The sequence below is a fragment of the Xiphias gladius genome, chromosome 23, assembly GCF_016859285.1.
Source record: "Xiphias gladius isolate SHS-SW01 ecotype Sanya breed wild chromosome 23, ASM1685928v1, whole genome shotgun sequence".
Lineage (NCBI taxonomy): Eukaryota > Metazoa > Chordata > Actinopteri > Istiophoriformes > Xiphiidae > Xiphias > Xiphias gladius.
This window is the reverse complement of record NC_053422.1, coordinates 7,086,489-7,307,476: the sequence shown is the minus strand read 5'-3', so window position 1 is coordinate 7,307,476 and position 220,988 is coordinate 7,086,489. Positions and strand designations below refer to the sequence as shown.

Genomic DNA, 220,988 nt, shown 5'->3' with positions numbered 1-220,988 from the left:
CTGAACCTTTCCTTAAATAAGGGAGGGGGGACTTCTGATTTCAAAGTGGGATTCTCCTAATCTTGTTAGTCATACAGATTCAATTATACGATCACCAAGGAGGCTTCATTGGATTCTTATCATGTAAATGCACAATGTATGTGTAGACAGACACTGCATAAGCAAGTTATTGCCGACTTTTGTTGAATTTAAGATTTCAAATCAGGATTACGTGGTCTGCTTATGGGCTGAGGTTTTACAGCTCATGATCTCATGAAAGTCCTCGGGCAGCCAATGGGTTGCTGCTTTTGTTGATTTCCCAGAAAGTTGACATTTTGGTAGATGTGCATTGGGTCGTTGATAGACTGTTAAAAAGTCGAATATGTCTACAGTGTACAAGAAGACTTCCGTGTTAAATTCCATATTGAATATCATTTCACGTATCATGTCGGAAGGTTGCGCAGAAGTGAAGAAGAGTAGCAAGCAATGTGACAGTGAATTTGTCAACGTTTTACTGTCTGAAATGCGTGTCTTAACTAAAATACAGTACACACAGAACTGTGTGGCTAAAACCTTACACTGATAAAGACCAAAGCCAAAGGAAAACCAGCAGAATAATGAAAGTAGATGGGAGGCATAGAGCAATAATTGGAAAATCACTGAAGCACATTCAACTGCTGTGGGATGAAATGCACTGTTTAAATAAAATCTGACTTGAATTGAAGTACAGACAGATGGCTGAATGGATGGATGATCAGACAGGTGGATTAGATAAAACTTTAATGATCCCTGTGGGGAAATTAAGCTTCTGCTGCGGCAGAGAACTGGAAAACAGTCAAGAAAGAGGCAAGAATGAGTTCTGAGAACAATAGTAGGTAAACACCTGAGCTAAAATAGATGTGCACAATACAGGGATGGACGGTGCATTGAAAGTTTATGATTGAACAGATCAGAACGAAGTGTCAAAGTAATGGATGGTGACGACCTGGAGCTTTACTGACACCTAAACATACTGAAAGTTGTCTTTTCCTCAGCCTTTAACTTGCTGTTTGTCCTAGAGTATATATCTGCCCCAATTAAAGGAAGTCTGACAGCTGCGTTCGTAGGCTTTCTTGAAGAACAGCACAATCTCATCTTTTATGGTTTATGGTAATGATAATGTTCCAAAATTAATGTATTAAATTATTCATGTTAAAATGTAATGCTTGATTAATGTTTCATTGCCTAATGTAATATCTTTAATTAATAATTTAATTAGGCTTCTTGTCGCATATTGCCCAACCAAATGGTCTAACCTCCTGTGTCCACTGAGTATCTCTTTACTTTAATTTAGCAGCTTAGCTTTTTATTAGCCATGCCGTTGGCATGGACTGAAGGATGGCGCTGCCGGTTTGTTGCTGGGTTGGATAGTTCATCACTTTGAACCGGATCAAGCTAGCCTGGACTCGACTTCCAGCTCATTAGGGGACTATCCGCTGCTTTTCCCGCCTTATCCCGCGCCGCAACAGGATGGAGCTCCTACTTCTGGTCAACAAAATTCCGAAAAATAGTTGGCTACATCCATATAGCTTTCATCTTTTAAGATTGTGTCCTGAAATATTCTTGGTCCACCCATAATGGGGGAAAAGAAACAAATGTTTTTCTATGTTGTGTTATTTGCAAACTGATAGCAACGTAGGCCCCAGGCACGAGAACTAGGTAGACTCATGAATAGAGTCCACAAAACCGTACTATCACAATAGCACTGTGGGGGAATAAAAACAAATGTTTCCAATTTTTGTAAAATGATCCAAGGTTTATTGACTTTTCTGCCTCATTCTGTCGATGCCTTTAGTGGTTAAACTAGTAAGCATAAAAAATACTAGTAAAAAAACACCCTTAATTTTATTTTTATTTTATTGAGAAAAGTTGTTGCTAGCATAACTTAAGCTATTGGGTTGCTTTGGATATCAGTCCACATCAGTCTCTGTGTACACATTTCACCTTTTATCACGTGTGGTCATTTACTGTAGTTTTTAATTATATTTTGTGATATAATTTGGTCTCATTCACATTCAAATTTCATTAATTCTCCTGCTCAAACAAACTAAACCACAAGTGAACACAGCAGAGTTTGAGGCGAACTCCGACTGTATTTGGTCTAAATGCACACTTTGAACATTCTGTGTTTCAGTGAGTCATTTTACTAAATAGTGTTGTTGAGATATAATCAACTTGATCACTTGACAAGATACAATCTACTGTGGGTTGTTGTGTGAGTGCTTTAAGTAAACAAAAGACTAAATACCTTTCTTGCTTTTGACTCAAAAGACAGTTCTCCACTATTCCCCTGCGTAGTAACCTGATGAATTTGGGTTGCTGAAATGTGTTTGGCTTACAGGAGCAGTTGTTTATTTATCCCTTGTCACTTTAATTTATTACCAAAAAGCAACTGAAATACAAGCCCATTGTGTTTTCTCTGTACTGTTCTTCAATTTGGATCGAATATTTCTGATCTAAACTCTTATTTGACAAAAAACATTAAATTCTTTCATTACGAGTTTTGCTCTTGAAGATTTTAAAAACTGTAAATAGAAGTAATGAATTGAAGTCTTTTGGTGAAGGCTGAATTGTGTTCCAATCTAATGGATGTTTTAATATTTAAGTGGTATTGTTTGAATGTGGCACAAAAAAAAAATACTCATTTGCACTTAATTATCTTTGATCTCCTAGGATTTAAAAATTTAAAAAATAAGGGACAGCAGATTGTTAGTGACTAATGTATTATAACTAGATTGAAAATATGTAAATAAATAAAAGCAGCTCACCAGTGGATACTGATTAAATGTATATAAATATCACAATCTGACATGCACATGACTTTTCGCACGTTTGTGTGCATGCCAACGTACAACGTGCCCCACCCTTGGCCTGGATAACATGGCCACACACTAGCTTGCTGTGGCTTTGTTAATAAGGGTGGGAGATTTGCTATGGGGGATTGGGGGGAGGGCTTTTTTCACGGGGAATCCATAGCTTACAAAGCCTCACAATAACCCCACTGGCTAGTCGAGTTCCTGTCTGTGCTTCTAGCAAGGCGCTGACCCCTCCTCCTCCTCCCGCTGCACCCCCTTGCCTTCGCCCCCTAGAGCTTCCCTCACACTGTGGGTACCGTCACGCCGATAGGAAAAATCGGCAGATGGTGAAACACTTTCTTAGAGCATTTTAGGCTTCCTTGGTTTCTAACGTCGGTTCGCTGGCATCTCCGGTTTTCATCGCAACTGTTATCTGTGTTGTGAACAGGAAATGTAGGTGTGTGTTTATCATCTCAAATGAATGCGCTGGTGCGCAGACACACACACACACACACACACACACACATTTTTTTGTGTGCGCATGCATATGCAGTTAGAAATCCTACTGCCTGTGCTCATGACCAACAGAAGGAGCCAAAGAAGCTTAATAATGTCTCCTGGTTGCTCTCCAGTATGGGCTTGCTAGTTGCCATAGCAACCGGGCCCTAGATATTGTTCAGCGGGAGAGTCGTGCAGATGTAGAATAAATATAAACATCACCCTGTAACCCTGGCCAGTGCTCTTTACGTAAAGCAGCTAATTTCACTGATTATGATTAGTGTTTTCAGTATAATTTATTTTGCATTATAAAAAAGGAACATATCAGTACTCTGGCTATTCCTTTATTATACAGTACAGTTAGATCATATCACTTGCCTCTGACTCTAGTTGTACCTCGCGGTCTGGATTTTCAGTATAGACCAATATAGCCAAATGTGAGGATCGAATCCCAAATTCCGATGCTCATCGCCCAGCGCCTGCAGAAATCAACAGGCAACCACGCTCTCCATCTTAAGTGCTGCTGTGTGTTCACGCCCAGTCAAGCTGAGGGAAATCAAAAGACACTGAAAGATTAAGGAGGTCAGGTTTTACAGCTCCACCGAGGGAGGCAGGGAAAGAGGCTTTACCAGCCAGTGACTACCATGGAAACAGGATTTCACAGAGACCATTGGATATATCATAAGCTGTTGGATTTGTTCAAATCTGAGATATCCACACGTACTCTGTCATTGATAGACTGATTTTGAAACAAAGTGTTACGTTACAAAATTTTGTTCAGCGTGGAATATTAGCCGTTGTATTTGATTTTTGCAGTTGACCCAAATGCTGCTCTCTTCCACAACAGTTGGAGAGGCAAACTCGAATCTGTCGCTACGGCAGCGTTAAATCTCAGGGTCATGTGTCGCTAATATTCTGTTGAGGCTGTGAAGATCATATCGTTACAGCATTGTCTTATCGCTCTATTGAAAGCCCAGCCCCTCAGACCACATGAGAAGCCAGGCAGTCAGCCAGAAGCACTTATCGTCCTGTCATCTGTTTTTCACTAGCTTCGCAGCTCAATTGCACTGTACACTGAGCAACCATGAAGGCTTGGAGATTTGGGGCCAACAGAGTGATGTCGTTCTGAGTGAATCCGAGTGGCTTTGGCGCTAGAAAAAACCTAAATAACGTTCCTTACTAAGAATACAAAAATAAACACAAAAAAGAGGACTGTTTATTTTGCAAAGGTTCATAGATCTTTGTTGACCAACCATCAGCCACAGATTTCACAGGTGTATATTACTTGGGATTAATTCAGAAATTAAGCAAGGTTAAAGTGCTCTACGCTCTTAAGAGTACCAGTCTATTAAGTCTGTATTTCTTTTATATAGAGCAAACTATATCCCTTGCCAATGGGGTGAAAACTATATATTGCACTTTTGGTATGTCACAGTTATGTACATAGCTGCAAATGATAATATAAAACCAGCAGTCACCATAAAGCAAATGAGTGCCGGTATTTCATTTATACCTTCGCACAGGTTTATAAATTTTAAATGAGGAAAGGTCCAACAGAGTAAGCACTAAAATTCAAGAATACATTTGCTTAAAAACATCCATACTTGTTAAATAAATCGAATACAGCTGATATGTGTGTGTTTGCGCATTTATGCCCATTTGTATTTTTATTTGTCTTTTAGGAGATTAGGGAGTCAAGACGCTTTAGAACTAAATAATTTCAGCTTCAACTTTTATATTTAACTTTTTAACTATTATAGTTATTTTTACCCATGAAGGAAAATTAATTTTGCAAAAATTAAGGTAGAAGAAGTTGAGGTTGCACGCCTGAACAAAATCATCAACCACCAACCTATGAGCAGATTTAGTCTCTTGTAACTGGCCCACAATTACTAAATAATTAAAAACATAAAAATCTGTCAGGGTAGAAACTTCTGCAGCCGTCGGTGTACAGTATGTGCAGATAAGATAACAGAACACAGCCCTGAGGTGATTCAGCGAAAGGGCACAACATGCGGTGCCCTTAACGCTGACAAACAGGGATCTAAGTAATCCAATATCCATCCAACAAAACCGGTATCCATTTTAAAATTAAACTGTAGTTTTCTAGCTAAAATATCAGGCTGTGTTATGTTAAAATCAGTGGAGAAGCATTAAGTATTTGGTCCCTCGGGATGCACAGAAATTAAGTAGGATTAAAAACAGAATGAAAATCTCCCCTCTTCTTCCAGTATGCACACTGCCAGTGATGTAATCCAAGTTTTTTTTCCTTCACATCCCTTCAAAAACAGTGACAGCACAGACACAGTTATGCAATCATCATCAGGGGTATGGGATTTATGGTGGCACATGAAGATGTGTCAGCACATTTAAGTCATGGTACCATGTATTAAATTGTTATAAGTTTTCCTGACATCCTCAGAGAGAGACAACACCATTTGCTTTTGGTCATCAACGCCCCTGAAAGTCAAAGCCAGTGATTCATCATTCCGATCCATATACTGTAGGTGCTGAAATGAAATGTATTCAACCGAGAGCTGGACAATTTGAAACATCAGTCATTGAGAAACAAGACGTGAAAAAGCTTTCTTTTCTACATGTCACAGTGACTGGTTATTTCCTACATTTAGCAAGCCAATTTAGAAATCACTTCTCAGGATTTCTTACCTAGGGTGGCACCTACCGCAGAGAATGTAATGAGCTACAGAATAAATTTACCAGCATTTGGCAGGTGGCTGATTTTTTTTTTTTTTTTTTTAAGAATGCAGATTGAGAATGAGGTCTGTAAGGAAGAGGCAGATTCAGTACTTAGTGAAGTAACTGTAAGGCAGGTCAATATTTGTTGCATACACTGGTTTATTTCCTCTTTTTTTTTTTTTTTTTCTTCAATGGTACTCCACTGGTACAGCACTGGATTTTAGTCTCAAAAACCATTAAGGAGAACTCTGCTAAAGACCCCAAGCTGCCACCTACTGGTGCAAACGGGCATAGTCCAAACATGATGGTACCACTGTAACATTACATAAAACCCGGACAAACAGTGACGTAATCTGATTTTCAAAACAAATTATATCTAGTAAATACTTGTGTGGCGTAAAAGTTCAAAATAGGCTTTGATTTGAATTAATGTGGAAACCATAAAAATACAAGTGACACACACACACACACACACAGACACATACATTACAATATTAAAGCACAGATCTCCATTCAGTTTTCTTTAATAGTTAACCAGGGAGCGTCTCACAGGCTGACGCACCTTTACCTCCTTAAAGGAAACAGCAGCTCCACTGCATGATGACAAGGAGCAAGACTCTAGAACATAAGACATTGGAAAATAGAGTCGTTAAGTGCATCTGCAATTACATTTACTTCAATAAATCAAAATTGTTCTGTGCGCCCGGTATGAATTCACTTTGCCATCGCACCCTTAATACAGCCTTCGAATGGCATACTACCTCAGAGGAGTAAAATATTACTGTATATTACTATATTATGTCTTCCCCTCTCAGAGAAAATGTAAAAATGAGCCCAGAGCCACAACACAGTTATTCTTTGTTAAAGGGAGTTTTTCTGGAAGCAACTGTTGTTGAGCACATCTTATCAGAATCAATAATCTCTGCTGATGACTGTGGAGAGAGAATATAGGACTTGACACTTACTTGATGCGGTGCCTGCAGATGAAGGGCTTTCAAAGCACTCATCACCCCGGCTGGATGGTAAAAGATTTTTGGCTGCCACTCGAGCCAGATTAGGCTTCACTTTAAAACATCCTGCTGTCACCCAACAAAAGAAAAATGGTCAGAATTGGCCGACTCCTGTCACATTCAGAGAAATTTCGCTTCTGAACTATCAAATGTCCTTTTCTATGCCGTAGATCACGCAGTTCTTATATCTAACCCCATATTCTCAATTCAGTACGCCAGCGATATGTCAGACCGTGTCAGCCCATGCGGCTTGTGTTTACAACTGTTGCGTCATTGTCATAGCGAAGCGCAGGGCGGCGGTGTTCCTTAATCCGACATACAGTAATTCAGATCAAGAGAGGAAAGATAAAAAAGCTGTGATAGCACCCTATATTTGCGCCCCCCGGCCCCAAAAGTGTCTCTCTAATCCCCCCGGTTGACCCACCGGGGTTGAGAGTCCTCTCCGCAGCTTTGCGCTCCAGGTGCTTGTGGAGGATGACCTCCGCCTTCCTCCGGTTTGTGCTGATGTCGGGCTTAGCCATGACCTCTGTTATCCTCAGGTTGTTCTTGATGGCTCTGGAGGCCGTGGAGCGGGCCAGTGTGGGCAGCAGCTCCTGGTACCCTTGGTCGGTGAAGTCTGACTCTGGGCCCTCAACATCCCTGATACTGAGAGGGGAGACTCATAAAGAATAATATCATGTACAGGAATCTATTGTTTATATTTGTATCTGTTTCGAATTTGTGTCTGTATCATTTTTACATTTGTGCAAGTTTGCTGTCTACCGCTCTGTACCAACTGACTTGCATCCTTTTCCGTTATGTTTTCACTGTTTAGTTGGGTTCAAGTGCACTAAAAAAAAAACAGTTAGTGGGGTGTTTTTAAAATATCTTCTTGACCCACCTACAGTCATTTTCCAGTATCAACATCCTTTCATTTTCAGTTAGAATATTAGGCAGGGATGTGTGTAAGCTGCAATAGCAGTGTCCCTGATCTTTCAAGAAACATCGGTAGTAACAGAAATCTGAGCATGTAACAGTGAACCCTGTGACAGTGTCACAGGAAGGTTACACTTATATAGTTTTGTGTACGTAATACATTCCCGGGAGGTGCGTCAGCACTTTTCAAATCAGAGTAATGTCACAAAACAAAAACAAAACGGGAAACTTGTTAGCTTATTTTAACCTCCAGGGATATGTAATATGTTATATATAAACCTGTCTGGTTAAATTAAGTAATTACCTCGTGGATTTTGGACTCTGCCTGGAACCATTTAAATTGCCTGCCCTGCTCCCGATCGGCCCTTACCTCCTGTTAGTTAAAAGAGTGTAAACCTCCTGCACCAACAGCTCGGCTGCTCCTGGCTTACAGTGGACGGTTGCATCGACAGCCTCCTTCGTCAAGTGCAGATTCCGCTTCTGTAGAGACTGGGACAACGAACAGTTTCGGTAATTATCTGGCTCAAAGCAAGAACTTCAAGAGGATCCCTCACGTACACGCTGCACACGGAAAATTAATTGAAACCACATGCCAACTGAACTGAATAAACAAGGAGACCCCCCCCCCCATCCCAGAAAAACCCAATTTTATTTTTTGATGTTTTCCTCCTCTTACCCGCTCTATCCGGCTCCAGTTCCTCTGCCTGGCAGAAAGTGATGTTCCTTTGTCATATGAATGCACCAGAAAATCTTGGGGGTAATAACGAGAAAATATCTCTGCCACGAGGTAACCACTAGAAAAATCTCTGGAGATAAAAAGTCAGGAGAACAGACTTTTGAGTATATTTCCTTTTGGCACTTTGAACAATTTGCTGTCTTGGCAGCACTGGAAAGCAGCTGTTTTTCTGTATTCCTTGTTATGGTGTATTTATTGCTGTTATTATTATTTTTATTTTTTTAAAGGATCACACGCGGTCCTTTTTTGGGATCACGACTGTTCTCTTCGCACTATATTTATTTCATCTTAAGTCTGCTACAGGACAGGACACTCCTGTAACTGAGACTTTTCCCAGTGTTAAATGTGGCAGGGTCACCTACTCAAGACGAGTATTGGATGTTTTTAAATTAAAATACCCTGACTACCAAGATATGATAAACCCACTAGAGGTGTGTCCAGATCAACAGTCCTATAGCTCGCTATTAGATGTGTACCGAGGCTAAAAATGGGTTAAATTTGGTTGAAAATGTAATCCCCCCCCCCCCGACATTTTGTAAGCTCACCTATGTTTTAACCGCAATGAGATTTCAACCGCTGCCTCACATTAGCATACAGATATCAAGGTTGGTCCATTAGCCGTGCCAGCTAACGAAACGTTCAGGGTTCGGCTACGTTTATCCCGGTTTTTAATGACCCAGAGGTGCGAACCGTGCCCCCGTTGGGCTCCCGGGGGGGGGCGCGCATACGTTTGCCGTGAGTTAGTCGACGGAAGCCGGAGCGCGACCCACGAGGGGCGCGTCTTCACCTGCACACGTTCCTCGGGTGAAGTGACAGCTCGAGGCCCTGCAGCCACCTCGCGACTTCCCTTGGCAGTCCTGGCGTTTTGGGACCCTGCGCGTACGACATCCCGCTCTGAGCAACCCGCAACCCGCAGACCCAATTTCGTTTTTCCCGCTGTGTAGCGAGGGAAGCTGCTGCTGGTCATTCAAAAGCCTTAACCGACTCCTCAGGCCCCCCCCTCCCACGGCAACCGACGAGCCACCGCGGCCTGCAATGTTGTTTGTTTGTGTTTCCAGGGCGACGACACGCTTCTTTTCCCTGCTCCCGCGGCAACACACACACACACACACACAATGCGGAGACGGTTTGCCGCCCTCTAGAGGCTGTAGCGTTAATACAGAATTTCAGAATCTCAATCATCTCCAGTGTCTTCAGTTTAACAGTACATGGCAGCACTTTATTTTAGGACACCTCCTATATAAGCAGTGTGTAAAACATTTAATGAGCGGTTCACAGCTCACTGTAATGTAGCTTTAAGCAGCCATAGAACTCCTCCTGTGGACAGCCCGTAAGCGGAGGCCGGTCCATAAACAGATATTGAAAGAAAAAATAGTAAAACAGTTGGAGAAGTTATAATGGCTGACAAATACTGTGCATTAATTAACACTTCAGATGTTCTTATAGCTTCTTACAACTATATTGTAGTATGTTATAAACCATTTATTGAATTTTTGTATACTAACTAGTACTATACTAAATAGGTGGACTTAAAGTAAATAAACAATATGAAATACTTTTATCAATACAGACATGTAATATTATGAAACTCTGAAATAATTCAATAGAAGTATTAAAACTCGGCTCGATATTATGAAATGTTTTTTCACACTGCACTTTATTCATGTGATTATTTGGTTCATATTGCCTTAGGAACATTACTACAGTAATAGCTATTGTCTCAGCAATAGCTCCGCCCTCTCATATTTTCCATCTGAGACTTTCCAATAAGGTCAGCGTCCTCCAGTTGTCGGTAGTCAATAATCCAAGCTTAAACTTGTCAACTATTTTTGTTTTCAGATTTTTGAATAAGTAAATATCCTACTGCACCTGTGCGTCAAACAGTAGTAACACGGCCCACATATGTATTTTGCAAAAACAACAGATTTTGGAATGCACCAGGTTTCGAAACAAATTTTAATTATTTAGTAGTGTGCAATGCATTAGGTGTCAAATGCAAAACTACAAGTACTCACATATAAACTTTATATTGTGTATTCATGTGATATTATAATCTCATGTAAAGTTTTCAAAGTGCATCACTCTCTTGTAGCTCTTGCAACTGTTAAGGCATCTTCTAAACACTGCAAATCTGAATAGCAAATAAAATGGTATTATTGTATATCTTGTCATAATTTATCCAGGGAAGGCTAAGCCTACAGGCTTGTTTTAGCAGTAGTCCTGCTTCACATTCATCCAGGTCCACACATCCACACACGGGAAGCAGGCCAGCTCAACACAGCTTGGTACCGCCAGCTACACAGTGGCTGCTCTGTGACTAATTTCAATTAATTGCTCTCACTGCTTTGACTGGCAGCTAAAATGAAAGGTGGAAAGAGTCCGTGGAGTCGATGTGCTGTTTGTGTCAAAGGCGTCTTTCTATAAGTCCCATTTAGGCAGACAGTGTGGTCGTTCTGCCTGTCACTGGTACTGCAGGTAGCTCCTCATTCTGTTGGGCAGGGGAAGGTGGGAAAGAAGGTGGAGTCTGTCCCGGCCGACGCAGTTCCTGATGCACTGACGACACAGCTGGCTCAGCAGTCGAGGTGTAGCTGTGGAAATGAGACCATGAAAAATCCTTTATTTAAAAATCACTTATTAATGCTTAGACTACTTCCAAAAACCCATTAGCCCCGATAAGGAGAAACATATATAACCCTGGACCTTCTAACTGATGCGAAGTTTCACAACGGGAGTACCAACAAAGGTCCAAGTGTGCATACAAAACCAAGCCACGAGTCAATAGTACCTTCATAGACCAGTAGGAACCTCTCTGTTAGACTGCTGGGTGGAGCCACGTCCACCGGCCTCTGGAACTCTGTGTTCCTGGCATTAATGTCTGCACCAAAGTCCAGCAGCAGCTTCACTACTGCTGTGCAGTCTTTCTCTGCAGCTGCATGTAGGGGCGAGTCCAGGGATTTGCCTTTCTGCACATTGGCACCTGTGTGGAGGACAATTCGATTATCCATACTGGACACAGTCCAATCAGAAAACTTCAAAGTCAGATACTTCTGCTGTTAAGTACCATTAATATGTGCTGATCATTGTAATCAGGGAGCTAGTTTGTGACTGCATTTTCTTATTTATATTTTTTATGCGCCTGCCTTTCCCTCAGCTGCCCCTTGTGTACCTAACAGTTTCCTACATTTCCCAGAAATAACTTTCAACGGCCCTGAGAGAGTTGGTGTGAATTTGTTACTTTCAATCAAAGGTAACAAGCAGTACGAGCATACAAATGGCTTGATCAATGAGCTTTCCCCTAGTTTTAATGTCGAGTCAAGGTCTAAATGCCTTTTTTTTTAGCAGCTTTTAAAATCTAATGTGCGTGCATATGTGTTTGTGTATGTATTTCCTCGTCGGCGTACTATAAATGTTCTTGCGTATGTGTTGTGGATGTGTGTCTATGTTCATTCGGGATGTGTTCCCGTCTGTATGGAGATGTAAAGATCCACACTGTGCTGCGAGCCGACCTTCCCTCAGGAGCTTCCTGGCACACTCCAGCTCTTGGCAGACGCAGGCTGTATAGAGCGCTGTGCCCAGGTGAGGAATGTCCATGTCCACATCTGCCCCCCAAGTCACCAGGGCCTCCACACAACCGTAATGACCTGGAAGTAATGGAGCGTGAAGGGAATAATCAGTGAGTGACAATGTGAGATTATTCTCCAAGCTTTCTGCTCAGGTCATGTCGGGATTTGCTTTTAACGCTGTTTGTCACGGTGTTTCTTTGTAAGGGCTGCACAGCACAGCGAAGGACACCGATGCAGGACCAAGAAAGACAGGATCGTGTGCGAGTTGTTATCAGCAGTTAGAATGATATTTCGGTTTATGTCATGCTAAATACCAGATATTGAGGGGTAACGTAATGTCAGGATATTGAATATCAGCGGCAAACACAGATAAAAATTGGTATTAGTTGACCGAGCTAAGTTTGATTAATTGCTTTGAACCTGAACTTACTTGTGACAACTAACTGCCAGTAACTTTAGATGTACAATATATTTAAAAAGTCAATAGAAAACTCCCTAATATAGTGGCAGAACATTTAGTCGCAGTATACCTTTGCTGGTAGCCTCATGGATGGGTGAGGGATGGCACACAAGACTCTGGGGTTTTGCTCCATTTTCCAAAAGAATTTCGGTGCATGCCACACTGCCCACTGTACAGGCGTTGAACAGAGGGCTGACTCCATCAATTGTGGAAGCATTGACCTGTAAACACATTTTCTTTTTATTGTTATTTTTAGACCCTGTTTAACCATGCAAGTTGACTAATAGCAGCAGCCTGGGGGGGCAACAGTTTAAGGGGGCCAAAAACTTAATAGCTCTAAAGCGACTGTATATGGAGGGCAGTGCATTGCTCGTTTTTTAATCCTGCCAGGATTTTCCCAGCCATGGAAATTACATTTGACCTGTGCAGTATAGCAACATTGAAGGGTCATAAGGCCAATGAGTGACTTACATTTGCTCCTGCATCAATGAGAGCTCTGGCGCAAGCGACGTGGTCTCCAAGACAGGCCTCATGAAGGGGTGTCACATGGTCTATAGTCAGAACATTCACACTGTGACCCTGGAAACCGAATCAAGCAGCCAGAGACGTTTAGCGTTTTAAGTGGCATAAAGTAGTACATGACCTTTGTCAACCTCTGTTGGGGAATCCTAGGAATTGCAAAAAGATCAATAAGGCTTATCTCCTTTTATAAAACAGACCCATCCTCCTCAGTAATGGTTGTCAGTAACTGAAAAACTACAGTCAAATTTCAATAATAGAGATTAACGAGCTTGCTAATTAAAGTGCAGATCCAATAAAAGTCTGGTAAAGAGCTAATGAATCACCATGTAAAATACTGTAATGATATCGCTGCTTTGTCATGAGCTTGTCTGGGTTAAGAACAAGGCATGGCTTTGTAGCCGAAATGGCTTGCTCTCTTGTAGCACGGTCCTCCATCGGAGAGAAACTGAAAATGCAAGTAAAAGAGGAGACTGGAATTTTAATGCATCCCCAGTCAGTTTCTCTCCGGGGGAATGTTATTTCTTAGTTGGTGCTATCGATCAGCTAGTCTGGGAACCTCCCTCAGATACTCTATATAACGGTCGTTTTTTTTTTACTATGCGACATCAAAAATATCTACTGCTTTCATACACTATTGTTTAAAAGAAGGGAGGTATAGGTATATCCAAATTTATTTAAATGTGCACATAACCGCAAATAACTCTACTGGAAACCTTTCATCCAAACCTCTATCTATATCTGACTGATAATCGACAAAGCTACTGAACCAATTTTAATAGCACACGGGACAGTTACGACAGACCCCATGTGTACAGATGAAGGGATGCACATGACTCTCCTAGGACTGTGTTCGCTTCACCTGTAAAATCAGGGTCCTCAGGGCCAGGAGGCGGCCCTGACTTGCAGCCTCATGGAGGGGTGAGCGGTCCGCCCAGGATCCTGCGACAGGAATAAGAATTCAGGGTTGGCTTCTACTTATATTTATTATCATTCACCTGATTCATCTGACCCAGAGCCATTTTTAACTCCCCCACAGTACAAGAAGATAATAGTAGGAACCTCTACAGTGCATTGCACACACAAATATCCCATCTGCCCTGAATAAATAATGACAGCTCAACACTGGTACACAGATATTCGCAGAAAAATTTGAATGAATTTATTACCTGCAGATTTGAATGTGAGATGCTATTTGATTTTAACTGAATATAAAATAAGATTAAAAAAATTAAGCATTATCCACAAGTGAAGACAACTGTGATTTTATGTCTTTATGAGATTATTTTGCTTACCCTGATAATTTTGTCCCCCAACATCTCAATGTATTTATCATATCTCATAATATCACATTTCCTTTCTTGCTTAACCATTACGGCTGCTTAATGAAATCCCAACCACACATGTGAACTTACCAACTCTCCATCCTCAAATTCATATTTTACCCTTTCTGGTCTTGTATGACCCTGGGCAGCGTATTATGTATTATCATGTGACTAAATGTGCTTGAAAAGTCCCGATGCATTAAACTCAATACATTCACACTCCACTCACATGACAAACTAATCTAAACATGACAAAATTGGCCACGGCCATTTTGATGTAAATTTAGACGAAAAAAGAAAAAGATTCATTCAGCACACCTGAGTCAATGTCCAGAATAACAGCTGCTGCATTCCACACATTATTATCATTATTATCCCCTTCCTCTATTTTAATCATAATTTATAGATGATAATCTAATGTCTTCTGGTAAATGAATGCTATTTTATTCATGCGGCCTATTTTCCTTGACTGACACTGATTTGAAATATGGGTGTAAAGGACCAGCTAGAGCTAGAGAACAGATTTCTTAGAACAAGGAAGACCATGTCTACAGGACCGTGACTAATAACCTAAGCTTGGCTAATTAGTATCCCTTGGAGTGGGTCCACTTTAAATTACACATTCTCTTGAATGATATCTACAGATGATGTCGTTGTCGTCGTCGTCGTCTCTCTTTCCCCAGAAAGTGCCTTCAAACCACCTCTCCCTGGGAATGTAGAGTGTTGTTTTGGTTGCTGTCTCAGTGTGAAAGGGTGCACTGCATAGCTGGGAATGGAAACTAGGGCAGGATGGGGTTGGTGGTGGCGCTGGGTGGGGGGTATCATGACAGTGTTCTATTAATACATTAGAGCAAAAGCTGCCAGCAGTGTCTTCGTTTACTATTGAATATACAGTTCAGGGTTTATAAGTAGCTATTTGATGAATAAAAGGAAAGCAGGCTATCATTCATATCTGCAGTATATATTAATGTGAACATAGTCAATGGCTGTTATAGTCACTGGATTAGCAATGCTGTATTTATAGCTCATTTGTAAAGATGGAAATTGTGAGTGCGTGTGAGCATGTGTGAGCGGGGAGCACTTCAACTTGATTCTACAGCAAGCAATATTAATATTTTCTACCTATGACCTCAGATGTGGTTTTTTTTGTTTGTTTTATAACGTAAACACAGTTGCATTATAGTTAGTTTCCACCAAATTTTCCTCAAACGCACAAGTGTGTACACCTCAAACGGTGCAGTTAGTTGGGGAAAAAAGAAACCACCTTAAGAAAAAAACAAACTCTCTAAGGCGTTTATGCTTTTCTCATAGTACTCACTGTGTTGTTGACCGTAATCATAGAACTCTGCTGATATCCTTGCAGCCTCTTTACGGTTCCCACGGACAATGTAGAAGTATGTCAGCAAGTTAAGAGAAATCTTAACAAAGAGCTTAAAGCAGAACAGTGCCAAGATGCTGAGGTAAACATTGGACAACTGGGCCGCGAAGGGCTTGTTGGTGAGTTCCTCTGTTGGGTCTGACATTTCCTCTGGCACGTTAGGGACGAGCTTTGGTTTTGATGAAGGCAGGTTCAGATGCCACTCCAAAAAGCACAAGAGTAGCCTACTTTTTCTCCCAGTGTACTGGCTCTTTGGCTGGTCCTGACAAAGTACGGGCTGGAAAAAAAAATTGCTTTGCAGCTGCTACTGTGCCTGAGAGCAACTACTGCAATGTTATTGTACAATGTGATTGGGTGTGGGTGTGTGTGGTCACAAGTTCAGAAATTCCAGTCTTACACAAGCAACACAATGTAACATAAAATGCATTTCATGTCACATTTTAACCTATGATAGCATTTAGCTGTAGATGAATGAGATTAAAATATATTTAAAAAAAAATAATTTCTGCATACATTTTACTCATGAGTGTATTTAAATCTGGATGAACAAGATAAAAAAAAAAAATTAATTTTTGCATAGATTTTAACTCACATTTTAGTTCTGAATAACTGAAATTAAAAAATATTTCTAAAATGCATTTTGCAAGAGTTCGAACTCATAACAATATTTAATTCTAGATGAATAAAATAAATATTTTTTAAAATGTATTTTTGTATAGATTTGATCTCATGATAGGTTATTTCTGAATAACTGATGAATATTTTTAAAATACATTTTTTTCTCACAATGGTAATGAATTATGGATAAATTGATTTACATTTTTTTTAAATTAATCCTTGCATTAATAAACTCATAATAGTATTTAATTGTAGATGGATTTTGAAAATCTAAACCAACAACAACAACAAAAAAAAAAAAACATCATTATTTTGGGTACTAAGGTACAAAAGTCATTATACATGTGAAGCCTACTGTCTACATAGCGTTGTGAGCCAGTATTTAAAATTTTGTATAAATAAGGTACAACAGTCAATTACCCATCCGCCTTCAGATCATAAGTTTTGTTGCCTTTTGAAATAACTTTCAATGTTTGTTTTTGTCTGCCCGTCAGCACCCAGTCCCAGCAAAGCGCTGGCATCCTGCCCACCGTTTAAGCGAACCTGCACACACAAATCGATTTTACAATCCTTCTGTCAATCAATGTATCAATAGCCCGGGTCCTTATGAACAAAATTGGCCATTATGTGACCCCCCCCCCCGCCTTGTGTGTTGTTGTGGCAATCCAGGCAACATGTGAGCATCTAACTTTGGGTCGTGTCTCGCTCTACTTGAAAGGATGAAGAGGCTGTGGGGAGCTCACTGAACAGTCGCCACCGTTGTACATATTGGTTTTGAGGCTTCTGGAACCAATTCCCATTCGAGGGTTGACCATTGACACTTCTGAAGCCCGGAAGGCTGGTGAACATGCTTTGATCTGAGTTAAAACCTCCGGAAAATGTTACTTTGTTTTTACTCGACCAAAAGCTCGCCGATGTGGGGCGTCAGCCATGGGGCTATTCTGAGCCCGCACTTCCGGTCCGTTTGGCCAAGACCCTCGAGGATTTCACCGATTGGTCGCTGTTGTGCGACGGGCTCATACTCGGCAACTTTACGTTTCTAGTAAAATGCGACGTTGTGTGTAACAATTTAACAGTCGCGCCAAACATCCACGTTTAAAGTCAATGTGAAACTTTTAGGGGTCTCTTAAATGCCCTCTTTTGCCGTGAATAGCGCGCAATTTTTTTTACTTTCTGTTTTCGAGGAAGCGCCTCTCTGATCACTGCGCATGTGCCAAACGTCGTCCCGCACTTTTGTTTGTTTGTTAGTTTGTTTATGTTTTTTGTTTAGTTTTTTTTCCTCGAACATCCAAACATTTTCGAAACCTCCCACATTTGAATCTGAAGCCCGCTTCCGACCGGCACTTCGTCGTCGAATGAGGGGCCGCCCGGTGCTCGCCGCCGCCGTCGCCGCCCTCGGCGCACTCGCCTCGGCCCTGCGTTGCCGGAGCGTCGGCCCGGACGAGGCTCGGAACGAGTTGAGCGGCCCGGCGGCGGCGGGTTTCCACTCGTTCAGGGAGCGGTTTCGGCGCGAGCACGAGGTCAGCAGCGGGGAACTTGAGCGTCGTCATCTCTATTTTCAGGTGAGGGAGACAGAGAGACGTGTAAGGAAACAAACAAAAAAAACAAAACTCTGTCGACGCTCCTCAACGCGCCCTGAAAACGAACGTCCCGGCGGACCACGCCCACCCATGCGGATGAAGGACATGTGTCATGTTTGGTAGAAAACGCGAAATGTTTACGAACCCTGTATTAATTATATACGGAATTCGTATTAGTAGATGACGGTGGAAAACGTACTGAGACTGAGTAAGAAATAGTAATACCACAATGTAACAATGGTCCATTACAAGCAAGAGTCCTCAGTGGTGGAAAAATAACTAAGTACAGTTACCCAAGTAGGGGTACTTGTACTTTAAATGAGTGTTTCCACTTTATGCGGCTTTATACTTATTCTCCGCTACATATCAGATGGAAGTATTGTACTTTATATTGCACTACATTAATCTGACAGTTTCAGTTACTAGTTACTTTCCAGATTAAGACTAAAAAAACAATAAAAAAAATAAATAAAAAAAGTGATAAACTACAAGGCTTTTTCTAATATTTAACCAGAGGTGACCAAACGTTTTGTTTTGTGACCATGAGTCGTTAGCAGCTCCACTGAAGAGACACTTCCCCTAAACTCCAAAGGCTTCCTTAAAATGTTTCATTTCAAAAAGCGTTGGAAGCTCGAAAAGGGTCAAACTCTCAAATATTTCACAAAAGAGGCAGAGAATGGAGAGAGGTCTAAAAAGACGACTACACGCGTGTGCATCTTCGTTTCGTTCTCCGTTTCTGCCCCATAAACAATCTTAAGAGCCCCCAGATTTATCTCGTGGCTCTTCGGAGGGGCCTGACCACTAGGTTAGGAACCACTGGGTGAAACAACCTAACTGTATGTCAAGTATTTAAAGATATCTCCACCTCAAGCAGCTATAACACTAAAAAGCTGTTTAAACATTAATGTACTGCTATTATCACTCTAGCGATAAAATATATAATAATATATAAGTCACACGGGACATTCTTCTCAGAACGAGTGCTGTCACTGTTACATAATATATATGATATCTCTGAGTATATTTTGCTGATATTACTAATGTACTTGAGCAGGATTTTGAATGCAGGACTTTCACCTGTAGTTGAGTGTTTTTACATTGCCGTATTGGTATTTTTAGTTAAGTTAATAGATCTGAATACTTCTTGAACCACATTAACCCCCTAATTGTCACTTGTGGCCACTGCTCAGAAAGTTACCCCTTTCGGAGTGCTTTATTAGTATACACTCAGTTACCAATTTATCAGGCACAGCCTGGTAAATTTAGAGCAATCTAATGCAAAAGTAATGAAACAAAAATTACGGTCCTGAAACCTTCTTAATAATCACTTTTTGTGAATGTTTTATACAGATGTTGATTCAACTTCATGGTCATTTTAGTGGCTGCTAGTCTGTGGTGCTGTTGAATTGTATTGTGTTAGGTTGAGAGGTGTTTCCATTATGTTCTTTACCCTCACGGACATAAATGGTTTGGATATAATAGGTCCAGACAAACACTAAACGTTAAATGTTCCAAACTTCATGAAGATTTATCTCAGGGTTGCTGTATTAGACTGCAATAGTTTTAGCTAGAAGTACCTAATAAACTGGCAACTGAGTGTATATATTTTATTACTATGTTATTATCATTTGAGTATCAATATATAAACAGGACGTTAATGTTGTAGCCTGTTGAGGGGGAGCTAATTTTAAGTGGATTACACTACTGTTTGGGAGTTTAATCTTAAAATCTGATCATATTCCTTGTTTGTGAAATTTGAATCTGCAAAGTTACAGTAACTCTAGATGTGCTGCTGCTGCTGCTGCTGCTGCTGATGATGATTAAAGTGGTGGAGTGAAATGTACAATATTTCTCCCTGAAATGTGGCTGAGTGGAAGTGTAAATTAGCATAAAATTGAAATACTCAGCTACCCAATGCAGTACTGGAGCAAACATACTCTTTCCTCCACAGGTTAGCGATCAAATACTACAATGCAGATAACTCATGGGTTGTGAATGAGACTCACACATGTTGTGTTATGTAAAAAAAAAAAAAGTAAAGTAAATCAGCTTTAGACTTCTGCTTTTTTCCCCTGGTTTTTGTTCTTTACTGTCTCCTTCTCATTATAATTATGTTGTTATTTTTTGTAAGACTTTTTACAGGAACCCATTTTGATGACCAGAGTTGCCCACATTTTGCCGCCTCTCCTCTTAACTTGACCACGGCTAATGTGTGTTGTTGACAGGATGCTGCGAAGCGACACGCGCTCCTGAACTCGTTTTCCGCAGCACCAGAGTCGGCCAAGTATGGCATCAACCAGTTCTCAGACCTTTCACAGGAGGAATTCAGAGGTAGACTGGAGTTTTGTCACGTATTTTAAGTATGCAGGATTGGATTAGGTGAATGCACTGTATCTTTGTTTGTTGAATTTACTGGACACTTATAACACAGCTGAAAATGCTTCACCGTGTGTTCAAATAACTTCTCGACAACCGAAGGTACCTCATCAGGTGGAATAGATTCACTCGCTCATATCTGTCCAGTGGATTGTTTTAAACGTAATTGAGCACCCTGCCTCCTGGATGACTGTGCAGATTCAGCACAGCCATCCAGGAGGCAGGGCGCTTGTTCACATGCCTCTCTGTGTCCAGGAATGACTTTGAAGTGCATCTGTTGTCCACAGATCTCTACCTGCGAGCGAGCAGTGACAGAGCTGCACCCTTCACTGGGCTGAAGACAGAGGGGCTCCCAGCCAAATTTGACTGGAGGGACAAAGCGGTGGTGGCACCGGTCCAGAACCAACAAGCGGTGAGGTTTACACAGAGGGATGATAGATACACTGTATAGGTAGGAATGTACTGTAGGTACAGAGACACAGTTGGGTTACGGTCAAACAAATTAATGTCTCTTCTTTTTCTTTTTGCATCAAAACATTTCATCATAAAGGAAAAAGAAAAAAGCAATCGGATGATGTCATGACAAACACAGGTGGGCAGTAGACAACCCAAATATGTATGAGGGTGCCCATAATAGCCACGAGTCCTCAGAAATTACACTATCAAAATGGTGATGTTCTTTCCAGGAGTATTCCTTGCCTTTCAGTTAATACTAGGTATGAAGTTTATGCTGTCCCTGATATGGTTTTCCCACAAAAACAGTTTGATTACCTAGTTAAAAAACTGACTAAAATCACATCTATCCCTTCTCCCTCTTTGAATTGTTCATTTCAAAAGTTCCACAAGTGGACATGTGGTGTGTCTCCTACTTCACTGAAAAGTCCAGGTGCATTGGAGGCTTCAGGTTTCCCCATCACACAAGCACGATTGGCTTCCAAACCTGCCGTGGAATCGTACAATCATGATCGGAGGTGCACGTCTCAAACGGATTTAAAGTTAGCACAGGGAACAACCCCCCCCCCACATCAGAAGACGAAGGTCAAGCATGAAGTAGCAGAAAGCAAATGGCATTTTTTAATGGAGGGGGGGGCTTCAGTAACAGTCACGGAAATGCAGGTTACAGTGACAAACTTGAGTCATTAAGTGAATTTTGCTCGGGGAGCAGAGTGTCCTCACAGGTTCACTCTGTGCTCTTTTTGTCCTTTTATCTCTGTAGCCAAGTAATTTGCCGTCAGGGATGATATTTTCACTGTAAAACTGTTGTCCTAAGGGAGAGACATGGCCCATAAAGGAAAAAGCCAAGGCGATAACATATATTTTACTCTCTCGACTTCAGGTAGGGCTAACCACTCCAGGGAGTTGTGTCTGTACATGACCAAGCTCACGTACCCCTTTGCTCTGCTGCAGTTTTCCTTCCCAGGTTTGCCCTTTTTTCTCTGGCCCAGCCTGCGAAACCTGCCCGAGCTAAGTTTTCACAACAGACAGAGATATGGACGGACAGAGAATGACATCCGGTACCTTGCACAAAGACACAAGACATCAAGCCTCTCGTATCTCATAAATTCGTCTCGATCCGGTTTTTCCTTCTCTTGATTCCACTTTTATGACTCGAGGAGAGAGCGTATGGTCCTAATATTTTGTATACTAAGCACGTACTTATCTCCAGTCCAAGCAATAATGACTGATTTCGGTTTCAGTATTGATTTTAACCCATGGAACCATATTGAGAAATAAAATATTGGATTTTTACGTGGAGGGCTCAGGTTTTCATCACATTGCTGGGAATTTACACTGAGCGAGTGAACTGAGCATAGTCTAATGTTGTTTTGACAGTGCCTGTGTAGATGTTACGCAGGAAAAAAATGCACTGTGTTTTCTCTCTCTCTCAAAAAAAAAGACTGTTTCAGAAAAGTAATATAATCTATATTGGATATGAAGCATAAAATATCTCAAATGATCTTCAGCCTTAAAGCTGAAGTACATTAACCGAAGCAGAAATTAAGACGTGTTTCTGTCAGTAGATGGCAGCAGAAAACAGTTAGTCACAGTCCACTCACAGTGGCCAGATCATCTCACCTCATCATACTTATGCACAACATCCACACTCACTGTAGACCCCGGATCAAAATGCCATCGCACCCAAACCTATTGTGATTTGGAACCAGTCCCCCAAGTTTAGTTGGTACTGTACCCACTATCCAGACCCCATTTGAAATCGTATCTAAATTTTGTGTCGTTCTAGGAAAACTGGGAGAGACATTTTTAAATATGAATTCCATGGCTGGCAATGATATGGATAGCAGGCTCACAGGGGAACAGGGACCAGTATTCAATGGAAAATAAGTATTTACCTTGCTGACGTTTGATGCACTTGTAGATGAAGTAGATGTGGATAAGCAAAACAATGACTCTCCAGACCTAAATAATTTTTCAGTTTTTGTTGTTAGTTTTTTTTTTGTTGTTGTTGTTGTTGTTGGTTCTATCATTTTACCTTTGCAGTGTGGGAGTTGTTGGGCGTTTAGTGTGGTTGGTGCCATGCAGTCCGTCCACGCTATAGGAGGCTCGCGGCTGGAGCAGCTCAGCGTGCAGCAGATTCTGGACTGCTCCTTTGAAAATCAAGGCTGCAATGGGGGCTCCCCGTTCCGGGCTCTGAATTGGTTAAAACAGGTATGGTGATATTTTTACATAAAATAAGGCCTTTAACATATATTTTTTTAATTTGAACAGATGCAGTACAAAGGTACAATAAACCTTAACTTCCAGTACTTCTCATGCACAACAGATGCACTGAGTATTTCTGTCCTTTTAAGTGACTGTTTATGGAAGAGGAGACCTGTGTTGAAGATACGCTGATGTTTTAAATTTTCTATTTTTAAAAATAAGGTAATATCATCATGTGTTTTAATGAGAGAGATCAGCAGGCAAAATAAGATTGGTGTTCTTAAGAGTCAAACATAAATTAGGAAACTGCTGTAAAAAAGATGGCTGGATGTTTTGTATTCAGATAACACACTCACTGAGATGAACTACTTTCTTTTTATACCAGAGTGAAATTAGTGCCTCAGTCAGAGTATCCCTACAAGGCCAGGACAGGAATCTGCCATTTTTTCTCCCAGTCGCACGATGGTGTTGCTGTGAAGAACTTTACTGCGCATGACTTCGGGTAAAAGACACATCTTTGCAAGCTATCCATAAGCAATAAAGGCTAAAAATTAACAGTGCTATATTTGGGTAAAACCACACGGAATTTTAATGTGGTTTTCATAAAGTACCGAGGACAGGGGAGAGGGGAAGGGGATCGGTCCTGTGCAATGATAGACTACAGTATTTACTGTGTCAACACAGACATGGGTTGCTCAGTAGCACAGAGGTTCTTGACTCTAATATTGAACAGGATTGTGCCTCAGTTTTAAGCACATGTAGTGCCTAATATTATTATTATTATTATTTTTTTATTAGCACTGTATTGTTTTATTGCTATCATAGCTCACATCAGGGTCCTCTGTTAGAGTTGATGGAGTTTTGATTTGATAGAGTTTACGAGTTAAGTTTGTTATATTTGTCAATCTAATATAAAATTTTGTTGTTTTTTTTGTGTAGATTTTTTCCTTACGTACAACTTGTGGCAGATGTAGCTTTTAATGCATACAATTTGTTAATATAATCATGTTTTTAAAGGATTTTTAAACAGGAATTAATAGTAAAGCAAAGTAGAGATGCAACAACGATCAAACTTAGTAAATGTCAGTGTCGTGCTGCTACTAAAAGACCTCTTTATCTCAACAATCCACTGGACTGGTATGAAAATTTACCCTTTGACCTGCCCCTGCAGGATGGAGGCTCAGGGGTCACGGTAAAGTCTTGACCTTCTGGTAGAGGGGCTCACAAGCCAGACCTTTACAGCTGCTTAGGAAAAGAATAATGTGATCATAAAGTTTCAATATGACGTGACCCCACCTCAAGATGAATGTGAGGCAAGATTGATTATTCAGTATAGTTTTGGCACCGAGTTAGACTCCAGAACCCCCCCCATCTCCCATATGTCGTGGGACATGAGGGCATCACAGCTCTGCCCAGTGGGAGATGGGATGGCACAGGATGTGCCTGCATATGTGCAACAGAGAGAACGAGGAAAAGGGCAATTTTATGAATGAGAAAATGTGCAATAGTTGTTCAGGAACTGATACGCCGATTGGATGAAGGAGACGAAGAGGAAGGCGGCGAGAGACGGAGAGACGGTAAAATAGCGCAGCCCTGTGAAATGTTGACCTTAAGTAATAACCTCGATATCTTGCTTAAAGAGTGTAGCCTAATACATTCTCCAGTCCCCTTACTTTACAGTATAGTTTACACGATGATGTGTCAAAAAGCTGTGTAATCACCAGGCCAAACACGCTACCCCGAGAGCACAGTTTTGTTATTCTGTTATTCAGTGGACAAGAAGAAGCAATGATGGGTCAGCTGGTGGAGCGTGGCCCTCTGGCTGCTGTCGTGGACGCTGTCAGCTGGCAGGATTACATGGGAGGGATCATCCAGCACCACTGCTCAAGCCAGTGCTCTAACCATGCTGTTCTGGTTATTGGATACGACACTACTGGTACACACTGCCGCCACACTGACATGAGACGGAATCGTAATTCGAGAATAAAAGGGATTTTATGTTTTGCTTGAACTAATACTCACCTTTTTAGGTCAGGAAAGTTTTGCAACCCCTGGGGTCTTTGAAAAGTAATTTAAACGAAATGCAAGATTTTTAGGTAAAAATTATGCCAGTCTTATTCAGCTTTAATCACCAGTTGCCGCCACAGAGCAGAGTGTCTCATCACCCCTAATTAAGTGCTAAAACAAAGGGGGAGAACGAGATATTTTAACAAGCCCTATAGCTAATGTTGCTGAGTCTTAAAGTTCTCATTTTCCTATATCAAATGAAAAGTCTGCTACCGGGGTGTAAGTTAGATTCAGGTTTCCAGTGAAAATTAACGCGTCTTCCTTTGGTTAATTTACTCAATATCGTAGTAATGTTCTTATTCAGTGGTGCCAGAAGATATCAGCCCACATTTCTAGAAAATCGTTGAAAGAGCTAGGAGTTAATATCTCATCCCACTGGCGAAATACTTCTGCAGTTTTTAATCTGGATTATGATGAAAATGTTGATGTTTTGTCGGATTTAGAGTGTGTAGATTTAACATTTATTTTCTTTGTCCTGTTGATCCTCTTTGGTGCAGAGTGATTGGAAAGTGGCTGGGTTGGTAAACACGGGACTTATGTATGCACTAGTCGATGTGATGTTACAAGATTTCTAAGAATAGCGGTTCTGATTATTTAGACGGTTACCTCTTAAAGCTCAGTGTCCCAGGTTTAACACACAAAATCAGTGTGAAAGGTTGAAAGGTTTGGAAGATAACAGGTTAAACAGTTTTATTATCAGTATGTGTTCTCAGCTGTCTCACTGTTTGTTTCTTGACATAGTTGACACACAGCGGCGTTTTATATTTTTTCATCATTAATTATTTCACACACACTTGTGTTTTGTGGGTATTACACAAGGATTTGAGTGATTATGTAACGGTTTAAAGTGGTTGCAACTGCAGCACACCCACACACACAAAACATACACACACACACACACACACCTAGTGCTCCTTTATCTTGTAAATAATTAAATCTTGAAATGCATGTTGTCTCTCTTAGGGGATATTCCATACTGGATTGTGCAGAACTCGTGGGGAACCACGTGGGGGAATGAGGGCTATGTTTACATAAAAACTGGCGGCAACATTTGTGGTAAGTATGATCTTTGCCTCTTTTTCATTTTCTGTTTATATCTCCTTTTAGTTTGGTGTCTGTGTGACGGTGCCCACTATCCCCTCCAGGCTTGATACATCTCTCTTTTTTTATCTTCCCAGGTATTGCTGATTTTGTGGCAGCAGTTTCTCTTTAACAGCAAGGTGTATATTTTTGTCTATATCATTGTATGTTTTTGTGTGAGCAACTTTGTGTGTGCTCACTGCTGCCAAAATTGAAATCAGTCGCTTTAAATCATGGTTTGTTTTTTTTAGTTTTTTTTTTTTATTGAAATGTCACCATCTTGCATCACCAAAACAAAATAAATCACTTCATATGTTGATAGATGTTGGATCATAACTGAGCGATTAACACACATACACCACTGCATAACTAATAATAAGAATACATGCACTGTACAAAATACGTATCTTATTAAATACATAAGGTAGATACATGTCATGGGTAATATAACTCAAATTTATCTACACAGAGATCACATTAATCACTGCATAAATACATAACAAAATTAATTTAGCAACATACAGAATACTATACAAAACACATCTAAAACAAGTACATTATTCACATTATGTACAACTTTTATGGTTCATATTTTATAGTTTTACATTTGTAGTTGCATTTTATGCAAATTGTTTTATTTTAGATGTTGACATTGATTGTTTATACAGAGGTTTGCACTGAAGCCACGTCTCAGTAGTCTGAAATAGCTCCCTCTCTGACACGTTCCCCATGCTGGCATGAAAGATGATACTTTTGTTAAAAAAAAAAAAACTGTGTAAAAACTCTTCAGCGCCGCCAGTTTGATCACTGCTCTCACCCATCCATTTGCTTTCAGGTCAGTCATGGTGAATTTGCATAATTTAAAACATCTAAAGCAAATCTTATCAAGGAGCCATCTGCTGTACTGCGTGTCCAGTCAGGATTAGAGATTAGAGCAAAACAGTCTAATATCGCCGTTTGATTTATTCAGGGTCAGTTGCTGTGTTGCAAGTTCTGTAGCCTGATGTAACTAATGAACAAGTCATTTGCTGTTCTGTTCTTTTTCCAACATAATTGTAGGATATTTGGTATGCTTTTAGTCTTACAATGGGAAAACAAGGGTTTTTACCTTGCTTGCTAAACATTGAAATGTAAGATTTTTGTAATTTTGAACAACCAGCAGGGGTACAATGTTTCTACCTGATGGATATTTTGGTGGTCGCACTCCAACATCCTTTATCAACTGGAAAAAACGACAAATTAAGATTCAAGGTGCTCAGAAAACACAATGTAAGAGTGTCTTTCATAATCTAATTTAGTTTTAAGGTACTTTGTGCTAAAACGGGATGCATTTAAGGCTGCGCTCTCACAATTCTCAAGAAAAAATATAATTTTTCGATGTATGGGCTTTTTTCGGGTAGACCAACCTGATGCCATGCGTATCTTAGCTCTCTGGACTGAACAAAATGTGTGTTTCTTGGCATGTTTTGATGGCCACCTATTCGCCTACGAACCTGCCACTCAAACTTTTCAGCTGCGCAAACGACCCGCAGTCGCGAGATCTGTTACAGTGAAAGAAAGGAAACCGGGGCAGACGGGCGAGATGCCCCCTAGTCCGAGTCTTCGCTGCTGCAGTAGGAGCTGTCGCAGAACTCGGCCATGTAGAGGAAGGTATGAACATTGGGATTCAGCTTGGGCACCCAGTGGCGAGGCACCAGGAATGTTGCCAGGTTGAACAGATCCACAAACACTTTATAGCGGTCGCTAAAGGGAGAGAAAATCATTCAATCACTACTCACCTCATGTACTCTGTCAGTATAATTGAGCATCTGTAACAAATTGTTACTTTCTGAAGGACAAAAGCTCATGTGAAAAGCTGTTAAACTAATGAATGCTGCATAAATGTGTGTCGTAGCTCCTTCGAAATGAACTTTAAATACTGTGTGTGCAAGTCCGGATGAAGTGACCGTATGACAGGTAATTTAGATAAGCACAGAGTAACAGTAATACTGCCCTTATCTAAATTAACTCTGAAGTGTTTAAGATACTTGGAGTGTAAAGTGTTTAATCGGCAGGTCGAACTTTACAACACGCAATACCTGACTGTAGATCTCAGGTAGTGGTAGCCAGATGATCCCCCTGTGCCGGCTTTGCTGCCAATCATACGATGCACCATGCATACATGATTGTCTAAAACAAAAGACAAAAATATCCATTGTGATCTGAGCGATGCTCTGGCTCTGCATATTTCATTTGAGCTGTGAATTATTTGGCCATCGATGAGACATAAATCCGTTAAAAAAAAAAAAAAAATTCACGGGAATAAGTTTGTTGGATTGATCAGCAGACGTGGAGGAGGTTGTAAGAGTCTTCTGCCTCTGAGGTCGTGACCTAGCCTCAGTTCTGTAAGCTCCCCCCGTTAGTCAACTCTGCCCTTGTGCGAAATATTAAAGCCCTGGTTTCCTGGTAGACGCTCGCTTTTTCGCCGCCGCATTTTTCCCCTCTGGTTCACTGGCTGAGCTTATTGCAGCAGCTGACAGTCGCGGCGGTACTTACATCTCCATTTTGTCATGAGAGTGTCAATATCCATGAGGGATGTGAGCAGCTGGAAAGGAACCTGGAACCTCGGCTCCTCCCTAAAAGGTAAGAGAAGATTTTGGGAACTGAGGATACATTTTACAGATTTTAGTACGCCTGCCTCAAGAGCTGGCACCGAGGTGCTCCTAAGCAAGGTGTTAAAACCCCAACCGACCCAGCGGGGCTGCGGTCAGCAGTAGAAGCTTAAGACCCTATCAGTCTGAAGCAAGCATAACACAGATACACTGTGTCAGCAAAGTGTCACTAGACAATTAGAGGTAAGAAAACAAACCAACAGAAACCCACGTACCTGTAGAAGTAGATCATCAGGGCACCTTGTAGAGCCTTGTAAGAGAGCCGCCTCTCACCTGGTTAGAAACATTGAAAATATATTACATGAGTCACGTAGTTTTGGGAGCTAGAGCCTAAATGTTGAAAGTTCACGTAGTAATACATAGCACAGGAACACTGTTGAGTCAAATCTAGCCCACAAACGCAAATATGTTAACCCCTGACACCAACACGATGACGGCGTTCGATTAATTGGACAGATTTTCAATTTGTAGAGCGCACTCACCTTTGCTGAGGAGATGGTCATGGCGCTTTTCATCAAACAGAGAAGTGAAGAGCTCCTTCTGTTTGACCAGCTCAGCCATCAGTTCCTCCTTCTCCTCGGAATCTGGCATTTTCTTCCAAAACAAACAACAACACATTGATAAAAATGTGTCTCTATGTCAATCATCTGTGCACTCCAGGGAAAGCTAAGTTTTTTTTTAATTTTTTTTTTTCTTTTTTCTGAAAGTCAGAGTAATCTCTTACCTCAAATTTCTCCTTCTCTTGATTCAGCCCATCAAATATATTGATTTCCAGCCTTTCCCAGAAATTGAATCCATCCACCTCCAAGCCAGGGGTTCTCTCCAGCCACTCCTGTGAAAGACCCGACCCAATGTTTTATCACATTTCTACCCTGTTCGGTAGCAGATCAGCTTATCCAGAATGTTGAAAAAACACAAATATATAGTACAATAAAGCGATCCCTACTTTAATGAACTAAATCTGAAAAAAACTGATGACCATAAAGCGGGTGGTCCTAAGACGTACCTCGACTAGCTTTAAGAGCGTGGGCTCCTGTTCAGTGGCGAGCAGCATCTCACTCTCGTGACCCTTGAAATTGTCTCTGTAATGGCGTCTGTTGTAAGGAACCCTCAGGTTGTCTGGGACCCCGATTTTGTTCTCCAGGAGCCGAAACTGAAGGCTTTGGAAGCCTGAGGCCGGAGACAGGTATTCCCTACACGCAAAAACACATAGAAGTGAGCGTCCGTGCGCACAGCACAGACGGAGTGCGTCGCATGAGATTTTTAGAGCTGAAGTGGAGAGGCCCACGAGGGATTTATAAGCTCACCTGAAGTCAAAAAAATCCAAGGCCGTCATTGTTTCTAAAACTGCAAATTGGTCGACCAGCAGTCTGAATATCATTACAATCCTGTGGATGCGAGTGTTGACTTTGAGCATATTGCGTTCGTCTCGGACCTGGGGGAAAAGTAAAATGAGTAAGTTCATATCCCGAAAGGAGGAAAGAAAAAAAAATCTAATTGCTGAAATAATTACAGTTTCTGACTTTTGGCGTTGCTCTAATTTCAATTTAGAACACCAGCCTGGGCGATTCACAAAATTTCTTATTTTTCCCTGACTGAACTCCAAAGCCAGAACGACTGAATAATTCCTACTGAATATAACTTCATCTTCAACAGAGGAACTGAGGGAGCTGACTATCATTGTCTTCTCCTCCTCATCCTCCTCTGATGATGTACTCTTCCATTTATTCAACTTAGTCTCCTTCTTGATTTCAGTGTTCAACGCTGACAGTTCACATCTGAAAGATTTGAATCTAGTGGTAGAAAATGTTTTCTATGGTCCAGAATCATATCTAAGAGAGGGGTGCTTACAAACTAGAAAATATATTTGTCTGTATTTTATACATAGTAATTCAGCCTTTTTGTTTTTTTGTGAATGAGGAAGAAATAAAATCGCATGCACTTTATTAGATTCTTTCGCGTCAGAAATGTGACTTACGTGTCCACTGATGAAGATCTCACGCACTGAATCGAGTTCAAACAGAATCTGTTTGAACCACAGTTCATAGGCTGGAATGAAACACAAAAAACATTGATGCATCATAAACATTTTAGTGTAATATTACAAGATGAACAAGTCAGTGAACAGTCAGGGTTCACAAGAGCCATGTAACACTGAATTGCATTGCAAAAATGACAATTTAAACAAGTGGTTGTCCAGTTCTCAGCTTCTCAGCAAGTGATAAATCTGCTTCTTGGTTGTTATTTCTTTACTGAATTGTTTTTTGTTTTTGTTTTTTTTAAATTCCAGGGGAGCAATTTTTCACTCTTTCAAATGAATTTTCAAAATTTTAAAGATTTAAAGATTTATAAAATGTTGACGCAAGTGAAACTGTGTTGCAAACATGTTGAATTACACTCAACAAAAAATGTAAAGACTAAATACAAGATTAAATAAACAATTTTATTTCTGTGAGACCAGTAGAAGAAAAAAAAAAACTCTGCAAAGCTAGTTTTACCTTGATGGGTGACAATGAAGAGGTGCTCATCATGGATCTTATTACCCTTTAGTTCACTCTGCAACACCTGGGCTGAGACTATTTTGTCGAGCTGAGGGTTGAAGAGAAAGAGACCATTTGACTGAAAAACTTGGATTCAAAAACAAATGCAAATTCCAGCACTTGTCTTTCATTTAGAAAGCCAGGTGCAAAGACTGGTGCGTAGGATGGGTAGTGTTTTCTACCTGCAGGTAGTCTCCATAGATGATTCCTCCTTTGCTGGCCTTGTTAACACCTGCCTGAGAGCCATCCTCATCATCTTCTGTATTTGGAGGCTTGTTTTTGAATAACCTGCAGTGCAAAGAGAGAAGGCCTTTTGTTACTCGGTGTTTTCCCCTGGATTAAAGTAATGAAAGTTGTTAGAGTGTTGCAGCCAATGGAATTAGAAAAGCTGAAATGAACATGGAGAATAAAGCAGCCGAGTTCCTCGAGAGCCCTAGTTTTGGTGCAGTAACAAATTGAACGTACAAATGCCTCTTCTCAAAGTACGGGCATCCACTCATGACTTGTCCAAATCAGTTGCAGTAAAGATGTATTCTTCCTCCTCGACTAATATTTACTAAAAATGTCTACAACGCACTCCAGATTTTAAAAGACTCACTTCATCCAATCGCTCATGAGGATATAGTCACCATCCGGCCCGCCTCTATTTGCCCCACGTTTACCTTGAATCAGGATCACCTTCTGGACTTTGTTTGACCTGCTAAAAGAACAGTCACAGGACCATTTTCAAATAACAAAATGCAAAACAACAAATACCAAAAAGATATTGCTTTTCCTCAAATAATCCAATTAACAGGAAAATCAAATATAATCAGGATAATAATTCCACTGTTGACCTTTTTATACAAAAGGAACAAATAGTGTATTGAGGAAACCTCTCTTTGGATGTTGTTGTCTTTGTCACAGGGTATCCTGAGTTCACAGATTTGATGTCCTGGCTCACAACCTGATACGTATTTTTTTTTTTTTTAATTTATTTTGCTTTGAAAGCTTCTAAACAATAAACTTGATTTTCAGAAGATGAAGAATGATGTGAAAAACCCAATGCCGCTAAGGTTAAAAAAAAAAAACAACTTGTCCTTAACCTCAACCCCTTACCAGAGTAAGAGGTTTGATTTCTGTTAAATTCTAAAAGCAGGCTCAGTAATAATACCATAAAGCGCTCAGAGAAAAAAAAAAAGTCAGTTAAATGTTAAGTATGATGACATTTTAGTAATTTTTAACCAAAATTCCTTATTTTTACAATCTTTCGCACCGCTAAAGCATAAACACAGAGCCATAAATGTACGTCGGAGTCTTTCTGTAATAACCTCTTCCAAAGTGCATCTTAGCGGTCTCTGGGAATCATTGATGTCACCCTGAAGGTCATTGACATCATCTGTAAATATTTGCAGTTCGGTTAATATTTTATTGACCTCAGTGAACATTGCTGGAGATGCGTGCTCCCGAGTTATTGTGAGAGCGTGTGGACTGTACATCGTGTGTTCTTAAAGAAAGTACACGATGCTCATGCTTCTGCTGTGTCCCGTGAATTGGACACAGGAGATATAGATACCGCTCGAGCCGGAGCGCGTGACCTCCCGAAGCTCGCTGGAGGCTGAAAATGTCATTCGTGGTAAGACCCATATTACCGGCCGCCACACGCAGGTCACGGTGAAATATTTGTTTGTTTTCATTCACAACCGGGCAGGTGGGTTGAAAATAATGGTAGCCTTGTCCCCCGCCGACACCTGAACCGCACCACAACACGCGGTCAATCACAACAGGCGAACTCTTTTTGAACAACAGTTAACCCGCTTTCATCAGCGTAAGACTCAGAATCCACAATCCTCTCTCTGTAAGTCTCTCCAAGATCATTAGCTCCCTTGTTTTTCACCCACACGCTTTATAAACTTCTCAAGTAGAGTCCCAACAGCCTGCGCAACTGTCCTCAGAAGATCAGAGGGATGATAACAAGCAGCTATTTCTGAATTGGGACATGGTGCAAGCCTAGCAATATAAGGCGGTAGACTGAACAAGAACCACCCCAAAATGCTTTGTTCTTGTTCCCATTCAGCCAAGATGAATGGGATGCCGGTGGAGAGAGAGCGGGGGTGGGGGTACGTTGGCTGAGATGCTGGAGACGAGGTGAGACCGGCGGTGTAAATCTACGAAGCTTTAACAGTCCTGTCCATCCCACTGATGGGACGCACGTGTCAGTACACAGTATCTCCAAGGTCTGAGTGAGACACTCATTAAAAGAAAGCAGGGATGCGGCCTGTTTTTACCTCCCTGCCATGTTTTTCTCTGCCCAGGCCCCTAGTCCTTGAACCCTGCAGTTATAGTTTCCAGTTGTAGGTGTGTTTGCCAAGTGTCAACCCTGCCATTGGCCACCTCTCTTCTCATCTCTACATCAGCTTTATGGCATTTTAGACTTCTTCCGACTCTCGAACCAACCAGAGCTTTGACAATAATTGACTCCCAAAATCAATGTATTTGTTTCTTTCGTGTCAAAAAAAAAAAAAACAAAAACAGAGAAATCGACTAAATGTATTTGTATTAATAGAACGTTCAGCCTTTTGCTCTTTCTACTTGTGCTCCGGCTACCCTACTAGAAATAATTATGATAAAGGAAAGTATTACATACTGTGATAATTCACAGTTTAAAATATGTGAAGACCAAAATAATGATTCCAAAATAACCCATTCTGCTTGGGATCATTAGACCACTAGATGTTGATGTAATAATCAGATATAATCAAAGTAAATTATTTTTGTACCACTACTATATCTGCTTGTACACTGCATTTACAGGGTATACAGTACTTTACTTTATACTGCACTTTTTTTAGTATTTCTAGTAGATTGCACTGCCTTGGAATGACAATGTGTTGCTGTAGAAAAGGATAATAACAATTAAGTTGAGTGCAACTGAATCACACAGACAAAATTGAACTGGCCAGAGATTTTTTTTTTAATGTTTAATCTATAGTCACTACATTGCAGGTTAACCATTAATCTATATTATGGGAATATTATGTAAACATCACAGTGAGTTATGCAATTTGGTCACCAAAGGTTACAGTAAACTAACTACGACACTCTCATGTAAGAATAGTACAATATTGCAGGGACCTTTGTTTGGTTGCAGCTACATGGAGATATAATTGTTTCAAGTCAAAGCGAGTGGCAGCACGAGTGGCAGAAGCTGCAGCATGTCTGCCGCATCCAGATGATTCCCGTGTCAGAATTCATTTTTTTTTTTTTTAAATCTCATGATCATCTAATGACGCTTTGGGTTATGTCCACATCACAAGATTCCTACTTTGTGTGTCCACGAGAAAACAGAGCTTTTATCAAAGCTCAGGATAAAAGGTTTTCGTTCTCAGGAGAAAAAAAAAATAAAAAAAAAATGATTTTGTGATTGTAGGGAAAAAAAGAATCCTGTTAGCTCTTCCAGACGCCCGTAGAACACACACTGCCCTTGGCGGAAATTTCAACAGTTTGATTATGAATTTTATCACCTCTGTGTACAGCATCTGCAGGTAGAAATAATGTTTTGTTTTTTTTTTCTTTTACAGTCAAGCCACGGTAATTAGGTATTGTATGGTAGGCACTTAGGTCATGGGTGCAGCTGCTTGATTCATTGTAGTGCAGTGAAACTTGGCCTTTCTGTTCTTTTTCTTCTTTATTCATTAAATGCAAACCCATTCAGTTCAGAAATGTAATGCAATAAAGGGCAGAATCCTTTGTGGTTTTGGAGATTGACTGCATTGCTGGGGGTTTTAAATAAATTCCATTGATGTTACCATCTGCTACACTTTCAGGTGTGCTATCCTCTGATAAAAGCGGATGTTGAACTCTCCCATAATTGAATTCATACTGTATTTATTTTGGAAATCTTTCAAGGCAACAGTTAAAATGAACTGAGCTAATTTTTTTTTTTTTTTTTTTTTTTCTGCTACATTTCTCAGGTTTAATTTGATTTATCTACGGGTCCTGTCGGTTTTTGTGAGGAGGAAGTCCGCAGGTTGTCGGCAGAAAGGTGCCAAAAAGCAATAATGACCGCCGTCACCTTGTGTGCTTGTCAAAAATCTAATAACAGGGGCAGGCAGAAAAACTAGGTCTGGTAATAGTCATGGAGGGACACCGACAAAGCGATGAGCTTAACACAACAAGATACAATATACTTGCTGATATGTATACCACCATATTTGAAATGTGTGATGCCCTTGGATGAGCAATCAGCTACACACTGGTGTTTTATTTACTAGAGGCTCATTAGAGAGCTCAGCCTGTTGACTATTTTATGTGATCATAGTTATCTAATCTGTCTGGTTGATGCACTTGATCATACATTTCTAATATCACATTAATAATGGCTGTTTTACTACTATAAATTTAACTTCATTTTAAATTACTGCGGATTTCCTTACTCTTAGCTTTACGTCATGTGATTTTAATTGATTCTGACTGGGGAGCTTTTAAAAGATTGAAACTCGAGTCCACGCATGTTTCCCACATCCCTGCATCCGCCAGACTCCCAACTCGCGCGGATGCAAGATTCATAGTTGTAGGCTTCACTTGCGTAACACACAGCTTGACACAAGGACACTGGGCCGCACCGAGGTCAACACCGACCACCCAAAGGGATCCAAGCTGTAAGGCGTCACAATCCAGCGTCATGCACCGTGCATAGCTTGCGCTCCAGTGCCGTAATGCTTGACTGGGCTTCCGGGACGGGACACACAGATTGTTAAAAATCACGTTTGGCGGCGTGACTCGGCACGGTGACCTCTGTGCTACGTCCATAAAGCCAGACCTGACTGAAATACGAAGCATGCGTCGTTTCTCCATCGCTCTGATGTGGTTATTGCATGATGCTTTTAAGTCTTTGATGTTCCTGCAAAGTCGTGCCATCTCTTTTATATAAGCCTTTGAAGTAGGTCTAGTTGCGCCGCGCAGCGATGCGGCCACACTGTTGCTTTGGCAGTGCCTTCCGTGGCCACAGCGAGACACTGCAGCAGTACTGCGGATCATTTTCATATTATTGCTTTATCTACTCCTTTTGATGTCGCTCTAAATTGACCTGGAGTATCAAAAGTTCCTTTTTTGGGGGGTTCTTTTTTTTTTTACCCCCCTGAACATCTGGCTCACTAAGCACTTGGATCTTGACTGAATTATTTGAGCGCCGGAGCCCAAAGCGACATCATTCCTCTGGCCTCTATGAAAGGACAGCGATGGCTGCTGTTATAATAAGTGTACTGCTACATGATAACAGCATGTAGATAAACAGTCGGCTGGATGACTTTCTGAACCGTGCACTTTGTACCACTAGGGAGCATCAAAGGACTTTTAAGAGAATGAGAGAATTAGAACGCTTCATATTTGGCAGAGTTGCGTTTGTATTTGAAGATTTTTCAGCAGGGGGTTTGAAACTCTGTGTAGGGCTGTATCAAAACAAATGGGGGGATTGTGTAAGTTCATTGTAATTTCATTGTGAAGGAACAACAGACAGTGGCTCACAGGGGAACTTTAATAAGACCTTTCATTATAGGTTGGTTGGGGTGGGGGGGGGTTGCTTGGGGAGGTGTACCCTAAGGGAGTCTGATGAGAACTTTGAAGGCATGTATTTCAGATTTTGAGCTGAGCAACATTCAAAGAGATGTAGCTCTGTTGATCTGTCTGTCTGTCATGAGACATCTTTTAAAATTTCTGCAACAATATAAAGAATCTGTAGGATGCTGCAGCGGCAGAGGAGAGGCCGAAAACGACGGCATAAAACAACCTTTGAGCAAAGAATATTCTACTCCCATTTGTTCTGAAATGCCGTTTGAAGTTTACCATGAAAAAGAAACCACTTTCATACGGAGGGGTTGTTTTCAGAATTATGCATTCCATCACCAGAACTCTTCGCTGCTTTGATGAATAACACTTAGCATGAGTGTAATAGCATTTCAAAAACTGAGCTATCGAATGTTCTCAGGAACTCATACCTAAAATCCTTTTTGATTGCGATACCGTCTAGATCTTTTTTTTTTTTTTTTTTTCTTTTTTTTCGGCAACAGACTACATTTCAGGTTTAGTTGCCCTAAAAATTTTCTTCGGCTATAATTCACACATTTCAGTTCAGAACCGCTTCAAGAAGCTGACTTCAAAGTAATGCTGCATTTGTCGTCTTTGGCTTTGTAGCTCAGAAGATTTTTAATCATTGATTTGTGATTTTAAATTTTTTTTTTTTTTTTGGAATACTGAGGTCATGAATACATAAATATTCGGCAAGACTTTTAAGTATGCATTATATCAAAATTAGCGTCTGAGTAACCGGCCAACTGAATACCACATTTTGACCCTTCTTATATTCATAATGCAACACTGAGCAGATGAAGGCAAAAAGAGACGCTGTCCAGTTCTTAAAAAGAAAACCACACACCGAAAAGAACCCCGATATCATTTTAATCCATGAGTGCATTTAACATTCAAAAAAATTATACCTACCGAGAACATGGATGTGATCTATATTTGGATCCACTGTAATCTTGTTTATGTGAGACGGGTTCATGAAATATTTGTGTTGATGAAATATTAATTGGACAGGAAAGCCAGGTCAAAAGGCATTATGCCCAATAAACATTAAATTTAGTGGAAATAATAGTTGACTGCATGTTATAGATACATCACCACTGGTAAATACTTGTCACTACATGCACAGTTTTCTGTTAATTACTTAAACAGAGCATTGTGAAGAAGCCCCACATTAGCTATATTAGCAGGAACGTAACTTAAAAAAGAAAAAGAAATCTATGTTTGAAAAATCAAAGGGAAAAAAAAAATCAAAATCTGCTGGACTTTATGTATAAACACAACATAAATTACTGTTAATATGACTAGTACAGACATTTATTCAGTTTCTTAAAAAAACGCCATAAAACTCTTGCATAATTTACAAAACATGGTGTCCCTGTGCTATCCAAGACACAGCTGTGCCTTTTTCTCCCCCGACAGAGTTCCCAATTACTTTACTGTCCTTTTTTTTTTTTTCACAATGAATATTGGGTATTTAAACATGGAGACGGTTTCTTTTTTTTTCTGCTTAGAAGTTTCTCGAGGAACATAAGACATTTTGATGTTTACAGTGCTAAATCTGGTATACATAGTGGCTGTTTGGTGAGGATCTCTCTATTGTCAGAAGTCTCTGGGTTAAAAAAACAAACAAACATTTGCTCAAGGACACTGCTTGCTCTAGGCATGTGAACTCATGAGCCTCGTACTTCTAGAGAAGTGCAGATATGCATAATGTAAACATTTCCTTTGCTCTTAGAATACTTTATGTTTAGCCAGACTTTTCATGATAAAAACAAAAACAAACATAAGACACCTACACTAGCTCACTGTTTTCCCCCAAAGACACCACCATTCCTCTGCTTGAGAGTCCGGAGTCCAGAAGGCTTGTCCTACAGAGGAACTGACCTGTAATCGCCATGTTAAGGCTTGGTGTAGTTATACATTTACTCTGTAGTCCCTAGGTCACAATGCACAGCATTGCTTTTGACCGCTTGTATTTTTTTCTTTTTTTTGAATTTTTTTTGAATTTTTTTTTTTTTTCATTATAAAAACACATGGACACTCAGGGTACATATAGGCAACCTTTGATAACAGTTGCTTTTCATTTTGTCCGCTAGTAGATCTCTACCAAAACTAAGTCTCTTTGGCAGAAAATGAACCTCGTATTGTTACCTTTTCCCAATTTCACTTTGCCGAAGAAAGTGGATGTTATTAGCGCTGTCTGCTAATTCTGGGTACTGCTCGATAGAGAGCACATAGTACCCATCATACCCCAAAACTTTTCCACTACTCAGAAGTTGCCTCTTCTCCCCCTCTGTCCAGGGGCGGACCCCCTCCTCGCCATCACGAACTCGTTGCTGTTCCCGTGCCCACGCATCCGCAAGGGCGCGCTGACGAGCGAGCTCAACAACCCGTGTTTTCTCCTCATCCACGGTGGATCCATAGCGGATATGAAGAGCTAGAGCACCAGCACGAATCTCCACATCTGCAAAACGGCGAGTCCGACTATCCATGACTGTGGTGGACTGGGAAACAGTCACATTGACACCGTTCTCCAGAGTCTTGTGTCCACTAGTGAGGTGCAACGCAGCAAGGTCGGCATCTGGAAGGCCTGGCTTGACAAAGTAGTGCGTGTCCCGTCCTTCTATAGTGAAGTGGAGGTCTTCCAGATAGAATGCGTTGTTAAGGATCGTTGCAACCTTGATACAGTCCTCGCTGGCCACGTTGAGTGTGTGAGTGTGGATGCTGCCCTTGTAGATGGCAAACATGACAGCTCTTCCAATGGGAGACCTGGCTGCTGAGAACCACAGCCAAGACTTTTCACCTCTGCGACCTCGACTGAGATGGACCTCTGGCAGCCGCTCGAATGACAAGAGTGAGTGCGCTTGTCTGGTTACTTCCTGCTGGACTCCAGAGATAGACTGTCGGAAAAGTGCAGTGAAACGTTAACGCCTGAACATGGCAGAACCTGACTTTCCGGGCCATTTAGAACCAGCTACTGCTTCAGAGTGTTTTACATCCCCGTCTAAGATAATGGTCTTTTCAAGCTGTGTTCTCAAGCCAGAAGTAGATAAATCCCCCATGGCAATTTCACAGCAATACTTCGTATTATGTATATTGTTAGGGCCTTAGACCAGAGACACCTAGCATAAATAGCTTCAAATGAATCTTTTACCAATAGCAACACCACAATATTATATGTAAAGTTAGAAAGTGGTAAAGTGGGTTCAGCTGGTAACTAAAGAAACTAGACAGAGGAAAGAACACTTTGCTTATTATGCGTATTATCATGCAAATATGGCCTAATTAAAACTGACATTCTATGAAATACATAGCTATCCAATTAAGAGATGGCAGCATCAAAATACTGATGTAAAAGGAAAAAAAAAAAGTAATTTTTTGTTGTCTGTACCCTAACACTTATCAAAAGCATATTGTTTGTGGGCTAGAGGTGTATAATAGTTATAGTATAGTAGTTAGTAGTTGCTATTCTGTTTATTTTGTGTTCAGCATGCATAAGAGATATTAATTTTACCCACCGGCAGATCATCCCAGAGCTGACTCTTCCTCAGTTCATAGGATGGCCTGCTTAAATCAAATTTCGGAACCGGAAACCCAGGAATGGTGTTGTGAAGATGAAAGCCAAAGGTTACAAGCCAGCTGTTCACATCTGTGCAATAAAAATAAATTAAAGGCAGAAAGTTCCAAGTTACAGCATGGATACTTTACCTTACACTTTCATTAACCATTTTTTTTTTGAGAATTTTCAAAAAATGTTAATGCCGTATACTGAGTCAGAAAAGAAATGAAGATTTTAACAGTTTTAAAACGTGTCAGTTGAGCATTAAAAATAACAAAATTTAAAACATTAATATACAGCTACTTAGTACAGCTACAATTAACCCTAAATTCAAAAGGATCAATTATGATCATTGAAGCTGAAACAATTACTTGATTTGTCGATTAGTCAATTGACAGAAAAATGAAATGGCAACTATTTTGATAACTGGTTTATAAGTTTTCCAACAAAAATGCCAAACATTCACTGGTTCCAGCATTTCAGCTGTGAGGAGCTGCTGCTGTTCTTTGCCATATAGTATAGTGAACTGAATGTGTGTACGACGTTCAGATAAAACGACTGAATTTGCAAATTATAATGGCCATTTTTCACTATTTTCTGACAGATAGAGACAAAACAATTAATGGAGAAATTTATAAGCAGAAAAATTGACAATGAAAATTATCAATAGTATCAGCAGGTTCAACTGCAACATCTCTTACCTGCAACATATTCTCTCACTTCATGGACTTTGCTGATAGGATTGTTATTTCTGAACATGTATAAATTAAAAGGAGCGGGCTCTTTGCCAACTTTTTTCCAAGTAGAAACATCTGGAACCGTCCACCTCCCAGACATTATATCATAATCTTGCTCCCCAAAGTGCAGCAGTTTGGTCAGAGGGTCATACAGTCCTCCATGAAACCCGAGCACAAGCTGGAAGTCTGGGTTGGAGTCGAGGTAGACCTCACCGTACGCTGTATACTGGAGCTGTTTGACCAGGAGTCCATTGCTGGTGAAGACAGCCAGAGGTGTGCCAGTGTTATCACAGGCAATGTAGAACTCCTCCCCGCTGCTTATCTCCATAGCAAACAGGTGGCCTTGGAGGTCATAGTAGAGCGAGGTGATCTCTGAACTGGAGTGGTTGTACACATGTGTAATCCTTGCTGGGTAGCTCAGGTCTGCGTAGAAATACTGCAGGTGTTGGCCCAAGCTGGTCTTGGTGGATACCCTGCGCCCGAGTCCATCATAGCGATACTGAATCGTCCAGCCGCCGCTCTTGCTGTAAACCCGCACCAAGAGTCCTTTGGAGTTGTACTCAAAGATTTCTGCTCCCCTCTGACGGAGGAAACCGTCTTCATCCATTCTGTATTGGATATCTCCAAGGCGGGTTATGCGGTCTCTCAAGTCATAGCGCAGAGGAAGAAGTCTGGCACTGTTTCCTGCGTTCAGCAGGTGCATATTTCCATTGAGGTCGTACGTATATCGCCACATCCCTTTTTCATTCAAGTATACAGTCTGGAGCTGGCCATCCACATCATACTCATAGCTGTACTTGGTGGTGTTGGCAAAGGGACCAATCTTGATCTCTCGCTTGGTTACTCGGCCCACATCATCATACTGGAAAGTGATCCAGTACATGAGTGAGCGAAAGATCTCATACTGGATCTCCTTGATGCGTCCATGTGCATCAAAGTGCTTGGTGTAGGTCATGACTGCGGTGGAGATGATCTGATTTATATCATAGTAGATCACCCCAAACTTTCCAAACTGCTCAACTTTTCCTGAGATGTCATCAAACTGGTATAGATCGATGGGTAGTGGTGTTTCGTTGATGACGCCCTGCACGCTGGTGACACGCAGACTACTGTCATAGGTGTAATCAAAGCGTGCGTTGACCATGCCATCCTCACTGAAGCGGAAAATCTGCTTGTCCACCAGAGGACCCACTTGACGATAACGAATGGAGCAGATGAAACCTTCGTTCTGCAGGTTGACGGTCTTCAGCACACCTGCCGTCTCGTCATAGGTGAAGCTAACCCTCGTGCTGTCGTACAGGATCTCTGACAGTTTATTCTGCCTGCGGTACCTGTACAGGACCCTACGTCCTGTGCCGAGGTGAGCTACTCTCAGTAGGAGGCCATCTTCGCTGTAGTCCACAGCCACTGAGGCATTGCTTTCTGGGGGGTGATACAGGTTCCTGTAGTAACCCACCGAACGGATGGTCTGCATGGTATAGCGGGCCACACTTGGCATAGTGACAGCAGAAAGCCGGTCCAGAGAGTCGAAATCAAATATGTACTGGCGCTGACTGTGGAGCAGGAGAACCATGGACTAGAGGGAAAAAAGAAAAATAGCAAGTGTTTTCTTGAGTTGCATAATATTTATACATAAATATAGTGTCTGTTTAATGCCAGGCAGATTGAGTAGAAATTTCCTGTTTGAGAAAAGGAGAAACAGGGTATATAAAAAGTGCAAGAGATAGCGTTAACTATCACTATTATGAGACAGCAGCTACCGATGGCGCTGCCCATTGTCCAATCTGTTAGAATACACCGCTTTAGTTTTGAAGGTTATAACAAATACATTGAAAATTATATATCGATCTTCAGCTGTTCAGCTGTAAATGATTGTCTAGTAGAGTCAACATACACTTTTTGACATAAGCGATGTTTAGTTTTAACTCCTGTTACTCACAGGGACTAATTCAATTCATTTACGGTGAATGCAGTTTGGTGTGTGGTCTGTCTTCTGAAGATTCACCACCTTTTCTGTTAAAATGTCATGCCCAGTCTTCAGTTACCACATTGAGGTTCCCTGGGCTCCCTGAGCTCCTTGTGTTCCTTATGTCAAGAGAGCTGACATGGCCTCTCTAGGTCACGCAATGAAAGGATGCTGCCAAGAGTGGCTGAGAACAAAAGGCACACAACTGTTTCCACCATCAACGACAGTTTTTATCAGTCAGAAAGGAGGTCATACAGTATTTAACAACTGGCTAAGTAAAGAAACAACACGATGGGCAACAGATAGCCTATTATTACAGTCATTAGGCAACAGCGAAACTCCTTCAAGGATACCAATTCTGATGTGTTCCTGTACCAAAACAGAAACTGACATCTCTAGTTTGTACAGCAATCCATGTGAAAAGGGGAGAGAAAAACAATGAAAATTTCTAAAATCGGATGAGATGCAGGCAGTAAGAACTGTAAACTGTGCAGAGAGTTAAAGGTGAGTGAACTTCATCAGGAATAAATGCTGCACTAAACTCTGATGAAGGGGATTATAAAATAATAGCTACAGTTGTGAATATTTAAAATATTGCAGGCAACTGGATCCATTCCTTACTGTTCGGCTAAAGGAATATGATGAATGGGGTTCGGTGGTCGCGTAACAGCAGAAATGTAATCATAGCCTACAGTACCTATTGCCCAGGGTGTTATTTCTATATTTACTCAGTTGTTCAATATGTGGTTCTCTCTAACTGGTGCTACTAAAAATATGTTGGTGGTGGGTATGTGTGGGGTGTCCAGACTTTGTTAGCTCCAGCTCGTTTTCAGGTCTGTCCCCTGCTTCACAAAGTGATTGAAAAGAGTACATATTGGACATCTATACTATGCACTGCTACCAGTGCATTTAGAATCGATGCTGGAAACAGAGCCTGAGATGCTGCCATCAAGTGCTGCCTACAAAAAGCCAAGGACGAGAAATTCGACACAAAGGTTGAGATGCCCCACTGTTTAAACCAGTTTGCTGACCCAGGTTACAGTTTTATAATACTTCATCTCCTCAGTTTGCCTTGGAACGGGCCTTTTTCACGGCAGACATTTCTAACTTGCCATATCAGGAGAAGCGCAGGCGTAATTAATAACATCAACAATGACTCGGTTGTGTTAAACGTCTCAGCTGGTCCAGTGAGCCAGCCTGCACAATATCAGGACTTCCTACGGGCAGTGCAGACATCATCACGTTGTCAAATACACCAGCGCTTTTTCATGCTGTGACGAAGGCCTATTCTTGTTTACTGAATAGAGGGTGATGTGTAGCTCACGGACACTGGCTACACATTTCTGTGGATGAATCTAAAGCTTGTGAATGATGCTCATAAATTCACAGCTAATATAAAATTATCACTATGTTTGCTGAGTACTTTGTAATAAGAATAATTGTGTGCATGGAGCTGGTGATTATTGTTAAAAAAAAAAAAAAAAAAAAGTGTCTTCAGGGTGACCTCTGCTACACGCCAGGGTCTTGATTCACCCTGTAGTGATAATGACTAGCCTGCAGTACAATATATCCAATATATTGCTTCCGCCGGTCGTTTTATTTTCTCACCTGCTCTAGGTAGGTGTAACTCCATATCTTCCCATCAGCAAACACCCTGGAAACCAGGCGGCCCTGGCTATCATACTCGAGTCGCTCAGTGGTGGGACCTCTCTGCAGGGCACTGATTTGCCCGGTGCTTGTGCGGCTCACATTAACCGGCAGTAGCTTACTGCTGGGCACCCAGAGCACCGGGTGGCCTGCTGTGTCGTATATAATCTTTAAGAGGAACTTCCTGTGGTCGTCATATATCTTCTCTGTCCTCAGCGTGCGATCATAATCGACTGAAAGAATGTTCCGTCCATTCACCTGCGGGAAGGATTTGATTTAGGAAGGTGTGAGACAAAAATGAAAACTGCTACTTATAATAATATTTTGCTGTTTGATAACTCTTAAAAATAGCCGACACAACCTATGCACAACCAATGCAAGATATTCTCGGTTTTGATTCCACTGTTCTTTTTCTGACAGGCTTTTGAAACTGTATTCACAGAGATTTTCACTACAGTTGTCACAGAGATTAACACCCCCTCGACGAGGCTCATTAAACCGAGAGACACCCGGGCGACTGTACAGGTACGCTTAAATCACAACCTCCTAAATTTAGTGGAGTTGAAAATTACTGTGAGGCAAAGTAGCGGCCCAGGTTAAGTTCATGAAGTCCTGTAAAACACAAATCTGAGAGTCAGATTCTAAGAAGGAGAAATAAGAAGAGTTAGACTTATGTACAGTAATAGAATATTGATAATCCTCTCCATACAGAACTCAATGTTGATTTGACTTGTAAATTTCAATGGAAAAAAAAGAACTACAGAAGAATTTTTTTGCAAGGTTATAACAAAGACAGTGACAAAGCCACAGAAATAAAATATCATCTGTCATTTGCTGGTCACTTTGACTGATTCTCAGCATGGGTAACCTTGGTCGGTTATTTGGTTATCAACTCCGCTAGCCCCAATATTGTCAGTGTCTACCACTTAGTCAAGCAAGCACGCAGGAATAACCACTTTTGTATGCATGCGCCGATGATCATTTGCACATGCATCGGGGAAAAAGAAGGAAAAAAAGTCAAACCTACCCTAAGCTTGCGTCCAAACACGATAACTTTCCCTCTCGCTTGCTCTTTGCGGAAGCGCCACTCCACCAAGTTTTGCCCACTCTCCCCCGGCAGGCTCATGTTGCGTCTGGCTACAGTTGGGTTGGCAGCACCTGCCAGGATGTGGGGCTCCGTCTGGTAGTCGGTGTCCATGCCGTTGGCATAGGTAATCCTCAGCGAGTTGTCAAAGCCAACCTGATAACTACTTCTACATTGGTCTGTTGAAAGCAAACGAAAAGGCGAACAGAAAGTGCATCTTAGAACAGAAGAATGAGTAATTACACACCAAAATTAATGTTACTGATGGATTCCTGGGGTGGTAATTGGTTTTTACGTACTTATGCGTACTTATTAAGTATTATTTTCAACAATGTGCTGAAATAACTGGACCATCTGGCTCTGGCAGAGAGTAGAAACCATTTAGACACATGGTTGATGTATCTCTCTGACACCCAAACCCACACACTGAGAGAGTAATCATTTACGCTGTTGTCTGTCAGACACTCTGAGCTGTAATGATACATGACTTAAGCTTACTCAACACTGCCCAGGTGACCCTTGAAAGAATGACAAATAGCCACTCACAAAATAGCTGCCTGAACCGGGGAGGTGAGTGCCGTGGCCTTACCCTGAGCCAGAGTGTAGAAGGCACGGATGGTTGAGGTATTCGTGGTGATGCTGATTTCCTCCTCGGTCATGGAACTTTCGATGTCCACCGTCAAAGCGCTGTATATGTCTGTGTACAAGTTATTCACCATGCCGGTGGGAAACGTCACGTTCATTAGCCGTCCTTCACTGTCATAGCTGGTTGACAAAAAGAACATCAAGTGACAGAGCATTGGTATTTATGAGGGCTCTCAGTGCCACAGTGCATTCAGTTATCATCTCTTTTATACTTGTTGTGTACGGCCATCAACTTTATTGTAATTAAAACGTCACATTCCCTGTCTTCAGAGCATAAGTGAATGAGTGTCGGTATCAACCCAAGGCACAGTCCAAATGTTTGATACGGGAGAATGACACATCTCCTCAGTTTAAAAAAAAAACAAAAAAACAAAACAAAAACCACAGACTTGTAATGAATTCAATTATTTGGATGATTGATGTGTCATTATAATCTCAAATGAATGTTTTGCTTTTTTTGGTCATGGTGAGAATATCATTCATGGTGTAATGTGACACGGCAGTCAATTACACAAGGAAGGAAAATTCAATCATTTAGAGGCCATGCTACCAAAATAAAGTTTCATTAGGATACAGAGTCCAGGTGGCTTATTATAATGAAATCAATGAGTTGCTCATTTTGTTCAACTTAACTTTTTTTTTTTTTTTTTTTTTAAATCTGTGCATGTCAGCACAACACACTTCTGTTGCTCCACTGCCTTCTGCAACATTATTCAACACAATACACACGGTTCAGTCAAGTAAAAAACGGTGAGAAAAAAGTAGCATACTTAAAGGAATATTGAGTTATTAAAGGCTAACTACTCTATTTGTACAGATCTGAGACCAATTTTATAATTAGATTTCAGTTAAATGTGAACCCTACAGCAGTTTGCAGGTAAGCAACCAATTATAGGTGACCAGTTATAGAGTAAACTTGTGCTGAGCTGGGAGACTAGACAGAACACACGCGCACGGTTACGCACATGTAAGTACACACAGAGCAAACATTGTCATACCTCATGGCTTGAGGTTTTAGTTTGGAACTAAAATGGAATATAAATATTAGTGTCAAACTTAGTTCTGTAGCTCAAACAAAAGTTTGTTTAATGAATTCTTAAACTGCAAGGCTGTTGATATTGCCTCCTCATCCATGAAAGGCAGGCAATCCTTTTTTAAATTTCTAAACATAACTGCTAGAATGCGAAGTGAATTTGTCTGCATAATTTGTATTAGTATGCAGAAAGTAGAAGGTGTTTAATTTGTATCATGCGCAGGTTCCGGATGCAAAAGGCCTAAACGGATTGCAATGTAAATCAGACAGACTTCGGCAAGTGATAAAGTTTGATCACAGGAGGATCTTGCCAGTCTCCATTATACTCACTCATAGAAAGTTGTCCAGCCAATCTCTGATGTCTTGGTGGCCAGCAGGCCGTTGTTACCATGGTAGGTCAGAAGCACCAGCTCCTGGCCCTGCGTTGTAAGAGTTTTCAGTCTGCCATTGGTGCCCATGGTCAGCCAAATCACCTGGTTGTCAGGGGCGACGATCCGCACCGGCATGCGGTTAGGGTCCCTGCGGATCCTCAGGGTGTTGCCGCTGCTGTCGGTAACAGCTGTGATGTCGTTCTCCGTGCTGTAGCTGAAAGTATATTTTAGGTCGCCAGTGAGCAGGCTGGCGGTGTGTTGGTGGGTGCCATTGCTGTCGAACACATACAGCTCCTGGGCATCAGGGGAAGCCACCTCATATGCACTGGCACTGGAAGTCAAAGTTGGCCCGTTTCTATAGATGGCCCGGATGCGGATGTTGCCTAGGTCTGCCACGTAGAGCGTTCCATCTGGAGCTGCCACTAAAGACGACGGAGCATTGAGCCTTGCGTCTTTGGCATAGCCGTCCCCTGTCTGGTAACAGTCACAGTTGGCATCATTCTTGCAATCACAGTCAGAGGGAGCTCCGGCCAAATGCGTTATCTCACCATCCACAGAAACCTTCCGGATCCTGCTCATCTTTCTTTCATCTGTCTCCGCTATGTAGATGGCACCATGGAAAGACACCGCAATGGAAACAGCAGATTCTAGAGGGGTCAACTGCGCCCTCTGACCGCCGGCCCCTCCGCGCTCCAGTCCCGCCAGTGGGCAGTGGAGAGGGCGGCCAGCTGCGATGCTCACTTGACCGTTCTCTGTGATGCGAAGCACTATGTTGTTGTCCAGGACATACAGGGAGTTGTCCATGGGGCTAATTGCTAGGTCTGTGGGCCACTCCAAAATCACCTGAAATACAGGACATTATTAGATTATGGTCTATTGTTTTGTTTTTTTCCCCCCACAAGACATTATTGCAGCACTACACAAATTAAATAAAATGTAATTGCTGCTTTCTCAAAGTAATCCTGACCCATAATTGATTTAAATATATGCACATATAAGATATATTGTTCATTGTTTATATATTGCCCAGTTCATTGGCCCATAAACAATAAAACACATCTCAAATTTGCATTGTGGGATTGTCTAAGATCAGCAGACATAGAAAAAACATGTATTGAGGCTGTAACAGAATATCTTAGATAGAAAACGCATGAATATATCTTCATTATAGTTGTGTGCAGGCAGCGTCCTGCTCTTTGAAACTGTCCCCTGTTCCTCTAGCCGCGGACAGACGCTACTCGCTCATAAAAAAATACTTTTATCCATGATTCTCAGTGGGTGAAACACATTCTAACTTGTTGATGATTGAGACATTGGCTAGTGTGGGTATCAAACGTTAGCAGTGCAGTCTGTGCTAGATCATCAAACTCAGAGTGTATAATTTCAAAGGGCCAGAAGGAAAAATACATAATATGCGATGATAAAACCTTTGGGTCATAAGATTATCTCTTATCTTCATGTTGTTTTGATCCCTGCGATCAATACATTACTTTACAGCCGGTGCTGATAAATGAATTTAAAGGATAATTCTGGCCACAGTGACTGTTGAGATCACTTTAAACGATGCCCTCTCTCCCTTCCAAAGACTGAACTTTTAACGTGCAGCTTCTGAGATTTCAAACTAAACGGAGCACCGGGGCTTTATCCCCTGTATGGCTGTAGTATACTGTAGCTACAAAATAACCTTGAGCCTGCACTTCACGCCTTCCTGCTCCATTTGTGCTGCAACCTGAGAGAGATGCTCTCTATGGGGGGGAGGGGGGGATCAATTAAGTAAATCAAATTAAATCAAAATGAAGTAAGAAAATATTTTAAAAATTGATAGCAATATTACCGCGTCTTGGAAAAACAAATGTGTCAGTGCGTAAAAAGCTTATTTGTAACAGCACAAATAACTGGCATGGCCTTCAAATATGTAACTATGTGATTATGTGATTAAAACTACAATTGCTCCTGAATTGTGCTTTTCGACAGGGTGGTTAATAATAAAACACACTGGCTTTAAGTCTGCCACTAGTGAAACTGCACGGGGCCAGATCTCTAGCTTGGACGCCTAAGGATCAAACGGTCTCGCCGAAACCATGTCTTTATTGGTTGAAATCAAATGATTTGGTTAATTAGCAAAAAGTGACAAGCTTAATCCTTTATGTTCTCCCCCCTTCATGTTGACCACCCACATACACATAACTAACTCAAACACAGATGGCTTTCTCTTCCGTGTACATTTAAAATGTTCTCATGTTACCAAAAACACCCTTTAATTTTTCCCCAGCCCTTTTTTTTCTTGTAATGCATTTCTACTGTTATCTAACCTCTGGTAAGTACAGGTCGGGGTCATCGGTTTTGATTGTTTTGTTTGTACTCTTTCTTTTTGTAAGCCGATCTGCATTAGAACATTAGGAATCTAATTAAAATGTAAATTGGTTAGTTAAAAACCAAACCAAAACAAAACGCTATTATGTCTGGTGCACACATGTAAGAGGTTGGAGAACCTGATCCTGAGGCAAATTCATTCTCAACACTCAATACACTCAAGAATTTACCTTTTCACTTTCACTCTGCAGAAAGAGTATTTGTGAGCTGCTATGAAAGCATCCATTTTCATATGACAGAAACCTTTTTTGGCTTTTAGTTTTTCTCCTCAAGTCAGCTCTCAAAACTCTAAAGGGGTGAAACGAGGAGGGGTATTAATGGACAGGGAGCTGCACTCCCACCGCGGAAGAAATGTCCTAATGCTTCGACCTGGTGTGTAAGGACAGGGCGCTGCTTTTATGTCACCTCATTCGCAGGTGGATGGTACATTTTGTTGGACAAAACCAGCCGACCGTCAGATGCTGCAGAAGAAGTTTCATCTCTGGCAACGCCGCAGCCGTGTGCTGCTTCATTATCATGTGTGGTCTAAGTGTCCTCAATCCTGAGGGTTTCAAGTGGAACACTAAACACTAATTCAGCCCTGGCCACATCAAAACAAGCCCCCCAAACTGAGTAATTATTCTTCCCTCCATATCATCCGCCGTGACCTGAAACCTCATCTCTTCAATAAACACTTCATGTCTCCACTTCTTGCCTAAATCACATCCTCCTCCTAGCACATATTTTCCTCATGTACTTTCAGAGAAAGTGTACTGCTCTTTTGGAGAGTTGAGTAAAGAACAAAAAAAAAAAAAACAAGAAAGCCTTTTCTTTGTCTCTGTTTTTTCTTCACCAAGCACCTTTAAAACACATTACTGATGTTCTAGGAATTGGAGCTTATTCCACTAATGTCATTGTAGGTTTCTCTGGATAAGATCTGTCAGTTACACGCCATTTTTTATTTAACACTTATTTAACCGGGAACTCCTCGTTGAGATAACAAATATCCTTGTCCCGGCCAAGGCAGGCAGAAGTAACAATGTCACAGACAAAAAAATTAAGGCAGATAACACAAAATATCTCGCAAGATCAGAATGAAACAAAAATGGGATTAAGAATCAGTTAAAAGAACACATGGTTGAAGCAAAATAAAGAGGCACTTAAAAAACAAGTCAATATACATGAGAATAATTTAATGCTATCAAACAATAAATGAATTACACTAAAACATCCCTATTCTAATATGTTCCCATAGCAGCCATAAGAGAGAGCATGCACCTTCTGCTGCAATGATTTAGATTCCCAGAGAGACCCGTTTTTGCAATTTTAAATTTAATTGCGGAGGGTTTGAGGCAGAGAGAGCAGCATGCAAAAAAGCTCTTTTACCTAGTCGATAGAAGTAAGATAAATTCTAAAAAAACACCCCCGCATGTCTTGCTCTCACTCAAAAACAAGCTGCCTCTAAAAGATTATCATTCATGAAAATATGAGTCATACTGCATATGTTATGTATATGCAGTTATGTAAAATTGTATATCAATGATGAGTCATGGATGAGCAAACCGAAAGAGGGTCAGAGGGGTGGGGGCGCAGGGTGGCGCTGTGACATCCTCCGTGTGAGTACGCAGGCGGGGTTAAGAGCTGTCTGGTACATGTCTGTAAAAAGCCACCTGATTGATGTCCATGCTGTTGTCACAGGTCAGGGGACGAGCCGATGTCAGGTCATTGGAACCGAGGAAAGTGGAGATGATGCCGTTCTGGTCCACCTTTCGGATCGTGGTGCCATCAACAAAATAAATCAGGCCATTCTTGTCTATGGCGATGCCTGTTGACATCACGTAAGGGGAGGGGGGGGGGGGACAGAAAAAAAAACCAAAACTGTGATACCAGGACAACGTGGTAGAATATGCGGCATCTCTGCCTGCATGACTCAGTGGACAGAACATGATGGATACATGTGTCAAGCTTGCCTTCCCATTATTCAGGTCACTGCAAAAAGCACAGCCATCAATAATTCACATGCTGCTTTTCTGGTATTAAATAATTTCTCAGGCAGAAGTGGGAAAGGGTGTATTCATGGGGTTTATATGCACTTGCCACGTCTTGTAACCCTCCTCAATCTCAAAAAAAAAAAAGAAAAAAGAAGGACCTTGTGAGATGGGGGTGTCAATGAGTGGTGCGTTGGGAAGATTTTTCGATAGCGGCAATCATCAACAATCTGCACGCCATTTGAGAAATGAATGAGTTAGGGAGCGGAAATGAAAGCTACAGCCAATTTTAGATGAAAGGGGTGAATGACAGACAGTTGCCATGGTGACATCTGTGGACTAAATTGTCTCAATGATTGAGTGTCAGCTCAGAGTTGAAAGTTGCAGCCGAGCTAGTGTGGAGCTACATGCAGTGAGACTATTTTTCATTTCTGCACATTAGTTTTACCATGCTGTGACTTTGGGCTTAGTTCTAAAGACCGAGAGACGGTTCCCTCGGGAACATGTGCAGAATGTATAGCAGAAGATTGTACTGTAGTTTTGGGGAGGGTTTAAATGGTGTTCTGAAACGGCATTAACTTCAATTTTACTTCCAGATCATGACTTCTCTTTCAATTAGGGCTTTAAAAGCTTCTGTGGAAGGTGAGTGGTTTGGTTTGACCTGTGGCGAGGTCTGCAGAAGATTGCTTTCTGCTAAAACATTGACGAGCTGAGGGAGCCCACGGTGAGGCCGTGGGAGCTGGATATTTGACAGTCTGAGATTCTCAGACAGATGAAAAGTGTCACATTTGAGCAGAGTTCACCAAATGTCTGAGAGGAGAAAAAAAAAAAAACGGAGCCATCTGCTGTTTCTTCCCTGGTCTCGGCTTCCGCCCACTCCATCATTAGAGTCGCCTCCTCAGATTGCCTTCACTCAAGCCTTCATCACCCAGCTGAAGCTGAGCTATTGCAGTTGGCATTCAGAGTGGGCAACAACTAGCGCAAAACAATTCATCTTAGCCTTTTCATCCAGACGACTTTGTGGAAAAGTGAGAATTATCCAAGAACAAATGGCCATGTACTATTTGAATGCGGACAACAGGCTGTTACTTTGGACTTTACTTCCACAGCAGCTGTTTGAGAAAAAATCTTGAAGAATCAAGTGTAAATTTTAAAGGATATTTACAGGAATTTCCAATTATGCAAAACCCACCATTATATTTTTATTAAATTACATCATATTTCTGAAGGTTAAAAAAAAAACAAAAAACTTCTTGATAGGCGGCAGCAGTACACGGTCTTAATTTAGAAAAGCATCTGTTTTTTTCTTAGCAGACAGTCCTGCTCAATTTTAGGTAAAAACATGAACCACAGCCAAGATTTGTTCATTAAAATCATTCATCAATCATTACATTAAGATCAATCAAATCACTAAAGTAAGCTCGGAGTTGGCGAAGAGCCAAATTCACACATAAATCTAAATCTACCAGTTGCTACTCCCGACTGAGAAACCCCTCCATTTGGATGCAACATCCTCGTAAAATTTAAACAATACCTTTGGGTCCGGTGAGAGAGGCCTCCGGAGCTTTGCCTCCGTCGCCACAGTGGTTCTCATCAAAGGGCAGACAGTGTTCACCGGTTCCTGCCAACACCTCTGCGTTCGACTGCAGATCCTTGGTCCCGGTTAAGGCTTTTGGTCGGTAGATCCTCCGGGAGTTTGTGTCTGACACGTACAGCTGGCCAGTTACTGGGTGAGTTGTCAGGTAATACCGGTGTGCTGGGTTGTTACTGCATTCGAGACATTAACTCCGTTATATATTGTCCTTACAGACACTGAGGGCTTTTCTTTAAATGCCATTACAGGACAGCCAAACAGTCCTTTAATGGTGCTAATTTACCCCTAAAATGTGACCCTAATGCAATAATCTCTAGAAAATACCTGAAAGAAACTGTAAACCCCAACTGACCCCTGACGAAATTTAGCCTGATTTTCCCTATTATCAAGAGTAGATTCAATTATATCTCTCCAGAGAGCTAACATTGTTTTCGGTATGCTGTGAAGTTCTTTAGATAGAGAAAAAGGGTTTTTAGAAAATACCCTAAGAACATTAAAGGGGATATAGCAGGTTGTATTTGTCAACTTGAAGACTAATTGCCAGTCCTGCACACATTATTTTAAAGTGTAATGGAATTAGAGAACCTTCTTCAGACTCACAAAGTTGTCTTAATTGCATTTCAAAAGTTAACAGTAAGCTAACGCCAATGTTCAATCAGGCTGTTTTCCTAGTATTTAAGCTGTCATTAAGAATGTAATTTTCTAAAACACAAACCGTAAATCACTGCTTAAGTGTAACTTGTTTTCTTTTCAGTCCAATTGCAGCTTAATTTAACCTTATTATCAATTCAATCATTGTCATGTTTGTGGATAATGAACTGAAGAAGGAAATAATGTCTATTTTTAATGCTGTTAAAAAACTGCAGCAGAAAAAGGGGCAGAGCCTTTGAGAATGAACAAGCAGAAGACAGGGAAGGTTGAAAAGACGGAAGTCAGACGTAACTTAACAGAACACCACTGCAGTTGGGTTCCAGTTTACAAAGCAGAAATGACAACTTGTGTGCCAGATCATTTCATTTGTCATTACTCCCCTACGGGGAGAAGCCTTTGGAAATTAGAGAAATGACTGACTCATGTTAACAAAGTGCAACAGCTAATGACATTGCATCTGGTTCTGCTTATTTGCATTCTTTTTAACTGTCTCACACTGAATCTAACCCCTTTCGAATCGGAGCAAATGGGTCTAAGATTAAAAAATCCAAAGTTTTCACACTACATGATTGACTGATGCGTAGATTTGAAGAAAGCCAGTTAAATGATCATTTTCTGTGCCAGTCCCTTTTAAACAAGTTCAAAACACTGACAAACTATTGAATTAACCTTGTGTATTAGGGCATAGTCGATACATAACAGGTGCTTGAGTGTCATTTAAGAGCTCAAAACAGAGGCAGTTAACATGAAAAATAGCTTGCTTTACAGTGCAGTCGTAAACATAGCTTCTCTGGTTGTACTTCAGCTTAATGGTACCTCAGTCAATACTGGTCGGCTTTGGAAGTGGGATAATGTGTTGGCAAAAAAAAAAAAAAATGTGGCAATGAAACATCTTTGTAAAATGATGAAGATGGAGCAATAAAACTTGACAGCTTTTATGAGTCAAAGTAAATGCCCAAAATAGGTGACTGCCATCAAGTTCCTCGAAAGAATTCAGCGAGACGTACTTTAGTAACCCTTTCTTTTACAGTCAACCTGCTGGGGGTGGACACAATAAATGAAACACCTGTATGACATTATGCAGTCTTATAAAACAGTCCTGCAATGAATAATACCTTTGTGAAGCTTCTGATGTTAATGAGGGGCATAGTAAGTTTTATTGGTAAGTTTTAAGGCTTTACTATGTGGTTTTGTATCTAATATTTTGTTTACCTCTTAGGTACAAAAGAACACGTCGGCCTGTGGCCAAAAAACAAAAAAGAAAAAAAAACAAAAACGTGTTTGGCAGCTTCTTGGCAGTCTCAACAAAAACCAAACAACTGCCATCTGACCAACAGATCAAGTGGCCTCCCGTAGTCGCTCATAGTCATTTTGCGACATGGTTGCCTGCCAAGAGAGGAATATCAGCTGACTACTGCGGCAAGATCCCTCCGGTTTGAATCGTGCCTCTGCAGAGATACGGTTGAACACCTCTGTCAACCTTGGCGTCAGAGGAAGGCAGACTCAGGCAAAATGATGTACGTCATACAAGTTGTCTTACATTGAGTATGAAGGAATGAGTATGTCTGCCTTCACAAAGTTTTTTTCAAACTTGCATCGAGACTATGTTATTTTTAGCCCCCCGTTTTCTAAGTTAGTGCGGTAACGTTCACGCCTGTAGTTTTCTCTCCTTTGGTCTGGACCAAAGAGCAAACAAACAAAAGAAGATTTGTTTTGGCCTTTCAGTTCTGGTCCATTTAGGATTCACACAAACAAACCAAAAGTAAACATAAGTCTCATGGACTGACAGTGATCTGGACTGTTGTGTTCATCTATTTATTCTGGAAGCTGATGACATATCATGTTGCACTTAACTGCACTGGTAGGCCTTTTTTTTTTTTTTTTCCCCCTTTTCTCTGGTGGTCAATAGAGCTTACAAAACTCACAAGAAAATCCTCTGATACGGGCACTGATCAAAACCATACTGCACCTGCAGCTAGAATTAGATGAAGGGGGAGACAATGGATTCTGTAGTAAAGGGGGAAGTGGGGCACTGCAGTGGCTTTCAGCAGGCAAATCAGGCAAATTGGTGTTGAGTTTAAATTCATATTACGGGAACATTTCCATATCTTGTTGTCACACCAGAGACATTACCTTGATAGCCAGCTTAATAAAGTTATTCCAGTTTGCTCTCTGTTGCACCTCTGGCACTTATGGTCAAAGTAATCACTGGGACAACCTAATTGCCACCAATCTGCATCATCACTTGATCTGATGCCGTTGTCTTAATCATGAATACAAAGCAGTTGTGTAAGCCCCTGCGGATAAGAGCATCTGCCAAACACCATCACTGGAAATGTAATTATAAACTTCACAATGGTACTGTTAATTGCGGCACTGTTGTACTGGACTGCATTATAATTTTTACATAGATGCTGACTGTATATATTTACGTTGTCATCCTTTTTTTAAATATTTATAATTAATTTAAATCTCTTTCAGGGTTCCAGCGTTTGTTGTAGCCATTCCGTCAATAATCAAATTGCAATGTTGCAATTCTGAAAGACCGAGCACTCTTCTTCTTGTTTAGACGTAATCAAGCTATAATTGGTTTGTTATAATTACAGACGGTAATCACTGGCGCTAAAGGTGAATGTAAAAGGGAGAGTTACTCATACATTGATAAAGAGGATGATAAAGATGATGATGTATGGAGAGCAACAAGAAAACATGCACTAAGTTAATGCACCTACCTGTGTCTAAAGTCTTTATTTCTACGACAGGGTGCAGTGAGCAGGAAAAGAGGAAGAAGAATCAAGGAGATGAAATTGGTAAATGAAGGGTTATTTTACTTATTCTTTTTTCAAGGCTGGTAATTTCCCATCAGGCAGCTTTCTTGTCGTAATAATGACTTAAACGTTTGACTTGATTTTGTTGTTTTTTTTAAAGTCTTGTTATTCCTTATTGAAAACACGAGGAATAAGCAATCTACTGCTAACAACTCAAAGTCAAAATATCCCCATGAAGAATGAACACCGCCACTGGGGAAAGTTGCAGGCAACGTCAATTTTCGTTTGGCAGAAAGTGGAGATGCGGGACTGTGGCCGAGAGTTACAAACCATAGAGAGGCACATATGTACTCTATCTCCATAAAGCCCCATCCTGCATTACCCCTGCTTTTCTCAATTTGACCACTCGTATCAATGATTAATTGATTCTGCCACTTGTTACATTGGCCACTAAATGCATTCCATACGCTCACAGCAGTTGAAAGAGGTTCGGGGAATCCCATAGGGAGTATTTGGGCTCTTACACAGCAAGCATGAATAATACGTACAAAAAAAAACTAACTGCTTTGGCCTTTAAATGTTTGAAAGAGACCAAACTTCAAATGCAAAACAAGCAAATATTCTGAAACCAATGAATATATAGTATATTATGAAAAGAAACTTGCACTTTTTCTACTGTATTGGTTTATATCTGCGTGCCACCACCATCTAATATGAATGTAAATATAAATGTAAATTTTCTGTAGTGTGTATTTTATGTCAGACTAAATTTATTTTGGCAAACACAACAAGTCTTCATATTAGCTGCTTGTGTCTCTCTCCTTGTAAACAGAGTAAAATAGTTGCTCGGAGACACAGACCATTTCTTAACCCATTATTTATCCTGGAAAGTGTTGCTGAGCATGCATTGGCCTTTGCAGCAGCACCCTGCTTACCATTCACACTGCTGTACACTTTCCCACGCGACAACCGCCCTGTAGGGGCTGATCACTGCGTGGCTACGTTAGCAAGTTGGAACGTTTTTTCCGGTCGCCGTGAAACGGTGACGGTTCATCCTCGCAATCTTAACAACTAAACTTACACACCGCTCAAAGTACAGCTGCCCGCCAACAGCGCCATGACCTCCAGTATATCCTCTCAAGGCAGTCTTCATATGTTTGTCATCTACGTGTCTCATGTAGGATGATAGCCCAATGTACGTTTAATCAACACCTGTTACTTTGAAATAAGCCAACTGGCTGAATCAGAGTCATTGCTGAGAGTAGCCAACTTGGCACGAGGGCCTAAATCATCCCAATTACACGCTGAAGACAGGATGTCTTTCCTAATTATGGAGATGGATGGGGAAAAGATTTCAAATTTCTGTGGGCAGGGGAAAGATTTGTGTGACTGAAACTCTGTCCACTACGCCATTTTAGTTTCCCTCTCCACACTGAGGACTAAATGTAGAAATGACAAGTGAGTTCAATTTCCTTTAAATGAGGTCTATTTTTGTCATGTTTAATATTTCAAGTACAAGAAATATATATATATATATAAAACACTGGAATACACATAAAGTCCCTATAATGCTAACTTTCTTGCATAACATTTTGTCCTTTCATCTTAATGCTATAGAAATTATACATAACTTCATACAGATTTCTTGGCTAATACTTAAGCATTTGTATCAGTTGATTGTGGGACACAAGTAAAATCAAACAAAGTAAAACATGCACCAAAAAACCCCCAAAAAAACCCAAATCCCAACAACAAGGCCTTGGTCTTACCTGAGCTCCATGATACTTGTGACATTGCCAGATGGGTAGATGCGGCGGATGTAGTTGAAATCCCCAACATACAGACTTCCGTCGATGCCCCATGCCAGAGCCACCGGCGCCAACAGCTTGTTGCCTTGGGCCTGCCCGTTACAGCTGGGGCAGGAGATGCTCCTGCGCCGGCCGTTCCCCATGACGGTGGAGATCACGGGGGGCTGGAGGGAGATGAACTGGTTCTCCCCGCTGCCTTTGTACAGAATGCCTGGGAGACAAAACGGCGGTCACTTGGAGGTGTGAAAGCATGATATGTTTCTGTCACTGGTAACAGATAGTGGGCTCTTTATTACTTATCCAATAATCAACCAGAGTCTCTTGAGACAAACCTCTTTTACCCAGCTAAAAACATAAAATAGTCTACAGTCAATTTACAATATACCTATACTGTATAATACGTTAAAGACATTCTGGGTAATACGCTAATTTGCTTTCTTGTGTGGAGTCAGTTGATAGAATCAGAACCGCTGTCTCGTCAGTGTGTTAAGATTGGAGCTAGGCGAGGACAGAGAGCTGCGTTAACATCGCTGAGGCTTGGAGGGTGGAGAGACCTTCCGAAGGTGGAGGGGCATGAGGACGGATGCAGAGGGTTTCTGCCTGACAGGTGTGTAGAACATTAGTTTTGCCTATGTTTCACAGCGCCAGTAGGTCAGTAGGGTTGTGTCCCATTTGCTAATGTTTGTGAAGGCCTTATCCCAAGCGGTTAGTTAGCGAGCAGGTACCTGTGTCACATTTGCGTGTCCGGTAACCTTTTAAGTGACCTGCCGGCGGACATTCGGCTTAGTTGCTAGTTTGGCCAAGCTATGGTGCCGGCGTCACGTTGGCCACAGTAGCAGGAGAGCTACGAGCGTCGCCGTCTGCAGCTGGTGTGCTGGCTCTGGGAAACCGCCTCGTCCTCTCTGCATGTTACCGTCACAGCAGCCGACATACACCCCTATTAATACATACAGTCCTATACTCCTCCGTACACACACAGTCATCAGAACGGTATCCCCCCCTCTGATCTAACTCACACAAGACTTGGTGGAAACCTAGTATACGGCTGGACTGTGTGTATGGCCAGTGTGCAAAATTGTGGGCAATTTGTTACAGGGATAGTCAGTGGTAGTGTCTATAATGTGAATTCCTGGATTAATAAATGTTCGTTGAATTTTCTATGGTGGTCTTAGTAATATTTGTTGTTAAAGTTCACTGAAGTGGCATATCACAAGCGTGGTTAAGCTACAATTGATTTAAAAATGAAGTTTTAAACGCACTTACAAGAACAACACACACTCATATCTGGAGATGTTCGATTTGAAAGAGAACTTATTTTAATTGTAATTATAACTATTGTAATTATCTGTTAACTTCCCCTGCTCTTTCATCTGATTCTATCTGCAGATGTCTCTTGTTTTTCCAAGACTCCCTCTGTATTAAGTGTTCGGTCGGAGTGATTTTTATTTGGCATTAACTGTGTGCTCTCTCCCTCGTGCTCCTCAGCGCATGGAGAGGTGCAGTCACAAGAGGAAGCCATATAAAGGCCCCCTGCGGACACGGCTGAAAGCAGCGGCCGGTCAAGCCAACAATCGGCGGCCATGGACTGCTCTAAGCAGCTGCTTAGCACGCTGAAAATTAAAATAATGGATGCCCACAAAGCAGGAGAACGCTATAAGAAGATAGCAAAGCGTTTTCAGGTGGCTGTTTCCTCGGTTCAAAATTTAATTAAGAAATGGCAGCGAACAGGAACGGTGGAGGTCAAGTTGAGGTCCGGAAGACCAAGAACACTTTCCAAAGGAAATGCTCGTAGGATTGCTAGAAGGGCAAATCAAAACCCCCATTTGACTGCGAAAGGCTTTCAGGAAGATTTAGCAGACGCTGGAGGTGGTGGTGCACTGGTCTACTCTGCCGCAACACCTGCACAAATATGCACTTCATGGTAGAGTCTTTTTGGCCGCGATGAGCAAAGGTTTGGAGAAAAAAGGGTGCAGAATTTCATGAAAGGAACACCTCTCCAACTGTTAAGCTGGGGGGTGAATCGATCATGCTTTGGGCTTGTGTTGCAGCCAGTGGCACAGGCAGCATTTCACCGGTAGAGGGGAAAAATGGATTCAATTAAATACCAGCAAATTCTGGGTGCAAACATCACACGATCTGTAAAAAGGCTGAAGATGAAAAGAGGATGGCTTCTACAACAGGATTACGATCCTAAACATACCTCAAGATCCACAATGGACTACCTCAAGAGACACAAGCTTAAGATTTTGCCGCGACCATCGCAGTCCCCCGACCTAAACACAATCAAAAATCTGTGGATCCACATAAAAGGAACAGTGCCTGCAAGACGGCCCAAGAATCTCACAGAGCTAGAAGCCCTTTGCAAGGAAGAATGTGCGAAAAGCGCTCAAACAAGTACTGGAAGACTCTCGGCTGGCTGCGAGCCAAGTGCTACAAGCGTTACTAAATACTGACCATGCAGGCTGCCCAAACTTTATTTCAGGCCCTTTCATTTTTATGTTATTTTGGAGCTGTTAATGACGGAAATAAAAATTTTGCTTAAAATTTAAATGAATGTGTCATCTTTAACTGAATGTGTTTGGATAACAGTTCGTATTTTACTCACTTAACTATTCACAGTAACGAATTTTGACCAGGGGTGCCCGAACCATTTCATGCCACTGTAAACTACAGTGAAGTAATTACAGGTAAATAATGATAATATTAAAAATAATCATAAGCACATCAGCGATGAAGGTCATGTGGTTTTCCTGCAGAGCATCCCTGTCTATGACAGGAGCAACTACTTTAATTTACTACAGGCTGAAATGGAATGACAGCTTTTATTATGTAACATTCATCCTGTCAAAATATGGCTTTAGTTTTGTTTAAATCATAACTTAATAAAGCGATATTTGATAACAGATAAACAGACCGTGTCACATAGTTGTAGTTAAACCGTATATCTTTCTTCTGAGAGGCTTATACGTGCAGAAATTTGATTGAATTTAGGGGGGTGTTAGGGATAGGTGGGTAGGGGGGCAGGGGGTGAGGCTGAAGAAGATACAGGAAAAGAAGAGGGGGAATGGATGGAGGGTAGAGAGAAGGTGAGGGGGACTAGGGATACGAGGGTAGAGGGTAAGGGAAAGGGGGGGGTGAGGGAGATAAAGGAAAGGTAGAGGGCAAAGTGAGGGAGACAGAGAGGGGGGAAGGGGGGAGGATGAGGGGGCTACTGTTGTCCGGCCTGAGCCGACCAACCCGCACCCTCCTCCACCTTGCTGTCGCTGTCACACTTGTTTTTTCTTCTGCATCCAGCTCCAAATACCTTCCTTTTTTCTTTTTGTCTAAATGGACACAAACTTCATTGTTCGCAGAGATTTATTTTTAGTTAACGATCACATTGATATAAATTATGAATTCATAATAAATATTGTTCCCTACTTTTCCAGACTTAATTCATAAAATATACATGGACAGATCAGCGTGATTAATCCTAATTATTTGTTCGATGTGGAAATTAAATGAGTCTAACAAAGCAGCTTACCAGTTGTGTCCCAGAGAGCGCTGATAAACCTTACAAATAGCACAAAGTAAGCAACGGGTATTGGGACAGAACCAGACTGGAATATCTCAACAATGATCAGATGCATTGCCATGAAATTTGGTTCAGACATTCATGTTCCTCTCAGGATGAATTGAAAAAACTCAACATCAAACTGCACCTTGACTGGACCTTGACCGGCTCGGCAGAGGCATGCAGCCGTGAGGCGGCAATTCTAGTGCCTCATGATGATTGTTCGCTGAATGTTTTCAGCGATGTCAACTTGCCACGATAAGCATCGCCATTACGGTTAACAGCTTTCTGTGCATTTACCATTGTGTTTCATTGCCATGCCCAGACAAACCATCCCTCAGAAACAGAGCTGCCGTCTTTCAGTCACTTTAGAAGAGCAGCTGAAAGAAAACTTTGAAAACTGCCTTGCTGACTGTCTCCCCATGTCCTAAACGTTGATTTCCTGCTGTTTTACAACAGGAAAAAAGACAATGGTCATTTTTGGCAACCCCGAACCTGAGGTGAGGCTCATAGTTCACTGGTGCTCTGCTGGATTTGCGGCATATGTTCATTTTAGATTTACAAGCAGATATCCTGCCATGAATGACATCTCAAAGCAAGCTTTTGGCTGAGATTAATTTTTTCCAAATTGTGTTGAAACAATCATTACTTGATTGACAGAATTTTGTCGACAGGAAATTGTTGTCATTAATTATTATAATGTCTGAACACTGTAAGTACCAAACACCTTGTATTTCTAACATCTCAAATGTTAGGATTTTTTATTTTTTCTGTTTTATATCTTTGTAAACTGATTATTTTTGGGTTTAGGGTTAGGGTCAGAAAAAAGACATTTGTAAATGTCACCTTGGAGCCTGGAAACTTGTGAGTCGTCTTCATTTTCTGGGTTTTTATGGGGGAAAAAAAGATTAATCATAAAAAATTAATAGTGAAAATGTCATTGTCCAGTGGTTTTAAATTATTATCTAACCTTCTTAGAGTCAATATGTAACATCCTGCACACTTTTATGGGACTTAAAAATAGCCAAGTTCATTAAATCCTTTGCGTTTAGGGCTGCAGCTTATGATTATTTTAAGTATTTGTCAAACTGCTGAATATTGTCTTAATTAACCAATTCATCCGTTGATCTAAAAAGACTAAAACACATCCCAGTTTTCCAACATCTAAGTTGATTTTGTCAAATTTCTTATCTTGTCCGACCGCCAGTCCAAATACCAAAGATATTCAGTTAACTGACATACAACAGAGAAAAATGGGAAGCGGCAGATTTCTGGTATTTTTGCTGGAAAAATGCCCAAAACAATTAAGAGCTGAACAAATGAGCTCCTGATTCCTTTACTTTCAATTGACTAATCGTTTAACCATTACAACTCTAATTGCTGTCTGGAGGTCTGATGAATCCACTTGCTGAACTGCCTTTATGGTTTTCGTTGACAGATTTTGCCCAGCGCCTCATTCATTCATACTCCAAAAAATATTACGGCACACAGCTGGATTCTAAGACACTTTTTTAGTTGGAAGAGGCCGGTTAGTTAAAAAGGTGATTCAGTGGTGTCACTGTAAAAACTGCATATTAAGCTCAGATGTAGCTATTCTGATACATAGTCTTCAAACTATGCAGACACGCCAATTAAAACCTAGACTTAAACTATTTTTTTCCCCCAAGAAAAAAGTAGTGCATTTGGCCAGAATACCCCGGAAAATCGCTGGATTTTAACTCGCAGTACTCAATATAGCAAAAAAATTATTTTCAAGTGTTTTCAGGAAACAATAAATACAAAACAACTGGACCTTTTTCAGTAGTTGCAGTTTGTTAAATAGTGCCAGTGCAAATATTTCACTGATATCACTGTATCTCTGACTGCACTGAGACTCGGACCATTGCAGCCGATAAAAACGTAATCTAAATGAACAAACAACCCTGTTTTTCAGGCACAGCTAGGCTGACAACGAAGAGCGTTGGCAGGGAGCGGGAGATGGAGATCGCCTGATTCTGACTTCTACCTCCTGAGGATCAGCGACACAAAGGCCTCACACACAAACACGCGAAAACACACCTTCACTTCAAGAAATGAGAGGAGACACACCCACGACTGTCTGTTTAAAACTGACATTTCAAAAAGCTTCAGGGGCCAAATCCGCTTTCACACAGCTGACTGCACTCTGTTTGTACCCCTTCTGAGTGCAGTGTGCATGTTGTGTGAACACGCTTTGTTTTTAAACAGTGTGAAGTGAACCAGCAACACTCCTCAGAATGCCGGATCGCTGTCTGTCTGTAAAACAGGAGGGCGTTCACAAAGCAGCGTCACACCAAATCCAACCGTGAAACCAACCAAAGAGGGATACAGTTTTGTTTGGATCGCGGTGATAACACTTGATGTTATCTGACATACTGAATTCAAGCAAAGCTGAAATGATTAGTCAATCTACACAAAAATTGGCCTGCAACAATTTTTAACAATCTGTAAGTAACTGTAAGTCGCTGGATTTTCTGCTTTTTTTTTTTGTCTTGGTTGGATGTACAAAACAAGACATTTGAAGACGTCACATTGGGCTGTAATTGATATTTTTATGTGCTCAATATGTCAAATGACAAAGTAAAAACAGTGGGAGAATGTGATAGGTGTTGTTTGTAGTGATGAACCTACAGAGAATCATCACTTGAATCTGCAGCCCCTCTCGGCTCTATGGAGCTTTATAGTGAGTTCTTAGCTCATTGTTTGTCCGTCCGGACCACAACATAACTGTTCAACGGGCAGCTGTTTCAGAGGAAAAAGCTCTAAAAAGCCACTGTGCACTACCTGCTCAGCAGCAAACAGCAGACAGACACCGTTCGAGACCAGCTGATGAACACAGTGGAGCATTTAGCAGCTAAAGAGCTAGATATTTCCCTTAGGAAATGGTAGAGACAAAAACCAGAGCTAAAACAAAGTGGATATTGGACGTAGATTCATCAGGTGGACACGAACACAAATGAACGATCATGTTACTCCGTAACTGCTGGATGAGTAAATAAACAACTGTTTGCTGATGATGATATGTCAATGTTTGCATTCACAGCTCATTTCCGCAGCCCCCAAGTGGCCAAAAAGATCAGTCATTGCTGGTTTAAGTAAGTCGTAATGAGTATACTCACTGTTTTCTGACATTTTACAGAGTAATACATTAATGGATTTATGGCGAATACTGAAATCTGCAGGTGAATCAGTAATGTAAATAATTACTAGTTGTGGATGTGCTAATAAAATATATTTTGGCAAGTTTATATATTCAACACAATCTTTGAAAACCAAACTATGGCTTTAGATCATATGTTCCCAGAGTCCCGTTTGGTCCAGCTAACAGTTCAAAACCCAAAGATATTCATTTTACAGTGCTATGAAATAGAGAAAAGCAGAAAAACTTCACATTGGAAAAACTGCAACCAAACAATAGTTTGGCATTATTGCTCAATAATTGATTAATTGTTAATGAAAACAGTTGTCTATTCATTTTCTATCCGTCGATTAATCGCCTGATTGTTGCAGCACTAGACTTGGATGTGCACATGTTAAGAAGTTCCCAAAATATCCTGGTATCAAGATCAGCTCCACTTCCTGCTTTGGCTCGTGTGTTTGTCTCTGCTGTAACCAGATACTGAACATTCTTTGAAACTCTTGAAGTTTGCTCTTCAAGTTGTTGTCACCACTTCTTAGGCTCTCCAAAACCAATTTAAAATGTTTTTTTTGTTTTGTTTTGTTTTTTTTCCTAGACAGGATGGGAGCTGCTTTTGCTGATTTATTTCAAAATATGCAGAGGGAAGAACAATTAAAAATAAAGTCATAAAAAGCTGAAAAATGATCACAATGAACAGTGAGGGGGAAAAAAAGCTAATGAGAAGCAAGTGACTTTTATTTTGAGCTCCTCACGGTGCCGTCAAAGCACACTGAAAATCCCGTAAATCCCACCATTGAAAACACCAGCAAATGTGTCATCAGCACTTGCAGCTTGCTGTATATTTATGGATATTTATACTTATAAACACTGAAATTATTTTCTGGAGCTGGATTTGACTCTGCTTTGTGACACCGCGTCTGCTTCAGATGCTAATGTGAAAGGATCTAAAGAGAGAAAACCAGCACACCCTCAGCACAACAGGAAACTCAACAGCAGCCAACAGACAAACATTTGAACCTTTTGTCTGGGTTCAGTTTAAGTTTCCTGCCCCGAATATATGAGTTGATGTCTTCGTTGAGCAATTCTGCATTTTTTTTATTTTTTTATTTATTTCTTTTACGAAACTCAACCAAAACCAGCCTGACACTGATGAAGGTTTTCATTCATGTCCTTCTCTGATGCTCTGCTGTCTCTCCTGCTGCCTGAATGTCGGTTAAAGTTTTCCTCAGCAGCACTGCACTCTACTCTTACTCCAGTCCAGTTTTTTTTCCTGCACCTCTGCTGCCAGTTTGCTTCAGTTCAGGTTGTTTTTTCAGTCATTCACCCTTGTACCTTGTGTTGGATGAAACTGGAAGTTGTAGATCCTAGTTAAGCGTGTTGTTTCATATTTCAGCTCAGGCTGTCTGTAGTGAGGAAGGCTAGACTAGGGTTTAAATAGCAAATTACACTTTTGATTTGGTTGGTTTGCAAAAAACTGTGTTTACAAATGCCTTGCCTATTTTATTTATAATTAGCAATAAAAAAAACATACTAAATATTCAGGTAGTTACTCATCTTAGGAGCAAATACTTCATTATTGACTGGCTGCAACAAACAATTTTCATTATCAATTAATCTCTAAAGTTATTTTTTGGATTAGATGATTCATCGTTTGATTTACTAAGTGTCCAAGAAAAAAAAAAAAAGACAGTGGAAAATGCCCATTACAAGGCTTCAGAATCTAAGGTGACATCTTCTAATGTCTTTTGTCAAACCAACGGTCCAAGACCTAAAGAGATTCAGTGTAAACTTTCTATAAAAACAGAGAAACGCAGGAAATCTTGAAGTTTGAGAAGCTGGAGCCGGAGACTATTCTCCATTTTGCTTTTTGGAACACAGCCTTAGCCAAATAATCAATAATTAAAAGTGTTGCCGGTTAATTTTCTGTCAATCAACTGATCTACGAATGGACTAATTGTTTCAGCACTGAATTATCTCAGAATTGTGGAAAGTTAAAAGTAAATTGATTAGAGATTCTAAAGGATTCAGATTTAATACGCACATTCAATACTTGAAGCTAGAGCCTAAATTAACATCACAATGTTACATAACGAAACTAGGTCAGAGCCCTAGCATATAGCTGGACCGTGTATGGTCAATATGCCAAATTGAGGACGTAGTTGAAAACTGTTGTGGAACAATTACTGTCAATGGGAAGTAGCTGACGCCTGCTCGAAAAAGTCGTGAAATGTTGCTAGACGATGTAGTACGCCGAATAGCATACTTGTGACATCATCGCTTCGTACTTGCATTCTGTCTAGTGTCAGTCGATCTCAGATCTCCGATCTCTTCGTCTGTTTGATTCTCTCCTACTCTCTGCGCTCACACACACACACACACACACACACACACACACACACACAATCATTTAGTACAGCTGAATTCCCAATAAAGCTGTTCTCATTTACATGTTTTTAATGTTTGTGTTGTCAGACAGTGGAACAAGTATGAAACAGCGACTGAATCGTGGCCCATTAAGACCACATGTTAACCAGCAGTCACTTCCAAGCCATTTCCAAGCTGCTGTGCTCTGCTCCGCTAAAATCCTGATTTTTATAGCCGCGACGTCTTCTGATAAAATCACTAAACGCATCAGTTAAAGACAATGGCTGTGCTGCGGCTATATTTACTTGTAAACCGATCACTCGGAGAGAAAGTTAGTAGCTCGTCCACGTCTGTGTCAGCTGCCGTGCGGTCAATTGAGTGAGACGCATAGAGAGGTGTGCCTGCCGAGGAAAAGCCGGACCTCAAACTTGGGGGCGATGCTGGAGACTCTCTTCTAAGGAAAGTAGCTAAGGTTTGTCCAAAAAGTCACTAGATTTGTTGGGAGTTGCTTTTGTGAAAGGAAACTCGCTAAAGGGGTCTGAAAAGTCGGTAAATCAAAGGCGCTAAGTTGGCAACACTGCCTGTAAATGGCCCCCTGATACCGTTACCGAAACGCTTCACGCCAATTCGTTTTAAAAGATCAACGGCAAATGGGGAATCTCCAACATTTGACCGGCCGACCAGTAGTGCAACGTCATCACAAAGTCAACTTTATCACTCACTCACTCACTAATCGAGTCATGGACATTTAGAGATGTAGCGCTGGACCATGGTCGGTCTAGCCAAAAAGCAATTAAACATATTATCCAAAATGCCAAACTATTCCTTTACAAGAAAGGACAAAAAAGACATGGAAGGAAACACTACCCTATTTGCCAATCTCAATTAATTACACCTATGTAACTTTGAATTTATGGGGGGGAAATTACAAAAAGGACCTTAATTTAGCTTTTGAATTCTCACATATACTGAGTAATTAATTGGTATAAAATGTCCAAAGTAGCACAATATGTAGAGATATATTAAGACATTTATTTCAAATAGTCCTTAATAACCACAATGTAAAGTAGCTGACTCAAGTTATTGCAATTTCACAACCTCGAAACAAGTAAAACTAAGGTTACTACATTCCTTTGGCCACAGCTAGTAAGTATTTATCATAATTGTGTGGTTTGTTTATTACACAATTTAGGGGTGTTTAATTGTGCTCCCACATAGCTTTCTCTGATATAGAATGAGTCTCTTCAAAGGGGTAAAAAAAAAAACATCAAAGGGAAGAAATGCATACTAGAAGCACTTGATTATTCACATCCACCAACTTGTTTGAGTTCACGCTGCCTCGGCCCTAATTAGTGGATCTATGAGACCAATGAATGGCCACATAATGTTGTTCTCCCACAGGGTTATCCTGTAAACCCTCATAAACCTCAATGTATGTGAAATCAAGCATGCGGCTGCTTGTCCCTTCTCTGATTAGTTCCTCTCATTGATGTAATTGATTGAAGGGCAAATTCAAATGACGGCGCGGTCTGGCGAGACTCTTGACAGGACGATCTGACCAATCTGTCTTTTGAATCCAGGAACATTACACATGAGCCTCTAACAAAGACAAATAGATCTGGGGGACTGCTTTGTGTGTGACGCCATCCAATGGGCGACCTTGGGACTTTAATTGAACTGTGATCCATGTGTCTGCTCAATGAATGAAACACACAGTGTAATGAAAACCCTCAGTTGAGCCGAAACATGTTTGCTGCACCCAGAAACATAGCTAGTAAAAACAAATAAGCTATGTAATCTGACTAGAATTTTAATGTCTGTTTGTGTAAAAGCTACTTAACATTCTCGAGAAAGACACAAACGTTTCTAATATCCAGGAGCCTAATGCAGTGTGTAGGAAATGGATCAACTGCAGCAGTGCAGCCGTCTAGCAGTTTGGCTGGCGTTCAGCTTTACAAAAAAAAAAAAAAAAAAACACTTAATGCTGAGGTCATTTTGGCAAGCTGCTGTGCTCCTCTCTGTTTACACTTCCATCACAGTTTACTGTACACACAAATCTTACCGTAGGCTATTAGACAGTGTAATGGAATGGCTTAAATACACCAATCAATCATTAACTACCCCCCACCATCAGGCCAGGGCTTAGAATGGACACTGTGCTCTTTCACTTTGATTTTTCTCACACATACACTCCTCTTCTGTGGAGCAACTGTAGAGTGAGTGAGTGGATTAAGGTTCAGCTTTCTTCCCTCAAGGACACTTGGTCCTGACACATTACTGCTGACGATTGTTGCGAGGATCAAGCTTGTGACGTCTCAGCTGGAGAGCTGCACTGATGGGAATTCGGTTTCTGACTATCCAGCGCCCCAGGCTGAAGAGCGGGACTGCAAACAGTGTCCAGACAAAAATGGCTTCAGAGTCTTTGAAGATATTTATACATATTTTATAAATTTACTTCTGTCTATTCTGAGTTTGCGTGAAATCCATAAAACTGTAAACAAAACTTTCTCTAAAACAAGATAAAGCTACTGTATAACAGAAATAAAATTTAATATGACAGAAATACATTTTTTTCAATCTGGCACAGTTCTGTTTTTCCGCACAGACTTAAACAAACGAATGCTCCCTCAACAGATTTTGCAGAGGAGACTTCAGGTCAAAGTGTAAGCATGGCAGCTGAATGGATCAAGCAATAGGGACGTGTCTGCTCATTGATTAGTAAATGAATGTGTGGAGGTGTGTGAGATTCTTGGATAGAAGTTGGTGAAAGAGGAAAAAAGTAAATCACTGTTTCGCTTGACATGGCGAGAAGAGGCTTTTTACAGAGTCTGAGAATCTGCTGTCCCTCCTACTCCAAGATCACTCCAGTACGGCTCCATCCAACAGTCACACGGCCTATAATGTAACGTAACTGCATGTCACGCAGCATTTACCACATTATTAAACACTCAGGCACAGCTCGACTCTTACAGTACTGGGGAATTTGCCAAGTAGTAATGGAAAGACATTGAAAACAATTCCAAATATAAACGTGTATTAAAATGAAATGATAGTGAATTTAACAGTGGAGACGCAGAGAAACCACGATGGTGATTTTCTATCATAGAAAATAAAGCTGAATATAGAAAAAGCAGAAGAGGAATCGTTATAGACACATTTGAGCAAAAAGTGAAAATCGCTCTTGCTCTGCCGTCTTCACATACCCACCTCTTGTATATAGAACTGATAATTCGTCATTACACTTTCCGAAACTACAAAGCCACCTTTCTTCTTTCTCTGAAAATGCGAACTCACTCCATTCTGACTGTTTGTTCAATTGATTCCTTTCTTAGAATCATGACAGAAGGTAATCATTTCTTTGACAAAAGGCTAATTTCCGTCATGTAGTGAAAAAAAAGGGCTTCAATGCCGACATCACGGCTTCCTGGATGATTAATGGTACAAATGCAAGGCCGAGCCTCCGTACCTGATAAAAAAAAAACTGAAGCGCCCTGAGCAATGTCACCTTGGTGACACGTAGAGAGTAGAGAGATTGGTAGGGGAGGAGCGGGAGTGTCTTAATTGCACCCCGTCCTTCTTTGTTCTCTGTTGCACTGTGTCATTCTCTGAGATACCACCCGGACTCCCGCTAATGCATGATGATAAAGGCTAAAAGTGGGCAGGAATCATCTCAGTGCTTCAAAAGCAGCATGTGTGTGAGCTGTACGGTAAGTACACCCCGAGATACTGAGTTGCTGAACTGAATTGGCTGCGTCCAATAAGAATCTGTTATGTTACCCTAGATGGAGACAAGCTGCCGATTGAAGGGAAGGCATACCCACTTGTGACAACGCAAAAGGGGGCGGACATGACTAAAGCACGTACCCCAGCAACTTGCCTTATCTACTTTGACAGGCTCTTGATTGGAGCCAGAGAGAGGGAGACGGCCTCTGCTCGGGACTTCTGCTCGAACGACGCAGAGAAAAAAATTCCTCAGATGTTCGAAGTGGTGCAAAAATGAGCAAATCTGGAGCAAAACCTGCAGAGCACCGCCACTTGCTAGCGTTTTGGGTGAGGACATTAGTCAAGGTTTACAGCATTAAAAATCAATACCGGAGCAGCAATGAAGGCAAACAGTGATATTTACATTCATCTTCATGCCTAGCGAGGATATTGAACTGCATTCCTTGCCCAAAAACCCACGTGGGCCATAAATCTCAAATGTCAAAAAGTGGCTGAATGCGAGACTGAATTATTCAGTTTGGACTGAGAAAATGCAAGTGGACAAAACTAGGTGGCTACCCACGACCTCTGTAATAAAAATGAATATGTGTGAGGGCAAAGACAGATACGAGCACAGATAAGGTTATGATAGTTTGATGTGAAAACTGTATAAACTAACATACCAAAGCCGCTAACAAAACCATTTCACAGTCTTACAGAGCTCTCTGTCTTTGGGTTGAGCTAATAGGATTGTAGCACGAACCCCTTTTGGCAAATTGATTAAGCTCCTGTCAGACAGGGGTAAATGAGACAGAACAACACAAGTTTGCTAAACTATTTTTGAATCTTTTAAATTTAGTCAGACTTTGCAATTTATTTTTGGGGCGGTGCTGTAACAGGACAAGTGAAAAAGTGTGAAAAAGCCTTGGGGATGCTGCAGCATTTACTAAACTCGACACCATCTGGTTGTTGTTTTATTTCTGTCATCACCGCTTCCATGTACACGCACAACTCTGCACATGATGATTTTTCATGCACAGTAACATCCAATTTTCTGATAAATCCAGACACACAGCACAGCTCAATCTAATAAAGGATGCAGCAGACATTAGCATATCACACATGCTGCACCTATCTGTTGATCACAAACGCATCTCACAACAACTACAACTCCAACTGTGATGCTGCCACAGTGAATGCTTTGGAGACGGGTGTGCTATACTTTGAGACAGGAGGGATGAAACGCGACGCACCAACAGCAGTCAAGCTTGGAGGCATCTTTCGGTGTTCTTTTGCACACTTCATAAACCTCACGTTCCGGATGGCTTGACAGACCGGGTTCGGCAAAAGGCCCCTATGTCTTTTATCGTTCAACGAAGAAGCAGGACAAAGTAGCACCCAGGTTTGAACAAAGTGAAGGAAGACTCCGTTTCAGAAACTGGTTGCCTGACATGTTTTTCACAACCATATCTGACAAAAGACAGTTTGTGCAATCTCTTAGATGTGAGAGGACAATTATACATACAGAATACATGGCCGATATTACTGTGCAAACCCACTGGGGATTGTGGGATGAATAGTATTGCCCCAGCCGATTGTGGGTGTGTAGCCACACAAACACCTAAAACAGTGTGCTGTTAAACCAGTGACCCTCATTAACCTCTTCAACCTCACTGGACGGACCGGTGGTGCCTTATAAAGTCCTATTTGATCTCACACTGAGGTGATGAATTCATGACCATTTCACAATGATAGGTTGTGCCATTTAGGAACCAAGCCCGTGCAGAACTATGAACCGGCATTTTCCTCGAAAGAAAATAAACCGACGTTCATTTTAAAGGGATTCATCCACGTGTTGCACTGAATTTAAATGCGTCAGTGACAGAGTAATTGTTTGCAGAAGCATTTTACTGTGAAGCAACTTCATGGTGATGTACACTTAGGTGTTGATGGCTGCTGAGGGCCAACATGTTGCTGGATAAAAGCTCAACTTCAGCTAAATGTGTTCTTTTTTTCTACTGACTACATTTCGTGTCCCACAAAGCACCGCAAAGCGGAGTGAATCAGAAATTACTGATTCACTCAGTATCACCGAATGATACTCCTACCCGTTAGGTGAATAGTGTGACCCCTGAGTGAGTGAGCGTACAGTAGGCGTACAAGAGGCGTGGAGAGTGGAAGCTGGCACAAAGGCAAACTAGATGATGTTTTGTATGGATGTTAATACTGATATCATTGCATATGAGGTCAGACTGCCTCCTCCTGATTATCACATAAAGGAATATTTCATCTCAAAATGAGAGGGGGGGAGAGAGGGGAATTTGATCATTTCGCACTTTTCTTGCTGTATCTCCACATTTAAATGAAAAGTGTTATCTTCCTCAGAGTGATGGAATTTGGTTAATCTTTTCTCAACACAGTGGCCTCGGAATACGAATTTTTGACTTGATAGTGGCTTAAAATAGGGAAGGAGCTACCAAGACATCAGTTAAGGACCGTTAAATCCACATGTTAAACAAGCAACATTATACCTCCAATGCCAAATTAGCCCACACACTAGGAACATACTTGACTGAACCTGATAGATAGATAGAAAACATCTGGTCCACATCTACAAATTTTATCAGCTGTAACATTTGAGCTGCTTCACATCTTATCTTCCTGAGTAATGAAAATAAAGTTGAATCAGAAGAAAAAAAAAAATCGATCATAACCAAGCCCAGCTCCTCAGCAGTCATGCTATCACTAAAAGAACATCAAAGAAAATCCCCAGGCTCTATGGCTCGAAGACACAAGAATCTGGCTAGAACCAAAGTATTAATCCAAACGCATTTGTTTTTCATGCCAGCTCTAGTCTAACTATCTATCTATCTATGTGCAGATGCTCCCGATTAAGTGAGTTCTACAAATGGCTGGGTAAATTAGATTATAAAAGCCTGCATTAAAATTAGCACAGACAAACAATAAATGTCCACCAAAACAAAATAAACACGCAACAAAACGCAAAAATACTAAACTTCCAGTCACAAGCTCCAGCCTGACAGTGTGAGACTAAGGGCTCTGCCGAAGGCCACGACTGTAACCTCGGCTATCCTCAAGATGAAAGGGACACAAATTGTGTCGGACAACTGGAACAACAATTGTGAGCTGCAGCGGCTTTAATGTCAAAACACCAGCCTGGCAAACTGACAATTCACACCACCCCGAGGCCTACTTTTTATAATTGCAGTCATATTGCTGCCTGCACAGCTGTAACATAGCACTGAATTCTCCAGGTTATAGAGTGTGACCTCCTGGTGCTGTAACCCAGCATTGACTCAGTGCTGTATGTATATGTGACAGTTCCATTATGCATGTTTCAGTTTCTCATGTCCCCGCACCAGCACGACACAGACAAACTCTTGTCCATTTATTGTACTTGGCAATTAAAGCTATTCTGATTGATTACAGAGCAAAAAAAATCAATTTAGTTTATTGAATTAATGCAGGAATTAAACATGACGCCTGTTCATCAAAGGATGAGCCTTCACGAGCAGCCAAAATGTCGTCCTCTTCCTAAAATAGCTGAGTGGTGTGGAATCGTGGCAAGGCCTGCACCCTGGTGACTTACTCGCTGATTTATTCTATCATTACTGTGAATGATCAGCCCTTCAAAACTCTCCTCTATTATCTCCAGATGGGATGACGAACCATATTTCATTTTAATTCAGATATTTATTGTGGTGATTCCCGCAGAGATCGCGTGCCTGCAACCCTAAGAGGCCACTTATCTCCGCCCCACATGCACACACATATACTGTATAGATGGACATTTCTTACCATTCTGAATGTCCAATATGTGGTGTTTGTCTAGCATCCACCCCCCCATGTTGGACGCATCCAGTTCATAGCCTTGTAACACCGCCGTCCTCTTCTCCCAGAGCACCACATCAAGGCAGGTCTCATATTCATATCCCACTGACACTGAAAGTAATGACAGCAGATGCCCATGGTGAGCAAGGTTGCAACCTCCTTACCTGACACTTACAGCAGCAATGAGGCTTGTACTCTATAAGACATTCAGCACACGTTGCGACTGTTTTCTGTATTTGCTGGTTCTGCTTTCTCATTGACTATGTAATTTTCTCCAGCTGGGATGATTTTAGAAGACCCATGGGGTTTCTGAGTCTCAACTGCACATTTTGATTTTTATGTGCTCTCCTCTCATTTGTCTGTTTTATCTTGTGTAAATTCAAATAAACCCCAATGTGAAATAGTGTGTAAAGTGGCATGAATTATTTAAACAATAAAAACTCAGATGGAGCACATTATAGTAAATATAGACACTGTTATATGATCAGTAGGCAATGAGTGAATCCTGTTGCTCGTCAGGGTTGGCAGGTTTCTTTTCTGTAATATGTAAGCTGGGGTGCTCTACATTCATCCTTCTTAACAAAATCCATCAGCTTTTTTCAGACTTTGATTTTTTTTTTTTTTTTTTTTTGCCAGTTATTAAAATGCAAGTGCATGTAGTTCTGTATAAACAAGACAATTAATACAGGTAAACCCTACTGGAGTACAATCCTTAAAATGACACTTTAATTATTACTGTAAAAAAATCTAAGAGAAAAGATCTAAGAAATAAAAGATGTAAAAGAAAAAAGAAAAAGAAAAGATATTCTGTTACATAAGATCTTGTCAAAGGATTCTGTTATTATTTGTCATTCGTTTTCATTGTGACTATTGACTCCTTGCTGGATTCTTTCAGACCACCGCCTCTTAGACAATATTTTAGTCAGTGCACTGTTACTGAAATATCATACGTTCAAAACAAAGAAGTCAGCAAAGGGGCAGTGGCCGTCAAAGGTGCAGCACTGGGGTTTATTCGGGATTTCACACCAACTGCTAAATCTTTATTGCACATGGCAATAAAAACAGTCCCTGACTAAATAATCCTTAGTTAAAAAAAAAAACAAAAAAATCTATCTTCAAAAGTTCAACCAAGGTTCATTGCCTGAAGGTAGCGCAAGTATCTGACAACGAGCCTATGCTTACACAACATCTTTAGTTGGCACTTCACAGCGGGAACTCACCCACAGCCTCCGCCAGGCCAAAGACCTTCTGATTGTAGGCGTCTGTTTTATCCCAGATGAAGGTGTAGGAGAGGTCGGGGAAAGCAGGGAAAGACTTCTGGAACTGACGGCCCATGACAGCCACCATCAGGTGGACCTTCATCAGGCCAAAGGGGAGACGGTCCTGGGTCAGGAGCACCTTGAGGATGGGCTTGTAGCCAGCCGCCCTGGAGCTCAGGTAGACCAGATTGAGGTCACTGCCTGGTATGGCCACTTGCTCATGAAGGACCTACGATTTTAATTAGCAGTCAGACTGGTGCCAAAGACACAGTGTGAAGTATAGACTTAAGTAACAGGAGCAACAAGAGTTTGCCGGTATTTAATGTAGAGGATGACCAATTACAGCGTATAATATAAAACATTTATGTGATGTAATATATAACATTAAATATTGCAGTTCCGACTTTGGCGTTCAGGTCAGAAGAAACCATTATTGTCATGTGAGAGAAACTTTGTTACCAGGGTTATACAGGCATAGAGACTTTTATATTCTACACAGTGCAGTCAAACATCATGAATTTGTGTTGAGTAGCGAAAATATTAAAAATAAGTTCTTACTCATGCCAAACCACAGACTACATTAGTCTATATGCAAATTGAGCTAATACCACAGGCAATAAATTAATTCTTCATTATTTGAGTCTGTGAGAGAAAAATACTTTGACTTGAACACCGCGACTCTAATAATTGACAAGTTTTACTCTCTTTTTTATTGTACAGTCCAAATTCTTGACCAGGTTGTATCTCAGACTGCCACTACACTCATTCTGAGGCATGTCCAGGCATTTTAGATTTTTTTCCCTCAAAAGTAACGCTGATATGTATATTTTTTTTCTAATCAGTTTAAGCAGCAAAAGCTGCAGAGTCACATTTTGCATTCAGGGATTTTCAACTCTGATTTGAGCCAAATGGATACAAAGCAAATCCTGAGGCATGTAACCTCCATACGATGTGCCCTCAGAATTTATCATTGTTGCTGTGAGACAATTTATGGCTTAGTATTTGGGGAGACGCCTGAATTCAATCAAAGCTCAAAGGCAAACTGAAAGGCAGATCCGACTCTATTTAAATAAGCGGGAGAAGCCATGGTAAAAGGAAGATAACGGCATTATCGTTACTTTGTATTTGTGTATTTTCAACACTGCAGCTTGTAATGTTGGGATCAAACACAGGTTAAATTATTAAAGTCATCCAAAACAATCAGATATGAGCAGAAATTTTGAATGGACCATAAAAACTATGTAATGCGATGCCCCTATGTCACCTCTGGGGCAGCAGTCTCACCTGGGTCTCGGGGATGATGGGACTGTCCTCTGGGGAGGTCTTGTACAGAGTGGAGAGGGGCGTGGCCAGGATGAGGGGGTTGGGTCTGGACAAGCCCGTCAGGTAGCAGCTGGGGATGTCGTTTTCTTCCCGCTTCATCACCACCGTGTCCATCACATGGAAAACGTTCCAGGGCAGCCAAACTGTGCGGCGCAGCGTGGGGAACGGGGCACGCTCGTAACTCAGCGTCAAAGAAGCACCGCCATTGGCCAAGAGGTCAAACCTGGACAAATTATCATTAAAAGGAAACATGGCAATACGATGTAAAAACACAACCACTAACTAATTGGATAAACAGTATATTTAATAGCTATACATATACTAGATTCAGAAGTATCTACAGAAGCTTCCGTGCTATGACAACCCAGGTCTTATTTTCATAGTTTAGGCATGACGACATTAAATACTCACTAAAGTACCTGCTGAGGTCTGAGCATGGCTACATCGTAACATCAAAATCCGACAGGGCAAGACATACGAGCAGCCAGATTATCCGGCAACTTGTAGACGAGTCGGTTGTTTAAACGGATCGCCTTAAAACACTTCATATGAAAATAACCGTGCCCATCTTTGCGTGCACAGAACTATGACAAGACCAGCAGGTTACAGGTAAGTCGCGAGGATGCTTTGTGGACTCTGGTGAGGTTTTGTTTGAGACCCGTATGACTATATGAGCGCTTTCGCTTATTGCCCCACAGGATCTCTCCTTGGCCAGGCTGTCACGTTTCCACACCGCAGCGATGAAGTTGGTGTGTAAGATGTTGGAATTTCTGATAACAATGACGGCCAAAACCTAGAACGTTATAATTTTCTTATTTAGTAGCAAAGTAAATATTTATTTCAAGACTAAGCCTGATTATGCCTTTTCAATGGAAGAAAGAACTTCTCCCTTTCAAGTGTATTCCCTCTGTACAGTCTCCATATATTATTATCATTCACTGAATCTAATTTATGACTTTAGTTTAACCAGGCATGGGGTAAGATGACACTTTGTGGTTGAATTTGGTTTGGAAGTCTTGAGTCTTAGGAGTTTTCTCTGGTGAAGTGGTTTTAATTAGTACAACATTACTCAGGGAAAAGTTACTGGTTTGGAAATGAAGGGCGAGTCTTTGAAGTGCTGCTCTATATATTCGGCAAGCTCCGCTACCCAGGGGGTAAAGCATCTGTGTGGTGACATTGCGTGCGTTCGCACGCACAAAGACACACACCCCCACAGATTTGAATGCTTATGCACATCTCCCATGCACGCACCCACACCCAGAGTGACACACACACACACACACACACACGGACACATGTGCCAACAGCCAAGCTGTGCAGCTGACCTACAACAGCTTCCTTCTCAAGCTCTCTCCACTTTGGGCAGTGGGGAGCTCACAGCTGCAAGAGGCCAGGCTTTGATGCTGCTACTGCCCCCCCACCCCACCCCCACCCCCACCCTTCTTAACACACTGAGCAGATCCGTTGGCTAACCAAGTGTGATTATCCTCGACCATTTATCACGCTTCTTGTCAGAAGAGTTACAGGGCGGAATATCTGAAGAAATCAGCTAATCCTAAACTATCTGGGGACCCAAGGATTGTGCTTCATAACAACAGCTGTACAATTCTCTGCCACTCATAAGCCTTTTATTCCACACTGTCAACACACAAACATGGCCTCTATCTGCTGAATTTGAATGACGACCTGGTTCACTATCTCTAGCGAGCATCTACCAAATAAAGCTCCTACCTGAAGTGAACCCTCCCTGTAAAATATGTGACATACATTTGTCCTGTATGTATTTGCGCTCCCATTATTAAGGACCTGTCTGTGGTAATAGCTGGAGAAGGTCAGACAGTAATCCTATGTTTTACTGCACCGCGGGCAGATTGATTCTACCCTTGCTGATTCAATGCATTTTAAACAGCCTGTTTCAAAATGGCTTCTACCATTTTGACATTTGCATGAGGAATTGTTCTAGGGCGCAATGTGCTGCTGTTTCGATTTGTTTTGAATGTTTTCTGGATATCTGCCAGAACGACTCTCCCATTATGGACAGCTTTTTCTGAATTTTTCCATACTAGTCTGCGGACAGCAGTGCATATCCCAAATAAATCTTTGCAAGGGCAAAGGCTGAATCTAAAGGCTGAGCTGCCTGCAAGAGACAGCTCATGTTAATTTGGACATGTAAATCAGTGTGGATGAATGCAGATGGATCGCTGTGCCCCTGCATGCCGCCCCTACCGATGCCCGTGTGCATAGAGGTTCCCTTACATGCCATCCTGCCGCGTGATGGTGTAGCCGTAGTCTGGGTAGTGCAGAAAAGACACGTTGACTCCGATCAGCGGCGTCCCGTCTCCTGTGAGGACCTGACCCCGGATGACTGATGCCAGGCTGTGTTGGCAAACAAACACAGAAAGGGCTGAGTAAACAAACATCAACAAGCGGCCACAGCATCACCGCTGCTTACAACTGTCATTCCTTTGCCAGCAGCATGAGCAGGGAGGTATGATTTACTGACCGTTAGAAACACACACGTCAGTGGTTGTTATTCATGGAAATGCCAGCTCACAGAGCACCTCTCTGTGTCTGTTTACAGCTTTTAAAAGCCCATAATTCAGTAGGATGAGGTTTTCAAGACACCGAGGACTGTAAAAATTTTTGCAGGATCCTGCATATGTATTACAGCATTTATATTCCACTAGGAAACAGAAACAGATGCAGTTCTTTCTCATGCCTAAGCCCCATTTCTGTTAAAAGTATTGTTATTTAGAGACAAGACGCACCACACAAAGCCCGTATAGCCCTTCAATTTGTGAGGCCAGCACAAAATATGGCGGGCATCAAAGCTAAGAATGTAAAACACACAGGATATTATTTAGCCAACGTGAAATACACACACAGTTAAATAATCAATGCTGAATAAAGTCAACTTGGTAAATGAGGTGTACAGGATACTCAGCATTGAGCAAATCAGATGAGCTTCATGAGTGAAATATTCACGGTATCGTTATCACTCTGACCTCGCTGAATTAAGAATTTCCACTAAATTGTATTTTTGAGAGGATGTGATCCAAGTGTGATTTTTCTTTCCAAGTACTTTTATTTGCCAAAAAGAGCCGTTGGTCAATGTCATACCCAAGTCTTGTGCTCGCTAGCATGACAAATGTCTGAGGTAATACTTGTGATGAAAGAAAATCTATCAACAAGAAGCTCTTCAGCTCTGTTACAGATATCCTCCTAATGTGAGAAGTTGCAAAACTCGGCAGCTGACGTGTCAAGAGGCACTTTATAGGAATTCAGAGCAACAAAATGCAATGCTAGACGCAAACTGTCACAAAGAAAAAAAAATTTAAAGGGATGTGAAGAAAGAAGTGTAATGCTGCCATACAAAAGAATCGCCACGGCAGTTTAGAAAGGTGAAGTCATAAATGGTGTAGATGTGAAAGGAAAAGGCTATTTGAATTAAAAAAAAGAAATACAAAGAGGCTCCGCGGTGAAAATTTCAAATGTGAAGGTTGTTGTTGGTCTGAAGTCTATGGGGGCAAAAAAAAAGTCCTCTTCTCAGAAAAGCGAACGTAGGAGAGGTTTTCTGAACAAAGTTCTTCTTTTCCACCGCTATTTTTTTCTCATACATTCACACCTGGTGGCTGCCTCATATAACCCACCTCGTACTACTGGCCAAAGAGCAGTGCCAGCAGAGCAGATGGGCTGGATTAAATACTTCACTTAAGGGCACCTCTATGGTAGTTAGTCTAGCATGGGAGAGCATTACTCATTCACTCTCCCCACCCAGATTTTCCCTGCTAGCAAATGGATTTGCTTCTGGTCAAAAGGCTCTCCCCCCTCCAGCAGCCCCTCCCTCGCTTGCACCTAAAAAACAGCATTTTCTTTGACATTTTTGCTTCATAAATCACAGACACGGAAGGTTCATACATGATTAAAGCCTCAGATATCCTCTGCAATTATTCAACATGACTGCTGGCCCTTCAGGTAAAACTTGCCTAACACCGCTTCTCCTTCCTAGTGTGAGGTAATTTGTTAAGTCTGTCCTTTGTTCTAAAGTAAGTAGGGGAGACAGTGTGGTATTTCTCCATCAACATTTAATCTTTTCCCACTTCTCAATTCATGGAACAGAATTTTAAAAGTGTCACGGGTTGGCAAAAGATGTCTCATTTTGCTAAGTTATCTCCGGGTCATTACAGATATGAGACGGGGGACGATCAACAGCTTTAGCTTTAGCTTTAGCTTTAGCGTCTCTTTCCCTCCCGCTCCACGCCCGGCACAACCGTCTCCCATCCTTTATTTACCGGCTCAGAGAACAAGGCCACTTAACAGCCCCGTTGAAGGTTCACTCTTTCTTCCCGGGGTTTCTATCAATCTTTCGAGGGGCAGACGGAGGCTGCGAGAGCTGAACACCCAAACAAACGCCAAGTCACACCACCTGCTGTGACCCCAGAAATAAATCACATAATTCATGCATTCTTATCTGTCATTGTCTCATGCCGACTGTAGAGAAAGACCATCTGAAAACCCAATGGGAGACTTGCGTGGGGACATGTGATACTGCTGGGGGGGGACTAAACCGCAACACATGTTTTATTCTCTGTGCTATGCGAGGGACAAGTTTACCGCCGAGTTCTAAAACCTGATCGCACACTGAAATCTGCTCCCTCTCTCTTGGCTTACACAATGGTTTCTTAAAAATAGAAGGGGATGAATGACCTCTAACTGTTTCCCACCCCTGTACCGTTAGACATCAGATACTCTGCGACTTGGCATAACAGTCATCACCACTGTTGGAAGTCCTGATGCTCTGCTGGCTTTGTTCCAGTGCTTCAGAGACTTTTTTTTTCTTTATAATGTATACTCTGCAAAGGCTGTCAATAAATTATTCACCTTGTAACCTCAAATGAATGTTTGAAAAATATGCGTCTCGCAAGAAACTCTGCCACTTCTAAATTCTACTTCATTATGTGACTCTTTCAAAAAATGTATTCAATGTGTGTAATGTTTGTACTAATAAGATACAATAAAAAAGGGTGATTAATTATGTCATATTTAGTGGCATGCATGTTTACTGAGCTTCTACAACGCACCATGATGTTTTGCCTATCAAACTAACTTCTACAAGGAGATAAAAAGGCAAATGAATGTTTTGAGCAAGAGAGCTAATGCCATTGCCAGACATGAAATCAACAGTAAGCTGAAGACAATGAGGATGAGGATTACTGAGGAACCCGGCTGGGGGAGAATTGCCTCATTCTATATTTCTAGTAAAGCATGCTATTTACATAAGGATTACTTTAAACTATTGGAGGAAATATTCCCAAAGCCTTCTGCACACAGTTGGCAATCATTTTCCTCTACATCAGTCACAGAACAAACTCTGCTCGTGAATTCCGAACAGATGTGGAGTGCACTCGGTGAAATCATAACTATGTCTCCTCGGTTTGCACGGTGAGGTAGCCTGGTAGTCTGTTACTAGGTATGGTCTCCATTTCCTTCACATCAATCTTTTCAATCAATGCCTTTTCCTTGGACAACCGCCTTAAAGGTTATATTCTTGGAACAGACCGTAGAAAAATGTGTGGTCACGCTGCAAGGTGTCATGAATAAAAAGCCAGACCCAGCACTAGAAAGTTACAGGTTACATGCAATGGATTCACATTCACTTCACTGTAAGCAGCGACTGTGGTCAGTATATTCAGAGTGATATGCAAAGGGAAATGAAATCCTACAACTAAACTTAATATAAGGGAAATGATAAAAACAGGACTTAAGAGTCTACAGCCATGCTAGCTGCTCTGTGAAGCTGTATTTAGGCCCAGCGATGATCTGAGTTAACATTAGACCGTTGATGTTTACCAGGTATGATGTTTGCCACGTTCACCATCTTGTTCCTCACATGTTAGCATGCTAAGATTTGCTAATTAGCACTGAACACAGAGCACAGGTATGGCTGATGGGAATGTCATTCATTTTTAAGGATAACTGGCCATTAACCAACTGCACAAATTAAAATTTTGTCCTGACGATGACGCTTGATTAAATCTTAAGAGATCACCCAAGGGGCCAGGGTTCATTGTGAGGGGAACACAAATGTCTGTACAAAATGTTAAGGCCATCCATTATTGAGACGCTTCAGTCTGGACCAATGATGTGGGCCGACCAGCAGGTCAACACTGTCACCCACAGAGCCATGCGACTAGCGTGGCTAAAAAGTAACAGTACGTTAAACACTTCCCAGTCCTCTACCTCCAGCTGCACCTTTATGAGCTTGAAAAGTGGGAAATGTATCAAACGATGTATGAAATGATAGCAATAGGTGGAGTTTCTATAGATTTTTCCAACCAGTAATAATGTACAAAACAAAAAAATCATTTATCCTTGTTTGATGTTACAGTGCAAAACAGTATTAACTTCTTGGCTCTTTGTAGACTCTCTGTTGATGGGACTGATTTAGCGTGGTTTTCTGTTCGAAAGACAGTTTGTAGAAAGAAACCCCTTTTTAGCTACTATCAAAGAGGAAGTCTATTTAACTGTGCCAGCCTCAGATATTCAAATAAAGTGTGTGATGGGCAGCTTACTGATGAGAAAAAAAAAATGATGATAAAAGATGTACATTCATGTGCAGTGAAAACAGTCTCTTCGGTGAAATGTTTGTTGTGCTTTTCTTTCCAATTTGGAAAACTGCATGGCCTTGTTTTCTTGGTGTAAGAAACCTTATCCTCATGTTTTACAGCCATAAAGGCTGTTTTTTATGGCAAGGAACAAGTTCACTCTTGAGCTACTAAATCTTCACTTGTATAAAAAAAGAAAAAAGAAAAAAAAAAAGATAAAAGAAAAAAGAAAAAAAAAAAACGCTTGTGGCAGCGAGAACACCATAAACACACTTGTCAGTGTGACTGCAAAGACAAAGAGATGTGAGATTCTTTGACGTTTCAGAGGAGCTGCACAAACACAGGTGTCTCTTCCAAAACTGGTAATGAGACAGCAACAGCTAACGTGCTTTAAATAATTAAAGAGATGTCAGTAATTCATTAAGCCACTTACCTGCTGTTGAATGGGTTAGCCCAGGGTATCACATGACTGCCGCCGGGACCAATCAAAAAACTGACGCGGTCATAAAAGCTCTTGGACACGGGCTGGCCGGCTGAGCCCTGGCCCTGGCCCGCGATTGCAACGGGATCAGGTGAGCCGCGACAGTAGGTCTGACCCTGGCAGGAGACTTGAGCGCAGCAGTCTGGGTCCATGCAGTCGATGAGCCCATCTGGAAAAACAGGACGGACGGCTTTATTGACCTGGATGCGCTCGGGTTTGACAAAGGAAACGTGTGAGCATCTCCATTACCCTGATGAGCTCTGGTGCACACAAATGACTTCTAGCACGGACTTAAGTTCATTAAAGTGACAGCAGGGATCCTGAGCTGACATGAGAGTGTGAACTATCGAAAAGTATGTCACCTGACATGAACCCCAAGAGTTCTGGGCTTTTTTTGATAAGGGCTGAGGAGGAGCGGGGTGTTGATACAATAGTTTTCTCAACTAGTCTATATAATCGATCTACTGTATATTAAAGCACGTTGTTTAACAATCTTCTCTGCTACACCATTTGCATATTCTTCCCGGCGATGTTTTATGTATGATTGATTTGATTTGTTTGTCTGCACTGTCACCGAGGAGCCACATCAAAGCCAATTTGCTGTCTGGCACAATAAGCGATACACACACAAGTTTTTTTTCTGAAGCAAAAAGACTATTTGTACGAGGCTTTTACTTCTTCCTACCTCCTTCATTATCTTTGCCATCTGAGCAGAGCGTTTCGGTCGCTACGTCGCATCCCAGCCCTCTCCATCCTGACTGGCAGATGCAGTGCCAGACGTTCTGATCCAGGACGCACCTTCCGTTGTTATTACACAGCCCGGGGCAGCCGTCTGTCAACACATCATGTACGTGTCACACAGCCGAGCAAGTCAGAAGAAGAAAATCAGGAGTAGAAAGTGAGGGTTGGGGAGAAGACAAGAGCGAAGGGAGGGAATTTAGAGTTGACAGGGGCAGAGGAGGGACAAAAATGATAAAAGACAGTACTGAGCGAACACACAGTACGATACACCTCTGACAGGACTGGGAATGTGGGGGAGGGTGAGAGGAGTCGTTTCACATGAGTTTCAGGAGCATGTTCAGCTGCACTGAAAAGTGAAATGCATGGGATAAAAAAAGGGGGGAAACCTGCTGAGCTGTTTACTTAAAGTTAATAGGCCAATGGGAGACACCAAAAATACATGCTGAGTCAAATCCTCAAGGTAACCGGGGCTTTTTGTGTTTAAGTCAGTTGGAATGATTCTTTCTGAGCTGTACGTGACTTGTATTTGGGTCCCGTGAATTGTCTTACTGTGATTTTCAAATCAAGGGCTGCCTCGAGGTCAAATTCACAGCAATTTTGTGTTGTTTTTTTTTGTGTTTTTTTTTTTGTATTTGAATCACTATTTAAAGGATTCTCCGTGAGTTAGTTGCCCAAATCCCATTTAAGAGGCTGAAAATCAGTGTCTGTTTTACAAGTTCATGTCTTAGCCTGAAAATAATGAAAGTAGGAATAGCCCACTGCAGATGTTAAAAACACTCATGTGAAGTAACAGCAACATCAAAGGGAAGGGGAAGTATATATGTAAATAGGAGAAGAAGTGTGGGACGAAGAGGGAGGATCAAGAGTCTTCACATTTACAGAAAACAGAGCACTTGCTGCCAGATCGCATTCCTTCAAGTGGATGGTGAAGACAGGTAGCTGAAAAATGACTAAACCACACCAGTGTGGGGCGTTTAATCTGGCAGACACAGGGAAATTAAGACAGAGGGGGGGAGAAGGGACCGTGGAGTCTGGTGTGAGACTGTTTAAGACGAACAGGAGATGAGGGGACATATCGGGGGAGCAGGATCACAGCAGAAACATTATGATCGACTCGGACATAGAACAGGTGTATATACGCCGTGCTAGGAAAGACAGAGAAAGGGGAGGGATTGTTTGTGACAATCTCCCTGGGGGGGTAGTGGTTCAATTTACCTTTATATCCTATCTTGACTGCTCCTATTACACGACCGAGGAAAGGGAAACATTTGGAAAAGAAAATTACTTATCTCTGTGGTGGCAGAGAGCTAAGACTGACAAACACATTTACTTATTGTAACTTACAGGGAGCACAAAAAGTGTGAATGCTTGCTGGCATAAAGCTGATATACCTGCCAACTTGGTTTAAATATTTGGAAAAGAAGATTTGCAGGTAGTTTTCCCGAAGAGTATCGTCGCCTTTGCCACGTTCTAGCTTCTGCTCTAATTTATATCTCTCAACTGTGTATTTAAATAACAGTCATTATGGTGATTGAGCTGAATAGCTAATACTAAGCATGAGTGACAGGATATGACTGAGCTGCGAGCTCACCCGTAACAGAGTTCACTTTTCTTTTTTTTCTGTTTTTAAACAAAATAAAGGTGTTCAGATGAATCAGAAAAACACATCTTGCATAAAGACTATAATTCTCAAGCAAAGTGAAAAGTGTTTTTTTTTTACCTGATACTCTGGAATCCAAGGCTATACATGTTAGCCAGGAGGGAGTTGGAGAGAGACAGATAGGAAGGCAGACAGGCATACAGACATAAAATGGAAAAGAGAACAGATGTAAGTAGGGGTTAGGCAAAGAAATGCAAACAGAAAAAACAAGAAGAAAACTGATTTGAGAGAGAGAGAGAGAGAGAGAGCGATAAAAGAGACAGGAGCTGCAGATTTAAGAGATTAGATTCATAAGTTTAGCTGCAGTAAGGGGGGGAAAAAAAACAGTATTTGATAAACTGAGACTGTAGATGTTAATAAAAGCAGCGAGCGATTAACCAGAATAATAGATGCTTCCATGGTCAAAATCATCACTTTTTTTCGATAAAAGCACCTCGGATGCTGATTATATTTCTCTCCATAGGAAGCAACATAACCGAACTCAGCATCTTAAGCTTAGTAATATATTCATTGTTAACACTCTCCATCTGCTATGCTTTGCCAAAGACAGGCTAACACAAAGAGAACACTCTGTTTCTCCTGATATCTGAGTGTTATAATGCGCTTTGTTTTCAGACTATATGAGCACAGTTTCATCTGGGCCTGCTTCAAAAAATTTAGCTGTCTGCTTGTCAGGTGGTATGTGGTCTCTCCCTCGATACAATATGAATACATCACGAAGTAGAATACTAAACTTTTTTCTTTTTCCTTTTTTTTCTTTTTCCGTCGTCTCCACTTCAGTGATTTCAACAACCGCACAGCCATGAACCAGCAGTTCACTAAAACAAATCAAAAAACACCTTAGTGGTAAACTGCAGTGCTGAGAGAGCGGTGACAATGGGCTAAGCCTTGCATATAAAACAGGATCTAGATGTGTGTGACAAAAGAATGGCCAAGGAAGTCCTCTATTCAAGCTCTGGCCATGTAATGTGATTAAAAGGTGCTTTGTGCAAATGGCAGTTATTCAGGGTTTGAAAGACAAAATAAGCTCCCGGTTCTCCAAGAAAAGGTAATGCGTTGCCTATTCACGCCCGCTGCATCCAAAGGAAGGAGTTACTTTCCTGACAGGGCCCTTAACAGGAAGAAAGAAAGAGAAAATGGATGGTGCAGAGTCGGCCCTGAGGAGGGAAAGATTAATACGATCAGGAATATGACCCCTCCAACAACTCCCTCACTGAAATCTCCTCTCCGCTCAGAGATGGATCCGCGTAGTGGACGGGGGCATTGCTGATGAGAGAGCTTGTAAATACATAATTAGGGTTCAATAGTTTGGAGTGCCGGATCTTTGTATCTCATGGAATGTGTCATCATTGAGAGGCTGGAGATGACACTCGGGGGAATGCTGTTTGACGCGGCGTGTCAGGGTTTAACTACAGGACCTTTGACAGGAGGCAAGGTGTCAAGGAAGTTTGAGTTAAAGGTCAATAGAAAATGACATCTCAGAACTCATTATCTTCATTAATGCCAGGTGAAGCACTGCCATTTCAGAAAAATGATATTCCAAAGAGGCCTACCCGCGGCTTTTTGGCTCCCTAAATACCTGCCCTTGACTTGCTAATACAAGAGCATAACTTCAGCAGTCTAAAAGGTGGAATATCTTAATGGATGAGAGAAAGTTGATGTGAGGGGTTGCAAAAGAAAGAGGTTTTGAAAAGAGAGCGGAAAAACGAAGGATATACCACATTTCTCATTTCTTTTTCGGTGGCAAAGTTTCATTTGCGTTATAATTCGTAACATTTTGATATCAAAGAAATTTTAAATTTAGATTCCCTCTATTGACAGAATTGATTTGATTGGTTTTAACCCATGCCTATTTAATTCAAACATCTACATATGCAACATTTTTTGGATGTTGGGGGAGCTCTTGCTGAGAAAAGTCGCCGCTGAAGAGGAGGTGTTCCTCAAGGAGCAGGAACAGTCCTTTGCGAGCAAAAAAATGGAAAAACCGGACTGTTAGTTTGTTAAGTAATAGTCACCATGGTGATAGAGATGGAAGAAGTATCCAACGCTTTTCCCTGAGTAAAAGTAGCAATACCACAACGTTAGCATACTCCATTACGAGTAAAAGTCCTGGAAAAGAACATTTTACTGATGAAATAACATGTTAACAGTGTTTTATTGTTGCATCTGCTTGAGGTGGAGTTCATTATAAAAACATTACATCTTGTTTATATAGCTTCCAATACAGTAGCTTAATCTATTAAATGCACCGTACTGTATGTATACAGTAACTGTAGTGGAGTAAAAAGTACAACACCCCTCTCTGAAATCAAGTGGGGTGGGAGTGTAAAGTACCATAAAATGGAAATACTCAAAATGAATACCTCACACTTTTACTTAAGTACAGTACTTGAGTAAATGTTCTCAGTTACTTTTCCGTCACTGACTGCGGCTGATTCAACATGCAGAAAAACAAAAAAAATCCAGGGATGAAGATCCGGGCTACAATGTTTGATACCATGATTTCTGATCACAAGAAACACAAAGGTTTACCTCTACGCAGTGAATACGTCACCAGAAGCTACCCGTCACTAGTGTGTCATGCAAAGGTACTTGTTTGGAGTAGGTGGGCCGCAACAGAGTTGTGTCATGATCTTTGTCTTTCCAACAGATGCCTGAAACTGCACGGAAAAATACCGACATTCCTAATCCAGAGTTGCCCTTTTAAGCCCGTCCGCAAATGAATTCCCTGTAGTTCGTGCCCTTCTGTCAGGTATGTGTAGGCGTGTAGTGCTGTATGTGTCATCGTGGCTCACCGATGGTGCAGTGTTCACCCGTCCAGCCCTGATGGCAGTCACACTTGCCCTCGCGGCAGACTCCGTGGTCGATGCAGCGTGGGTGACAGTCCCTCTGCTCACATTCCGGTCCCGTCCAGCCTTCCTCGCAGTGGCACACACCACCGATGCACGAGCCGTGGGGACCACAGTCCACCACGCACAACTCTGTCGCAGAAGAAAAAAGCGATGGAGACATGTACCTTCTGTTCTGTGAAAAGCCCACTTTTTTCCCTTCTGCGCTGGTAAATGTTTGCATTCTGCATAGATGCATCTGCTATTAAAGAAAAAGGCTCTGATGATTGCTGGAAGTGTTGGTTTTCCCCTCAGTTGAAGTGGGCCAATAATTTTAACTGTGAACTAGAGGTTTTAAAAGCTATTCTTAAAATCTTTGCAAGGCAACAACTGCAATGTATGATAGTATTTCATCAAAAGAGGCTTAAAATTACAGCTATCTATATAAGTTTAAGAGGCATCATTTTACATCGAAAATGTCGGGGCTTTGCTGCTTTCTCTTGCTTTATGGATTTCAATGGACTAGTCATGTACACAATTCTTTTTTTTTAAATTAGTGTAGAGCGGGACACATAGCTGACGTACAAAGTGTCAGAGCACTGAAATATGAAACAGAATTTCCAATCGATTTTTATTCAAGCTGCCACTTTGTCAAAACACACTATGAATAGTTAAGAAAAAAAAAAAGACGACGACTCTACCTCTAAAAAGTATCATATTAATCTTGATATATAGTATTATTACTTTTATGGGTTGAGGCGATAATAAAGAGCCTTAAATTTACAGCGCTTGACACCTAATCTGTAAATTCTGTTCTCTATAATGCAGACAGCAACAACGCAGTGTCCCCGGAGTGTATTAAAACCCGTTTAAAGGAGTATGTGTTAGAATGCACATTGAGGACATGAAACTTTAAACCGAGCATCACAAAGAGACAAACTGTGCACTAGAATGTGTTATGAGGGCAGATGGATGATGTCTGATTCAGTTTACCTCCATTCTATGTAAAATTTCCTCAGCAACAAATTCTGAGGGACTTTAATTTGCCTGTCAACAAACAGATCCAATCAGTGTAACAACCACTTTTTACCATCCGAAATTACATCAAAGCCTGTCCCATAAAGAGGGATCTAAAACTTCTAAAACAACACATTTTCCGGTTCTACATATGCTGAAAGCTCATTTGCATTGCGTCTTGGCAGACTGAGGCGAGGGTTATGGATTTGAGCAGGTTCTTATGTCTGGACTCTGAGAGATGTTAGATCAGCATGTTTTCTTCAAATACGGAGCGTCGGAAACAGCAGAGCAGCTGTGAATCTGTGTCATCTTCAGAAAAGTAAAATTCAAATGATTGAATCCATGGGTGGTAAGTAAATCAATCTGTACCAGGCTAAGAGTGAAGCTCAACAAGCTGTGGCTGCTCTTGTGTGAGCATAAGAAATACTCTTATTCACTTGGTTTACTGGAACCAAGAGCGTTTATCAAAGCTTATGAGACAGAAGGACCATAAGGCTTTCCGCTGCGACAATAGCCGTCAGTGTGCTAGAGGAAGGTAGCTCAAGTATGCCCTCAAGTTTTAAGATACTAGATGCTCCAGGAAATTTATATAGCCCCGTGACCGCAAAGTTTATGACTTGTTTATAACAAACTTGGTATAGCCTGCAGGAAAAGCAAATTAGCCGTGAGCCATATCATTCTGCCACCTAAAATGCTATTAGTCATGAATGAAATATCTACTAATTTTCTTCAAGTACGTTTTAGTGTTTTTTTATGCCATTCCACTACTACTGCTTTACGCACACTCATCCCCTTTAGCGAGGCTCTTTGAACTGTCTGTTTCCAGCTCTTTGAATAGAGTTTTTCTTCGATTGAGAGACCGCGGATGGTTCTGATTAAGTTGAGCCGACATTGTAATATATTAAGCACGCCTCTGGGGGGGAGGGGGTCATTTGATTCCAAAGGGATACCCCCTTCCCATAGAATCTATGCAATCAATTTTTCATTAGTGCGAAAGTGTTTATCTGCCTTTAACATGCCCCTGACTCGAGCTGGATAGGGGTTTAGGGCGGTCGATCCATGCGATGCGCTTGTTAATTAAAGTTTATTTAATTGAAGAAGAACCACGGCATTAATTAAGAAGGAATCCTCCGCCCACCCAGATGGGTAAACTCACTAACTTTTGGACTGCATCAAGGCCAGCCTCATAAGGTCTGTTATTTACAGGCCTGATACATCTTGCTGATTAAGAGGATTGTGTCTGGAATTTTGAGACCTTTAGCTGAATAGCAAGTTACCTCTCTTTAAAAAAGAAAATAATGTGAGACACAAAAGGAACAAAAAAAAAAAAAAAACATGTTCACCAAAACAATCATTATTTCTTCTTGGGCACGAACCAAACAGGCTGAACACTACTTGAAAAGGTCTGCACACGCATCTATCATCTCAAAAGTACCATCCAGCCTCCTTATGCTTTCATTTTCAACTGAATTTCATCCATGAGAAATTACCAAAGGGTGACAAATTTTTTTGTTTTAGTAAGGTGTCGGGCCACCACGTGCTGCTGGAACAGCTTCAGCGCGCCTCGGCATTGATCCTACAAGTCTCTGGAACTCTACTGGTGGGATGAACACCAGATGAACCCTCATTTGGTGTTTCAGGATGGTGGTGGAAATATGATTCAGCATATGATTCACAGCATTTTCGTACTCATCACACCATTCAGTGGCCACATGGCCATCCTGGAAGAGACCAGTCCCATCAGGATAGAAATGTTTCATCGTAGGATAAAGGTGAACAACTTTGTATTGATTTGCAGTGACCCCTTCCCTCTAAGGGGACAAGTGGACCCAAGCCATGTCAGCAAAATGCTCCCGAAAGCACAAAAGAGACACTGGATCCCCTTTACTGTAGGGGTCAAGCATTCAGGCCTGTGTCGTTATCCTGGTGTATGCCACGCATGCACTCGCCCACTTGTCAAGAACATGGTGAAGGATGACTCATCTGACCATATCACTTTTTTTCCACATCTCTAGACCAGTGCCTGTGGTTTTTTTGCACCACTGAACTCGAAAAGTGCCTTCATCTTTGTAATGACGGCTTTATGCACAGCACCCCGACAAAAAAACCCTCTCTATGTAATTTTCGACGGACTGTTCTTGCTGGTACAGTCTGATCAAATCCTGCACTGACATTCTCAGTCACCTGAGGAAGAGTTCCTCTTCTGCTCTTCCTTACATATTGCGCTAATGCACGAGCATCACGGTCATCAAATGTGCGCTGTCGGCCACAATTTCTGACCCTGTTTCCTGACATCTTTCCCATAGATCTAAATACAGATGGCGCTTCAGTCACTGTTCCTATTGAAACACCAGCCAGTTGAGCAGTCTTTGTGACTCCTGCCATCTGCGCCCAAACAATCAACCCTCTTTCAAAGTCCCTTCGATCTTTTTCCTCTTGCTGTCTTGATGAGAAATTTGTTATGTTACTCCACTCATTTATACAGGTTGTGCCTTCAATCTGTCACCTGTCTGTTTATTCGACAGCTTTTTAACTGACAGAAAAAAAAAAAAACTGCAACTTCTGCTTTTAATTGTTCTGGCCATTGTGTCTCTCTCTGGGTTTAACACAGAGAACGAGCCTATTCAGCCGCAGGAAACGGCACATAAATCACCAGAATCTTAGGCACAGATAACAGATGGGAGGGGCCGGCCCCTTGAACTAACATGTCATCTACCTGTGTTGAAAGGCAAACCCTCTGAATACAAAACCGGTTACAAATGAAGAGGCTCTGCTGCGAGCAGATGGCATTACACGATTGTCTCCAAACGTCTCTAACCAAAGCCTGAAGCTGCTGTAAAATAAAGGGGCATTTCTGCAAAGGGCTCTGAACATATCTCTGTTTTAAAAGAACACACACTTGTGTTGAAGTCTCAAAAAGGCAATATGCTGGGTCAGACAGGAAAAACATGTGGAGTCAAAGCTTTGTTGTTAATATCCTCTATTTCAAACGGACACATGCCACAGGTGTTGATTACAGAACTTTCAGGGGGCGATCACACCCACACTTTGATTTTATTTAGTCCAAAATGTAACGAAGCAGCTGCATTTTTGTTCATTTAGGTTCAAACTGAAAAACTGTAAGCAAATGAATAACTCCTGGCTGTCAGATGTCAACATCTGTCTCCTCATGCGTGTGAAAGCTTTTTATTTTTTAGTTTTTTGAGTTTGTTTCAGATTACTTCCTTTCTCCCTTTGAGGCATCTTGGTGTTGTTTTGTTGTGCCCACAGACATTTAATGTTGCCAACGTTAAAATTGGATTAAAGTAAAGTTCCAAACCCGCTTCCCGTGAACACATCTTCATCATCATAAATATAGTTTCTTGTCATTGCAGCTTTGTTGTATTAGTGAAAAAATATAACTCTCTCCCATAATTGCACCCCATCACACCAAAGTAAAACTTAGAGCTCATAAAACAAAGCGCCGACAGTACTGTGACATACAGTACATAGCTCATAAGATGGCGGGGCACACCCAGACTATGAAGGACATCATAATTAAAGTATTTGTGTGTGGCTGGATCATGTCACTACTCTAATGTTCATTAAATGATGTTTAAAAAACAGAGATGATGAATTATCTGGCATTAACGTGCCTCTCGGGTGATCTGATCCCGAGCGGACGACTCTAAGTACGTCGGTTCGCACCTGGCATTAGAATGCGTCTCCACATGCGTCTCGGGCGACCACTTGTGATCAGATCTCACCTCCCCGCTCTATGTGTAAATAAACACGTACATAAATTCCATTTGCAAAGGCCGAAGGCATTGTTGTTTTTAACCGGCGAGAGGAAGCATCGCACTTCCTGTGCCTGGTCTGCCGGAGATTAAAAGAAGAAGTAGAATAAATAAAAGCCATACAGACTGGGTCTATTCCTCGGCGTGTTCCTGGAACTCGTAACATATCTCTAAGAGCTTTTCACTTCGTGGACAAAGCCAGCTTACGCGATTTGCGCGACTTGTATTCGTTTGCGAATGAGTGCGTGCACCTGCTTACGCGGAGGACATCAGTTGAGTGGGTGGTCCTTCGGTGTGGCCCGGGGCACATTTGCGTACACACCGCTAAAAGAATGTGGCCAACTGCTGCCCAGACGACCTCCGAACGTGGTCTGAGCAATCGGGTCTCAGTGCACCCTCAATGCATCTCGGTTGCATTCACACCTATACTTAGAGCTCTCCTCCTGTGATCCGATCACCCAACACACATGCTAATGCCAGGTCTGAACAGGGCCTACGAGACAGATATTGTATTTCAGCCTACAGAGTCTCATAAGTCTGCTGATGTGGAACGTATAATGTGTAAATTCCGAACTTCACATTTTCTATAAACCAGAACTTACCCCATAGGAATACTTATAGTCATATTAAAGCTGAAACAGTTTGTTGATTAATCGATTAGTCAGTTGAAAGAAAAATCAGGTAATCTTTTGAGTTAACCAGCCAAACGTTACCTATTTCCAGCTTCTCAAACGTGACGAACTGTCATATGCGACTGTTAATTTAATACAGTATATTTGGGTTCGGGACAAAACAAGCAATTTGAAGATCTTCCCCAGGCCTTAGGAGAGTGTGATGGCCATTTTTTTTACTATTTTCGAACATTTTATAGACCAAACAATTAATCGATAATTATGTGATAATCAATAGTTAGTTGCAGCCGTAAAATCACAGAAGAAGTTTACACGTAGTAGCTTTAAGTGGTGACATGAAAGTGAAACGTGCTCTGACCTATGGAGCAGTCGGCCCCTGTCCAGTTGGCCTCGCAGATGCAGGTTCCCGAGTCGGTGTTGAAGGTGCCGTGACTGGAGCACTGCTCTGGACAAGTGCTCTTCAGGATTTCGCAGCTGATCCCACCCCAGCCCGGGTTACAGTGGCACTCACCGTGATGACAGGCTCCGTGACCGGAGCATGTCGGGTTCGCACAGTCCACTGAGGATACACAGCAAGGATGACAGCGACGTCAGTTTACCACTTCCAGACAGGATGCCAAACCTACTTATTTACCTCGGCCACTTTAAATCTGTCGGCAGCCAAAAATCATTTTTAGAGGGGAAGTGCTTCAGTCCCACAGGATGGCTGGTGAGCCACGGCTGAAATTTTTGCAGTGTTTGGTGGTGGCTGGTATATTTTTCTACCCTATGTTCAACTGTCTCCTCTACAGTACATTATGGGGTACTTCCAAAATACTGAAAGCATAATTATGCTCCATTATAGGCACTAGGAAAAGGAGTGCAATTTGTGTTTAGACAGATATAATCAATTACTATTAACTAATAGCAGATCAGCTTGCTGATTTAGGTAAATAATTGGCAATTATGACAAACATAATCAACCCATTACTAACAAGGGATAATGTGCAACGTTATTGTGCTTCCTGTGGAGCCGACTGCTGTGTGCATTTCCATATCTGCTCGGACACTGATATTGATTATTTACCTGAACCAATTCATCAGATTGGAGCCCTTGTGAGTTTGGAACTACAAATTCAACCTCCTCTTGTCCATGTCTCCTTCCCAAAAGGCTTCACTTCAAAGAAAACCGTAATATACTCATTGAGGGAACTCAATATCTTTTTACATGTGCAGGTCAACGACCTGCACATGTAAATCTCAGCCGATAATTGCCTTTTGTCTGTACGGGGATCAATAAAGTTAAATGCACTGAAGTGAAGGGGGACGTGGAAGAGGCTGACAAGAAAGGAGAAGCAGCAGCTCCCTCTCAATAAAGTGAGGAACAGATGCCATTGACAGATCAAGTTTAACAGGTGTCTTCAACTGTGGATTGTGCATTCAAATAGGTGACTGGGCACCGTACAATCCTTTCCGGTCGGTACTCTCATGTGGTCTAAACACTTAGAGGGAGGTTAATTGATACACATGGTATCAATTACAACAGCCAAAGCATTATCTGCTCGGTGGAGTTGAAAACGCCGATTGTTCCACCAATGGAGTGTGTCGATTCTCTGTGGGCTTCGCACAGAAATATCTCGCATGTAGCTGGTTCAAATAAAATGGGAAGAGGCTTTTGTTTTCCTCTTTACCTTGTTCACAGCTGGTCCCTTTGTGGCCGGTATTGCACACACAGTTGCCCGCCACGCAGAGTCCGTGTCCCCCGCACTGTGGATCGATACACTGAGAGGCAGGAACGTCACACTCGGTACCCTTCCAGCCACTGTAGCACTGACAGCGCCCCCTGGTGTACTGGCCGTTACCGCTACACAGGACTGGACAGGCGGCTGAGGAGAGACAACAAGTTTAAGGAGGTTATCTCCAAAATGTAAAAACTTTTTGTTAAAACAGACGTCAAATGATCTACAGCGTATACCTATTTTTTAATTTACAAAAACAAACAAACTTCGTATTAGAAATACTGCAGCAATGCATTTTTAATTCAACACTTTGGGAAATAAGCTTATTTGCTTTCTTGCCGAGAATTAGATATGCAGGGTGATACCACTCTCGCAAACGCATAGAATTGATTCTATTTTAAACAACTGTTCACCCTAATTATCTCTTCTGGTATCTAACCATGCTGATAGCTTTGGTTCTCTTTGTCCAGATTTTTACATAAGCCCCACTCCACTATAATGGAGATGAGGCATTTCTGAAAGGATTTGCTTTTTTGTTCCTCGGTGCTTTTTAGAGCAATGACCCCGTTACCTTTAACAAAGTTTCAACAGTTTTCAGAGGGATATACATATTGTTTTAGGTTTAAAGTAGTTTTAACAAAAACAGTTAGGTAAAGTTCCTAATCGAGAAAAATAGTGCATGACTGATACTGTATTTTTAAAGGCCAATACAGATATGGACAGAGGGTTACAAACATCTGATAACAATATATCGGCCTGTATTCTTCTTCTTTTTTTTTTTTGATGAATACATACACAAATAATTTGTACTGCGCTGGACACTACTGCTAAATAATAAACTTGTCAGTGCTCTCTGGTAGACAAAGTATGTAACAGTGACAGTGTTTCTAAATTATCTCAAACATTAACTGTGACATTTCAGTCCTGACTGCCTTGAGAGCTATCTATCAGTCCCTGTTCATCTGCAGTAAGACAATATTGGCTGATATACTATATACAGTCCCGAGGATTTATTGGTCTAACTCTACCAGACACTGTTTGGGGGGAGATTCTGAGCTTTAGTTTTTTTTTTTTTTCCCTGCATTGCTTCGAGGGCCATAAACAAAATCCAATTCAGTATCAAATCTCAAAACCTGGGCACATTAAAACCAACATGATTGGCACACCACTAGAGAGATTAAGGGAGAAGACTTTGGGTCAACTGTCCCTTTAAATAATAGGCTGAATGGCCAGAATAAGAGTAATATATGTGCTTAATAATTACCTCTGGAACAGTACGGCCCTATGAATCCTGGGAAGCAGTGACATGATCCCGTCACACACTCTCCGTTCCCGTAACAGTTGTGTGTGCACTCCATGACAGATTCTGTGGGTACAAAAGTGTGCAAGTCCAACTATTAATAACCCACCAGATTTTCATAATAAAGCACATCTGAAATCCCTCCTTAATAGAACATTTGACGACTGCACAGTTTAAGAAATACTACAAGACAACCAAGAGACCAACTTTTTTTCCTCTGCATGAATCTAGGCTTTCTAAGCATCTTTTATCTGCAGTGCTCGTATCAGGCATGGCATACATTTACAGCTATTTGTCCATGTCCCACTAAGGTCTAAGCCTCCATAACATGTATGCTGCTGCCCGCCTGTTCCCATCTAAGCCATGTTAAGTAAAAGCCACACAAGCTTTTAAATTAGGCCAAATAATTTTTTTTTGCTTGACACATTTTCCTCTCCTCCTGTCTCATCTCCTGCCCCCCTTGAATGACTGATCATGCCCACACAAGCCATGCAATCTCCTGAGTGTTTACAGCTCAAATCCTCTCTGAGTTGAAGTTAATCTGACATATCCTACAGACAGATCTTGTGTTCATTCAACAGACCATTGCTCATAAAGGGCACCCCCAAAAGACCGGGGCCCTCATTTTGATCGGCGTTAAGAGGGCAAACTTTTTTGTTATTACTCAGGCTTCAATTGGATGTTCATTGAACCAGTGTTGGACCCAGGCAATATTGACCTCACACATCGATACCTTCATATTTGTAGGGCCGGATCAATGGAACTCCCAGGAGGAAGTAGAAAAACAAAAACGTTAACTCAACTTTAGTGTTTCTACTACCTCAAAACCCACTAAGAAATTTCACAGACTTCAGAACACTGAAAAGGTTGTTAGGACAGAAGGATCAATGCCATGTAGGGTCTCAGTTTATAGTGTTGAGCACAATAATCCACTATCCTCCAGTGAAAACCTAGATCTGCCCCATAGGAGGCTCAAAGTTTGAAAAAGCTCAGCTTGTTTGTATGGCAGCCCGATTTTCCAACAATAATATTGTTTGCTCATTGAGGCGCAGCTGTTTAAGGAAATGAAAGTCTCCCAAACATGTCATTAGACATCACTCCAATCACACTCATCAGCCACTGCAGCAGATGTGTGGCCTCGTACCCTGTATGATGGTGTTATAGGACACTGCCTCCACGCTCCGTCCATCATTATAAAATGCCAGGTGCCACACCCCCGAGTCCAGGTACTGGATGAATCCGGCTTGGTGGACAGTGACCGGATGATCCAGCCGGGCCCTTGTCTCCGGTTCACTCGGAGTCCGATGCTCTTTGGCGATAAGCCGGCTGCCATCCAAGAGCTCCACGAAGTCATACTGCAAAACAACACCCAGAACACATTCAAGCCGATGCAGATGATTGTTATTTTAATGTCAGTGTAATTAAATCAGGCAGTAAAGAGACCAAAGAGTTACAAAAGTTGATATTTTCCTCAACTAGATGCTTTATATGCAGCTCCTCTAGTGATTTTCCTAACAGTCTGAAAGGAACTCTTCAAAGTCGTGATGCAAGACGCAACCAGAGCAGGTTTGTGTGTGTGTGTTCAGAGCAAATATTCAAGTGCAATACATGTTGATTTTTCTGTTACAGTTATTTGGAGTTGATAGATGTTGTTTGGAGAGTTGCTTGTACACTACAGAACTGATATGGCTCGGGGGTAAATGCTCAAAAGTTTTCAAAAAATATATTGTTAACTGATGGGAGTGCACTTAAGGGGAGTCTGGCAATGTGTTTATTATGAAATGTTATATTAAAACTGATAATGTTCTGTGTAGATGCAAATACTTAAAATTCTGTCTTATTCAGAGCTGTTGTACCTGCACAAAATACAAATAAAATGATAAACTATGTGAAAAAAAAATTCTTCAATATTCTACACATTTTTTTTATTTGCTTCTATTTAAAGTTAATAAATCACTTGTACACTTGGTTGACAGGCTGTGAAAACTGTTACTTATATTTGAAGTGTTTTAACTGTTTGTTTAACTGTCTGTTGCTTGTTTTTAATATATGTGGTCTCCCTGAAAGACACATACTGAGTGGATCCTGGTAAAATAAAGTAAACTCAATTTAATATACCAGATCTACAATTAATTCAAAGCAAATATCCTCTTGTTGGTAAGGTCACAATTTTTCACCAGAAACTACCAGGTGTACAGTATAAAGTGCCATATACAAAGTGTATATACGAATAAATATAACATAGAGAGCTCAGGCTTGTATTTTTCTTTTATGTCTGCTGGGAATGCAGCATAACAGTCTCTCTATATTTTTTTCAAGCAAACATTGATTTACAGGGTAAACAAGGAGTAACCAGTAATTCCTGCCAAGTGAAACACATAGAGCAGCGCATCTGCTCTCAGTGCAACTGCTCAACACCTGAACCTCGCTTTGACTGATGCTGTAGGGTACAGAGCTCTACAGCAGAAAACAGTGTAACAACAATTCCCCAACAGGTTATAGGCTGCAGAGGAGCACAGCATATAGAGACAGACTCCCTGGCTAAAAGCAGTTGTTAGATACACTTTTGTACTGAGCCTATAGTGAAGACTCTGGCTGGAAAAGAATTTGTGGGCTGCTTAGAAGTGTGACGCATACAGATTGGCTCTGTAGCTGTTTTTTAGAGGAGCTTGGATTTAAATCTAATGACAAGGCAATTTGCAGAGAGCTTTGATGAACTGTTTAGCCATTGATTTGTGACTGAAATACAGTTGAGATATGTTGTGATTTAAATTTCTGACTACTGAGTTTGAAAATTAGTAGCATGCGATGTCAATCTAGAATACATTTTCTAAAAAAAACAGAATTTTAGAGAGAAGGGGAAGTTCAAACTGATTGTTATCTAACTTTAATGTCGCCCTACAACAGAAAGTTCTGTGTCGTAACTCAGGAGGACTCTCCTTGCTCTCATGGCAAGAATAGCTCTAAACATGTTTCCGGTAACAAAAAGTGCAGAGAGAGAAATCGGGGAGAAGTGTAAAAGGTGTAATTTTTTTTCTCCCTTAAAACAAAATATGGGGGAAATTACAGAAATTTAACTATTTTAATATTTTCTCCCCATAAAATATGAACTATGAGCCCTGCAAAAGCATCATAAAACTACGAGTAACAATTTAACATTGTTTTTTAAAGCTGTCTCAATCAAGACGTTTTATATTGACATTGAATCAAACAAGTGTGTGTAATATAAGTCCTAAGTCCCAATTTTATCCCAAATATGCAGCTCTGCTTACCTTTTTTGTCTCTTTTAGCTCATTGTTTTGGTTTTATGGCCTGTACATTAAGTATCAAAGCTCTCATCAACCCAATTTCCTGCAGTAGGATCTGTTTTCAGCAAAAAAGATAAACCCACTGCATGCTACCTGCCCAGCACCAAACGGCAGACACACAAAATGAGTACCTAGCCGGTAACTTCTGACTGCTAAAGTGCCAGATATTTTTTCTGAAGAGTTGCAGGAGACCAAACCAGTACTAAAAGAATATTGGACTTGCATTCATCAGCTCCAAATGAATGCTGGTGTTGCTCTGTTACTGTTCTAAGTTTAAGTTAGCAACTATTTGCTAGCACAAATTTATAAGCTGGTCGTATGTCAGTGCTTTGTATCTGTCATCTTGTTTTTGAGGTCTTCTGCCCTCGAGTGGCCATATATCAATTAATGGCGCTCTAAATCAGTATGTGCACAACATCCAGTCTGACAGAAACAAAATGGACTTCAGAACTGATGAAAGAATGAGACAAAAAAAATTAATTAAAACAGGATTTAATCCTCTGGAATGTGACAAACGGGACCCAAGGCATCTTTCAGCTGACTTGCAAGCAACAGTAAAGGGAGCATTAAGCGAGGGGAAGTTGAAGTCAACACTGTGATTTAAACCCCTTTGAGTCTAGCAGGGGGCAGGGGAGGGATATTAACCTGGCGGAAGTTGACTTCTTTGTGTTGCTGGCTTGAGGGGGAAGTAATAAAACAGTTCATCCAACAAGCCCCAGACCTACTGGCCAAGTGCATACATCTCGATTAGCTGGTGTGAAAGCCCCCCCAATCTCATCTCAATTCAACAATGCCAATGAACAACAGGCAAGAGACCAAGCGTAGAAAGACCACAGGATGCCTCGTGGACAGAGGAGGAACACTGTAAATTATTCAGCCTTTAGATTGAATGAACTTAGTCTGATACTTGATCACAACTGAGTACAAATTCTGGAGAATAACAAAAAAAAACTAAAAAAGTTCGCTTCTTCTTCCTTGTTTGGTTTGTATCAGGACAGACAGACACTCAATAGCAGATGGAGGAGGTCTATATTTGAGAAAGGAGGAAATGCTGTTGCACTTAAATGTTGTCTTCCAAGCTGAATAAGAGGAAGAGTCAATATCTCTCATTGGGGTCTTTCATGCTCAGTTAAGTAAACGCATTGATTTGTGCCCCCAGTACCTGAACAGAATGTAATTGAGATGTTGCCACAATGGACACAGTGTCCAGCATTGACAAGCTTGAGTGTCTGTGCAACAATTGCCCGAGACATAAGAGTAGTGTCTTGTTAATTAGTACCCGTTGGTCTTTGATTTTGTTGGGCTTCCTTTTTTCAACTTAAAAGTGCAATCCAGCTCACCTGTTGTCACTTGCATCAGACTTCCACCAAAGAGTGGCCCTGACTGTCTACACTTGAGTGAAGCCCATCTTTACTATGAGAGAATGTCAAGAAGGTGAAGCTAGGGCTTTTTTCTAGTCAAGTGTGGTGGAAAATAGCCATTGTCTGAGTGTTTTCATCTCCATCACCTGACATCGAACTTTCGGATCCCCAGAAATGTCATTGAAGTGACACAGCAGACATTTTGGAAACACTTCAATTTGCAAATGGCAGACATTTAGTGGAAGGAAAAGACCTACGTGCCCAGACACAAGCATATCGTAGCTGTGGGAGAAAACTGAAACTAAACTTGTGCCCAGGACTAATGCACACATGGCCAGAATTTAAAAAAGAGATCTCATAAGCGCAGATAAAGAACCCTATTAAATAATATCTATTTTTATTATTTGATGCAGTAATTTTTTAACTTCATTGCACATCTTTGATTCTGCTTAAAAACAAGGTTCTGTAAGACTGCTATGAAGCTGCTATAATCAATTTCTTATATTGACAGTTGATCACATGGCTGCGTTTAATGAGAAAGTTGTGATGAAAGTAGTGATGTAGTGATGAACATAGAGAATTATCATTATCATTAACTGTTCAGTCCCCCTCAGTTCTATGGAGCATTACACCTTCTTTTAGGTTCCCGTTTTGGTTTCACAACCCGCAGCTTTCCTGTTTAGGTTCAGTCTCATTGCTTTCACCAGGGTAATTTCCAGACACAGTGGGCACTTGTTTGCGGAGAAAAATCTCTAAAAAACCAGGTGCAATATCTGTGCCCTTTTTTGGGTTTTGTTTTGTATTATTAATAACATAACAGCCAGAAATTTCCCTCAAGAGTTGGTGGAGACCAAAATAGAGCTAAAAAGAAAGTCAGTATTGGACTTACAAATAACAACATCGTCAACACATCTTTATAAGGTAATAAATATAGCAATGTTGTGTTTAAGGCTTTTGTTGCCCCCAGGTAACCAAAGAAATAACTAAATAATGCAGGCTTGATGACACCATTTTTGCATCCTTAATATGATGCAATTTATGTTATAAGAGTTTGTTTGGCAAATCATAATGCAGGTCGAAATCATTGCAAACCAATGTGGAATATTGGTTAAAGAAAAAATAACTTTAATTTGATAGGAAGGGGTAGGTGGAATTAAAATAAAATTAATGGATGCTTTTATAGGTTAGATTTTATGTTAGATTTTACTCTCTCTAGTGCTGGATGAGGTCACCATAAAAGCAAGACTATGTAACTTTTTTATACAACTGGGACCATGGCAATAAGTGAAATTTACAGGATAATTGGCACACTGAATTATCCATTATCTCTTAAAATTTTTGTTTTTACTTTGGTGATAAAACCATTGAAATGTACAATATGCGACATGCTGAAATATAGAAAGTAACAGTAGCAGTGAACAGACTATCTCAGTTTTGCTACTTTTAGCTAACATTATCCACCATCATGAGCTACTGGCCATACCAGACCAGGTACGGTTGTAGCTGAAAAAAACCCCTGAGTGTATTGAATTGAAAAACAAAGTTGTGTTTTATTGCTTATAAATCCTACTTTTCATTTATAAGAGAGAGAGTCACAAAGTGTCCATTTCATACTGTCATTAATCACAAAAAGATTAACCTGATTTAAAAAGATTTCTAAAAAAAGACTTTACCTGAGTGTGAGATGGCGCAAGACCCTTTCTTCCATAAACTCCAATCAGTGCGTTCTTCTGTACCGAGATGTTGAACTTGAGGAAGTGTGGTTGCTCCATGCTTAGTTGAGAACGCCAGAACACCCCTGGCGGAACACTCTGACCCACCCTCTTCCCTAAGTCGACTTGTCCGGTATCAATGGAGTTGTTCTCCTGATGGAGCACGCTAGTCCTTCCTAGAAGACACAAACACAACCCCACCCAGATTAGAGTGTTCGAGAATCAAAACTACACACTAAGGGTGATATAAATGCTATCAGTTGTCACAGAGCCTTTTATGCCATCAGCTAAAACGTTCATAGTCACATCTAAAATACGGTTTTGGTTTATGTGCAACTCTTTGATCTCAGTATATCAGTAAATGCTACATTCTATCTTTTGGTCTCCAGTGTATTCTTACTCCTTTATTCAAGCAGGGACCTAACAATAAGATAGTCATATCTTTTCCAAATGAGCAGTGACCAGCAAGACAGACTTAAAAGTAATGGTTCCCTATGGTCCATGATGCACTGCTCACTGAAAAAAAATGACCAGATATAATTGGCTTTTTATAAGACTCAAACAGGCCGCATCTCCCATCTTTTCTCTGGTCCTGGTGAGTCATAGAGTAAGGTTTCATATCAGATAAGGTCTAAATGGAATCTGCCAGACATAATGAGTGCTACCTTGCCAGAGCAATAACAGCAAATCAAAACAATTTGGCGAATGATGTCCTTAAACTGTGTCCTTACAGATGGAGGGATGGCCAATTTTAATATGACTCATGCTCACATGAAAAACCGTAGTCTGCAAGGTGTTATTACAAGAACAGATTTCATTGTTAATAAGAAAAATCTGTAAAGCATTTTAAAGTCATCGCTGTCTAAAACTGTATCGTAGAAATGGCGCAGCTGTGCTCCAAATCTAATTCACTATGGCATTGACTTTTTAGCTGGACCGCAACAGCGGGGACAGCCCTATAAATGCAAATATCTGTTGCTGACTGACTGACTGACTAACTGATGAAACTACACCATTGGGCGACGTGCCCAGTGTTGTACTTTCCCCGTTGGCCGCTGCTCTTTTAAAATGAACTGGACTTAGTGCCTTTGTTGCTAGATTTACTGACTTTTCATACCCCTTTAGTGGCTTTTTTTCAAAAAAGCACTTGGCAACAAATCTAGCGACTTTTTGGACAAATCCTTGGACAGTTACTTAGAAGATAGTCACCCGTGTATTGCCCCATGAGTGCGAGGTCGGGCTTTCCCTTCGCAGCCACACCTCTCTATGCGTCTTATTCAATTAACCGCGTGGCAGCTGACAAAGACGTACATTAGCTTCTCACGCTCTCTGTGAGGGATCATTTTGCAAGCAAACATAGCAGAAATCACAGCACAGCTGTTGTCTTTAACTTATGTGTATGGTGATTTTGTCGGACAACGACAATCAGGAAAATGAGGATTTTAGCAGTGCAGAGCAGCAGCTTGGAAATGGCTTGAAAGTCACTGCTGGTTAACATGTAGTCTTAATGGGAAGCATTTCAGTCACTATTTTATACTTGATATGTTGTCTGATAAAAGAAACGGGAAAATATCTAAATGTGAACAGCTTTATGGGAATTCAGCTGTATTAAAGTACTGTATATGTTAGCACAGAAACTAGAAGAGAAGCAAACAGATAAAGGGCTGAAACTGGCTGACATGAAGCAGAATGCAGGTACGACACGATGATGCGATGCGATGATACATCTTGAAAGAAGTATTGCAGTGTGTGGACCTGCATATACTGTAGCTGTGAGTGTACAGTATCTGTTTGTGCCAGACCTCCATTATTTGCATGCCTCAGTGTTGTGTGTGTAATGAGGCCATTGCCTGTCACTTTAGCTTCAGTCAGAGTGAAGACTTGAAGCCAGGTTTACCTCTGGGGAGAATAATAGCCGGCTATTGATTGCCTTTAAACAGTCCAAAACCTGCCTCGTGCTATCTTAATTAGCAGTACTTATGAGGATTTAAATCTAGCCGAGTTTAAACAATTGAGCTTTTGCCTGGCCTACTCAACTCAATTAATGCTTTCATGGTTCTGCATTCTAAATACTGCAGTGTGCCTAAAGATGAATTTGGTGACTTTTGCTGTAGAGGTGAGCTGAGATTGCCTTGTTGTTGAATACACAGTGGTCCAAAATTATGATTAGGCAGTACAAAGCTGTCTGGAATCAGTCAATTAATATTCATAAGGTGAAAGATCTCAATAAAATCTAAAGGCTGGCTGAGCATCAAGCGCTGAACATTTCACTCATTCAGGAGGCCAAATGGTTTGGTGTTGCAATTTGTTTTTTGTAATGGTCATTTGAAACTTTACTTAATATAATTAATTTGTATTTTGGTGCTTTAAAGATTCTTTGGCTTTTTATTATTATTATTGTTATTATTATAATCGTTTATTTGAATGAAAACTAGTGATTTATTCAGATGTGAGTCTTTTATTTCCTCACCGTCAGTACCCAGAGCTGTCACTATGCTCGACTGAGTGGGCCCTGTCTTCCCAACTCCTCCGTTTTCAAAAGCCGGCTGGTTGTCCAACTCTTGGAGCTGCCAATTGAGGCCGAAAAGGTGCATTGCTGTGAAATACACAAAAAAGCTGTGTGGGCTTGTAGAAATGGATATACAAATAAGCAAATAGTCACACAAAAACAGTCAAGCCACTTAAGCTCCAAAGACCTGTGGGAGAGCACAATGCATGGATCCAATGCAGGCAGAAAAAACAGTAACTCCCAACATTTCACTTCACTTTTTATTTTTTGCACTTATTCTACCGTGGGTGTCTTTTGTGTAACCGCAGCACTGATATAGTCCAAAGTCACTTCAATCAATACTTAGGAACCCTATTTCACTAGCATGTTTCCTTGGGGAGTGCTGTTCATTAACGTACCACACAAACAACTACTGTATCAAAGAGAGCATCTGGCGGAGTTTCTACTTTGACACAAAGCTTTCACTTCAGACAAGTAGACGAGATACACTGAAAAAGCCTTAAACCCTCCGAGTCTAATATAACGCAGGAAGGACAGAGAGATACAGCTACATGAGTGTGAAAAAGTAAGAGAGAAAGAGAGAGGAGTGAAATGAGGGAGTGGGACTTTTAAGAAAGTGTAAGACAGTGTATGCAGACAGACAGTCACAGCAGGAGGGGGAAGTGAGAGGGTAAAATGCTGCAACACTCCTCTAGTTCTCTTACATAACTAAACTGTGTCTACCTTTCATTCAGCCAACCTGCTGTATTGTCACAGTATTGGATCCAATCAAACTGTGTTGTTTTGGGAAACTGAGTTGCTTCTGTGAGCGCAGCGAGAGGGCCAGTCTCCTTCAAAGTCAACAGCCGGGGAACATGCTGAGGAAGCATCTTGATTTCCGACCATTTGATCAGCGGGAGGAACTTTTCTCTAACACCCGTCGCCTGGTGGGAAGATAGATATCGACTGCAGCAAATAACTTCAGAGGTAGATGCGGGGCCAGAGAGAATATCAAATTTGAAGGAGACCAAAAGAAAGATGAGAACTAGTATGGAAAATGTATCAATAGGTACTTTTTGAAGAAATAAGGCGTGTGTTTTATTTAAAGATACTTGCCATCAGTTTAGTGAGAATACACACAGCAATGTCCTTGGTAGATTAAATAAACAGGTGCTCCATAGCGTTGAATTCCAATTAAATAATGCAGATTTAACATCCGACATCGAGTGACAATTTTTGGCTACGCAGTACATTCAGCCAGCATCACCCTCAGTGTCAGAATCAATTTTCATTGCTGGTGGAGCAAACCAGCAAAATCATCAGCAACAGAAATGAATGCGGACTGGTCCATCAATATTTTTGACATGTCTGACTTTTCTAAATACTCTGAAATGACTGCATTAATGTGTTTTCCTGACACTACTGATAACATAGTCAGAAAATGTTCTGAATCTTTGTCCATCTTCACCAAATATAGATAATTCTCAATACAGATGAACTAATGTACTGGCAATATTAACAGATGCAGACAAAATATCGCAACTTAATATAATTTGCAAAGAATCAGACCCATCTCTAAAAATATTGTCATTTGTCCCTTACACTGGTAAAACATACAGTACATTCTCCTTGGCCTTGTTAAACTGTAAAACTCCTACTTTTTTAAATACCAACATTTTCAAACAGCATACTGTGCAAATATTTCCAGTTCTGAGACTAACATGTTGGTGGCTTCTAACTGAGCAAAGGCTCCAGAACCTTTAGAAAACACTGTGTGCTGAGCTGGGTCCCAAATTGCAAAGATCAACTGAGGACATCAAGCATTAACCCAAACTGAAACACCCTCTCCAAGAGAGAAAGTAACACGTACTCTTGCAAAATGACTGTCAGCATGGAATTAAAGCAGGTTAAAGTATTTCTTAAAGAATAAAAGGTAGCATAATCTTTTACCCGTCGTTTCTTTATAACATAGGATTCAATAAGACACAATATTTTTTTTAATTTACCATATTAGTTTAGCCTGTAAGCATGCTAACATTTGCTAATTAGTGTTAACACATTTAGTCATAAACCAAAGTGTTAAACAAACTGTCACCCCAATGATGGTGCTAGGTGAAAAGTCAGGGATCAAAGTTATTTGAATTTATCCTCTAAGGACTGAATATTTGTTGCATATTTCAACCAATAGTTGTGTCAAGATATTTCACTCTGAACCACAAATGTCAACCTCATTATGGCCATGGGATCACCAAAGTTGTTCGGATGAATCCTCTGGGGACACTGAACGCCTGTACCGAATGCCATGGCAGTTTATCCAATGTTGGTTGAGATGTTTCAGTCTGGATCAAAGTGGTTGACTGAATGACCAACCAACAAACTGACAGATCAACATTTTCATCCCTTGGGCTGTGCTGTTACCGTGGATAAAAAATGGAAACTTCATGGCACATTTAAGCTAAAAAAAAAAAAAAAAAGGAAAAGATGAATGAGACTTGATGCAAGTCTCATTGTCTAAAAAACTCCTTGACTGGCTTGAATTCTTATTGAAGTCTCTAGCTCATTTAACATGATAAATGCAGAGACTTTCCACGGCTTAATATTGTGCACTCCCATCTCCCAGTAATATCAACTTTCTAGGTATAGAGTACAAAGCAAATTGTGTGTAGCACTGGGCTCTTGCGTATCCGACACACCACACAACTACTGGGAGCCTTCCCATCTTCACTGCTCTTAGTACTCCGTTGCCTGAATCCCCACTTACCTCATCAACAAATTGCTTTGAGGTGAATAGCCCTCAATTTATGAATTTGCATAAATTATTTTTTTGCAGCCTAGCCTAGTTCAATTAATATTAATGGGCCATGAGCAATTCTCTTCTTGGGCAAGATGCTGAAAAACCTGGCCTGTGCAACACCTCCACTGATGATGGATGGTGGTGGTGGTTGGGGGGTTGAATTGTGAGTTCACAACATGTTTGTATGACCTCTGACATCCACATGGTATTTAGTGTACAGAAACACACACACATCTGCCCCAGAAAATGCCTCGACAATCCTCCTGGCTTATCACAGCAAATTCTCCGGTCTTGTTCACATCCTTCTTGCTGGTGTTGTTGCCTGGAAAACATAGTGCTATAAGGTACAAATGAAAGTTGCATCTCTTCTTTATAGGAAAAATAGCTCAGAAAATGTTTGAGCAAAGAAACCTAGTCTATAAGAAACATAAATGGGTATAAAACTAAAACATATTTCCTGTTAAAATATGCAGATGACATTATTCTGATGGCCATTGTCACTAAGAATAATTAGTGCATTTACCAGGGAGAGAGGTGGCCCATCTGGTGTCACGGTGTGCCAACAACAACTTGGAGCTCTAAAGCCTCAAAATTATTAAAATAAACATTGTTTTATGCTGGAATCTGCCTGCACACTCTCCAGAAACTTCCCCGGGGGACTCAGAGAAATAAGCCGCACAGCTAAGAGCATGGCTAGATAGATATTCTTGTTTTCAGTGTCTCCAACAGCCTCAAATGGAATAACAACATCTCTACCACAAGTCTGACCAAGACAGGGTTTGCTCTGGATTGGAGCCACCTCTATCATCCACTCCTCTCTGGTAACTGCTGGGGCTGTGTTTAAACCACCATGCCTACCATGTCAACAATTTCATGAAAATCACTTTAATCAACCATCCTTCTCTGAAAAACACATGAATAACCCAAAACTGATTTTTTTCTATGTCTAATAAATTATTATTTTTTATTTTATTTTTTGGTACAAGTTTTCAGGGGTTTTATTTCATCCTAAATTAGATGATGAAATTAGATTATCCTAAATCTGTGAGATGCACTTTTACAAAACAGCAGATAACAAAAGATAATTCATGCTTCATTTAAAAACATGTTAATTAATATATTCTGTATAATCGCCTAACATTTAAAGGAAAATGTCAGACATAGGAAGTCTATCGTTTTCTACTTGTAAACATTGCGATCAAACATGTTCATTAAGGACATTGTTAACACTTAGTTTTGTTTATGTGGTTCATTTTAAAATGCATTCCCAAAAATCCACATGCTGTTTCTGCATCTAATCAGAGCATCAAAGCTGGACTCGGTCCTGACTGGCTCCCCTATATCTGAGCAATCACTTAAATCCTTCCAATAAGGCAGCTTGGAGAAGTGGAACTGGAAAGCCTCACCTCAGCAGGTTTGCCTCATTTGAATTACAGGAGCTGCTTTTGTTGGTCAGCCAGGGTCCAATTCTGTGTAATGCATGCTATTTAAATTCATTTAAAATAAAAAAAAATATATATAAATAAATACAATATCTCTCTATCTATATCTATATATCTATATCTATATATATATATATATATATATATATATATATATATATATAATCTAAATATAAATATGTGCACTATTTGTTTATAAAATATCATGAGGTATATATCAGTCTAAACCTGAGAACAAAACATAAGAACAAAAGTAAGTAAGAGTAATATGTTACAGTCAACTTCAAGCACAGTGCCATTTTGGTACTGGTCTTTTTGCTAATGGGACTGTGCAACCTCACAGTAGAAAAGTAATAAGAAAGGAAAGGACACTGTAGCTACTTGAGTCACTGCACCTGGCAGGTGAATATGTGGCGGATGAAAGAGAGAGAGGAAGTGGTGGAAACACTCAGACACCTGGGGCAAGTGGCAGAGAGCTGCATCTGTTTAATACTCTCACACACACACACACACACACACACACACACACACACACACACACACACACACACACACACACACATTACACCCAGAAAGCTGAAGCACCGGGCTCACACTCTGGAAACAGGCCAAGAATACAATTCCCAAACATCCGACAGGTCTACAATTAAACAAGTTGTTGATTGTTGGGATGAAAATGTCGTGAATCAATCCAATCTGCTAAGTGACAACAGCTGAACAAATGACTGTTTCCTCATGTTTTCCCTGTGTAAACTAAGCATGTCTGTCATGAGCAGAAGCACAAATAAAAATAGTAACTAATTCCCACACACAGAGGAGCAGTTAAATATATAAAACGTATGTACATATCCAAACTAATTTTATGGAGTGAGATCATGAATGACAACAAGTAACAAAACAGTTAAGTCAATAAAGGGAATGTGAATATTGATATTGATTTAGAGCATTTATGACCTGTCCTCCAAGAGAGCACTCCCCTCTCTATTCACCAATAAAACACTGGTTATAGGATCTTTCCAACAATGTCATATTTCTCCTTATACAACTGTGTCACATTTCCCCTGCCTCCAAGCTGGATGAATACTTATATATCCGCTCTGGGAGAGAGGCACAGTGTAAAGATTAAGGGCTTGGATGACAAGGGAGGGCATAAGGAGAGATTAATCTGTAACAGGTTTATTGCTGTGGTCAAGATTTTAAAGGTTACCAAGAAGTCAGCTTTGACACATGCTGTAAAAAAAAAAATGTTCAAACGCTCTCTCATAGGGAATAATGGCCAAATGAAGGGGGGGGGGCATTAGTTTATCTTCCTGACCGAGATAAAAGCATTTCCTATTTGACAGAATGAGCAAGTTTTGGTTCTAGTACAACAAAGGGTTTGAGGACCAAGGTCTTCTTTAAAGTTCAAGTGTTTGGGACTGTTTCCTTTGTTGTAAGAGTTCAGCTCCTCAACTTGGGTTTCATTTTGATGTTGCCATCTGTGCTTGCCATTTGATCCTCCCTGCCTGTGTTTTAACAGGAACCACCGAGGACATGAATTGGCTGTCGTTCTGTGGATCAGAGGCCTGGGGATGATATGCAGCCCCTGTCAAAGGGAAACGTACAGGAATGTCTTGTTGGAAAATGTACTGGGGCCATTTCTGCATATCTGACTGAGAGCTTAGTGAGACAGACAATACTGAATCCTATCAGGACATCTGTAATTTCTGCAAAAACGAAAAGGCAGTGAAATAGAAATACTCCTAGCGGAGATCAAACTTCATAGAGATTAAGAGGTATGCTGGCTCCATTCACTGTAGGCAGCTCGTCTATCAATTGTTCCGTTTGACTGAATGACATGTCTAAAGATTCTTTAATGCTACCGCAGCTAATGGAGTCATGCTTTCGCTCCCCAAAACTGAGAGAAATACATCGGTTCTGGCAGAAAAGCTACTGGTTTCCGTGTACTCGGCTGACAGTTTGTGCTGCACCTCCATGTCAGGCAACAAACACAAGTATTCGGTGGCAATATTTATGCCAAAGCCTCGGTGTATGGTATAAATATTGTATAAGGTTGATTTGTTTCAAATTTACAGTAATAAAATGTCATGTGTCATTCCTCAGACAAAAAAGTCTCATTGTGGCAGGCTGGGATTGGAAGAAATTTAGGCTCAAGGCGAAAGATCGAGTCTAAAACCACAGTCAGTACAGATGTTCAGCCTAGCATATCTGGTAATGTGAGCGATTTACAGATTTTTAAAGATTTTCACCACCGGAACTTCTTTCAGACACAATCAGGGACTGAAACTTCTAATTGGACCAACGTGAGAAGGAAAAGTAAATTGCTATTATGGAGTTAGTGTAGCCTGCAAGTCTGAAAGACAGTTGTGGGTAGACGACTAGCAGGACTGTAGCTTTGAACTGATGAGTTTAACGTATTTTCAAATGTACAGATGAAGAGTTGGCGAGAAAGTGAGGGTAAAAGCTATAAAGCAAGTGATAAAAGGAAAACCCTGGTGTCTGTCTATGACTGGTAGGGGAAAAATACATGAACAGAGCTGTTAAAGTCTTTTTGGGTAGGTCCAAATCAAGCCTCAGCTCCCTGACAGCAATTCCAAGTCAACTTATACGTCTTCATAGGCCAAGTGCAACTCAAGATGAATGACTTTTCAGGTCTAAATGTAAATCTGAAATTACATGGTTTATTTTGACATTTTCATTTCAAAGTTGTTTCAATTGTGTTTTTTTCCACAGCTGGAATTAGAACATTACAACATAACCCAGTCAAAACTTCTGAATGCTTCAGAGTCTCAAGTCAAGAGTTCAAGGAGTTAAGTCTCAAGAAGTCAAGTCTCACATCCCAATATTTTGACACTTACTATAAGTCTAACCCTGGAGATGTGTGTTTAAGAGACAAAACTAGCTTGTGTGTAACTCTCATTAACATGATAATCTTAATAACGTCCTATAATCTCTCATGCACCGTTTCCTCTAATCTTGCAATTTGTCTGTTTATGTTTTGAGAGCAGATAATCATTGAAAACCTTCCTCGTGTATGAGCTGAAACCAGATTCCAAAATCTGTCAAGCTTCAAAGCCTTACCTATGCAGTAGCAGAGAATGATAGACAGCACCACAGCTATGCCGACAGCGATCAGGGCGGTGCACTTCCAGGAGCAATGTTTAGGTGACTTCTTGAACTTGAAGGCCCCTCTGGACAGGCTGTTTCTGGGCAAGGGGCGCGCCGGCGTGGAGTAAACCGTCCCCGTCGCCATGGTGTAACCGGGGGCAGCTGCGCCAAAGAAAGGTGTCGTTCCTGTGCCCGTTTTAAAAAGAAAGTGCCTGCAGAGGGGGAAAAAAGAATTAGGAGAACATAGTATTGAACAAATGGCAATAAAACGAGCGATGGTTCAAAACAGCATCCTAAAAGTCAGAATTGTGAAACTGCCAATGCAACCATGTCTCCTAGAAATTACGTCTCTATAAAACTAAACTGCAACAGCAAATGCATGTTTGTAGTAAACAAAGTTAGGATTCCATTTTCTGTTAATGTAATGAAGAAATTTTGTTAATTAAAATATTTTTCCACAAATACGTTCCTACTGAACGTATCAGTAAAATGTTCACAGACAATGTATTTGATTTCAGCCAAAGTATCTGATCTTGCAGTACGGTATCCACTTGTAGCGACTACAGCATGATTTGACTCTATTTGTGGTAATTTTTAGACACTCACAACACTTTGTCAAGATAAGGAAAGATGGTGGTCTGGTTTAATACGGTAAAAGTTCACGGTGACGACTCATAAAAAAGTACCAAAAACGATAGCGTAACGATAGTGTAACTCTCATGTGTATCAGACTGCAAGAGGCACTGGGTTATATTGTAATATCCAGTATAATCCTGACATTGGAAGAGGTTAACAAAAAGTACCTCATAAAAACAATCATCTCCCACTTGCCCTTTTACAACTGGGCCTTTGCTAATAGCCCATTATACCTGGGGTAATTAAGAGGGTTTAATCAAATGCACTACGGAGTGATCGTCCTATTAACTTTTAAACCCCACGTGAAAAGCTCTTAAGTAAATGAATTAAGCCTTGTTGCCACTCTTGCCACTACTTAGAGATTAATACCCAAATGCCTCCAGGCTTATTGGGGCAGCCAGGGAAATTGGACAGATTGACCATGCATTGCAAATGCTCTTCCAGTCTAGAACTGTAGATTTCATAGCTAACACTTTGTCCATTTTTGATGAAAAAAAATATGTATATAAAATCTTTTTTTTTTAAATATTCCAACAAACTGTCAAGCAATATTTACTATTTTATACTATATTTTACACTATACTATTTTGTAGATTACTGGTAAGAACTCTTTAATGGCGTGTGTCTTTTTTCTAATTTATTTCTTTTTAATTTCTTTTAGATAATGGATAACTCTAATTAAAGTCTTATATTCTTCACCCAGGATTGCTCTAGGAGCTGAACAAAAGCTTGACTATAAAACACTGTGTAAGCTAATTAGTAATACTAGCAGAAAATCAGAGTAAATAATTTGTATAACCAAACCTGTATTATTCAGTTGATGGTTGTTGTGCGTGAATACTCTGCTTCACACTCACTGTCACAGACAGAATTATACCTGAGAGTACCTGCCCGGTGCTACCATAGTCATAACTTTTCAACCGGAGCAGCTGGGGGTTAAGTGCCTTGCTCAAGAGCACTTCAACAGAGGGTAAATAAAGTGGGGAAAGAGCTGCAAATTCACTTCCTTTTTCAGGCATATGCCCGCATGATCCGCATTTACCAAAATAAAAGTTATAAGAGCTTTACAAACTGTATAAAAGGTGAGGTCAAGGGGTTTAAAACTACCACTAAATACAATTAAACACATTTACAAAGTAATCTAGCAATAAAGGCAGAATCCCAAAGCAGCAAACACCTGAATAAGAGTGATAATATGGTTAAATGTCACTTCAAACAAACAAATGAGTACGAGAGTTCATTTTTTTCTTTTTTTAGAGGAAGGGCCAGAGAAAGCGTGGCCCCTCTTTCTTGCTCTTGCATCCTCAACTGTCTACAGAAAGTCTTACACAAGTCGTGTTTTTTGTGTTCTATATATACCAGGAAGAGGGGGTTGCCATGGGAACCGCTAATTTAAATACACCACTAAAGTGATGAAGAAGTGTTTGCTCATCAATTATTTCTGCGGCATCTCTGAAGTCTCGTAAAAGTTTCTTAAAGACTTTTTTTTTAAATCCTCACTGCGAATCTGTACTAAATGAATTTGAGAACGGCTAAATGTGCAAAACCTGAAGCCGAGTATTTAAGGACTAAAAATCCATGTAGTTCTCTGGTTATGTGATTGGAACGACGGGTCAACAAGCTTTAGGGAAGCTGTAAGTGCGCATAAAACAGTTACATCAACAATGATATTCTTTTATTCAGACTAAACGTTGTTTGCTGAGTGAAGTTCATCATATATTAGTTGAATACAGTTTGAACAGATGTGAGAGAGGAACAAATCATAAACCTACATCATATTGCATTGTTAAGATTTCAACCCCGCCGCTGATATTTCCAGCTACTTCCCATCTCCTGTGAGGACGTCTCTGAGGTAAAACCTCCCCTGATCAATTCTCGACTAATAGAACAAATGTCAGATTTGGATCGTCTGGCTCCTCAATGCCGCCGACTGACACATCCTGTCATGGACAGACAGGGATTCCATTTAAAGGTTACGGTGTGTCACTGCTGGAATGACAATGCTCCGGGCGCCCGCAACCTGAAGAAGTTTGGATTTCCTCAGTCGGGAACAGTCTGTACTGCAGCCGCGGCAGACTCTGCAGCATGCAGTTGGATATGAATTGAGGTCAGAACTTGCAGAATTACGGAGGTGGCAGACATGTAGTCAGAAACACAGGCAAATACACACTGCTATCTCGGGAGTTCAGTGTAAGTGGATGCACTGTGATGAGGTAGACAGGAAGGCAGACTGGGAGGTGTGTGTTTGTGTATGTGTGTGTTGGGAGGGGAACACACTCTATTTGAGGAAGGTTTATAGCTATAGCAAGTTTGCGGAGATGATCTGGAGGCAGTTTTGCTTGTAAATAAGTGTCTCAGATATACTTATACTCTTATTTATGCAAAGAAAAGAGTACATAATGATCTCTTGGCCTCCAAGTCAAAGACACCTGAACTAAAAACACAAAACAAAGGCACATTTGTAGAACTGTAATGATGAAAATTATTCATGAAAAGAATGGAATAACAGTATTAATAAATATTAAACATTAAAACACATGGAAACAGATAATAAAATAGTGTTTCTTTGCATGTATGTAGTGGACTGAACAATCTGAATGCACATATGAGACGCCTTGGGTGGTTTAAAACTAGAAAGTAGATCATATTTCAGTTATTTACATCACTTTTGCCTTGTACAAACGTAGAGTGAAACTAAAAATCGGAATCTGTGTGCACCAGCATCACCGAGACAAATTCCTACACTGGACATTTATTGCACTCGGCATTTCAGGTGCTGATGTTTTTCGTGTCTGCCCCCCTCCTTTTTTTTTTTTTTTCTCTCTAAAGCGCAGACTGAAGGGGTCAAAAGATGAAATGCTGTCGGACATGATTAACAAACAGTGGACCAGTGTTAATGTCTGCAGCTATACACATTGGATGACCGGCTGTAATTGATTACAGCCAGTGTGATGCAACAAGGCACATTACTATGCTAATCCAGTCAGCCCTAGTGATAGCAATGTGGTATGCTGTGAGTGAGAGAGAGGGAGAAGGAAAAGAGACAATCAGGAGAGTGTGAGACTGAGAGGGAAAGCGGGCAAATGAATGGCTGCGTGTCAGTGTGATCGCAGTGTGTTTGTGTGCACGCCTGTCTGTCCCATTGAGAAGCCTGTAACAAAAAAGCCGCAGCCAGCCTGGTCTCCTCTGCTCTCACAATATTGCTTGTCATCAGGATGACATTTGAAAAAATCCTCATAGAGGACAAAAGACTAAACAGTGAGTGGGTGGATTTGTGTACGGCTAAGCACCAGCTGGAGGGGTTAGAGAGCACACTAGAAACAATGCAAATCGAAGCCCTCAGAATACGTAATCTGCCCATTAGCTGCTGTTCTGTTTTAGCATTAGCATTTCAAGGTGAGAGCCGGAATAATCAGGACGCTTTAATCCATGCTTGAAAAAAAAAAAAAAGACTACAGATGTGGTGTGGCATCGCAGAGACTCATTTTCACACTAGCTGCCATCGCCGTCGCTCTCCCCCAGATCACCAACTGCCCTCTCACCAGGGGGGCCTGCTAGCAGGTGCTATTCTGGTACCACTAGATCCGCACCCATGTGACGGCATTTCAGTGCTGCCGTGCTCTTCTGTGTCTGTCCTCCCCACGGAGATCAGCATGGTGCCATCTTGAGTCACTCCCCCCGAGTGCTCAGGTTGTTTGCACATGGAATTCATTATATTTAACGATCTCGACCAGGTACGGCATGAGAAGGGCTCGGCTCATCTGTGCATACGTTCAAGATGGTCTTTAGAGTCTAACTCTGGGCCGGAGACAGTTACTCTGTAGCTTAACCTTGAGGGACAGTTGTGGTGAGGACATGTTCCGCTACAGTTGAAATGCTGGTTTATTGTAGCTGCTGCGGGTTAAATTTGTAATGTGTAACTTATTTTTGTACTTGAATAACTATTTCGATTGCTCTTCACCATCGATCCTTTGTTGATGAAAGCGTCTAGATTGGCTGGCAAAAATCATCTGGAACAGATGCACTTAATTTTGGAAGCAGCAGCAACAGTTTATAGAAATAAGAGGAAAATATTGCAATACTCTGGAATCATCACAGAACTGTGTGCTTGGCACTAAACATGTTGGCAAAATAGACAAAAAAGGACAACACACGAGAAAAAGAAATAAATAAGTCTCGAGGATTACCACTTTGTCTACACCACCTTCCACTTTGGCAAGTAACCAGCCATCACTGCGAGCTCCTCTCTATTCCAACGGGCTAGTTGGCTGGTATCTTACACAACTAATCAGTCCTGGTGCAATCCCGACACTGTGTCTGATGTACAAAAAAAAAAAAGTTCAGCTTTCCTCCTCTGATGTGAAGCATGACTGTCTGACTCATGATTTACATGTGCATCCCACGCAAACAACGCCACACGCACACACGCACGCACACACACACACACACACACACACACACGGGCGAGCACAAAAACCAAATCCTACTTGAATTTCCTCTGCTATTCTTTTTCGCCCCCGAGTTCCATTCTAACACATTTTCCTTCAGGAAAATGTACTGTCTGTGGGAAAGTGTACAACATGATGATTTTAAAGCTGAGACATAATTTCATTTCACCGAAGGACTCCCTTGACACATGAATCCAATGGGGATTGACAGTACATTTATAACGGCGACGTGTGGCCGGGCAGGCCTTCAAAAGACTCATTCTGAAATGTCTAGCTGAACATCACTGAATCCAAGTGACAAAATATGCTAAAATGGGCTTCAAAGGACATACATATATATGAGCAGACGCCTACTGTATCTTACCCTATGGACCACTTATAGAGGTTATATTACCCGGACCATAAAGACGTCAAAAATACATATTTCACGCATGCTGATATAGTCTATTTTAAACAAAGGAGTAAGTATTGTTCAAGAATAATTACCATTTATGTGCAATGGTCTCTTAAGGGACATGACAATTCATTCTGTGATGAAATTGAATAGAATATTTTTAATTGAAAATATCACAAAATACTGTTCAAGTGGAGCCAAGTGGTTAGTAAGGGAACCCTGAGGGGTTTATTAAAAGTTCTCCACACACTTTAAAGGTTCTAAATGTCTCCTCTCTACTTTCCGAATAGCAATGAACAGCAAGCTGTAATACTGCTCTGTTGCCGACTAATTGAGCCCTTTAAAAGGAGTGGTCTTGGTTAGCAAAAAAGCCGAACAAAAGCTGGAGTGGAATAATTTCGTAGATGTACCTCAGGTGTAAAACCTGCATTGAACTGTCCAGTCAATCCATAGTCTGACATGGGATTGGGGCATCATTTTATTAAAATTTTTGTTTGTGTTTAGCAGAGATCTGGTATAAATGTTCTGCAGGAAAGTGGCACTTTGTGTACATTTTCAATTTTACCAACAGGTTATGGGCGACTTCTTATACTGTTACTGTGCTCACCCCGTGAGTCCAAGTTGCGCTACTGACTGATGTTTGTGTCATGCTTACCGCTCTGAGCTGTTAGGGAAGGCTCCGTTCATCCGACGCATGTGTTTGATCCTTACTAAACTGCGGGAGTAAAGTAACACACCTCTCACAGCGGGATCAGTGACTTTATTCACTCACCGTATGATAATGAGCAGTAGTTACAATAGTAGCTACGGCGTGTAGCGCTTCTCCCATTTAGAAGAACACGGAAAACTATTTGCTGAGAAATCTAGTTGGTATCGAGTCAAATTAGCACACTAGTGCTCTGAAGACCAACAATTTTATGGGAGGTTACACACACATAATTCATTACTGCTAATTGCTGTAAGAGTAGCTAATGCTGTCAGATGACTGCTTTATTTTTCAAGGGGGTCAAGTCACAGGTAATATATTAAACAAGATCATGGCATTTTTGATTTATACTTGACACTTTCTTAATCAACCGCCTTGTAGAGAATAATTTACTGTCCGCATATGTGACCACATGTGCTGTGCTGCATAAGAAATAAAATCCATGTTCATGTCGAGGATTCAAAAGAGATCGACACCCCTTGCGGTACCTGAGGCCACTGACGCGCGTGCTGTGCCAGGACAAAAACCCCCGAAGGGAGCATAATAAATACTTTTCTGCAGCTTCTGTTTTCATTTCCCAACCTGGTGGTTTTACTTGACATGTGCAATTATGTGGTGAACCGGGTCTTCCCTTTTGGCCCTGTTGGTTCGCAGCAGCCCTCTGTTCCCACCCACTGACAAGCACTTGATTTAGAGTCCACTGTGTTGATTTATGCCTCAGTTGATGATAGGTGTGCACATATTGTTTTGTCAATACGGCTGAGACAGCTCAAGGTCATTGCGCGGTCTCAATCACTGCATCTTCCCGAGAAAGGGAAACTGTCACCACATATCCCGATTGATCCAGTCAGATCCTAAGACGTTGTTACTCCGTGCCGCCACACACTAAATTCAAAGTTTACATTCATCTAAGGCTCAGAAAGGGTACGCTGTGCCAGGGAAATATCAGGCTAGAATGCAATCATATACTCAAGGCCATTTCTGAGTCAGAGCGCAATGTACCACACTTCATTAGCCGGGATATTTTGAGCTCACTGATTAAGAAAGATGTAACTGATGTTTCAGGAGGAAAACTTGGCAGTGGCTCCTATGACAAAGTAGTATCTCCTACACAGCAAAATTTGATATAAGACACAATCCGCTTCCCAAGTTTCTTGTTAAGTTATAGCCTCTCTGATTTGAGCTGGCAAGCTCTCTGATATTCATGTAGTTCCCTGTAATCATGCACTCTCCCTCTGAGTGTAGGTCTGTCTAATTTAGTAATCAGCTCTTAATTGTTGGTGAACACAAACGCAAAAAAAAAAAAAAAAACCTATAAGCACTTGACAGAATTATTTACAAGAGAGGAAAAACTATGACCGTATTTATCAAACTCAGCGGTAACCGTATTATGCCATGCCCAAATTATGATAATTTAACCTGATGAGGTGTAGTCATTAAAAACAGGCCAAAAATGAGACACACTTAAATATTCTAAACACAGGACTGAATTTTCCTTTTATTATCCACCCATGTTTGGTTGACTAGTACTAAAAGCATTAATAAAATCATCAGGTGTTGAGAATTACTGTTTATTTTTTTAATTCCCAGTGTGTTCCACGGCCTCGGTTGTTGGCAGCCCCGCTTTTATCTTGGGGAAGGTGGAGGCTTCCATGATTCTACCGTCTACCAAGACGACCGTCTACCAGCACTTTATTCCCATTCTACTGAACCTTAACCTGTCTACATGGGTGATACCAATTCTGTGCTTTCCTGAAAACGTTGCAGGTCATACAAATGATTTCGAAGGTGTGGTGGAGCCACAAAAGAACAAATATTAATAAAATGCTGATGATTCATCTTTGTCAACAGAAAAACAACAACAACAAACAAACACACACACTGCTGGTTCAGTCATGACTGAGTGAGTCCCTGTTAACACTGACTGAGTACATTCTATGAATATGGGCCGATATCTGAAGTCTCAAAAACACATCAAACAAGCCAGTGGATTTATCAGACAAGCCAATAGATTTGAGGAATTCAAGACAGGAGGCAATTAAGCTATCAAATGAAATATTGTTTATATATACAGTATATATATATATATATATATATATATATATATATATATATATAGTAGTATAGTTTATAGTACTATTTGTGTTGTGTTACAATGTAATATGTATAAAACTCCTGGAATCCTTTTACATTGAAATTTTGAACAGCAAGTTGGCGTTTTAACTTTTAAAAGCCCCCCCCCATGATGCACATCGTTTTGCTTTCTGAGTCAGTGAAGATGGCCTCACAACACCTGGACCTGATTGTCCCACCTCTGTTGTAGTTCACAGCGGGTCACTCACCTGCTCTCCAGGGCCACATTGCTGCCCAGGACCCAGCTGTCCTGCAGCTGGACGCATTCTGCTGTACTCTGCAAGTCGGCCGCCAGGCCGGCTGTGGGCGGCGGGCTTGGGCTCCTCTGATTGGCCAGTGAGCTGCGGCTCAGGGACGTGATGGACGGATGCTGCTTGTGTGGGGGTGGGGCTGGTGGGAGAGGTGGTGGGCCTTGCTGACTAGATAGATGATCACCTGAAGAGAAGCAAAGGAAAGGAGATTTCAGAATATTAGAGTATTCTTAGGAGGGGCAACATCAAATCGCAGCAAAGTATTCTGCTGGTTAAAATTACACCTGGAGTTAACCAACTGGATTGCTAGGAGAGATGGGTAAGATCTGCCTTGTATGCAAGATATAACAGTATACAGGCACCTAACAGACCCAGAAAAGTAAATACAACCAAGAGCAAGACATTAAAATGGGATGCAACTTCTGCAGAAAAAAGGGGGAATAAGATCTTCTTTTATGGCAACACACATAATAATTGTCGCAAAATGCCACATGGCTGACAGTTGGGTTCTCTTAAACAGAAGGTCACTCAGAGAGGCAGCTGTTCTTTTATGGGTGCGTACCGCAATGTTTCACGTTTGATTACAGCCAGAGAAGACTCTCAAATAACTAATGACCAGAACATCCATTAGAGCTCTGAGAGAACAGGTTTTCCAATTTCACACAAAGCTGTGTAATTGGCCCCCAGAATGGCATGTGGTGATTATCTATCCATCTTCCCTGTTTAAAAAGGTAAAAACCCACAGTGCTGACAATTCTGATTTGCTCCAATGAGCCCCAAATGGGTATCGTCTTTCTTTCCTTACAGAGGCTTAGAGACGACTGAGAAAACTGGGAGATGTGTCTTTTAGGAGCTGTTGTGGGTTTTGCCTTGACAGCATGAATTTTTATAAAGCCTAAAGCAGATAAATTTAGAAGCATATGAACACTGAAGGTTGGTTCAGGTGCACGATTTAACCTCTGTCTACCATGCATAAAGCCCGTGTGCTCTTAAAGCCACGGATCAACATCTGCCCCATGCTATTGGCTAAACAGAGCAACTTTGTTGAAAGGACGTTAGTCACTGCTTTGGAAGGAGCCTTTAATGACCATGCAATTTTTGTCCTTGTTTACGTGCTTCCACTTTTCACTGTGCCCTTCTATGCATAAAATAAGCTATTCAATGCAGGCAAATGAGCCTTGAATTTTGTTCCACGGTGCCAGGAGGAAACATACTGTATATGCCATTCAGAGCTAGGACATCATTTCCACCACTTCGAGGTAAAAGCCTGTAGGCTACTGTACAGGCAGGCTGTTGGTACGACGGAATATTATCTCTCCCGTATGCAAACGAAAATTACAGTCGAAATATATACTGTACGGAATACTGTGATAAGAGTTATTACAGAGAGTAAAACTGCTCTCCACAAGTTAATTGCAGGGACAGCCGCAGTTGTAATAAAGACTTAGCGGGGGCAGGTTGTACCAATCATTTCTGTGACTGATTGCTTGCATTTTTTTTTTTTTTTTTTAATACCAATAGTTATTTTAGAACATCTGTTTCATCTGTACAGAGACAGACAGATAAACAAATAGACAAATAGACACAGACACTGTTTTGACATAGTTCTCTTGACATATAAGAATGAATGGTGCGGAGCAGAATCAGGAGTGACAAGAGCAGAAGACCACTCTCAGATGAACTGATTCCTGACTGCAATTAAATAGCAACAGCGTGTAACTATAAATACCATAAAGGTAAAGTCATCACAAGCAGATGAAGGTTTGTTTTTGTTTTTTTCCCCTTTTTGGCAGACTTTGATCAGACTTTGATCAAACCCAATCAAATATGATCCCCTCAAAACCCCAACCCACCTTGTTCGAAGTAAATTGCGAGTCCTAACACACGAATGACCTGCGATCAGCTGTGGTACTGGCATTTGAAAAATACAATGCTGCCATGAGTTAGTGATTGATAATGGATACAAGACGTCCCACTCCTCTCCAGGGCTAGACTGTGAGCGCTATTAGAAAAGTGTTAGGTAGGCTAATAGAAATGTGGATTATCTACCAACACTGGCTGGTTTTACTTCACCTCTGGGCCTTATTCCATTGTATGACTGTATGAGCCTGCAGCAGCCATGAACTCTACTTCACTTTCAATCAGACGTATTTTTCCTATAAACAGCACACACTCCCGTAACATTACAATGTCAATGAGGGGTGGGGTGTGTGTGTGTGTGTGTGTGTGTGTGTGTGTGTGTGTGTGTGTGTGTGTGTGTGTGTGTTGAGGGTGAGGCAGGGATAAAGCAGAGGGGACAATCAGGTCCAATGACCTAATATGGAGGTAAATTGGAAGGTTGATTGCTAAAAAGCATTATTTGTAGAAATAAAAGTTTTACGGAAATATATTTTTTTTAATAATCACCACTGAAGAAAAGATCAAAAACAAGTTGAATGTCCATTTCAAGGTATCAAATGATTTCATCTCAAAGAAGTGCAACATCCCTCCTAAAAACACAATAAACGCCCCTCTTTTGTGAAGCGCATAAAAACCACTGTATTCGTTCTCCTGTTCAAACATCATCTTATCACGCCCACAAATGACACAGTCAATCCCTGTAACCAATATGCCCCCACATTACACATTACAAATAAAGATACATGACAGACACTGCACAAATGTGTATCCATTTATCTTCATGTCTGCATATTGATCTATAGGCATATGGAGCAAGTCAACATCTTGATTGCACTTGTTTAGTTTTTGCTGCTGCTGTACCACTTGTACTGAGAGTTTGGAAAATGCAGCATGGACTAAACTCAGACCCATAAAAATATATCAAGTGCAGGTGCAATACGGTTGACAGGAACAGTGCGGAAGGCACAGAGATGAGTCACAAGTCTAAACACTCTCTCTTCGTGGTCAATATTGAATTAGTTTCACATGAATAAATGTGTTAAAAGGCACGACTGAACTGTGACATGAAACGAACCAGGTTTTTCGGTGAAAGCTTATGCTGAGCATAACGTTCTCAAAACACAAAATCCCAAAACCTTCAAAGGAGTGGGATTTGACATGCAGCAAATCTGACTGCATAATCCCACAATGGACCAAGGCAAAATGAAACCCCATGAACTGATTTAAACCCACTGTATGCATACTTTGCAAAAAGCACACAAAGCCTAGGGTATAAATAGGGCCTTACACTTGAAATGCTGTGTTTCAGTTAGCGGTAAAAGGAGGAAACGAAGCAGTGAATCAGTTTTGCATTTGAGAGTTAAAGAAACAAAACAAGTCTAAACTACTAAAAGACAAGTCTTCTAGTTGCCAGAATACAATGTTTCAACACAGAGAATGTACATTTGCTCCTAACAAAGGCGGGCAAAACATGAATCCAAACAAATGTTTCTGTCTTCATCCTCGGAAAGCTTTTACATGCAGTGCTTAGCAGACTGCAGCAAGGTTGCTATGCGACTATTCACTGGTTTCAGCTGGAATGAAATGACAAAAAACAATTATTGTTTGTTTCACTCGAATACGATTGCCATACAATGATACCTAAATTCAGCTATAGGACATAATTCACCATATCGTTCTGAGGAAGGAGTAACAGCTGTGAGAACTAAACTAAAATGGCTTCTCCCTCACTTGAATCCAGCTTTTCCGTTTACCAAATACGCCCCTACACCTGTTAAGATATCAGTACATATATAAATCTGAGGAATAACTTCCCTGGTCCTCTAAGCCTTTGAGATATTACTGAGCACCAAGTTAAGCCCTTTTAGGTATTTAGATCTGAAATCTGACTCCTTCCGGATTCTGATTGATAAGTTATGCAAACATCTTTCTCGGTGAAAGGGTTTTCTCATCCCCTTAATCTTTATCCACGTGAGGTCACGATCAAGTGGTGCAGTGGTTGATTTTTTTTCAAATGAGGCTTGTTTACAATTTTTTTTCCATGCAACACTAAGCAAGAAAGTCTTGACTTCAAATGTCCGTATTTTAATCTCAGAATCAACACTTCAATTGCACGCATTGCAATGTTTTAATTCAAATCATTTTGAAATGCTGGTCATTTTCGAAAAAATATGGACCCTGAAAAATATATGACACCATATGTGTTTTCAAGCACTCAATCTCCCTGCACTTGGTGGGTGTCAGTATTACCGAGTCGTGTAAGGCACAGAGGGTTCTGGCTCTGAGGCGTAGGTTTGAACCCAATTTCTGACACACAGTTTTACACTCAGGACAGTGTACCTCTGTGGTGATAACCTAGAAGTGATAACCTCAATGTGCAGTGCAGCAGTACAGTGTGCATTCTCTGTGTACGTGAGTTGAGGTTTGAAAGCCCCTTGGGTAAACCAAGCTAAACTATGGACTTCTGGTGCTGTAGCAGTTTGAATGAGATTATCTATGGCATCGCACGTGTTGGATTGTGTGTGTGTTTTTTTTTTTCTTTTTTAAATAAGCATACGAAGCAACAAGCCTTTAAGAAAAGCGGGTATTGTCTTCCATCGTCTTCTGTCAAGACACACAGAGAATTAAGCTGGCTTTCAAGGTGCAGGCTCAGTGACTGGGAAGGCAGATGAAACAGCTGTGTGGTTTATGGGGCTTTGCTCTGAAATCAGATCAAGACGGATGCCTCCTTTGCATAATTCCTCAACGTCAGCTTGTCATCATCTCCATCAGCAACATGCTTTAAAAGGACCTTTGTGATGAATACTGCATGCCAACGTTAAAATGACAGACTCATTCCCTTCTTAATGATGCTTGCAATATCTATCAAATGGTGCATTATGAAGCCTCTGTATTTTTACTGAAACACTTCCTGGAGTGGATCTTTGTTTTAGTTGCTCTTAATACCTCAAAGGTTTCTCTTTACGAGAGACGAGTGCATTGGGTTGTATTAGTGAACCAAAAAAGTCCATGAGCAGGAAAATACCCCACAACATGCAATTCCCTTAGAAAACAGTGTTTCTGATGTGGCAAATGATATTTAAAATGTTTTGGGTCTGTATATTCATAGAATTCATTCCATCCTGAAATAACTGTGTCAAAGGCTATCTCTGTGAGTTCAGACTTTCTGATGCCACTTCTTGATACTTGGATGTTTAGGCCTATTAGGTTTTTATGATGCTCATTCCTTTGAAATATCTTTTTTTGATTAAAGCACTGACAAGGCTTGAATACCGCGCATAATGTTATAACACTGAGCCGGGACACAATTAAAAGCCATTTTGAGCTCACTAAGCTTGGCAAGCTTGTTGAAAGCCTTTTCATATTCATTGTGTAAGTACTTATGCAAAAGGTCTTTTGCTATTTTACTCTCCATTAAGAGACTGATGCAACTGCTAAGGGAATCGAAAGGGCATTTGCTTTGACTGGCTTTCCCTTCATCAATAGGAAAATTGCGGTATGTGTACATCACAAGAATTCCATCTAAACAGATCACAGAACTTATAGAGGCCACAGGTTTCCTATTATTGCTTCCAGTGTTTGAGTTTTACCTAAGAATATTCATAAATTCACATTACATTAAAAATGCCGCATCTCTGATCTGCAAAGTTCGTATTTCAGAAAACACATTAAAATAAAAAGACAGACCTCTAACAAAATCCCCATTTGATTTTATATGAAATGAATAATGGATGAATTCAATGATAAAACATGCCATTTGGACCAGGTAGGATGTTTATATATGTCAAATCAATAACTTCATTCTCATCAGCGGTTGGTTTTCTATTAATCTCGGCACAGCTCTGGCTCCTGGTCAAAGGCAGTGGCAGTATTGTTTACTAGAAAAAGAAACCGCAGCTTCACACTGTGCAGCCCTGAAGGTGTGGCGGGGGGTTGTGTTTAAGGGTGTGTGTGTGTGTGTGTGTGTGTGTGTGTGGGGGGGGGGGGGCGAACCATAGAACAACCTTGCCCTGGGTGAGTTTTTGGGATTTACTCTGCAAAGAGAGTTGGCAAATTTCAGGGAATTGGGGTTTTAAGAAAAAAATAAAAAAAAAAAGAAGCTGTGTGAATTCTTTCATAGTTCCTGCCAGAGTACCTTCACTGCTCCAGACTTTCTATCTGATCAAAGACTGAAATTTCTTTTAAGCCATTTCTCTGCAGGGTAACCAGGATGTAACCAATATTTCAAGGATTACATAATCATTGCATTATAGAAAAATACATCATTCCGTTTACCCTCACATAATGTGCTCCTCCACAGTCATACAGCAGGCATTCATCACACTCACAGCTGTAAATCCTACACTGCCAGTCGTTTAAAACGTATGATTTGTAAATACAATTGCAAATTTGAACCTGCTGCAGGTTGCACTCCGAATATCAGCAGCTCCGCATCACCGTTTGTCCATCTCCCTCTCTCTTTCTCGCTCTCACCCAGACATTGCTACAGATGGCAGATCATCATACAGATGATGACTGCTTAGCAGTTCTTTCTGACAGCTCTCCGATTACATAGCAATTACACTCCTTCTCAAAAGCTGCTTTGACAATTAGCCTGCTGACAAAACACTTAGTTGTATTTACTCATGTGTGGACAGCTTTGGCGTCCTTGTTTGTCCAGAGGGATTGTGTTCACACCCAGGTAAAATGCTACAGTTTCTGACTTTGGTGCAGACCACGCGGTTTCTACAGTTCAGTACTGACAATACATGTATCACTGTATTTTCTTAAACCTGCAGAGCTAGAATCTGGGACAGTCACAATATGCCAGTTCTCACTTTTCTGAAACACATTTCTAATTGATTCAAATTGTGTCCACACAGCAATTAGCTTCATCAACCAGTCGCCACCAATTTTCAACAAAGCTCAGCAAGCAATTGATATTAAAAAAACTAATCAGTATATGGATTTTCATTGTCAAGAAAAGTTGATTTTAACCATCGTCAAAAGCTAAAGAATGCCGCAAGGCCTTATATTTAAAGCTGCCTGTAACAATATTTCCACTTGAGGCAAATCCTTGAGGCCACTTTATATCATAACAAAGATGCATATTAAAACGTCAAGCACCATTTAATGTAATTGACTGAAACAGTGAGTTATCAACCGAGATGATGGAAATTATCTAAAAGGCCTGTTACATATAAACAATGGCACAAAACTATTTTTAGAATGCTGCAGAAGAACATTTTAAGATTTCACATTTGAAGTTGGAGGAGGATACTTTAAACCTGAACTACTTGATTTTTTTGAGCACTTTGAGGCTGAGCGACCATCTATAAACACAACGCTGACATTGTATGACCTTATAAAGTTGCTGTGGCAATCGTGTTGGGAAACACTGACCTATTCACACATCCAACAGACACACAGCAACGTAAGCAAAATATATGACAGTATTTGATGTGATACGACTGAACTCAATCAGTAAAGAGACAGACTACGAAACCAAAACATGGAACGGAAAGATGCTGAAAAGCTTAGTAGTGCAGAGGCGAACTGCACAGTCATGATAATTCTCCATTGGTTCATTACTACAAGCAACCACTATCATATTGCACACAGTCATCTGACCTATCGCTGATTAAAAAAAAGACTGATTAGAGAAGCTTTAAGAATATACTACGTTAGTACCATGGCTACTGTCAACCTGTTACATTTCTCAGTATAATGAAAAGGAATGGAATAAATATGCAATCACAACCTGCAGTCCCCGTTTTTGGCTACAAATTCTTGGCCTCCCTTGATGTGCTGTTATAATCAGAATAACAGCAGCAACCTGCCTCTTTCTGTCACTGCGTCATCCTTTTTGATTGTGAAACAACACAGTAAGCTACAATATCTCAAACTGTGTAATATAAACAAATCACCAACGAGAAATTGGGAAATGGAGATGCCGGAGAGACATGCTCTCATCCAAATGTGTTTCCACTCACCACTTTGTTGTGAGTCTGCTTTGAAAGGTTGTTATGCCATTCTTTTGAAAAGAAGTCACCAGTTTGTGTCTTTCTCCTGTGCACATTTGAACTGAGCTGGCCTTAAGAAGAGTCATTCACTCTATCTACATTTCTGTGGTTGCTTGAATGGCTTGTGCCCTCAGTAACAGCCGGTAGCTTAGATGGTGCCTGGATAATGGAGCCAACATGAAACCTTGGTCAGGGTGGCCCTGACCACCTCAGGAAAGCTCCTTAACATTCAAAAGCTTGCTGAAGGATTTTAAGCCATTTATTTCCAATTGCACTAAACCACTGAGTGTCAGGAATAACAACAAAACAGTTCTACTGAAGTGTAAGTCACTTCTCTGTTTCAAGCAATACAGATTTGAATTTGTAATGGCACCAAAAAAAGGTCGCCTACATCATCTTAGGGGTCATCGAAATGTGACGTGTTTTCGGGAGAACTATTCATGTGCCTCCCCATTCATTTACAGCTCGCTTCCCCAATCACTTGACAAAATGGTCGCAGGAAAAAAAACAAACCACTCATGGTTGTAGTGGCACAGTCTTTTCCACTGGCTGCTATAATTGCATTTCCTGTTCAAATCACTCAGTTTGTGGGGAGACCGGACAAAGGAAGCAGAATCCATCTAAAGAAGGGGAGGCCTATCTTTTCCTGATTAATTGTTGGCATATTGTTCTCAACTGGATGCACTCCACTTGCACAGATGACTAATTTTCACCTCCATTGTCAGAAATTTGTGAAGGGGAGATTTATACAGTGCATATCTTTCACCCCACATTGAAATGGCACCATGAAACCTATATAATATTCCATAGAGGTTGATGTTTTTATACTCTGCTTCGCCACAATGAAATAAAATTGTAGCTGAGTTCTCTCATTTTTAAGCATATACCCACATGCTCCCATTAAGATTAAAGCTCTACGTACACACAATGCAGCAATGCCTTAAGAAAGACACAAAATCCAATGAAATTTAAAAGATGCTGAGTTGAAACAAAACTTTAATGTGGATTTGTTGGTTTGGAATAATGAAAACTGACTTATTATTAAACTGACTGGTATGAATTCACCAACTAGGTGATCAATGGTCAGCAGTCTAGCAGCAAAACTACTATACTAATATTGGCTATATAATATACAGTAGTTTTCTTATATTACTGGACATAATAATTGTTTCGATAATCGGTTAAACTTCTGATTATTTTCTCAATTGACGTATTAATCGCTTTGCCTATTAAATGTGAGAAAAACGGTAAAACAAAATATCCGTCTGGTTTGCCCAGAGGTGAAAGTGAAATACTCAAAAAAACAGCAAATCCTCACATTTAAGATGCTGGGGACTGGGGAATGTTAAAAAAATGTCTCAAACAATTAACTGGTGATCAAAATAGTTAAAGATTAATGTTCTGTCAATCGACTAATCTATTAATTAACTTAGTATTTCAGGTCTGAGAGTAACCTTATTTACAAATAAAAAGTGTAGCATTCTTCTTCAAAACTATTAGATAAAAGGACAAAAAAAAAAGAAAAGAGCTGTATAATTAACAGTTTCAGCATTTCTCACGTAACACACTAAGAACACATTAACAACACATTATGATCATTATAATTCAATAGTTCAGTGTAGAGAACATTATATTGCATGCCATAGTACAAAAAAGTAGAGCATCTTACAGCTGATAAATACATGGTGCTACCTTATACCATACACATTAGTTCTGGATTCATCATTTATTTATGAACTGCTATCCATGTCTCTTTTATCTGATGAACTCCAGGGAACAAACAATACATGTTGGGGTCTTTATATTTCCTCCTAATCGACTCCTCCAAACATCCCCACATATAGTTCCCTGAGCCAAAATTTCTCAGAGTGTCTGGCTCCAGAGCTGCAGCTCCAGCACAGGGGATGAAAATCCCTCTGCTTTCCAAAGAGCTTTCCTAAGGCCAAAGGCTATGAATTGATACCCCACTGTTGCATTACTCTTGGCCACAGAGCAGAGCACAGGATGTGAATAATGATAGGACGAATCATTGGCTTATTGTTATACTGTCAATATCCTCAGTGGGCATAAGTGGTAAACTTTATGTCTGCAAGCACGTGTTCGGAAACGCAGTCTATACACGTGCACACACACTTTAAAAGCTCAGCCTTCCAGCGCTACAAATGTTTTGGAATTTTCCATCAGAACACCCTCTGCTTCTTTCACCAAGAAGAAGTGAGATGCAACCTGCGTACCCTCTGAGGCCTGGCGCATGCTCAATCAGCGACGCGATATTGCCCATGGCTCTGTGCTGAGGTCAGTGCTAGAGTCTTGTCGACTGATCATGCATGAAGTAGCAACACAGTATTTCCCCACTAATGTGCCAAGCTAGCCATGCTGCTTCTACAGCTACTATTCAGCTGCATAGACTGAGCTCCACCCGGAGGACTCTACCTCGAACTCTGCATTCTGGGCACTGAAACGGAAAGTGTAGAAAATTTTCAGGCATGGCCGCTGAAATTAGAAGCAGTTCAGCTGTCAAATATTGTGACTTATCAGAGAGTTTTGGCCACGCTATGAAATACAGACACTGTTCTGATCTGAGGACCCATCCACTCTAATCAAGATGACTTCACTTTTGTGCAACCCCGTTTGGAGGCGAGGTCTCTCGAGTGGCCCGGCATCACAATTCATTAGCGAAACTGGCCTTTAAAGTTTAATCTACCGTACAGTCGTTCTTAATTTTGAACCGCATCCCCCCCTTCCATTTCAGAGTGGCTCTCACACATGTCTACAGCATGTTAATCAATAATAAAAGAAGTCAGGGAAGTCAGACATACTGTCCTTCAACATCTCTCTAATGCTGCTTTGTTTGACAATAGCAGACAGGGCTGCCTGCGTTCCAGTCTTCATTCACCTTACAAAATACCAACCTAAGCCTCATCTGTCATGTATCGGCTGCAGCCTAACATTTCACTTTGTTTGGCAGACATTGATTTTTACCGCCAAGGTGTTGTCAAGGAGGCATCCAGCTCACACATAGCTCTTCTGCTGTCTCTGCGGAGGCTGCTTTAGAAGGAATTGCAGGAACACACACACACACACACACACACACACACACACACACACACACACACACACACACACACACACACACACACACAAAGGAAAGCTCAGAGAAATGACTGCATTTGATTGTAGCCAAATCTGTTGAATGAGGACACTGGTGGGAATGAAATGTGTGAATGATAAGCCGGAGGTTATCAAAGCAGCATTTCTCAGTGTCTACTCTATTCCTGTGGCATATTTAAATGTGTCTCTTTCACTTACTGTAATAAGCTCGGATGCATGTAATCCAGATCCAAAGATATAGTAAATACACACAGAGATGCAAGCTGATATAATGAGGATCACTGTATCAAGGCATATCAGATATACAAGTGGGGACCTATTGTGGTTTTACTGGTGCTGCCAGTGCTTGTACTTTCAGCCAAAACACTCTCAGGACAACAGACGTGGAAACATGTGGTCACTAAAATGCCTTGAATCTAATTCAACGGATTTAACCAATCCTCCATCCATATGTTAGGGGTGTTTTCCAGCACAGCAAGTCAGACAACAACAATTTATCAACTACCTTCTTATCACAACCTTCACCACACCCTGTACACACACACACACGCACACACAGACACATTCACAGCCTAGTTGAGCAACACTTTATATTCATTAAGTGTCAGAATGTTACAACAAATAGCTGGCTTAAAAGAGCAACAGTGCGTACAGTATATCTTGTTTAAGAATTATTTGGCACCAAAGAGAAGTGATCTATGAGGTAGCCTTCAAAGTAACATCCTTCCACAGTTTGATAATAATATAACCAGTAACAGTAATTATAACATAGCAGACTTGCTAAGCACTTTTACAACAAAGTGCAGCATTAAGGCTAACTTCATGATGTAGAAACAATATACGAATCCTAACAAACTAATCAGAAGTGCTACTGCAGTATATTGACATGGGAGAAGTAGAACTAGTTTTAAATCATTTTTAAACAAGAGTAGAAGTCTACAGCCACGCTAGCGGTTCTGTGAGGCCGTAATTTACAGTGTTTGCCGTGTTCACTGTTTTAGTTTAGCATTTTAGTATGCTAACAAAGTACAGCTGAGGCACACGGCAACGTCAGTAAACTGCATGTTTGGTCATAAGTAAGTATTGGACAAATTGAATTCTTGACCTGATGATAACAAGAAGTGTTCAGAAGTATCTTGATCATCACAGATAAAGAACATACAAACAAACTTTATAGCCTACAGTAATGATAACAATTTCCTGTAAAAAGACTGCAGAAACAGAACTCCTGCAAATTGCAGATCCTGCCTTCGCTTAGTGTTACAGTGATTTGCTGCTCTGAACAAGCCTTCCCTCTTTTCTCTCTGGGTTCAATCTCAGCTCCATTTTGATATTTTGTTTAAAAAAAAAGAGCCCTAATGATGGCACAGTGTCCGCATCGCTTTTTTTCCAAAATGGGCTTCATAGAAGGAGACGGAGAAAGAAAGAGACAGGCAAGGTTTGTCTGTGCATCTCTCAGCCTGTTTACTTCTTGCTAAGAGCAAGCATCATAAACCTGCTGTGTTTTTAAAAGCGTGTGATAAATATCCTGATTATTTTTGAAAATGAAAGAGACTGGGGAGAACAACTTCATCGTGCAGATGCACACAAGGGTGATAACTGTTTCCAGCAGTTGACTGGCTACAATTAGAATTCCTCTCCAAGAAGGTCAAAAGTTCAGTTCCTGCAATAGCTAAATCTGTTCACTGTGCAAGATGCCGAATTGTTAGATGCCTACTTATTGTGACTTCAGTGACATCAGCCAAATGTTTGATGTGCAAAATGTATTCTTACTGAAGCTCACAGCACAAGTAGCAAAAACTATCATTTGGGTTAATGGTTGCAAATGCAGTAACTGCTATTTAATGACTCTGATGAGTATATGTATAGAGTACTAACAAATCTGATAGGTAAACTTTTGTCTCCATAATGGATCTGACTCTACATCTACCTCTCCTGCAGCCTTAGAATATGCAGCCTAAACAGCAACTGTACAGATATATTAAGATAAATTTACAGATATAATTAGCTTTGGTAAGTATTTTTTGCATGCTCATGATAATATGTGAGTGGTCAAATGAGTGTTAAGCAGCCGTTTGTTGACAGCATCCATTATGCTTCTCCGTGCACCTTCCCCATTCGGCCTCTTCATATGACTCCACGGGGCTGTGCATATCTGCAGATTTGTTGCTTTACTTGTAAAGTATGAAATTTGTGTTTCGTGCCACAGCAGGCATCAATTAGCACCTCCCTCACGCCTTTGCATCTGAGATGGAACGCATTTGGTCCTGTGCTGCTCGGAACATGCTGTGTATTTGTCATGACTCGACTGGCAGGGAGGAAATGTTCATCACTGGGGGGCTTGCTTACCGCTCACCTTGGGCTTTTAAATCAATAATAAATATCAGATATACTGTGTATATAGTGTGTAAAGCTAAGCATTATTTGCACAGTTTTCGTAATATTGAAATGAATTAATTACACCTGAATCAATGCATTTTGGTAAACAGAGAAAATGAACTTTGTTCAAATCACATATGCCCCAGATACAACTGCCCAAAGGTTGAGATTTAAGAGTTTCAAACTTTTGACTGAGCAGGGCAAATCGTGCTGAACATTTTTAAGAATTCTCATCAAATTTCACTCCTGAGGCTAAGAGTTTACCCCATGAGGAAAATCTCTCTCTGCCAGACAATGATACTATATTTTTTGCTTAAAAATTACACAAAGAGCAGCTTCATACACTACAAATCAAAATACTTTCAGCCTCAGAAGAAAATAAGAAAATTGAAAATAAACAGTTTAAAAGGAAATTTTTCTCTTTTAATGTGTATATTGTGCCGAAGCAGGAGATAGTGTGGTGATTGGAATGTACAAGGTGATTGACCCTGACAATGGAGACCAGGATTTATGTCCAATCAATGTCTGTTTCCATTAGCAATGACGGAGATCCTTCCTAAATTTAAACCATGGCTATGATCTTTCCAAAACTTACCTAATCTTACTTACTTTGCTTCTAAGTAGTTTCAGTTGTTTTAAACTTAGCCATACCTTCATCATAGAGGTTGAAGATCAGAAAACACTCAAATGTTGTTTTTGAATGCACCGACAAACAACATACTGACAAACAGCAGCTTGATATTGTCGTCAACCGGTGCTGATTTGACAGCGATGCACGTAGCAGAACGTGCATGACTGTGAAACGCCTCTGCTGTGGAAGACAATGATCGTCCTTCAGATTGGGTCTAATCATGTTTGCTTTGCCCCAATTAGATAAGGGAGGGGTGTCGTCAACACACAAGCTTTTTTATGTCTCCTCTGATGGTCCCTGTGCTTTTCCTCCCGCTCACCAAATGGCAGCAGTAGGAGGCAAAGGATGGTCCACATTCACACCCGGCTGAGTAATTTCACACTGGAATACAACCATCAGAATTATGACCATAGAAAGCCAAAGCAAGACTGACAATGGAAGCTGAGAAGTGAAATCCGAGAGAAAAGCCGGCAGCAGACAGCATATGGCTTAGCAAAACCATAAGTTGTCAGTTTATAAAAGGCAGCAGCTGGTAAAGTTTCCTGGCCAGGATTAATATTGTATGACTACACTGTATATTCTTTACCCTTGACCAGATTAAAATGACGCAAAGGCATATTGATACAGCGGCAAACCCACAGTTGGTACCACAGTCTGCAGTCACACTTGTTCCCAGTATCACGTTTCAGCCATAATGCACACTGGACTTTCACTGTTTGCAAAGGCTTTCCATGTGTGACTTGATTTCATCTTTTCTCTTTGCCTGTGGAATCTCCGGCCCAGTGTATGAAGCTGGATCATGGCAGGGCACTCCATTTATCACAACCTGTGCTTGAATAATTTGAAGAAACTGAACCAATGTTGCAGTTTAGACGGGCCCAAAACTCTGGACTAAGATGCAGTACACCCAGCCAGAAGATATGCTTCACAGACAATCTGTAATGCCGGACACAATCTGATACCACAGCTGATCACACAACAAAATCCTCTCTCCCTGTCAGCACTAAAATTATATCTGATCTGATGTTTAAAAGTGAATTATGATAATTCATCATAAAATACACAACACAAGTGAGATATGGTCTGCTTGCTTTAAAACCTCAACATGTTCTGGACACTGTGCAAATAAAGAAAGACAATGTATTTTGACCTCATCCTGATGTTTGTTCAAGGCACTGTCAATAATGTAATCCCTATGATTTAGTTCTGCCACATTGAGATGAAGGCCACTTTGTCTTCTACATATTCATAGGCAACAATATTGACTAAATGTCTTGTCTGGCTAACTATAAAATGGGAAGTGTGAAACTAGAGGATCAGTTAGTGTGGATATAAGCAGAAGAGAAATGCATACAGGAGATCCTGGGATTAGCTCTGAAAGCTAGTATGCTAACGCAGTCTCTTCAGTCAACTCTGGACACTGACTGACACCGAGGCCTTACTGTAGCAGATATCTGGCAGACAAGCTAACAGCAGTGCGCGGCGTCCTGAGGAGTAAAGAGTTCGGGAGACTTTGAAGTATCCCATGTCATCAGTAGCTAGCGGTCAAGACCGGTCTCCACTCTCAGAACGTCACACTGTAAATCATACCTGTAGCCAGCTAACCTGTGGCTACAGTAGCCCTCTGCAATGGAGGTCAATAACTATGGCAAGACACGTTTACTGAGAGTCTTTGTGTTCCCGGAGTGACAATAGAATCTCATTGTCAGGTATTTAGTCAGATAAGGTCGCACACCCGCAGGGATTACCGTCTGCTTTTCATCAATGTAATGCTTTAAAAACAGGTTTAGCAAATGTGCGGTGGATCAACCAATTTAAATGCTAAACCTCTTTCTCCCTCAGAAGATTGGGGCCAGGGGCTAAACACATACAGATAAACAAATCAACCTAGCTGTAAGGACTTGGAGCAAGGGAAAACAAATGAATGACCCTCACACCTTTATTTGTACAGGAAGTACTGGGGAAATGGTGATATAGCTTGAAAAATGTTAAGGTGAGGGGCTGATTCTCCTGGTTTGCCATGTTAATACTTCCAGTGTAAAGTTACCTGGTTAAAAAGAGCCACACTGAGGCACGGTATTCAACACTAAATATGCAAGCAGGGCTTCGGGAGTTTGTGAAAACAGCAGGAGGAGGTGATTAAGAAATGTCACAGGTTCTGATTTAACGTAGCCACTTGTATGTACAGTAAGCACCACCACTTCTCATATGCTACCCACACGAGTAGTTGAATTAGGAGTTGGCTGGATCATGCTGGGAAGTGACATTACTCTTTGAGAGCAGCATAATGATCACTATCAATCTCTTCATTGTCGAGTCACATTAGTGAAATATCAGGGAGGAGTACTGGAAGGGGGAAGGAGACCGCCGAGAGACATACTCCACCATGGCGGCATGGCAGTGCATTAATCACAGTGGCGGGACCCTCTCTGCGTCCAGGCTGAAAACTGTCATTGTAAACACTTCAGCCAACAGAAATGCTACTGTTGCGTTGGGAGAAAATTCTTTGCTTGTGTCCCACCATATCGGCAAAGATTGCCAGCTTTCTCTTTGCAACAAATAACTGTCACAGCTTTCTCATTTCAGATTCATATTATTCTCTTAGGCCATTTAAAAATGTCACCGCTGATATCTTCAGTCATCTTTCTGAACAAATACGGAGCCAGACAACAAGACAAAACTGTCATTATTTCATGATCAGCCAGGCTCAACAAAGATTTCCTCCCGCGGATATTCAACTCAGCCATTCTGAATGTAATAACAAGCGGCAAAGATGCTGTATTTAAAAATATAATATCTGACATGCCCCATGAAACAGCTGGTTGAACGCTTTGTGACTTTTAAAGCATATATCAGGAGCAATCTGTGAGAACGCACGGCGATTTCGTTCAATAATTCCATCAATCTGAGTTTGCTGCATCAGTTTCAGTTAGTGTGACTGTCTCAGCAGTCTCTGGCAGAGAGCTGCTACAAGTGCCCTCGCAGGGAGAAAAAATTTTGGAAGTGAAACTTTTTTTTTAAGTCTCTCCGTCTAGTATAGCAGCACACATGTCATAGTCAAGTGGTTTATGAAACCACCCCTTCCCTACTCGGCTACTGCCATCTAAATAATGAATACTCTGCCACTTGCAGTAATCCTCCAGCAGCCATCCCCAGAAATAGAACAAAGTCAGACAGAGCACTTGTTCTCTCCCCTTCCCTTTTCAAAACAAATAATGCTGATTCCTAAAAAACCCATTCAAATTGCTGCCACTTCAATTATGCTGCACATTAATGATGTGCCGCACTCCTATTTGCAAACGAAAAATTTCGTGAACTGTTGAGTTACTGTGGTGATTCAAACTCTTGGCCGCATCTAGGTTGTGACTTCAAAGTTTTGCTTAGTATCCATTTGAAGGCAACATCAAAGTGTGGGTGAGCCAACGGTTTCAAAAGGTATCAAGAGCTAACCAGAATGGTACAGTAACTGTGAAGGGCACCTTTGGGCTTCCTATGATGGATGATAAGAAGGAGAAAAGACAGAAGGAGAGAGACAGATGCGGGGGAGAGAGAGAGGCGGGAGAGATGGGCACAAAGTGAAATTATGGGGGAGAGAGGTGAGCTTATATTAAAGGTATCCTTAATTAGATGGAATGTTTGCCCTCTTCCACAAACTCCTTTATGCGGTGCCAGGAAAAAAGACGAAAGCTGATGAGTCTGGAGAGAACTATCTGCCTAAGTGGCCTTTTATTGAGGGATAAAAAGCTCCTCTTTGCCTCTGTTCCCATCCCCTGCCCCTGATTATGAAAGGAGTGAAGGCAAATGAAAGGAGGGGCCAAGGATTTCTGACGTGTCCTGTTGTATGCAGATGTGATGACAGGCCTGGCATTTGGTAGATGAAACCTATGAACTGCCTTTTGATACCTGAGCCAATTAAAACTGGGAAAAAAAAAAAAAAAAAATTCAGGAATTCAGGGAATGCACACATTTTAAAAAAACATTTTGATGTATTAGAAGAAATATTAATAGCTTGTCTGTATAGTATCATAGACATTTTTTCTAGCCTGAAAATTCTCTACAAAATGATACTAAACACGGGGCTTTGTTGTAATCAAAGTTTTGGAAGACTTACTTTCATAGGAAAAAAATATGTCAGACAGCATAAAAAGTTATTACTTTCGTGTGTTGAATTTTGTGTCTGCAGCCAAACTATGATTATAATAAATGCCAACTGTGCAGCATGCCTATCTGAATTCATATTAAATGTCAATTAAATTTAACACGAAGGGAACCTGCAAACAACAATGATCATTTAAACAGGTATTATGGTTATGTACTTTCATCTAAAAATGCATCAAACTTTGGCGCTCGCAGCAGTGTTGATTGATCAAGTGCCACACTAATGAATGCTCTGAGACTGAGGAAGATTAGATGGCTGCTAAGCTTTGACCCTAGACGTGAAAACAGCAAGCGCTGGGGATTGCTATAATAAAGCAGCTAAATGGCTTATTTCACCTCTAGCTCTGGTAGCCACCCACTGGCATCACTGTTTGGATAATGATACCCGTAAATGTCCGCAGTAAACTGCTGAGGAACAGGGGCTCCGGCCCTTCCCCATCACCATTACAGGAGGCTAGGATGATCATTACCTTGTGAATTCTGGTCACTATAGCAAGACAACCACGCACACTGAGTCAAAAATGAAACATAAACGCCGAAATAGATGGTCTAAAATTCAATACAACTTATCACATCTTAAGAAAGTTTTATTATCTTGAGTTTTGAGGAAACTTTTTTTGTCTAATGGTTGTTGTTATTATGTCACCACCCTGCCAATGATACAAGACTGGAATAAACACTGAATTTAAAGGTCAAATACAAAGATATGGTATATCAAAACCAAAAATAACTGTTATAAGCATTCGGAACCCGGCACGTCTTACCCTACTGTTCCTTCAAATGATAGCACACCATTTATTGGGACTAATCTCAACTTTGGCCAGTATGAAATATTCTGAAGAGGAGTTTGTACTGGTCTGCAGGTGACCAGTGACGGTCAACACAGATAAATGATAGTACAGCATGTGAGGGTTAAAGATACAAAGGCCTGTCTATCTATCTACTTCATTACTTGAATATTTCCAGTTTATGCTACTTTACATTGTACTTTTTGCTCCACTACATCAATCTGACAGCTGTAGTTACTGGTTACTTTAAAAATTAAGATATTTACATAGAAAGCATTTATTTTAGTGTTTTATTTTGTTGTTTATTTAACCGGGACAGTGCACAACACATTTATTACACCAAATATAGCTAAACAGCTATGATCATTTTATAAATATATAAAACTAACTTCACCTCAACCAACTACAAGCGTAAAATACTACTTACCTATTAATGAATTAATAATCACTAATACACTTTGATACTCAGTAATTATAATGTAATGTAATAATAACACTCACAGGGGTAATTTTCTGCATTGTGTGCTTTTGCTTTTGATACTTAAAGGTGCTACATCTAAGTATTTTAGTTTAAAACATTCAAGAAATAAGTAAAATTATCAACAGAATGTGAAAAAATAACAGTTTTGACGCTACGTCAAAGACGTCTATGTATTGTGTTGCACAGATATCTACTGAAGTTAGCATGCTAACCAGCTAGCCCTGTCCCGTCCCGTCTCGTAATACCACTTTGTACCTCAAGAGGAGATAGGGTGTCAATGTAGTGTCCAGTCTGCCCTCAGTCCAACATGAAAGGATAAAGAAGAAGTGATGGAAATAGAGGCAAAACAAACGTTAACAGTGGCATTGCCTTCCACCGCTGGAGACAGCTCTTGGCAACTGAAGGAAAGAAGTTTGGTGCTGAACTCGAAACGTTTCTTCTAGACTGGTAAGTAAACAGCTGTTACTGCTAACGTTGTAGCGATAGCAAAAACTTACAAATAGCACCTTTAATATACATTTTGCAAATCAAACCTACATACTCTTACATTTTTAATGCAGGACCTTTACTTGTAATGAAGTACTTTTTACAGTAAGGTACTGCTACTTTGTTGTAAGTAAAGAATTTGAATATTTCCTCCATCAGTGACAATGAAAATAAATGTGATGCTATTCATTTAATAGTCATTATTTGAAAGTCTGTCCTGACTGTGGCAAATAAACAGCTACTGGAACACTCTTACTTTTTAAAATCAATATGGACATCTGTGTACTGTAAGTAAATCCAACTTCTAGCACATCTGTTTTTTTAGTTTATTTTTTCAGTTTCCAAATTAGTTTTGAGCTGTGAGCCTCAAGCAGCCAACCTTCAAGTTGGCACATAAAGGGAAACCAGCCTTCAGCCTGAATTTAGTTGAGTGTTTGATAAGGTGAAGAAAAAAGCCATCGAACAGCAATGTCTAGTATTTGTTTAAAGGACAATGGAGCACCAGTCCATGTCAATACTGTTTGTGTTACTATAATAGTAAAGTCACCAGAAAAAGTAAACTTCATTCAATCACAATCACTGCTCTTATTATACAAATGAAGTGTACAACTTTGAATCTGTATTTATATCTGTATTTTGTATAATTCTCAATATTCTATTAATTTTCACATTTGAGGTTTTCATTGTAATTATGTTTCATATTTTAATTAACTTTTCCCAACAGACACTGGTTGAAGCTTTCAGGTGTGCTGATTTCTCATCCGCAATTTTTTTCCTGAGCTATAATTAAAAACAAGTGTTCACTCTCTCCCAGATGACATCACTCTGTGGACAATTTCACACTCACATGCTTTCCAAAAATGTTATTAAGATTGTTTCAGATGTGGATATGAAGATAATGTATAACAAATATTGTCACCTTTGCTGAGGAAGCGGTAGAGGCACTTTTTCTGCCTTTCATTATTAATGCAATCATCTACCTATTAATCTATTGAGTGTATTTGTACAAACAATGTACAGTTTTTTACTGCATTTACACGAAATATGTATATATTCATGTAGCTTACAGTACGCGCATATTCATGCATGAATGTATGTATCCATTTATCTCTATGCATTAGGGACAGGAATTTAAATGCAAAAAAACCTCCTTACGACAAATGCTATAAAATAATCCTTAAACTTTTTTGCCTCTCGGTTTTTTCATTGAAATAAATATGTAAAAATCGAGATTTCTTGACTCTCGTTTCATTGTGCTTGCCTCGTGGGCACTTAGTCTCAGTCCTTATGTAGAAAATAAAATGATTAGTAAACTAACGGGCGTTCAGGGATTGAAAACAGATTATTAGTATAAAATATAAGTATTTTGAGTGACTTTTCCTGATATTTATTATTGAGAGGTAAAGTCGCTGATGTGGTTCACCACTGGATAGGAGTTGAACAGGACATAAAGAGGTCAGAGGTCCACAAGGAGAGATTGAGCTCTGCCCAGTGAACAGACACAAACGGCCCTCATTCTGACATTACATAAATAAAACAAAAGTTCAACCTTTCATTGCATAAATTATGGAAGATTTGATCCACAAACCACATCATCATGCACAAAAGCCTTTTCACTCACTAAGTCTCTCGCTGGCCCTGAAGTCCTGACATGTGTTTGCCCGTAAGACTAAGATGAGAATAAGACTGGCAGAGCTGCCTGGTGAAACACGAGATAAGAAAATTAAAACAAAAATTGCTCAGACCTCACTCCTAATGCGAATGCCGAGCAGCTTCAGTCCATCGAGAAAACCATGAATCAAAAGCAATCCTGTGCAAAGTATTGATGGTCCATCAACCCATTATGATTTATGATACTGAAGTCATTACTGCTATTCTGACTGCACATATACTGAACACCACCATTAAAACTTTAGCTCTCCCCCAGCATATACCACTCAGCATGTACAGAGGTACATTTGCCTCTATCTCCAGGGACACAAAGCCACTTTTTTCAATTTAATTACCACTGACACATATAAAGATGGCTGAAACACAATATACCCACCTCCTCAGCAGCGTGCCCACCCCCTCAATTACCCCTGCACATGGCTGCACGGGCAAACACAACCAAAACTCAGCTAAGGATAAACCAATAACACCATGGGGACTGCAGCTTTAAAATCACACAGCTAAAGGATGTTAAAATGAACAAATAAATGCACAATGCAATAAATCATTTCCCACTCATTCAGACAGCTAAAAACATACCTGCCCTGCTCCACGACTCACCTTATGGCCCGGAGAATAACTCATTGCGATGCCTCATAAGATGCGATGCCCACGGAGGAAAGGCTCATTGCATTTACCTGCTCGTATTAACCTGTCACCTGTAAAGGTATGTGGGAATGCCCCTGCGTGACCCTTTGCCGCACTCAGGATTCCTCTGCCCATGCATCTGCTCTGCTTCCATTGGCCACCACTCCTTCCACACCAATTACTCTTTGTCTTTGTAGCTATTGGTCTGCTAAGCACTTCAATCTATCTCTGTCCACGAGGGCCATGACGTCAAGCCGAAATGATTAATCAAAGGCAAGTCAACACCCCGAAGCGACACCTAGGGTACCTTGTTTGCATACATTACCCATAATACTTCATGGATGTCATGTTAAATACTGAATGTGTGAGGAATTCTAAAAACAGCAGCAGTTTCTTTTGGAGCATGAGCCAAGAAATACAAGTATAATGTCCTATCGCTCTGTGGCAGTTTAGAGAGCTTAAGGCAATATACTCTAATATTGTATTTCATACAATATTAAAATCCCTTTCCTTCATTTGTTCCACATAATCAAGCAGTGCTTCTGATGATGTGAGAGAAACTATAATCATTATACCTTGTGTGTTCATGTAAAACAGGAATGAATTTGAACAAACACCTCATTAAAAATGTTTCTAGGTGACTTTGAAGCAACGTGACACTGATAAAATCCAAAATGTGCCTTCAGTTATTCCTTAATGTAAATATTTCCAAGCCTGTGGACATGGATTTAGGCCAAGTGCAAGATACTGTATTATCAATTTACGCGTGTTAGGCTGCAGTACCATTTTAAACACAACACACACCTCCCCCTCATAAGAAGAACAAAATTAAATTCACTAGGGTATTGAAAGGAATAGAACAGACTGTAGATTTCTGCAGTAACAATAAGGCCCAGTCTGACAGAAGAGCTGCTGGTATACAGCCCTTGTAATGCATTATACATTATTTCTCAACATACAAGTTGTTGACGGATGCAATACATCTTCAACTCCAGATTTGCCGGCACGGATGTCCATCATAACAACGACACAGATAAAATACAGTAAAATTAGAATCCAATTAGAATTTGGGTCAATTTTTTTCACGCTCATTATAAAAGGATTACAAAGAAGTTGGTGTGTTACCTTAAATAATGATTGTACCAATTCCCCACTGAGGCTTCTACTGTATCAATCCACTTCTCAGGCTGCGATGCTGCTTTGTATTGGATTTACAAACGCTTCGGAGTCTCCTCCTCTTTCCACTGCTGCTAGACGAGCCACACACTGTCAGGGAACACTATTGCACTGACACATGGATGGCACTCAGGCGATGTCAGAAGGGTTAAAACCTAGTGGACCGGAAAGTCACACCAGCATCGTTCTAGTTGCCAGCTACCGCTGCCGCACTCTCCACCAGCTCTTCACCTCCTCCTCCTCCTCCTCCTCTTTTTTTTTTTTTTAAACTCAACCTATCTCACAGGCTTCTCCCCCTCCTTGTGTGAGATGGTAGACGAAAAGCGCTGGGCGATTTGCACCACTCTATCATGGATCGTGTTACACTGTCTGGCTGTAGCGCCGGTCACAGATGATAGGCTGAGGAGCTTTGTGTGTGTGTTTACCCCTCAAAAGAAGTAGCGGGAGAAGGGAAGAGAAGAGGGGAGGGAGGGAGGGAGGGAGGGAGAGGTTGGCTGCCTCCCTTAAAAGACAAAAATCTAGAATGGTATCTAACAGAGATTATCGAGCTACGTGACAGGCTTTAACATAAAACCTTGATGTGAATTCATGAGACTGTCACTGAGTTACTGTAAGCAGACCTTAACGTGCCACTTTTAAACGTCTCTCCTTCAGTCTGACACTATTTGATTTATCTCATTTGGTGGTTTATCTTTGTTTGGCTGACAAACACTACATACATAATATCTTTTGTGTGTCTTATTCATTTCATATTTCATGATATCTTAAGCTCAATAAAACATACAGTAGTGTATGTATAGTGTAACGGTATGAGATGCATACTGCTGCAGGCAGAAGAAATACTGAAGCAATAGCAACATCTACCATCAAAAACGTTCCTATCACATGCTCTGATGTTTTGATCACAGATGAATTTGAACATCAGAACAATGAGAACACCAAAGATTAGTCAGTTATGCTGCACTTTTACACTGTCTCTGTCAATGTGAGGATGAGAACTAAAGCTATCCGATCCTTGTTTTGATCTAATCTTGTTGGCTAGCCTGTCGGTGAGGTTTCTTTACTTTTGACAGCATTTTAAAAAGAAGGCAAAATATTTGACTTCTTATAGAGGCACACTTTCACGAACGTTGGGGTCTAATCAAAAGGAAGTAGTTTATATCACAAAGTCCTCCGTGCACTAGAAAAGGCAGAGTCCTTGATAGCTTTTTTTTTCAATGTAGCCTAAATAAGGGGGAATATAAATACTTGTTAATCATCATTATCCTCTGCTGCTTCCATGCTAAGCATTTTTATAAAATACAATATTCAAACAGCTATCAGAGAAGTGTTTGGGTTGCATAGTGTCCCTGATTTTGATTGCATTATATTGTCCCTGCCGAATATCATAAATGTATACACTGACTGTCTTTGAAAGACTCTGTCTAGAAGAGAATAAAAATATCAGACCAACTTTACTTGACTGAGCTTCCTCACACCATTACCTAGCTTAAACTGGTACTCCGGTGATTTAATATTGCATATCCATAAAGTCGTGGTACTCACAAGAGGAAGATTCATAAAATAATTATCAAAACTTGAAGCAGCAGAGGACGATACGTCTTGACTCTTAGTCTCTTCTATGGGTCAAGCTTCAAAAACAAGGTATCCTACAGTCCTTCGTTAGACCCTCCCTGTCCTCTGAACCACTAACCTCCAGTTTGTAACGCAGGTTTTCCGTTACAAATGGTAGGTCTGAGGCCCAAAACAAGTTAACCCCAACAATGTCGCCAGGGTCATTTTTTTCAAGCCTCAGAAAGTTCCCTCACAGTCACAGACACAGCTGTTTTCACAGAGTGTGCGGGAATCCTCGTGACTAGAATTTCATGTATACAATCTGGGGGGGCACTTTAACTACAGTGAATTTGGATCAATAAGTTGTTGAATATTTAGGCTGATTGTGTCAGTGGAAGATGCAGCTCTCTCTGTTGAAATGCCGAATAATAGTGCCCTCTAGCACAAGCGGTAATTTGTGAGTCTAAAAAGTTCTCTAATGACAATATATTGCCAACTGAATTGATATCTGTTTCACTTTCTGTATAAAAGTGCAGATAAAATGATTTGATCATTCATGTGACTGTACATTCAAAGATACTGTAGGCGTTGCAAGATATTATACTATAATTAAAATTCATTATGTGTTTTTTTTGTCTATATAAACAACCTTAGTTGCTCATAAATAGTGAATTTGTATAATTCTCCTACTGCAAAAAAATGTGCACTTTGAGCTACCTCTGCCTGTGTACTCCTAAGAACTTTGGGTTGCCTCAGGGTATGAAATGTGCTAAATAAATTTTCCTTGCCTTGAGAAAATTCGAGTTGCACATTTTCTCTTATACACCTATCATACGTAGTGTTTCTATCTACCTACAGATATCTACCTGTCTGTTTATTTGTAATATCAAAATCAGTGCTGGTTTCCCAGTTCCTAAAAAAAACAACAACAAAAAAAACATACCTGTCCAACTAAATAATAAATAATAACTAAATGTTGACTTAAAATGTATCCATTCAGTAAACTACCTCTTGTCTCATAGAAGAAGTCTAATAAGTCACACAGTGCATCATATCTCATTTTGCTGAATCAATTGGGCATTTAATTTTTATAATTTATCATGTATCAGTCTGTAATACTCTGCTTTCATTAATGAGCAACAGCTAAAACAGCAAAGGACTGATAAGACTCCTTTGAAGGTGGACATCAAAAGTGATGCCTCTGGGGCTGAGTACAAGGGAGTGCTTCTTTGACATTTTCCCCGCGCAACCACACGTTGACTCAAAGAGCTTGGTCACGCCTGTAGGCTCGAGTGGGGAAATGTGGTACAAGTTTGGACTGCGGTCCTTGTAATCCAGGAGTGCCCCAGTTCCGTCCACCTTGAGTGAAATTCATATTGAGCGGCCCAAATTATTACATTCATCATCCATCCTGAAGAGACAGTATTCGAGACCTGGTGTAGGACAGGCTATTTTTAAGATGGAAGGATTTCTACATTAGTCACTTCAGAACACCTTGGAGATGATGTCGATTTCTGTTCTTTTGGGAATAACGAACGGCCTCATTATTAATTCCCACAGGGTCTTCCTTGGTGAGGTGCTAGAATTAAAACTAGACACAGTCACGTGGGCAAGTTATTGCCTTATCCACAATATCCCATTACGAGACAAATGTGCATTTATCAGATTTCAGCACTGTATATTTGACGATAACCTACAACAGAGTCGAGATATAATACAATACAGTATTTGTACAGCAGGGCACAATGGGAATATTGTGTACAATGTGAATGTGTACAGAGGGCTTGTTAGGAGCACAGTAATTGGGGCTAGAACTGTACGCGGCAGCAGCTGAAGAGGTAGTGGGCTTTCTCTTTGGTCTGTTCAGGGAATAAATCTGCTCATCTGCTGAAATATCTGCCTTTAGACAGTCACCCGTCGAAGTTTATCCATCCACTGTCAAAGCAGTATTACTCCTATAGCTGCCCCGGATACTGAACCACCTACAGCCAACTAGCTCATTTCACTACAATACCATGTACGAACAAAGAGGGCGGGAGAAGGAGGGAAAAAATGGTATTCGCAATGGCAGAGATGCTGCAGTAAATTTCACCCGAGTAAACAATATGGGAGACGGGCCGGGATCCTCTTCACATAATTTGCTTAATTCTCCAGCTTAAGGGGGAAAATGGACTCTTATTTCCACTAAAGAGCTGTTGCTAAATGATGGCTATTCAGCCCAGTTTCATTTTTGACATGCCAAAGCTGTCTGAGGTACTCAGTTACCGGGGAGTGGGATGTGGGCGGGGGTTGTAGGTCTTTTTGCTCTCCTTGTGCTCCATGGTCTCAGTCCAGCTGGCCTTTAGAATATGGATTATGTGGTGCTGCAGCCAGGCTCTCACTCCATGGGGGGCTGGACTGGGTGCCCAACTTCAGTGGACTCCCCACCGAGACCCCTGCGTGAGAGGACGCCGAGAGCCCCCTTGGTTCTCAAGGCTGGATCACTGAGAATACGGTCGATGCTTCCCACACCAGCACCATACGTCAGTGAGTGAAAGAAAACTAGCAAAACAAAAAAAAAAAAAAAAGACAGTGAAAAGGGCGATGGTGGGTGGTTCGGCGGGGGGGATCAGGGTGTGTAGCATCGAAGGAAAAGCAGAAGCTACAACCATTATTGTGGAAGAGCTGCATCGCTGCCAATCACAATGCCTGCTCTGTTGGGGAAAAAGAAAGGGGTAAAAAATAGAAAAAGAACCTTGGGAGTGCAGCTGTGCAGCAGATTTACTTTTCAAAAAAGTCTGGAGTGATAATAAGTATCCAAATGACAGCTCTGTGCCGCTGCATCCCTGACTAAAGTTAACCAGAGGTCCTAATGTCGAGTGCCAGCAGCAGACACAAAGGTCTGAACAGTGGGGAACCGAGGCAGCTAGCACAGCACGGCTAAATGGGGCAGGTGATTTCCCATCTCCTCCACTGCCCTAAAGGCACAGCCAATCACTGCTGGGGAAAAGTGGCGCCCCAGCCTGCAAGCCAGGCAGCCAGTGAGTGGAAGGGCTAGAGAGGGAGCTGGAGTCTATCTGGGACTATGCATTATTCACATGCACCGCTACGGCACTAAGACCTCCACAAAGGAAAGGCCTCAGGTTCCATCAGTGCCGACTTGTTTCCAATCTATTATTGATGGCAACACTACACACCCTATACTTTTCCCTGATTTACTGGATTCTATCATTGTTTCTATAATAAAGGCTATTTCCAGTAAAGTCAGAGCAAATGAGTGGAATATTTCCAAGCACGGTGCCAGTGGGTGCTTCTTTCATTGGACTTTTTTAGCATTGGCTTTAATTACACAAATCACGGTGTCCACAGTATTATTCTGCTACTAAAATAAAAGACTGTGCTGAGTAATAGCTTACAGTGAGTGTGTCATCAACCTAATATACAGTACACAGCAAAACCTGAAACCTTTGTGCAAATCATCAGTCATGTCAAAGGTATGTTTCCATGCAAAATTAATTTTAGCATGGAGACCTCCAGTTAGACCTAAGTGAAATAAATGAGCTATCCAATTACCACATTATGATCACATGTAGCCGCTGTAAAAAAATGCACTGACAAAATTTCCCCATCAGCAGCAGCTCCCCAGTATCTAATGGTGACTGTATGCTAATGTTTAAAAGCATGAAATTCTCAAAAAATGTTTATTATTTTAAGTCACTGACTGATTCTGTGCCCACTTATAGTATGTTGTCAGCCATTTTTGTTTTATGTTAGAGGGCAAGGCAGGGGTTGAACCCTCACAACGCAGACGAAGGGCTATAATTATTATAATTGTTTTTGGTGACATTAGAGCCCTCATGAAAATGTGTACGGGTCGTGTAGTGTGTAATGGGCCAAGAACTTTTAAAGGGAGTATTGTGATGTAGAGGTAGAGTAAGGCTGGTCATCAGATATGAGATAATATACTATGAATATGTACATTAATAGTCTTGCATTGTGTCACATAGTTAAATTATCTTTTATATGAAGATTTTTATCAAAAAAAAAAAAAAAAAAAAAAGCTCCAGCTCTTGAACTCAGAGGTAGTTGCTTTGCATTTCACGGCAATGTCCACATTATTACCATGCACACATCAAAGATTTCCCTTAAATCTCTGCAGGAAACACAATCAATCTGCTCAGTATGCGTGGCTGGGACAGTGGGCCATCTCTCCCTTTGAGGATGTCGACTCATTTGACCGATGTGCAGTCGATCCCCTAGATTGTGGCTAATCATCACTACCAGCTGCTTAAACAATGACTTTCCTTCAGCCTGCCCGGCTTGAAGAAGGACACAAGGGATCTGCCAGTTTTTCTTTTGGTGGCTTAACGCTTGAGTCTGGATTTAAGGAATTAAGGCAGACTTGGACACAACAAAATGTGCACTCTGATCATCTATTCAAGTCATCAACTTTGGCCTGGCTCGCACTGTAAAATCTGTCTCATGTATTACACTAAATTGAGCAATAGGTATAGTATTTTCGGGAAAGTGTGACAGAGCCGCAATTTCGGTTTAATTTTATACATTTGTAGCCCGAAAAACAAATGATGAAGGCCGCACATCCCTAAATGGAAATCAAAAATATAAAACAATAGGACGGTAATGAGGACAGATGCATAGAAGGCAGTAGTTGGGGAATTCTCCAAAATGGACAGCAGATTATGAAAAATGACTCCTTCCTTACAGTGCTTAAAGGTTAGGTCTCTATTACACAGAGAGCAAAATGTCAGCAGTATCCCCTGAAAGAGTGGACTGTGATATTAATGGAGAGTCCAGGGAATGGGCTTCCCCTGACTGAGTTTCCCCTCTACCAGACACATTATTCATTTAGTTGTCAGCCAGCACCTGGTGCATGTAACACTAACATCTACAAACTAAATGATGGAGAGAATATGGCCACCCTGGTAGGCAGCCAGTGGTGAAATGAATGTTGTTCATGGAGTATAATAGAGAGTAAAAGTACTGCTCCAAGATAATCTAAGAGCTCTTCGTTCAACTGAAGTTGTCGCCAAGGACGTAATAGCATATTGTTCAATTTTCTAGCTAATATTGTACTTTCATTCGGCTTTCGTAAGGATGTGGGAAACTATGCATATGGGTCATAGCAATACTGCCACCAAGAACTGTAGAAACATCTGATACACCATCTCAATTTACAAGGGTGTAGACAAAATCCTTTTTATCTTACAGTGTAAAGAGCCGAGGAACTGACTCCCTACCCGTATAAAAAAATAAAGAAGGAAGCAAGTAATCCCTTGTCGGAATTGGTGTACATACCATTTTCATAGTCAGTCCTGACCGCAAACACCCTTATCGAATTCCTCAAAGCAATCATCAAAGCATTTTTCCATGTAATCTAACCACGCAACATATCTTCAAACATAAATGACGAAGAATGTTGTGTTCTATGGAAATATGATAGGCACAGACAGGATGACAAGATGATTTAATATGTTACAGAGCGAGTCATCAGTCACATAGCCATCGCGTTATCTAAGATGCAAAATGGCTTCTGCACGAGGCAGACTGCGGCTGTGGATTATTTGTGAGTAATATTCTCTTGCCGTGGTAAATATACTGTGTCACGCAGCAGAGGGTGGAAGAAAAATTCTCTCTCAAACTGTTTTAATGAAGTCCCAAATGTCATCCTCATACTTCTTTCAAGAGCAAACTCCAAGAGAAACTCCTCTAGAAGCCCGACTGTCCCATAGTGCCTCTTCAAGTGATATGAAAACAACCAGCTTCAGTGAAATGCTGCCTAAGAAGGAAAACAACGACAAGAAAAACAAAAAGAAGATTACTCTATGGAACGGGGTCAAAGGTGGGCAGTAAAGAGGTGGTTTGGACCATTAAAGTCTATGTTTATGATTGGAAGATGTTTGATGATTTGTTGAGGCAGTGGTGAGCTTTGATTAGGGTCAGCTTTCATCCTGAAAAACTATTTAAGTAACCGAATAGTTTTGCCAACCCTTTGCCAAAAATTACTTTAATCATCACCATCTTATAATTCATGTTAAATTACCCCTTACTGCTACATCTTTACAAAAAGGCTAATAGAGAAAGAGATTTCACAGTACCACCATTATAGTGAAAAATGTCAATGTAATTCAGTGTTTTTGGTAAGTGTAGCGAGGAGCGTCAGAGGCTGATTTTAAATTAGAGCCAACACATTTTTCTCTCAACAATAGTGAGGAGCGGGGGGGTGGGTGGGTGGGGGGCCGACAGAGGGAGGATGGGCATCCAATTACTGGAGTACTGTGTTGTGTGTGTCATCTTGACACCACGTTTGGGTTTCTTCAACAATGTATTAAATATACCAGATGTAAAGGGTATGCTGCAGTAATGATTGAAGGGCTCAGACTTGCCGTTGTAGCTATTATTGGGGGGACTCAGTGAGCAGTCTTCATAAACAGCTCAATACAGCTTCAATATGTCTATTTTGACAACTTGTGTCATCATGTATTTAGTCACTGTTTACACTGTATTTTCAAACAAGCAGAAACAATACACTGATGCGGAGTGATGGCTCCTCTTTGTTCCAATGGGATTCCACTGGATTAAGCATTTCCTTGAGTGACATGACGTAGTGAGTGACGTGACGTATGCCGCAAACCAATGGGAGTAATCACCATTATTTCAACGTTCTTACATGGCCATTTAAATTGTCTTGAATCTGGAGAAGGCAACTTTGCACGGTGGCAGCTCCAAATGGCAGCTAATATGAGATTCAACACGCAGAAATCATGTAACATGACATAAGCAAACAGTAGACAGCAAGCTCGTGTTTGCCCAGCTGGCCTGTCTGATCACTTTATAGCATATGATATCAAAGAGATGAGTGAGGCATCAGATCAAACTTTGGAGATTCCAGCTCTTTCTGGATGAAGATTAAGTGAGTTTGTCAGTAAGATAATAAATGGGTACAGAAAATGTAAAAAAACAAACAAACAAAAAAAAAAACCTAAAAAACAACATGGACAAATAGGTTGAATTTACTTTAAAATGGTTATTGTTGTTTCAGGTGAAAAATATCTTCCAAGACTGAAAACATAATGACATACAGGATAACCTTTGACAAAAGTCAGATTGGACATTTGTATGTTACAATACCGGTTTGCTGTATTTGCTTTGTAAAGACATTCTTCAGACAATCACTCAGCCTGTTCCCGCCTATTGTGAATCCCTCTTTTCAACCCCACCAACCTTTAGAGCTGCCATGCAAAACTCTGCAGACGGCTCCTTCGGGTAACGTGGAAAAAGACAATAGGTGGAAACTGCTCTAACCTATTTGCCAAATGGTCTGTCATCTAATGCCCTGGTGCTGCTCTATTGTCTAATCCTACTGCTGAGGCCTCTAAAAGGATACATCGGTCTAATAAGATGAATGGGCTATGACCCTGGAGCTGATAAAAGCCAACCTGGCCAATTTATCTGAGTGACCTCTACTCCTGGCAGTGACAGCCCTCACCTCTCTTGGAAGCCCTTAGGCAGGATCAATACCACGGAGGCGAAACAATCCAAAACAAGGCGTGTCTGGAAGTTAGGAATGAACAGCTCATTGCCTTTTTATAACCTGGATTATGTACTTAGTAGCAAAGATCAGTTATTTCTTTTTTTTTTTTTAGTATACTTTCTTTGTACAGTATTTATTTTGATCTGGAGATGACAAAAACCCAAGACCCGAAAGTAATATCTAAAAGGAGATCTATGGTTGAAACAACATGCATAATGCGATTTGTGATTAAAGTGAGCTTTATTTCAAAAATGTTTACATTACAGTTAACCTTTTAAATCAGCCCTAATCCAATCGTGTATTCTCAAATCACAAATGGCTAATGTAAAGCAAGATGAGCGGATGATGTTAACTCCATACTGATTCATCAGTAATTTTATTATGCAAACCACAATTGTGGCTATTCCAGGGCCAGGAGTGTAATATTGAGAAGTGCTTTTTGAGGTAAAATAAGATTTGTCAACTGAATTAAGGATTCTGTTTCATGTTCTGTTTGTTGGTGTTGGGTTGTGTTCAAGCGAGATAAAAGGCCCAGCTCGTTTAAGTCAAGGCAGGATATGAAGAAGAGACCCTTTTACAAGAGAGTATGTTTTGTTTCTTTGAGCATGAATCAGTTTACATGGTATACAATATCAATCGTTGGCCTCAAATCTATATCTGCAAAGTGCTTAGGTTTGCATCGGTGAATAGATGAATTGAACTGAGAACAGTCTGTTACTTGAGCATCCCTTCATAGCCCGGATACCTAATGCCTTTCCTCTGCCTCTGAAGTGACCACAGTTTCAGGATGCTTCGCTCTGGGCACCTGGCCAGAAAGCTTTATGAATTCTAATACCATTCATTTTTAATCAGGACTAGAATATCCTTCCAAACCTCTTGCATGCTGCCTTTGGCTACAAGACTTCACTTTTGTTATATTTTAATTGATTTGGCCGTTCTCCTCGTTGTCGACTGTAAGTAGATTGTTAATACTGCTAATAGTCCAAGTGAGAACTGCTGCACCTCTAACTGAAAGGCTTTCTCTTTTTCTGTATATTCAACTGCTCCTCTCTTGTTGCAGAATTATTCAATTTCCCAATGTAGCTAGTGAAAATATTGCGTGTGTTCAGCATATTTCACTTGGCTTGCCAGTTTGATGTGCCTGCATGCAGGTTTCTTCCCATGAGTGCTGGGGAGAAAGGACATGGGGGGGGGGGGTCTTCTTCTGTGGTATAATGAGTTTGACAATGAAAGTGACACTGCGTCCTCCCTGGACCTTGCCATGTGATCAATCATAACAATGGCTCACCATTTCCTCCTCTGGAAACTGACCTTTCTCCCTTAAGGAAAGGAAGTGCGTGTAGGTGTTGGAGTGTGTGTGTGTGTGTGTTCCCCTAGATTTCATTGTGCCATCACCTTCTTTCCAATCAGCGCTCTAAGTCCTTCTTTAATGCCTAAGAGTGTCCTTTAGAGCTTGGGCCTTTTTTCCCTTGAAAAGCAAAATGGCCTGAACCCCCCCCCCTCCTACTGAGGGAATACTTATCTGTTTTATCCTGTTGTATAAACAATTTTAAGTTTGAATAACCTACTTAAAATTTTTGAGGGCAGAGACATTAGGCTAATATATTTAAAATCCCATCACCTAAACAGGTTACAAGGTGATTTGATGCTGTTGCTCCAGTGAGAAGAACTGCCAAGATTTCAAGCAAATATCAATGAGTGAGTAATTTTAGGGCGTTTCTCTCATAGGTCAGTGGCCATAAATAAAGGGTGACGGAAAGGGGAATGACGTGTGGAGAAAGCCGTGAGCATGAAGTAATCCTATGGGGTGTTAGATTACCCCGCCCCCTACCCTTGTCTCCTGGATGAACCATCGGGGTGTCTCATCAGCAGCCTACTTACCGTATTTTCTGCGGTGCGTGAGTGGTGTCTGCTAGACTGCTTAAACAAAACATTAAAAAGTAAATCTCAAAATATTGGTACTATCAAAATCTTAATTTGCTTCAGCCACAAATGTCCCATGCCGGCAGTAAGGCGTCTAGACCAGATTTTATAGCCATTTTTTATGCCACTCTTAATTGTTGTTTTATCTGTGTGGCAGAGGCACACACTTTCTATAATGTCTTTAAAACAACATAACATGACATAAAAATCTGATCAATACATTGCTTCACTTGGGAAAATGTGTACAGTAACTCAAGTGAACAAATCTTCAGGAAAAGGCTGTGAATTTTAGATTGTAAAATGGGAATTTTATGTTTTTTTATTATGCTACTTTAATGGATATTTTTAGCAAGTGTTCTTGGCATTAATCTACAAGGTTAAATACGAAAAGGAATAAAATTAATGCTTAAGTAACTCAATCATAATGAAAATAGTAAACAGATGAAAAACCAAAAAAAAATAAAATAAATAAACTACATATATAAATATACATACTTGTGAGTGTGTGTGTGCCACTGCCAGACTGTTGTCAAGCTTCTTTACACTTATTAGGAAATGACCCAATGGCAGCACCAAAAAGTCACCAAAAACAATATTGACTGTTTAATATAAAATAAAATAAAAATAAAAAAAATTGAATTAAATTTAAAAAAAAAAACACGCTTAGGAGGCAAATTAGGAATTTTATTGCCCTGGGAAGTGTCTGCAGGTCTTCCTCTCACGCTGCATATGCTGTGTCTATAGCCTAAGAAGCAAAACACAGTGTAAAAAAAGCCCGTCACCCTCCCTGCTACTTTAAGTGTACTATGACCCTTTAAAACAACTTAACATTTTTATCAACTCTTATCATCTTCAATCTGGCCTGTGGTGACGGCAAGAGGACACTGTTCAGGAGAATAAACCTGAAGCTATAAAGTGAGAGGGGCACACAGTAGCTATATAGGATTTTAAAATATGAGGGGGGCATCCAGACTCCATCCTGTGTACAAACCTCCATCAACATCCTTCACCTTTCCAACTAAAGGAAATATTCAAGACTCCCCGATAAACTAAAAATAAATTGAGACTGAACCCCTTTGATTTGTGGTATTATTCTAGCTAGATGAAACGCCCACATGATGAAAACTCCCTGAAATCCTGACTGAAGCCAAGTCCTTTTAATGAAACATTTATTCATGTGTATAAAAGACATTTCCACTGCCAATGAAAAGATCCAGTGGTATAATATGCTGTTAAAATGTGCTCTTAATTGCCTATGCCAAAAAGAAAATTAGAGCAGCCTAACACAATTAAGACAATATATTTTTGCACATATTTTCCTCATTATACTTTGTCACTTGCTTGAGTTTAGATGAGTGTGGTTTCATTTTGGTTTTACAATTAATGCACTCCTGAGATTGCTTATCAGCACCATTGCAGCCTACAGCTTTAAATACCTGCTCCATAATCCAGTGTTTTAAGTGGTTTTATTGTTTGGCCGTATGTTAAACTCAATTCATAGCCACTGCCTGCAGTACGGTCAGTGTCTTGCTCAAGGACATGTTGAAAACAATGTATGAAAGACCTTTTTTCTAAACCCACAGTTTAGAATGAGACAAGCAAGCGTGACATGAAATGATCCTACGAGTACGACAAGCACAGCAGCGACGCTTCTACATTCAGACGAGACAACAACAGAAGCATAACCTTGACTTCCACCGTTTTGATTCCCAACATCCAACACTGAGGAGCACAACGGTCAAAGCCACAGCACAATGATAATAGATATAACAAACACCGTATTCCTGCGTCCCAAGATAGGGGAGAGAAAGGAGATCGTAAAACAAAGAAGACATTAAACCAAATAGATTGTTGGGTTGGTGCTGGTCTGGGGACGGCAGTCGAGAATCCAGCAGTGCTCAAGGAAAAGAAAGAAAATCCATTTCAGCCAATATGAAATGAAAAAAGACTTCTATACTACATCTCGACTGTCCTAAACTTCGGTCTGTCAATTACAGATTGTTTTTTTTACTTTACGGTCAGACCTGTGATGTGGTTTTGACTTGGGCTGCAGTGAGTGGAAAAAAAAGATATAATTTATTGATTATTCATTTGACAAGCAATATATGCAGTATAATGTACGCCTTTCCCTATATGTCTAGTCCAGAAATCCCCCTTTACTCAGGGGAAGTAAAGGTGGATGCTTGGGTTCAGAAAAACACTGATGGTCCCTGATTGCCGAGGAGATACCAGACACACATGTAATTATGAACAACACAACTGGACCTAGAAGCTAATCCGTGTTTTCTTGCATTGATATTCATAGAGTATAAAATGACTTCCTGGCTATTTCTGTATTGCGCGGCATCACAATCACTCAATTAAGCTGTACGATGAAATGAAATGAGCCATTTTCTCTTGAGGATGGTAAATAGTGGCCCTCATAAACGACAACTGCAGAGTGATTTCTAATCATAATAACATGCCCTGCAGCCTGGCACCCACAAGTGATTAGACCGAGCCAAGTGGGGGCTAAGACAGAGTTGTCGGCGCTGCTTGGGAAAACTGGGTGAAACTTAAGCCGGAGAGGCAAATGTTGATACTTAACCATTAGGCGACTGAAAATAGATGGTGGATAGAGTTTAGAAGTTTTTACGATGCAGCTGCATTTCTGCAGACTATGTAATACTAACCCTGAGAGATTAACCCAAATACCGAATGCCTTCTGTCTACTGTACACACAAGTGCTCCACGTGACACTCTCCGAAAATGTGTTGATTAATTGTTACTGGAAGTAAAGGAAATTGATCATTTTGATGACAGAGAAACCGTCAAAGTCATTTATGTTGCAAAAAAAGGGCTGAAGGCTTCTTAAAAGTAAGGATTTGCTGCTTTTCTGATTTATATCGTCCTCAATCAAGTATCTTTGGGTTTTGGACTGTTAGTCAGACAGAGCGAGACCACCGTGGGGTCCGATAAGTTATAATGGGCATTTTTCACAACTGTCTCACATTTAATAGACTAAATGATTCATTGATCAATCGAAAATAAAATTGAGTGATAATCGGTTCTGAAAAGACCAGCCCTATTTGAACTCTAACCCTAATCCTCCAAATAGAATAAAGATCCATTGCACCATGTCCAGATTCTGTATTTAAGAAAATACCTTACATCAAACCATAATCATCATCACACACTAAGGACAAGTTATGAAAATTAAGACTTTAATGGCAAATATTTCTAAAAAAAAATGTCTTCACATAGACGATGTTAGTACAAACTCTATCTTTGTATTAAAGGGATAGAGTAGCATCAAGAAAATCTGTTTTGCCTTATTAGTATGCAAATTTATACAGCAAGACACTCCAAAGTCTAATCAGATCATCCACTCTGTAGGGGGTAGCTGTGGTGTGAGTGGAAAAGTTTTTCAGCATGTGTTGCTGTCGTGCTAATGTGTTCACAAGACTGTGGGTACACCAAAAAGACAAATGGACGAATCGAAATTCCCATGCGAGTGGTCAGTTTGTCATCTGCCTGGATGAAGCCCCAAATGTCACCGACCTTTGCTCTCCACGGACACAGGGCGGTGACGTCCTCCGGGCCTTCCGAGCCACTCCAAAATAGAAATATTTTCACGGGGCTGATGAGCACAGCAACCGCTGACACCCCGGCATGTCACCGCCTTATTGCACATCCCCCTGTCGCCCGAGTGCTAACAATGCGAGCGCTTAACTGGCGACAGCGTCAGCCGGCAGGGAAGTGATGACAATAAATGACAGCAGTCAGAGCGTGCCTCCTCTTTTTTGACGAGGCACGAGATAAAGCTCAGACACCTTCCCAGCTCCTATTAACAAATAATGGAAATGTTTTTTTTCTGCCAGGTACGGAGTGTCCCTCAAAAAACATCGCAGATGGGCAGCCCTTTTGACCAAAAAAAAAAAAAAAAAAAACCCTCTCTGATGTTATTTATTCTTTGTTGCGGTCTGCTTGTGCCATATTGAATTATGAAAGTGGTGAGGGAGGATTTCTGCCTGCAACGATCAATACGCTGATTCCACTGTCACAAATCAAGGCGCAGATCTAAGACGGGAGTTTGACAGATGGCGTATCAGCGTCGTCGGCGTGACGTCCGGCCTGCGTGCCTGTTTTTTGCGCACGTGTGTATTTTGTCTGTACTTTGGCTCGGTTTTTCCAATCTTGGAGCGGTAAAGTGCGAGAAACAAAGGGAGATTCGCGACCGTGCCTGCGCCCGCGTGAGACAGAAGAGAGGGAGACGCGCAGAGTGAGAGAACATGAATACATGCACACAGAGACGCATGTTAGAGGGTGTCTGATATGCTTTCATACTCCCACCCAAAAAGCCTTTGGTGCTTGCTGTGCTACAGCACGCTTTGCTGTGACTCCTCTACTGATTTAATTAACCTTTTCTGGCAGTGCTCAGACAATGAATCCGTGAGCCATACTCCACTGTAAGATGTGTACAACTGCAGTGTAGACTTCTGACTTCGACGAGCTGAAATTATTTTTGACACATCCCCCTTGTCCACGGGCCCGGACATGAACACGGCAGCGAAGACACGCAAGGGACCGGTGCGCACACGCCGGCCGTTCTCAATAAAAACATCAAAAGGGACACACTGTTTTCCTCAAAAAAATGGACAGAAGGCGCAGGCCAGAGCAAGTGATGATTCTTTACAAAGGATGACAGGCATTGCAGTGGAAGTCCCTCTCTCCTAACCAGGGGTCAGCAGGCGTCATGCCTCTCCCACCAACAATAAACCCCACGTGTGATGCTTTATACAGCCGAGGAGAGCTGTCAGAAGGTACTGCAGTGCTGGAGCTGCAGTACCTAACAAGTCAGTGCAAGCTTTTTCACACCCTATTAGGAATACAACTCAACTGGGCCGTGCTGTGTTTCTGTTTCGTGCAGTCATTCATGTTTTATGAGGAGTACAATATTGATTCTGAAGTCGGCGCAGTCAACATTAGGGAGAAAAAAAAAACAAAACTCCATGGCTGTGTTCGTTTTTACACGGCAGCTATTCGTTGACCTAACGTCCTAAAATATGAATATTTATACATTTACACAGCAACACTTGAACCTAAACCATAAAAATTTAATATTAAAACATTAAAATACATTGCAGTAAAGAACTAGCAGTGGGCAGGTAGCTTTCCAGTTGAAAAGTTCTACCCCTCAGTTTACAAGGGGATTTGTTCGATTTTTGAAATGAGAACATTTTCTGCCCTCATTTAAAATTAATTGTTTTCATTGTTTGTCACTAGAGCTGGCAGAGTACAGCACAGATGAAGATGAGTTCATGTGCTGTTTGAGGGTTTAAATCCTAAATTTAAGGCATTTTAAATTATAATGGGTTGATATAAGTGCATTCCATCCATGTAAAATTCGAATTTGAGGGCATGGTTTATCCTACTATCTATTTTCAATTTTCCAAAATATTTTAAAAAATTCCACACAGTTCACCGACAACGTCCTGCTTACGTGAGACTCAAGTACCCCGGGACATCAAGTGACCCACATTCTAACCCATGCAAATCCAGTGTGTGTATAATTTTTACATTTATAATTTCCAGCACAAATAATGATTTAATAAAGACTGAGGCCAGAAATTTTGAAAACAATTTCGTCTCGTAGTTCTTTCCGTAATAAGTGTTTAAAAAATCTGTTCCTTCTGTATTCTTTGCTTCTCTATGTGCATTTCTATTATCCCTAATAAAAAAACATGTAAAATATAGAAATATTTTACATATATCTATATATCGTTATATCTATATCTATATTTATCTATATATCGATATATCTATAAATATCTACATCGTTATATATATATAAATAAGGTTATAAATTATATTAAATGATTTTGGAAAACTTTAAATGGGGCACCAATGATTTCAAGGAATTTTATCACTCCATCTAGATGCATTTCACCTAATGCAGATGTATTAATTAATGAATCACATGAAGTGTCTATATAACACTGTTGCCATGTGAACGGGGCTTAATCAGATAACCTTTTTCTATGCTAATCTCCAGCAGTTAACTAGCTTTAAAAAATTCAAAATGATTAAACAAACTATTAAAATAAACTGTTTAAAGCTCAGTTTTGTCTCACTCAGTCTGCTGAGTGCAAACATTTCTTTCTTTCTTTTTTTTTTTTTTTAAATCAGGGTGCCACTTATAGTACTTGTGTCACAGCACGACTCTAACATGAGACAGAAAGTGTGCGTATATGTGTGCATGTATACATGGGTGTGTGTTTTGTGTATGGCAAGCTATCACTGTCAGGTAAAGGCGGTGATATTAAATCATTTCTGCATGAGGAGAAAGAGCATGGGTAGTTTTGTTTTTTCCTTTAAATGTATATACAAATACATCAATGTAGGCACGCAGATATTTAAAAAGGAAAATGATTTAGCATATTATTTTCAGAAAATAACAAAAAATGCATGTGACTTTTCCACATGTGAAATCAGGAATTTCCTGTGCTTTTTAATACGAGAAATTAACGATAAATTAATGTCTTTAGCAGGTGTAGTTTTGGTTCTTTGGGCAAAGCAAGATACGATGTACACCGGTCATGTAATAGATATTATGTAGGAACAGGACGCTGTCTTCTATTGAGATATGCAAGGACCGCTTAGGATCACATGGCCATTCTTACAACTAGTAACCCAATGAGACGGACACTTTAATCAATCAAATTCGTTTTAAAGGTATTCTATCACTGGCAGGGGATTATCTTAAGTGCAAAATCAATGAAGGCTGCTTAGCAGATATCTTCTTTCCCCTTTTTCATTGAAATTCATTGAAATCCAAAAACTTCTTGTTGTGTCATAAATAATCTGTTATGATTGATATAATTGGTTATGTTATGAGCCACCTGCATTTAGAGGCTTGGTTTTAAAAAATATATAATTATTATAATGCAAGAGTAGTAAAAATACACATATTGAACATTTTTAAAAAGTTGTACTAAAAAATATCATCGGCACAGAACTCAACTGAAAGCTCTTTCACTGGTTGAGTCCTCTCTTTTGAAAAATATACTTCAGTTAGTGTTAGTGGTATTTACAAAAATTCAAATGCATCACTTCGGAAAACAACCTCTCTTATTCAGTCTGTGATCTGTGGCCCCAAGTGGATCATTTAGAGCTGCAAACCTACCAGATGACCACTCCGGGTTCCATCGTTAAAAGGTGGGCCTCTTTCGCCTGGACCGCGGACGTTAGCATTTGCAGATGCCACACTCTGCAAATGTGCTGGGGCTTTGGTACTTGTCTGTGTCAAACACTCAGTAGAACAGAGCGAATTAGAATGAAATATGGAGTTCATTTATGAATAAGTGGGGCTGAACGGCCCCTTGTCGGAGCTTCTGCATGCATATTCAGTTGATGGAAACCTTTGGATGGGTCATTTCTCTTAGCTGCTTCATTAAATAGTGAAAGTCAAAAGTGCAATGCCTCCTGACAACATAAAAGACCAAGATATATATAGGTGGAGCAGTGGCAAGGTTAAAATCCAAATGATAAGAAGGGACTTTAGCTCCAAAAATAGTTTTAACAAAAAAAGGGGTTAGAATTTTAAACCACGCAACAACTCACACTGTTCTCTCTACAGAGCAGTTTCAGCATATTGAAATAACATCAGGAACATACCAACATACATTTAAATAAATGAGGTGATTTTGCTTTTTGTAGCTTTAAGATGTGTGGCCAGTAGGATAATCTAGCAGGTATTTTTTATTTTTTCTATAATGCAACTAATTTACACAATGATGGGATCGTTTAACTAACTAATTATAGCCAATCGACAGCAGCTCCTTGAAATTTTCTCAAAGAAACTCCAGAGAAGGTATGCCAAAGAGGCATTGGCTGATGTGTGTGTGTGTGTGTGCGTGTGTGTGTGTGTGTGTGTGTGTGTGTGTGTGTGTGTGTGTGTGTGCGCTCATGCAGTTCTAGAGGTGGAAGGCAGGTAGTGGAGCTCAACAGAGAACCCATTTAAAAGCACACTCTGCTTTGTCTTGTTGTTGGAGCAATGACTGATGCGACGCGGTTTCATGCTCAGCGTGTACAGCAACAGATAACGACTGGAGATGAGCGCTAAGGAGGTGAGGACGGTAAACGCTGGGCCCAACCCCGTGGCGGTTAGGCTCAGCTTTTAGTGACTCCTGAATGTATACAGCGTGTGGGACTAAAGCAGACGCCAGACACTGGAACAGATACGTGGGGTTTGAACTCTGATGGCCTTTTGAAAAGTTAAAAGACTTACTCAGCCCCCCCCCCCCAACCCAAGAGACAAGCTCACTGTGATGAATACTGCCATTAAGAAAATGACTTGTCTCAAATGTCAGGATGTAGGCAGAGTTTTAAGAATAAAAATTGATAGCACATGAACGCAAGACATTTTATATTTTACCATCTCTTTAAATGTTCTTGCCAGGAAAGTGTAATCAACCCTGATTATTTATAACTGTGTGCCACTCTTTGAGATCATCGGTGTCTTAAAAATAATTGGAGGTTTACATTGGATGTTTTATAACAGCGACGGCTCACACTATGATGATGATGAATGATGGATGAATGAATGAATGTCAGCAGCACTCAACATCAGAAAAGTGAATTTTAAAGCTTTACACTAAAACATGTGAAACTGAGAGGGTAAAGTCAATGGGGTGTGAAAAACATATTACTGACTTAAAGCATAGGCTGAAGAAATGCAATGCATTTATATTTAAAAAAACGTGCTGATAGAAGAAATACTGTTGAAAAGCAGCAATGAATGCTATTTTAAAGTAAAGCAGAGGAGATATAAATAATTTTCCAAAATGCAAACTAACCTTTCCGGAAGTTATGGTAAAATAAACAAGAAAGCATTAAATGTTAAAACAGTGTGAAATTAATAACAATGTAGATATGCAGCTGTCTTATATACATTGCCACCATTTGACGCAACAATGATTTGCCCTTTACAAATAGAGAACCTTAATCCTCCATCTCAGGTTTCCAGCATGATCAAATTTGCACTTCAAACCATTGTACCCATTTAATCAGCCATTGTGCACACCCAGTCAACCACTGCAGAATTTCTAAGCAAAATCTCCCACAAAGCTATCTTTGATTATACGCTAGCCCATGGGGAAACTTTATCAAACTCCTCGGCTTCCTGTGGAGACGGACCAGGTGACTAGCAACTACTCAATTGGAAGGCCGAATTCTTTTCCGCATACGACAAGGAACCGTGCCTTTGATTCAAAGAAAGGCCGCTGCGAATGCCTCTCCAGATACCAGCCCCACCAATCGCGCATCCACTTTCTTCCACCAATCAGGGCCTTGTCTCCAGCACCAACAAGAATCCAACCTACTGCTGCTTTTTCTACATAGTGATTCCTTCCCTTTGAAAAAACAATGAAAGCAGGAGCCGCAAACAAATGCGCTTTTTTAAAGATAAAAGAATGAGGTGTGTGCCCCACTCACCCATTTCATTGTCCGATTTATTGTCCATTTCCGTGTCAGTGAGTGTGAGCGCTGAGTTGGAGCGACTGGAGAGGCATGAATTCTGCCCAGACTTTGCCCCCGTTCCCCAAAGAGTCATGGTACGTTCCGGTGATACAGGTTCATGGTTTTCCGTGGCGACCGGTCCTCTGGAGTAGCTACTGAGTGGGTGGGAGCGGCCTGTCTCGGGGCAAAGCGCCAAGCCTCTGCGAGCCGATGGCTCACAGAACCCGAGCTGCCTCAGAGAAAATGTCTGCCCTGTGAATGACAGAAGTTTTAAAGTTAACAAACCGAGCAACAACGTGGTTAATGGCCAAGAGCAGGGCTACTTTAAAAAAAACCTTCCAAAAAAAAACATTTTACCCGTGAGCCTGGGGGAGGGGCAGGGGGCTGTTTGATTAATGCCTGTACAAGCTACTAAACACCCATCAACTTACCACGATGCCCAAAAGCATTTTCTTTAACTCAAATCACAGTCCATCTCTTAAGTCATAAAATAAGATTTTTAACATTAAATGGGTTTAATAGACTTTTAAACCCGAAGAAGATCAACTAAAATCATGGTTCTTGGGTTAATCTACAAATATGAAAAATGAGAGGGAAATGATACCCCCCATTTATTATTTATAGTTTTCAGAAACTGTTTCAGACAAAGCCCGTTTCACAGGAAATCATTACCATAATTTTGTTTTCTCTTCATTTGTAATTACTGGAGGCTCTGGTGTTGACTGGAAATAAAACAATAGCCGGCTATGTGTTCAGACACACTGTAGCTTTTTTTTTTAATGTTTTTTTTTTTTTTTTTTTTTAAACACAAAAGACAGGTATATTGCCAATAAACAAAAATACCACATGCTATCCTCATTAAGAAGTCCCTGAACTAATAAGGATATATTCTCTCTTATCTCTCTCATCTCTTCCACTCACTTAATATGGTCCATTTAAAACCTATATTAAATAGTACAGATATGATGTTTTTTAGCTATATGGTGAGTACCAAACATAGTCCATGTCAAACACGTTTATTTCCGTAATTATCCTAAAACTAAAATTATTTTAGCTAAAACGATTCCATCCCTCCCTTTTTACTTGTTTTATTTGAATGTTTTTTAGATATAAATGCCATTCAGGTAAACTGATCAGAAAACATAAATATTTACCATTTATTCATTCAGTTATAGGAAACCATTGGTTTTGCAAGGTTATTGATCAATAATAATTTCTAAAATTTCAAGGTTAATCACGTCAACATTGTTAAAACACACAAGAACTAAAGATGTCCATGATAACCTGTAGATATCAAAGCTTAATTTAATTTAAAATTCAAGGTCACAATGTGAATGGATTTTATACTTTCCTTGTCCTTTTGTAATATATTTTGTGTTGTTGGAAACTGCAAAAAAAAACAAAACAAAACAAAAAAACCTTTCAAAGCCAGTGTAACACGCCTGAAAATAAAAATGTCTAATAATGTTCAAATGCTCCAGAAAATAGACTTCTTAACATTAAAATCCATACCATTTAAAATGACCCTTAAATGTAGATATTTCCTTACATTATATACACACACACACGCACACACACACAGCTCAATAAGCAGATATAGTATCTACACTCATCTAGGACAAAATAGGCTCTTGTTCCACTTCCGCATGAATCACATCAAATCAAATTTACTGTGACAATGTAAGAAACAGTCGTTAACACTGAATGCCCAGAACTGAAAAAGAAATAGAGAAAACTAGCATTCTTCCCACAACTTCATCATAATCCCATTAATTCTAAAATGGGCACCAATTAGCACCAAGAAAATGTGAGGGAGTAATGGATAGATTTTCTAATTGCAATCTCATGAGCCAAAGGAGTGCCATAAAATAGAATAAACTGCTCAAACTTTTTAATTACAGGAATTATGGCACTTTTCAATAGCCAATTAAAGGAGAGGGTTATTTACCGAGCGTTCTCCCTTCCAACCGAGTCCAGCAGGGTAAGACTATTAAGGTCAGAGTAGCCCAGTGGATCACACCCCATGTGAGTTTCAGGGCTGCCCCCTAATAGTCGTCAAAACGTTAATCGGTGAGAGGAGTCTAAGTCGACCAAGCTTTGATTGGTCGGCTGGTCACAGGAAAAAAAATAAATAAATAATCAAACTCCGCAGAAGGGGGCGACACTCAGTGTGTCGCGGACAGACATCGTTCACACAGCTGGTCCCTGTGGTTACCATTTCGAGAGGGTAAAAGGACGACCCCTGGAAGGTGGCACGCAAACTCTGTAGCCAAACATTCACCTATCATTCGCCGTCCCCAAACACGGCTCATCGTTTCAATCATGTAAGTAGCCTAACGTTAGCCACTTAGCATGGCCACTCGCTCTAACAGTTTTTCTTTTTTTCATTTTAAAGGCTCATTATAAGTTACTGTGTTGGTGTTACAAGCTCATAAGTTATATGATGTTTTTGAAATCTTCATATTCTTTTTCAACCCTGGAGCTCAAACCGTTTTCTGATTTGCTCCCCTCCCCCCATACAAAAAAAATATAAAAATAAAACCCAGAATAAAACAAAACTGTGCTTTTGCCTGACAATATTTAATTGTGTTTACCACTGTCTAATAAACTGGCATCATACTGTTAATTGTTGTCAGACTTAAGTAGAAGATAAAACTGTAAAATGGCAGAATTTAGTAAACACAACAAAAATATCCTGGATTCCATGTTAATTTACTGTTGACGTTTCACTCTGCTAAACATCAGCAAATGAAAATGGATATAAGGATTTCATTGGTTGTTGTACTAACGCACGTCTAACAAACTGGAATCTCAGATGCGTCGACAAAGTTTTCTTCTTCTGATTTTGGAAAATAAGACTATACGATTCAGTTTTGAAGTTAATACAGAGATTTTTTTTTTTTTAAACTAAAAATCCTACTTTTTTATAGCCAGGTCACCAAACTGATACACTCTGATAATGTGAGCGTTAAAGTTAAACGTAACTGTATTGTACTTCTGTGGCAGCCCCCATAACTGCCAAACTTTGCTCATACTATAGAGAGTCATCTGAACAATCCTACTGTGGAACGAGTCGAGTAAACATTGGCTCTTGCTAACCTGGCCTGCTGTACTCTGCGCTTTCCTTGTGGACCATCTCTTTGACTCTGCCTCCGAACAGCATTCGTGAAGGGTCATGGTCAAAGGCCTGGAGCGTCTCGCTGGAGCTGTAGGATTTCTGAGTGGGTACGCGGCAGGCTCCCTCCTCGCGGTCAGCCGAGGAGGCGGTGTAACGACGCTCCAGATCCTTATCTCTCTCGCAGGCCCTCTCTCTGTCTCTCTGGCTCTTGGACAGCGAGCAGAAAGGCCGCTGCTCCCTCACCCGTTCCATGCTGCCTGCATACTCCCTCCCCTTCACCAACAACGCTCTCCTCCCGGGGACGCTTGCCGCTGGATTATTTCTCTCTTTTCACCCCCTCCTTTTCTTCCTCTGGTTATGATTCTCGTCCTGTGCGGATTTCTCCCCAAACTCCCCTCCTCGCTTCTGAACCTTTGACCGTCACTTCTTCAGTCCAGTCAGTCCTCCACCCACTCTACCTAGAGAAAAAGAGAAGAGGAAAGGAAGCAAGGAGCTCAGATAACACTAATCCATCTGCTTCATCTTCAAAAGCACACACTTATCCCCTTCTCGCTGCCCCACCCCCACCGCTACCTCCCCATCCCTGAAACCTCACCCGTGAACTCTTGCCATACACGACTTCCCCCCTTTAAAAGACTGCCTTTTTTTTATTCTGTTTGAGCTTTCATAAATCAAGTCCAAGTTCTGGCTTATGTTGATTTTAAAAGTTGTCCTTCAGACACACATTTTTCACATCAAGCAAAAGCAGTTTTACAATTACTAGTGGTAGTTTCACACACTACTACTCTTTTTAGTTAAACATTTTCAGTTTTTTAGAGGAAGTTGTTTAATTCACCAATGAAGACGATCTAAAATTAACATCCAGTAAGTGTCAATGCTGGTTAAATTACTTATAATTTTGACCCATGATATGCATGTTGACCCAGCGTCCTATTATTTGCACAGAGCAACAATGAAGACGGGAAGAGGACATATTTCAATGAAAAATGCATACCTACTATATATATTTTTTGTGATAGTGAAAAAAGGTAAGGATTAGTAAATAGTATTAAGGCGGTTTTTAAAAGATTTATTAAAAAACACTATTTGTCTCTTACCTCAAGTGGTATCTAGCTATTTGTCCAGGTTTTGAGATAAATGTCTATGAGATTCATGCCTCCGTTCAAACACAAGTGGAGGTGAATGGAACTTCGTTCAAGGTGCTCAGAGCGGTGAAAAGCATAATTTGTCTCTCCAGAAACAGAGGCCCGGTTCTCAAGACAATCCACAGTACATGCGGTCAACAGCTTTCATAGGGATCTGTGGATTAGCCGGAGCAAATGAGAAGAAAACTACCTGCATGACTGGACACCGCCAGAGGTAAGTGAAAAAAATACACTTTTTGGTTTTTGGGGGGTTTTTTTTGGGTGAACTGACACTTTAAAATACTGCATAGCTCAAGTAAACTCTACATTTGCTTGCTAATACCGTATGCAGGTAGACGATCCACACAATTTTTAGTGATATGACATATTTCTATCAAAAGGCAAACCTGTACGTTGCTTTTTGATTTATCACTCGATGACACTGCCCCTGACCCAGTTGTACTACCCGACCTCTCTGACCGCAGCACAGAGCGAATATGTGCCTCGCATTAAAAACACGACTTGGCTCTGCACTCACAAAAATTGGATGTGCCGGTGTTAAAGTCCTTAACTTGTTGAAAATTCAAAGAACACTCTCCCACAGGTGGGGATGGTGCTCTGAAATGTGGACAAGGGGAATGTGAATATGTGACTAATCTGCGAAAAAAAAAAAAAAAAAAAACCTTCAGTGGAATGTGGATGGGAGCTCCAGTGTGTCAGAAGTGTTCATTACTAGCCATTTTCCACTGCCTGCTGACACACACACACACACACACACACACACACACACACACACACACACACCCACACATTCACAAATGTCACACACATCGCACTTTCATTTCTCTCTTGGCTGAGCTGTAAGGCTAGAGTATCAGACTCCTTCTTTCCCCAAATGAGATCCACTTCGTTTCACATCAACCATCAAAAACTTCCAGTGAAGACAGGATAGTGTACTGTCGCGCCGCAAGATAGCACCAGCCCCGGAGAGGCTTCCCCAAAAACTGAAGCAGTCGCAGACGGAGTACAGGAGGCAGGGATAATGAAAATTGTGAGCTCTTCTAGGCGTCTTTGACTTTTTTTTTTTTTCCCCCCCTTTCTCTTAGAGTTGCCGGATAACATTCTGTTCCCCGATGGGCTGAGATGCAATCAGTGACACACTCTCTTGTAACCCTGACACTCAACTCTGAACACTACCCCCCCCACACACACACACACTTGTTTTACGACGCCACGGGACATCTCACTCACATCTCATCACTTTCAGGAAATAGTACACACCCGTCCAGATTGGCAGATTAATGTAAAGGATGAGTGCAAGCAGGCCGCCCAGAAGCCTCCCTGATTACGATCCCCCTCTTCTTTATGGACTTGTAAAGAGGTTTGCTGTCTGAAAAACAGCTAATGCTACAAGTCCTACCCACTGAGCCACAAGCCTCCACTATAGGAAGAATTAGATTTGTGTCCTAATCGGTAGAAAAACCCCTGAGTGACCGGGCATGTCGCCATGTAAACGTCCCTATTTTACTCTGAGGACCTGAAGATGTCATCTTTTTGACAGTTCGTCAAATTATAAAATCTTTTGCTAAATCCATGTTCCTGTTTTCATAACTTGTCCGGTATCGCTCACTTCTGCGTTCCCTTTTAGACTCGATCATGCAGTGGAATCAGGACAGGCAGTCACCCATGACCGCTCGGTGGAATAGTCGACACTGCAAAATTAGTGTCACGCAGAGGTCCTCTGGCGAGCCAGTGAGGCAAGGAAAAAGACAGTTCATGATCTACGCAGCGCAGCTCCACACACGTCCCAACGACTCCCATGCCAGTTGAGTACGGGCCCCCCGACGCCCGATACTGTCCTACACCTCTGCACTTCTTCGAAGCATAAACCATAAACCATCTGTATAATATGGTGTGAAGAAACGTGTCCAAGTCAATTGGCTCTTCAGTGCAGTTGGAGAAGTTTCAAGGATCTAAGTGGGATTTACTTGTTTCATGTCTGATGTTCAGTATGCTATTCATCAGAGATGAGAGAGGGTATGTTTTATGCTTCCAACTTGAGGATCTGGAAGGGATGACCAAAGGCGATACCAACCGTTTTAAGATGTCTTGGAACCAGTAGTTTGTTTTTATACAAAAAATAATTAGACATTTTTCAAATGACATCCAGTACATTATTCATCAAAATCACAAAAGGAAAATACATTTTTTTAAGGCTTCAAGCAAGGTGCTGATCTGATAAGTCAGGTGATTAGTGCTGAAACAAATAATCAATTAATTGATTTGTCAGTTGTCAGAGAATTAATAAACGACTTGCTAAATATTAAAGTCATTTATCAAGGAAATATTCCAATAATTCCCTGGTTCCAGCTACTCCGGTGTGAGAATTTGCAGGATTAATCAGGTGTATATCATCATCAATGGAGGATCTTTAGGCTTTGAACCATTGGTCGGACAAAAACAAGCAATCTGACATCACCACCTTGGGCTCTGGGAACTTCTGGTGGGTGTTTTCTTTTTTAAAATCATGAAAAGAATGAAAATAGTCGTTAGTTGCAGTCCTACAATTACACAGTCTTGCATCAGAAAACTAACTGAACGCAGTTTTGATAATCATTTAAAGCCCCTGAAAACTTGGCTTCGAATCTTAACTATTTCTCTATAACATTGCATACTTGTGACTAAATAAAAAAGAAAAATATCTTTATGTATTATTATCATTTAAAAACCCAGTTAATCTGATTCATCAAGACTGTGTGGGTTTTGATCAGCTAAATCCTGATTGGTGCATGGAAGCACATGATGTCACATCTTTCCACCTGAGTCCCACCCGCTTCAAACCAGTTAGGAGAGCACAATGAAATCTCTGCTGAAACAAACCAAGCCATTTTAACTTTAGCAGAAAACGTTGTGTTCCCGTAGCGAACCATTATTCATAGTAGGCTGTAACTGACTGAGAAAATACCTTTTTAATACCTTTAAAGATTTATCATTTCCATCATCTTTTGGACTATTTGTTGGACAAAACAAGCAATTTGAAGGCAGCACCTTGAGCTACAAGAAATTCTAATCAGCAACTATTTTCTGACCATTCAACCAAATGATTAATTTAAAAAGCTAGAACACCTCCGCCAAGGCCAATGTCAAACAACATACACCAACAAACAACAAATGATCTGGATCTGCCCCAAAATGTAATGGGCTCCTCCCTGGCCTATGCCCCATCCCTCCACCAAGTTTGGCGCGAATTAGTTCAGCAATTGCTGCGCAATCCTGCTGAAAAATAAACAAACCGACAAACAAACCAATAAACAGACACAGGTGAAAACACGACCTCCTTGGCGGAGTTAAAAAGTCATCGACTATGAAAAATTATCTCTTGGAAGTGATAAAGAGTTCTGGGAAAAACTAATTTAATAAACAAATACACTGTCTTAGCTGAGTTGGCACTTCAGCGCACAAAGCATTTTGCAAAACAGGAGTAGCCGCTGCTGACCAGAATGCTGAAATGGCAACTCTCGACTGAGCCTTTGTTCGGTAATTATATTTCCGCGGGGCTGCTGTACATATCAGCTCAGATCTCCCTGTCGGTGACCTCTGTAAATAACGGTAATAAAGAGCGTACTTGTCGTCGCTGGTGTGTTCCTCCAAGACAATCCGCCTGTCACCAAGTGGCCCAGACCGTCCCACTACCTCCCCCCTTCTCATCTTGCTGTTGGCCATTTGCCGGAGCACAGATCAGACGGCTCTCAGCCATGGGGAGTGGTGAGAGTGGCTGATGGAGCTGGTGGAGATCAGGGCTCGCTCCCTTTAACACAGCCGGCACCTCCAACAATAGCCGCCTCTGACAGCTTTGCATAATTCATCTTGTCGAGTCTCTCTCCTTTTCCTCCTTGACGCTCCTCTCTCCCTCTCCTCTTTCAGTTTCTCTTCAGTTCTTCTTTTTGTTTTGTTTTTTTCGTGCCTCCCGGCACTAGGAGAAGGGGAGAGGAAAGAACCAGGGCAGTGTTCCATCAGATGCTGCCTGTTTCCCCCTGACACCAGTGATTTTGGAGACACAGAAGTGTTTGTCTGCAGCACGTTGCCCAGACTCTGTGAATTCTGGAAGCCATCTGAACCAGATTGTGTTCGTTCTTTATCGAGGCTCGATGCCTAAATCCCTTGCTGCAACATGAAGTGGGGAACTATTGCCTAAAAATACACGACAATCAGAGTCAAGATGATCTATTTTTGATTGGCTGATCTTTCTATATGGGAGTTTCTAGGGGTTCTGATCAACTACTGCTAAGTTTCCTCGTTGTTAAATTGAGTCGTGTGGTCCTACATAGAAATTACTGTCATTTTCTTAATCTTTTAAAATGTATACACAATCATCCACCGTTTGAGAGAATGTCAGATAAAGAGACGGAGAGAGAAAGTGACCAAGAGGGAAAAAAAGAGCAAACAATATCATGACAGCATTTACCGGCAATTAAATTTCTGTGGCAGCTATATCCTTAGCGTTCCTGGTGACGGATGAGCTTGCTGCACAGAGTGGGACTCTCCGGAAAGATGACGAAATCCCGCTCCATGCTGAGTCTCTATTCTCAGTGTATGATGCAGAGTACTCACAAGTGGAATACAGTGATGCAAATCTCTGATGCAGCCACTTCAGATTATTCCAAACACACACTGAGCTTGAAGCCTTATCCCTCATAGTTTCAGCACATTTAGAAGACAAACAAACTACTGTGATTATGAACAACAAAGCACCAAAAAGCTTTGGTGAACTCAATGTTTTGTTTTGGTTTTTTTTCACGGTAATTGTCTGTCCCTGGTAAATCATTGCGGTCAACGCCTAATCCTAACCATTTCATTGTTCGCTTTTTTTTTGTCCGTGTGAATTAAATAATAAAAAAAGGCATCTGCTAGTGCCAGGATACAACATAATAAGCTGAGCAGGGATGTTTACAAATCCCCCAAATAACCCTTCACCAGTGACAGTGTGAGTTATATATTCATTGAATCTTTAGTGGGAAAAGCGCAAGCACAGCCAAATTCATTTTTTAAAATGTAATTGTTAGGTGTGGACAGCTGGAATATAAAATAAGCAGGATTTTATAATGTTTCCTCCGCAGTATCTCCCTCTGTCTCGAATGCTAATAGCAGATTATTCAGTCCATTCACACATACAGTCTCGAGCATTTAGCTGTATCCAAGGCTACTAGTATTGAACCCAGCTCTTATCAAAATAGGTGCTCCCTTCCATATCACACACCCAATTACACCAGACGGCCTTAATTCAATGGGCCACAGTTTGCTATTCTCTCAAATTGGTATCGCTGCAGTGTTATTTCACATGGGTGATCTAAGGAAGAAATGACGTTCATGTACATTCACTTAATTGGGAATCTCGCAAGAAGGTGTCAACAATTGTCATCTAATGCTTACTCATAATGAATTGACTGCATGGTGTACAAAAATAAAATCAACACCACAGAGGTGGCAATTTACAGAGAAATCCGTGATCAACCCATTGTTACGGAAATAAATTAAATTGCAGTGATACTGTAACTGCATTGTAATGAAGCTACAGAGCAGACACAGCGCCCCGGAGGGTGATTGAAAGAACGAAATTCATGTCGTAATCTGTCCACAACATATCTGGTAAACGAAAGAAATAACTTGACCTTAAAGGATCCTGAGGAAAAAAAAAAAAAAGGAGGAATTATTGCAGGTATCTCGTTTATTTACATCACCAGCAGTGCTCTTTTAATTACAAATTCTCCATCAAGTATCAGTCTTGCTTGACGGCCTAATCTAGACATCTGGAGATGTTATTGTAGCACTGCTATAAACCATCACCAGAGCACTCAGAGAGTGGTTGACAGTCATTACTCCAACTACATTTGAAATGCTCGGAGCATACAAACCTGGCTACCGGATAAAAATTCTAATGCAGAGGGGATATCTAAAGTGCTGACATCGGGTGGCATTAAAATGCATCTCACATGATTGTACGACAAAATAACCCGCCCTGTTTTTGCATGTGGAGGGGGAGATGGAGAACACAGCAATCACAGAGTAGCTGCGGAAAACCTAAGAGCGCGAGGAGCAGCTTCAATGCTGTGTAATGGGAATGCAATACTCCAGTGCTGCCACGGCTGCTCGAAAATATGAAATCTGACCACACACAAACTTTGACCTGCTCTTGTAGTTGTGCGTCCACATCATTTTTACAAAGAGGAATCCAAATACACACATTTATAATATGAAGTCAGAAGAAATACAAATTGCGTGCCCACAGTGAATACTATTTTTGCACTTTACAGAGAATAATCTATTGACTGTGTTTTATCTTTAGGCACATGGTGCCACATAAACCACACAATACATAAAGAAACTGGGGGGTTTTATTCTCTAGTTGTCAGCGTTTTAAGGAGTATGTAGGTCATGATGGCACACTATCAGAATACTAAGAGACTGCAGGCCTTATTAAAGAAACATCAATCTGAAAATTCACCAACATCGCACTGGTTTCTCTTCTTCCAGGGGTGAAACTTGGAGAGCCTGAAGCCTGTAGCGATTGGCTGAGACCAACTTTAGAATGCGCACTGCTCTCCAGTGGAAGTCAAAGATTGCTGACCTGTATACTATTACTCTGACTCTGAGGCGCCAGTTTTACACTCCTTGATGGTCTGATATTCAATATTTTCTTCTTTCTCACCCTGCTGACAATAAACCGAGAGAGGAAGTGTTGCTGTCTGGCTTTCCACATGAGCCAGCGCCTCCGCCTTGTCCTCATCATCGCTCTCCATCACCCCCCAGACCTGCGGCTTTCAGCATCGCAGAGGTCGCATCAACTGAATTATTGAGGCCGTCAAGCAGCCCCATCGAAAAGCGTAGCTGACGCCCAACTTCCCACTGGGCTGTCCAGGGGCCACAAAAGACCCGAGGCCCTTGGCGGGCTGACGCTGTTCTGGAGAACCACCTACGGGGCTACTACTGCCTAGTGCAATTATAGCAAAACCGCAAAAGAAATCTGTCTTTAGGATTTTGGCGAGTGAAGGCACCGTAACGGGCAAAACAAAAAAGTTTTAACCTGTAAATAATAAAAGTACTTGTCTCATCAATATTTTAATGTGAACCGGACAATGTTTAATGATAACTTATAAGGAAAATCTCCCCATGTGTAGTAGCAACCGACAGAAAGCGTGTGCCGTGTAATGTCCCTTAAACATGTAACATTTCCGTGACTTTGAATGTAATGTCTGTATTTCACGAAGGCTAAACCTAGACATGGCGCAGGTATTCACTCGGGCCAATTTTCACAAGCTGAGAGCACAATGCATTTCTATTTTGTTCTCCCTATGACAGAACTGAGCACGTTTCTGTTTGGCTCTCCCCGCCAGCCTCGGCCCGGAGCACAGGGGAGAGTTGTACTCTGACAGAGTCAGGCCCACTCCTCAATCTTGCCAATTGGTCTTGACCCAGAAAGTCCAGCAGAGCATGCTGAGCCATAAATGTTAATCTGTAGGTTACAACAGTGTGAAGCGGTGCTGCTCCCAGAGCTGGACCAGCAGGACAGCATCCTGTGGCTAATCGCGGGTGTCTTTCATCTCAGCCTACTTTGGCCATAGAGCGGCAGTAAATGTTTGAAACAAAACCAAGAGCCGTCATGCTTGAATATTTGTTTTCCTTGATTTCAAGTAACCCTAAAGAATGGCTCCCACTTCGCCATAAACAATTACCAGATCAGCTGTTGTATCCACGAACACCTACGCACGTACATTACTGCTGGCGTATCTCCATGTTTGCTCGCAACGAGATGCGAGAGTCGGTTTATGTTATGCACGACACGTTAGGTCGTGCCGTGAGTCTACAACAGCCATGGAGCGGGTACAGTAGCTGCTCCCTTGGGAACACTCCTTTCCAATTAAAATGCAATGTCAGGTATCGCATTATGCTGAAGAGATATCCGAGATAGGAAATACTATGTAAGTGCATCTTTAGGCTAATGGAAAACTCCATTTATACTCTTAGCTGTGGCTCGAACTCTTTGAGGCAGCCATATTTTAATATTAAAAAATGTTTATAAACTGGGGGAAGAATATAAAGTAGTATATCTGTAATATATAACGCAATCTCACAGCACATCATCGTGGCTTCAGAGACAGCATAAAGCATATGTAGTCCTAAAAGTGCTCACATCCACACTATGTTTGTTTTTTTTGTAAGTGGTGTCTTTTTTTCCCCCCCCATCTCTCTCGTGCAACACACAATCTAGTTAAGGACCACAGTGGTAATGCATCAAGTCCTGTCACTAAATATCCCTACTCTAAGCACATTTCAAAAACATGCAATCCCCCCCCCCCACCAAAATCACATTGCTGCACCGAACCCAAAAAAAAAAAAAAAATCCTCTGACCTAAGGTCATTAAAAGCAAATATGTGTGTCTGTCTGCTGGTGGCGGCTTCGCCATCCCGGAGCCTGGCTTCTTCACATTTCTGAAGATCCTAAATACACCACGACGTGCTTTACTTTCACGCCAACTATTAATCATGATGTCTAGTTATTCTCACGGGAGGAAGGAGAAAACGCAGTGAGAGAGAAAACAGGTCAAAGAGAGTGCGGCAGACAATAGTCAGCCAGGCTGTGTGTTAATAGTAACAGATTAGAGGGCAGCAATTATATAATGTAAATATGACATGGAACCGATCCATCGAGCTCAGGGAACTGTGGGTGGTTTGTCAGGCTGCATTAACCTTCACATGTTTGCTCTGATGTGTTGAAACAGGCGACGCGGCCATCCTGTTTGCCATATCAAATGTTGTAATTCATAAGGTCATCTTCTGAGCCACCGTCCGCATCCACAAGCAACAAGACGCCGGTCTGCGCATCGCCTCCCCTTCCATACCTCAGACCTTAGAGGAGTCATTTTTACGGAGGAAGAGGAGTCACCTTGATTGCCCCATAACAATCTATAAAACTGTTTAGGGCCAGTATTCAAGCCGGCATTATCCCTAAAGGAGGCAGTTCTCATCACACAGAATATTAAATTCTTCACAGGAATAATGAAAGGGGAAATTACTTAAGGATGGGGACACGGAGTGGCAGTGTGTTGTGCACGGAGTTCTCCTAATATTTCCGCATTGATTAGATTATTTTCAGCTACAAGCGTAGTAAAAAAAAAAAATCACCTTGAGAACATCCCGCTCTCGGCTGCATCAGAAATTGCAGTCACCTGCTTTGATTAGTGGGATTAAAGGGCAATGAAGTTGGAAGCTGAGGCATTAGGCTAAAGCCTTAATAAGGAATCACAGCAGAAAGCCCAAGTGCCTCAGTGCTTCATTGTGGCACGGTGTATAACAGACAACTACACTGGTGTATTTATTTTTCTCCGCAGAGCTGTGGAAAAGGTGTCGACAGCCTGGGTATTCAACGGGGCGCCGTCGCACTCCAGGTGTGCTCTGTTGTGTGTAACACAACGCACTTGTTCCATCGGGACCCCGGGGCAGTCGACAGAGCACCGGTGCCACACATTTGTGATATCTGATTCAAGAAAGTCCATTTGAATATTTATCGGTGCCTTGGAAAAAGATAATGGAAACTGTACTCGTGTTCTCGTGCCCTACTAGAAGAAGCACATGTTCAATATCACCCAATAAGTGTCAGTGTAATGCTTTTACAGGCTGGCACAAGGAAGACAGACTGTTTCTCTGGTACTGTGGAGTCGGGGGTTTTTTTTTATTTTTTTTTTATTGTTCTACTGTGGCCCACGACACAGCTAAAGGCTGACTGAGATGAGAATATCGATCACCTGAAAACAAATTTTTTCACAATAGCCCTGCCACTTTACACCTCACAAAACTCAAACGCTACGATAATAGAAGTACATGTTATGATTTCGAGGGTGGGAGTAAGGGGGGGGGGGGGCGCTTACTTTTTTGCTTACTTTACTATTTCAGTCCTTCTGAAAAGGAAGAGTGGGAAATAGAAAATGGCCTCAACCGCTGCCGTTCTTCAACAGCACTCAAGACAACAGCCATAAATCAGTTTAGATGGACTGATATACGCGTCCTTCTGGGGTGGAGTGGACTCAGCTGAGCGTGTTTGCAGATTGCGTGGAGCCTCGTCCGTGCCAGAGCCCAACCAGATCGTTTCTCCCCGGCTCACGCCAGGCACTGGGACGAGTCCCCATGTTGTATACCTGAGACACAACGACGGGGGGGCACTAGCTGTCGTTTCAACCGCTCCGTTTCATTAACAGCACTTCCTAAGGCTCCTCAAATTATCCCTTGACAAAAAAACAAAAAATCACAAATTACACATCAGGAAACCGCCCCTCTCCTAATGCCGAAAACAGAACCCTAGAAGTTGCGGCTTCTGCAGGCACACGTCTGACCCAGGAGGTTTTGAATCCCTGTACCGAGCACAACCCTCCTACAGGCCCCCCTTTCAAATTCATTCAGAGGGCTCTGGTGAAGTTTCTCCACCTCCTGCACCTGAGGCTGAAACCACAGATTTGGTACAGTTTAGCAAGTGTGTGCGTGTGTGAGAGAGAGAGAGCGAGAGAGAGAGAGAGAGAAAGATCATCGGCACTCGAATTATTAGTGGATTGAGCGGGCTATCTCTGCTGGTGATTTACGGCCCCGTGTAAGGCTTTCCGGCTTTTATATAGCATTTTACGTGTAGATAAAAATCGCCTTTTGGAGCAAAGCCATCCCACCGTGTCAGCTCTCGGTCAGGGGTCTTAAGGAGGACACTGGTGTGAGGGCTGATGGAGACTGAGAGGAAGATCATGTTCTCACTGTCATCACTAATTAAAAAAAAACCGGGTTTAATAACCCACACAAAGCTGCAACACCATCTTCTCATTCTATTTCCTGTACCACTTTTTTTTCCCCCCAACATGACATTTAAAACGACCCGAGACCTGCGAAAGCCTCTGAAAGCAGAAAACGATAACAAATGACACTTTTCCAAAGCACGGCAGGTGACTTTTACAAACTGCATCTCTCTGGATGCTGAACTTGAGGCTATGATGAATTTCCCCCAACTGGAGCTGTTCAGAAACGCATACGTCTTGCTCGACACTTGTGCTCATTACCAAAAAAAAAAAATCCGCAGGGTTTGGGTCAAAGCATGATCCAATTCATCGTATCAAGAGACGGACAGGGGGAAACGGGCTCGGGAGCCCGGCTCCAAATCTTGTCCGGGGACCCTGGATATTGCAGCACAGCGTGCGGACCAAATTGGACCCCGCTACCGAACAAGCGCCAAAGATTCTGCCATTTATCTAAATTAGGCGCGGTTGACAGTCACCCAGAGCCAAGGCGAATTATGAAATACTAACAGCGCACTGACCTGCGTGAAGCCTCGTGCCAGCCCGTCGGAGGCGGCGGCGCATAAAGTTCCAGCGGTGCGCGTTAGTCCAAACTTGCGGGCGGCGGCGGGCGGAGTGCCTCGCGGTGTCCGCCTCGCGAAAGCCGCGTGCGCGAGTCGACACCGTCGTAATTGTTCGTCGCAGACGCCGCTTCCAGGTCTCCACAGGAAAAAAAAAAAAGAAAAACCCCTTCGGCTTGGCTGCACGTCGAAGCCGCCCGCGCACGGTTCGGAACGGTCGTGCGAGAGGCGGCCACGCTGCGCTGCGTAGGGGCGTCGGGGGGCAAGGGGAGCTTCCGCTGCCAGCGCCGTGCGAAACGCCGTCTCCGCTCAGAGATCCTCCGAGTCCTCTCAGTGGCCCCGCGCGGCCGGCGCTTCCAACGTTACAGCTGTCCCCTACCGGGAAGTAACGCAGTCACGCGGCAGCGGCGCAGGATGGGCTGTTTTTTTTTCTTTAAAAAAAAAACAGCAACAACTGAAAAGTGGCCCGGTGAGGATGCGGAGGCTCGCCAGCCGCTCGGCCGCTCTTTGTCCAACGTGCACTTGTCAGCTGATGGACTGCGCATCCCGTCGCTTCCCCTCGGCGTCGCCTCCGGTCTGCCTATCAGCACCGCGGTAGTGATGTAGCTCGTAAACAAAAAGGAGGGTCGACTAGGACCTCCGGCCGAGGAGCAGCATGCAGACAGCTCTACGTGGGAACAACACTAGTTCCACCATTAGAAGAAAATACATATCTAGATATATGTGTATATACTCCGTTTACCTCGGAGTCGGGACCCTATAGAACTTAGACCGCATCAGCGGGACCCCCCCCCCATAAGACAAGGTCAAGTTTTTGGTCAGTTTCGAGCTGGACACATGTCTCCATAAATTCAATGTGAAGCAGAGCCGAAGTGGATTTTCCGACGAGCCCCGAGGAGCATCCTCTCGGCCCACCTGTCCCTCGGCTCGCGCTCTCCTCCTCTCTTTTCTACCAAGACGCCGCTCATTCGAGCTCACCTATGGCCGCGCGCGCCGCCACGCAATTGGCCCGCTCTCAAGTCCCAAGTCAATTTTTTTTTTTTCCCCCTCACCTGCGGTGTGACAGGGGGGGCGAGCGGGAAACGATGTAAACAAATGTGTCGCTTCTCACAGAACAATGGCAGCCAAGGGTTTGGTTCAAGCTGTTAATTCAAAGTGTTTGATAAACACCGAGGCCCAAGCGCGTTCAAATGAGAACGCTGCCTCCGGACTGGCAGCTGAGTAAAGCTCCGCTCGTACGGTTTCGCTCCGTCCACCATCCGCGGTGCAGTGGACGGACCGCAGCGGGGGGCGTGCGACAAACAAGGACCCCGAAGAAATCGTCGCTCTGATGCACGTCGTCTTCAGATTTTTGTCCCCGTGTCTTTCGCATTAACATACAACAGAGTAGGGGGGCAGGCTTTGAGGGGGCTTGGTGCGCCTTTAGATGATAGCACTGGAGTTCCACGGAATTTTTCCTTTCTTTTTTTTTTTTTTTTAAGTGTGAAAACTTCATCTTGATGTGCTCCAGCTACAGAGATAAGTGCACTTGCCTCCCGGCCATTCTCCGTCCTGGTCTTTAACCAAAACCACGTTTACTTTGAATCAGCTTTGTGATTGAAGACAAACATACGAGACCCTATCTGATGTGCCTCAAATGATAGCATTTAGAAGACAGACCGGGGAAAGCAGAGTTTCATTAATTACAAAAGCAACGGCCCACTAATCCCACTAGAAAGGCATTTTGAGGCCAAGTCATTTTGGTTCTGAGGGAGAGAGAAGAGAGAAAGACTAACAATACCAATGGTAGATCACAGACCTTCGAGCTACGGACTGCGGGCCCCATGGCTCAATAGGGGGCCAACTACTGCAGCTCTGACTGGGCAGTTTCTTTTTTTAATCCCCTTCCCGAATTTACCCCACGTCCGACCACATGCAGTGATGAAGTTATCACTGAGGACAGCTTTTCTCCCGGCAAAATCAGCCCCGGCCTCCGATGCTTGATTCTTTTATTGTACCCGGGGCACATCAAAAACTTGCCTCCATCAAATGGCATTATCTGCATGAAAGGCAACTGCCCAACAATCTATCTTCAACTCTGCCATTCAGCGCTCAGTCAAGGGCATGCAAAAAGAAAGAAAGGACATTAAAAAGGAGAGGAATTCTCTTAAGGGCTGCTGAAGCCAGTCCTCCTCCTGCTTCCACCCCTCCTTCCTCCCTCTACTTTGAGCCAAACTACTTTTTTCCCTCGTCTGTAATGTTCTTGGGGGCTGTTCAGAGACTGTACGTGGAAGTTAGTTACTAAGCAACAAATTCCAACACGAAGGTTCTTTTAAGTTTGGTACATAGGAGGTTAATGATACATTAGCGGTCCTTCACTTTCTTGAACCGAAGAAAATAGCTCTTTCTTTTTCACACAAATGTTACTACAGCTCGTCTTTAGTTTGCATCCTTGATGCGGATTTTCCTTTTGTGCGAGAGCCCTCGTCAAGGCTTTAGTTTCTCCCGAACGCGCACTGTTCTCGTCCGCGCAGTCAACTGTGCCCTCTATTGGAGGCCAGTCACTTTAAACATGGAGTGACTGAATTCAAAGACCGAGGCAAACTGTGATGAGGGTAAATACAGTAACCAGCCGTGTTTGGCATGATGAAAAGAGAATTGAAGGAATTTGAGACCGTAACTTGAATGAGATGCAGATGTGAGGCTTCATATCAAACAAATGGCCCCTCAGACAAATTACAGATTGATGAACGAGTTTCACAGGATACAGTTTTATCAGTATGAACACGCAGCGCTAGATTCACGCATCCTGTAGCGCCTGCCGCGCTTTGTTTAGACTCAGATTAAAGTCAGGAATAGTCACTAAAATTGAATGCGGGAACACACTACCCTATTATTTGCTGCATTTGCTTCCCAGGCTACCTACAGCTTGCAAGGGAGCACGCCTGAATACACAAAAACATGAACCAGAAACTTCACCGTTGAAGCCCAGGAGCGTAGCATACATTAAAGAATAAAGGCTCATATCTGTCCCCGGTTCCTTATGTTTTTTCACACGTGTACAGTATCAGAAGAGAAAAGCAGATGGGCCACACCGCGGGGACAGAGAGACCTGTGGACATTATGAAAAAGCCCACGACAAATTATGCATACAATCCCTTACTCTTCCTCTGTATGCAGGAATTTGTCCCCAAGCGGTCAGACAACGAGTCTGATGTGTTCAAAGCTGTGTCTTGTCTTGTCCCATGTCTGTTAAAAAGCAAAAGTAACAATAGATGTGCACTTTGTATATGTGCAGTGCATTATATTCACACTGTCTGGGCTAGTGCCTTTTCTTAGTCTGGTATTGTGCTCCACAAACTAAATGGACATGTATAAAGGGATTGGACAGAACTTCTCTTTTCATGTGGAAATGAATCCCTTCCAAGGGGACAAAACAGCTTTCACCCTTGGTTATACAGCGAGGATTTTAGGGGAGCACCTTCTTTCCCCTTTACATCTGAAGAAAAAGATTCAAAGGGAAAAAGTAAACATTTAATTCACAAAAATTTAGGTTGGTGTCAGGCAATATCAGCAATTTAAAAAGATGATTATATTTCAATACAAAAAAGTGTTAGCTTTTGGCAAATGTGCCTCAGATTCACCGAGATTCACGGTCGCCTACAGTAAAGGAGAGATGGATGCCTCTCTGCCGAGCCTTCAAATCTCAGAGGACACTTTGAAACAAGATGTGAGGGCCTTGGTTTCCTTCTGAGGTCATTATTTGCAGAACATTTCTATCGATTGTGCTGGGTCGCTATAGCACCACCAAGTCGAAAGAGGGGAGTGGAAAACCTGAGAAACCAGACACCTAGAAAAACAATTTTCAGGCCGGTGAAAGGTAATTAAAGAACTCCGACTAGGTAGATCCAAATTTTAGCCTTGCACCATCTTAATAATGTGGAATTACCCCGAACATACTGTGTGTACGTATCGTGTACACGTGGTCTCAAGTACCAAGCTCTTTTTACACTTGATCACAATCTTGGACTCTTGGGTGACAAAAATGCATTTCTGCTTTTCAATTTTTCCTGGAAAAAAAAAAAAACTGTTCACAATTTATTTTTCGAATGTGTTGTTATTAAAATAAAACCCACAGCTCTGAGCTTCGAGCCGACAGAAATGGAGTTGAAGTTTTTCAATATGCGGTTAAAACGGGACAGTAAAATGAAATACCTTTTTTTTTGAAATATCAAACAGGCTCAGTGTCATTCTAAATTTTTCAGATGAATGGGCAACCTCAAAGGGAAGAGACCTGCGGCGAATCAAAGCCGGTGGCGGGAGACCCTGTGAACTACATTCCGTTAACCTGAGGAGCTTAAGCGTTGAGTAAAGAGGGCGGCGTCCAGAGATAAACACACTCAATCTCTGGGCACGAGGAGCATGACAGACGGTAGCAGAGCAGAGAGGGGCTGTTTTTGTTTACTTTTTCACTACCTAACTCAACTCTTAATACGGTGATGTCCGTGGAATTAGGGTGGAGAGGACATGGCGATAACACACAGATTCCCCCTCGACAAGCGGCATTCGCTGTCGGAAATGTCACATTCCTGTCATTTCTATGTTTTTATTTGGCGGATGGCCGTCAGGGTAACATTGGGAGTTATACATGAACAAAACCAGATCTAATTTTGGAATACATTTTCCAAAATATTCTATCATTAATACAGAAATAATCCTTTTGTTCCTACTGTATAACTTCGCTAAAGGTTAGCTTGGGTAAATACAGTGCAGCTCTTTCTGCAGCAATAAATTACCGATGGAAAAAAGGCACAGACTTGATTTGTTTTTCTGCTTAACTGTGCCTACTGTACATTACATGACTTAGAAATTGACACTGAAACAGTCCGCACATCAGTATCTGCAGATTTACCTCTTACAAAACACAAGTTAACTTGAGTTTAAAGGGTTTGAAGGGGCTGTTATGGAATATAGAAAGGCCAAAATGTAATTTCTCATTCAGTGTGACTCCATGCAATCAAACAGACGTGTGCACAACTTATTGCCTATTTCAGCATTGAATAGGACTTAGAGGTATTGGTCTTTAGTCCTGAAATTGACTTGAACTCAGCTAAGATGGGCTTGCAGCCTCAGGTACAATTCAACAGTGGGAGAGTGGAAGTACAAGGAGCACAAAGTGCACACAAGGACATGAAGGATCTCACCTGCAGCGTAGGAGCAGGCAGCACACGATGTCCTCTCAGACAGAAGACTGCCCTGACAATTTCTTTTTAGTTTGAGCGTCACTCCAGCTGTGTAGGAAGTGAAGAATCACACGCAGTGGCGTTAAGTTTGGCGTACGATTTTTGCGACAGCCTCGTATACAGTAAAGTGTTTACTTAAGGACAATTCCGTCTCTTCTCTAAGGTCTACAGGTCGCGGGAAAAGTGCAGTTTGATGGGACGCGGTGAGGGTTTAGTCCACTGTCCTGCGCTTGCATTAAACTGGTCTCTTGTGCAACATCTAATGCCATGTGCGTGCCTCAATGGCCAGTGTTCCTCATGCAACCAAGCACATGCTAGATGTCAAGGTACCTAAGAAACCTCTAAGAAAAGTGTAAGCAATAAAAAATCCTGTTTTTTCTACTTTAGCCCAACCTGTTCTGGATTTTGAGGCTGATACTGATATTTGGGATTTTTAAAAATTCTAACAATGACATATCGGTCAACAGCTATTGGGGTTTTTTTTGTTTTGTTTTTTTAACAAACATAACATAAACTAACGATCCTGATACGGATCCCTTAGACCTTTTTCTGTTGTAACCATTCTACAAGCTACCAAGCCTGAGTGAGAACCCGAGTCCTGCCTGAGCAGACAGAGACAAGAGGGCTAGCTACAGGAAGTCATACTTCATCAACACAGTGGTGGGGATGATGCGTGGAATAGCGACAACCTCCTCGACAGACAAAAGCAGAGGTTCAGCGACTTCCACGCCGCTTACCATTGTCTGTTGCTTACAAAACTGACAGGTGAGGATGTGTGTTAGTGGCAGCTGAGCTGAACTGCGCTACAGTCTTCAAACGGAGTCCCCACAGTTACTGGACAGTTTTTGTTGAAAAACTGACAAGTATATTTTCATGTATTTTATCAACAAAACCGATATCATATCATATAATACTGATATCCAAGAAGACTATGGGCCCCCCAAAACACAGGGGGCTGCCCGTTTTCTTCCATTTTCATCTAATAAACCTCTTTCTAACTAGTATGAAATTAGTACGTAGCTTGGACTGAAAGATTCTGAATATAACTGTCTGGTTTACTGTAACCGAAGGAAGAAACCAAATTAAGTGAAGGCAAACTTGCTTTTCTGTATAAACTTTCCCGGCAACAACAGTTTTGAAGTTTACTACTGTAATACTCCTGTTTGATTCATTTAAGTGTTTATTTTCCTCTCCCCTGAGTCTGTGCCCCATATAACCAATTTAAAGAGTTGTGGACACACCCTCGGCTTCCACAAGAGATATCTCACAATAAGGAAGCAAGATGCTCTCAAAATAATTGCACATAGTGGAAACCACCAAACTGGTGGCTATGTGAAAACTTTTTAAAACTTCACCTGTTTACCAAATATTGCCTGCCATTCTTTGAACCAAGAGCTGTCACTGGAATGAAATGCATTCGTTCGTTTTTTTTGACACCTTACTTTTTTAAGACGCAGAATAAAGGTCCGTGGCAAAATGACAGGCTCGCTGGAGAGCCACAGTCGATGACTAAAGACCCTCCCCCAGTCTCCCGGAAATTTTAGACTACCGTCCCTTCAGCAAGAAGGAAAAATACATAATCCTCTCCTTTTTCTGAACCTCCCTCCGCCCTAATAATTCCCTAACAGTTCCCAAATGACTTTAAGATAGAGCTGGGCCTACGGGAGATCCGCCTGTAACCGTCACACTGTAGCACAAATGTGTTGCTAGTAAGAAAAACACAGAGGTGAACAGCGGTACCACACCAAGACCCTGTGATGACTAAACCACATCTTCTCTGCTGGAATTTTACCAGCCTCCGTGAACCCGAGATGTGGTCGCGGTGACTTTATATGTCTGTCTGCGCTGTGCTGTGCATTCTAACATCCAACAAATCCCTTAGGGTGGCTGGATTGAGCCATTCGGTGCCCAGAATCGCGCTCAGTAGAAGATCCCTGAAATAGTTTATGCTGTGGGGGAGGAACGGAGGTGGGATTTGGGCGATAAAAATTAAAGTTTAAACAGACGCAAGACCACCTTGTAATAAAATCCTGCTTTACCCCAACAGCTGCTGCACTGCCAAATTCCTCGAGCTGTTCAAGTAAAAGTGATTCTAATCTAATGTCGGCTAAGTACACCATTATGCACGCCCTAGCTGGTTATTGCACTTAGAGCAATAAGCAATAACATCCACTCCGAGAGGACTCGGTTAAATGTAGGCAACTTTTGTGTGCTAAAAGTGTCCGGGCAAGAAAACAGCACCAGGTTTATCAAAGCCTGAGTGAACGCTACTGTACTCCAACACAGGGCTAATGAAGAGATATGTCCTCCATTACGGGGGCCATATTCCTGCTGCAGAGATTAGAAAACTCTCCAGAGGGGCTCTATCACAGGCTTTCATTGAGTCTGGACCTTTGCAAATCTTCATATCCTGCACAATTTTCATAAATTGAGGTCTAATGAGCACAGTTGACATAACTATGATTTATTGTCTCGGAGGCTTACCAATTTCACCACCGCACTGCAAATTATGAATGTCAAGGGTTTAATCGTATTCATATATATCCTCAACAGGGGGAATATGATGTGTCACGTGAGTAAAAGGGCCTAAATGTCTCTCTCTTTTTATTGTAGGTGCATTATGATAATACTTGCAAACATGCAGAGCATTAACAAGCTCCCTGAGGTAGCCCGAGATTGTTGACAGGGAGCACAGAGCAATATCTTTCCAGGGATCTCTTTGGGACACACTTCAGTGTGCTGCTGCACGCAGCTATATCACCACTGCCCTGTCTTCAAAGACACAATTACCATAACAGCATTGTTAACATTATGTGCGTAATATGTAATTTAGTATTGACGTTGTAATTTGATGATTGATTTGAAATTATCTCCATAAGGTGTGGGTCGAACGGTTTATGTTATTAACGGCTTAACGGGGAGAGGTAATCAGAAATGCCTTTTTTGTTGTAAAAAAAAAAAAGCACTGAGCTGTTTTTATGCCATGAGTTTTACAACTTCGGAAACTATTTTTAGACAAGATTACACTTCCCCTGTGCGGAGTCATTAGAGCTGTTTTAATTCAGGATTGACAGCGGTGAGATTGAGAGCGAGGTTTTAAGATTGAGCTTCTCCTTAAACAAGTCGAAAATCAACACGAAGCCCGGCATTGATAGCTTTACAGTTTCCTCCCAGTCCATGACCACCCTACCACTGTGACCGGTCAATCTTTCAATTAGTTTCCCCTCTCACCTGACCAACTACCAAGGGGGTCCGCTGGTGAGCTCTGAATAGCGATGGATGGTGTACAACAGACCTACAGTGCTTGACCATTGTGAGAGCTAAGCAAACATTGATAACAGCCCGGAGAACTATTGACATGATAACATTTCAGTCTGCTGGGCCATAGTGGCACTGAGCTACAATAAATTGAGACGAATGATCAGTCGATGACAATTTCCATAATCGTTATACCTTCCGTAATTCATCAAGGTAATGATACCCGCGTCCCTAATGTCACATTTATTCCATTTTGTGCACAGCGGCAGGCGCAGAACGGGCCCCCCCCTCCCTCCCCTTCCAAAAGGATTGATTACACACCAACTGCTTTTTGCTCGTGCTTGTGAGTGGAAGAGCAATGTATTATTTGACCAAAAATAACAATGGCGGGGATGGGAAATGCAATCTAATTCCATTCATTCAACTTCCTCTCTCCCCTCCAGTGACAGGCAAACGGGAGGCCATTTCAGTTCAGCTCTGGCACCGTTTCTGAACCAGAGGGAGAAGAGAGATCTCAGCTTGCTGGCTCTCTGGAACACATTGAGATTCATCATTACCGCCCCCCGCCCCACCCCCACGCCCACCCCCACCCCCAACCCACCCTCATTAATGCCAAAGTTTCTCTTTGACAATTATTCGTCACTATTGGCAAAAGATTGCAGTGTGAACGAGCGCTGTGATTCAATTACAGAAGCAGTCATTCAAGATTAATTTCCTGGCCCCGGTGTGTTTCATATCACTGCAGGCATGCGTAAGCACACCTTGACAAAAACAACAACTCAATTCACAGGGGCAGTATCCAAGGTCTGAGAATTTTCACATTTTCAACTCCACTCCGATTCACTCACCTACTCTTCTACTCCTTTCCGCCCTGAGGCTCTCATTTAAGAAAATACCCCTGCATTGTAATATTATAACATCGCTGTTCGACACCCTCTTTAAACTGACAACGTGGTGCAGCAGAGCTACAGTTTGTCAGTCTGCCAGTAACACCGCAAACTCAACACCACGGATGTTAGTTTGTATCAAACCCGTATAGACTGCTACCACGTCTAAACCATCGAGGTTGACACAGTAAAACAATTTCATTTCAGTGTAGCATAACAATCTGATTACATTAATACTCACATTATGAGAAACCTAATTGAAATCCCCGACTTAATCTGAGATTAATTGAGCTACTGTGAGATCCAAACATCTTACTCATTTTACCTTGATTTCTTCATGGCTAATACGGAATTTTATGGGTACATTTTAATGAGAGGAACCAACGGGGCAGTCAAAGAGGGCACTTTGTACAGTGGCTGCTTTTTATTTCATTTAGTCTTATTTGCCTTTACGTTTCTATGCAGGTTACAGCAGGTGGAGAAAAAAATTCTGTTTTCATAGCAACAGGTCAATTTAACAGAGACAGGGGTTGTGCAATAATTCAGTATTATAATTTAGATTCATATTATATCACGTCCTTCTACAAAATTACATCGTAAACATCATTTAGTCATCTTATCATTCAACTAATACTGGATTTTTGAGGCTGATATGGATAATGTTATGGTGTTAAAAACAGTAAATATATATCAGACGAAATCGTTTTTGCATGAACAAATATAGTATCAAACATTTTAAATAGGAATTCTACGGAGGCCCAGAAGTCCTGAAAGATTTTTTATCTTATGCACACAAGATCAAAGAATATTATCTTTTGGGACTTTTGGGGCTGCATAAAACTGCTTAAATGTAGTTATTATAAGATAAGATATGTGTTGATTGGGACATACAGTTGGAAAATAAACTCAAACAGTTCTCCGTGGTGTAAAAATGATGTCATGGAAACTGTTTCCAAATAACTTCAAACATACTCTATCTTTGGGATTTCTGTGCTGCCACATGTTGTTACTCGTCGGCCAACGTATATGCCGTTGCTGACATATCTGACAATATTTTTTAACAATATTTGTTGTTTCAGAGCTGATTTATCAGTTGGGTTCTAAAATTCATATCCGATAGACTTTATTACTATTATTGTTTAATTCATTTTTGTCATATCATACAGCCTTACCTAGTTATTTTCATTATAGATTAATCTTCCATTTGTCCAATAAGATATCAAACAATTGTGAAAAATAATTTCCTAAAGATATTCCTAAAAAGTTATAATTTCCTAAAGCCAAAGTTGCCAAATGTCAAATGTCTTGTTTTAGCCAACTAAGAGTCCAAAACCCAGAGATACTCAATTCACTATTATACAAGACAAAGAAATGCAACAAATCCTTTACAAGTGAAAAGCTGAAACCAGGAAATGTTTGGCATATTTGCCAGGAAAAAAGTGACTTAAACCACGGATCGAAAACAAGTTACTGATTTGTGGTGCAGTGTTATGTGCATAACTCACAGTCCATGTGCGCACACATGCCATGCACCTCCTTCAAAATGCAACTCCACCTCAGAGCCTGCATGCAGCATATGAAAGTAACAGGCGGATTGACTGTTCAGTAAGAGCGATTCCTTTTTTTGCTTTTTCAGCTCCAGCAGACTGTTACCTGACCCGTCGCTTGTGCTCGCCTACATCCTGTCTCTATAACGCTTACACAAAAATCACCTGTCTTGTATTCTTTAATTTTTCTCCCAGTTCAAGTTCAAGTGGAGATTGTGTCTAAGCAGCAGATTCAGACTAGGACCATTTGCGAAGAGAGTAGCATCAGAGCTCCATTAGTCCCTCATTACTGCTTCAGCTTAATCTATTCCAAACTGTACAGCCACTTTTTCTTGTGGTTTTCCTTCTCGGATTAAATATGATTCACAGAGCTTCATTATCACCGTCTGTATCACATGAATTTATGCTGCAGGGGTGTACAGTAAATTCCCTACACACCTGAAAGATTCCAACCGTAACGTTTTGCAGATGTCCCAACCCCTATAGGAGCCCTATTACTTTCTATATCTATGTCTGTTCTATATGCTATTTGCAGTGATTTAGTATGCACTGTGAGTGGGTGCATGTATGTATGTATTGTCTTCCCCTAAGGCTCAGGCACTCACACCAACACTTGACTGACATGGTATTGACTTATCTCTCCATATCCCAAGACCAACTGTCAATACAAATGTCTCAGGGGTGGCGAGCCAAGATCAGATTTGGTAGTGATGGACAAGTTTTGGAAAATGGCTGACACTGCGGGGGCCATTTTAGAGGAGCCGATGAATCGATGTCCACATTAAAAAATAGCAGTGCAACAGGAATTTAAGTTTACGATTAAGAAAAATAATTATCTCAACATCTTTCAAAGATGAGAAGAACTTTCACAGCGGCTTGGCTGAGCACTACAGAGGGCGTGAGCAGCGGGGAGTGGATATAATTGAGCTGAAATTGGTCTCCCATGGCAATGATACTTTGTTCAATCTAATGCTCTGCAGTGATTGGACAGTCGGCTTTCTCATTCCTTCTCTTGAAAAGAGGTTGAAAAGAGGCCCATCTATTAGGTTGCCTACCATCAAATCTTTGATAGAAGAAATAATTCTTGCCTAAAGGGATAACAACATGTTTTTTATCGGCTCGACACAGACCCTAATGCTTTGAATATTATCTGATAGAGCCATGTCTACGACAATTCTTTACAAAATTTACAAACTGAAATCTTCGAATTTTGGCCTAACATGTAGTTCATATGCATTTAGTAAAGAGCATGTACGAATGGGTGTAATTTTAGACACATATATGCAGGAAAGCGTACTATATAAACTAAAATTGTAATTTGTGTTCTGTAAATTGTACTGTGTGTTACCCTTAAGCAAGGCTAATGCTCTTAGCTGAAGCAGAAAATCAAACTTGTTTATATTTTCTGACCTGAACCAGTGTTTGAATAGCATAATCAATTTCTCATGCATCTCTTTTGGATCAATATTTACATGTGGGAGAGCAGAAAGTGAAGCTTGCAGGGGTTCCACTGGTGTCTCCAAAGATACGGAGGCATTTAAAACAGAGAGGAGATGAGGCATCTAAATAAAGGTCTTGATCCCCCTTCTGTTTTTTGTATTAAAGTAATGGCTTAGGTTTGGCCAACAAATGTGACTGTTAAGCTGGGAGATAAGCTCCCCAACAGCCTTTCAATATCAAATGTCCTGGCATATAGTTTGACTCTGTATTCATCATCACTAAAAGGACTGATGTGAAGTGTATCCAATACAATTAAAACAGGACCAAATCCCAAGGCCACAAGCTATTTTCAGCCACTGTGGTAATGTTAAAGGTGACATGTGCAGTATTGTCCAATTAAAACAGAGCCACTGTAATAAATGTTATAATCTGGATTTAACCAATTAATAATCCACCAATGAAACATGTCACGTCATTGTCATTAGTCTTATGACTAATGAAATCGGAGAATTACTGTGTGATGGCATGTTTATGTTAGCAGTAATACACGATAACGTATCCTGATACAGAAAATAATGTTGTTGTTTTTTCTATCAAGACACCTCGATGTGCTACTGTGCTTTAAATCGTACAAAAGGAAAAACAAGGTAGCTGTGTTTAAATCACCACTCGTTTTTAGTAATAAAATGGCAAATTCGTAGCCAGTGTAACTAATACCTGCGTCAGTTTCAGTGAGAGTCATTGCGTGATGATGCAGCATCGAGCTGATGCATTGTTGCTATAGTTACCTGCAGTTTTGATACACGTTGCAAAACCAAGTAGTGGTTTGACTGTTGATTTTTGATGACAGACGGCAGCGTGTGCATACCAATTCAGGTAGTTCGTCAACTAGCTGTTAAACATCGGGGCATTTAACTGCAGCTGCAGACCCTCTATGTCTGCAATAATTAAAATTAAATCTATTGTCTTCTTTAAAGCTGCTCTAGTCAATATTTTTACACTAACAATGAATCAAATGACTACGTGTAATGCGAAAAGGGCCTCTCGTAGCGATGAGCCCACAAATAGTTATCACCCGACTCTGCAGTCCTCCTCGGTTTTGCAGAGCATTCGACTTCGCTGTTTGGATTCCCTCTCACCGCTCCCGTTAACGCCGTTTTCAGCAGCGGCGGTTTTTCTGAGCAAAGCTTCAAAAAGCCACCGTACACCACCTCCCCTGCGAAGGTACACTGTGTTCACCTACTGACTGGTGAACACAGTGGAGAATCCAGAAGCTAGAGAGCCAGATATTTTCCTCAGAAGTCAGCGGTGAGCAACTTTATAAGAAAATATGTCAGCTGTGTTTCCAGCTTACTGTGCTGCCCCCTAGTGGCCAAAAAACCCCCAAAACTCAATTATGAGTTTTATGAGAATGAGAATTATGAGAATGAAAGTGATGCTTTTTCCTATTGTGAGTACAATACGCTCCATCATAGACGTGTGATTAAGTAGCAAAGGCTTGATTTGCTTCACTTGTTTTTATGGCTGTGCTCCGTTTGATGTCTGACACAAAAGATTTTCTGTGCTTCAAAGAGAAGATAAAGCAGTCTATAAAAAAAAGTGCCGACTATGCTGCTGAGTCTGTTGCTCGACTGACTGACATCTCTCATGATAAATTCATGCAAGTGACAAGGCTGAGTGACTCTCGGGGCGTGGGTTAATTTGTCAGGAGGCCTACTGAGCTATGAGCAGTGGCACAATGACAAAGCAGAATGTCACCATTTCGCTCTGCAAGAGGGAGAAATAGGCCGTGAAATGGTTGACTCTTTTGCACCGGTATACATGGTACCAGAGATATGCCATTCTCTTCTAGACAAGTCGTAAGCAGTGGCAGTTCGAGTTTGGGTTCATCTAAATCTACTTGTAGCAAAAGCGGTTGTAGAATACCTCTGATCGATGACTGGTCATTTCGGTTTTGTGTGTGCTTGTACGTCTCTCAGCAGGGAAGGAAATGTTCTCGCTCAGAAGCCACCGTTTGGTAAAAGCTAAAAATTTTAAAGCCACGGTGACAATGGAGGAAGGTACCTTGGTATGTTTACTCAAGTATCGTAATTAGGTACAACTTTAGGGTACCTGCCACTTTAGTTGAGTATGTCTGTTTTGTGCAACTTTATACTTTTACTCCACCACATTTCAGAAGCAAATATTGTAGGTTTGACATACTCTATTATATCATTATTAGTTCAATTAGCCTTAAACTGTGAAAGGGGCCATTCTGCCGATTGAGTATGCTGACTTTTTATACTGAAGTACACTTTCCTACTAATGATTCTGTACTTTTACGTGAGTGAAATGTTGAATGCAGGATTTTTTTTCTTGCACCATACCTTGTACATAGTGTTATTGATATTTCCTCTTCAGTCAATAAACCTAATACTTCTTACACCGCCACTTGAGCATATTTCTACTAGAATCTCTGAACAATGGTGGGTAAGGCAGGTATTTTAGATGGGTGGTTAGTAAATTCAGCAAACTTAATAGCTGCAGCCAAATATTTGGGAATATTGATGCCTGACTGGGGTTGGCTAGCTGGTACATCTTATGCGTTACTAATCATATCATAATGAAGGGCTCTTAACCTTTTAAAACGTGATTTTTCTATCTACAGAATTTCTTAGACGAACACATGTAGCATTGTTTTTCGCAGCACTCGTCATTGAACTACCTGTCAGACATTGCGCGGGAAGCAAAAGGCGCCTGAGCTTCATTAAGTCCTGCAGTAATCGCCATGATACATTGACCACGAGCAGTTATGCTAATGGAGTTGAGCATGACCTGTTACATCAATGATGTCATTAATTAAGCTTATTCATTCAAGTTTTAATTAGCAGGTATTTCTGTCAGTGTATTTGTCTCTGTCTATGCGGCAATACAGTCAGCTGGAGGGACAGAGCTCTGGGAGAGTTACATTACCTGGTGAGTAATATATACAGTGTGTGCGTAATCAGCTCTTCGCTCTCTTCTTCAAGTAAAGTACAAGCAAATAACTATACTCTTTGGTGCCTATTTTTACATTCAACAACATTTCCCCCCCCCATTTAGTTGCTTGGCAACCAGAAGTGCATAGCGCATACTACATAATGTTCCTTGAACCCGATGAGCTGTTTGTTACCAGCAACCCTCCTACAGGAACCTTGCATTTGAGCGAGAGGAAAATTGTTTTTTGTACGATAATGGCGTTAACCCAAACTTAGTATGGAGTGTTATAACTGGCTTTGTGCAGCTCCATCCGATCACACCATGAAGCAGAGGCTTTGAAGAGAACGGCCACTAAGTTGAACATCAAGAGATGAGTCACGAGCCATAAAGCACAGGTTGGCAGTGTCACAAAGTGTGCTCCACTGACATGGATGAGCGCTCAACCTACTCATCTTGGCCAAAAAAAAAAAGGCTTTGAAATTATTAGGGTGGACCAGGTCTCCCGCTTGTTCTCAACTCACCATCCCCAGCCGTAGCCACAGACGTCAGGTCGCTGCTGTCTCGTCCAAGCCGGCACCTCCAACTGCCCCGTGCTACCGCCACCATATGTTGGGTGTCGTGCCCCTCGCCCCACCAGACCGCCGTACGTCCACTCCCACTCAAGAGCACACCCCTCAGACAAAGGCATAATCCAAACTGCTGCCTGAGTACCGCGGAGCCTCCCAGAGGAATGTGTTGGAAAGATAACAGACACCTTTGAGGGCAGACGAACAGAAAAAAAACAAACCCTGACCACAGCGTTAACAGAATTTGACTTTTGAATTGCAGCGAACCATGTGATTGGTCAGCCAGTGTACTGTGTTTGTGAATTTCCCTTGGCTATTGATCACAATCGCAATCAATTAAAAAAATAAAAAATAAATCAATCATACGGTATGAGCTTATCATTTACTATGTTGTGCACGCTCTGCAACTTTTTGCAACTGAAAAATGTATTAGAGGAGAAAGTACAATATTTTCCTCCGAAGTCCCAGTACCTCAAAATTTTACTCAAGTACCAGACCTTTGGTTGAATAGGAGGGACCTTTCAGTGTAAGTATGAAGTCTCTGTTAAGAGCTGTTCTCGAGTTATTTTTTCAATTTCGAGTATTTTCAACAGAGACAGGTGACATTGTAACATAATGTCAGGCACGCCACGTAGCATACCACAGTGAATGGACATACGGTAATAAAAAGAATACAATAGAATACAGGGTTCAGGAGGCCTGTTCGGCGCGTGAAAGTTCAAAAGCTGAAAACCACCGTCAAAGTGCACTTCAGCATGTTGGCGCTGCCTGCTTACCTCACATTCACACTAAGCAGCGGAGAGTTCAAATGCCTCGTTCAGGGACACGCCAATGCTCACAAAATCTGAATTAATAAAGGCCCAAACAGGCAAACATTACAGTTTGTTAGTGATGGAATGCATTGCGTCGTACTGGTAATGACTACAGGCAGCATAGTATAGGCATTTTCTTTTATAGTCAGTGTAACATAAGGATGAGACCGTCTTGTTACTCCTCATCAGAAGAAGATTTGTGACAGACTGAATCCTATTAATCCATCTTCAAGAGTTCAAAGGAGTTGCACAGCCGTATGCAGGTCACTGTGTCCTCACCGGGGAATTAGTCAGCAGAGTGAATGTGTTATGATTAGGAAGTAAAGGAAACCATTGAAGTAACAACCTCCCCGTCTGCTTCTATAGCAAGCCTGAAACCCATGGTGGTTTACGTTTAGATTCCTACACGTTATTCCCTGAGATCCTCGTACTGAAACATGAGATTGTCTTTTTGTATCATTTTCAGGCTGTTACATCTAATTACTTATCAAAGGAAGCCTAGAGGCTGAAAAATGTTCATTAGTTCACAATAAAAAATAAAAAAAAGGAATCCACTGAACAATTAGACATGATGAAACATCTACAGATTAGATTACATGAGATTTCATGTTCTATTAATCATCCTCAGATCCCAGGGACCCAGTCACCCTCCAATCCCCTGGAGAATCCCAAGCCAGTACTTCACAGCTACTACCTCAAATGCTGCCCAGTCTGCTCACAGTGGGGTACTGCAACAGATGAGCCACCTGTACATTTTGTTGCATAGAAACAAACAGTCAAGAGGAAACACTTGACTCCCACACACAGATTCTCATCCAAAACAGCATATTTTTAGGGGGTAGTTGGTCCAAATCCTGACATCTGTTTAGAGATCTTTTTTCATTATGGCTGCTCCGTTGCTGACTGCATATTTGCTTTTCTACGTGCGACAGCGATGTAAAAGGTGAAAAGTAACGCTGAAACAACCACGTGCATCAATCCGAAGACTAGACTCGCTTGGCAGCTGTGTCCCTGCGGCATCGGGATGATTCATCTATTCGATCACTTTTGTCAGTTATCAGTCAAGCATGATGATTCTCCACTACCTAACAGGTGAGAGGTTGTGTCGAGGTTATTTAACAGTTAAAATGGGTGAGATGGGGGGGGGGACCAACAGAGGTGGACTCGGTACGCTTCTGGTTTTGACAGCGAACCTGCAACCAAACACCATGTTTATTTTTGAATAAATGAATATCACCTTTTTTTTTCTGAGCTGCTCATAATACATAAAAGGGAGGCTGTGTTTCAAAATCATTTAAATTCTGAGGCACACCTACTATACCCACAGCTCACATCCATCTCTTGCAAGCCTATAAGCGAGTTAGCACAGGCATAATCACGTTATCGTGTGTTCTGTATATACTGGTAAATCTACATGCGAGGCTGTTGTTGCATAGGTTCCTCATCCATACAGTATGCCGCTGATTTTTCTTATTGAACTGTGTTCAAGAAAAAAAAAAAAAAGAAAACTGTTTCAATCCAGCAACTATTATACTCCCTCTACACACGCACAGACACTGATTATGATTATATGTCGTGAATATGCATTCTGCATGCCAGCCACACAGCAGAAGAGTGGAGGGGCCATCAAGGGGCTTGGCGACTGTGGGACCCCCTGCTGAGATGAGAGGGGAGGTAAGAGCCAAGGAGAGGGGAGTGCGGAGAAGGCTAACCAATCGGCTGTGCGCTGGGAATGGGACCAATCATGGCTACTGCTTGGGGCTCTGTTGCTCCCTCTTTCTCTGTAATTCTCCCTTTTTTGTTACATCTCCGTCTTCTCTATTTCTCTGTTCTTAATCTCTCTCTCTCTCCAACTCTGTGCCCTTCTTCTTCACTGCTGTCTGCCTCATGAATCTCGTGATCGGGCGTCACACACCCCTTTTAGTCGTAGCCTCACCTATATACTCCCGAGCACACCCCCTCCAACTCCCACCTCGAACCCCAACTTGGGTTTTCCCCTCCTCCATCAAACCCTTTCCTCCCCCTGGTTCCTCATTCACTGGCCACCCTGCTTTACACAGTCCTCTCCTCTTCTTCAGATTATTATTCTGTCTGCAGTCACTAAGGAGATGCACACACCATCCATCACTATGTACAAATTCTCAGTGCGCGGATTCGGTCGGGTCCTAATTAAAAAGGCTTTCCACTCGTTTTCTCGAGAGATAATTAGACTTTCATCTCACCAGGATGCCACATCCATAGATCCATTCTCTTCTTCTACGAAGCTTATAGAAGAAAAAAAGAAATAAATTCAATGGTCTTTAACCGCTGTCCTTCAGGGCACCAGTCAATAATTAAAGATATCTTTCGTTACAAAAAAAAGCCAGCCTTGTGAAAAAAAAAAAAAGACCAATATCTTCAATTCTTAAAGAAAATTGGTTAAACTGAATAGGAAATAAGGGAAACTTCCTTTTCAAATGAAAGGTTGAGGTTTCGCTGTGCATAAGGCTTCATATAGCAGTGCTATGAGTTTAAGAGATTGTTTTTTAAGTAAAAACACTGGTGCAGTGGTCCATTTATAGCGGGTCCACTGCGGTGCCTGGGTATAACTCGAATGTGAGCTTGGAGGCCGTGGAGCTTTGGGCCTGATATAAGACAGCTGGAATGGTTGAATTATTGAAGAGCACGAACCAGCTCTGAAACACGGGCCATGTCCTCCCAGCTGCTCCGTGAGCTGAAGCCGACACTTCAGCAGGCGTCAGACGTGTGCAGTTAACAGGGTCCATCTGTTATTGAGGCATAATGAACACAGTCAGAGCCACGGAGAAATGAATCACTGCCACTTTATTAGCGCACGACAATAGCAATGATTGTGCCATCCATACAGTCACAACGGTAATAATTATGACATTTCTGATTATAATGATGATTAGGAGGAAAATGATGGCAGTGGAGATGATGATGATAATGAAGATGATTGTGTCTGCTATGATGATGACGGTGCACAAACACACGGGTTGGAAAAATCAACATGGTGACAAGATTCACATTTATGTTCATTATGCATGCATGAAACAAAAAATGATTTGCATATCTACACTGGACTGGAGGACCTGGAGGACCGGAGAAAAATAGCAAAACATTAAAATCAGTGTAGCTAAAATTGTTGACAGCTTCATGCAAACACCTGCCAAATTGAAAACTCATCATTCTAATGTAGAACAGGCCAGCGACGAAAGGCATGCAGAGTGTAACCTCCAAAATCAATAACCAGCCTGCCTTTCATTACATAAGTGAAATTTGTATTCATCTCAGAGATATATATTTATCCCACTTATACCCTTGGCTCAGGAGCAAATTCATTTAGTAATGATTACCTGACTCTGGTAAAACCAATTTCCATTCACTTGTTACCCCAAGTTGGTGACAAGGGCACAGCCAGGGTCACTTTTCAGCTGTTTTTTTGGTTGCAGGTGCACCATCAGCACTTGATGTCATGGACTGTGTGTGTGTGTGTGTGTGTGTGTGTGTGTGTGTGTGTGTGTGTGCGTGCGCGTGTGCGTGTGTTTGTATCTGTGTGAGAGGGCATCCATTTGCTAAAAGACCATCAAAGAGGGAACGTAACAATGACACAAACCGAGATAGTGCATCTGCGCTTCAGCGCCGTTGCTTAGTTTGAAGCCTGTCAGCGAGGCTGTGTGGGTGTTCAGCAGGCTCACTCCCCCCGAGAACTGCATTCAGATAAAAATACTCAAACGGCTCATAGATTCCGAAAGGGCTGCGGCGTTTCGATGTGAAACTTTGATGACTGTAGAAAAGTACGTTTTTCTTAAAGAGGGGATGGGGCTTGATTTAAGAACACACTTACTTCCACAGCCAAGAAGAGCTGAAGTTATTTTTGTCAACACCAAGTGCGTTAGCCCAGGTAGACACGGTACCTTTGTGTCATTGAAGGCAACTTCTTTCCTCCAGGAGGAGCCTTATGTGACTGTGGGTAGAAGAGAAATAAACAATTTGAGATACAGTATACTGACTTGCTCGGTAAAATCACGTGATTGTAATACACTCTGCCAAAAGCCAAAATGATCAAACCAGTTAAAAAAAAAAAAAGAAGATTTGAACGGGTGATAAATATGTTGGGTAAATTAAATACATACACCTTCATTTAAGTTAAAAGCATGGATAAACACAATGTACTTACTAAGCTACCAACACACAAACAACTATAAGCTTTTGTGTTCATTGAACACACTCTTTCAACATTAACAGTGCTGGTGGAAAAAGCAAATGGACCTTTGGATTCAACAACCTCCTTCGGCAGGAGTAACGTGAAACAGGAGCTTCTGGTAGCTGCGGACCAGACCTGCCCAACACTCAGGGGGGATTTTTAACCAGCCCTCCTTACAGGTCACTCCACGGCATCTGTATTGGGTTAAGGTCTGGGCTCTGACCGGGCCGCTCCAAAAGGCGGATTTTGTTTGTTTGAAGCCATTCTGAAGTACACTTACTTCCTAGTTTATGCTAATTGTCCTGATGAATCACCCAACTTCTACTGAGCTTCAGCTGGCGGACAGCCACCCTGACATTATCCTGTAAAATACCTTGATAAACTTGGAAAATTCATTTCATTTTTTTTTCTCTCGTGAACAGAGATAATAACCAGCTCCAATAATTCATTTAAGCCTTTAGCTGTAACTCATGGGTTGTTTTTTACCCCACTGAGCTTAGCTGCATATCCACAATTCTGATCATAAGTCTGAGATTTCATTTTTGCGAGGCTTGGTTCACATAAACGGGTGCTCTTGTGAATAGCCAATTCAAAATGTTTAGTAACTCTATCCCACGCCTCCAATCTTGTTCCATTGATTGAACTCCAGGTTTGATAACTCCTGACTCCAATTAGGTTTTGTTGATGTCATTAGCCGAGGGGTTCACATACTTTTTCCAGCCTACACTCTGAATGTTTGAATGCTTTGTTAATTATGGACAAGAACAATACATTGATTTGTGTGTTCTTTGTTAAAATAGATTTTTTTTGTTCACAAATATAACTTAGATGAAGATCTGAACATATTTTAAAACAAATTTATTCATAAATGCAGATAATTCCAAAGGGTTCATTTAGTTTTTCTTGCTAGGAGGGCAAATAATTCAGCGTTGGTTTTTATTTTGTTTTTTTTTTAAACAATCATTAACATCATAACAAACTAACATTTAATAAAACATAGACTACACATGCATACACATGGCTTGGATTTTCACCTTACATCAATCTAGAAGCTGTTGGATAAGTTTTGTTTTTTTTTTCCGCTGACAATCATGATACCTTAAAAAGACCCACTCTGTGTTCGAGTTTGAAAAGAGGATCAGGAATCTAGTCACTGATTTCAAGATGTAAACACCGGCCCAACTCTTATCTAAATATAGTTCTTGCTTGGTTAGTTGATTGAAAAGTTAACTAGTATAGCAGGCACATTAACTTGTGTCCTGTTTGTGTCAGATGTAGCTACAAGCTATTGAGAGAATATTTGCTTTGCATTTTTTGTTTTGTAATCACTCCATTTTTGAGCCGTGTCCAAGGTTTCTGAATTTGAACTCGTGAAACCATTTGTTGAGATCATGTCTTTACACCTGAAAAATATAAAACTGAAGATGAATCTACAGTTATTAGTAAATCATGTTAACTTACTGTAATATTGCCTGCTAAGTAATGGTCTATAAATAAACCATGGCACTGTATGATGTGACGCAAGTCTCAGATTTTGTAACGCTTAATTGGAAATTGAATGAACAGTAGACTCAGACACCTCAGTGACATTCATTAGCTAAAAGACAATACATGTTTTTTTTGTTTACCTAAAAAAATACTAATTAAAAGACGACGCCACAGAAAACTGTGGCTGCGGGGCACAGTGCCAAAGCCAAGAAATTGGAGGTGGGTTATTTTATTCCCATTTTATCCAAACATATTCTCAAGCCACCCAAACAGAACTGAAATGGGCCAAGGGGAAAACACATTTTAATACAGTTTCTGGGTTGTTTTATTTCAACTAAGGCACTGGTTTTATGGTTGGGGAAAGTGTGGACAGTGTAACTTTCAGCCATATTCCGCTCTAGCAGAAGTAAAAAAGGCTTAATGAAATGTATTTAACTCCTCAGGCTTATCAAGATAAAGACAGTTACCAGCTGCACCCCACAAGGCTACATTTGGAATTTCATTGCTTGCAGTATCATTTACACAGCTATTCAATTTGTTTCTCCCCATTAAAAACCACGGAGATAACTGTAGCTAATGCCATCAGCAGTCATTTTGTCAATCGTGTGGATGTATCTTTGTGTCATGAAGCAGTATAACACAAGTTTGGTCTCAAGTTCACGTAATTACCTTCTGAATGAATGGTTCCTTGGCCTGCAATCGACACTTGCCACCATTAGTAACAGCCGCTGAACTCCCCGGAGTGTCAAAATTAAACATTTTGCACTCTGGCGGTGAGGGCATATGTGACATCTTCATCCCACACGATTACTGGAGATCTAGTCCCTGATAATTCAGTTAGGCAAGTGTTTACATTTGTAAACCAAACTTTCATCCTCTGAGATGTTGCTCCTTCAGTAGGAGTCCTCATCAGCGTTGACATCAGTAGAAGTAGCTCAGCATCGGATCCTTGATCTCTTTCAGCTTACTTTACCTTCATGAGGAGATCTGTCGCATACGCTTTTACTCACACATCAACTTCTTTGGTATATATTTGCGGCAATTCTTTGAACTACACATTGTTTACATGTCTACTGAGAGCGGACACTTTATTTTCCCATTAAACTACCTATTGTAATGGTATTGGTTCTCACCAATCTTAGTTCTTCTCTAATTAGCTGCTGTGAGCATCTGACAAGAACAACAACATCTTTGCTGCTCTGCGGGGGGTAGCAGAGGGTCAAACAACAACAAGCTGGAAACAGCACCACAGCAACACACTCAGGCTTAACAGCTAAAATTAACTTCGCTGCTAAATTCATGCAAATATGAAAGTGAACATATATCTAACACTTAGTAAAACCATAACGAGCCGCCTGTTGCCATGCGATGCACCTAACCTAACAAGGATTTGTTATGAATAATGAACAGTTCAAGACAATTTTGGATAGGGAGCACTGTGGTGCATAAGGCGCATTAGCCTTTGCTTTTGATTCCTGTCCTGCTTTAGGGAGAGATGTTCAAAGCTCCTCCACAGCAAAATGCCGCGTGCTTTCAAAGACCCCCTGCTGCTCGTGTCAGAGCACCAGTTCTCTCTGTACTCCATAAATTAAAGTTATCCCAAATGTCTTGTGGCATAAATGGAGGCTTCAATCCTCTGCCCGCATTAATTAGGACTATAACACAACCTTGCTGTATCCTCATCAACAGCAAGTGGTTTTGTAACAACTTCAGTGTCCTTTCCCGAAAAATGTGTCAACTTTAGTTGATCTGTATTACAATTTGTTGAACGGGGGCTAGTCTGCCGGTTATGAAGCAGTTGTTAAAGCTACTGCATTACTTATCACTATCCGTTATTGTTTATTATCATCACCGTTTATTTTACTCACAATAAACAGTAATTAGGTGTAATAAGGAAGTTGCAGGGAGACTTTTTACAACATTTCAGTTATGCTGATTGGTGGAATTGCTAAAACTTGCCACACATATTTATGATTACAAAAAGGCTTTATTAAATCGAATATTTATGAAAATACTGTCCCTTGGGAATATACATTTTTCCGACTACACAAACCCCAGAGGTGAGAGGATTGATTACATTTTCCTGTCTTCTCTTGCCCTAATTAAAGATCTAAGGGATAGCTCCTCATGGGAGGACTAACTCAACTGTTTCATCCGTATGCCACGTCACCCTGGTTCATATGCTAATGGTACACTCCCTCTTTTACCTATGGATATATACTTAAGCTCATTTGTATAACCAAGTTCATTGTTTTTTGACCACGGAGAGATTCTATATTTAGCAGGTTGATGGGAGAACACTTCCGCTGTATTAAGGTGAGAATAAAGCACATGGGGAGAAATAAACATCCCTGTGATTTTCTCCGCTCTCCACAACATGACATTATGCATTATTTCATCTCCGTGGAGAACTGGAAATGGCATGATCTCTACATAGCAATATGTGCTCATTTAGGGTCCTGAAACTGTCAGAAAAAATGACAGAGCAAGGGAATTATCATAGCTTCTTCCCACTCATTCAAAAACCCATACTGCACGGAAATAAAACAGATGGTGAGGCATAAATGTTAGTCACTTCCATTGATTCAGGGACAGGTGCCAATCAAAGTGCTGCAACTGACGACTTTGATGATGACAGAGCGCAGAGTTAACATGCTTCATTATGCTTCCTCATTATCTGGAGTGACGCACGCCAGCGAGTTTCGACAAATGGACCTCGTGCCTTCAAAACAGCTTCATTTGAATCCGAGTCAATAATTCTCTCCCCAACCTGAAAGAAACAATGATCCAAACAGGGACTACAATACTCTCAGCACTCCAGAGGACCTTTTCTTTTCCTGGGAAAGAAATTGGCCCTAAATTGAATTTGGAAATCAGCATGGCAAAAAAAAAATCTTTACTAAGCAAATGAGCCTGCATTGTCTTTTGGTATCTGAAGTCAGCGGGGAGAGGAGAGGTGTCCAACCCTGATTGGAAGCTCTATTGCCAACAAAACAATTCAATTGTGGTGCACAGACTGGTTGTTTGTCTCAATCATCCAAATAATTCCTCCTACATTCATCCTAATTACCTTCAATTGAACTGGTTGTGTTCTAGGAAGCAGTGGTAACAGTGGTCAGTGCTCAGAAGATACTGGGGCTGATTCTATTCAATTTGCCATCCCAAAGTGTAGTGTTAAACACGGCATGAAGTGAAAAATTACTTTGGAACATGACATTTGAGCAATTACGTTATCTCTGAAGATGAGACAGGCCAAAATATCACATAAAGGCTGTATCCCAGAGGTATGTTCGTTTGTACAACAAAGCAAAAGATACTTTTCCTTCTCTTTCATCTCCGGAGAGTGTCATGATCAAATGGCATTTGAATGACACAAACAACTACTTATAAAAAAAGTAATATATAAGGAACAATAAAATTAATGTTTGATTTCTGAAAAAAAAGAGGAAAACGACATACAGTACCAGTTGGCCTTGAGGAGCCCCTCGACATATACTGTATACACATACAGTACACACTACTATTACAAAAAGGTGATGTTCCCAGAGCCTAAGGTGAAATCTTTAAAGTAAAATGTTGACATTTTCGAGAAATACGACTAATTGCTCTTCTTCCTGAGAGTTCAGTGACGGGAATTGGTCATCTTACTCTTTGGTCAGGACCAAATTTGGAGAGTTTGCACCTGGTTTCCAGGTAGTTTGGCATATAACCCCTCTTATGGTGCAGGCAAACCAAAACTCGCCCGGTGACATTTACTCACGTGGTGTGGCCAAAAGCAGGAGGGTACCGGAAATATTGTAGGTAGGGTTGAAAACATAACCAGTGGGAGCTAGCGTGGCTAGCGGGCTAACAGTAGCAGTCTACCAAGCTGCAAATTCCCGAAAACAAGAATACAGACAACCAACGTTTCCGGAATGAAAGGTCAGTCCCACCCCCTCTCTCAAACAGCAGGACGCTGGAGAGCCTTGCGATTCTGCGGGTCAGAGTTAAATTGGATTGAACTCTGTGTGGAGCGAATGAGGCGGGTCAATTTGCGACTGGAAGAATGTGTCAAGTCCCATAGACATGAATGGGGAATGAATTTCTGACTGCACCATTCAAACGACGATTTGACATTTTTACATTTGGGTTTTTGTTAAGATTAATCAAAGTAGATAACTTTTTAATTATTGACCTTTAAAGGTGTTGGATTTTGTTACATTTGTACAGAGCCAGGCTTGCTGTTTCCCCATTTCCAGTCTCTGTGCTGAGCTATGTGAGCCAGCTGTATACCGTAGCCTCAAATTTAGTCCTTCTCTCTTCGATCTTTTCATCTAACTCTCAGCAAGAGACCAAATAGCCCAATTACCCAAAATGTCTGACTTTTCCTTTAAACCACCGGTTTTGTCAGACTAAGAATTCAAAAAGCAAAAACATTTAACTGCTGATTGAATTCTTTGTTAATCAAAACAGAAATGATATAAAACAGTGATATAAAACAGGGAAAAGCAGCAGTCCTCCCATTTGAGAACCTGCAAGCAGAAAACATTTGGTGTAAATGACTTAAATCATTAACTGAGTAGATTAAGTTTTATTTTTTAACCAAATAATTGATTCACCGACTAACTTTTAATTAATACATGAATTGTTCCAGCACTAGCACATACACACTTTTAGTGCATCCGACATATAAACAGATAAGATTTGTCTTTTGTCTTCCAAAAGAGAAATCTTACTACAGGGCCGTCACTCATTTGTTTTAGCTCAGATCAAAACAATTCACATCCTCAGGACCAGTCCTTCAAGATCGGTCAGGAATTCATTAAGTTTTAAGCACCACATCTTGACTCATTGCTGCCTGTCTGCAATACAAAGCCCGCATTGACACTTACATTCCTCTATTGCAGAATTTCTAGTCTAAGTTGTCAAGAGTCTTGGCAAATTGCTACATAAGCAGCCAGTCAAAAAGCAGCTGTTGTCATAGCTGTTAGGCATCAGCATAAATAGCAGCAAAAGAGCATTTTCTACCGTTCAGAACTGTCCATAGACACACTATAGCTTAGCAGCAGCCTTCCTGTTAAATTACTATCACTAACTGTACACTGTCATATGTTCACAGGGCTCAGGATACAACGCCACTTCAGGAAACGGCCGTCAGGGTTGATGCTTATTTTCTATTTCAAAAATGTCATTATTCCTCCTCGGCCGAACTACTGGGATGCATGTACTGTATAATGCTCGGTTGCCGTTCAACCAGGGCTCGTCAAAAAGTAGGTCCCGGAAAACCAGATTTTATGAAAGCAAATTGTGTAAAATTGACAAACAAAATGTAATTTTTAATATAGTGATACTGTGGGCATATTAGGAAAACAATGTTGCTCCTTAGTTTTTCAAATCTTTTGTTCAATCCTCAAACCTAAAAAATTAAAATAAATGTTTTATATATTTCAAAAGACTTCTCAACTTGTAGGGAGCATGTTTTTTTGTTTTTTTTTAATCATTATTTAAACATCTGAACTATATCCAGAAGGAAAAAGAAGGTGAGCAGATGCACTTGCCGTACTACTCTCTGGTGATGCATGGCATGAACTGCAGGCGTGTTTTTGTGCTTTTTATTTAATGTTGAACACATTTTTCTAAAATAGTGTGCCGCTCGAACTCAAGCATATCAATTTTTGGCATCAGTACTCAGGCACATACAGTAAGATAAATTGATTCCCTAACTCTTACACTGCTAGCGAGTGGACCTTGAAGTACTAGAGACAAGCATTAAGCTATAAGGACAAGGATTAGATGGTTTTACACTGCCAGTGCAAGCATTGTTCTTGGTAATTAGCACATTTGCCGGCATAATTTCCTCTAAGTAGGTTATTTACAAACTCACTGATGGTCATTACTTTACCAGTTAAATGAAGTGCAGATTTTATAATTGAAACACATTCACTTCCAATAACTTTCAGGCCTTTAACACATTTTCTATTTAGAGAAAGGAGGTCATGTAATCTCAGCTGTAGGGTAGGAGCTTTGCTATTAGTAAATTAGGCACATTTGACATTTGTTGATTAACCGGTGTTTTGTCACTTAAGAAGAATAACTTTAACTGCTGACAGCTTGTCTCATTACACTGTATTTCACAGTTACCGACAAAATCTTGCTGGACTAAAAATAGGCTATTCTGTCCAATGCAATATGAATATTGTGAGTCATTATTACCACTTTACTTATCTTTACAATAAGATGAAAAAAAGTATGTTCATAAGCACCATAATGACCCCACAACACCGATCTTCTTAGAGGCGAACTCAGGTAGCAACAAATAAGGACAAACAATGCACATCCAACCCATGACATGATCAACTGCAGAGGAACACAGCTCCACCCTGACACACTGAATAAATGACACAAGATCGGTGCAGTGTAATGAAGATATCAACTTCATAAAAAGCCTAATTGATTTGTAATACATCAATCACAAGCAAGCTGTAGACCAAGAAAGACAAGTTATTGATTTTCAACAGAAAGAAGAATAGCTGCTAGTCACTTAGCAAAGACCCACTGGGGCCTTGTTCAAAGTTAAGTCAACATGTAAAACGATACGAGTGACTACAATTACCTCTGCTCCTCATGATAGTGTGACCATGGGGAGCGTGGTATCCATTTATCTCTGTGCGTGTGACTTTCTGTACTTTGTGTGGTCATTATTACTCGTGTAAAAATAATGAATTAAACATCTTTTAAAGTCAACGTACTATCAGGCTTAGCGCCGTGCAGGTGTGAAAGCGAAAACAAGGTAAAGTTAAAGAAGTAACAGTGAACAACTGTAAGGGAGCCAAACATTTCATTTATCTTTCTGTACAAGTTCTACAAAGATATTTAAATTGGATGTTCTTTACCAATTATTTGATAACAATTCGTTTTCAAAAAGTCTTTCGACAATTCCAAAGATCCTGAAGGATTCACATCAGGATTTATCTTATTTTGGAACCAATCCTATAAGATTTATAGCCCAAAGAAGGCTCTCTGGGCCACGTTCCCCCTCTGCTCCAAATTTGTTTCGGCACTCAGAGGGTTCAAGAGTAATTTTGAGATAACTTCCCATATTAATAAAAGACATGATGACATAAGACCTGAGAAGCAATTATTTACTCATTAAATGGGTTAGCAGGTTGGCCTAAAGCTGCAAAGGCTAATTAATAAGGTAGTTGGCTCAATCCCTGACGGGGGGGGCTGTATTCCCTCTGCGAGCCGGTGACTGAGGGCCTCCGAGTGTTACTTCTTTAGTACGGAACAACACTGATACAAAGTCACTGACAAAGGCCCTTGACCCCAAACTCTTCAAGCATAAAGCTTTTCAATGCAAATAATGGATACTGTGCTCCGATCAAGTTTCTCTACCACAAAAAGGATTACATGTAGGATTACAAACAGGTACCAGTTTGATGTCAGAATATCATCTTGGGGAATTGCTCTAATATGCGACTGGTGGATTACGATATACATTTCACATTAACTCCAGCGATCAAAGTTCAGTCTTAAACCCATTAGGAATTCTTATGTTGTCATCTGGCTGAGCATTGTCTGTCCGCCCAGAGTTATAAATAGCTTATTCCTTTATTCCATAGAACTCCACTGTTGTCCAAAAACTGCTAAAAATACATCAGTGAACTGCACCGTTGCACCGGGTGACATGTTCCTTCATTACCATGAAGATGGCCACATACACTGTCCTATTGCCGTACTCACCAGTGCACCAATTGTGTGACTAAAAATAGTCCCCAGAAGAGGCCCTATTTACTCCTGTCTGAGTATTCATTGCTAAAAATAAACGTGTCCAGCTGTTTTGTAGAATGACTGTGTCTTTTAAAAATTAAAGTACATTTTTGTGACCAAACCAGCTGGAACTAATGGGCTTGGGGCTGGTTGCCACAGACAGGGAAAAGTCAGAAAGTATTAGGAGACAGACTAATGGACTGTGGCTTTCTTTCTTTTCGTGGGCTTTGTAGAAAATGAGAAAATATAGAAAATTGCCAGTATTTTCCTTTAATGCTGTTTGAAATGTCTCTTACTTAACTGGGACTAAAAGCCTTGCCCTTCAAAGTTATTTTACATGCCTAAACTTTACTTTGACTTGTGAAAATGGCATGGCCATCTCATGCTATAGTCATATAGTCTTCATCAGTGAAAGAATAAAAATCTTTCACTGATGCTCGCCATATATGTGTGAGCATAGGCTTGTGGTCATATTTGTGAGGTACTAAAAAGGGACTTTTGATTGAATCTATAATAAACATACCAAAAAAAAGAACATTAGCAAAAAATAATTCCTTAATTTAATGTAATTAAAAAATGTTTAAGGTCTCTTCAATTGGCAGTTGACAAATACAATGGTCAAGTTTAGGCTGTAAGAAATTGGTTTTGGGTGCTCCTAATATATGATGGGCTGTTATACTTGGATTAGAACAAAAAGGAATGGAGATGTTTTAGTCAAAGTTATAATTAATGTTTTTTGATTTTGCTGCAATCAAGTATTCTGACTGCAATTTTCTTTCAGGTTTAAAAAGAATAAATTCAAAGATTTACTGCAACAGAAAAACATCCTCAATATATAGCTACTACTGCAGCCTTGAGAATGGCCCTACAGTAGCTGTGCTTGAGAGCAAATTATGTGTCTGCTAGTAATAAAATGACAGAAATAATTTAATTCCTACCATCGCACACTGTGACTTGGCAAAAAGACTGGAATGGCACCACTGTAACCACCTTAAAAGCTAGTGTCCCATAGCAACACCAGGTACTTTAAAAAAAAAAATGAATACAGTTAATCAGTCCCTTCATCAAACAATTCGAACCCTACCTCAGCATGCTGAGGTTACTCCTCCCCAGGTACTTATGTGTCTTATCAGGATTTCTCAGGCAGCAGGGAGTAGAGAGAGAAAAAGAAAAGCCAGACGTGCCCCTTCCAATGCTGGAAAAGGTGCCTCTTCTTGCTCTCTTATGTGTGATGAGGAATTTAAATCTCTAGAGTAGTACCTGTGGTTTTGTGATACATGTACCAGACATTTTTTTCTCGAAAGACATCTCAAAACCCCCTTAAAGCATCTTTTAATGATGTTTGGGTATAAGGTTTCGGCAGCACTTGGATCCAGTGTAGTGGAAGAATCCTGGAGTTTTCAATGGGTCAATGTTGTATTTTCAGGAGAATAGTCTAACATCCACCTCATTTTCTTCTTTTTTTTTAAAAATTCAACTTTCATAGCGCCTGTACTACTATTCAAACAATTTAGACAAATCAGTAGACTGTCAACTAGACCTTAGCCACCTTAAAATCTGATTTAAAGTACCTGTTGGTCTTGATGTGAGTTGCAATTCAATTTACTATCAGTCTCGTCATGTAAGCCCAGACAGCAGCTTTATCATTAGATTCTGTTTACTCTGTCATAAACAGAATAGCAGAACAACACCGTGTGGTTAATGCTTCAGCCCCATCCTCTGGATCAGAGGCACAATTACATTGTGTATGACTTAGCTCTAACACCAAAGCTACCGATGGGCCCAGTTCTGTTGCTTCCCTTTGGCTAAACAGCATTTTCCCCTCCCGGCTTTACTTTAACAGTCCCGCAGTATGTGGAGTGCATCTAAATCCTTTGCCAAGATTTTTCATTTTATGTAGACTTGTGACAACAAAAAGAGCAGTGAAAACTGATTTCGATAAATGGAAAGAACAGCACAGAAATGTACGTAATAGAATTAGGGAGCCTTGTCCCAGATGTAACTTTGCAGGGACTTTTAATGTATATTTTTCTAAATTAATCCCAACGTCCAATTATTTTCATTGATGTGCTTGTGCCTTCTTTGTTCAACTTTATTCAAATTGATTCTTGAGAGATGAATCTCCTTTAAGATAAATGAAAAATAAATAAAAGCAATGCTTAATATCCTTTTGACATTTTTCATTTGCTCAGCAAGCAAGCTGCAGCTTAGTGTATCATTTATCATAAAGCTTCAGCAAACAAAAGAGAGTACATTATACTTTATTACATATACTAGAGAGTACAGTGAAAGATGTGCATGTACATTGACTAGGTTGAGATTATGAATTTTATGGTTTGTCTTAAGACAGATGTTGCTTATATTATGGAAAATAAATCCTCACTTTTTGTACACAAAGAAACATCAGTGAAAGATGTGAGTGTTTCTCAAGTACAGCCAATTATCAAGGACATGATGCTAAAAAAAACAGATCTGGCAAAAGATATACTGTATAATGTAAAAAATAAAAAATAAAAATAAAAAAGGAACGGATTCAAGGTTTGCAGATAAGAAAATACCGGAACAGCACTAATTAAGGTTTAGGAAAGATTTCAAATATTTCATGCTAAAATTAACTTAAATCAAAATTGAAAGCAAATGGAACAGACCACATTATACCCCGCTGTAAACACAAGAAAAGGCTCTTTATTCTGTACGTGTACCTGTACAGTTTCACAGTGAACAGTTGTAAGTTTGTCCCAAGCATTTATCCACCCACAGACAGCGTTGGCTCACGGTGACAGCAAACCATTATATGGTCCACACTGTATGCTATTCTCTGCTATGAAACTCGCCCATTTTTCCCCTGGAGCTACAGCACAGCTTAAATGACAGCTAACCGGGCACTGTTCTCCAGCTAGTTAGAAGTCTGACTGTTAGTTAGACGTACACGCATGGATTTACCTTTAATCTGGCATGTCTGACAGTCTGTTCAGCAAACTTCAACTAAATGAAAAAGCAAACATTGAATGGACAGAAATCCTAGTTTGCTGGAGACTCAAACATTCAATCACAAATAACACAGCTGTATCTAAGCTCCTGAAGCCTCTGCAGATGACTGACTGACTATGCAGATTTGCTCACACGATTTTAAGAGCTGACATGACTGGATGTTTCAAAAAAAAAAAAAAAAATGTATTCAATGGATTGGCTCCAAAGAGTTCTTTGTACTGGATAACACTGACATTTTTAACATATGTGCACAGTATGTAAAAGAACAGTGTATTGAGAGTGATTATACAAAAGCAACGTAGCATTTGTGTGACTTATTTCACTGCTGCCGGAAAACATCAGCATCCTGAAAAGCTAGCCCCGTGAGTAAGAGCCAGGGGGACACTTTTATTCTTCAACAATTCTCAGCAGTTTTTTACTTAACCAAGCTGTTTTCTATCGAAAACGACTTAGACAATCAGAGAAATAAAAATGATTGCTTCCTTTTTAGTTAGGTTTTGCTTTACTGTAAGATTAATTGGCTGCCTAACTTCATTGATTTATGATAATAATGTGCAAGAATAGGGAACATAAGCAAAGCCCATAAAAAATTGATAAATAATCCTTTTGTCCATTGTAAATGTAGTATTAGCTTTCTGTTTTCCTCTTATTGTTTATGATTAGAGTGCTGCAAAACCAAAATGAAACCTCATAATCCCTTGATAAAGATGTATTTACAATGGCGTAGCCTACATTACCGCTCTAATACTGTATACAAACTAACTAAATTTTGATTCACTTACCCATAGACACTGACAAAAATTTCAGAGGTCATAAGTAACTTTCATCCCAACAGTTGCATAATGCATGAGTAGTGACTAGCACAGTTGGTCACAAAACGTGAGAGAGAAAGTGTGTAAAATATATTAGCAATTAGCTAGGTAATTGGGATTTCTTGGCTATGCCTTAAATGGGGAAAATGGGATAACTCCTCCAGTATTCTTTTGTAACTTCATGAAAAAAAAAAACTTTTCTGGTGGGAGGACTTTATTAACTGATGCTGTTTGACAGATTTAGGTAATGTTTTCTCTGAAGACAGATCTGTTCGGCAGAATACTTCGTCCGATGCCAGCCATCAACTGAGATTTTTTTCTTGTTCTCGTGTTTGACAGCTGGTATTGCAGTTTACCTAGCTGGCATTTTACACCATTTATTGCCTTTGAAAGTCAACTTGTCTTTCAACAGACCTGTAAATGCCACCATCTGAACTTCCCCATTTGTAACTGTGGTACAAAGGCAGGTCTCTGGACAAACCTTCGTACCATCTGTTTTGGATACTCTGGAGGTACGTAAAAAAAGAGCTAATTGACTTAGCTGGCATTCGAGATGATTAGAAAAACTCTTGGGATTTCAGTGGACATTGTTTTTTTGTTGTACCTTCATTTTCTGTGTTAGAGAAAGAACGGAAAACTGCTGACCTGATACGTTCTGTAAAAAATGACAAAAAGTAGTTTCACTGAGATGGCATTCCCTCAAATAAACGTAGTCATTCATTGTTCTGAGCATTTGCAACAACAGGCCCGGTGAAAAAGTTCAAGTTCAATTTCAAAATGAATAATGATTTGAATGAATAAAATTTTTGCCAAGTGCTTAAACAGAACTGAAGTCTTCCCTTTCAAAGTATCGAATGCTGACAATGTGTGTCAAATTGTTCACAATAAAACAGCAAGAATTGGTGAAAGCAAATATCAATTTAAAGGATGAGCCCATACAAAATAAGCTGTTTTCCATCATTTACATTCACAACCATCCAAACTTCAAAGATAGCGATTGTTTTGAGAACATAACCAGTCTGCTGTGTTCCCCTAGTCTTAAACACAGCCCATACTTACTTAGTGTTTCAGAAACTAAGACAATGCTCTTTTTCAAACAGGAAGAATATAGTACAGCCGTTCATTCAGCAACTAGAACTACTCAAGGTCAAGGTTAGGTTTGGTTAGGTGATCATATTACGCGACCATTTACCACTAAAACTTCTCCATTCTAATATTTTTTATTTTTTTTAAATCAAACTACAGTGGCACTCTACATCCTGCGTTAGTAAGAAATGTTACCATTGGAAAAACTTGCAGCACTTACTCTACTAGCTAGGGACATAGAGACAACAATGTCTGTTAGCACTTTCATTTCTGTGAAATGTTGCCCATTCAATGGTAATTGAATGCATTCAGCGTTATTTGGATTGTAGCTAGGCAACTAAATTGGATGGACAGATACATATTGGCCAATATGTACGGCTTGAAAAAAGATATATAGTATGGGCGTATAAATCGACCACTAATTTCCAAGAAACTGCAGTACACACATTCCAAACACATGTTTTCGGTCATTTGGACAGTGTCTCCTTTACATAGTTTGTGCACCAGAGAGCAAGGTTATGTTTCAACGGCAAAATGTCCTGTTCAGTACATATTGCGGTTACTGTTCTTTAAACAAAGAAAAAAAACAAAACGGAAAATAGATCTGTTTTGTTATGTATTTATTAAAAAAAAAACAATAAACTATTGACTCATTGTATTTGTTTTCAAACTCATGTCTGCATTGGTACCGGCCTCAAAAATCCAATATTACTTGGGCTATAATTTGAATCACCTACTGTATATTCCTACAAAATTTTGTCAGCAGCTGTGAATCAGTAAACATATATAGTCCCTCGGGTTTATATACAGCAGTGTTGTGGTTTAGATTTCCAAACATGCTTTTTTAAGATGTCATTGCTTTTACCCATACTGACAGTGAGTATGCCCCCTGGGACTGTTATGAAGGACATTATGAAACAACTTTAAAGGACATTGGTGATTGATGAAGTTATTAGTAAAAAGCTATTCTTTTAGCTGCTGTTCTTTAATTTCGATCAATAACACAGGTGAAACTAATAATACTCTCTCTCTCATCCATTTTCTCTCCATCAGATACCCCTGTCAAAATCACACAAGGACTTCCCATTGTTTAAGGAAAAACCAATGAATAAAATATAAGTGAAAATTGTATTTTCCATATGAATAATGTAAAAGAGGGCATGCTGTTGGTGTCCACGTCTCAAGGTTAGACTATATTGTTAGTTTCCCCGCCTGGCCCATGCTTTGTTCTTGTTTGGTACGAAACGAGAGGATCCAGTTCTATCGAGTTTTCTGTTCTTAGAGACACTTTGCCTCCTCTGCCATGATATGTTATTCCAGGGACTTGAAAGAAAAATTCCAGACCCAGCATGAGGTATGTAGTGTCAAGACAGTGCCATATGGTATGACTTGCATAGCATGCCAAAACTTTTCACCACAACCAGCTTCCTCCACTCTGTCACAATCAACTGCTTCCTACCAGGAGGTAAATTGAAGGAGATGAAGAAAGGACTGATGGAACATTGGGAGAGATTTATATGTTTAAATGATTAAAGAAGACACTTACCTGATGGCTTCATGCCAAAACTGTTCTCCAAGGGGATTTTAGTTTGATGTGTGACCTGTAATCAAAATCCAGACAATGATATCTAAAGGGTTTACATTCATCATTTGTGTCTTCTTTGATAGGCCAATAATCTCTGTATTGAGCAGCAGATATGAGTGAACTGTGTCAGATGGTCATGCAGTTTATTTTTATGAACAGAATACAGCAGGGAAAACAAGTAGTGGAGTGCACTTTTGCACAGGAATAAAGCTGGACCGCCACTGTATGATGCATACACAGCAAAAAAAAAAAAAATCAGATTAAATCCGTGAGCCTGTTAGACTTTTCTGGGCTTCTGTATTAATCGTCTGCTCCTTATTTATAACACACGGACAAATAAAGTAATCAGTCACAGTCAGGCTACGTCTGGGCTATGCTGTATTCCACTGTAAGGGGGGGCATCTTCTATTTCCAGTATTACTTTATAGGAAACAAAACCTTTAGCTATAATGCCTCTTTCCGAACTGACATTTTTATGCTTTGGTAAGGCACAAGAAAATATATATCCTTCGAGGCATACTCTAAAACTTTGACAGGAAAGGAGTCACACGCTTCTTGAGTTGAAGAGGACCACCTGAATGTACATTTAGTTGTGCTCTCCGGCTAGAATATCTCATTTTCAGGAAGAGTTTCGGGCTCAGCCTAGACTTCAGATCTTCTGAACAACTTTTGTGGAGCATATCCTTTGAATGATCCAGCCGCTGAAATGGGACAGAGCAATTTGGACTCAGCTTGATGAAACTCAGCTTTCATCAGCCGTTGCTGCTGTTGTTAACATCAGTTCAGTCAGACAATTCAAGGAAATGCAATGCTTTTCTCCATGTGGGCACATT

The 220,988-nt window shown here is 40.9% G+C and overlaps 5 protein-coding genes and 1 long non-coding RNA gene across 11 annotated transcripts; 2 read left to right on the top strand and 4 right to left on the bottom strand.

Annotated features, from left to right (window-relative positions):
- Positions 1-6,531: 6,531 nt before the first annotated feature.
- spata4 (spermatogenesis associated 4) lies at positions 6,532-9,639 on the bottom strand. The gene is given in 7 exon segments (XM_040119420.1): positions 6,532-6,576; positions 6,579-6,626; positions 6,974-7,087; positions 7,443-7,663; positions 8,304-8,422; positions 8,610-8,739; positions 9,457-9,639. Coding segments are annotated over 7 exon segments (771 nt in total). The 5' UTR covers positions 9,558-9,639; the 3' UTR covers positions 6,532-6,538.
- A 972-nt stretch (positions 9,640-10,611) lies between these two features.
- asb5a (ankyrin repeat and SOCS box containing 5a) lies at positions 10,612-16,359 on the bottom strand. 2 transcript variants are annotated; one of them, XM_040119418.1, is made up of 7 exons: positions 15,855-16,357; positions 14,074-14,153; positions 13,164-13,271; positions 12,763-12,913; positions 12,176-12,310; positions 11,455-11,646; positions 10,612-11,257 (listed from the first exon to the last, which is right to left on the bottom strand). In XM_040119418.1, the coding sequence occupies exons 1-7, from the start codon at positions 16,057-16,059 to the stop codon at positions 11,130-11,132; spliced, it is 999 nt and encodes a 332-aa protein (XP_039975352.1). In that variant the 5' UTR covers positions 16,060-16,357; the 3' UTR covers positions 10,612-11,129. The 2 variants fall into 2 exon arrangements, with proteins under 2 accessions (XP_039975352.1, XP_039975353.1); XM_040119419.1 differs by lacking the exon at positions 13,164-13,271 and having other exon boundaries at positions 15,855-16,359.
- Positions 16,360-17,476: 1,117 nt separating this feature from the next.
- Positions 17,477-26,597, top strand: ctso (cathepsin O). Of its 2 annotated transcripts, XM_040119417.1 has the most exons (9): positions 17,478-17,900; positions 18,006-18,094; positions 20,338-20,443; positions 20,776-20,900; positions 22,988-23,155; positions 23,530-23,651; positions 24,922-25,085; positions 26,180-26,272; positions 26,395-26,597. In XM_040119417.1, exons 1-9 carry the CDS (start codon positions 17,741-17,743, stop codon positions 26,427-26,429), a joined length of 1,062 nt encoding a protein of 353 aa, XP_039975351.1. In that variant the 5' UTR covers positions 17,478-17,740; the 3' UTR covers positions 26,430-26,597. The 2 variants fall into 2 exon arrangements, with proteins under 2 accessions (XP_039975350.1, XP_039975351.1); XM_040119416.1 differs by having other exon boundaries at positions 17,477-18,094.
- On the bottom strand, positions 26,569-32,451 carry tdo2a (tryptophan 2,3-dioxygenase a). Of its 4 annotated transcripts, none has more exons than XM_040119411.1 (13): positions 32,363-32,451; positions 31,953-32,187; positions 31,670-31,775; positions 31,446-31,536; positions 30,926-30,996; positions 30,255-30,382; positions 29,954-30,140; positions 29,672-29,779; positions 29,430-29,541; positions 29,163-29,220; positions 28,832-28,911; positions 28,375-28,465; positions 26,569-28,039 (listed from the first exon to the last, which is right to left on the bottom strand). In XM_040119411.1, the coding sequence occupies exons 2-13, from the start codon at positions 31,985-31,987 to the stop codon at positions 27,886-27,888; spliced, it is 1,221 nt and encodes a 406-aa protein (XP_039975345.1). In that variant the 5' UTR covers positions 31,988-32,187; positions 32,363-32,451; the 3' UTR covers positions 26,569-27,885. The 4 variants fall into 4 exon arrangements, with proteins under 4 accessions (XP_039975345.1, XP_039975349.1, XP_039975344.1 ...); XM_040119415.1 differs by having other exon boundaries at positions 32,086-32,187; XM_040119410.1 differs by lacking the exon at positions 32,363-32,451 and having other exon boundaries at positions 31,953-32,351.
- Positions 32,452-32,927: 476 nt separating this feature from the next.
- On the top strand, positions 32,928-51,188 carry LOC120785515. Its single transcript, XR_005706617.1, has 3 exons — positions 32,928-33,102; positions 45,382-45,486; positions 48,702-51,188. It is a non-coding gene; the product is annotated as an uncharacterized LOC120785515 (long non-coding RNA).
- si:dkey-237h12.3 (teneurin-3) lies at positions 38,330-183,853 on the bottom strand. Its single transcript, XM_040120290.1, has 33 exons — positions 183,509-183,853; positions 171,019-171,495; positions 167,896-168,171; positions 163,001-163,010; positions 147,103-147,111; positions 123,963-124,172; positions 115,410-115,648; positions 108,075-108,200; positions 105,566-105,780; positions 100,368-100,578; positions 99,188-99,289; positions 97,876-98,070; positions 96,564-96,764; positions 90,748-90,933; positions 88,013-88,033; positions 87,508-87,531; positions 86,237-86,383; positions 85,504-85,720; positions 80,722-80,841; positions 78,427-78,688; positions 77,104-77,371; positions 75,851-75,994; positions 59,217-59,466; positions 57,412-57,432; positions 53,969-54,201; positions 52,117-52,271; positions 48,054-48,937; positions 46,635-46,810; positions 45,989-46,224; positions 44,923-45,219; positions 41,313-42,924; positions 40,571-40,701; positions 38,330-39,952 (listed from the first exon to the last, which is right to left on the bottom strand). Exons 2-33 carry the CDS (start codon positions 171,287-171,289, stop codon positions 39,200-39,202), a joined length of 8,202 nt encoding a protein of 2,733 aa, XP_039976224.1. The 5' UTR covers positions 171,290-171,495; positions 183,509-183,853; the 3' UTR covers positions 38,330-39,199.
- Positions 183,854-220,988: the final 37,135 nt, after the last annotated feature.

Bases quoted from the DNA above. Each gene is read 5' to 3' on its own strand.
- asb5a (XM_040119418.1), bottom strand. From the start codon at position 16,059: ATGTCAGACCCAACAGAGGAACTCACCAACAAGCCCTTCGCGGCCCAG. The intron at 13,272-14,073 runs GTGAAGCGAACA...TTCGGTTTCCAG, and splicing joins TGAGGACCCTGATTTTACAG to GGTCACAGTGTGAATGTTCT. The intron at 12,914-13,163 runs GTAAGTCACTCA...ATGTGTTTACAG, and splicing joins TCATTGATGCAGGAGCAAAT to GTCAATGCTTCCACAATTGA.
- ctso (XM_040119416.1), top strand. From the start codon at position 17,741: ATGTGCCAAACGTCGTCCCGCACTTTTGTTTGTTTGTTAGTTTGTTTA. The intron at 20,444-20,775 runs GTAGACTGGAGT...TGTTGTCCACAG, and splicing joins TTCACAGGAGGAATTCAGAG to ATCTCTACCTGCGAGCGAGC. The intron at 25,086-26,179 runs GTACACACTGCC...TGTCTCTCTTAG, and splicing joins TATTGGATACGACACTACTG to GGGATATTCCATACTGGATT.
- tdo2a (XM_040119411.1), bottom strand. From the start codon at position 31,987: ATGAGTGGATGCCCGTACTTTGAGAAGAGGCATTT. The intron at 30,997-31,445 runs GTAAAACTAGCT...GTTTCATTCCAG, and splicing joins CTTCATTGTCACCCATCAAG to CCTATGAACTGTGGTTCAAA. The intron at 30,383-30,925 runs GTAAGTCACATT...CTTTTCCCCCAG, and splicing joins AGATCTTCATCAGTGGACAC to GTCCGAGACGAACGCAATAT.
- si:dkey-237h12.3 (XM_040120290.1), bottom strand. From the start codon at position 171,289: ATGGAACGGGTGAGGGAGCAGCGGCCTTTCTGCTCGCTGTCCAAGAGC. The intron at 46,225-46,634 runs GTAAGGCCACGG...TGCTTTCAACAG, and splicing joins CTTCTACACTCTGGCTCAGG to ACCAATGTAGAAGTAGTTAT. The intron at 39,953-40,570 runs GTGGGTAAAATT...CTTTTCCGACAG, and splicing joins AGCTCTGGGATGATCTGCCG to TCTATCTCTGGAGTCCAGCA.